General features: G+C 43.7%; 1 protein-coding gene and 1 long non-coding RNA gene across 4 annotated transcripts; one reads left to right on the top strand and one right to left on the bottom strand.

Annotated features, from left to right (window-relative positions):
* Positions 1-68,471: 68,471 nt before the first annotated feature.
* mgaa (MAX dimerization protein MGA a) lies at positions 68,472-183,669 on the bottom strand. Of its 3 annotated transcripts, none has more exons than XM_041214335.1 (25): positions 182,740-183,669; positions 176,125-177,320; positions 146,333-147,494; positions 141,643-141,709; positions 140,617-140,724; positions 140,198-140,353; positions 138,724-138,843; positions 137,213-137,772; positions 131,800-132,118; positions 129,861-130,087; positions 127,620-127,751; positions 121,968-122,055; positions 116,774-117,411; positions 116,293-116,524; positions 113,972-114,550; positions 109,877-110,179; positions 105,493-106,637; positions 103,304-103,419; positions 96,999-97,062; positions 96,485-96,670; positions 95,375-95,486; positions 91,424-91,717; positions 89,377-89,559; positions 72,612-72,818; positions 68,472-70,593 (listed from the first exon to the last, which is right to left on the bottom strand). In XM_041214335.1, the coding sequence occupies exons 2-25, from the start codon at positions 177,234-177,236 to the stop codon at positions 69,251-69,253; spliced, it is 9,453 nt and encodes a 3,150-aa protein (XP_041070269.1). In that variant the 5' UTR covers positions 177,237-177,320; positions 182,740-183,669; the 3' UTR covers positions 68,472-69,250. The 3 variants fall into 3 exon arrangements, with proteins under 3 accessions (XP_041070269.1, XP_041070270.1, XP_041070271.1); XM_041214336.1 differs by lacking the exon at positions 182,740-183,669 and adding an exon at positions 179,643-179,769; XM_041214337.1 differs by lacking the exons at positions 68,472-70,593; positions 72,612-72,818 and adding an exon at positions 79,583-79,717.
* Positions 183,670-183,949: 280 nt separating this feature from the next.
* Positions 183,950-186,956, top strand: LOC121292225. The gene is made up of 2 exons (XR_005946223.1): positions 183,950-184,274; positions 185,744-186,956. It is a non-coding gene; the product is annotated as an uncharacterized LOC121292225 (long non-coding RNA).
* The last annotated feature ends 101,402 nt before the right edge of the window (positions 186,957-288,358 follow it).

The following is a 288,358-nucleotide window of genomic DNA, read 5'->3' as shown; positions in this document are numbered from 1 at the left end:
CCGGATAGAGGGAGAGTGCGTGGGAATAATGAAACTCCGGATAGAAGAAGCGTGAGTGTGAATAATGACAATCCGGATAGAGGGAGATTGTGTGTAAATAATGACAATCTGGATAGTGGGAGAGCGAGTGTGAATAATTACAGTTCGGATACAGGGAGAGTGAATGTGATTCATGACAATCCGGATAGAGGGAGAGTGAATGTGAATCATGACAATCCGGATAGAAGGAAAGTGAGTGTAATAATGACAATCCGGATAGAGGGAGAGTGAGGGTGAATCATGACAATCCGGATAGAGGGAGAGTGAGTGTGAATAATGACAATCTGGATAGAGGGAGTGTAAGTGTGAATCATGACAATCCGGTTAGAGGGTGAGTGAGTGTGAATCATGACAATCCGGATAGAGGGAGAGTGTGTGTGAATAATGACATTCCGGATAGAGGGAGAGTGGGTGTGAATAATTATAATTCAGATAGAGGGAGAGTGAGTGTGAATAATGACAAACTGGATAGTGGGAGAGTGAGTGTGAATAATTACAATCCGGATACAGGGAGAGTGAATGTGAATCATGCAACCCGGATAGAGGGAGAGTGAGTATGAATCATGACAATCCAGAGAGAGGCAGAGTGAGTGTGAATATTAGCAATCTGGATTCAGGGAAACTGGGTGTGAATAATGACAATCCAGATAAAGGGAGAGTGAGTGTGAATAGTGACAATCCGGATAGAGGGAGAGTGAGTGTGAATAATGACAATCCACATAGAGGCAGAGTGAGAGTGAATCATGACAATCCAGATAGAGGGAGAGTGAGTGTGAATAGTGACAATCCAGATAGAGGGAGAGTGAGTGTGAATCATGACAATCCGGATAGAGGGAGAGTGAGTGTGAATCATGACAAACTGGATAGAGGGAAAGTGAGTGTGATTCATGACAATCCAGATAGAGGGAGAGTGAGTGTGAATACTGACAATCCGGATAGAGGGAGAGTGAGTGTGAATATTGACAATCCGGATAGAGGGAGAGTGAGTGTGAATCATGACAATCTGAATAGAGGGAGATTGAGTGTGAATAATGACAAATGAACAGAGAGAGAGTGAGTGTGAACAATGTCAAATGGATAGAGGGAGAATGCATGTGAATACTGACAATCCGGATTGAGGGAGAGTGAGTGTAAATACTGACAATCCGGATAGAGGGAGGGTGAGTGTAAATACTGACAATCCAGATAGAGGGAGAGTGATTGTGAATCATGCCAATCCAGATAGAGGGTGAGTGAATGTGAAAAATGACAATCCGGACAGAGGGAGAGTGAGTGTGAATACTGACAATCCGGATAGAGGGAGAGTGAGTGTGAATAATGAAACTCCGGATAGAGGAAAAGTGAGTGTAAATAATGACTATCCGGATAGTGGCAGAGTGAGTGTGAATAATTATAATCCGGATAGAGGGAGAGTGAGAGTGAATATTGACAATATGGATTGAGGGAGGGTGAATGTGAATAATGCCAATCCGGATAGAAGGAGGGTGGATGTGAATAATGACAATCCGGATAGAGGAAGAGGGAGTGTGAATCAAGATAATCCGGATACAGGGAGAGGGGGTGTGAATCATGACAATCCGGATAGAGGGAGAGTGAGTAAGAATAATGAAACTCCGGATAGAGGGAGAGTGAGTGTGAAGAATGACAATTCGGATAGAGGGAGGGTGTGTGTAACTAATGACAATCCGGATAGAAGGAGAGTGGGTGTGAATAATTATAATCCAGATAGAGGGAGAGTGAGTGTAAATCATGACAATCCGGATAGAGGAGAGTGAGTGTGAATCATGACAATCCGGATAGAGAGTGAGTGTGAATCATGACATTCCGGATAGAGGGAGAGTGAGTGTGAATAATGACAATCTGGATAGAGGGAGAGTGAGTGTGAATCATGACAATCAAGATAGAGGGAGAGTGAATGTAAATAATGACAATCCAGATACAGGGAGATGAATCTGAAAAATGACAATCCAGACAGAAGGAGAGTGAGTGTGAATCATGACAATCCGGATATAGGGAGAGTGAGTGTGAATAATGAAATTCCAGATAGATAGGGAGTGTCAATAATGACAATCCAGATAGAGGGAGAGTGAGTATGAATCATTACAATCAGGATAGAGGGAGAGTGAGTATGAATATTAGCAACCTGGATTCAGGGAAACTGGGTGTGATTAATGACAATCCAGATAGAGGGAGAGTGAGTGTGAATAATGACAATCTGGATAGTGGGAGAGTGAGTGTGAATCATGACAATCTGAATAGAGGGAGATTGAGTGTGAATAATGACAAATGAACAGAGTCAAATGGATAGAGGGAGAATGCATGTGAATAATGACAATCCGGATTGAGGGAGAGTGAGTGTAAATACTGACAATCCGGATAGAGGGAGGGTGTGTGTAAATACTGACAATCCAGATAGAGGGAGAGTGATTGTGAATCATGTCACTCCAGATAGAGGGAGAGTGAATGTGAAAAATGACAATCCGGACAGAGGGAGAGTGAGTGGGAATACTGACAATCCAGATAGACGGATAGTGAGTGTGAACAATGACAATCCAGATAGAGGGAGAGTGAGCGTGAATCATGACAATCCGGATAGAGGGAGAGTGAGGGTGAATCATGACAATCCGGATAGAGGGAGAGTGAGTGTGAATAATGACAATCCGGATAGAGGGAGAGTGAGTGTGAATCATGACAATCCGGATAGAGGGAGAGTGAGTGTGAATAATGACAATCCGGATAGAGGGAGAGTGAGTGTGAATCATGACAATCAAGATAGAGGGAGAGTGAATGTAAATAATGACAATCCAGATACAGGGAGATGAATCTGAAAAATGACAATCCGGACAGAGGGAGAGTGAGTGTGAATCATGACAATCCGGATAGTAGGAGAGTGGGTGTGAATAATTATAATCCAGATAGAGGGAGAGTGAGTGTGAATAATGACAAACTGGATAGTGGGAGAGTGAATGTGAATAATTACAATCCGGATACAGGGAGAGTGAATGTGAATCATGACAACCCGGATAGAGGGAGAGTGAGTATGAATCGTGACAATCCAGAGAGAGGCAGAGTGAGTGTGAATATTAGCAATCTGGATTCAGGGAAACTGGGTGTGAATAATGACAATCCAGATAAAGGGAGAGTGAGTGTGAATAGTGACAATCCGGATAGAGGGAGAGTGAGTGTGAATAATGACAATCCAGATAGAGGCAGAGTGAGAGTGAATCATGACAATCCAGATAGAGGGAGAGTGAGTGTGAATAATGACAATCCAGATAGAGGGAGAGTGAGTGTGAATCATGACAATCCGGATAGAGGGAGAGTGAGTGTGAATCATGACAAACTGGATAGAGGGAGAGTGAGTGTGATTCATGACAATCCAGATAGAGGGAGAGTGAGTGTGAATACTGACAATCCGGATAGAGGGAGAGTGAGTGTGAATCATGACAATCTGAATAGAGGGAGAGTGAGTGTGAATAATGACAAATGAACAGAGAGAGAGTGAGTGTGAACTATGTCAAATGGATAGAGGGCGAATGCATGTGAATACTGACAATCCGGATTGGGGGAGAGTGAGTGTAAATACTGACAATCCAGATAGAGGGAGAGTGATTGTGAAACATGTCAATCCAGATATGGGAGAGTGAATGTGAAAAATGACAATCCGGACAGAGGGAGAGTGAGTGTGAATACTGACAATCCGGATAGAGGGACAGTGAGTGTGAATAACGACAATCCAGATAAAGGGAGAGTGAGTGCGAATACTAATAATCTGGATAGAGGGAGAGTGAGTGTGAATAATGACAATCCAGATAGAGGGAAAGTGAGTGTGAATCATGACAATCCGGATAGAGGGAGAGTGAGTGTGAATCATGACAATCCGGATAGAGGGAGAGTGAGTGTGAATCATGACAATCCGGATAGAGGGAGAGTGAGTGTGAATCATGACAATCCGGATAGAGGGAGAGTGAGTGTGAATAATGACATTCCGGATAGAGGGAGAGTGAGTGTGAATAATGACAATCTGGATTGAGGGAGAGTGAGTGTGAATCATGACAATCAAGATAGAGGGAGAGTGAATGTAAATAATGACAATCCAGATACAGGGAGATAAATCTGAAAAATGACAATCCAGACAGAAGGAGAGTGAGTGTGAATCATGACAATCCGGATAGAGGGAGGGTGAGTGTGAATAATGACAATCAGGACAGAGGGAGAGTGAGTGTGAATAATGAAACTCCGGATAGAGGGAGAGTGCGTGGGAATAATGAAACTCCGGATAGAAGAAGCGTGAGTGTGAATAATGACAATCCGGATAGAGGGAGAGTGAGTGTAAATAATGACAATCCGGGGAGAGGGAGAGGGAGTGTGAATCATGATAATCCGGAGAGAGGGAGAGGGAGTGTGAATAATGACAATCCAGATAGAAGGAGTGTGAGTGTAATAATGACAATCCTTATAGAGGGAGAGTGAGCGTGAATAATGTCAATCCGGATATTGGGAGAGTGAGTGTGAATAATTACAAGCCAGATAGAGGGAGAGTGAATGTGAATAATGAAACACAGGATAGAGGGAGAGTGAGTGTGAATAATGACAATCCGGATAGAGGGAGAGTGAGTGTAAATAATGACAATCCGGGGAGAGGGAGAGGGAGTGTGAATCATGATAATCCGGAGAGAGGGAGAGGGAGTGTGTAGCGTGCCAATCCGGATAGAGGGAGAGTGTGTGTGAAGAATGACAATCTTGATAGTGGGAGAGTGAGTGTGAATAATTACAATCCGGAGAGAGGGAGAGTGAGTGTGTAGTGTGCCAATCCGGATAGAGGGGGAGAGAGTGTGAATAATGACAATCCAGATGGAAGGAGTGTGAGTGTAATAATGACAATCCAGCTAGAGGGAGAATGCATGTGAATAATGACAATCCGGAGAGAGGGAGAGTGAGTGTGAATCATGACAATCCCGATAGAGGGAGAGTGAGTGTGAATAATGACAATACGGATAGAATGAGAGTGAGGGTGAATAATTACAATACAGATAGAGGGAGAGTGAATGTGAATAATGAAACACTGGATAGAGGGAGAGCGTGTGTGAATAATGAAACTCCAGATAGAGTGAGAGTGAGTGTGAAAAATGACAATCCAGATAGAGAGAGAGTGAATGTAAATAATGACAATCCGGAAAGTGGCAGAGTGAGTGTGAATAATGACAATCCGGATAGAGGGAGAGGGGGTGTGAATCATGACAATCCGGAGAAAGGGAGAGTGAGTGTGTAGCATGCCAATCCGGATAGAGGGAGAGTAAGTGTGAATAATGAAACTCCAAATGGAGAGGCAGTGAGTGTGAATAATGACAATCTTGATAGTGGGAGAGTGAGTGTGAACAATTACAATCTGGAAAGAGGGAGAGTGAATGTGACTCATGACAATCGGGAGAGAGGGAGAGTGAGTGTGAATATTAGCGATCTGGATTGAGGGAAACTGGGTGTGAATGATGACAATCCAGACAGAGGGAGAGTGAGTGTGAATACTGGTAAAGGGATAGAGGGAGAGAGAGTGAGAATACTGTCAATCCGGATAGAGGGAAAGTGAGTGTGAATACTGACAATCCGGATAGAGGCAGAGTGAGTGTGAATATTGACAATCCGGATAGAGGGACAGATAGTGTGAATAATGAAACTCCAGATGGAGGGAGAGTGTGAGTAATGACAATCCGGATAGAGGGAGAGTGAGTGTGAATCATGACAATCCGGATAGAAGGAAAGTGAGTGTAATAATGACAATCCGGACAGAGGGAGAGTGAGTGTAAATAATGACAATCCGGGGAGAGGGAGAGGGAGTGTGAATCATGATAATCCGGAGAGAGGGAGAGGGAGTGTGTAGCGTGCCAATCCGGATAGAGGGAGAGTGTGTGTGAAGAATGACAATCTTGATAATGGGAGAGTGAGTGTGAATAATTACAATCCGGAGAGAGGGAGAGTGAGTGTGTAGTGTGCCAATCCGGATAGAGGGAGAGTGAGTGTGAATAATGAAACTACAGATGGAGAGGCAGTGAGTGTGAATAACGACAATCCGGATAGAGGGAGAGTGTGTGTGAATAATGACAATCTTGATAGTGGGAGAGTGAGTGTGAATGATGACAATCCGGATAGAGGGGGAGAGAGTGTGAATAATGACAATCCGGATGGAAGGAGTGTGAGTGTAATAATGACAATCCGGATAGAGGGAGAATGCATGTGAATAATGACAATCCGGAGAGGGGGAGAGTGAGTGTGAATACTGTCAATCCGGATAGAGAGATTGTGAGTGTGAATCATGACAATCCAGATAGAGGGAGAGCGAGTGTGAATCATGACAATCCCGATAGAGGGAGAGTGAGTGTGAATAATGACAATAAGGATAGAATGAGAGTGAGGGTGAATAATTACAATCCAGATAGAGGGAGAGTGAATGTGAATAATGAAACACCGGATAGAGGGAGTGTGTGTGAATAATGAAACTCCAGATAGAGTGAGAGTGAGTGTGAATAATGACAATCCTGATAGAGGGAGAGTGAATGTAAATAATGACAATCCGGAAAGTGGCAGAGTGAGTGTGAATAGTGACAATCCGGATAGAGGGAGAGGGACTGTGAATCATGACAATCCTGGGAAAGGGAGCGTGAGTGTGTAGCGTGCCAATCCGGATAGAGGGAGAGTGAGTGTGAATAATGAAACTCCAGATGGAGAGGCAGTGAGTGTGAATAATGACAATCCGGATAGAGGGACAGTGTGTGTGTGAATAATGACAATCTTGATAGTGGGAGTGTGAGTGTGAATAATTACAATCCGGAAAGAGGGAGAGTGAATGTCAATCATGACAATCCGAAGAGAGGAAGAATGAGTGTGAATATTAGCAATCTGGATTGAGGGAAACTGGGTGTGAAGGATGACAATCCAAATAGAGGGAGAGTGAGTGTGAATACTGGTAAAGGGATAGAGGGAGAGAGAGTGTGAATACTGTCAATCCGTATAGAGGGTGAGTGAGTGTGAATAATGACAATCTGGATAGAGAGAGAGTGAGTGTGAATAATGAAACTCCAAATAGAGGGAGAGAGATTGTGAATAATGACAATCCGGATGGAGGGAGAGTGTGAATAATGACAATCCGGATAGAGGGAGAGTGAGTGTGAATCATGACAATCCGGAGAGAAGGAAAGTGAGTGTAATAATGACAATCCGGATAGAGGGAGAATGAATGTGAATAATGACCATCCGGATAGAGGGAGAGTGATTGTGAATACTGACAATCCGGATAGAGCGAGAGTGAGTGTGAATGATGACAATCCGCATAGAGGGGGAGAGAGTGTGAATAATGACAATCCAGATGGAAGGAGTGTGAGTGTAATAATGACAATCCAGATAGAGGGAGAATGCATGTGAATAATGACAATCCGGAGAGAGGGAGAGTGAGTGTGAATACTGTCAATCCGGATAGAGAGATTGTGAGTGTGAATCATGACAATCCAGATAGAGGGAGAGCGAGTGTCAATCATGACAATCCCGATAGAGGGAGAGTGAGTGTGAATAATGACAATACGGATAGAATGAGAGTGAGGGTGAATAATTACAATCCAGATAGAGGGAGAGTGAATGTGAATAATGAAACACTGGATAGAGGGAGAGTGTGTGTGAATAATGAAACTCCAGATAGAGTGAGAGTGAGTGTGAATAATGACAATCCGGATAGAGGGAGAGTGAATGTAAATAATGGCAATCCGGAAAGTGGCAGAGTGAGTGTGAATAATAACAATCCGGATAGAGGGAGAGGGGGTGTGAATCATGACAATCCGGAGAAAGGGAGAGTGAGTGTGTACCGTGCCAATCCGGATAGAGGGAGTGTAAGTGTGAATAATGAAACTCCAAATGGAGAGGCAGTGAGTGTGAATAATGACAATCTTGATAGTGGGAGAGTGAGTGTGAACAATTACAATCTGGAAAGAGGGAGAGTGAATGTGATTCATGACAATCGGGAGAGAGGGAGAGTGTGAATATTAGCGATCTGGATTGAGGGAAACTGGGTGTGAATGATGACAATCCAGACAGAGGGAGAGTGAGTGTGAATACTGGTAAAGGGATAGAGGGAGAGAGAGTGAGAATACTGTCAATCCAGATAGAGGGAGAGTGAGTGTGAATACTGACAATCCGGATAGAGGCAGAGTGAGTGTGAATACTGACTATCCGGATAGAGGGACAGATAGTGTGAATAATGAAACTCCGGATGGAGGGAGAGTGTGAATCATGACAATCCGGATAGAAGGAAAGTGAGTGTAATAATGACAATCCGAATAGAGGGAGAATGAATGTGAATAATGACCATCCGGATAGAGGGAGAGTGAGTGTGAATACTGACAAACCGGATAGAGCGAGAGTGAGTGTGAATGATGACAATCCGGATAGAGGGGGAGTGAGTGTGAATAATGACAATCCAGATAGAAGGAGTGTGAGTGTAATAATGACAATCCTTATAGAGGGAGAGTGAGTGTGAATAATGTCAATCCGGATATTGGGAGAGTGAGTGTGAATAATTACAAGCCAGATAGAGGGAGAGTGAATGTGAATAATGAAACACCGGATAGAGGGAGAGTGAGTGTGAATAATGACAATCCGGATAGAGGGAGAGTGAGTGTAAATAATGACAATCCGGGGAGAGGGAGCGGGAGTGTGAATCATGATAATCCGGAGAGAGGGAGAGGGAGTGTGTAGCGTGCCAATCCAGATAGAGGGAGAGTGTGTGTGAAGAATGACAATCTTGATAGTGGGAGAGTGAGTGTGAATAATTACAATCCGGAGAGAGGGAGAGTGAGTGTGTAGTGTGCCAATCCGGATAGAGGGAGAGTGAGTGTGAATAATGAAACTACAGATGGAGAGGCAGTGAGTGTGAATAATGACAATCCGGATAGAGGGAGAGTGTGTGTGAATAATGACAATCTTGATAGTGGGAGAGTGAGTGTGAATGATGACAATCCGGATAGAGGGGGAGAGAGTGTGAATAATGACAATCCGGATGGAAGGAGTGTGAGTGTAATAATGACAATCCGGATAGAGGGAGAATGCATGTGAATAATGACAATCCGGAGAGAGGGAGAGTGAGTGTGAATACTGTCAATCCGGATAGAGAGATTGTGAGTGTGAATCATGACAAACCAGATAGAGGGAGAGCGAGCATGAATCATGACAATCCTGATAGAGAGAGAGTGAGTGTGAATAATGACAATACGGATAGAATGAGAGTGAGGGTGAATAATTACAATCCAGATAGAGGGAGAGTGTGTGTGAATAATGAAACTCCAGATAGAGTGAGAGTGAGTGTGAATAATGACAATCCGGATAGAGGGAGAGTGAATGTAAATAATGACAATCCGGAAAGTGGCAGAGTGAGTGTGAATAATGACAATCCGGATAGAGGGAGAGGGGGTGTGAATCATGACAATCCGGAGAAAGGGAGAGTGAGTGTGTAGGATGCCAATCCGGATAGAGGGAGAGTAAGTGTGAATAATGAAACTCCAAATGGAGAGGCAGTGAGTGTGAATAATGACAATCTTGATAGTGGGAGAGTGAGTGTGAACAATTACAATCTGGAAAGAGGGAGAGTGAATGTGATTCATGACAATCGGGAGAGAGGGAGAGTGAGTGTGAATATTAGCGATCTGGATTGAGGGAAACTGGGTGTGAATGATGACAATCCAGACAGAGGGAGAGTGAGTGTGAATACTGGTAAAGGGATAGAGGGAGAGAGAGTGAGAATACTGTCAATCCGGATAGAGGGAGAGTGAGTGTGAATACTGACAGTCCAAATAGAGGCAGAGTGAGAATACTGACAATCCGGATAGAGGGACAGATAGTGTGAATAATGAAACTCCGGATGGAGGGAGAGTGTGAATAATGACAATCCGGATAGAGGGAGAGTGAGTGTGAATTATGACAATCCGGATAGAAGGAAAGTGAGTGTAATAATGACAATTCGGATAGAGGGAGAATGAATGTGAATAATGACCATCCGGAGAGAGGGAGAGTGAGTGTGAATACTGACAATCCGGATAGAGCGAGAGTGAGTGTGAATGATGACAATCCGGATAGAGGGGGAGTGAGTGTGAATAATGATAATCCAGATAGAAGGAGTGTGAGTGTAATAATGACAATCCTTATAGAGGGAGAGTGAGTGTGAATAATGTCAATCCGGATATTGGGAGAGTGAGTGTGAATAATTACAAGCCAGATAGAGGGAGAGTGAATGTGAATAATGAAACACCGGATAGAGGGAGAGTGAGTGTGAATAATGACAATCCGGATAGAGGGAGAGTGAGTGTAAATAATGACAATCTGGGGAGAGGGAGAGGGAGTGTGAATCATGATAATCCGGAGAGAGGGAGAGGGAGTGTGTAGCGTGCCAATCCGGATAGAGGGAGAGTGTATGGGAAGAATGACAATCTTGATAGTGGGAGAGTGAGTGTGAATAATTACAATCCGGAGAGAGGGAGAGTGAGTGTGTAGTGTGCCAATCCGGATAGAGGGAGAGTGAGTGTGAATAATGACAAACTGGATAGTGGGAGAGTGAGTGTGAATAATTACAATCCGGATACAGGGAGAGTGAATGTGAATCATGACAACCCGGATAGAGGGAGAGTGAGTATGAATCATGACAATCCAGAGAGAGGCAGAGTGAGTGTGAATATTAGCAATCTGGATTCAGGGAAACTGGGTGTGAATAATGACAATCCAGATAAAGGGAGAGTGAGTGTGAATAGTGACAATCCGGATAGAGGGAGAGTGAGTGTGAATAATGACAATCCAGATAGAGGCAGAGTGAGAGTGAATCATGACAATCCAGATAGAGGGAGAGTGAGTGTGAATAATGACAATCCAGATAGAGGGAGAGTGAGTGTGAATCATGACAATCCGGATAGAGGGAGACTGAGTGTGAATCATGACAAACTGGATAGAGGGGGAGTGAGTGTGATTCATGACAATCCAGACAGAGGGAGAGTGAGTGTGAATACTGACAATCCGGATAGAGGGAGAGTGAGTGTGAATAATGTCAATCCGGATATTGGGAGAGTGAGTGTGAATAATTACAAGCCAGATAGAGGGAGAGTGAATGTGAATAATGAAACACCGGATAGAGGGAGAGTGAGTGTGAATAATGACAATCCGGATAGAGGGAGAGTGAGTGTAAATAATGACAATCCGGGGAGAGGGAGCGGGAGTGTGAATCATGATAATCCGGAGAGAGGGAGAGGGAGTGTGTAGCGTGCCAATCCGGATAGAGGGAGAGTGTGTGTGAAGAATGACAATCTTGATAGTGGGAGAGTGAGTGTGAATAATTACAATCCGGAGAGAGGGAGAGTGAGTGTGTAGTGTGCCAATCCGGATAGAGGGAGAGTGAGTGTGAATAATGAAACTACAGATGGAGAGGCAGTGAGTGTGAATAATGACAATCCGGATAGAGGGAGAGTGTGTGTGAATAATGACAATCTTGATAGTGGGAGAGTGAGTGTGAATGATGACAATCCGGATAGAGGGGGAGAGAGTGTGAATAATGACAATCCGGATGGAAGGAGTGTGAGTGTAATAATGACAATCCGGATAGAGGGAGAATGCATGTGAATAACGACAATCCGGAGAGAGGGAGAGTGAGTGTGAATACTGTCAATCCGGATAGAGAGATTGTGAGTGTGAATCATGACAATCCAGATAGAGGGAGAGCGAGCATGAATCATGACAATCCCGATAGAGAGAGAGTGAGTGTGAATAATGACAATACGGATAGAATGAGAGTGAGGGTGAATAATTACAATCCAGATAGAGGGAGAGTGAATGTGAATAATGAAACACCGGATAGAGGGAGAGTGTGTGTGAATAATGAAACTCCAGATAGAGTGAGAGTGAGTGTGAATAATGACAATCCGGATAGAGGGAGAGTGAATGTAAATAATGACAATCCGGAAAGTGGCAGAGTGAGTGTGAATAATGACAATCCGGATAGAGGGAGAGGGGGTGTGAATCATGACAATCCGGAGAAAGGGAGAGTGAGTGTGTAGGATGCCAATCCGGATAGAGGGAGAGTAAGTGTGAATAATGAAACTCCAAATGGAGAGGCAGTGAGTGTGAATAATGACAATCTTGATAGTGGGAGAGTGAGTGTGAACAATTACAATCTGGAAAGAGGGAGAGTGAATGTGATTCATGACAATCGGAAGAGAGGGAGAGTGAGTGTGAATATTAGCGATCTGGATTGAGGGAAACTGGGTGTGAATGATGACAATCCAGACAGAGGGAGAGTGAGTGTGAATACTGGTAAAGGGATAGAGGGAGAGAGAGTGAGAATACTGTCAATCCGGATAGAGGGAGAGTGAGTGTGAATACTGACAGTCCAAATAGAGGCAGAGTGAGAATACTGACAATCCGGATAGAGGGACAGATAGTGTGAATAATGAAACTCCGGATAGAGGGAGAGTGTGAATAATGACAATCCGGATAGAGGGAGAGTGAGTGTGAATCATGACAATCCGGATAGAAGGAAAGTGAGTGTAATAATGACAATTCGGATAGAGGGAGAATGAATGTGAATAATGACCATCCGGAGAGAGGGAGAGTGAGTGTGAATACTGACAATCCGGATAGAGCGAGAGTGAGTGTGAATGATGACAATCCGGATAGAGGGGGAGTGAGTGTGAATAATGATAATCCAGATAGAAGGAGTGTGAGTGTAATAATGACAATCCTTATAGAGGGAGAGTGAATGTGAATCATGACAACCCGGATAGAGGGAGAGTGAGTGTGAATCATGACAATTCAGAGAGAGGCAGAGTGAGTGTGAATATTAGCAATCTGGATTCAGGGAAACTGGGTGTGAATAATGACAATCCAGATAAAGGGAGAGTGAGTGTGAATAGTGACAATCCGGATAGAGGGAGAGTGAGTGTGTATAATGACAATCCAGATAGAGGCAGAGTGAGAGTGAATCATGACAATCCAGATAGAGGGAGAGTGAGTGTGAATAATGACAATCCAGATAGAGGGAGAGTGAGTGTGAATCATGACAATCCGGATAGAGGGAGAGTGAGTGTGAATCATGACAAACTGGATAGAGGGAGAGTGAGTGTGATTCATGACAATCCAGATAGAGGGAGAGTGAGTGTGAATACTGACAATCCGGATAGAGGGAGAGTGAGTGTGAATACTGACAATCCGGATAGAGGGAGAGTGAGTGTGAATCATGACAATCTGAATAGAGGGAGAGTGAGTGTGAATAATGACAAATGAACAGAGAGAGAGTGAGTGTGAACTATGTCAAATGGATAGAGGGCGAATGCATGTGAATACTGACAATCCGGATTGGGGGAGAGTGAGTGTAAATACTGACAATCCAGATAGAGGGAGAGTGATTGTGAAACATGTCAATCCAGATATGGGAGAGTGAATGTGAAAAATGACAATCCGGACAGAGGGAGAGTGAGTGTGAATACTGACAATCCGGATAGAGGGACAGTGAGTGTGAATAACGACAATCCAGATAAAGGGAGAGTGAGTGCGAATACTGATAATCCGGATAGAGGGAAAGTGAGTGTGAATAATGACAATCCAGATAGAGGGAGAGTGAGTGTGAATCATGACAATCCGGATAGAGGGAGAGTGAGTGTGAATCATGACAATCCGGATAGAGGGAGAGTGAGTGTGAATCATGACAATCCGGATAGAGGGAGAGTGAGTGTGAATCATGACAATCCGGATAGAGGGAGAGTGAGTGTGAATAATGACATTCCGGATAGAGGAAGAGTGAGTGTGAATAATGACAATCTGGATAGAGGGAGAGTGAGTGTGAATCATGACAATCAAGATAGAGGGAGAGTGAATGTAAATAATGACAATCCAGATACAGGGAGATAAATCTGAAAAATGACAATCCAGACAGAAGGAGAGTGAGTGTGAATCATGACAATCCGGATAGAGGGAGGGTGAGTGTGAATAATGACAATCCGGACAGAGGGAGAGTGAGTGTGAATAATGAAACTCCGGATAGAGGGAGAGTGCGTGGGAATAATGAAACTCCGGATAGAAGAAGCGTGAGTGTGAATAATGACAATCCGGATAGAGGGAGATTGTGTGTAAATAATGACAATCTGGATAGTGGGAGAGTGAGTGTGAATAATTACAGTTCGGATACAGGGAGAGTGAATGTGATTCATGACAATCCGGATAGAGGGAGAGTGAATGTGAATCATGACAATCCGGATAGAAGGAAAGTGAGTGTAATAATGACAATCCGGATAGAGGGAGAATGAATGTGAATAATGACCATCCGGATAGAGGGAGAGTGAGTGTGAATGATGACAATCCGGATAGAGGGAGAGTGAGTGTAAATAATGACAATCTGGGGAGAGGGAGAGGGAGTGTGAATCATGATAATCCGGAGAGAGGGAGAGGGAGTGTGAATAATGACAATCCAGATAGAAGGAGTGTGAGTGTAATAATGACAATCCTTATAGAGGGAGAGTGAGTGTGAATAATGTCAATCCGGATATTGGGAGAGTGAGTGTGAATAATTACAAGCCAGATAGAGGGAGAGTGAATGTGAATAATGAAACACCGGATAGAGGGAGAGTGAGTGTGAATAATGACAATCCGAATAGAGGGAGAGTGAGTGTAAATAATGACAATCCGGGGAGAGGGAGAGGGAGTGTGAATCATGATAATCCGGAGAGAGGGAGTGTGTAGCGTGCCAATCCGGATAGAGGGAGAGTGTGTGTGAAGAATGACAATCTTGATAGTGGGAGAGTGAGTGTGAATAATTACAATCCGGAGAGAGGGAGAGTGAGTGTGTAGTGTGCCAATCCGGATAGAGGGAGAGTGAGTGTGAATAATGAAACTACAGATGGAGAGGCAGTGAGTGTGAATAATGACAATCCGGATAGAGGGAGAGTGTGTGTGAATAATGACAATCTTGATAGTGGGAGAGTGAGTGTGAATGATGACAATCCGGATAGAGGGGGAGAGAGTGTGAATAATGACAATCCGGATGGAAGGAAAGTGAGTGTAATAATGACAATCCGGATAGAGGGAGAATGAATGTGAATAATGACCATCCGGATAGAGGGAGAGTGAGTGTGAATAATGACAATCCGGATAGAGGGAGAGTGAGTGTAAATAATGACAATCCGGGGAGAGGGAGAGGGAGTGTGAATCATGATAATCCGGAGAGAGGGAGAGGGAGTGTGAATAATGACAATCCAGATAGAAGGAGTGTGAGTGTAATAATGACAATCCTTATAGAGGGAGGGTGAGTGTGAATAATGTCAATCCGGATATTGGGAGAGTGAGTGTGAATAATTACAAGCCAGATAGAGGGAGAGTGAATGTGAATAATGAAACACCGGATAGAGGGTGACTGAGTGTGAATAATGACAATCCGGATAGAGGGAGAGTGAGTGTAAATAATGACAATCCGGGGAGAGGGAGAGGGAGTGTGAATCATGATAATCCGGAGAGAGGGAGAGGGAGTGTGTAGCGTGCCAATCTGGATAGAGGGAGAGTGTGTGTGAAGAATGACAATCTTGATAGTGGGAGAGTGAGTGTGAATAATTACAGTCCGGAGAGAGGGAGAGTGAGTGTGTAGTGTGCCATTCCGGATAGAGGGAGAGTGAGTGTGAATAATGAAACTACAGATGGAGAGGCAGTGAGTGTGAATAATGACAATCCGGATAGAGGGAGAGTGTGTGTGAATAACGACAATCTTGATAGTGGGAGAGTGAGTGTGAATGATGACAATCCGGATAGAGGGGGAGAGAGTGTGAATAATGACAATCCGGATGGAAGGAGTGTGAGTGTAATAATGACAATCCGGATAGAGGGAGAATGCATGTGAATAATGACAATCCGGAGAGAGGGAGAGTGAGTGTGAATACTGTCAATCCGGATAGAGAGATTGTGAGTGTGAATCATGACAATCCAGATAGAGGGAGAGCGAGTGTGAATCATGGCAATCCCGATAGAGGGAGAGTGAGTGTGAATAATGACAATCCGGATAGAGGGAGAGGGACTGTGAATCATGACAATCCTGCGAAAGGGAGAGTGAGTGTGTAGCGTGCCAATCCGGATAGAGGGAGAGTGAGTGTGAATAATGAAACTCCAGATGGAGAGGCAGTGAGTGTGAATAATGACAATCCGGATAGAGGGACAGTGTGTGTGTGAATAATGACAATCTTGATAGTGGGAGTGTGAGTGTGAATAATTACAGTCCGGAAAGAGGGAGAGTGAATGTCAATCATGACAATCCGAAAAGAGGAAGAGTGAGTGTGAATATTAGCAATCTGGATTGAGGGAAACTGGCTGTGAAGGATGACAATCCAGATAGAGGGAGAGTGAGTGTGAATACTGGTAAAGGGATAGAGGGAGAGAGACTGTGAATACTGTTAATCCGGATAGAGGGAGAGTGACTGAGAATACTGACAATCTGGATAGAGAGAGAGTGTGTGTGAATAATGAAACTCCAAATAGAGGGAGAGAGAGTGTGAATAATGACAATCCGGATAGAGGGAGAATGAGTGTGAATCATGACAATCCGGAGAGAAGGAAAGTGAGTGTAATAATGACAATCCGGATAGAGGGAGAATGAATGTGAATAATGACCATCCGGATAGAGGGAGAGTGATTGTGAATACTGACAATCCGGATAGAGCGAGAGTGAGTGTGAATGATGACAATCCGCATAGAGGGGGAGAGAGTGTGAATAATGACAATCCAGATGGAAGGAGTGTGAGTGTAATAATGACAATCCAGATAGAGGGAGAATGCATGTGAATAATGACAATCCGGAGAGAGGGAGAGTGAGTGTGAATCATGACAATCCCGACAGAGGGAGAGTGAGTGTGAATAATGACAATACGGATAGAATGAGAGTGAGGGTGAATAATTACAATCCAGATAGAGGGAGAGTGAATGTGAATAATGAAACACTGGATAGAGGGAGAGTGTGTGTGAATAATGAAACTCCAGATAGAGTGAGAGTGAGTGTGAAAAATGACAATCCAGATAGAGGGAGAGTGAATGTAAATAATGACAATCCGGAAAGTGGCAGAGTGAGTGTGAATAATGACAATCCGGATAGAGGGAGAGGGGGTGTGAATCATGACAATCCGGAGAAAGGGAGAGTGAGTGTGTAGCGTGCCAATCCGGATAGAGGGAGAGTAAGTGTGAATAATGAAACTCCAAATGGAGAGGCAGTGAGTGTGAATAATGACAATCTTGATAGTGGGAGAGTGAGTGTGAACAATTACAATCTGGAAAGAGGGAGAGTGAATGTGACTCATGACAATCGGAAGAGAGGGAGAGTGAGTGTGAATATTAGCGATCTGGATTGAGGGAAACTGGGTGTGAATGATGACAATCCAGACAGAGGGAGAGTTAGTGTGAATACTGGTAAAGGGATAGAGGGAGAGAGAGTGAGAATACTGTCAATCCGGATAGAGGGAGAGTGAGTGTGAATACTGACAATCCGGATAGAGGCAGAGTGAGTGTGAATACTGACAATCTGGACAGAGGGACAGATAGTGTGAATAATGAAACTCCAGATGGAGGGAGAGTGTGAGTAATGACAATCCGGATAGAGGGAGAATGAGTGTGAATCATGACAATCCGTTAGAAGGAAAGTGAGTGTAATAATGACAATCCGGAGAGAGGGAGAATGAATGTGAATAATGACCATCCGAATAGAGGGAGAGTGAGTGTGAATGATGACAATCCGGATAGAGGGAGAGTGAGTGTAAATAATGACAATCCGGGGAGAGGGAGAGGGAGTGTGAATCATGATAATCCGGAGAGAGGGAGAGGGAGTGTGAATAATGACAATCCAGATAGAAGGAGTGTGAGTGTAATAATGACAATCCTTATAGAGGGAGAGTGAGTGTGAATAATGTCAATCCGGATATTGGGAGAGTGAGTGTGAATAATTACAAGCCAGATAGAGGGAGAGTGAATGTGAATAATGAAACACCGGATAGAGGGAGAGTGAGTGTGAATAATGACAATCCGGACAGAGGGAGAGTGAGTGTAAATAATGACAATCCGGGGAGAGGGAGAGGGAGTGTGAATCATGATAATCCGGAGAGAGGGAGAGGGAGTGTGTAGCGTGCCAATCCGGATAGAGGGAGAGTGTGTGTGAAGAATGACAATCTTGATAGTGGGAGAGTGAGTGTGAATAATTACAATCCGGAGAGAGGGAGAGTGAGTGTGTAGTGTGCCAATCCGGATAGAGGGAGAGTGAGTGTGAATAATGAAACTACAGATGGAGAGGCAGTGAGTGTGAATAATGACAATCCGGATAGAGGGAGAGTGTGTGTGAATAATGACAATCTTGATAGTGGGAGAGTGAGTGTGAATGATGACAATCCGGATAGAGGGGGAGAGAGTGTGAATAATGACAATCCGGATGGAAGGAGTGTGAGTGTAATAATGACAATCCGGATAGAGGGAGAATGCATGTGAATAATGACAATCCGGAGAGGGGGAGAGTGAGTGTGAATACTGTCAATCCGGATAGAGAGATTGTGAGTGTGAATCATGACAATCCAGATAGAGGGAGAGCGAGTGTGAATAATGACAATACGGATAGAATGAGAGTGATGGTGAATAATTACAATCCAGATAGAGGGAGAGTGAATGTGAATAATGAAACACCGGATAGAGGGAGAGTGTGTGTGAATAATGAAACTCCAGATAGAGTGAGAGTGAGTGTGAATAATGACAATCCTGATAGAGGGAGAGTGAATGTAAATAATGACAATCCGGAAAGTGGCAGAGTGAGTGTGAATAGTGACAATCCGGATAGAGGGAGAGGGACTGTGAATCATGACAAGCCTGTGAAAGGGAGAGTGAGTGTGTAGCGTGCCAATCCGGATAGAGGGAGAGTGAGTGTGAATAATGAAACTCCAGATGGAGAGGCAGTGAGTGTGAATAATGACAATCCGGATAGAGGGACAGAGTGTGTGTGAATAATGACAATCTTGATAGTGGGAGTGTGAGTGTGAATAATTACAATCCGGAAAGAGGGAGAGTGAATGTCAATCATGACAATCCGAAGAGAGGAAGAGTGAGTGTGAATATTAGCAATCTGGATTGAGGGAAACTGGGTGTGAAGGATGACAATCCAAATAGAGGGAGAGTGAGTGTGAATACTGGTAAAGGGATAGAGGGAGAGAGAGTGTGAATACTGTCAATCCGTATAGAGGGTGAGTGAGTGTGAATAATGACAATCTGGATAGAGAGAGAGTGAGTGTGAATAATGAAACTCCAAATAGAGGGAGAGAGATTGTGAATAATGACAATCCGGATGGAGGGAGAGTGTGAATAATGACAATCCGGATAGAGGGAGAGTGAGTGTGAATCATGACAATCCGGAGAGAAGAAAAGTGAGTGTAATAATGACAATCCGGATAGAGGGAGAATGAATGTGAATAATGACCATCTGGATAGAGGGAGAGTGATTGTGAATACTGACAATCCGGATAGAGCGAGAGTGAGCGTGAATGATGACAATCCGCATAGAGGGGGAGAGAGTGTGAATAATGACAATCCAGATGGAAGGAGTGTGAGTGTAATAATGACAATCCAGATAGAGGGAGAATGCATGTGAATAATGACAATCGGGAGAGAGGGAGAGTGTGAATATTAGCGATCTGGATTGAGGGAAACTGGGTGTGAATGATGACAATCCAGACAGAGGGAGAGTGAGTGTGAATACTGGTAAAGGGATAGAGGGAGAGAGAGTGAGAATACTGTCAATCCAGATAGAGGGAGAGTGAGTGTGAATACTGACAATCCGGATAGAGGCAGAGTGAGTGTGAATACTGACAATCCGGATAGAGGGACAGATAGTGTGAATAATGAAACTCCGGATGGAGGGAGAGTGTGAATAATGACAATCCGGATAGAGGGAGAGTGAGTGTGAATCATGACAATCCGGATAGAAGGAAAGTGAGTGTAATAATGACAATCCAGATAGAGGGAGAATGAATGTGAATAATGACCATCCGGATAGAGGGAGAGTGAGTGTGAATACTGACAATCCGGATAGAGCGAGATTGAGTGTGAATGATGACAATCCGGATAGAGGGGGAGTGAGTGTGAATAATGACAATCCAGATAGAAGGAGTGTGAGTGTAATAATGACAATCCTTATAGAGGGAGAGTGAGTGTGAATAATGTCAATCCGGATATTGGGAGAGTGAGTGTGAATAATTACAAGCCAGATAGAGGGAGAGTGAATGTGAATAATGAAACACCGGATGGAGGGAGAGTGAGTGTGAATAATGACAATCCGGATAGAGGGAGAGTGAGTGTAAATAATGACAATCCGGGGAGAGGGAGAGGGAGTGTGAATCATGATAATCCGGAGAGAGGGAGAGGGAGAGGGAGTGTGTAGCGTGCCAATCCGGATAGAGGGAGAGTGTGTGTGAAGAATGACAATCTTGATAGTGTGAGAGTGAGTGTGAATAATTACAATCCGGAGAGAGGGAGAGTGAGTGTGTAGTGTGCCAATCCGGATAGAGGGAGAGTGAGTGTGAATAATGAAACTACAGATGGAGAGGCAGTGAGTGTGAATACTGACAATCTGGATAGAGGGAGAGTGATTGTGAATAATGACAATCTGGATAGAGGGAGAGTGAGTGTGAATAATGAAACTCCAAATAAAGGGAGAGAGAGTGTGAATAATGACAATCTGGATAGAGGGAGAGTGAGTGTGAATACTGACAATCCGGAGAGAGGGACAGAGAGTGTGAATAATGAAACTCCGGATGGAGGGAGAGTGTGAATAATGACAATCCGGATAGAGGGAGAGTGAGTGTGAATCATGACAATCCGGATAGGAGAGTGAGTGTAATAATGACAATCCGGATAGAGGGAGAATGAATGTGAATAATGACCATCCGGATAGAGGGAGAGTGAGTGTGAATACTGACAATCCGGAGAGAGCGAGAGTGAGTGTGAATGATGACAATCCGGATAGAGGGGGAGTGAGTGTGAATAATGACAATCCAGATAGAAGGAGTGTGAGTGTAATATTGACAATCCTTATAGAGGGAGAGTGGGTATGAAGAATGTCAATCCGGATATTGGGAGAGTGAGTGTGAATAATTACAAGCCAGACAGAGGGAGAGTGAATGTGAATAATGACAATCTGGATAGAGGGAGAGTGAGTGTAAATAATGAAAATCCGGATAGAGGGAGAGTGAGTGTAAATAATGACAATCCGGGGAGAGGGAGAGGGAGTGTGAATCATGATAATCCAGATAGAGGGAGAGTGAGTGTGAATAATGAAACTCCAGATGGAGAGGCAGTGAGTGTGAATAATGACAATCCGGATAGAGGGAGAGTGTGTGTGAATAATGACAATCTTGATAGTGGGAGAGTGAGTGTGAATAATTACAATCTGGAAAGCGGGAGAGTGAATGTGACTAATGACAATGTTGATAGAGGGAGTGCGAGTGTGAATATTAGCAATCTGGATTGAGGGAAACTGGGTGTGAATGATGACAATCCAGATAGAGGGAGAGGGAGTGTGAATACTGGTAAAGGGATAGAGGGAGAGAGAGTGTGAATACTGTCAATCTGGATAGAGGGAGAGTGAGTGTGAATCATGACAGTCTGGATAGAGGGAGAGTGAGTGTGAATAATGAAACTCCAAATAGAGGGAGAGAGAGTGTGAATAATGACAATCTGGATAGAGGGAGAGTGAGTATGAATACTGTCAATCCGGATAGAGAGATTGTGAGTGTGAATAATGACAATCCGGATAGAGGGAGAGTGAGTGTGAATAATTACAATCCAGATTGAGGGAGAGTGAATGTGAATAATGAAACACCGGATAGAGGGAGAGTGTGTGTGAATAATGAAACTCCGGATAGAGTGAGAGTGAATGTGAATAATTACAATCTGGAAAGAGGGAGAGTGAATGTGAATAATGACAATGTTGATAGAGGGAGTGTGAGTGTGAATAATGACAAATGGATAGAGGGAGAGTGAATGTGCATACTGACAATCCGGATAGAGGGAGAGTGAGTGCAAATACTGACAATCCGGATGGAGGGAGAGTGAGTGTGAATAATGAAACTCCGTATAGAGGGAGAGTGTGTGTGAATAATGAAACTCCGGATAGAGGGGGAGTGAGTGTGAATTATGACAATCCGGATAGAGGGAGAGTGAGTGTAAATAATGACAATCTGGATCATGGCAGAGTGAGTGTGAATAATTACATTCCGGCTAGAGGGAGAGTGAGAGTGAATCATGACAATCCGGAGAGAGGGAATGTGAGTGTGGATCGTGCCAATCCGCATAGAGGGAGAGTGAGTGTGAATATTGACAATCCGGATTGAGGGAGGGTGAGTGTGAATAATGACAATACGGATAGAGGGAGGATGAACGTGAATAATGCCAATCTGGATACAGGGTGAGTGGGTGCGAATAATAACAATCCGGATAGAGGGAGAGTGAGTAAGAATAATGAAACTCTGGATAGAGAGAGAGTGAGTGTAAATAATGAAACACCGGATAGAGGGCGAGTGAGTGTAAATAATGACAATCCGGATAGTGGCAGAGTGAGTGTGAATAATTACAATCTGGATACAGGGAGAGTGAGTATGAATCTTAACAATCCGGATAGAGAGATTGTGAGTGTGAATCATGACAATCCTTATAGAGGGAGAGTGAGTGTGAATAATGTCAATCCGGATATTGGGAGAGTGAGTGTGAATAATTACAAGCCAGATAGAGGGAGAGTGAGTGTTACTCATGACAATCCGGATAGAAGGAGAGGGAGTGTGAATCGTGACAATCCGGATAGATGGAGAGTGCGTGTGAATGCTGACAAAGGGATAGAGGGAGAGTGAGTGTGAATAATTACAATCCAGATAGAGGGAGAGTGAATGTGAATAATGAAACACCGGATTGACGGAGAGTGAGTGTGAATAATGACAAACCAGATAGAGGGAGAGTGAGTGTAAATAATGACAATCCGGAGAGAGGGTGGGGGAGTGTGAATCATGACAATCCAGAGAGAGGGAGAGTGAGTGAGTGCGTAGCGTGCCAATCCGGATAGAGGGAGAGTAAGTGTAAATAATGAAACTCCAGATGGAGAGGGAGTGAGTGTGAATAATGACAATCTTGATAGTGGGAGAGTGAGTATGAATAATTACAATCCGGAAAGAGGGAGAGTGAATGTGAATCATGACAATCCGGAGAGAGGGAGAGTGAGTGTGAATATTAGCAATCTGGATTGAGGGAAACTGGGTGTGAATGATGACAATCCAGATAGAGAGAGAGTGAGTGTGAATACTGGTAAAGGGATAGAGGGAGAGTGAGTGTGAATACTGTCAATCCGGATAGAGGGAGAGTTTGTGTGAATACTGACCATCCGGATAGAGGGAGAGTGAGTGTGAATAATGAAACTCCAAATATAGGGAGAGAGTGTGTGAATAATGACAATCCGGATAGAGGGAGAGTGAGTGTGAATACTGACAATCCGGATAGAGGGACAGTGAGAGTGAATAATGAAACTCCGGATGGAGGGAGAGTGAGTGTGAATAATGACAATCCGGATAGAGGGAGAGTGAGTGTGAGTAATGACAATCCGGATAGAAGGACAGTGAGAGTAATAATGACAATCCGGATATGGGGAGAATGAATGTGAATAATGACCATCCGGATCGAGGGACAGTGAGTGTGAATACTGACAATCAGGATAGAGCGAGAGTGAATGTGAATGATGACAATCCGGATTGAGGGAGAGTGAGTGTGAATAATGACAATCCGTATAGAAGGAGAGTGAGTGTAATAATGACAATGCGGATTGAGAGAGAATGCATGTGAATTATGACAATCCGGATAGAGGGACAGTGTGATTGAGTAATGAAAGTCCGGATTGAGGGAGAGTGAGTGCGAATACTGTCAATCCGGATAGAGGGATTGTGAGTGTGAATTATGACAATTCTTATAGAGGAAGAGTGAGTGTGAATAATGACAAATGAACAGAGAGAGAATGAGTGTGAATAATGACAAATGGATAGAGGGACAGTGAGTGTGAATAATGACAAATGGATAGAGGGAGAGTGAATGTGCATACTGACAATCCGGATAGAGGGAGAGTGAGTGCAAATACTGACAATCCGGATGGAGGGAGAGTGAGTGTGAATAATGAAACTCCGTATAGAGGGAGAGTGTGTGTGAATAATGAAACTCCGGATAGAGGGGGAGTGAGTGTGAATTATGACAATCCGGATAGAGGGAGAGTGAGTGTAAATAATGACAATCTGGATCATGGCAGAGTGAGTGTGAATAATTACATTCCGGCTAGAGGGAGAGTGAGAGTGAATCATGACAATCCGGAGAGAGGGAATGTGAGTGTGAATCGTGCCAATCCGCATAGAGGGAGAGTGAGTGTGAATATTGACAATCCGGATTGAGGGAGGGTGAGTGTGAATAATGACAATACGGATAGAGGGAGGATGAATGTGAATAATGCCAATCTGGATACAGGGTGAGTGGGTGCGAATAATGACAATCCGGATAGAGGGAGAGTGAGTAAGAATAATGAAACTCTGGATAGAGAGGGAGTGAGTGTAAATAATGAAACACCGGATAGAGGGCGAGTGAGTGTAAATAATGACAATCCGGATAGTGGCAGAGTGAGTGTGAATAATTACAATCTGGATACAGGGAGAGTGAGTATGAATCTTAACAATCCGGAGAGAGGGAGAGTGAGTGTGAATCATGACAATCCGGAGAGAGGGAGAGTGAGTGTGAATCACGACAATCCGGATACAGAATGAATGTGAATAATTACATTCCGGATAGAGGGAGAGTGAGTATGAATAATGATAAATGAACAGAGAGAGAGAGAGTGAGTGTGAATCTGACAATCCGGATTGAGGGAGAGTGAGTGTGAATACTGACAAATGGATTGAGCGAGAGTGAGTGTGAATACTAATAAATGGATAGAGGGAGAGTGAGTGTGAATAGTGACAATCCAGATAGAGGGAGAGTGAGTGTGAATACTGAAAATCTGGATAGAGAGAGAGTCAGTGTGAATAATGAAAATCCGGATAGAGGGAGAGTGAGCGTGAATACTGACAATCCAGATAGAGGTAGAGTGCATGTGAATAATGACAAATGAAGAGAGGGAGAGTGAGTGTGAATACTGACAAATGGATAGAGGGAGGGAGAGTGTGAATACTGACAATCTGGTTAGATGAAGAGTGAGTGTGAATCATGACAATCCAGAAAGAGGGAGAGTGAGTGTGAATAATTACAATCTGGATAGAGGGAGAGTGAGCGTAAATACTGACAATCCGAATGGAGGGAGCCTGAAAGTGAATAATGACAATGCGGATAGAGGGAGAGTGACCGTGAATACTGACAAATGGATAGAGGGAGAGTGAGCATGAATACTGACAATCCAGATAGAGGTAGAGTGCATGTGAATAATGACAAATGAAGAGAGGGAGAATGAGTGTGAATACTGACAAATGGATAGAGGGAGGGAGAGTGTGAATACTGACAATCTGGATAGATGAAGAGTGAGTGTGAATCATGACAATCCAGAAAGAGGGAGAGTGCGTGTGAATAATTACAATCCGGATAGCGGGAGAGTGAGCGTAAATACTGACAATCCGAATGGAGGGAGCCTGAAAGTGAATAATGACAATGCGGATAGAGGGAGAGTGACCGTGAATACTGACAAATGGATAGAGGGAGAGTGAGTGTGAATAATGACAATCCAGATAGAGGGTGAGTGAGTGAATACTGAAAAATGAATAGAGGGAGAGTGAGTGTGAATAATGACAAATGGATAGAGGGAGATTGAGTGGGAATACTGACAAATGGATAGAGGGAGGGACAGTGTGAATAATTACAACCCGGATAGAGGAAGAGTGAGTGTGAATCGTGACAATCCGGATAGAGAGAGAGTGCATGTGAATCGTGACAATCTGGATAGTGGGAGAGTGAGTGTGAATAATTACAATCTGGATAGTGGGAGAGTGAGTGTGATTCATAACCATCCGGAAAGAGGGAGAGTGGGAGTGAATAATGACAATCCAGATAGAGAGAGGGTGAGTGTGATTCATGACAATCCGGAGAGAGGAAGAGTGAGTGTGAATCTGACAATCTGGATAGAGGCAGAGTGAATCACGACAATCCATTTAGAGGGAGAGTGAGTGTGAATACTGAAAAATGAATAGAGGGAGAGTGAGTGCGGATAATGACAAATGAAAAGAGGTAGAGCGAGTGTGAATAGTGACAAATGCATAGAGGGAGAGTGAGTGTGAATACTGACAATCCGAATAGAGGGAGGGTGAGAGTGAATAATGATAATCCGGATAGAGGGAGAGTGAGTGTGAATCATGACAATCCGGATAGGAGAGTGAGTGTAATAATGACAATCCGGATAGAGGGAGAATGAATGTGAATAATGACCATCCGGATAGAGGGAGAGTGAGTGTGAATACTGACAATCCGGAGAGAGCGAGAGTGAGTGTGAATGATGACAATCCGGATAGAGGGGGAGTGAGTGTGAATAATGACAATCCAGATAGAAGGAGTGTGAGTGTAATATTGACAATCCTTATAGAGGGAGAGTGGGTATGAAGAATGTCAATCCGGATATTGGGAGAGTGAGTGTGAATAATTACAAGCCAGACAGAGGGAGAGTGAATGTGAATAATGACAATCTGGATAGAGGGAGAGTGAGTGTAAATAATGAAAATCCGGATAGAGGGAGAGTGAGTGTAAATAATGACAATCCGGGGAGAGGGAGAGGGAGTGTGAATCATGATAATCCAGATAGAGGGAGAGTGAGTGTGAATAATGAAACTCCAGATGGAGAGGCAGTGAGTGTGAATAATGACAATCCGGATAGAGGGAGAGTGTGTGTGAATAATGACAATCTTGATAGTGGGAGAGTGAGTGTGAATAATTACAATCTGGAAAGCGGGAGAGTGAATGTGACTAATGACAATGTTGATAGAGGGAGTGCGAGTGTGAATATTAGCAATCTGGATTGAGGGAAACTGGGTGTGAATGATGACAATCCAGATAGAGGGAGAGGGAGTGTGAATACTGGTAAAGGGATAGAGGGAGAGAGAGTGTGAATACTGTCAATCTGGATAGAGGGAGAGTGAGTGTGAATCATGACAGTCTGGATAGAGGGAGAGTGAGTGTGAATAATGAAACTCCAAATAGAGGGAGAGAGAGTGTGAATAATGACAATCTGGATAGAGGGAGAGTGAGTATGAATACTGTCAATCCGGATAGAGAGATTGTGAGTGTGAATAATGACAATCCGGATAGAGGGAGAGTGAGTGTGAATAATTACAATCCAGATTGAGGGAGAGTGAATGTGAATAATGAAACACCGGATAGAGGGAGAGTGTGTGTGAATAATGAAACTCCGGATAGAGTGAGAGTGAATGTGAATAATTACAATCTGGAAAGAGGGAGAGTGAATGTGAATAATGACAATGTTGATAGAGGGAGTGTGAGTGTGAATAATGACAAATGGATAGAGGGAGAGTGAATGTGCATACTGACAATCCGGATAGAGGGAGAGTGAGTGCAAATACTGACAATCCGGATGGAGGGAGAGTGAGTGTGAATAATGAAACTCCGTATAGAGGGAGAGTGTGTGTGAATAATGAAACTCCGGATAGAGGGGGAGTGAGTGTGAATTATGACAATCCGGATAGAGGGAGAGTGAGTGTAAATAATGACAATCTGGATCATGGCAGAGTGAGTGTGAATAATTACATTCCGGCTAGAGGGAGAGTGAGAGTGAATCATGACAATCCGGAGAGAGGGAATGTGAGTGTGGATCGTGCCAATCCGCATAGAGGGAGAGTGAGTGTGAATATTGACAATCCGGATTGAGGGAGGGTGAGTGTGAATAATGACAATACGGATAGAGGGAGGATGAACGTGAATAATGCCAATCTGGATACAGGGTGAGTGGGTGCGAATAATAACAATCCGGATAGAGGGAGAGTGAGTAAGAATAATGAAACTCTGGATAGAGAGAGAGTGAGTGTAAATAATGAAACACCGGATAGAGGGCGAGTGAGTGTAAATAATGACAATCCGGATAGTGGCAGAGTGAGTGTGAATAATTACAATCTGGATACAGGGAGAGTGAGTATGAATCTTAACAATCCGGAGAGAGGGAGAGTGAGTGTGAATCATGACAATCCGGAGAGAGGGAGAGTGAGTGTGAATCACGACAATCCGGATACAGAATGAATGTGAATAATTACAATCCGGATAGAGGGAGAGTGAGTATGAATAATGATAAATGAACAGAGAGAGAGAGAGTGAGTGTGAATCTGACAATCCGGATTGAGGGAGAGTGAGTGTGAATACTGACAAATGGATTGAGCGAGAGTGAGTGTGAATACTAATAAATGGATAGAGGGAGAGTGAGTGTGAATAGTGACAATCCAGATAGAGGGAGAGTGAGTGTGAATACTGAAAATCTGGATAGAGAGAGAGTCAGTGTGAATAATGAAAATCCGGATAGAGGGAGAGTGAGCGTGAATACTGACAATCCAGATAGAGGTAGAGTGCATGTGAATAATGACAAATGAAGAGAGGGAGAGTGAGTGTGAATACTGACAAATGGATAGAGGGAGGGAGAGTGTGAATACTGACAATCTGGTTAGATGAAGAGTGAGTGTGAATCATGACAATCCAGAAAGAGGGAGAGTGAGTGTGAATAATTACAATCCGGATAGAGGGAGAGTGAGCGTAAATACTGACAATCCGAATGGAGGGAGCCTGAAAGTGAATAATGACAATGCGGATAGAGGGAGAGTGACCGTGAATACTGACAAATGGATAGAGGGAGAGTGAGCATGAATACTGACAATCCAGATAGAGGTAGAGTGCATGTGAATAATGACAAATGAAGAGAGGGAGAATGAGTGTGAATACTGACAAATGGATAGAGGGAGGGAGAGTGTGAATACTGACAATCTGGATAGATGAAGAGTGAGTGTGAATCATGACAATCCAGAAAGAGGGAGAGTGAGTGTGAATAATTACAATCCGGATAGCGGGAGAGTGAGCGTAAATACTGACAATCCGAATGGAGGGAGCCTGAAAGTGAATAATGACAATGCGGATAGAGGGAGAGTGACCGTGAATACTGACAAATGGATAGAGGGAGAGTGAGTTTGAATAATGACAATCCAGATAGAGGGTGAGTGAGTGAATACTGAAAAATGAATAGAGGGAGAGTGAGTGTGAATAATGACAAATGGATAGAGGGAGATTGAGTGGGAATACTGACAAATGGATAGAGGGAGGGACAGTGTGAATAATTACAACCCGGATAGAGGAAGGGTGAGTGTGAATCGTGACAATCCGGATAGAGAGAGAGTGCATGTGAATCGTGACAATCTGGATAGTGGGAGAGTGAGTGTGAATAATTACAATCTGGATAGTGGGAGAGTGAGTGTGATTCATGACCATCCGGAAAGAGGGAGAGTGGGAGTGAATAATGACAATCCAGATAGAGAGAGGGTGAGTGTGATTCATGACAATCCGGAGAGAGGAAGAGTGAGTGTGAATCTGACAATCTGGATAGAGGCAGAGTGAATCACGACAATCCATTTAGAGGGAGAGTGAGTGTGAATACTGAAAAATGAATAGAGGGAGAGTGAGTGCAGATAATGACAAATGAAAAGAGGTAGAGCGAGTGTGAATAGTGACAAATGCACAGAGGGAGAGTGAGTGTGAATACTGACAATCCGGATAGAGGGAGAGTGAGTGTGAATAATGACAAATGGATGGAGGGAGAGTGAGTGTGAATACTGACAATCCGAATAGAGGGAGGGTGAGAGTGAATAATGATAATCCGGATAGAGGGAGAGTGAGTATGAATAATGACAAATGAACAGAGAGTGAGTGTGAATCTGACAATCCGGATAGAGGGAGAGTGAGTGTGAATACTGACAAATGGATGGAAGAAGAGTGAGTGTGAATACTGAAAATCCAGATAGAGCGAGAGTGAGTGTGAATAATGACAATCCGGATAGAGGGAGAGTGAGTGTGAATACTGACAAATGGATGGAAGAAGAGTGAGTGTGAATACTGAAAATCCAGATAGAGCGAGAGTGAGTGTGAATAACGACAATCCGGATAGAGGGAGAGTGAGTGTGAATCATGACATTCCGGAAAGAGGGAGAGTGAGTGTGAATAATGACAATCCGGATAGAGGGAGGGTGAGTGTGAATCATGACAATCCGGATAGAGGGAGGGTGAGTGTGAATCATGACAATTCAAAGAGGGGAGAGTGAGTGTGAATAATGACAATCCGGATAGACGGAGAGTGAGTGTGGAAAATGACAATCCAGATAGAGGGAGAGTGAGTATGAATAATGACAAATGAACAGAGAGTGAGTGTGAATCTGACAATCCGGATAGAGGGAGAGTGAGTGTGAATACTGACAAATGGATGGAAGGAGAGTGAGTGTGAATACTGACAAATGGATAGAGGGAGAGTGAGTGTGAATACTGAAAATCCAGATAGAGCGAGAGTGAGTGTGAATAATGACAATCCGGATAGACGGAGAGTGAGCGTAAATAATTACAATGCGGATAGAGGGAGAGTGAGTGTGAATAATGACAATCTGGATAGAGGCAGAGTGAGCGTGAATACTGACAATCCGGATAGAGGGAGAGTGAGTGTGAATAATGGCAAATGAAGAGAGGCAGAATGAGTGTGAATAATGATAAATGGATAGAGGGAGAGTGAGTGTGAATACTGATAGTCCGGCTAGAGGGAGAATGAGTGTGAATACTGACAAATTGATATAGGGAGTGTGAATACTGACAATCCAGAAAGAGGGAGAATGAGTGTCAATGATTACAATCCGGATAAAGGGAAAGTGAGCATGAATACGGACAATCCGGATAGAGGGAGAGTGAGTGTGAATACTGACAATCCGGATAGAGGGAGAGTGAGTGTGAAGATTGACAATCCGGATAGAGAGAGAGTGAGTGTGAACATTGACAATCCAGATACAGAGGGAGTGGGTGTGAATCGTGACAATCCGGATAGAGAGAGAGTGAGTGAGAATAGTGACAATCCGGATAGAGGGAGAGTGAGTGTGAACACTGACAATCCAGAAAGAGGGAGAGTGAGTGTGAACATTGACAATCTGGATAGAGATTGAGTGTGAATCGTTACAATCCGGATAGACAGAGAGTGTGAATCGTGACAATCCGGATAGAGGGAGAGTGTGTGTGAACACTGACAATCTGGATAGAGGGAGAGTGTGTGTGTGAATCGTGACAATCCGGATTGAGGGACAGTGAGTGTGAATCGTGACATTGCGGATAGAGAGAGAATGTGTGTGAATCGTGACAATCCGGATTGAGGGAGAATGAGTATGAATAATTACAATCCAGATAGAGGGAGAGTGAGTGTGAATCATGACAATCCGGTTGAGGGAGAGTGAGTGTGAATCATTACAATCCGGTTGAGGGAGAGTGAGTGTGAATCATGACAATCCGGAAAGAGGGAGAGTGAATGTGAATAATGAGAATGCAGATAAAGGGAGCATGAGTGTGAATAATGACAATTTGGATAGAAGGAGAGTGAGTGTGAATCATGACATTCTGGAAAGAGGGAGAATGTGTGTGAATAATGACAATCCGGATAGAGGAAGAGTGAATGTGAACATTGACAATCCGGATAGAGAGAGAGTGAGTGTGAATCGTGACAATCCGGATAGAGGGAGAGTGAGTGTGAACACTGACAATCCAGATAGAGGGAGAGTGAGTGTGAATCATGACAATCCGGATAGAGAGAGTGAGTGTGAATCGTGACAACCCGGATAGAGAGAGTGTGTGTGAATTGTGACAATCCGGATAAAGGGAGATTGAGTGTGAATCGTGAAAATCCGGATAGAGTGAGAGTGCATGTGAATCGTGACAATCTGGATAGTGGGAGAGTGAGTGTGAATAATTACAATCTGGATAGAGGGAGAGTGAGTGTGATTCATGACCATCCGGAAAGAGGGAGAGTGGGAGTGAATAATGACAATCCAGATAGAGAGAGGGTGAGTGTGATTCATGACAATCCAGAGAGAGGAAGAGTGAGTGTGAATCTGACAATCTGGATAGAGGCAGAGTGAATCACAACAATCCATTTAGAGGGAGAGTGAGTGTGAATACTGATAAATGAATAGAGGGAGAGTGAGTGCGGATAATGACAAATGAAAAGAGGTAGAGTGAGTGTGAATAGTGACAAATGCATAGAGGGAGAGTGAGTGTGAATACTGACAATCCGGATAGAGGGAGAGTGAGTGTGAATAATGACAAATGGATGGAGGGAGAGTGAGTGTGAATACTGACAATCCGAATAGAGGGAGGGTGAGAGTGAATAATGATAATCCAGATAGAGGGAGATTGAGTATGAATAATGACAAATGAACAGAGAGTGAGTGTGAATCTGACAATCCGGATAGAGGGAGAGTGAGTGTGAATACTGACAAATGGATGGAAGAAGAGTGAGTGTGAATACTGACAAATGGATTGAGGGAGAGTGAGTGTGAATACTGAAAATCCAGATAGAGCGAGAGTGAGTGTGAATAATGACAATCCGGATAGAGGGAGAGTGAGTGTGAATCATGACATTCCGGAAAGAGGGAGAGTGAGAGTGAATAATGACAATCCAGATAGAGAGAGGGTGAGAGTGAACAATGATAATCCGGATAGAAGGAGATTGAGTATGAATCATAACCAGCCGGAGAGAGGGAGAGTGAGTGTGAATAATGACAATCCGGATAGAGGGAGGGTGAGTGTGAATCATGACAATCCGGATAGAGGGAGAGTGAGTGTGAACACTGACAATCCAGAAAGAGGGAGAGTGAGTGTGAACATTGACAATCTGGATAGAGATTGAGTGTGAATCGTTACAATCCGGATAGACAGAGAGTGTGAATCGTGACAATCCGGATAGAGGGAGAGTGTGTGTGAACACTGACAATCTGGATAGAGGGAGAGTGTGTGTGTGAATCGTGACAATCCGGATTGAGGGACAGTGAGTGTGAATCGTGACATTGCGGATAGAGAGAGAATGTGTGTGAATCGTGACAATCCGGATTGAGGGAGAATGAGTATGAATAATTACAATCCAGATAGAGGGAGAGTGAGTGTGAATCATGACAATCCGGTTGAGGGAGAGTGAGTGTGAATCATTACAATCCGGTTGAGGGAGAGTGAGTGTGAATCATGACAATCCGGAAAGAGGGAGAGTGAATGTGAATAATGAGAATGCAGATAAAGGGAGCATGAGTGTGAATAATGACAATTTGGATAGAAGGAGAGTGAGTGTGAATCATGACATTCTGGAAAGAGGGAGAATGTGTGTGAATAATGACAATCCGGATAGAGGAAGAGTGAATGTGAACATTGACAATCCGGATAGAGAGAGAGTGAGTGTGAATCGTGACAATCCGGATAGAGGGAGAGTGAGTGTGAACACTGACAATCCAGATAGAGGGAGAGTGAGTGTGAATCATGACAATCCGGATAGAGAGAGTGAGTGTGAATCGTGACAACCCGGATAGAGAGAGTGTGTGTGAATTGTGACAATCCGGATAAAGGGAGATTGAGTGTGAATCGTGAAAATCCGGATAGAGTGAGAGTGCATGTGAATCGTGACAATCTGGATAGTGGGAGAGTGAGTGTGAATAATTACAATCTGGATAGAGGGAGAGTGAGTGTGATTCATGACCATCCGGAAAGAGGGAGAGTGGGAGTGAATAATGACAATCCAGATAGAGAGAGGGTGAGTGTGATTCATGACAATCCAGAGAGAGGAAGAGTGAGTGTGAATCTGACAATCTGGATAGAGGCAGAGTGAATCACAACAATCCATTTAGAGGGAGAGTGAGTGTGAATACTGATAAATGAATAGAGGGAGAGTGAGTGCGGATAATGACAAATGAAAAGAGGTAGAGTGAGTGTGAATAGTGACAAATGCATAGAGGGAGAGTGAGTGTGAATACTGACAATCCGGATAGAGGGAGAGTGAGTGTGAATGATGACAAATGGATGGAGGGAGAGTGAGTGTGAATACTGACAATCCGAATAGAGGGAGGGTGAGAGTGAATAATGATAATCCAGATAGAGGGAGATTGAGTATGAATAATGACAAATGAACAGAGAGTGAGTGTGAATCTGACAATCCGGATAGAGGGAGAGTGAGTGTGAATACTGACAAATGGATGGAAGAAGAGTGAGTGTGAATACTGACAAATGGATTGAGGGAGAGTGAGTGTGAATACTGAAAATCCAGATAGAGCGAGAGTGAGTGTGAATAATGACAATCCGGATAGAGGGAGAGTGAGTGTGAATCATGACATTCCGGAAAGAGGGAGAGTGAGAGTGAATAATGACAATCCAGATAGAGAGAGGGTGAGAGTGAACAATGATAATCCGGATAGAAGGAGATTGAGTATGAATCATAACCAGCCGGAGAGAGGGAGAGTGAGTGTGAATAATGACAATCCGGATAGAGGGAGGGTGAGTGTGAATCATGACAATCCGGATAGAGGGAGGGTGAGTGTGAATCATGACAATCCAAAGAGAGGGAGAGTGAGTGTGAATAATGACAATCCGGATAGACGGAGAGTGAGTGTGGAAAATGACAATCCAGATAGAGGGAGAGTGAGTATGAATAATGACAAATGAACAGAGAGTGAGTGTGAATCTGACAATCCGGATAGAGGGAGAGTGAGTGTGAATACTGACAAATGGATGGAAGGAGAGTGAGTGTGAATACTGACAAATGGACAGAGGGAGAGTGAGTGTGAATACTGAAGATCCAGATAGAGCGAGAGTGAGTGTGAATAATGACAATCCGGATAGAGGGAGAGTGAGTGTGAATAATGACAATCCGGACAGAGGGAGAATGAGTGTGAATAATGAGAATGCAGATAAAGGGAGCATGAGTGTGAATAATGACAATTCGGATAGGAGAGTGAGTGTGAATCATGACAATCTGGATAGAGGGAGAATGTGTGTGAATAATGACAATCCGGATAAAGGGAGATTGAGTGTGAACATTGACAATCCGGATAGAGAGAGAGTAGGTGTGAATCGTGACAATCCGGATAGAGGGAGAGTGAGTGTGAACACTGACAATCCAGATAGAGGGAGAGTGAGTGTGAACATTGACAATCCGGATAGAGAGTGAGTGAGTGTGAATCGTTACAATCCGGATAGAGAGAGAGTGTGTGTGAATCATGACAATCCGGATTGAGAGAGAGTGAGTGTGAATCGTGACAATCCGGAGAGAGAGTGAGTGTGAATCGTGACAATCCGGATAGAGAGAGTGCGTGTGAATCGTGACAATCCGGATAGAGGGAGAGCGAGTGTGAATCGTGACAATCCGGATAGAGGGAGAGTGAGTGTGAATCATGACAATCCGGATAGAGAGAGTGAGTGTGAATTGTGACAACCCGGATAGAGAGAGTGTGTGTGAATTGTGACAATCCGGATAAAGGGAGAGTGAGTGTGAATCGTGAAAATCCGGATAGAGTGAGAGTGAGTGTGAATCGTGACAATCCGGATAGAGGGAGAGTGAGTGTGAATCGTGACAATCCGGATAGAGAGAGTGAGTGTGAATCGTGACAATCCGGATAGAGAGAGAGTGCGTGTGAATCGTGACAATCTGGATAGAGGGAGAGTGTGTGTGAATCGTGATATTCCGGATAGAGAGAGTGAGTGTGAATCGTGACAATCCGGATAGAGAGAGAGTGTGTGTGTGAATCGTGACAATCCGGATAGTGGGAGAGTGAGTGTGAATCGTGACAATCCGGATAGAGTGAGAGTGCGTGTGAATCGTGACAATCTGGATAGAGGGAGAGTGTGTGTGAATCGTGATATTCCGGATAGAGAGAGAGTGTGAGAATCGTGACAATCCGGATAGAGAGAGAGTGTGTGTGTGAATCGTGACAATCCGGATAGTGGGAGAGTGAGTGTGAATAGTGACAATCCGGATAGAGTGAGAGTGGGCTGCGAACACTCCAGATGGAAGTGAAGATACAACATTCACTCAGAGCGCAGGGCTGACAATCTGGAGACAAGAAGCAGAGGAAGCCATAACCGAAACACCGCAGGTATAAACAACGTGCACCTCTGACAAACACTCAGCTCCAATATATGCGGGCTCAACGACAAGGGAAAAAATACATTTCGTAATGGTTTTCCATTGCAAATTCTCTCTCGCGATCACCATTTCTGCTTTGCGAGCATTGCCGACCATCCCTCACTTTATAATATTCTTAGCTAACATCATGTCAACTGTCATCACTCTGTCATCTATCCCTTCAAACCAGTTACTTAATGCAGTTAATCTTTCAATGATTAATAAACCCCTTCTGATGTCTCCATTCCCCCCACCCCGTTCCTATCCTCTGTGAGCAACACTCCCGGGTCTGCCTGTTTCTTGCAATAGGTTAGGCTCACCTTGCACCTTGCCTTCATGCACTGCTCTCGTTGATCTGTGCGTTGTATTGAACGGAGTATTTACATTGCACAGTTAGCAGTTGTGTGTTGCGCTGCGTGTATACAGCACAGGGGTTTATCCGCTTTGACACTCACCTTGTCAGTGATATTCTTGCCGGCGCTGTGGTGCTTGCTCCTCCGCAGTTTCAGTGAAGGGGAGCGGAGCAGCTTTTTAATCCTGGTGGTGATGGTGGCAGTTCCGATATCGGCCATGGTTTCCCATGCACATTGCCCCCCGCCCGCCCCCACCCCCGTCTCCCCCCAGACTTCAAGCTCAGCGCCTCCTGCCTGCCGCCCTCCTGGAGCGGCTCCGGATTGCCCCCACTTCCAGTGCCTCCTCGGCCGCTGCCCCGCTCACTCGGAGCGGCTGAGGACAGGGCAGTCCACTGCTCTCCCTCTCCCTGGCATTTCAAGGCGCCTTCCCCCCACACCCCCCCACCCACCACCCTCCGCACCGGCTCCGGGACACACAGGCTGAGCCTGTCTGCAGGGGCCTTGACATCCACACTACCTAACCCCCCACCCCCCCACCCCCCCCTCCCCAGCGATCGGACAGAGACCAGCCCCGGCCCGAACAGCTCCTGCAACCCGATCCCAAACCCTGATCCGGAGGAGATCTCACAGAGACATCGCCCCCTCCGTCAATAGTAAAACATTACACATTATACAGTGAGTGGAGACTGCCAAAGGTACACGGTACAGTGGAACAAGCAGCATCCGCCAGTCTCATTGTATAACTCACAGGGATACATATATACTGCCAGTTCATAGAAACAGGTCAGATATACACCCAGACAGATACACATTGAATAGGATACCCAGACTGACACACATCACATATACACCCAGACTGGTACACAGTATCACACTATATTTGCAGTGCAGAAGGAGGCCATTTGGCCCATCGAGTCTGCATCGCTCTCTGAAAGAGCACTCCACCTAGTCCCAACCCCCTGCCTTATCCCTGTAACCTTGCACATTCTCTCTTTTCAGGTAGCAACCCAATCCCCTTTTGAATACCCCGATCGAACCTGCCTGCACCGCCCTTTCAGTAAGTTTGTTCCAGACTCCAACCACCCTCTGGGTGAAAAAATGTTTCCTGACATCACATTTGCTACTTTTGCCAATTATTTTGAATTTGTGCCCTCTAGTTCTTGATGTTCTCTTAAGTGGGAACAGCTTCTCACTATTTACCCTGTCCATACCCCTCAGGATTTTGAATACCTCTCACCAAGTCTCGTCTCAGCCTTCTTTTCTCCAAGGAAAACAGTCCCAACCTTTCCAACCTATCCTCATAACTACAGTTCTCTATCCCTGGAATCATTCTTGTGAATCTCCTCTGTACTCTTTCCAATGCCTTCACATCTTTCCTCAATTATGATGCCCAGAACTGGACTCAGTACTCCAGATGAGGCCTAATGAGTGTCTTATACGAGTTCAACATCACCTCCTTACTCTTGTACTCAATGCCACTATTAAAAAAGCCTAAGATACTATATGCTTTATTAACTGCTCCCTCAACATGCCCTGCCATCTTCAATGACCTATGTACACATACACCGAGGTCCCTCTGTTTCTGCACCTCTTTCAGAGGCTCTCCCTTTGTTTTACACTGTCTCACCATATCTTTCCTGCCAAAACAAATCACCTCACACTTCTCTGCATTGAACTTCATCAGTCTACCAACATGTCTATGTCCTTTTGAAATTCAAGACTACCCCCGTCACAGTTGACAACATTTCCAATCTTCATATCATCTGCAAATTTTGAAATCATGCCCTGCACACCACAGTTTAGGTCACTAATCTATATCAGGAAGAGCAAGGGTCCCAACGTTGACCCCTGAAGGACTCCACTACCAACCTCCCTCCAATATGAAAAACAACCATTTATCACTACTCTGTTTCCTGTCACTCAGCCAATTTCTTATTCAAGTGCCTACTTTCCCTTTTATTCCATGACCTAGAATTTTGCCCACAAGTCTGTTGTGTGGCACTGTATCAAATGCCTTTTGAAAATCCATATACACCCCATCAACAGTGTTTCCTTTATCAACCTTCTCTGTTACCTCCTCAAAAAACTCCAGCAAGTTAATTAAACATGATTTTCCCTTGATGAATCCATGTGGATTTTCCTTAATTATACTGCATTTGTTTAAGTGATTATTGATTTTATTCCGTACTGTAGTTTCCAGAAGTTTCCATACCACTGAGGTCAAACTGACTGGCCCGTAGTTGCCAGCTTTATCCCTGCACCCTTTTTTGAATAAGGGTGTAACATTGGCAGTTCTCCAGTCCTCTGGCATGTCCCTTGTATCTAAGGAAGATTGGAAGGTTATCATTAGTGCCACTGCAATTTCCACTCTCAATTCCCTGAGCACCCTTGGATGCATCTCATCTGGTCATGGCGCCCTATCTATTTTCAGTAAAGATAGCCTCTCCAACATCTCCTTCCTCTCAATTGTAAGTTCTTCTAGTTTATCAGGCACCTCCTCTCTCACCTCAGCCTGGGTAGCAAGTTCTTCCTTTGTAGAGACAGATGCAAAGTATGCGTTCAACACATACACTATTTCTCCAGCCTCCACATGCAAGTCCCTTTTTTTGTTCCTAACCCATCCTACTCTTTCTTTTACCACCCTTTTATTATTTACATGCTTATGGAAGACTTTGGGATTCCCTTTTATGTTCACTGCCAGCTGCTTTTCCTGCTCTGCCCTTGCTTTTCTTATTAGTTTCTTCACTTCCCCTCTGGTCCTTCTATATTCAGCCTGATTCTCCATTGTATTTTCTACCTGACACCTGTCTTATGTGCACTTTTTCCTTTTCATCTTCACCTCTATTTCTCTCATTATCCATGGATTTGTTTGTCCTACCTTTCCCCTTCAAGGGAATATACCTTGACATTGCCTGCAATACTTTTTCTTTGAAGGTGGCCCATTGTTCAGCCACTGTCTTTTGTGCCAACATTTGATTCCAACGCACTTGACTCAGATGCATTCTCATCCCATCAAGATTGGCTTTCCCCTAATTAATTATGCCTGCTCTGTATTGTTGTCTCTCCTTTTCCATGATTAAACTAAATCTTATGATAGAATGATCACTGTCCCCTAGAAGCTCTCCTGCTGATATTTGATCCACTTGGGCCAATGCATTCCCCAGAACCAGGTCCAAAATGCATGTCCTCTCATTGGACTGGAAACATACTGCTGTAGAAAATTATCTTGAACACAGTCCAGTAACTCTCACCCCTCTTGCCCTTTTGTACCATTCCTAACCCAGTCTATTATTTGGATAATTGAAGTCCCCTATTATGATTACACTACAATTTTTGCACCTTTCTGTAATTACTTTGCAAATTTGTTTCTCCATATCCCTTCCGCTAGTTGGAGGTCTATATACTACACCAATCAATGTTATTGCACCTTTCCCATTCCTTACCTCTAGCCAGAGAGATTCTGTCCTTGAACCCTCTGGAACATCCTCCCCAGCACTGTAATGCCATCTTTAACCAATATTGCCTTTCCCCCACCCTCCTTTTTTTCCTTTCCTGTCTCTCCTAAACACTTTGTACCCAAGAATATTTAATGCCCAGTCCTGCCCTTCTTTGAGATAGGTCTCTGTTATAGCAATAATATCATAATTCCATTTGTCAACCTCTGCCTGCAGTTCACCAATCTTATTAAAGTGTAACCCATCCTTCTTGTACAGGTCCCACATGCCCCAGATCCAATCCCAATGCCTCAGAAATATAAAGCCCTCCCTCCTACTCCATTTCTCCAGCCATGTGTTGAACTGCTCAATCTTCCTATTCTGATGTTCACTAGCACATGGCACCGGGAGTAATCCTGAGATTCCTGCTCTTGAGTTCCTGCTTTTTAATTCCTTTCCTAACTTCCTAAAATCTTCTTTCAGGACTTCATCTCTTTTCGTACCAATGTCATTGGTCCCAATGTGGACCACGACCTCTGGTTGTTCACCCTCCCCCCAAAAATGTCCTGCAGCCACTCTGTGACATCCTTGGCCCTGGCACCAGGAAGGCAACGTATCTTCCTGGAGTTACATTTAGGGCCACAGAAACACATGACTGCTCCCCAAACTATGGAATCCCCCAACTACATAAGCATTTCCACTCTTCCTCCTCCCATCCCTGTGCAGCTGAGCCACCTATGGTGCCATGGACTTGGCTCTTGCTACAGTCCTCTCACTCACCAGTATCCAAAATGGAAAATCAGTTAGAGAGTGAGATAGCCTCAGGGGATTCCTGCACTCTCTGCCTGTTTCTCTTAGGTACTCTGGCAGTCACCCATTCTCTCTCTGCCTGTACTTCTTAGCTGCAGTGTGACTACCTCTTTAAACGTGCTGTCTATGTAATCCTCAGCCAGTCACTACAGTGACTCCAGCCATCACTCAAGCCCCACAAATTTGAGCTCAAGTTTCTGCAGCTGGTGGCACTTCCTGCAGATGTAGTCATCGAGGGCACTTTGTGCTTGCACTATTTCCCACAACCCGCAAGATGCACATTCCACATGGCCGAGCTGCACTGACATACCTTATACTTTATCTGAAGCGTTTATTATAGTATCTACTAATTTATTTTAATTATTATTTTAATTTTGAATAATTCCTATGTGTACTACTATTTACTGTGTTTATCTCAATCTCGCCCCTTCTCATGGCCTTTTAACCCACCAACTCCGCCCTCAGTCTCGCCCCTTCTCGTGCTTTTTTAACTCTCTGGCACCGCTCTGCACATATCACCCAGACTGATACATATTGCAAGTACATCTAGACTGATAAACATTGCGAGTACATCTAGACTGATACACATTGCATATAAACTCAGGCTGATACACATCACAAATACACCCAGACTGATACACATCAGGTACACCCAGACTGATATGTATTGCAAGTACATCCAGACTGATACACATTGCCTATACACACAGACTGATACACATCACAAAAACACCCAAACTGAAACAAATTGCATATACACCCAGATTGATACATATCGTACATACACCTGGTGTTACAGACAGGAGAGAGAGGCAAAACTGAACTGCTTTATTGTCACACCATCTGTCCATAAGCAGTGTTTGTTTTGTTGTTTTAAAATAGGCTGTGGCACTTCCAAAAAACCCTTTGTTTGTGTTGTCAATTTTTAAAGCAACTCATAGCAAATTCTCTTAGGATTAAATCAGAATTTTAGTTTGTTCACACATTCAAACCCAACGGATAATCACAACTTCATACACATACACACAAGTATAATATAGGAAAGAGGGGTTTTACAAGTGTAAATAACTTAACAGTAAAAAGAACATCAGAAATGGATATCAGTTCACATGTTTGCCAGAGTCTAGAAAGTTAAAATCCAGAGGGGGTTCCTTCATGAAGGAGTTCCAGTTCAGGTGGATTCTTGGCTGAAGACGGAAATACAGAATTCCTTTAAAGTTGATGGTGACATAGTGAGATAAGGTTGAGGTAGATAGACTTGGTCTGCTTGGCGGAGGCCTCCAGATAAATAGGCTTTGAGGAGGGTTTGTTGCAGGCCGCTTGGTCAGCCTGGAGTCCTGCTTGATGTTTGCAGGTTGAAATCAAATCAACAGACTGCCCTACTTCTGAGTTCTCAACTGTATATAGAGGTTTCAAACTGGTCACTCAAGTCATGTGACCTCCTTGCTCCACAATGATGTCATAAAGGGATGTTTATCTGGTGTCTGGATCTGGCTTTTGTTTTATGGCTTATATTGTAGTCATTATCCATATTGATGACCCTGTTCCAGGTAGCTATTGTCTTGGTAGACCCTTGGACTCCACTAGAGGGGTAAGCTTATAAAGATGCAAATCCTTATAAATGATGTCCATTTCCTTTCATTAGTTCCTTTTTTGAAACCGACATTGACAGTCCCAGGTGTGAGATTGCATGAACAACATGTCAGGATATGTCTCCAGTGCAATCCATATAATCCTTATAAGTCCAAATATCAGGTGTCTTGTGGCCGCCATCTTTTGGTTCAATTAGTTTCATTTTTAAATAAGCAAAGAAGAATAAAGTTTGATTTACATAATTTATGATTTCTTTCATGTCTTAGGGACATGTCACCTGGCCTGATATGCATTGCATATACACTCATATTAATTGGGTGCTAGACTTTCCTCCAACCTAATAAAGTTATTTACATTTGACCATTGCATCAGGTGAGCAACACAGATGCGGCACGAGATCGGGACTTGGAAATTATCTGGGCATCAGGTTCCTGACCTCAAATTGAAAATCAGACCCATTGTCTCTGAGGGTACAGAATGGAAGAAGGAGTCATATTACAATTTTGCACTAATTTTTCTTAGCTGTTAGCTCAGTTATGTTAAGGGTAACATTCCTTTTTTGAATTAAGATAACAGTTATTCAAATTTATAACTGTTAGAGGAATCTTTATGAGCATGCTCTATTTAAATCATTGTTGAACAGTTTGGAACTCCCTAACCAATTAGTTTTTACATAACATAAGATAATCAGAAAAGAAATTTTGAATATATACAGGTTAACTATTAGCCTGGAGATTGCAAACATTTATTATGTTTATGTATATGTATATTTATGTTTATTATGTTTATGTATATTAAAAGGTACAGCACAGAGGGAGGCTATTTGGCCCATTGTGTCTGTGCCAGCTTTTTGGTGGTGATATCCCACTCTTTTTTTCCCACAGCCATGTCTTTTCCCTTCAAGTAATTATCAAATTCTCTATTGAATTTGCTTCTACCATCCTTTCAGACAGTTTACTCCAGGTCACAACAACTGGCTATTTAAAAACATTGCTTAATAGAGTCTGAAATGAGGTCTGATGTGATGCTCCTCTGCTTTATGAAGTTATGAGAAAAGTCTATAGAATAGACCTGGTAAGGGTTGAAAAAAAAGAAAGCCCTTTTGTTTGTAATCCATTATCTAAATGTACCTCGATATCAGAACCAGTGAAGCTATTCCCAAGGCTGTGAGAATCTAAGAATTCACCAAAAGAGCAACTGAAAATACAAAAGCTGAAGTATCTGTGCAGAGAGAAAAGGCCAAAAAAGTAACAGAATTTATTGCTGACCTTGCACTACATGTATACCCTGAAGAATAAAGAGTACATCATCATCCAACATAATGCTGATCATATCCATACAGGAGGCTATTAACAAGATTGAGATAGAATGTAATATTGTTACAAAAATTGGTATTTGGTTGGGAGGTAGGAGACAGAATAGAGATAAAGGAAATGTTCTGATTGTCAGGACGTCACAGTTGGTGTTCGCCAGGCATCTATCCTGGGACCTCAGCCCTTCCTATGAATTTAGATACAAGAATAGAGAGTTCTATTTCTACGTTTGCAGGGGACTTTAAGTTAGAAGGCATAGTTGGTTGTGTAGATGGGAACAGAAAGTTACATAGACAGGATAAGTAATTGGAAAACCCATGGCAGATGGAATTGAATGTAGGAAGTGTGAGGTCATCCTATTTCGATCCGTGAAAGACTAAACGGAATATTTTCTTTATGACAAAAGACTCAGAGGTGTGCACTGTTAATAGTATGTTAATTATATTGTTTATATTGTTAAGCTACACAGATGAAGGGTATTGTTTAATTAAGTACTTTGATCACATATAAATAGGGGATGGCTGGGACACTGGGTGTTGGAAGGAGAGCTGTGTGAGAGAACAGTTAATAAATTCTCAGTAAAGAAAAGCCTTGTGTCTTAGTTTTGACTTCACCAACTGGCTTAGATTCTATTAATATGCATGAGGAGCAAAGAGATTTAGGTGTCCACGTGCACAGATCACTAAAAGCTAGTGCAAAGGTACAAAAAGTAATTTTTAAAAAGGCTAATGAAATGTTAGCCTTTATTGCAAGGGAGTTGAAATGCAGAATTGTGGAAGTGTCTTCAGGTGTTACAAATGTTGGTCAGAGCTCATCTTGAGAACTATGTTCAGTTTTAGGCAACACACTCAACAAAAGATATCTTGAAGAAATTACAGCGCAGATGATATGGTGTTAAAGGGTTACTTGACAAAGACAGAAAGCATATTTCCTTGAGTTTAGAAGGTTGATGGAGGATCTGATTTAACATGATGAAGGGATTCAATAGGGTCGAACCAATTCCTCTGCTGGGGTTTCCAGAATGAGGGGGGGTGCATTCTTAAAATCAGAGGTAGGCCATTCCAGAGTGATGTCAAGAAACACTTTTTCACACAACAATAGTGGAAATCTGAAACTCTCTCTGAATGCTGTGTCGATGACATTTTTAAGAGAGAGGTTGTTGGATTTTTATTGGATAAGGTTATTATACAGAGTCTACACAGAGAAAATCAGGTCATTCAACCTAATTTGTTCATGCTGGCATTTATCTTGCACACAAGCTTCCTCCCATCCTATTTATTAGCATATCCTTGTATGCCTAAAGCAAAGTACTGCGGATGCTGGAAATCTGAAATAAAAGCAGAAGTTTCTGGAACTATTCAGCAGGTCAGGCATCTGTGGATAGAGGAACAGAGTTAAGATTTCAGGTCAACAATTTTTTTGTCAGATTTCTCTATTCCTTTCTCCCTCGTGTGTTTATCTATATCATACTTAAATGTATCAATGCTATTCATTGCAATGACTCCCTGTGGTAGCAAGTTCCACGTGTTCATCACTATCTGAGTAAAGAAGTATCTCCTTAATTTCCTATTAGTGATTATCTTATATTCAGGGGGTCTTGTGGTCAGTGGGTAGCACCTCTGCCTCTGAGTCAGAAGCTCTGGGCCTGAGTCCCAGTCAATGGCCAAGGAAAGTGTGTTTGTAATTTGGCCAAACAGGTTAATTATCAACATACAAATCCTTTCAATAGATGCCAATAGCAGGTGGTAAGAGTTGGAGAGATTCCTGGTCAGCCATATGATGAAAAGAAAATTGGAGCCTCTACCATCACTATCCATAGCTATGACATGTATGTGAAAGTGTATGTTTCTAGAGCAATGTGGACTCCCTGAATGATCTGTAACAAACCACTGCCACCATCTTATATTCAGGTCCCCTAATTTTGGCCTTTCCTGCAGTGGAAACAACATCCAGGGTCTCTACTCTATTGAGCCCTTTCATAATTATCAGTATGAAGAGGTCACCCCTCAGCTTTCCCTTTTCTAAAGCAAAAAACCTCAACCTTATTCAACCTTTTCTAATAAGTACTCTATATCCTAGCAATATCATTCTTGTATAGAGAGGGATGGAGATCCAAGGTGGGTAAATGGAGTTGAGGTGCAGATCAGTTGTGATCTCATTGAATCATGCAGCAGGTTCCAGGAACTTAATGGCCAACTGCTGTTCCTATGAACTTTTGACAGAGGAAATGGACAGGTGCAGTTTTCACTGGCAAGAGGGTTGGTAACTAGAGGACGCAGATTTAAGCTATTTGGCCAGAACCAAAGGGGAATGAGGAGAATTTGTTTTACATAGCAAGTTGTTAGGATTTGGAATGCTGCCTGAAGTAAATTCAATGGGAAGATGGACAAATACTTAAAGGGGGAAATATTGCTAGGACATGGGCAAAGAGGAGTGGAGTGAGACCAGTTGGTTATAGCTTTTTTTAAAAAAAACTACACAGGCACAATGGGTCAAATGGCCTCCTTTGCGCTACATAAATCTAATAATCCAAATTGATACACAGTACATTAGACATTGATAGACTGCAATCATATTCTCTTGTACCTTTGCTTCATACTTCAACAAAAATCACAGTGCTGGCCACTTATGTGCTTTTGTTTGATGAACGCATTCCAGAGCCACCCACACAGTCAGATCTGTAACTCATTGCTAACCCTTTTACCACAGCAACAAACTATGGCTTTATCAAGTGTCTGAATAAAACAGAGATCATGGCCGTGATTTCAAATCTCTCCCCGCTGCCCCATCAACCCATCAATGCAACTCCAAATGAGCAGGAGATGGTCCAGGGAGTAAAAAATATCAGACTTGTGCAACATGAACTCGGCCTGCTGCATTCCCACCCTTGGGCTATTCCGGCCGTGGACAAGGCACCAACCAAAAGCAGATATGTCAGGGACCTTATCACAAGAGAATTCCTGACCAGTTCCTTCTGAGCCAGGAGGAACAGGAGTTTCTGCCTACCTCCCCACCCGCCTTAACCCTCAACCAACCAACACCCCCCCGCCAGCCTCCACCCCCCCAGCAACCCCCCAGCTAACTCCAGGCCTCACAAGGGCTCCCTAGTCCCGGCCGACAGTACCTCGATTTCCTCCCTCCACCTCGCAATCGCACCTGGATCCTACACTATTTGTTCCCAATCATGCCTGTTGATCTTTCCTTTTTCCCCTTGACAGCCAAAGCCTGTTCCCACAGATTCCCAGTTATTAGCCTCCTGCCACTAAATCACCACTCTCACCCACTAGCCAGACTGTCAATCTGATTGGGTGTAGGGTGGGTATCCGTGCATGTTTATTTAAACGAGGCTCTACTGTTAAGATGGACCATGCCTCCAGATACCCCAACCTTGTGGGTTCTTTGCCTGCTATCCCGTCTCCGTAATGGGGAGAATCTGTAATCTCTTTAAATAACTGAACCCTCTCATCCCTAAATACCATTCTAGCAAACCTTCTCTGCACACTCTCCAAGGTGATATGCTTTCTAAAGTGTGTTGCGCAGAATTGGACACAATTATCCAGCTGGGGCCTAATGAGTAGGTTATAAAAACTTAGCTTAACGTGCTTGCTATGCCCTGTAACATATGAGCATCTTGAGAAGTTCTACCTCCAACAGCTGAAGCACGTCATTCATATATGGTGGAGGAGCAAAAATGATCCAACTGCGAGGTTCTTGAGTACATTATCCCCAGTATTGAGGCCTACCTTGACTACAGAGCATGCCTCCACATGGAAGACTCCAGAACGCCAACAAGAATTAACCATCTTGGAGCACTGTCTTCCAACTGAATTCTCTGGTCCATGCTTCCATCCAGTGAGGTTCATTTCAGAAGCAGGACCTCACAACTTTTATTAAGCTGGGTGAAATGGATGTTTATTTTACTGGACCATTTACAGAGGCTCCTCAGGAAAGTTTTGCTTCTCCACACTCCACTTTTCTCAACTTCACCATCTTCTACGTAGTGTTTATCTCCCTATCTGAAGAACAAAGCACCCATCAAATCACAGCAAACATATAACACCAAACTAGATAGAGACTGGGCAAAGATTTTATTACCTTTAGAGCTCAGTACCGGTTTGCTTTATATAGCATTGTTTATACAGTAAAACATCCCAAAGTGCTTCACAGGGGGGTTATCAAATGAAATTTGACACAAAGCCATCTAAGGGAGGTATTAACGCAGGAGATCAATAGATCGGTCAAAGAGGTAGGTTTTAAAGACTGAGTTAAGGAAGGATAGGTAGAGAGGCAGAGAAGTTTAGGGAGGGAATTCCAGAGTTTTCTGAATGCACAGCCACTAGTGTTGGGTGGAATGAAATTCAGGATGCACAAGGAACCAGAATTAGAGGAACACAGAGTTCCCAGAGATTACTAAGATATGGATTATCTGGAACAATTGACCAAAATGATTTCCACTTGCCTCTGGTCTGTAAAGGTACAAAGATGCCTTATTTACAGTTGTTCAGCTCATTGACTCATGTGACCTACACTAGCATTGCTGAGGAAACTGGTGGTCAAGGTGACTGCAAAGTTGGTAGAAGAGTCAGGGAACATATTTTTTAAAAATGTCACAAGTGAATAGGCCTGAAATTCCACTGTGGCCACTCTAATGCTGGAAGAATAGGGGAGCAGAATTCCTGTCTACCACATGTCTAAAATGTACCAAAAATGCAGCAATGGACTCCACCTGAGGTGTCCCCCAACATTTCCCCCCTCCGGGATCAATTGCCTCAGGCTAGGCAATTAGGATCTTTCAAAAGGTTTTAACCGGTCCAGACACAAATTTGTAGCTAGCGCAAATAGGCTGAGGCCTATTAGTGTAGAATAGCCTGGGAGCTCTCCTGGCTATAGATGCCATAACATAGGTCCAAGGCTGTTAGAGGATTTACCTATGGCTTTACCACTGGAAAGTGACTGGAGCCAAAGAAAAACCTCAACGCAATCCAGACATGACCTAGTTCCATCCCATTTTCTGGTTCATTGAAGGGACATCTGCTTTCATTGCAGCTTTGACCAGACGATACTGTACCAACCAACACCATATAATAAGACAAAGGCGTGTTTGCAGTTTCTCCTTAGGAAGTCTTTCTGACGATGGTGTGTAGACTTGTAGAAAAGCAATAATATAAATCATGCATACAGCCTGAGCGAATCCAAGTATATTGAAGCAAGAACAGTTCAGGGCAAATTTGTTGCAACCTTAGCAAGGTCCAAATTTACACAGGATGTATGTGATGTTGTGAAATCTAGAACAGTATGGCATTTCTATTTGTTTCTTTGAGTGCCATTGCTCTAAGGAGAGAAATCCCTTCAGCTCAAGACATTCCAAATAGGAACAACTGTCGATTATGGGAAAATGCTGTCCTCTAGAGGTTATTGCAATGCAACACATTGTATCATTAAAGATGAACTACAGTAAAGTCCCACCATTCACAAGTTTGCTTATTTGTGCAAAACTTGTGCACCATTTTGCCGATTGTGGGTCCAATGTTCGCTTAGCAGTGGTTTTCAGACGAAATAACCTTCAGACGAAGATAAGATGGAGAAAATACCATAAAATAGAAGAAGGACCTAAATGAATATTTTAAAAAATATAATACAGAAGGTGTCCATGACTTATTTCCTGGACTAGAAAGTGTGCACTGCACATGCTTGTCTGCTGTGTTGCTTACTGGAGTGTTTGCACATGGGTGTTCATTGTTGTTATGATTTGATTTGTATCTACAGTGCAGTACAATATCTGAGCAATCTTTAAGTCACCAATATTGCAAAATGAGTGAATCTGAAACAAGCAGTAAGCATCCTTGCAAAGCGATGACACTTGCTGAAAAAGCAACAGTATTAGATAGGCTGAAAAGTGCTAGTGTCACTATGTTGGCCAGGAAATGCAGTGTTAATGAATCTACAATTAAGATACACTAGGCAGTCTGAAGATAAAATAAGGTCCAGTGTTGCTGTTTCTGGTAGTCGTACTACCAGGTTAACTTCTGTAAGTAGGATAGATCAATACTTTATTGTTTTTATTGTCTTTTATTCTCTATACATGACCATTTTTTGCATGGTTGGAACCTACCTAATTATAAAATATATTCACTATTTGTGAATTTGCCAATTGTGCGGAATTCTAAGAACGTAACCCCCAGGAACTTTAAGTCTTCCTCATTGGAATGGTGATTTCCCAAAGGGTAGGTCCTCTATTTCTCCATACCTTGTTCCTAACAGCTTCCCATTTACAATTTCAATGAGCAATAAGCAATATGACTAGGGAAAAGAATACATGAGCTGGTTCATGTTGCCTTCCTCATGTGTACTTAAAGGAAACACAATTCCTCTTCCCAAAGCCTCCTCCACCTGGAAGTAACCGTTGTCCCTCACAGTTATAGCTTTTCCACCATCACCACCAACAAGTAATTCTGTTCTGCCATTGGCCATGGCTCATAGTCCTGACCATTAGCTGAGCCTGGGACAGGACAGTCACCACCGAAGATCTCAAATGACCCTACTACCTTATTCACTCCATATCATATATTCACTATAAATAGTTAAATGAGGTTTATTCTTCACAAGGGGACATTACTCTTTCAAAAGTTCCTCTTCCAGAGATTGAAGTCACGTTGCAGGATTTGAGGGCATGTATTTAGGATGATACTTCAGTGCAGCATTGTCAAAGGTGCTATCCTCTGTAGGACGCATTTAACTGAGTCCCTTCTGCCACCTGTTTCTCTTTGTTCAGCTGGACATTAAAATCCCCTGACACCATTCAAAAAAGAGCAGTGAGTTCTCCAAGTGTCCTGAATAATCTTCAGAACTAGAACACACAGATCAGGTCTGCAGTTAGCTTTTTAACTCTTTTCCTTGTGTATTCCTAGAAGGGAACAAATAAACATGTGTTTTGCCCAGAGTCTGTTTTCTTTCAACTCAGATCATTTCCACATCCTGAGATATAACTCAACAGGAGCTGGTTTCTGATGTTTGCTGATGTGCGGCAATCAGATTCCATTGTCTCTGCAACCACAGGAGATTAAAGTTCAGTCTTTTGCATTTCATCTCTTCATTTCAAGTGCCTCTATCTGAAGTAGGCCTTGACACCTTTTTAGGTGTGACATTCCGTTTTCTCTCTGGACTAGTCGGTCAAGTATAATCCACATAGGAATTTTCCAGAAAGTGGCTATTTTACATTCTCAGCCATCTTTTGGTCAGTGTCTTTGTTTGTATGTCTTTTTTAAAAAATATACATGTCTTTCTTAGAAAGTTCTATATGCCCATAAGTAATTTGGGGCTCATTCTCATTTCATTACAAAGAAGAAAAAATATAAAACAACGAACACACTCACACACATATTCATTCTCCTAGCCTTGGTCAAAATGATCTCTTCAGTTCTAGCTGGGTCTTTAAGTTCTGGAGAGGTCATCTGTAATCACATTTGATTTCCCAGCAATGTGGGTGATTTTTAGGTGGTACGGTTGGAGAAACAAACTCCAATGGAATAATCTGTTCTGTGTCTTAACCTTTTCCACAAAGGTTAATGGGTTGTGGTCATTATAGATTGTATTCCCTCTGTATCCATTTTGCACATATAGCTCACAATGTTTAAATATCCAGTAATAGACTAAGAGTTTCCTTCTCCACTGTGGAATATCATTTCTGTTGCTTTTCTTTAACTACCTTCACAGGCACAATGGTTTCTCACTGGTGTTTTTTATCCACTACATTAAAATTTGCCTTGGACAAGGGAGTCAAAATGCAGGATGCCACAAGACAGACATTGAAACCACAGCATGTATTTGCAATACCTCTGGAAGGTCCATCCACAATATTCCACTTAAAGAGGAAGCACTGCACATCACAGGACAAGTGGTCCTGTAACTTGGTTCAATACATTGAATACCCGTAGAAAACCACATGTGCCCAGGGCAGAATCCAAGTTAAGCTTGCGGCTTATTCCATGCACTTGTTTAAAGCTTACACATGAGCAGGTGAAGAGAATAGATGCTGTGGTCAGATAACACACGTGTAGCAAAACAATGGTTTTATGTTAAAATAGAACCTGCACCTAATGGACAATGAAAAACAGATGTTTTATACCAAACCAGGTTTACTCTAATCTTTGGGGCAGGGAAGAAGGAAAACAAAAACGGTGAGTTGATTTACACAAAGCAGATTAACTCAAAATGTGTTGGAAAAGAATTAGAGAAAGAAAATGTCCATAATTCAGATTGAAATGAATCCAATAAGCATAAGCAGGGAATCCCGCTTCCTAAAGCAAAATGCACACCTCCAAACTTCAGGAAACTTGCTTCGTCCCAGTACAGAAGGATTGCCATAGCAACAATTCCACCTCCCTGTGTATACCAGGGGCAGTATGAGGAAACCTTGTTTTATTTACACAAGTTGATGTGAATGGACTGCTTTAATGGGCATTGGAAGCAGATTCAATAGTAAAGGTCAAAAGAGAATTGGATAAGTACTTGAAGGGAAAGAATTTACAGAGTTTTGGGGAAAAATCAGGTGTTTGGGATTAATTGGAAAACTCTACCAAAGTGCTGGCACAAGCACAATGGGCTGAGTGGTCTTCATGCCATACCATTCAATAATTCTACACCAATATATTGGCAAATACACAAGGGCAAGTTGCTCATTCATACAACAGTCCGTAAGATGGTTGTAAAGTGAACTCAGACATTAAGTAAGGTTGAGCACCAGTCAAAGTGAATTCCAAAGGGAAGGAGCAGGAATCTGGGTTGGACAACACACATACCAGTTATCCTTACTCTGCAACAAATCTGTCTGGAATCAACACAAGTATGTCTGTGTTGGGTGAACATGGGATGAATGTTGAATAGGCTTGTGTACTCAATAATTGATGCTCAACCTAACCAAAGTCCCATTCACAGCAATGACTCCAGAAAATCATTCCTTACTCACACAAGACCAGAAACTCATTTAACTCATTTATTTGCATGGATAACATTATTCCAACAGACAGGTTCCTCTGACAATCTGTAATTGATATTCGTTAAGTCGGCACCCTCAGGCACCCTGATCTGTAGTTAGCTGGTTAAGAATTTCAGAGTTTCTTGCTCATATACAACTTCTAGACATTTTCATAAAAGCAAATTGACGGCAAAGTCGATTTTGCCACAGACCTGTCGCCTCTTATAATAATCTACATTATAACAGTGACTACACTTCAGAAGTACTTTAATCTGTAAAGTGCATTGGGATGGCCTGAGGCCTTTCTTTCTAATCGAAACTACTAATGGAACGTTGGCCTTTGAATTCCAACCCCTTGAGATAAAGCGAAGGAAGTGTTCAAAATTAAAATTGAGAAAAAGAAAGCAAGCCCATTTATATTCCATTTTAGATTATCTCTGTAGTTAAAAGGTTGAAAGACTGGTTGAAAACACATCTGTACAGAGGTCGTGTGCAACCTGCCTCTGGGCCAGATCACACATTGTTTACATTTAGATTTGCTTTATCACACTAACTGGAGACTCAGTTCTCTTTTTACGCCTTGCTAGCCCAAACAGCGATGAGTCCTGCAACAATAAATATTTAGCGGACTGAGAAACATCTTGATAGGGACTGGTACCATGTGTAAAGCATATGGAATGCAGATGTCAATGGAATAGTGCAGCTGGAAACAGTATAAATGGGGTGAAATCATTGTCATAGGTCAAGTGATGAAGAAGGGAGACATCTAGAGGATTGAGTTCAACTGACTTTAAATGAGTGTACCGGCTTGACCACATCTTAAATAATCTTAATTTTGGCCATTAAGATATGTAACATTTAACTTTAACAAAACATCAAACTTGTGTGTGTGTGTGTGTTTTTGTGTGTATGGTGTGTGTCTATATGTGTGGGAAAGTGTGTGTGTGTGTGTTAAATTAATCCTTGGCATAGAGGCACAAAGAGCCTTTTGTTTTTAATGTTATGAAATTTACATTTGTAACACAAGTTATGCTTCGGTTGTACCTAACCTTGGCCAGAACTCATGCAGATCAATGCATTCAGCTTTGGGCACCACAATTCAAGAAAGATATATCAGACTTGGAGAGTGTACAATGCAGACTAAGCTGAAAGACCACAGGGCTGAATGGGTTATATTATGATGTCTGGTTGCATAAAGTTAGGTTGTACTGTTTGGGGTTAGAAGGTTGAGGGACAATGTAATTGATCTCATGGATAAAAGGATTCGAGAGGGTAAATACAGAAGAGCTATTTCATCTAGTGAGGAAATTCAGAACAATCTGGTGAGGGCACAATCTTAAAATCAGAGCTACGCAATTTAGGAGCGAATTCAAGAAGTACTTTTCCTATATGAAGGGCGGTAGAAATTTGGAACTCTGTCCCCCAAAAGGCTATGGATCCTGACTCAATTCGATGTTTCAAAACTGATGTGGTTAGATTTTTATTAGTTATGGTGTCTGGTTCAAGGATAGTAAATGGAGTTGAGGTACAGATATGCCATGAATTAATTAAGTGGTGGATCAGGCTTGAGGGGCTGAATGGCCTAATGGCCTGGTCTGCACAACACGCATTTTTAAAACATTCATTCACAGAATGTTGGCATCACTGTCAAGGCTAGCATTTATTGTCAATTCCTTTTTGAGGTCGAGTAGCTGGTGATGAGCCATCACCTTGACTGCAGTTCTTGTGGTGTAGCTGGTGGATGGGGTGCCAACCATAAAGGCTGCTTTGTCTTGGATGGTGTTGAACTGCTTGAGTGCTGTTGGAGCTGCACTGATCCAGGTAAGTGGAGGATATTCCATTATAATCCTGACCTGTATCTTGTAGGTGGTGTAAAGCTTTGAGGAGTCAGGGGTTGAGTTACTAAGCACTGAATTCCTAACCTCTGACTTGGTGGCCATTGTATTTTAGTGGTTGGTCCAGTTAAGTTTCTGGTCAACTGTAACTCCCAGGCCATTGGTAATGGGGCATTAGATAATGGTAATGTGATTGAATGTCAAGGACAGGTGGTTAGACTGTCTCATTGGAGATGCTCATTGCCTGACACTTGTACGGTGCAAATGTTACTTGCCATTTATCAGCCCAAGCTGAATGTTGTCCAGGCTTTGCTGCAAGCATGCATGATCTGCTTCATATTCTGAGTGGTTGCAGATAAACTGAATACGGTGCAATCATCGGTGAACATTCCCACTTTTGACCTTATGTTGAAGAGAAGGTTATTGATGAGGCAGCGGAAGATGATTGAGACTAGGCCACTACCCTGAGGTACTCCTGCAGGAATGTCATGGGGCTGAGATGATTGACATCCAACTACCGCAGCCATCTTTGTACTAGGTATGAGTCCAACAAGTGAAGAGCTTTCCCCCGATTCAATTATGCTAGGGCTCTTAGATACCACGCCCGGTCAAATGCTGCCTCAGCATCAATGCCAGTTCCTCTCACCTCACCTCTGGAATTCAGCTCTTTTGTCCATGTTAGAATCAAGACTGAAGTCTAGAGCCAAATTGCCCTGGCCGAACCCAAACTGGGCAGCAGTTGGCAAGCTTTTTTTAATTCATTTATGAGATATGGGCATCACTGGCTAGGCCAGCATTTATTGCCCACCCCTAATTGCCTTTGAGAAAGTGGTGGTGAGCTGCCTTGTTGAACTGCTGCAGTCCACATGTCCTAGGTACACACACAATGCTGTTAGGGAGGGTGTTCCAGGATTTTGACCCAGTGACAGTGAAGGAATGGCAATATATTTCCAAGTCAGGATGGTGAGTGGCTTGGAGAGGAACTTCCAAGTGGTGGTGTTCCCATGTATCTGCTGCCCTTGTCCTTCTAGATGGGGACGGTTATGGATTTGGAAGGTGCTGCCTAAGGAGCCTTCGTGAGTTCTTGCAATACATCTTGTAGATGGTACACACTGCTGCCACTTTTCGTTGGTGGTGGTGGTGAATGTTTGTGGAAGGAGTGCCAATCAAGTGTGCTGCTTTATCCTCGATGGTGTCAAGTTTCTTGTGTTGTTGGAGCTGCACTCATCGAGGCAAGTGGGAAGTATTCCATCACACTCCTGACTTGTGCCTTTTTAGATGGTGGACAGGCTTTGGGGAATCAGGAGATGAGTTACTCGTCACAGGATTCCGAGCCTTGGATTTGCTCCTGTAGCCATAGTATTTATATTGCTAGTCCAGTTCCATTGCTGGTCAATGGTAACCCACAGGGAGATTTGGTGATGGTAATGCCATTGAAGGTCAAGCGGCAATGGTTAGATTCTCTCTTGTTGGAGATGGTCATTGCCTGGCATTTGTGTGGCACGAATGTTACTTGCCACTTGTCAGCCCAAGCCTGGATATTGTCCAGGTCTTGCTGCATTTGAACATGGACTGCTTCGATATCTGAGGAGTTGCAAATGGTGCTGAACATTGTGGAATCATCAGCAAACATCCCCACTTCTGACCTTATGATGGAAGGAAGGTCATTGATGAAGCCTAGGACACTACCTTGAGGAACTTCTGCAGTGATGTCCTAGAACTGTGATGATTGACCTCCAACAACCGCAGCCACCTTCCTTTGTGCTAGGTATGACTCCAACCAGCAGAGAATTCAAGGAGGAGGCTTACCATCACCATCTTCAAGGGGAATTGGGAATGAGCAATAAATGTTGGTCTTGCCAGCAGCGTTCACCTCCCAAGAAGAATATTATAAAACTGTAACTACTTAACCTATTAAGTTCGGATTGCTGACAACGCCAATTGATGTTATCTATAATGGTCATAGTTCTGTACCATTAACAGGTATTATGAAGTTCCCTTCACTTTATCGTTTGTTTCATAGTGTGAAAAGCAGCGGACTCAGATGGGATTCCACTTACTGTTCTCCAAATTGAGTTTTTCCCCATTTATTGCAGCACCTCCCTTCTATTTTCAAACCAGTTTTGAAGTGAGCTGGGTGATTAATCAATTCTTTAATCATCCTTAAAAATCAAAGATGGGGAATTATTGTGTCCTTTCTGAGAATATAAGTATATATCTACTGCAAAGAGTTATTGTTGTCTCAAAGAATTTAAGTAGATTTGTGACATGCAGGAATTAGCGATATTAAGATCCAGACCAGATGCCAAAACCTATATTATGTTTTTACAGATATCGATAGCATCCTGTAAAATGTTCAACTACTTCATCATATGAGCGTTATCTATCTCTACTATCATTCTCAAGGTAATGTCTCACTTCTCATTAAAGAACATAATCATATTCATTATCAATGAGTCCTCAAATTTGACTCCTGGATGGTAAAGAGCCTTGCAAACTGGATGAATGAATCACCGACGAAAATGATCCATGCCTTTAGGCCAAGATTAACATGGAGGTCCATGGCTGCCAATGCTCTCTTGGAGCGTGGTATCTGCAGAGAGAGAGATGCTACACATGTTTCAAACCATAGATAAAGTTAATTTAGGCCAGGAAAACAGCATTTTAGTCCCTCTGATTCACAGTCTGCAAGAGAAAGGAAAGAAAAAGATCAATTTACAATTGTGTAAGTGCCTCATCAGTTCTCTCAGACATGTTCCAAAACACTTCACATAGGATAAATACAAAAAGGCTTTCCTCCAGTTGGTGATTAATTGACAAAGATGGTGGAGAGTGGGTGCAGTCATCATTTGAAAATGTGAACAGTGGCAAAAGAAGTTACGAGAGGTTTATTTACAAATGGGATGCTGAATTTTAGAGAGTAGTTTAGGCAGAGACTATAAGATATAGGAGCAGAAGTAGGCCATTCGGCCCATCGAGGCTGCTCCACCATTCAATGAGATCATGGCTGATCTGATAGTCCTCAACTCGTTTCCTGCCTTTTCCTCATAACCCTTGCTTCCCTTACGAATTAAAAATATGCCTAATCAGCCTTGAATATACTTAACAACCCAGACTCTACAGCCCTCTGCAGTAGAGAGTTCTACAGATTCACTATCCTCTGAGAGAAGAGATTCCTCCTCATCTTTGTCTTGAATGGCAACCCCCCAATTACTCTGAGACTATGCCCTCTGGTCCTAGACTCTCCCTCAAGGGGAAACAACCTCTCAGCATCTATCCTGTCAAGCCCCCTAAGAATCTTATATGTTTCAATAGGGTCACCTCTCATACTTCTAAACTCCAAAGAGTACAGGCCCAACTTACTCAATCTCTCCTCATAAGAAAATCCCTCCATATCGGGGATCAACCTCATGAATCTTCTCTAGACTGCCTCCAATGCCAGTATATCTTTCCTTCGGTACGGGGACTCAAACTGTTCACGGTATTCTAGGTGTGGTCTAACTAGTGCTTTGTACAGTTTATGGCAAGATTTCCCTATTTTTATACCCATTCCCTTTGAAATAAAGGTCAACATTTCATTTGCCTTCCTAAGGTGTGCAAGCAAATGATCATAAATTGAGCTGCAATGTTACGCTATAGAGAAGCACCTTTTTATGGCTTAAAAGAACTGAAGGTCTTGCATAGTGCAGTATGTGAAAATAGGTATTTTTTCAAAAAGGACATTTAACCCCAATCTGATATTGAACTGATATTACTCAAGGAATTTTCAGTACAAATCCAACAAAAGAAGATTGCTGCACCGTTTTGCTTTTATCCAGCACAATCCACCTTAGCACAGACAAGGTACTTCCAGAGGGCACAGAAATGAAAGTCAGAAAGCTTGCTGTACATTAATGCAATAATCAAAGTTCAATGGGACACAATAGGGTCCATTCAGTGGAATAACAAGCTAGGAGATCCACTAAAATTTGATGCAGTGCATCCTTTCAGAATTGAAGTGTCACGATAAAACATCAGCACATCAGGAACTTCCCACATTCACATGCTCTTTGTCACAAAACTAAAAAGCAGTCAGCAGCTAACTCTGAAATCATCCACATTCATGAGCTGCTGATCTTTTATTTTCAATATTTCCCACTGATCGAAGATCTGAGTCTGGCCAGAAATAGAGTTGCCAACCGCCCCCGCCCCCCAGGATTGGCCTGGAATCTCCAAGAATTGAAGGGCAATCTCCAGGACTCTGCTGTGCGCAATACTGGCGAAAAATCATCAGGACGTTAAAAAATATATCTATTGTGTTTTGTTGTCATTTTCTTTGAATATTTTTCTTGACCAGGTATAAAAATATTGAAAATGGGAAAACAGTCTGCTTGGATGACGTGCAAGCATCTTCCAGTTGGGTAATGAGTCTTTATGTTTTCCTGTTGGCAAAGTAAGGCACAAGGATGGATGTAAAAACAAAAAATGCTGAAAAAACTCAGCCGGTCTGGCAGCATCTGTGAAGGGAGGAACAGAGTACATGTTTCAAGTCCACATGACTTTTCTTCAGAGCTGGTGCTAAGGGCAGGAGAGTTGGGGGCAAGTTATGTGATGAAACCTCCAGGAAAACATTTAATCACAGTTGGCAACCCTAGCCTGAAACAATTGCAATTGTGAGGCAATTCCTGAAATTAAATTAAAATAACTGTTATCGTACCCTTTAGTGGGTAAAGGCACCCCTGGTGTAGCCAAGTGGACTAGAAGGTCACAGCTGGGTTCAAATCTTGGTCAATTCGAAGTGAGCTGATTTCACCTAGAGCAGCAGTTGGGGTATAACAAACTGGAGTTGGTGGCCTGTTTGAGGGCACAAGGAGACAAGCAAGACACAAACAACCAAGGTTTTATCTTCTGTTCTCCTGTAGGTAATTGATAATGTATGAATATCATGGGCTGGGTGTTACACTTTTAGGCGGAATGGAAAGTGAGTGATCCGCTCGCTGCCACCCCTGTCATCCTAGCTCGGTCAATCAAGTGTCGAACAGCCAATTAGAGGTGCCAAGTGGGGGGAGGGTGGGGGAGGGGCTCCTCCACGTCCAATCAGGAGTCTAGGCTGGGACGTCATGTGGCAGAGGGATTATACCGTTAACAGAGAACTGATCTCGCCCACAAATTTAAAAGCCCCCTAACTCTCTCAATCTTTCCTTATTTCTTATGGTAGGCTCAGGAAAAGTGAATAAAGGAGCTTTAAAAAGCCTACAGGCTGTCGAAACACGCTCTGGAAGGCTTCTTAGTCAAACAAAACGAAATTTATTCACAAGAGTTTCTGTGGCTGCTTGCGTCTATACAGCCCTCCATACAGCCATCTTTTTCTAGGAAATCCCTCCCTGGAATTTATTCCCCTGCACTAGCCACACATTGGTTGAACAAAGTGACTCCTACTCAGTTGAACTGATCTTAAAGTGACAGTCATCGCACAGACACTGCCATCTTCACCGACAGAATCTGCTGCAGCCATGGTCACGGTGGCTGGCCTATTCTCCCACCCTAGTGCCACCATGTCATGATGTTGCAAAGCATTCCCAAAGCTTTTCCTGTCTGATGCCTGAAAAAATGCAGGGGGGTAACAAAAAATTGCGTTCAAATTGTTCTTTGGTAATTTCAAAATCGGGGACAGGTTGAGACTTTCTAAAGGAAGCTTTGTGCTTGCATTTCAGCAAGGTCTGTTTTTTTTTCCGCTGTTGTCCAGGTTTCCCTGACCTTGGAAATAGTGACAAGTAATAGGAGGCGAGACGGTCTGTATCCATAATTAACATTACAGCAGCATTTATGGGCCAGGAAGAACGGATGTGTAGCCTGTAAAATCCCCCCTTCCACACAATCTCATAAGAACACCTCGATAAGATCTCTGCTCAACCTCCTTTGTTCCAAGAAAAACAATGTCAGCTTCTCCAACCGAACCTTGTAGCAAAATTCCCTCATCCCTGGAGCCGTTCTGGTGAATTCCAACCGTACCCTCTCAAGGACCCTCATATCTTCCCACTCAACTTTCTGTATTTGGCCTTGGTTCTCCCTTGAAGCATTCACCTAACATGCATCATACACACCCTCTTTTTTATGTTTCATCATATTCTTGATCTCCAAGGAATATCATTTCCCCTGTCTTTCCCTCTTTTTGGAATGTACCTAGATTGTACCTGAAATATCTCTTCTTTAAGAACCACCCATTGTTCAGTTACAATTTTTCTTGTCAAACTTTGGTTTCATTTTAACCTGGCTAGATCCCTTCTCATCCCATTGAAGTTTGCCCTCTTCCAATTTCTAAGTTATATTTCAGATTGTTCCTTGCTCTTCTCGATGACTAATCAAAACCTTATGATACACTGATAACTCTTAAACAAATGTTCTTCCACACTTACTCCACTTGACCCACCTCATTCCCCAGCACCAGATCCAGCAATTCCTCCTTCTTAGTTGGTTTGAGGACATACTGGTCAAGGAAGTTCTCCTGAATTCCTCCCCACCCTTACTCTTAACATTATCCCAATCGATATTTGAGTGGTCCTCCAATTATATAACCATAGTTTTTCTACATCCTTATGATTTCCCAGCAGATTTGCTCTTCTATTTATTTCTCATTATTTGGGAGGCCTATAGAATTTCCTCAGTAGTGTATATAGAATATCCCCAACTCTAACCAAATGCATTCTCTCCTTACCCCCTCATGGACACTCACTCTTTCCAATGCTGCAATGTCTTCTCTAATCATTACTGCCATCTGATCTCCCTTTTTCCTTTTCCTATCTTTTATGAACACTTTGGCCTTAAGTTTCATGCAGATGGAGATGCTCTTTGCAAAAATGGCAGCAGGGGCCCAGACCTGACAGTCCACTCCCAGAGAGGAATCGGGGTAGGTTCTAAAGTGCACATCAGTGGCTCACACAGGCAACTGCAGATGTTAAAGTTCAGCTACCTCAGTCAGGTTTGATTTTGGCTAGTGATATGTCTAAAACACATGTGTATTTTAGGCCTGATGGAAGATCTAAACCTGCTGGAGTTCTTTGGAGAGTTTGAGTACCCTTTTGGAAAAGTTGGGTACCCTTTTGGATGCGGTCCTGGGATACCTTTGGGAGGGGAAAAGTGTCCTTTGAGAGTGGTAATGTGCCCTTTGGGATTGTTAAAAGTAGACATGAATATGAATAAAAAGTGCACAAGCTCATTGGAACTGTCCAGTTCATTGGTACTGTGGCCAAAGATCTCCTTCCAGAGTTGCAGAGTTGACCACAGACATGACATTCACTGTACAGCATATCTGAGAAAAATGCAAGGAATGGCACCAACCACTGTACATGGCCTTTTTCAACTTCACAAAAGCCTTTGACTCTGTCAATTGTTAAGGCGTATTGAGTACCCTCCTAAAATTTGGCTACCCCCAGAAATTTACTATCCTCTGTTTACTCTGTAAAGACATGGAAACTGTGATCCTCACCAACAAAGCCACCACAGGCCCCATCTCAGTGAAGACTGATGTCAAACAAGGCTACATCATTGCACCAATCCTCTTCTCCATCTACCTTGCTGCAGCACTGCATCTCATCTCCAGAAACTACCCAAAGATTTGGGGACAATTTACAAGAAAGTGTTCAACCTCATCCAAGTTTCTGAAGCATATAGGAGCACAGGGATTACTGCTGCCTGGTAAACCATGATATCAGTCTCAGGTTTGAAGTTCTGGTCCTAAAATACTCTTTTTCTCAGTTTGATGAAGGCTGAGCTGGCACATTGATGATGAATTAAATCATCCATGTCAGCACTCATTGAGAGAAGACCCCCAAGGTACAGAAAATAGTCCACATTTTCCAGGATCCCTTTGGTCTTAATTGAGTGAGTGGGGGTGGAGGGAGGTGTTGGACTTAGGGAGCTGGTTTGTTGAGGCCTTGGTTTTCTGGGTGTTTAGTGAAAGGTCCATTTTCTCATATGCTTTGGAGAGGGAGTCGACAATGACTTGGAGCTCAGTTTCTGAGTGAGGGCGCCCAAGCATCACCTGCATACAGAAGATCAATGACCGAGGTTGGAATGATTTTGGTTTTGGATTGGAGGCATAGGCTGTTAATATTTGTGCTGTAAATGCTCCATTTACTTCCAAGATGAGAGGGGGTTGAGGTCAAGAATAGCTAATTAGCATTTCTACCTAGCCACAAGATTAATGTATTAAGGCATTTTAAAGATCAGGTTACAGGCTTCCCTACAAATCAGTGAATATCACAATCAGAGGTTCCGTTTGGTCAGCGGGGGGAAGAGAACGTTTTACTTTATGAGCTACCACAGCTGGGTGCAAGATGCAGATGATCGCCAGTCAAAGAAACGCACCCTCCAGCCTTCTACGGATTCTGGGAAATTTGTTCTGGCATGGCTGAGGGGGTGGGGGGGCAGATGAAGAATCATCAAACAGGCTTTACTGCTGGTGGATTATTTAAGAAGCTCTGCAAAAACCGAGGAAAGCTCCTGGAGATGGTCATTTAAAAGTTACTATTTGGCAAAATAGGGCTACGGAAACCCATTGGAAGCTAGGTGCAACTGTGGACTGTTTGCTAATAGGAATGTAGTTCTGTGGAGTGTGCAATGTATGATAAAATAACATCCCTCTTGAAAATTTCAGTAAAAATATCACTTGCTTACAAAAGGAAAATGATATGTTTTTTAGTTATTTATTACAGTGAAAGTGTCAATCTTGCAGTGTCATTCTTTCAGCTATTAACTGGAATTTCAACTTTCTTTTTAAACATAATCGATCTCTGTGGCGATTATAACAAAACTGGGGGCTTCGAATCCAAGGGCTGAGACGAGTACACTGGGATTTACCAAGATTTCAACAAACAAGATTTCAGTGACTTTTGCTGTATTCATTGAAATGTTAAAATTGGTTATGTTTACTACTGAAGCTTTCCTCGAGAGAGGATTTGTCTAAGTGCCTTGCAACAGTTAAAGATTAAAAGCAGTGACAGAAAAGGTGGAAATAGAGTTAAAAGTAGGTGATACAAAAGCAGAACTAGTTAAGGTACTGGCTAAACATTTGAACCTTAAGTAAAAAGTAATCCAGATAAAACACAAGTTGAGTTAGCCAGGATTATGTTGGAAATGAAGCAACTGCAATTAGAATTCGAAAGGGAAGAAATAGAAAAAGGGAAAAGAGAAATGTGAAAAGTCTTGTTTACTTTCTGAAATTCAAACTCAAGGCAAAACCTTGAATCATAAAGGGAAAGGGAAGCCAGGAAATTTGAACTGGACAGAGAAAGGCTTTGACTACATGAACAGGGAGTAACAGGCAGATTTTACAATAGGCCAGATTTAACTCCTGGCTTTGATTTGGCAAGGAATATTCATCTAGTGCCTAAATTCAGTGAGGAAAAAGTTGAAATATATTTTGTTTCCTTTAAGAAAATTGCTACCAAGTGTAGTCCCAGCAGTGGCCACTGCATGATTCTGGCACTGCTGCGACCACAGAGATGTCCGACAATCAGAAAGCCCTGCCCTAGAGAGCTGCACATTCTCCCAGGTGGGGGCAGAAGTCCCACTCTGATCCAATTAAGAATGTCCCCAGCGTACTATTAGTGCAGGGCAGCCAAGTTTCTGGTTGGTGCAGTGCCAATGGATTTTTCAGGGGGTGGGTGGGCGTGGAGGGCAAACCAGCGCCCTGTAAAATCCACCCCAAGATGTGTCCAGAGAATCAAAATCTTGGACTTCTGAGAGTAAAGAACTTTGAAACCTTTTACTCACATTAGAATTAAAATCAAATGCAACCCAACTGAATCTGTCTGTTTTGAACTTACCTGCAGATCCTAAACTACAGGTGTCAAAACAGAATACAGCAGTAATGCTCCAGGCTGATAGACAACCAAAGACAGACTGTGCTTTGAAGCAAAATGACTAATGCTGATGTAGGGGAATTACAAGGCCACATTCAAGTTTTGGAGTAGAAGATGAGACTTTAAAATGAAGGAGCTGTGCTTCTTGCGCACAAAGAATTGGACAAAGCTTGTACTGAATGGGAAGTTGAGAAACAAAAAGAGTAGAAGAGCTGATTTAAAAATACCAAGAATTTTTTGTTGGGAGCATAATCACTATAAGATTCTTAAAGCAGCAAAGGAAAATTGTATTCCTGTGTTTAAACTTGGAAAGGATGACATGGATGATTGTTTAGCTCAGTCTTTCTTTCTTGACATGAATCTTAAAGAATCTGTAGTCATGAAAGAAAATGGAGAAAATACTTCCTAAGGTGTGGTGCCTAAAACTGAACATGCACTCTAATTGTTGTCTATCAAGCGCTTTCCGTAGCTGTAGCTGTGGAAACTTCCAACCCTTTGCATTCCAGTCCTTTAGATATCAAAACCAGCATTCAATTAGCTTCTTTGATTATTTTCTGCACCCATTCATGACGTTTCAATTATCAATATACATGGACTCCCAAATCTCTTTGGACCACCACAGTTCCTAAATTTTCAGTTAGATAGTTGTATCCTTTTTAAGTCCAAAGTGAATGGCTTCACATTTGCCTACACTGAAATTCATTTGCCAAGGTTTTACTCCTTCACTTATTAACATCTTTGTAATTTTATGCTTTCATCTACATTGCTTATTTTTGTCTCATCAGCAAACTAGGATTTACGGTTTTCCAATCCAGCTTCTAAGTCGTTTAATATAAGGTGAATAGTTGAGGCCCCAACACAGATCCTTCTGGGCCACTACTTGTTTCATCCTGCTATTTAGAGTACTGCCCATTATCAGTCTCCTGCCACTCAACTAATTTTCTAACCAGGACAATAATTTGCCCTTCAATTCTGTGAGCTTTAACCATAGTCAAGTTACTTACGAGGGACTTTGTTAAATGCCACCTGAAATTTCATATAAATAAAACTCATTCTGTCCATTCTGCACCTCTTCAAAAAATTCAGTCAGGCTCATCAGGCATGGCCTATCCTTTATAAATCCTTCTCCTCCCAATCTACACTGTCCCTCCCAACTATGCTTGTCCCACCAACCCCCAACCTCATGACCTCCTCCCTTCACCCTCTCTAAACCTATCTTTACCTGCCTAATCAGGCTGCTTTTCAAATTGGAACCCGAGGAAACAATTGTCACAAACAGAGGAGTTAGAACTCCATGCTGTTCAGGGAAAACAATATAAAAATATAAGTCCCAGACCAGGCTTTTGGAAGATACCGAAGGATTTAAGAAATGAAGAGCTGCAAGACAAGTGAATGGATATGTTTTATGTCATTGTGATATATGCATTTTAATTTTGTTTAAAACTTTGATTTGGACATTTAGATCTTCAAATGATTACTTTAAACATCTTGAGTGCTCCATTAGTTTCTCAGTTCTGTCAATCCTTGATAGTTTCTCAAATTGTTTTCCTCACTTTTGTTTTGCATGCTGCCTGCTTCAGTTTGAATTTGCTGTTGATTTACTTGCAGCTACTCAATACAGCAGCAAGCTGAAGTCCTGTACATAGGCAGGAAGTGTGGCCAATACCACGTGTGTTGTAGATTCATGTTTTCAATGTATGATTAGTAGCTCGTGTGACATTTCTTATGGAGAGTTTGAATACAGTCTCTCCTCATTGTTTGTGTGCCAGCTTTTCATTTCAATTTCTTCTTTGACAGATGTCACTTCTGCTCATCTTTGTGCTTCCCTTATTTTGTCCTTGCGCTGCACTTTTTTTATATACTTCAATTGAGAGTTAAAACATTGCAATAGAGAAGGGAGCTACTGAGAGTGCAGCTAATATTTTCTAGTGGCTTGAAAGGGGAAAGCTCTCTTCCCATTCCACTTCTACCCTCACACCCTTCCATTTGCCTGTTGATCCCTTGTCCTTTCTTGATCCCAGTACAATGTCCCCATCTGACCTCACTGATGTTGCATCCATGACATTTTGCCCTTTGAGCTATCTCCTCCTTCTCACTGGCCTATTGTTACTGTTCTCTAGCTATTTATCTTTCCTGTGTGGCTCACCCCCAATTTTCATACCCATCAGGCTGTATCTCTCCATTGCTGCATATTCCCCACCCCATCCCCTCAAGTGCCACCAGCACCCACCATTCCCTATCCTCAGCACCATCCTCATTTTCTTATAAACTCCTCCTCCTTCCCAATTGCTCTCAATCATGCCCATACTCATTTTTGCCCTTCCCTGCTGTGCCTACCACACCCTATGATTCCACTAGCGCAAAACCACAGGAAAGAGCCAGGAGTGGGTTAGACCTAGGAAGCCAGAAGGGGAGAACTAATGGTCCCAGTGATTTATGTTTTAGACTGGGGTTAGAAGTGGACAGAGGCTGAGGTGGGGGAGGTGGTGTGCAGGGTATGAAAATAAATGGCCATGTGATAACAAGGCAAACATGGAGTGGGCCAAAGAGCAATGGCATATGAAGTTTTGGGGTGGCACTGGTAACAGAGCAGGCAAGGAGACACTTGATTTCCTTTCATTGTTCTAATGTGCTTGGGAGATGAACAAGATTGCCATCTAGTGCTGAGAGATTTGCAAATGTGGGCAAACACTGACTTTTCCATTATAATTAAACATACAAAATTCTGACTCAAAAAGCAGAAGTAAATGTGGGCATGAAGTACACATCACATGCAAGATTTTTAACATATTATTAGTGAATTATTTCAAGGTCAAAAGGCAATTTATTTTATGGCATTGTTTAATGACATTGCCCAGTGTCATTAACAAGATTGGTTGCTGGACTGCCAGAATGTAGGATGTCAGTAATTACCTAACACTTTGCCTCCAATCTGTAAATTTAATGCTGTCTAGGCTAGCAAATAGGAATGCACAAGGGGTTTGACTCTGGGGCTCATCTATAACAATTCTATGGGATGTTAATAGTAAACTTTCAGGAGAGATGGAGGGAAACCCCCTTTGTACAGATTGAAAATACCTTTCATGAAGAACCATAATGTGCAATTTGATGCTGTAGCCTGACAATATTGCACTGAAGTTCTTTACCATGGCTAAGTGCAGATATCAAAGTATGGTCCTTTATCAGCACTAACACTTGGGCTGGTCTTTGAGTATTGCCACATGCAAATGCTTCATTGGCTTGGTGGCATGCCAACAGCCACACTGCACTTTTATATTGAAGGTGATGTCTGAATTGGAGGGCTTCAGAAACTTGCTCCAGAGCCAACTAATGGCTACAGCCTACACAATATCTTTGAAACAGCAAATTAGAATGTTAAGTGTTGATAGAAAAGCATGATGTAAAATTTTAACAATTGGGAGTAAGCTTTGTGAACATAAGGCACATAACTTATGAATTTTTTTAATATATAGATAGAATTGGGCAAATAAGCTGAAGATTTTCTTTCCTGGTATCCATGCTGAAAGGAGAAAAAAAATAAATCTTGAATGAAGCCTCGCATTCAGCATAGCAAGGAACAAAACCTGTTGTGGCGACTGTTGTGAGTCAGTCTTAAAGGGACTGACACTTGAATCGTAACTCGGGTGGGGAAGGGATGAATTGGGCCTATCCTTCGTATGTAGAAACTGAATAAATGAGTGAAACTGTTAAGTGATCTGATTCAATTTAAATACCACTTCAGAAGTAAATTCCATGAAGTACACAGGCCCCCTTTGCTAATCAAAATCCAAATGAAACACAAGTTACTTGCTTCATTGCAGTCGCCAATACATCAAATTACGAAAGGCATAATGCACACAACGTCTGTTAAAGGCAAGTAAAGTACCTGGTTTAATGGGTTTTATTCCAAGGTCAAGCATGCCCTCTTACCACATACACAGGGAGGTTCTAATCAGATCTGTGTTAGCAGTGTGCATTTTCTAAAAAAATAGTGGGATCTCAACAAAAGAAAACAAAAAAAAAACACTTGAGAAAGAAATCTCTATTTCACAATCTGGTTTTTAAAATATGTAGTACAGTATTTACATATTATCCAAGATACACCAAAAATCAGATTTCGTCTGTCGATAATCTTGTACTCATCATTAATCAATTCATTTTCATCAATTATCAACACAATACATTCTATTCAAATCTCATTTGTCCAGTATTAGGAAATCCAAAAGGAAGGTTTGATGCATTTCAAATGCACCAACACTCCCTCAGCTATTGAGAACATTAGTTAGCAAAACCACTGAGAGAAAGTCAGTTTGTTACAGCTGAATGATTGCTCTAGTAAAGCTCAAATCTCCATCCTATACAAGCTACATACAAAAGGTGTTTATTCACCCACCCAGGAAGTTATGCTCAGCATCTTCATGCTTAAGGTGACATTTTTAGAAACTGTACAAAAAGTCCAGAAATGATTTCAAATAGAAGATTCCACATCATAAAACCAAGCTTCAAAATGCCCAAATTCAGCTGAGTTCCCTGTGAATTATCGCACTATGGCCATCAGCTCTGTGATCACCACAAATTCATGGTGAAAAGTAGCTGGAAACTATACATCAGATCCATTATCTGGTGACTTGCCAGATTCAACACACTTCATTGGTTACTTTAATAGCACTCCCTGCATGATCACAGATCTCCAAAGTTCAATTCAATCTGCATTCATTTCAATTCCATATTTAAACTCACTGAAGATACCAAACAGTTTATTAGTTTTCTGTGTAGAATCCTCAAAAGCTAACAAAAACAGTAATTCAAAGCAGCAGTTTAATTACTCTTTCACAGAGGAATTGTTGTAGTGTTCTCCTGAAACACTGCTTGGACTCTCTGTACTTGTCTGTTGTGGGGATGAAATCCGAGCTAGTGCGGGCATAGGTTTGTTATTCTCTGAAGAGTGCTCAGTCAGTGCTACTGATTCACCCTTTCCAGATACCCTGATTAGGCCAAGGGGTGCCAACTTTGGCATTGGTCTCCAAAGCATGTCTAAACTGCTTGGGACCTCAGTGTTTCCTGAAGGTGAGGATGCCTTCATGTGTACAAGTGGGGGAGGGGAAACATTCACTGAACTGTCTGCACCACAAGTAGAGTTGCCTTCAAAGTCCAGTGTACCATCATCCAACTCGTTCTGGGAATCCACAGGCATCCCACCACTGAGCAGCTGCTCAACATTCAAGTCCTCCCCTTCCAATTGCAATACCAGGGGGCTAGTGGAACCACCACTCTCTCTCTCTGACACCTGCTTCAGTTCAGTGGCTTCATCAGCACCATCGATGTCCACCAGTCTTATTGGCCCGTGGATCAATGACAATTCATCCATGTCGTCTCCTTGATTCCCACTGTCAATAAAGCTCAATGCCTGGTGATCAGACATTGAAGATGCATCTGGATTTTCCTCACTGTCAGAGAACTGATGGTTTAAAAATGCAAATTCATTTAAAAGCGAAGTGAATGGCTCGTATCCCTCAGTGTCCATTTCACCAGTTGCTGTGCCATTTGCTTTCAACAGTGGTTCAAGCAGCTGAGATGATGACAGTTCTGCATCTCCATCACTCAGCCCAATAGTTTTACCCGTGCTGCAGGTCTGCACCTGACTGCTCATCACCTGAAGCTCCAATTTATCTCCAAGTATTACTTGGGTTGTTGGCACTGACCGAGTCGAGGTCTCCTCTTGGGTCCAAGCCTTCTCTGTGCAAGACACTGCAGCTCCGACAGGCAAACCAGAGAGATCCAATGCCTTTGGTGATCTACTGACCTTGTCAGAACACATTACACGAGGCGTTGGAACCTGCTGTGTTTGTTGCTGGTGACGTTCGGCCTTAGAAGCCTCTGACGACACAATAAGAAACGGCATGACCTCACTTTCACCAAGTACAGTAAACTCCCCAGTCACTTGTGAGCTGTTCTTTAGGTCAGATGTTCTTTTACTGTCTATAGAACTTTGCTGTCCTTGTGTTGTACGCTGTTTTCTCCCTTTCATGCTGAAGTCAAGAGCTTGAGGATCCACTTCTATAAAAGAATCACTCATCCCTTCTAGATTCAGCGATGGAGCTTCCCCAGTAGCCAGCGAGGTCACATTCACTATTCTTGGCATCAGGAAGGAAGAAGTTTTATTATCTGGAGTGAGATAGAAAAGTATTAAAACATGGAATTGAGAGTTTACTGGTGCTCTGTAGGTGCCATATATTGTGTACTTAAGTTACAGTGTAGCAACAGTTACAAATAAGCTATTTTTCTCTTGATTCCTATCTTCCATGTCACTAGTCACAGGATGCGCAAGCAACATATTCTATTATCTACTATTGTTCTTTGAGTGGTTACTGTGAAATATGCGACATCAGCTCGAATGAGTCACCTTCCTATCTGCATTCCAGTGAAGTGTTTGGCCATTAACCAGTGCCTCGATCGGTGAACAGTGAGAAAAGCAACATGTGAGGAACTGTAAGGGCCATCACCTGTCCTATATCATTGTTGCAATCAAACCATGGAAATTTAATGCCTTGCAAAAGTAACCATTCTGACTCAATTTATGTCAAATGATGAAAATCGTAATGGAATCAAGTAGAGTCAGCGTGGTTTTATGAAAGGGAAATTACATTTGACAAATCTATTAGAGCTCTATGAGGTGTAACAGGATGGACAAAGGGAAACCAGCAGATATAGTGTATTTGGATTTCCAAAAGGCATTTGAAATAACATAAAAGATGACTACACAAGGCATTTGGGGTAATATATTAGCAGGGTGGAGGACTGGCTAACTAGTCAGGGTAAATAGGTTATTTCCGAGGTGGCAAACTGTAACTAATGGAGTGCCATAGGGATCAGTGCTGGGGCCTCAACTATTTTTAATCCAGATCAATGACTTGGATGAAGGGAGCGGCTGTACTGTTGCCAAATTTGCTGACGATACGAAGATAGATAGGAAAGCAAGTTGTGAGGAGGATACAAGAGTTTGCAAAGGAATATAGATGGGCTAAATGAGTGGGCAAAAATATGGCATTTGGAGTATAATGTGGGAAAAAGCTAGGCTGTCCATTTTGGTAGCAAGAATGAAAAAGCAGAATATTAGTTAAATGGACAGAGATTACAGAATGCTGCGGTACAGAGGGACCTGGGTGCTCTCATATATGAATCACAAAGGTTAGCATGAGGTATACCAAGTAATTAGGAAGGTAAATGGACTGTTGGTCTTTATTATAAGGGGGATGGAGTATAAAAATAGCGATGGCTTGCTACAGGGCATTGGTAAGATGACACCTAAAGTAACGTGTACAGTTTTAGTCTCCTTACTTAAGGGGGGACATATTTTAATCGGAAACAGATAAGAGAAGCTTCCCTAGGCTGATTTCAGGGATGAGTGGTTTGTCATATGAGGAAAGGCTGAGCAGTTTTGGCCTATACTCATTGGAATTTAGAAGAATTAGAGGTGATCTTATTTAAACATAAAAGATTCTGAGGGGGTCTTGACTGATGCTGAGAGAATGTTTCCCCTCGTGGGGGAATTTAGAACTAGAGGACACAGTTTCAAAATAACAGGTCTCCCAGTTAAGAGGGAAATGAGGAGGGATTTCTTCTTTCAGTGGGTTTTTGGTGTTTGGAATCATCTTCCTCAGAGAGCAGTGGAGGCTAAGTCGACGAATATATTCAAGGCTGAGCTAGACAGACTTTTGATTGACAAGGGAGTCAAAGGTTATGGGGGTCAGGCACGAAAGTGGAGTTAAGGCTACATTCGGATCAACCATGATTTTTCTGAATGGAGGAGCAAATTCAAGGTGCTGAATGGCCTACTCCTGCTCCTATTTCTGTCCCAAAGAGGCAGGCTGGGGGTGTGGGTGCTTGATTATCCAGGAATCTGCACTTGATAACTCCTGGCTGCTTTTCAATTCCCAGAGATGTTGGGCAACACACCTCCTATCACACTGTGGTCTACAGCCATCTGGTACTTTCATCAGGTCACATCTTTGTGCCTACATTCATGGGACCAGCAGACAATCTATGCCGTCCACCAACTGCTTTGCATAGGACAGCAAGAAGTGAAATGCAATCCTGCAGAAAATACAGGGATACGCATTTAATGCTATTCTAAAATATACTGTGGAAAACACACAGCAAAGTACAGATGTACTATTTCTTACCAACTGAACCTGTCAAGGCTTCTGATTTAGGTTCTTCCCCTTGTGCCAAATCAGCTGAACCAGTGCCTTCTGTCTCAGTCCCAGGAGGTCTGGTGCTTGACTGTGTGGAGACTGTACCTGTAGAATTGCGAGATCCCTCAACGGTAACGTTGTTCACCTGAAGTGGAACCGGCAACCCCTGCAATTGGATAGTAACTAGAGCAATGCCTGGGGAGACAGAGAGAGAGGTAGGGAGAACTTAATCTCATCCTAAGGCAAAGACGGTCAGAACTCATGTCTTAGAAGTCAAAATAAACACAAAATAGGACAATGGCTCGATAAAGCACCTTCACACACAAACAATTTGGGCTACTGATGCATCAATAAATTGTGCCACCGATTCGTAAGATTCAAGTACTCGGTAGGAAGCACTGTTCTCCATGCATGCAGACATGCACGCAATCACCCATGTATTAAGTACAGATTATGTATTAAGCTGAACGATTTTCTGCCCCCAAATACTTCAGAGGTATTAACTGGATGTTTGTTATTGAAGTGCAATACAAATAGATTGGATAAAATCCTTTATGGGGCAGGGAACTGCATTAGCCTGTGCCTAATGGGGGCGACGCATGCAGAACTCAAACCTCATGCTGGCTGCTCATCTCCTTGGTGGTGCATGCGACCCAGTGCTAAACACGCTACTGAGTAGCTGCATGCTCAACAGGGGACCTAGGTTTGTGCAAGGCTAGCACCTACTAAAGCCAGCTTACAACTTTGAAAAGAAGGGTGCAGGGTGGTTGGGATGGACTTTAAGAGCAGGAGGAAAGCTGAGAAATGATGCAGCAAGCCAGAAAAAAAGGCTCCCAAGTTCTTCGAAGCAGTGCAGGAGCTCCTGGTGCAAGAGGTATAAAGAAGTAGAGGGCGCTGATCTTTCCACAGGGATCTGGAAGGTTCTTCAAAGCACTTTGAAGGAAATGGGAACAGTTAGCCAGAGGTCAATGCCTGAAATTTGGCCCCGAGGAGCTGGCTACAATGCTGGAAAAAGTTCAAAGATTTCAAAGTGGGTGAATGCATTTTCAAATACCATGTCCTAGAAATGCACGCACACTGCTCAATGCAATACACTCAGCCACTCACTTATCAACAATCTCCAGCAATCAGGACTTGTGTCTTAACATTCAAATGCTTCACTCACCCTCACAGCTCAGTTCCCACATCCAACTATTCAGCTATAAGGCACTTCACCTGAACGCAGACAGACAGGGACATACTCACTGACACACTTCCCCTCTCTTACAGGCAAAGTGGCATATAACAGGGGGAGCAGCAAAGAACAGCCAGGGGGCAGCCAATGGCTGCATGTCCTCACCTTATTGGAGGAGATGGTGTGTCACATTAATAGTGACTGTTAATGACGCAACCGGCAACCCTGAAACCAGCCAGGGTAGCAGTGTGTTACCGCCTTAACCACATTTTCAAATCATACTTGACCCTTATTCAGCAACCTGGTACGAAGTACAAGCTGTAGATGGCGTCAGCATGTACCTCATGCATTCTATCCAATCTCCCAATACTGCTCTTGCGCACTTATGCTTTCAGATACCCAAGACCTGCTGATTGGCCAGCAAACAGTGCTCGACGATGCAAGGCAAGAACAGCACTATCACTTGATTTGACATTTGCAGTCACCAGCTCAGATACTGGAAAAGTGCATACTTTAAAGAGTAAGACAGAGTTGAGGTCTGCAATGGTGAGTGACTGGGCATAAATATGCCACAACCAGGCCACAGGGAAAGGACTGTGCCTGTGCCACCTCCCTAGATGGTGTGGTCACAGATGATTTCTGCTGCAGAGGACTCATATGAGGACTTTGTTGGACTGGAGTACAGAGAAAGCTGACAAACATGCACACAGAAAAGCCTGGTGCATTAGCAGGCCTGCCGCAGAGACCAAAGTCACTGTTAAGGAACATGGAGGAGTCCGGCTCCAGTTTGGCACAGGGCTTTACGCAGAGCTTGGAGCCCATCCTTTCCAGTGTGGAAGTGGTGGCTAAATGATATGATAGTACTTGTGGACACAGCCATGATGCAACTCTGATGGCCAATGTCTCAGCTTCCATTGCAGCACAGGCAGAAGCCATTCAGTACCCGTATGTTGCAATGGAAGCTCAGATTGAGGTCATAAGATCTCTGCTTGTTGCCACACAAGTCTAACTTGGTGCCAAGCAGGTTCAGACTACTGCCATCATGGCTGCAGATACCAGTATTCAAAGAAATGTTCAGGGACTCAAAGCAATCGAGCGATATGTGCTCTGATTATTAGGATTGCTGAGGAGTCAGCGGACTGGCAGTGTCTCCATGGTGCAGGAGCCTGCTGTCCTTTGTCAGGATGGTAGTGTTCATGCTCCCACCACTGCCACTCCACCAGTGCCCTTGTGGCTGTCCATCAGCCCAGACAGGTGCCTCCCATGCTGAGAAGGCGACTCATTATTTGAATGGAGAGAAACATCAGAATGCTTCAGTGCAGAGGGATCTGGGTGTCCTCGTGCATGAATCACTGAAAGCTAGTTTGCAGGTACAGCAGGTAATAAGGAAGGCAAATGGAATTTTGGCATTTATTGCTAAAGGAATAGAGTCTAAAAATAGGGAAGTGTTGTTGCAACTGTACAAGGCATTGGTGACATCGCACCTGGAGTACTGTGCACAGTTTTGGTCCCCTTCACTTGAGGAAGGATGTAATTGCACTGGAGGCGGTTCAGAGGAGGCTCACTAGATTGATTCCAGAGATGTAGGGCTTGTCTTATGAGGAGAGATTGAGCAGTTTATGCCTATACTCGCTAGAGTTTAGAAGGATGAGAGGAGATCTAATTGAAGTATATAAGTTGCTAAAGGGGATAGACAAAGTAGACGTGAAACTGATGTTTCCCCTTCTGGGGTATTCTAGAATGAGAGGCCATAGTTTTAGGCTAAGGGGTGGTAGATTTAAATCAGAGATGAGGAGGAATTACTTTTCTCAAAGGGTCGTGAATCTGTGGAATTCACTACCTCAGAGTGCAGTGGATGCCGGGATGCTGAATAAATTTGAGGAGATAGACAGATTTTTAATTAGTAATGGATTGAAAGGTTATGGGAAGAGGGCGGGAAATTGGAGTTGAGGCTGAAATGAGATCAGCCATGATCGTAATGAATGGCGGGACAGGATCGAGGGGCTGAATTGCCTACTCCTGCTCCTAGTTCTTATGTTCTATGGTGCAGTCTGAAGCCATGTCCTCAAGGTGCTTGAGCTAATCCTGCAAGGTCATCTGTATTCTCCTTCATAATTATTCAGGAGCTTTCCACCAGACATACTGCAGCCACTGTGGTAGCACTGCAGAATCACCAGGTCAGCCAAAGACACTTTTAAGGCAGGCATTAATTGAAAGCACAAGGATGAATGATTAAATGCATTACGTTTATTCCAAGGGTTGTTTGTATAAAGTTGGTATAGATTAATTGGTTTGTGGTGTCTTTTATTTTGGGATTTTGGCCAAGAAGATACTGTGATGGTCCACGAGAGAGGTACAGAAAGGTGGAACAATGGTTATCTGGGGATTTTTGTTCAGCGCCTTATGAGATGCTCATGGTCAGCCAATCTAGCGCAATGGTGTCCTGAACACATCCTTCTGAGATGCACCATCCAGGGCAAAGCCCACTTGATTGGTACTCCATCTACAAACATTCACTCCCTCCACCATCGACGAATTGTGGCAGCAGATGCACTACAGGAACTCACCAAGGCTCCTTAGACAAAACTTTCTAAACCCATGGGCACAACCATCTAGAACAGTACTCTTCATTGCAAGCCCACGGGCAGTGGCAGTTCCCACTGACTCGAAATGCAGCTCCCCGACCAGTGGTGTAGTGCTGCCAGAACAGAGCGTCAGCACCTCCAACCAGGGTCCAGAGAGCAGAATGCAGCGGAGCAGAGCGCTGGGGCCGCTGCGAGGTCCAGGACTGAGCCTCTGCGAGTGAAGCCCCAGGTTGTGGGTGGTGGAGGAAAGAGACACTGGCTGCTGAGTATGTGGGAGTGAGTGCATGTGTGGGGGTGTACGTGGGAATGAGAGACAGAGAGATGTGTGTGTGCGCAAGTGAGTAAGAGAGTATGCGTGCATGCGTGCGTGTAGGACTGAGAGACTGTTTGTGTGTGAGAGGTCCATTTGCATCCAGGAGACAGGGCCACTCCTTTAGGAGTGAACTGATCCTGACAACAGCCTCCACCCAGGGAGGCACCACCTGGCATTTCAATGCAGTTGGCCACTGGAAGTGTCCGAGGGGCAGCCACCATCGCAGTAGGATGTGGCGTACAGGAGTGCGCCACTAGCTCATCAGGAGAGCAAAGCACATTCTGCAGGTAATTCTCTCACCCTAGCACTGAGGCACAGCCAAGTCAGTCCACTTCAAGCCTGCATTCCCCAGAAAGAACAATGTACTCTGCTTTTCGATTAATGTCCTTTTTCCTTTGTATTATCACAAGCAGGAGTGAAGCAGCCAATTTCCTCTATAGTAGTTGGTGTGGCTCTCACTTTGCAGGTTTATTTGCTAAGGTGACCCTTGCTTGAAAAGTAGCGATACATGGATCTAGAAGGACAGGGACAGCAGACAGATGGGAACACCAGCACCCGGAAGTTCCCCTCCAATCCACTAACTATCCTGACTTGGAAATATATCACCATTGCTTCATTGTTGCTGGGTCAAAATCCTGGAAGTCCTTTCCTAGCAGCACTGTGGATGTTCCTACACCACATGGATTGCAGCGGTTCAAGAAGACAGCTCACCACCACCTTCTCAAGGGCAGTTAGGGGTGGGCAATAAATGCTGGCCTAGCCAGCAACCCTCTCACCCCATTAGCAAATAATATAAAAAAGGTCGCCAACAGCCTGGTGTTAAGGATTGCATTCTGATGACTGTCGGGTTGTGATAAATGTAGCAGACCGCCACAAATTGAGGCACATGCTCTGGCAAGTACTGGAGGGCTCCATCTAAGTGGACCAAGTAGCAGAACCATTCTTTCAGCACGTCATTGGTCTGCTCCATGACATTCCCAGTTGCAGCAAGGTTCTCATTTTAAGGATGCTGTCCAAGCATGGCGGGGTTGTGAAAGGGGTCATTAGACACGTGTAGAGCGGTTAGCCCTTGTTGTCAAGCAGCTACCTCTTTGTTTTAACATGGTGGCTTGAAAACAATAGCTGACTGGCACAGGGTGAAGGTATCTTGACTGTTGCTGGGATGGAAGGAATTCGGCAACATGATGGCCTATTAATGATCACACACCAACTACATGTTCAGGGAGTGGTTTGAGCACATCTCCATATTGAGATGTGGCACCCCCAGATTCCTGTGTTCAGCTGATGGTTTCTATCAACATTGGAAAGTCCATTATCCTGGCAAAGCCACATTCCCCCTCCTCTTGATTCTTTCTGTGTAGAGAGAAGACACAGAGGCCCTTGGTGATATCCCAGATGCATGGCAAACTAAAAAATTTCAATGATGTCACTGGCTCCAGCCTGGAAGGTTCAGCTGGCTTAGAAATTGTGGGCCACGGTGACCTTGATGGTCGCTGGTGGTGTTGTCATCCTGCTCCGCGGCTGCAGGTCAGGTTGGAAATACAATTCTACCACCATCTCACTAGTGAAGCGCAGCCGACACAGATACTGCTCCTGGCTGAGTTGGAATAGATATATTCTCTGAAGAAAAGGGATGGGTATGACCTTCTGATCAGAGCCCCCCTCCTCCTTCTGCAAACTACTACTCCTCTCTGCTGCACCTCCCTGTCATGCTTCAGCTTAGAGAAACTGTAACTATAGTCCCATGACAGGAAACAAGTTCAGAGGTCTTTCAAATCCACATCACTTCCTTCTGTAAGAACTTTTGTCAACTCCTCCAATAATAGTGCACAGTACTTCCATTTTGAAAATTATGAACTTAACTAGGCCAGCTGTAACCATTTCACACTGTAGCATAAAAAGAAAGTCAGAAGCGTCTCACATGAAAACTCCATGGTGATCCCTTTAACAAGCACTGGCGAAGTTCCCTCGTGTAGCTAAATGCACGTTCAGGTGTGTGTGTGTGTGTGTGTGTGTGTTTGAGAGGGCATTAACAGGATCAATGAGATTCAAAAGGGCAGGTCACGGGCCAAATTAGCGTTAGATACTGACTGATGTCATAATCTGCCCAATCCAGTGTATGTTTGCGATACCTGCACTATTATCCTTCACCACATGGTGATGGGTACAGACCATGTCAGAAGTCTGCCAGCCCCTTAGCACTGCAAATAACAGCGCTACAGAGTTGAACTTTGGAGTGGAGTCACCACTGTAACATAGAAAATGTGGTGGCCTGAAACCATTGGAGCACTAACAAACAGGCCTGGAGAGTGCAGCTTTAGAAACAGGAGTAGGCCACTTAGGTGCTCATCCTGTCCCACCATCAGGGGTCAAAATAATTCTCCCCAACCACTTCCCCCAGGGGCTCCTTTATTAGGTGATTCAGTCACATAGTAACATTGCCTACTGTATTTGTGTTGAATTTTTTTTCCAGGATTTCCATCTTTAGATAGATAAGACAGCACAAATACCAAAGAAGCTATATATTATTAAAACTTTTATTCTTCATACAGTTGGAAGCAGATTCAATAGAAACCTTCAAAAGGGTATGGGATAAATATCTGAATGGGGAAAAATGCAGGGCTATGGTAGAGCAGGGCACTGGGACTAAATGGATTACACTTTCATGGAATTGGCATAGATATGATGGGCCAAATGTCTTCCTTCTGTGTAGCATTTTCTGAAATTATTATATCTTGTCTATGTAAGTTTATGATTTATGAAATGCAAGCACGTTGAAAGCCTTTTATCAATCATGCAAATCACCTCATATCAACTTTAACCTTTGGCTATGTCAGTGAGATTCAGACAAAAGGTGTATAGACATATGTTTAAATATTAACCTTCATGGCAGGACGTCAGTCTTCTATAGAATCAATAATCCTCCACACAGCCTTATTCATCATAAAGGGTGACTCGGAATCTCTTTCGATATTTCACCCCTCTGTTGCCATAGATACAGCGCCTCTCCCAGCAGGAGAGCCTAATGTTGTTAAGAAAATTTAAATGGGACAGATCATCTCTTCTCATTGTCTCCTCACCTACCACCACCACCACAGGATTACATGTAAAATGGTACAGACATTCTTCTCCACTGGTTGCTGTGAAGACATCCTGGGTACGGGCAATTCCCCTACAGCCTGATCCTGGCCTTTTTACTGGGTTTCTCGCCGCCTCTTCCATCCTCAATTTTCTTTTCCTATTCCTTCTTTTAGGCCTCCAGAGGATGTCAAAGTTTCACAAGTTGAACAAGTTAGACTCCTCATCCAGGATAAAAACAAAATTACCTGGAAAACCTCAGCAGGTCTGGCAGCATCGGCGGAGAAGAAAAGAGTTGATGTTTCGAGTCCTCATGACCCTTCAACAGAACCAGTTCTAGATTCTTTTCAAAGGAGCAGTGAAATGTGTCACCTAGCCAGGTGAAGTTTAGAAACGGGGGGCAGGATTTTGCCGTTGGCGGGGGCTGTCATCCATGATCACTCTGTACCATGATTTCACGCTGGTGGGCCAATTAAGGCCTGCCCAGCGTGGAACGCGAGTGGCAGTGCTTAGCGCTGCCTGTATACGGGTAGGGGGAGGAGGGCGAGTGGGCCTGGCATGATCTTCGTGCATGTGTGCGAAAGAGTGCTTCAATCTCCCTGAGGCACAGAGCTGCCTTGGGGAGATGAAGCACTGTTTAAAAAAAAATAAAGGAAATAAAATTGTCATAAAACATGTCCCCTCATGTGACTCTGTCACATGAACTGGGACATGTTTTTAATTCAAAAATAGAATTTTTATTTGATGTTAATTTGCTTTAGGAAACCTCATCCCACCCGTGGATGAGGTTTCCTAAAAAATATAAAGGCTGCTCGGCCTATTTGCCTGCCCACCAACCATTAGGTTGAGCGGGCAGCGTAAATTTGAATTTAATAGTGCCTTAACAGGCCTTTTAATTGTCAGCACAGCCGACTCCGGTGTGCGCCTGCCAGATGAAATATTGCAAGACTGTGTGATGACGTTGGGCCGTACGCTCGATGTCATTGCGTGTCATTTTACACTCGGGCGTGTCAGGTGTGTGCCTGCGCATCGAGCATAATATTCTGCCCAGTGTTTTTTTTCCCCCATAGATTACTGGTAAAGCTTAGTGCTATAAGAGGGTTTTATTATCAGGCAGATAACATCCAAAGGCATAGTGAAACAATGGGTATTTGCATTCAAAGAGAAAGATAAGTATAAAGAAGAGAAGACAGTTTGCAAGGGAAGGCATTTTTAAGATCTTATAAGTGTGTGAAAAGCCTTCAGCATTTATGCCTCAAGCTGCTGTTCTCCAAGGACTGAAGTTAAGAAAACTCACTTGGAATTCACCCCTTTCTTGGACTCAAGTTCTGTCAAAGGGTCATGAGGAGTCGAAACGTCAACTCTTTTCTTCTCCGCCGATGCTGCCAGACCAGCTGAGTTTTTCCAGGTAATTCTGTTTTTGTTTTGGATTTCCAGCATCCGCAGTTTTTTTGTTTTTATCACTTGGAATTCAACTTGTTCTGTATGATGGTATCATGTTTCTTTGCCTGGGTGTTTTAAAATCTGTGTCTTACTGTTGCATTAACGAAGTGTAACTGGGAGTTAGATTGATTAGAGGATTTAGAAACTATCATAGTAGTAATTTGTAGATCTACAAATCAGGGATGAGTGAACTGACCACAGCACTGTGGTACAGAATGTCATTCAAGTGGGGGGAGAAAAGAGAATTGTAGTAGTAATAGAGGATAGCACAGATAGGGGAATAGATACTGTTATCTGCAGCAAAGACAGAGTCCTGAAGGCTCTGTTGCCTACCTGGTGCAAAGGTTAAGGACATGTCTTCTGGGCTGGAGAGGAACTTGGAGTATGAGGGGAAGGGCCCAATTGTTATGGTCCACGTAGGTACCAACGACACAGGTAGGACTAGGAAAGAGGTTCTGCTGAGGCACTACGTGCTGCTCAGGGCTAAAATAAAAAACAGAACCACAAAGGTACTAATCTCCAGATTACTATAAGTCTTGTGCAAAGATTGGTGTGGGAGAAATGGGTTCAGATTCATGGGGCACTGGCATCAGCACTGGAGGAGAGAGCTGTTCCGTTGGGACGGGCTTCATTTGAAACATACTGGGACCAGTGTCCTGGTGAATCATATAACTAGGGTTGTAGATAGGACTTCAAACTAATTAGTGGAGGGGAGGGTTCAATTGAAGGGAAGTTTAAAAAATCAAAAAGAAACGAGAAAGCAGAGGTGCAGGGTGGTGAAGAGGCGAACAATAATCAAAGTGTGACAGGAAGAGGCAGGAAATATAAGCTGGAGAGTGCAGCAGAAATTAGAACCAGAATGAAAAATAATGGTAGAAAGTACAAGATTAAAGCTCTTTTTCTGAATGCACGCAACATTTGTAACAAGATAGATGAGTTGATGGAACAAATAGAAACAAATGTATATGACTTGATGGCTATTACAGAGATGTGGTTGCAGGGTGACCAAGACTTAGAACTCAATATTCAAGGGTATTCGATGTTCCAGAAAAATAGACCAAAAGGAAAAGGAGATGGTAGCTTTGTTAGTAAAGGAAGGTATCAGTGTGCTGGTGATTAGTAATATAGGTGCAATAGGTCGTGGGTGGAAATAAGGAATAGCAGTTTGGGTAGAAATAAAGAATAGCAAGGGGAAGAAGTCACTCGTGGGAGTCATCTATAAGCACCTGAAGGGTTGCCTCACTGTAGGACAAAGTATAAATAGAGAAATAATGGAGGCATGTAAGAAGGGTGCTACAATTGGCTTGGGTGATTTTAATCAGCATATTGACCGGACAAATCAGATTGGCAGGGGTAACATGGAAGACAAATTTGTAGAGGGCATCAGGGATTGTTTCTTAGAGCAACATGTTGCAGAGCCTGCCCAGGAACAAGCTTTTTTAGATCTAGTAATGTCTAATGAGGTGGGATTAATAAGAGATATCGTAGTTAATGATCCTCTAGGAGGTAGCAATCACAACATGGTAGAATTTCAAATTCAGCTTGAGGGAGAGCAACTCGGGTCTCAAACCAATATCCACAACTTAAATAAGGGCAATTACGGAGGTATAAAGAAAGAGTTGTCTAAAGCGGGCTGGGAAAATAGACTAAGGGAAAACTCAGTGGATGAGCAGTGGCAGACATCTAAGCAGAAATTTAATAATGCTCAGCAAAAATTTATCCCGGTCAAAAAGAAAGGCTCAATGAGAAGGATGAACCACCAGTGGTTAACAAAGGTGGTCAAGGATTTGGAATTTTTTAGGAACCATCAGTGGATGACTAAAAAGCTAATAAAGAGGGAGAAGATTGATTATGAAAGTAAATTAGCAAGAAGTATAAAAGCAAACAGTAAGAGCTTCTATGGATACATAAAAAGAGTGTGGCTAAAGTGAGTGCAGGACTCTTGGAGGATGCGACTGGAGAATTAGGGAAATGGCAGATAATTTAAACCAATATTTTGCATTGGTCTTCACGGTGGAGTACACTATAAACATCCCAAAGATATCAGATAAGCAAGGAGCTAATGGGAAGAAAGATCTTGTAACAGTCTCTATCACTAGGGACAAAGTATTTGACAAACTAATGGGACTAAAGGCAGACAAGTCGCCAGAACCTGATGATCCAAAGGTTTTAAAGGGAGTGGCTGCAGAGAGAGTGGAGGCATTGATCAAAATGTTCCAGAACTCGCTGGATTCCAGGGGGGATCCTAGCAGATTAGAAAACCACTAATGTGACAGCCCTATTCAAGAAGGGAGGGAGACAAAAAGCAGCAAACTATAGGCCAGTCAGCCTAACATCTGTTGTTGGGAAAATGTTGGAGTCCATTATTAAGGAAGAAATAGCAAGACATATAGAAAAGCTTAACACATCCAAACAGAATCAACATGGTTTTGTGAAAGGGAAATCATGTTTGACAAACTTGCTAGAATTCTTTGAAGATATAACAAGCAGAGTTGAAAAAAGGGAACCGATAAATGAAGTGTATTTGGATTTCCAGAAGGCATTCGATATGGTGCCACATAAAAGATTATTGCATAAGATAGGAGCTCGTGGTATTGGGGGTAATGTATTAGAATGGATTGAGGGTTGGTTATCACATAGAAGACAGGGTGTCGGGATTAATGGGTCTTTTTCAAATTGGAAAAATGTGGAGTGCCACAAGGATCAGTCTGAGGACCTCAATTATTTACTATCTATATTAATGACTTGGAGGAGGGGGCAGAGTATAATGTAGCCAAATTTGCTGATGATGCAAAATTAGGTGGGAGGGCATATTTTGATGAGGACATAAGGAATCTGCAAAGGGAAATAGATAAGTTGAGTAAGTGGGCAAAAACTTGGCAGATGGAGTTTAATGTAGGACAGTGTGAGGTCATGCACTTTGGTAGGAAGAATCAAAAGGCAGACTATTATGTAAATGGAGAGAGAGAGATTTCAAAAAAGTGAAGTGCAAAGGGATCTGGGTGTTCTAGTGCACGAAACACAAAAAGTTAGCATGCAGATGCAGCAAGTAATTAAGAAGGCAAATGGAATTTTGGCCTGTATTGCTAGGGGTTGGAGTTAAAAAATAAGGAAGTCTTGTTACAGCTGTATATGGCGTTGGTGAGGCCACACCTAGAATACTGTGTAGAGTTTTGGTGCCCGTATTTAAGAAAGAGTATACTGGCATTGAAGGTAGTTCAAGAGATTCACTAGGCTGATTCCTGGGATGAAGGAGTTGACTTATCAAGAACGGTTAAACAGGTTAAGCCTTTATTCATAAGAGTTTAGAAGAATGAGGGGTGATCTTATTGAAACGTAGAAGAATCTGAGGGGGCTTGACAGGGTAGATGTTGAGAAGATGTTTCCACTAGCGGGGGAACCTCGAACTAGGAGACATAGTTACAGAATAAGGGGACACTTATTTAAAACTGAGATTCGAAGGAATTTCTTCTGAGGGTAGTGAATGTCTGGAATACTCTACCACAGAGTTGTGGAAGCTGGATCACCAAAAGTATTTAAAGAGGAGTTAGATTGATTTTTGAAATAGCGGGGAGTTGAGGGCTATGAGGGGCTGGCACGAATGAGGCCTGGGGCAGATCAGCCATGATCTTATTGAATGGCAGGGTAGGCTTGAGGGGCTGAATGGCCTATTCCTGCTCCTATTTCTTATGTTACGTTCCCCTGCAGCCTCTCCTTCCCCTGTGGTCACTGCAGCCTCTCCTTCCCCTGTGGCCTCCGAAAACCTGTTTTTCCCCAGCACACTCGCTACCACTGGTGTTTGCAGCTCCTCCAATCACAGCCTGTCTCTCTCCCATATTTGCTGCTGATAGGTCGTGTGTTGGACAAGCCTGATTTATAAAGTGCTCTGATCTATCCTTTTTAGATCCAAAGTGGATGAGTTCACTCTTACCTATATTGAAATCCTTTTGCCACAATAACGCCCGTTCATTTAATCTATTTTTCTCTCTTTGTAACGCCAAAGTTTATAATGGCACTTACCTTTTGAGTCATCAGCAAACTTAGATAGGATAGACAGCCACATATCCAAGTTGTTAATGGTGAATAGTTGAGGTGCCGACACAGATTCATATGGTACACTGCTGATCACATCTCCCAATTACAGAATATGCTTACTCTCTGCCTCCTATACCTCAATTAATCTGACCAGGTCAATAATTTAAGACCATAAGATGTAGGAGAAGTAGGCCATTTGGTCCATTGAGTCTGCTCCACCATTCAATTGGATCATGGCTAATCTGATAATCTTCAACTCCACTTTCCCGCCTTTTCCCCATAACCCTCGATTCCCTTACTGATTACAAATCTGTCTATCTCAGCCTTGAATATACTTAACAACCCAGCCTCTACAGTAAAGAATTCCACAGATTGACTACCCTTTGAGAGAAGAAATTCCTCCTCATTTTTGTTTTAAATAGGCGCCCCCTTGCTCTGAGATTATGCCCTCTGGTCCTAGACTCCCCCACAAGGAGAATCAACCTCTCAGCATCTACCCTGTCAAGCCCCCCAAGAATCTTATATGTTTCAATAAGGTCACCCCTCATTCTTCTAAATTCCAAAGAGTACAGGCCATACCTACTCAACCTCTCATAAGAAAATCCCTCCATCCCTGGGATCAACCTAATGAACCTTCTCTGGCTGCCTCCAATGCTAGTATATCTTTCCTTAGGTAAGGGGACAAAACTGTTCACAGTATCCTAGGTGTGGTCTAACTAGTGCTATGTATAGTTTTAGCAAGACTGCCCTATTTTTATATTCCAATCCCATTGAAATAAAGGCCAACATTTACCTTCCCTGCTGAACTTCTATGCTACCTTTTTGGGATTCATGCATGAGAATCCCCAGATCCCTCTGTGCTGCAGCTTTCTTCAATCTTTCTCCATTTAAGTAATATTCAGCTGCTCTATTCTTCCTGCCAAAGTGCATAACCTCACATTATATTCCATCTGCCATGTTTTATATCCCTCTGTAGACTCCTGGTGTCATCCTCACCACTTGCCTTCCCACCTATTTTTGTGCCATCCGCAAACTTGGCTATAGTATATTCATTTCTTTCATCCAAGTCATTTATATTGTAAATAATTGCGGCCCCAGAACCGATCCCTGTGGCGCTCCACTAGTTACAGGTTGCCATCCTGAAAATGCCCCCCATAATCCCAACTCTCTGTCTTCTATTAGTTAGCTAGTTCTCTGCCCATGCTAATATACTACCCCCAACACCATGGGCTCTCATCTTATTAAGTAGTCTTATGTGTGGTACCTTATCGAACGCCTTTTGGAAATCCAAATATATTACGTCTACTGGTTCCCCTTTATCTATCCTGCTTGTTACTGCCTCAAAGAATTCTAATAAATTTGTCAGTCATGATTTCCCCTTCATGAAGCCATGCTGATTCTGCTTGATTATAGTATGCATTTCTAAATGCTCTGCTATTACATCTTTTATAATAGATTCCAACATTTTCCCAATGACAGAAGTTAAGCTAACTGGCCTATAGTTACCTGTTCTTTGTCTCTCTCCCTTTTTGAATAAGGGTGTTACATTGGAAGTTTTCCAATCCTCTGGGACTTTTCCAGAATCGAAGGATTCTTGGAAGGCTACGACAAGTGCATCCACTATCTCTGCAACTATTTCTTTTAATATCGCAGGATGCAACCCATCAGGTCCAGGTGACTTATTGGCCTTTAGCCCCATTAGTTTCCCTAGTACTTTTTCTCTAGTGATAATTATTGTATTTATTTCCTGCCCCCCTTTTGCCCCATGATTATTTAGTATTTTTGATATGCTATTAGTGTTTTCTACCGTGAAGACTGATGCAAAGTATTTATTCAACTCCTCTGCCATTTTCTGGTTCCCCATTATTATTTCCCCAGCTTCATTCTCTAAGGTGCCTATATTGACTTTGGCCTCTATCTTCCTTTTTATATATTTAAATATCTTACTGTTTGTTTTTATATTACTTACTAGTTTACCCTCAAAGTTTATTTTCTCACTCTATTTTTTTTTGGTCATCTTCGTTGGTTTTTAAAACTTTCCCAATTCTCTGGCTTACCACTAATCTTTGCCACATTGTATGTTTTTTTTCTTTCAATTTGACACCATCCTTAACTTCCTTGGTTAACCATGGTTGGTTAGTCCCCTTCCTATAATCCTTCTTTCTCACTGGGATATATCTCTGTTGTAAGTCATGAACTATTTTCTTAGATGTCTGCCATTGTTCATCACTGTCTTTTCTGCTAAACTCCTTTCTCAGTCCACTCCAGCCAACTCTGCCCTCATTCCTTTGTAATTACCCTTATTTAAGTTTAGCACAGCTGTTTCTGAACTAAGTTTCTCACTCTCAAACGGAATGCTAAATTCTACCATGTTATGGTGACTGTTTCCTAGGGGATCTTTAACTCTGAGATCAGTTATTAAACCTGCCTCATTACACATTACCAGATCCAAAATAACCCGATTCCCGGTTGGATCCACAACATATTGCCCTCAATTCCATGAGTTTCAACTTTAGCTAACAGTATCTTATGAAGGGCGTTATTACAGGCCTTCGAAAGTTGATATAAATAACATCCATCGATGTTCCCTTGTCCACTACTTTAATTACCTTTTCAAAAATCATCAGATTCGTCAGTCATGTCCTATCCTATACTAATCCATGCTGGCTCTCTCAGATCAGCTGAAAAATAAGGTATTCAGCCACACCATCTTTAATTATAGGCGCTAGTAATTTCCTGATAACAGGCTAACTGGTTTGTAATTCTCTGGTTTCTCTCCTTCACCTACCTACACTTTCAGATTTCCAACATTCCAAGCTTTTTTCATTATTGTCATCACAGAAATTTGTATTCAAACTGCATAGAAGAAAGCCTGCATTTGCCTGACTCCTGTTAGTCCTCGGCTCACATGCACTACGAATCAGTGTGTAGTCAAGTAAAATCAGGAGAATATAACTGTATATCATTCACAAACTTAGTTTTCTTAAGGAATGAAAATATTTACAAATTAATATTCATATCATTAAAGTTTGAGAAAATAATTCACAAAGATTTGGGTTAAATTTCTTCTGAAGAGCACAATTAAAATAAAATTAAGATTAATTCCAAGGTTCTCTCAGTTTCATGTTCAGTTTTTACAAAATAATTTTGGGTGGGCATCCATATAAAAGTGCCACTACAACTCAGCAGTATAGGGCACACTTAAGTTCTGAAGTATAAAGCGCCCTCTCCTCCCCTCACATATGCATAAACACACAAAGCTGTCTTATGAAGTAGTTGGTATAAATCCTGCCTAACAACTTGCATTTAAATAATGCCTTTAATGTACTAAAAGACCCCAAGACATTTCAAAGGAATGTTAACTAGCGGTTATTTGACAGGAAGTCACATAAGGAATGATTAGGACAGGTGACCAAATGTTTGGCCAAAGAAATAGGCTTAAAGAGTATCTTGAAAGAGCCAGCCAGACAGAAAGATTTAGGACTAGGAAGTTAGAGGAGGGCCATGGAGGGGTTTGAAAACAAGGATGAAAATTTTAAATTTGAGGTGTTGCTGGACCAGGAGCAAATGTATGTCAACAAGCACAGGGGTGATAAATCAACAATACTATGAATGCATGAATGAGGATCTGTATTCATTTACTCAAATTCATAACACTTGTTAAAGGATAGACTTCCATCTCCAACATAACTTTCTTGATTTTTGCACTCTACGCCTCCATTTCAGCCCCTTCTGGGTTAACTGAGGAATGCCAGTGCTAGGAATGGAACACTTTTTCACTCTGAATACCCAATATCAGGGTATTGGAACTGTTTCCAGATTGCGAGTTCTTCCTTCTGTGTTTCAACAACCTGCTGTATCAGACAATTCCATTTCCCATGCAAGCTATCCCTGTGGTTGAAGTAACAATCCAGCATCAACATGTGTCAAATTCTTTTCTTCAGATTTTTGCACTGGTTTATGTGAGAGGAGAAAAAATGTTCAATCCGAACACTGGTTGATTGCAAACCAGATCCCAGAGATGGAAGCACTAAGCTACTGTGTCACACCTTGTTAATTGTTGGCAAAACATATTTGCAATAATATAATGAATGCAAGATCCAGTCCAAAACTCAATAGTATTACCTGCAATACCTGTCCCAATAGTGTCATCTCCCTTGGGTATCAGCTGGTTTCCATGCAGCAGTCCCTCGGTGGTGAAGACTGGAGTTTCGCCAGAAACAAGGGGGCCCTTTAAAGTCAGGACCTGGCCCTGCGGCGTCATCAGCAAACTCCCAGGAGTCAGAGGGACAGAAGAAGCTGGAGAATCTGGTCAAAAAAAAAACATAGAAATAGCCCTATGACAAACGTTGCGTTGCTAACACTGAATTCAACCTCTCTCGTACTCTTAGATAAAATCAAAGTAAAATATTGTTGTCTGGTAAACAAGCCTCTTTCATCTCTTGTTTCCAAATATAGTTTCCTTTATTTTCTTCAATTTTCTCTGCTCCTCTCTCAAATACACTGACTCCTTACTGGCTTGCAGATCTATGTGCTCCCACCTTTGACAATGTGCGATAGCAAGTTATTCAGTTGCAGGGATTGAGGGGAGGTGGTGAAAGAGTGGAAGCATCACAGCCAAGTTTGCTCCAGTCTCAAATGACATACAGGGAGGCACCCCAATGGAGTCACGAAATAGCAATCTGGAGGCCAACTGTCTCTTCCGTAACTGAGACATTCATGACAATGCTAATGTCTCAGCAAAGACAAAGGTGAAATTTGTTGTCCAGGAATGGTGTTCCTCTCTTCTTTAATCAATAGTACATTGCCCTATGCCTCTGAATTTTCCTTGTCATTTTTCTAAGCTGCAAATACATCATCTGAAATTCAAGACCAGATTTGCATCCTTGTTTTCTTTTTAGCCTTCTTAATTGTGTCCTGATCTACATGTCTGTCCTTTACTTAGCTTTCTCAACAACAAAAAAATTAAACACAGGAATCTCGAAGTAGAAATAGCCGTTCAAGATGAAGTAAAAAAAAAAAATTCTTCACCTAGGGCCAAAATGTTTCATTGCACAAATGTGAAACTAAACATACAATATTCTATAGTTATCAGATTGTGCAGATAAAAAGTTTGTATGCAAGAAAGGGAGCTAGTGAACCTCAGTACACCTTCTGAGCTGAAGGAGTCTTCTCCCAGTTATGTGAAATTCTACTGGCTCCTCTGCTGCAGAAGACTGCAGATAAAATGCAAAGGAAGCAACAAAGGATTAATTCTACAAGGAATGCCCCCCAGCCCCCCAATGTTCCAAAGTGTTCCAGAAAAGTAACACTTTCAATCAGCTTTGTACTACAGATGAGAAGACAAGAGCGTTACACTATTACATCAAAAGCACTCAGGAGGGAATTTAATGCCCTCCCCCATGAAGGGTTTGGTAGTGGGGGGGCATTTAATCAGGCGGTACGGTAATGGGTGGGGATCCCATTACCTTCCCATCTCCATCCCGTTGAAGACAGCAACAGGAGGGCCCTTGGGCAGTTTTCCCAACCCATCAATCGAGTTTCTTAAGTGGGCAATTAATTCCCTAAGGGCCTCATCTCGTCACCACTGGTATTAATCCAGATGTGGGCTGGGGGCTCACCATGCAGGGAACATGACAAGCATACCTGAGAGAGGTTGCTTGTGGTCTCTTGGGGGTTGTGGGGGGTCCTTGTTCAAAGGCACTCAGTGCCTGATCGAGGGACCCGGCATTGGGAAGGGGGACCCATTGAAAGCCATCCCTGCCCTTGCTGCCGACCCACCTCTCCCCCACGACACCCCTCCCGTTACCACTCCCCTGTGGCCTGGGCTCCAGCAACGATGCTAGGTCTCGACTGCATGTCATACTGGCAGCAGCCACCATCTTCCCTGTAACGTTGCTATTAAAAAGACCTGCCGGCCTCTTATTGGCCAGCAGTTCTCAGTAGGCAGGGCTTTCATTTTTGGGTCTTTGATCCCAAGGAGAGACCAACTGTTGTCCAGTTAAGTGCCTGAGTAGCACGTGATGCAGTGGGCCTTCCTTAAAAGAGGCAACGCAGGGCTCTCACTGGCTCAGTAGCCAATGAACAAGACCCCTGTCGCCTCCATTAAACACCCACTCTGTGTCCATTACTACAACATTGTCAGACTTACGTAGAACGCAAAGTTACATACCAGGAGCCGATGATCGTTTCCTACTGAGAATAAGAGGTTTGCCTGCGTCAGGCAACAGGTCCTGCCCGTTTGTTAACATAGTGATGTTAGGTGGTTTCTGGGTCTGCAAATTCATTGCCACTTTCTGGAGCGAATCCATAGTTTCAGATGAATTACATGCTTTTCTCCAGCTGCTGTAGTTCTGCTTTCCTGTATCAGCTTCTTGCTGCAGGTTGTTTTTCTTTTGAATATCCAATGCTCTCTGTTTGGCGCAGATGTACTCCAGTTTCTTCAAAATAACCTCCTCAGTCTTGCCTAAAAATAGGACATACAATAACTAAAATTAATACAGTAATAATTAAGTCTTATCTGAGCTGACATGATCCCTTCCTTAACATCGAGTGGTCTTACCCGTCTCCTGCATATCATCATGTTTCTTATCATTTGAGTTCGATTTTAATTGTAAACTTCAATGCTGCTAGATCTAAAATGCAAGTGAGGTTTAGGCCTTGCAATCAAATGATGTAGTCTTGATACACTGCCAAGTAATACTATAGTGGATGTGCATCATTACGTATATTAGCCATCATTGCCAAAATGCAAGCAATTCCTCTGCCCACTACTTTGAGGGAGGCATTAACCTGGCTGTAATTTGATCTGAATCATCAAGCATATATCATACAGCCTACTTCATGTACAGTACAAAAGAACAAAGCAGAGCCAGGAAAGAATACTTTGGTATCTATACAAGATTCCCCAAACAAATTTTCAAGTATTGGGGTAAAGTTAATGTACAAAAGCAAAGTACAGTGGAAATGCTGGACACTTGAAATAAAAACAGGAAATGTAGGAAATAACTCACCTGGAAATAATCAGCAAGAAACCCTCCTGCTGATTACCACCTACCTGTCACATCTATCCCCCTCAGCTAATGAATCAGGAGCCTTCCATGTTGAACACCATTTGGAAGAAGCACTGAGGGGAGCAAGGGCACAGAATATATTCTGGGTGAGGGACATCAATGTCCATCACCAACAGTGGCTCAGTAGCACCACTACTGACCGAGCTGACCAAGTTCTGAAGGACGCAGCTGCTAGACTGGGTCTGCAGCAAGTGGTGCAGGAACCAACAAAAGGGGAAACCTATTTGACCTTGTCCTCACCAATCTACCTGTTGAAATGCATCTGTCCATGACAGTATTGGTAGGAGTGACCACACCACAGTTCTTGTGGTTACAAAGTCCTGTCTTCACATTGAGGATACCCTCCATTGTGTTGTGTCTATCACTATGCTAAACGAGGCAGATCTCAAACAGATCTAACAATTCAAAACTGGCATCCACGAGGCGCTGTGGGCCATCAGCAGCAGCAGAATAGTATTCAACCACAATTTGTAATTTCATGGCTGACATATTCCCCCCACCCTTACCATTACCATCAAGCCAGGGGATCAATGGTTCAATGAAGAGCACAGGAGGGCATGCCAGGAGCAGCACAAGGGGTGCCAACCTGGTAAAGCTACAACATGGGGCTAATTGCATGCCAAACAGTGGGAGCAAAATGTGATAGACAAAGCTAAGCACGCCAACAACCAACAGGTCAGACCTAAGCTCTGTAGTCCTGCTATACCCAGTTGTGAATGTGGTGGATAATTAAACAACTGGAGGAAGAGGCAATGTGCAAAATTGCCCAGGTATGTTCTGTCAGTAAAAAAAAAAAGCAGCACAAACCCAATTCGTCAATTACTGTCCCATGAGTCTACTCCAGGCTTGTCCAACATCTGACCAGAAAGCCCCCCAGTGTGGCCCCAGGAGATAGTTTTAAAAATGCCAGTAAGTGCAATGGAAGATTCTTAAAAGAAACTGCTTTTCCTATCACTGGCTGTTCCCCTCCTGCATTTGTTGCTGATAGGCTGACAAATGTGGGAGAGAAACAGTCTGTGATTGGAGGAACACCAACACTGGTGGCAGCCAGTGGACTCCAGAGACAGAGATATTGGAGAGGGAGAGAGAGAGAGAGAGAGAGAGTGCCAGGTGGAGCCTCGGTCCTTGCCAGGCCGGGCCGATGAGAGAAAGAGAGATTGAGGGAGTCAGTGAGGGAATGCAGGAGGAGAAAGAGTGAGTGAGGGAGTGCAGTGGGGAAAGAGAGAGTGTGGTGGGGGAAAGTGAGTGAGGGAGTGTAGGTGAGAGAATGAAGGATTGTGGGAATTGTGTGTATGTCTGGCTAACATGCAATCTCAGGATTCCCACTCACCCTCACCCCCACACACCAACACACAATCACACCCACACGCACAATGGGTGAGGGTGAGTGAGCATCAAGAAATGGGGATTGAACCAGACAAACAGACTCTGTCCCCCTCACACTCTAATGGCAATCTTTATTAATTACTCTTCATTATCAATTTATTGCTTTGACATTGCTTTAGTTTTGCTCAGCAAGTTGCTTTTCTTCATACCTCAACCTTATTTCGAAATTCATGTTTAATGTGCCAAACCTTACCTTTCTGAAATTTGCTCACCGGCCCCTTGAGTGAGAAGAAAGAGGGAATGTGACCCGCCCAAGTGAAAAGGCTGGACAAGCCTGGTCTACTCTCTATATCAGCAATAAAGTGATGGAAGAGGTCTTCGACAGTGCTACGAAGTGGCACTTACTCGGCAATTACCTATTCACTGATGCTCGGTTTGGGTTATGCCAGGGCCACTCAGCTCCTGACCTCATTACAGGCTTGGTCCAAACATGAACAGAAGAACTGAACTTACAAGGTGAAATGTGAGTGACTGCTCTTGACATCAAGTCAGCATTTAACCGAGTGTGGCATCATAGAGCCCCAGCAGAACTGAAGTCAATGGGAATCAGGGTGTGAGCTCTTCACTGGTTGTGGTCACGCTAAGCATAAGGAAAATGGTTGTGATTGTTGGAGGTCAATTCTCTCAGTTCCAGGACATCACCGCAGGAATTCCTCAGGGCACTGTTCTTGGCCGAACCGTCTTCAGCTGTTTCATCAATAACCTCCCTTCTATCATGAGGTCAGGAATAGGATGTTCATGGATGATTGCTCAACGATCAGCACCAGTCATGACTCCTCAAATGCTGAAGCAGTCCGTGTCCAAATGCAGCAAGATTTGGACAACATTCATGTTTGGACTGATAAGTCGCAAGTAACATTCGTGCCATGCAAGTGCCAGGCAATAACCATCTCCATTGCTGAATACCCCACGGTCAACATCTTGTGGGTTACCATTGACCAGCCATATAAATACTGCGGCAACAACAGCAAGTCAAAGGTTGGGAATTCTGTGACGACTAATTCACCTCCTGGTTCCCAAAAGCCTGTTCACCATTTAAAAAGTCACTTGCCTGGATAGTGCAGCTCCAACAACACTCAAGAAGCCTGATGCTATTCAGAACAAAGCAGCCCACTTGATTCGCATCAATCACCTTAGATATTCACTCCTTCCACCACTGATGCACAGTGGCAGCAGTCTGTACCACCTACAAGATGCACTACAGCAATTCACCAAGGCTCCTTCGACAGCACCTTCAAAACTGGTGACCTCTACCACCTAGAAGAACAAGGGCAGCAGATACATGGGAACACTACCAGCAAGTTCCCCTCTAAGCCAATTGACACCGGAGACCCAGGAAAGAGCCCAGCAGCAACTTCCTCCCACCCCCAGCTACCTGTAACTGGCTCGCAGATTGCAGGGTCAAACCTGCTGGGCTGAACATCAATGTCCCCCAGTGGTGTAAAATTCAAGAATGACAGCAGGTGATTTTTATCTAATAATTTATTACACCTACAAGTAGGAGGCCTTCCTCTCTCGACTCTTACAACATCCCTTGATACAAAGAACTCAAATGTCCCCACAACCACGAGTGTGTGTCAGGCGTTTTCTACCCAGAGTAGCTGCAAGAGAATGTGTTTGCAACTGCCCTTTTCTGCTGTATTGATAGTGCAGCTAGTTCTTACCCGTCAAGAGGGAGACCTTTCGAATGAGCAAATCCCTTTTACGCGCCTGGATGCTTCTCTCAGCTGCTAGACGATCAGAGTGATCCTGCAGATTCTGGATTTCGGCAAATGCCTAAAAGAGCACAGAAATTAACGATCATAAAATATTCTATCTATTGTAAGAAGTCACCACACAGTTATTTTGGCATTTCAGATAAAATTACCTATTTCCTGACCAAGCACCTCTCTCCTGAAACAAAAATAAAAATAGCTGGAAAAACTCAGCAGGTCTGACAGCATCTGTGGAGAGTCCGTATGACTCTTCATCAGGAGATATAGAAATGAGGTGAAATATAAGCTGGTTGAGGGGGTTGAGACAGATGGAGCTGGATAGAGGGCCAGTGATAGGTGGAGGTAAAGAAGAGATTGCCAAAGAATGAATGAAGAGTCATACGGACTCGAAACGTTAACTATATTCCTCTCCGCAGATGCTGCTGAGTTTTTCCAGATATTTTTATTTTTGTTTCAGATTTCCAGCATCCACGGTATTTTGCTTTTACCTTTCTCCTGATGATCTTCTCCCATGAAAGTTAGTGTCATGTAGAATGCTGTTCCCATGTGCATTACATAAAATCAGGACTCTTTTGCCTATTCTAACAAATCCTCACCCGAAGGGTGAGGGCCCGGGGGTGTTAAAATACTGTGATCTAGCAACCCAGCAACCTTCCCAGCAGTTTAAGTTTCAACAAACAGGAATCAGTCTATTGACCAGGCTCCTCCAAAAGGCAGGCTGAGATCTAACTAATACTCCAAATTCACGATCTATATCATCATGAATTGTTAAAAGTTAGTCGGGCTTCCATATCCCAGGCCTTGCTGGGATTTCTCCGTGCTAACCCAAACCCGCCCTGCTATTAGCAGGACCAAGGACTCTTGGAATGAGTTCAGTCTCAAGCAAAATAAAGAGAATAACAATTAATGCAGACAAGTCAATCAATACCTTTGTTAAAATGGTATAGAGAGGAATTTGCTAAGTGTGTGTTAAGTGCTCAAATGATAATAAGACCCACAAGTAAATTCTACCATTAAAATTTTGTTATATGCCTCTCAACAACAAAGAATTTGACAAACCTGTTTGAGAATATAATGCTTTGAGGCCTTCTGTTCCCTCCGGAGCCCTAGAGTTCTCTTCAGTTTTTCAAAGAGGTCTCGCATCTCAGACCGCCTTCGCCTCTCATTTACTGTATGTGCGGTCCGATATACCACCAGGGCATCCAGCTGAGCCTTTGCTTCCTTACTGAGATAAGGGCTACGTTTCTAAAGCAGACAAAAATGTGGTACAAAGGATTCCAGCAAGCAACTTCCTGAATTCACTGGATATTCGAAAACAGAATTGACAAAGCCCTCTGCAGGTTAACTATTTACAGCTGTGGACTTTCCAATGTATATTTCCAGCAGTCCAACTGATGGTATGTAAATCCACCCTGTCAAAAACGTACCAATTGCTATTTTAGGTTCAGAACCCCTCCCCCCATTGATGCCACCAATGGTTTCCATGTACAGTCACTGTCTCCCTCCAAGTGCAATAATTCTCTTAGGGTCCTGAGACTTCCCCCATACTAATTCTTCCCACATTATTGCTTACCTCCTTGGGTTTAGGTTCCTCTTCTGGGGCTTTTTTAATAAGGTATGGGTTATGGAAGTGGCATCTGGAAACAAATGAAAGTGAGATTATTACACATCACTCATGAAGTGGTAGAAAAATAAATCCTGATGTTTTCTACTGTTAGAGACTTTGGAGATTTCTCATGAACACATTTTTGCAATGACAAGACTGATCGATTCATTTCAAAACGAAAGGCGACAAGGCTAAATACTTAGCAATCTTCCCTCTAAAGTTTTAAAAAAATTCATAGCACAAGTTATGTCCAACCTTGCTGATTTTGCAGACACACAGCATGTAACATGTGCCCACATATAAAGTTTAACTCCACATTCACATTAATTTACATATATCTCAAGATGTTGCTACTAACTGATCATGCTATTATGATTTAGGATTTATCAATGAGTCAAAGCACAAAAAAAGCCTTTACAAACCTCGAATGCCACAAAATATGAACCGAATGAGTAAGAAATAGAAGTATGAATAAGGCAGAACTGTCTGGACTTGTAGGACCTTGCCACCAAGCTTTACAGGCACCTGGGAGCAGTTTGAACACCCTTCACCTAAACCATACCTTGCCCGAATATGCAGATAAGTAATTTGGTTCAAAGCCACTGTACACACAGCTAAGGTCTGCAAGGACAGCCCATGTCATTTTGCCCTCAGGCTTATTTTCCTTTCAATTGCAGAAAATCTCTCATCCACTGCCTCAATTCCTCTTAAAAATGCTAAGATAAATGCTCACATTGAGGGAACTACGGCAAGAACCTGCCTACATCATATGACTCAGAAGTTCAAAAACATGCTGTGCCACTAAACTTATATAATGTGTTAAAGCTCAATGACTCCCCACATTTCTCTAATTCTACTTGAATCAACTACATGCAGAAATTAACCAGAAATTCTTGTTGCAGAGATTATGAAACAATGCAACTGTTTTGAAAGTAGGGAGAGGCTAATCAATACCCAAAGGATTGGAGAAAACTTAAATTTTCAAGTAAGAGCTGAATCGCTATGACAACTACTTCAGCAGAGTAGGAGTCTCAAGACTCTATCAGGTGTTATGTAACGTGTGGGAAACTGCATGCTCCTGATCATACTCAGCCTGAGTCATCTGGTCGGCTTTTAGGGGCACAGAGAGGTTTTTAACCAACTCACCCATCACTTCAACTACCTGAGGCTGATGGGATCAGCTGGTTTGAGGTCTCAAAAACAATTTTTGAAAAAAGGTCAAGATCCACAATATAAATGTTAACCTAAAAAGAAAAATAAAGCTCAAAACACCTTTAATAAACCAGCTTAAATTAAAGTAAAACAGACCTGTTATACATCATTGGCTCCAAGAGAAATAAAAACCCTTCAATAAGCCACTTGACGAAGACACAGAATCCTCAACATAAGACAGCCAGGGCTAAATTCAATATGCCTGAAATATTGGTGCAGGGATCACAATGCGTGACTAAGACCACCTGCTCAATGTAATGAGACAGTATGCTTAAAAGGGGAAGTCATATGAAGGAAATAAATCTGGCCTGTGAAACATTAAATAATGGAACAAGGGAGGGGGTATGCTCCAAGGTTTTCAGAAGCTATACTGGAGGCCTTGGTGGAGGAGGTGGAAAGGACGAATGATGTCTTTTATCCACAGGAAGCCAGTTGGTTCCCCAGACAAATACAGATAGCCACACAGGCCAATGCCAGGAGCCAAGCCTTGAGGACCAAAAAGTTCAATGACCTCACATAATTGGTTAAGGTCATTGAATGAATCTTCAAATACCACTTACAAACAGCACCACTAACCTTAGCCACTGCTCAACTCACCACATCCCCAACACAATTTCTATCAATTGTGACTCATACCCGATATTCACATGCTCCACCTCACCCTTACACACTTAGCACTGCTATAAGCCTCACACTGACATCTCAGCTTGCACATACTATTCAATCATGACAGCCAACAGATCTCACCACACTCAATGATATACTTCCCTCTAACTTGCAGGACAAGGTGACATACAACCAGAGGTAGCAAGAACTAACCCAATGGGGCATAGGCAAGTCTGCATGCCCTAACCCCCATGGTGGAGTTGGTGCTGGCCAATATTGGTGCTGCCCATTGAGGGGGGCATGGCTGATCAAAGGTGACGGTGTCGTCATTGCTAATCCTCCTTCTCCTCATGTTCCAGCTTCCCCTTATCCCATAATCTCTTCTGATTTATAGGCTGCAGATGAGCCTCTTTCTTACTCATCTCCCTGCACCATAATGTTATCCATGTGCCTTTCTCCTTTCAGCTACCCAACAAGTGCAACATGACAATGAAGTGAAGGAAAAGCAAGAAGACAATGATGATGAAGTACTAGCCTGTCACTCCATTCCACACCAGTTCAGATACTAAAATTGCATGTAGTTTAGAGAATAGCATAAAGGCAAGATCTATATGTAGCAAAACACTTTGCAACAAGTGACCTGCAGCCAGGACAGGGGACAGGGATAGCAAAAGTGCCAGCTTGTCAGGAGAGGTCTCAAGACTATTCCTGCTGCAGAGGACTCAGGTGAGTACTTCATGGAACAGCCTACAAGAGAACGCTGACAGGTGTGCACAACAAAATGCAAAGGGAAGCATGTCAGGAAACCTCTGGTCAACGTTAAGGAGCATGGAGGAGTCCAGCACCAACTTGGCAAGGGGCTTTGTGAAGAGTTTTGACTCCATCCTATCTAGCATCGAAGTGGTGGCAAATACTATAAGCACACATGTGACCCCCAACCATGATGCAGCATCTGATGACTGATGTCTTAGCTTTCATTGCTGCACAAGCAGTTCCACCAGAAGTCAGAGAACTGCAGTAGAAGTCCAGACTGAAATCAAGCAAGATCAGCTTCCTGCCATATAAGGTCAGACTGGTGCCATGCAAGGTCAGTCTGCTCTAATTGAAGCTCAGATTAATCCACAGCTATGTTGGCAGTAGTGTGTGTAAAGAGGCTCTTTCGGGGGTCACAGCAACCTAATTTTCTAACAGATTACTCGAACTGCTGAGGTGTTGCCCCAGGCAAGTGTCAATAGCTCCACAGAGGAAGACAGCATTTAATCTTCCATCCCTGCCACTCCACCAGTGTCTTTGCTGTCACCTGTGTGAAAAAGGGTGCAATCTGCGGCCAGACCTTCTAAGCCCAGAATTATTTGAGGTCATCCTCCATAACCATTTGCAGTCTCCTGCATTGAAAGTCAACAGCCTTCCACCCCTATGCTGCAGCCTCTGGGGTATTACTGCTTAAGAACACAGAGGAAATGCAATAAGAGAACGCACAAAGGTGATTAGTTGAATTTTGTATGCAATATAGAATGATTTAATTCATAAATTTGATTGTAATATTTATTTTGTGCTAGTTTTTATCATTGCACTGTGATCCAGTGGTCACTGAGATAGTGACAGGGGAAAGGTAAGATATAGGGCTGATCAATGGGGATTTGGTGTTATGGTTACTGGTGTCACACTCAGATGAGTTTTTCATGGACCAGGAAGAAAGGGGCTGTCTAGGTTGCATTTTCTCATACTTTTCCTCTCCCCCTCCTCATCCTGCTGCTCATCAGCTCTGCACCATATAGCTGGTGGCAAGGGGTGTAACTCAATGATGAGATTGTGCAACAAGAAGCAGACCGTAACAAATTTTGATACCACTCGGCTGAGTATTGCAGGACTTTTCCAGAGTGGTTGGGGCAGTGAAAGCATTAGCTCAGCCAATGGCCTACTGTATCACATTTTGTGTGGGAGCATGGTGTGGGTTGTATAGCAAGTCATCAGCATGGCATCAGTGTTTAGTCCCCATGTTGCCCAGTAGCCACCCTTTGGTTTGCTGAGTCGCTTAAATGCTGGCACAGCAGACTGCTGCAGAATGAAGGCACTGAACTGCATCATTCCCTGCCTCTGGTCACACAGTGGGCGAGTGGGATCCCTTCCAGTTCCAGTACAGATTTGACATGTGCCGCCTGCAAAGCAATATACATGCAGTCAATGGCATGTTGGGGAAGATTACAAATCTAGCAAAGCTGTGTTTGCTTTGTCTGATTCTCTGGCAAGAGTGAATGAAATACAGTTAGCTCTCAATAAACAGAGAATCAGTGAGCTCTCTTACTCAACAGTGGATGACAAGCTGCAAATATATCCAGCCTGGAAGGGACCAGATGCATTAAAGTTCATTGTTACTGTCATTTTCACAGCCACTGGCAATATGGTCTTGCCCTACACTGAGGATGGAGCTGCGGCTGCAGCAGGTGGCAGATTTCAGTGAGAAAACAGATATTGCAGACATTGTTCCTCACTGAAGTCTAGGTAGGAAATTTGCTCCCTAAACATTGTGGTGCAAAAACCTCCTGCTAAGAGTCCTTCTGTCCCTCCCTTCGCTTGCAGCTTGTCCTTTGTGTGGCCTCTGTTCATGCTGTGTTCCAAGAGGGATGCCGACTATTTAACCCTCGTCTAGGAGCAACTGGTTTTTGCAGAAGCCATGAAGTCAATGAAAACTCCATCAGCATCTGCCATGCAATTCCTTACAGATTTTTGCAGCTTTAAACAATAGAAAGCACAAAACTTGTAGAATTGAAGCAACAACCAGAAGAAATCAATCAACAATTAACCTGTAAACATCTATAATTGACAGAAGAATTAGAGGAGGGTTGAGAAGTAGATGGTGGGGGCCTGGAACTTACTGACCAATAGGGTGGTAGAGGCAGAAACTTCCATCACAAACAAAAATTGAAGTGCCATAACCTACAAGGCTATGGACCAAGTGCTGGAAAGTTGGTTTAGGCTCTCTTTCAGCCAGCACAAGAAAATGTGCCAGGTGGCCTCATTCTGTGTAAATTTTCCACGTTTTATTTGATGATCCCTGTAAATATTGCTGTTGGTGGGCCTTCAAGCTGCTGAATACATGTTGATCTGTTCAAGGTTGCGGGATCTTAGTTGAAGCGTTGAACTTCAAAACGTACAGCTGGTAACAAATCAACTTTGCAAGCAGATTGAGGTCACAATCCTCCAAGTCAGCATATTTGCAGTGGTTGTTCATTGTGCACACTCTAATGCCCTCACTTCTGCTGGCCTATCCCTGAAGTGTGCGTCATACAAATGTCATTTTTCACAATCGTAAGCCAAAAAGACAGGTGCACACTATCCCAATTTTGTGCTGTCACTTTCCAGCTATCTGCAGACTTAGTTCAGTCTATTTGAGGCAAACCCAACACACCAACTCCTCAACAAAGCTCTTCATACAAGAAAAACAAAAATACCTGGAAAAACTCAGCAGGTCTGACAGCATCTGCAAAGAGGGAGACAGTTGACGTTTGATGTCCATATGACCCTCCATCAGAATTCTTCATAGTTCTACTCAATTATCACAATAATGAACCACCACACAAGCTCCAGATAAGTTAGTCACAGAATCATTACAGCACTGGGGGCCATTCAGCCTGTTGTGTCAACACTGGCTCTCAGAGTGAACAATGTCCCTGGTGCCGTTCCCCTGACTTCTCCCCACGCATCATCTTCCTTTTCAGATGGTTATCCAATTCCCTTTTGAATGCCTCGATTGAACTTGTTTTCACCAGTCTCAGGTTGCGCATTCCAGATCTTGACCACTCACTGCATGAAAAAGTTTCACCTCATGTTTCGATTGCTTCTTTCGCCATTAACCCTAAATCTGTGTCCTCTCACCCTCAATCCTTCCACCAGTGGGAAGAGTTATTCCCTACCTACTCTCTCCAGAACACTCATGAATTTGAATCCCTCTATCATATTTCCTCCCAACCTTCCTTTCTCAAGGCAAAACAGTTCCCACTTCTTCAATCCATCTACATAACTGAAGTTCCACATCCCTAGGATCATTCTCGCGATTTTTTTCTGCACTCTCTCTAATGTCTTCACATTTTTCCTAAAGTGTGGCGCCCAGAACTGAACGCAATTCTCCAGCTGAAGCTAAACTAGTGTTTTACACAAGTTTAACAGTATAGTGTAGTTTACTATAGTTTTCAAGGTAACAAAGCCCCCATGCTTTTGGTCAGCTAGCTAATAACCAACCCCATCACACGACCACCTCCCCACCCCCCTGCCATAGCCATGTTGATGCTGAAGCATGCAATATCACTATACAAATATGCACTTTTATAATGATGTTCTTTGCATCATTGTACACATTTGTATATTATGCCACGTCAAATGAAAGGTGTGACTGCACAAAAATGTAAACCAGCATGCAAAGCTTTTAAAAGTAAGTTAAAAGTACAATCTCATACTTTGCTTTGGTACGATGGCGGGAAGCAGAAGCAATAAGACGAGCGATGTTGATTTTCTCAGAGAGTTCATCCACTGTTTCGATATCCACAGCCTCTTCACTAGAGGTTGAATCAAACTGCAAAAATGTTTTAAAAAAGTCAAAGGCTACTAACACCAGCAACACTTCTCATTCCTGCGCAAATAAATACATTCATGGAGATACAGTACACATACAGCAGGATGGCCCCAGACCTGTACTCTATAAAGCAATTAAGGATAAAAGTGAAATCCATGACTTTTTTTTTAATACTCATTCACGTGATGTGGGCTTCACTGGCTGGGCCAGCATTTATTGTCCATCCCTAGTTGCCCTTGAGAAGATGGTGGTGAACTGCCTTCTTGAACCGCTGCAGTCTATGTGGTGTAGGTATATCCACAGTGCTGTTAGGAAGGGAGCTCCAGGATTTTGACCCAGCGTCAGTGAAGGAACGGTGATATATTTCCAAGTCAGGATAGTGAGTGACTTGGAGGGGAACTTCCAGGTGGTGGTGTTCCCATCTATTGCTGCACTTGTCCTTCTAGGTGGTAGTGGACATGGGTTTGAAAAGTGCTGCTTTAGTCACTGACATAGATATTCCTTCTCAAGTGCAAGTACTAGCCAGTTCTTCAAGGAAATGGCAAGTCAAGGTATAACTACCACAAAGATGTAGCATATAAAAATCCTGGCTATGCGTGGGTTTCATTTCAAATATTAATAATCCAAATTTAAGGGCTCCATCTGTTCCTTAGCATTATCACTGAGGGGCTGACTACAACATGCATTTATAGCTACAACATCTTAATGCCAAAGAGCCTTGCACAATGAATTATATTAAAAATGAAGTGATTATTAAGTAGGTAGTACCACTGAATAAGGAAACTGGAAAAACCTGGATTAGGAAAACTTGGGAAAGTAATGTTTAATTCAGGCAGTCTTTTCACTTTCTATATGCGCTACTTTATTTTTAAAGTAACTGTATCCAACATGTAGAAATCATGCAGCCCACTGGATTAAATCCTCTTCTAAACTCCTTTGCTCATGAGATCTTGTTCTTGATTCTTCTTCACATCTTTCACTGATAAGTGACAAATATTTGACTTGAAATGTTAACTCTGTTTCTTTCTCCATAGATTCCACCAGAATATTTCCACCACTTTGTTTTTATTTCAGATTTCCAGCATCTGCAGTATTTTGCTTTTATTATGACAAACAAGTTGGTATGAGGCAAAGACACAGAAAAAAAAGGAATATACTCAACGAAGTGGCACGAATTGCATAATTCTTTCAAAGCGCTGGTACCTGAGAAAGTAGCCTTAATCAATGGGACCAAAGTTTCAGGATTGACTTCCTTAATGTCAGATGACCTATGTGTGGCTGTGCTACTACAGAATGAAGCTTCACAGTGCAAGTGTCGCCTTGCATGATTTACTATGATATATAGCACTGGATGGACTGAAGGACCAAAAAGGCATGGCAACATGGGCTACTGGTTTACAGTAAATTCATGAAGACAATATCCCAGCAGATGCTTTCTTTTTCAGGAAAGTGTTTCTCTTACATGGAAGTTAAATGAAATTTTTTAAAGCCTAAAAGGTAGTGAAAGATAATCTTTTTCCATCTATACTCCTCCAGTGTAGTTTAGCACTTAATCTGTTTTTAAGTTGAACATCATCCCACTTGGTTTTCATTAGGATCTTTGAAAACAAGTACAAAAATAGTTTGGGACTGGTTAGCTCAGCTGGTTAGATGGTTAGTGTGTGGTTCAGAATAACACTAACAGCATGGGGTTTGATACCCATTCTGGCTGAGATATACTTGGGGCCTGCCCCATAGTAAAAACACTTCTGATTTGACAAACCTCAAATAATTTAGGATGCTACATTGAAGGAAGAAGATTCCTAGTTTGCATGCATAATTGGAAATGGTTAGATACCATTTTTAATAAAAAACCATACTGCCAACTTGTCAGTTGCCAGATAAACCGGTTACCCAACTGTTCCTCAGTGCATCCACACTTCATATCCAGAGGACCCAAACTTCACAATTAAAAATCAGTTACTGCAACCCATGTGTTATTAGGAACCGTGACAAAAATTAATCAAATAGCATAACCTATATGGTGAGATTCTGAGGCCAGCTATTATATTACTGACTAATGACAGCACTCACCATTTTTTCAACATCGATTTCATCTATGTCGCTTGGAATCTCACCATCTTCCAAGTCACTCTGAAAATCTGTATCTTTATCTGATTCCAGATAGTTTGCATACAGCAAATCTTTGTCAAACTCCAGTTCCTCATTCCCTGAATCTTTCTGGGTATCTGCTTTCCCGTTAAAGGAAGTATCAGAAGTATCTGTTGCACCAGAGTTTTCTTTTACTTCTGTCTTCACCTCCATTATCTCATCTGGCACCCATTTTTTGTCTTCTGTACTGGGCCTAATGTCTAATGACTCCTTTTCAGCTGTTTCATTGCTAGTATCTTTTTCCGTTTCCGCAGCATCCTCCCAGAAAGAACTTCTATTTTCGCTTTCTTCCACAGCATGCATTTCACTGGTGTACGAATGGTCGGCCAGCTCTGCTGGGGTAGACTTTTCTATTACAGCTTTCTGGCCCAAAGAATCATCTTCTAATTCATCATCCACCTCACTGAGGGAAGGAGAGGAAGGCGCTGCATCACCTTTGTCTCCCGGTTTAACTTCTGGTAATGGGTCAGCACTTACATGGTCTTCTCCAAGTGTGTTTTCAGACACTGTTGTCTCAACAAGTTCAGAGTCTGCAAAATGAATGTCCTCTAGCCCAGGCTCAATCAACTGCTCTTCTGAAGTGCTACTGATATCCAGGTTGGCAATTTTCTCAGTTTTCTCACCCACACTGTTCTTTTCACTGCCTGCATTTTCAGCCAAAGGCACACCAGGTGGAGGACTCACAAATCTCAGCGGCCCCCCAGTGGTTATGATGGTGTTTGGTAAAAGTTTCTGCCCTGGAGGTAACTGCAGCAAAGCAAACCCAGCTGGCTGTAAGGGAACCAGATTGCCTGCACAGACAGGATTATTGGCCGCATTAACAGTTATAAACTTTGTCCGTGGTGTGGTTGTAATGGGAACCGCCAAGCCCATAGGGTTAACGGGCACAATAACCGAGGACCCATTTAATGCAAAAGAGTTGGCTTTTGTAGCAGAAGTAATACGTGGTCTCCCTCTTTGTGGCATTATCCCATGTGGGACAATATGACGTGGAGCATTATTGCCGAGAATGGGAGTTGCAAAAGACGCTTTTGTAGGTGTGGGGAAGCGGATTCCTCCTGTGGACCCTGAAGTGTGAAAAGAAAATGTTAACAAAAGCTTTCTGAGATTTGTACACTGGAAATAAATTAGAAGTTTACACAATCCAATTATATATTGTTATGAATCAGGTTCTGGTGCATATTTGTTCTTGCTAGTGGTATCAAGCACTCAGTTAAGTGATCTGAGTACCAACTCTATGGGCAGAATTTTCTGCCTACTGGGCAGGCGGGCCCGACCCAATCTCTGGCAGGCGGGGAGCCGATCCCCGCCAGAGAAGCGGGCCCCGCCACCATTTTAAGTGGGCAGGCCAATTAAGGTGGTGATGCCTGGGGGGAAGCGCTATGCGCTTCCTGTGCGGGCGAGGGGTGGGGGGATTCCCCAAATGCGAGAGTGCGCTCTTTTGCATGTGCACACGAAAGAGCGCACATCTCCCTGAAGCTAAGTGCTGCCTCAGGGGGATCGCTGACAGTTGTATAAACATGAAAAATAGAGAAAAAAAATCCTTGACATGTCCCCCTCATGTGACAATGTCACACGAGATTGGACATGTTAATAAATTTCATTAAAACTTTATTCAACTTTTTAAATCCCTACATGAAACCTCATCTCGCCGGTGGATGAGGTTTCATGTTTTTTCTATTCCCCGCCGGGGCTCCTGGCCTGCCCGCTAACCTTAAGGCCCCTTGCTTGCCGACGGCAAAATTCAGCCCTCTGTTTCCCTTTATCTACCTGTGCAGCAGTGGGGCCTAGAAGTGTAACAATGAAAGTCCCATGCATTACCCATCTACAGCATAACAATATTTTCATTTCGGTGCTCAATATATGCTTTTTCTAGAACCAAACAAGCTAAGCTGTTCTCCCCGATGGTGGATGCAAAATAATTAATTTTCATGAGAGAATTGCAATTATTAACTCAAGGTAAATTTAAACACCCAAATATGGCAATGAAAATCTCATTTACATAATAATGAGGGCACACTAAGGAATAAAGAATTATCTGGTTTATGACACACAGAGATCAGAGCATTCCCCTACCATCTTGAAATGTTCCTCACTCAAAATTAACAGTGCATCCTCTACAGGGCAGACATACAACACTTCAAAGATCATTTATATCTATCAGGCTAATGTCAGTGTTCAAAAACAGAATACACAAATCACTACCAAAATCCTTCCACTAATTTTCTCATTCAACTTCTATTTAGAATTACTGATATTATCAGCCTTGATTACTTCTCTTGGCATTAGCCCAGTTGGGGATGAAACAACACACTGGAGGCTCAGTATCACATCCAATAATTTATATTCTTAAATATGTAAACTAAAACCACCTAATACCACTTTATGGGCAGCATTTTCCTGTCGGCAAGTTGGGGGGGGGGGGGGGTGGTGAGAGGCACTTGCCGACGTGTAAAATGACGTGCGGTGACGCAGCATGCGTCCCGACATCACTGCATGTCATTTACACCATCAGTTAGGCGGGTGTGCAGCCGACTTGGCTGCGCGCCCGCCAAAGTGTCAAAGGCCTATTAAGGCCTGTTAAAAATGAATTAACTCAATTTAATGAGCTGCCCGTCCAACCTTAAGGTTGGCAGGCAAAGAACCCAGGCGGCCTTCGCATTTTTCATGAAACCTCATCCACAGGTGGGATGAGATTTCATGAACTGTTTTAAAATCTAATAAAAATTTATACATTTATTCTTTGACATGTCCCAGCTCATGAAAAAGTGTCACATGAGGGACGTTTTAAAAGTTTAAAAATCCTTTATTTTAAAGTTTAAGATGATATAAATGGGTGCCTCAGGGAGATCTCTGCGCTCTTTTGCGCGCATGTGTGAAAGAGCGCAGGGAACCACTAAGGGAATCTCCGCCCGCACAGGGAGTGCGCCACATTAAATGGAGGCGCAGCCCCGATTGAGTTCGCTTCCGCCCGCCCCCGCACAAATTTCAAGATGGTAGAGGAATGCTCTGATCTGTGTGTCATAAACCAGATAATTCTTTATTCCTTAATGTGCCCTCATTATTATGTAAATGAGACTTTCATTGCCATATTTGGGTGTTTAAAGTTACCTTGAATTAATAATTGCAATTCTCTCATGAAAATTAATTATTTGTGCTAAATGGATTAAATTATGAAAAACATGTTGGATTGATTATGATAGTAGATTAAATGATGGCCTAATTGAGCTACTTAATATAATGAAAGGAATTGGTAGGTTTGCTAGAAATAAACAATTTCCTCTGATAGGTGGGGGAGAATGGTGGGTTGAGGTGGGGAGGTGGAAAAGAAAGTTGAGAACAAGAGGCATAACTTTAAAATTAGAGCTAGGTGGTTTAGTAGTGATGTCAGGAAACATTTCACTCAGACTAGTGGAAATCTAGAATTCTCTCCCTTCAAAAGAAAAAGGGGGAAGTCAATTGAAAATTTTAAGACTGGGTTTTGCAAGGGTATTAAGGGTTACAGAATCAAGTGGGTAGATGGAGTCAAGAATATAGATCGGCCATGATCTAATTGATTGGCAAACAGGCTCAAGAGGCTGAATGGCATACTGCTCTTATCTATTCTATAATCTAATTTTTATTGTTAACAATAGATTTCATTTGTCATTTCTCAGCCCAACTTCCTAATTTATGTGGATGTTTTTGCACCTCTTCACTCTGCTCCTGTTTGCAATTTCCCCATCGCATCAGTGGCAAATGGATTCTTTGGGCTCTATTCCTATATCCAAACATACAATGTGCATATTAAAGGTCCCAGCACCAATCCTTGAAGAACTCTCTTCATAGCTTTGCATCAGTCCAAAGCACAGTTTCTTTGGTTTCACAACTGGCTATATCAATCTGTTAATTGTTTACCTATTTCATGCTTTTCCATATAAAGGAACAGCCTCCTTGTTTGACACTATCAAAAGTCTTGCCAAAATCTCAAACAATATTCAAGGAGTTTGAAGAACCCTGCAGTTCGCCTTTCAAGCATGGTCTTTCCTGTCCCTAAAAGGAGATATTGAATTGTCCTGATGGCTTATTTAACAGTGTGCCTTCTAGCATTTTAGCCACAACAAATGTCCAGCTCACAGTTTCCAGGGAAGTCCTTTTTGTTAAAAAAATGTCAAGAAAGAAGAGCTAAGGTGAGCTCACAGTCAGAATCCATCACAGTAGTTCTTCTGTCCTGCATCAAGCAAGGCTCATTTCACAATCAGTTCACTTTTATTTACAAAAAAAATCCTTCAGCAAACCCATACCAAGATTCAAAGCTAGAACTCACCCGGATTCCGTACAGTAACAGTAACCATCTGGTGGAGATTTGGCCGATTCCCAGGGCCAGAATTTGGTAAAGGCACAAGTTGGATGATCTGGCCATTTGGGTGTCGGAAAAGGTTCCCACCTGGACATCTGAGGGGCTGAAGTATCATCTTCTGTCCAGGCGCGAGTTGCAGGTTCTGGACAGGACGGACAGAAGGCACCCCAGACTGTGTCGGAATCAAAAGCAGTCGTGGTCCATTGGCTTTCATAGCTTTAGATGAATCGGGTGGAGCAGAGTTGGTAGCTTCAGGCTGCCTAGGTATCCCTGCCATAACAAAGAGCCATATGAATGCATCAATTATTATGACTCACTGTCAATCTGCTTAGTTACATTCCTCCTCCTGTTTAGGTACCATTTCCTAAGAGGGTGTTGGCAACCATGGGCTTCCATTGGTTTGGTCCATGACTATGCTTGGCAAAGTACTGCAGTCGTTTGCCTTTGCCTTCTGCAGTATGGCTGACCGGGAAACTCTCCCGCTCTTACCACCTGCCATCAGGTTTATTGGAAAGATTTACAGGCTGATAATCGACCTGTTTGGCCAAATTATGCACGCACCTTCCATGGTCATCAGGTCCTGAAATGGAACATTGAACCCAGAGCTTCTGGCCCAGAGGTAGGGATGCCACCACTGCATCACAAGACGTGCTTTAGTCACATGAGTATTTTTATAACTCTGAAGATGTATTTTAAATAATATACAAAAGGAAAAAAAATCAGCTCAGCAGTGAGATAACAGGGATTTGTCAGCACCTGTGGAATCATTAGCCCAGGGACAATCAGACTGTGCTGGGTAGGAGGGAAAAACATTGAGGAGATGGGAAAGCAGGGGAGGAGCAAAGAATTATACCTATAATGGTGTATAGTAAAACAACTATTGGACTAATACTTCAAAGTCAACAGAACCATACAGCTTTAAAATAGTTTTATAGAGGGCAGACCTTCCTGGACTAAATTGAGTTTTCTTGAGGATATAACCAAGTTAATTAATGTGGGGAATTTATTAAATATAATGTATTGAGGAGCCAAATCGCCTTGGGCCCAATCCATTAGCTGGTCATGTCAGAGTATCCAGGGTCAAAAGATTCAAGTATCATTGGCAGGCAGATGCACCAGTATGAGTGTGGTGAGGTAAAATGGAACACTGGCAGTTTTGATCACTGCTCAGTCACCGCGCTCATCAGCTCTGACCATTTTCCGCAATGTGTCCAATTACACTCCTCCACAGTAAGGAGAGCCAATATCACTACAGGTTCCCAGCAATACTGGAGAGATCTAGGCGGTCCTCATTTGCACTGCTTCACTAACCTGTACATTGCATTCAGCCCAGTCTCCAGGTCACTGAAATGATAGGGAGATTGGGGGTTGAGGATATTCCCACAGAAGTGCCTGTTTGTTTGGGGTGGGTGGAATTTGCAGTACAGAAATGTCATACGGACCCAAACGTTAGCTCTGTTTCTCTCTCCATAGATGCTGCTAGACCTGCTCAATTTTTCCAGCATTTTCTGTTTTTGTTTCAGATTTCCAGCATCCGCAGTACGTTGCTTTGATCATATTTCGGAGATCTCTGGTTAATAAGGTAGAAAATTTTGGAATAGGGAGGAACTAAAATAGCTAATTAGTTGAGTCAGAGGAAGCAAAGAGTAGTTGTTAAAGGAGTGGTATCGACATGGGACTAGGTGATTAGCAGCTCGACGTAGGGTCTAGTTTGGAGTTACTATTTTTGTTGTGTATACATTAATAATTCAGAGTAAGGACAGAAAAAGTTCTCAAGAGTTTGCCAGTGATACGAATTGGGGAGGGACAGGGCAGGGGAGGAGCTGCAAGTGGCGGAGCATAAGGAGAGCAGATCTGGGCAGGCCAAGTTAAAAAGAAAATAGAAATGGCATTTAATAGAGAAAGCCATTTTGTGAAACTAGAAAGGAAAATGTTACAGAGTACAAAACAAATGGGAGTGGAGAGGAAATGAAGGCGTGAAGGGGAGGGTTGGGTTCTTGTTTTAGCAGAAAACATCCCTAAATTGTTACAATGTAACAAAGGTGATGAAAAAAGTAATCAGATTCTAGAGGTCATGGGATAGAACACAAGTCCTAGCAAGTGACAGTTAGTAGAAAGCATCAATATATCTTCATCTTGGAGTAGCACGCAACCACAAGTATCCAACCACAAGAGGCAAGTGGTATTCTTAATCAACTGCTACTTTAAAGGACATGGATTCATACTTACACAAGAAAAAGTGAATACACAGTTGAGCTAGCACTTCACAGAGTGATGAGTGCATCAACAGCCTAGCTAGAGCATCAGTACAAGCAGAGGATGTTGTAAATGTCAGGAAGGTTTTTTTTAAAAGATAAGCTGTCGAAGGATGTGCAAGATAAAGTCACATTAGAAAATGGCAGCACTTAGGGTAGGATATTGAGTTTGGCGAGCGGGCCCTCCCGCTCGCCGATGTTTAAAATGACACGGGATGACATCAGGCAGGACTCCCAGCGTCACCCCGCGTCATTTCAATTTTCAGGTCAGCGGGGGCGCAGCCAAATCAGCTGTGGGCCCGCCAACCTGTCAATTGAGACCATTTAAAAACTAACTGAAGTAGTTAAAGGACCTGCTTGTCCAACCTTAAGGTTGGCGGGCAGGCCAGAAGCCGTGGCGGGCTTCAGAAAAAGCATGAAACCTCATCCACAGGATAAGGTTTCATGTAGGTTTTTAAAAATTTACGATAAGTTTAATTAAAGGTGATGGACATGTCCCAATTCATGTGACAGTGTCACAGGAGGGGACATGTCAGGGAAATTTTATTTTTCTATATTTCACATTTTTGAATTTGGTGCCGATCTCCCTGAGACAGCATGTAGCCACATGGAGATGAATGCACTCTTCCGTGCACACGCGCGAAAAAGCACTCTCGGTTTAGGGAATCCCCTCCCCGCCCGCACAGGGAGCATATAGCGCGTCCTGGCGGACGTCACACTGGGTGGGCCTTAATTTGCCCGCCCACTTAAAACGGCGGCGTGCCCCCGATTGGGGGGTGCTGATCGGAGGCACACCTGCACGTGCCCGCTCCTGAACTTCCCCCCTAATGGGGGGGAAAATTCTTTCCTTAAGGTTGGCCCCGTAGCTGAAAATGGTCTTTCCCAGACTTAGTACAGCCTTATATACATCTTTTGGTATCTCAGAACTTGGGAGTTTGATAGTCAGGGACAAATTCACCTGAAAATATTACTAAAAGTTAACAGGCTTTCATGTCTGATCAACAAGTTAGAATTATTAGAAATTGAGGTAGTAGATGAGACTGTACCATTGAATGGTTTAGGCAAGTGTTCATGTACCTAAACGATATTTTCTATTTCTTCCTTAAATAGTTTACTACATGAGCAAACCAGTTCCTGAAGATGAGCACTTAATCCATCAGGCAGCAGCAAATCTTTTGAACTTGACCACATTAACTTAAAATATCAACCACACAAAGATTTTGAATATCCTCAATTGCTCAGTTCGCACTCAGCAGCCACTTGGGGTGGAATGGGGGTATGTTTGGTGATCCAATTGCTGGAGGTACAGTGGGGGTATGGAGATCATGCGGAAAGATTCGATTTGATAGAGATGCTGAAGGGAACAATCCTGGCACACGAGCAATTCTTCTGGAAAAGCACTTAGCTGCTTAGTCTGGCAGTTCCTTCCCCCCTTTAGCTACCAGATTTCCTGAGCCATGGGAAACCTGGCCCACAGCCTTTAAAATCCAAACTGTTGCTAAAAATCTGAGGAATGCAGGTGCATTAATATATTATAATCACCAATCTGCCTCCTGAGAGCACGTTAATTGCCACTCCCCACACTGCATCAAATCAAAAGTAGGCGTGTTTGTGATTGTCTGTGGTAAGGATTCCTACTATTTTAAATTTACCCTGCCCTTGGCAGTCCTGAGGACTTAAAATTGCCCCATACACTCTACACACCTACCTTGCCCACTGGTGGCTTTGAATCTTACAGCTTCAATGTGGACAACTCAAATGCCAACTTTCATAATTGTATAGTCATGTCAATAGAATTATAGCTTACCTGCAGTATTATTTGGTGTTGCTGCTACTGACATAATGGTTGTTCTTGTATTAACAGTATTGGTTAAAGCAGCAGCAGTCATGGTAGAGGAACTGGGGGAGAGCACTGGAGTTAACATTGTCCTGACTCCTGATACACTTGCAGAGATCACAGCAACTACAGTTGTTGCTGTACATTTTGCTGGAGTTTCAACTGCATTTGCAGATTCAGCACTCTCCTCTGAAAGTCTCTTTCCTGTCAGCACTGCGGAAGATTGTGCCCCTAATGCATCTGTAGTCTTTAAGCTATTTGATGGGGGGGAAGTACCTGTGGTTACTGAAACAATCAAGCCATTGCTTTGTGACTGACCAGCGATAACAGGGATAGAACTTGGGGCAGCTGTAATAACCATTACTGTTGACATCAGAGAAGTACCAACTGGTGCAGTAATGCTGACTGGTGGTAATGTGGACAATGGAGTACCACTCTGCTGTCCACTAAGCACTGGTTGCAATGAACTAAAGCAGGGTGTTGACTTTTGCAACGCTCCATCTTTATTTATTACAAGATGAGTATAGCTATCGGGTATAGCATGAATCCCTGCAAACAAAGAAGGTGTGATATAATTAAAATATAACCAGACAGTAGTCATTTGTTTAACAAACAGCACAGAATACTGACAGGACAACAGTAAAATGCAATCTTATTAATTAATAGGGTTTTTGGATTTTCCTCTCCAATTATGTTCCCCTATCTCATACTCGCTGAAGCATGCTGCGATCAGGTTCATGTGTGCCAATCACCATCAAGTATATTAAAGCCAAATCTAACATTACCCAACACCTAAAACAATACATCTATTCTGGCAGCAAAACAGAAGCTCCATCAAGTTAATGCTTTGAAGAATACTTTAGAATATAGGAGTGCTCCCCCTGCCCCTCAAGTAAACCTTCAGCCTGCTTTCTGACAATCATGGCTTGTCTCTCTGCTGTTCTTAGTGACCACAACCTCTGCCACCAAGCCTTGATCTCCACCTCCCTTTTTGTTGATTGGCTAGCTCCGACCCCACCCACCACCAAGGTTTGATCTCATGTCCCAATCTCCCTCCAGACTGCCTGTCTTCAGCTGTTGACCCTTGCTGCTAGCAACTCTGTAAGGCAGTTGGCCAGCTTGGCTGCATTTCAGGCGAAAAGCAGAAAAAGAAAATGAAATGCTGCCATTGCTGTGCCCTCAGGCTTTCCATCTTGGGCAGAATTTTGCCCTTGATGGGCAGGCGGGCCCCACCGGCGGGCGGGCAGCCGATTGCCGCCACCGAAATAGGCCCCGCCGCCATTTTAAATGGGCAGGCCACCCGATGGGAAGCGAAAGAGCGCACATCTCCCTGAGACTAAGTGATGTCTCAGGGAGAGCGCTGAAAATTTTTGAAAGTGTAAAAATAGAAAAATAAAAAAATTATTACGTCCCCCTCATGTGACAATGTCACACAAGATGGGACATGTTAATAAATATAACAGAAACTTTAATAGCTCGCTGACGGAAAAATTCTGCCCCTTATCTTCCACTACCATGCTCCCTCAATGTAAATATTTATGAGACATTCAATTCCCCTCCCATCCTTGCCAAAGGACAGCATCCCAAACAAGGTCAACCAACTCAACACCCACTGTGTTTTATGATTCAGTGCAATTTAGTGTCACATTGAGCCATCTGGCTTCTTGGAATTAAGCATGCATCTGCCCCTAATCTAACAAGGTCCAGATGAACAACCCCAACATTTATTTCATCATCTCACCTCCAAAGGTTTTATTGCTCCATATGATGCTGTATAAACCTGGTCTTTAGTGAACTGTGAGGGGGAGAAATTCATTCATGCAGTGCTGTTCCTAGTGGTGCTGCGCTGACTACATCATATGCCCAGGGGCAGACAGCATCACAGGTTGCTAACTGTGCAGCATCCTTCGATGGTATCGAGGAATGCCCAGCTGGCTGCACTGCTAATAGCCCATGTGCTGCCTGCCCCCAAAGAATCGACAACAGTCTGTGTAGCACAACTTCATGCAAAAAAATTCTCCCCCTTAATTTCTCTCCCCAACTTATGGGTTAAACTGAAATATGACTATCTAATAAATGACCATTACAATTTATTCCACCCGTCAATTGGATCCTTGTATTGCAAATTGGCATTCATAATTGCACAAAACCTTCTTCAGTACTTCTAGCCAACTGTTAATCCACAGTATGCTAATCCCTACATTAGTAACTCACATTTCTGTTGATACAGAGTTCTCACTCAAACCTTCCTCTTTTTAACACACACCTTGTTTTTCGGGCATTCTTCTTACCTGTGGCTTTGTTAACAGAAGTAGCAATGGTATTTTGTGAGACCTTGCCATCAATGGGTGTGGTGCAAGATTCTGGATCCTTTGATGCAAATTGAGCAGAGGTTGAAGAGACAGATGTACTCGAGAAAGACTTCACTTTCCTTGTAAGGTTAGCAATCATGCTATTGACTGCATGAAGTGCTCCAACCTGACCTAGCGTCAGCTTTGTCTCACCAGTTTCATTCCCACTGACCTAATCAAAAGAAATAATGACATAGGATGGAGACACATGGAAAAAAAATTGTTCAACAATCCTCAAAGGTCCATTATTGAAAAGAAATTCTACCCTTTCATAAATCAAAAAGGTTTAGTAGAATTTAATACTTAACTTGATTTATATTTTCTTTTAAATAAATTAATACACAACCCATCTACACTCAAGTACAATAGCATGAGGCATCGTGTAAACTCCATCATCTTCCTGTCCTCTTCTTCTACATACCTGGATCATGCCGCTTTTATGAGAAGTGGACACTGTAGCATTAGATACTGGCTTTCCCTTGCTAGCCACTTGCAAGGCTGAAGGAAAAGTGGTTAGCTCGTTTTTCCCTTTTGTTTGGTTGATAGGTGTTGCTTTTGGTGCAATCAGTCGTGTTTCTGTCACCTTGCGTCCAGAAGATTGGGAGATCTTTTGAATGGACGCAGTGTGAACTGACATTTTGCCATCTTTCTCTCCATTGCCAGGTTGAGTAATCTTCACTAAGGAGCTATAAATTGGTACACCTCCAGGTGAAAGGTCTTGGCATTTTCCGTAATTTGACATGATCTCAACAAGGAAGTTGCCAGCGTATATTTTCTCCGAGGTCCCCTTATTGGCAGTGTGACATGCAATAACTTTAAGGATATTTGCACGCTCTGCTTCCCAATTACAATTTGAAATGATCTCAATCAGTTTGGGTGTGTTCTTGGACTCTGCTGATGTCTGTGGCTCTGTTGAAGGCAGTTCTGCAATTTCTTTTTGTGGACTGTCACATTGAATGGCCAAGCCCATCTCCTGTGTCTTCTTTGATATGCACATCTCAGCAGGATTTGGGGACATTGAGATGCTCTCATAATCCTCCAATTTCTCACAGTCCAGCACTAGACAAGCCAAACAAAGTGACTGACTTTTAGAGTTTTGAATTATGACACTCGGTACATGCATATAATAAACTTTGCATAAAAGCCAACTTCTGCAGATAAATTTTAGACTACCTACTGTTGTTATGGACTTCCTCATTCTGTTTAAAATGGCTTCACTACTCATACAAATGAACAACCAGAAACCACCAAGACAATGGTAGAAGTTTGTGAGCCAACAACCCTCCCTAACCACCTTAATAACTCAATTGTTTCCCAGGGAATGGATGCAGTCAGATTGCATCTCTTGTCCTATTACAAGAAATGTAAAGAGGAAGCTCCAAGTTAATGAAAACTGAGGTCATAATAACAGCACAGAAGGAAACCATTCAGCTTATCAAGTCCATGCTGACTCTCCACAGAGCAATCCAATCAATCCCATTCCACTGCTGTATCTCCATTGCCCTGTAAGTTTATTTCCCTCAAGGGCCTATCCAATTTCCTTTTGAAATCATTAATCGTTTTCACTCCCACCACCCTCGTAGACAATGAGTTCCAGGATATTATCACTCACTGTGTAAAAAAAGGTCTTCATCACATCTCCCCTGCATCTCTCGCCTAAAACCTTAAATCTGTGTCCCCTAGTCCTTGTATCATCAGCTAATTAGAACAGTTTTTCCTTGATTACCTTAATTAAACCTGTCATAATTTTATACAACTTTCTCAAATCTTCCTACATCTCCTTTGCTCCAAGAACAACCACCCCAGCTTCTCCAACCCAACCTTGTAGCTAAAATCCCTCATCTCGAAATAATTCTGGTAAGTCTTCTCTGCGCCCTCTCAAAGACTCTCACATTCTTTCTAAAGTGTGGTGACCTGGAGTGGACACAATATTCTAGTTGAGGCCCAAACAGAGCTTCATAAAGAATCAACATATCTTCTCTGCTTTGGGACTCAACACCTCTATTTATGAAATCCAAGATCCCATAACTTTGCTAACTACTCTCTTAATATGTCATGGCACTTTCAAAGACCTGTAATCATAGACCCAACATCCCTCTGTCCCTATACATTCTTTAGAACTGTGCCATTAAGTCTACTTTGTCCCTCGCTATCCCTTCTGTCACTTCACACTTTTCTGTATCAAATTCCATATGCCACTTGAGTGCCCATTCTGCGAGCCTATGTCCTGTTGCAGTCAATTTACATCATCCTCACTGTTTGCCATACCTTCAAATTTGGTATCATAGGCAAATTTTGAAATTTTACACTGGTGAATGCTGATGAGAATATGGTATTTGGCTGCTCAAGGAATAAAGAAGGCCATACCTACAGTAAGTAATTTAGTGTTCAACTTCCACATAAAGGTCAATTATGTCAAAGAACTACAGAAAACAGACAGAACATCCAGTCTAGAAGTCAGCTTCTACCAAAGTATGTAACACCTCAAGGTGCCACACTTCAAAGTGGTCAAGAATCATTCCAATAACTTGCCTTTAAAGGAGAGAGACTGGGCAGTAATAGAAAACAAACTATTTGTGCAAGGAAAGCATCATTGCCAAGCCCAATCCTGTTCTCACTCAATAGCCACATACATTATCCCCACCTTGGAAATTGTAACAGAAATCAGGCAAGAGAACCCTGGCTCATTTTCCTCTACCCAGTCAAAAGGTAGCAGAAGCAAATTGTAGTGTAGCACCACAAGCAATTGATCCTGGAACCTTCTTGACAATATGGCATGTATCTTTGTGCAATACCACATGACATACTGGCTCATGAAAAATTCTTGTCTTAAATTCTGATGAAATCTCAGCACTTCCTGGTTTAAATCCAAAATGGGTATGGCGGTGTCATGGGGGAGAATTTTCTTCCTGTTGGTGGGGTTAGGCAGGGGCAGGAGCGGGTGCGCAGCCGATTGCTGCCCGCGATCGGTTGGGCACCGCCATTTTGTGTGGGCGGGCCAATTAAGGCATGCCCAGCGTGACACACACCTGGAAGCGCTGAGCTCTCCCTGTGCAGGCAGGGGGTGGAGGCTGAGTCGGGGCCTGGGCTCTTTTGCACATGCACGCCTATGAGTGTGGAAATCCCTGAGGCACAGAGCTGCCTCAGGGAGATTAGTTTGATTTTTTAAAATTTTAATGAAGAAAAATTTTTTTTTAGGATGTCTCCTCATTGTGATGGTGTCACATGAGCTGCGACATGTCAATGAGTTTTAATTTAAAAATGTATTTAATTTATAAACCCTTGGATAATCTTTATTTGAACCCTTATAATCCCGCCCATGGATGAGTTTCATGATAAATGCGAAGGCCGCCTGGGCTCTTCGCCTGCCCGCCAACCTTAAGGTTGGATGGGCAGCTCAGTTAGTGATCTTAGTTAGAATCTAAATGGCCTTAATATGCCTTTGCCAGTTTGGCGGGCACACTCCACTGCGTGAACGCCTAACTGAGGATCTGAATGACGCGTGGTGACATCAGGAAGCATGCTCGATGTCGCCGCGCATCATTTTACACGTCGGCAAGCGGAGCCCACCCTCGCTTGCCAAACAGGAGATTCTGACCCTGGTAATGTTATGACTAAACCACACCATCAACTTTGATGCCTTTGTCCCAATTAAAATCTTTACTCTGTCCCATCTAATCATTGTTCCTCATCTCAGTTCTATTAGGCCCAACAGACAGACTTGAACATCTTTGGCAGAAAACTGGTTCAACATCCTTTGCCAGATCTGACTGGATTAGTCAGGCTTTCAGGTCCTGCTCTCCCTAAAGCTGCCCACTATCAAAGACCACCCAGGAATCCAAAGATAATTCCCAGCTTCTCTTTGATACAAACTGTCTTCTTAAATCCTTGCCACCTCTGCCATCTTCTACAACAATTGCAAAAGAGTTCATGGACTTTTTTGTCAAAAGACTGAGGACACCATTCAGCTGCCTCTATTGTCTCCCTCCCTTCCCCAAGCCCTTTGGACCAGACTTCCCCTAATGTTCTCTAGCCTAGGGATCACGTCTTTCTCTGGATTCTATCCTATTTCCTGCCTTGGTCTCTTTGAGCTCAGCTTGTCCACGAGACCCACCTCCTACTCCCTCGATCCTACTCTGACCAAGCTGCTAATGACCCAGCTTCACTTCCACTGCCCAATGTTAGCTGGTGTTATTAATGGTTCCCTCTCCATGGGCACTGTTCATTCCACTTCAAATCTGCTGTCATCACACTGCTTCTCAAATAAACCCACCCTGCGCCTCTGTTTATTTAAACTAATCCCACCACCCCACCATCTCAAACCTCACTTTCCTCTCCAAAGTCCTTGAACATGTCATCTCCCAAATCCATGAGGATTTTCCCCCACAATTCCATAACGAATGCCTCCAATCAGGTTTCTGGCCAGGCACAGTATTGAAATGATCCTCAAAATCAGATTACATTCTTTCTGACTGTGATAAACCATCCCTCCTCATCACTCTTTACCTATCTGCATCCTTTGACGCAACTGAACAAACCCCCTCCTCTAACATCTTGGTTCCATTGTCCAGCTGGGTAGAACTGTCTGCCCTTGCTTGGCTCCATTCTTATCTATTGAACTGTAGCCAGAAAATCAACTGCGATGGCTTCTTTTCCCACTTCCACACCATTATCTCTGGAGTCCACCAAGAATCTTGTCTTGGCTCCCTCCTATTTCTCAGCTATATGCTACCCTATGGCAATGTCAACCAAAAACAGTGTTAGGTTCCACAAAAACATTGGCAATACCCACCTCTATCTCACCACCATCTCTCTCAACCCCTCCAGACTGCTTAGTACTAGTACTGGATGAGCAGAAATTTCCACCAAATGAATATCGGGAAGTCAAAAGCCACTACCTTTGGTCCCCAACAAAAACTCCATTTCCTACTCCAACGACTCCATCCCTCTCCCTAGTAACTATTTAAGGCTGAACCAGACCCCAAGATGAGCTACTGACTACATATCCATGCCATCACTTAGATCACCTATTTCCACCTCCATAACATAGCCTGACTCTGCCCCTGCCTTAGCTCATCTGCTGCTGAAAGGCTCATTCATGTCTTTGTTACCTCTACATTTGACTATTCTAATGCACTATTTGCTGGCTTCTCTTTTTTATTCTTACATGGGAGTTGTATCTCTTGTGGTATATCTCACCCCAAACTTTCCATTCCTGACTCCAACAGCGGTAAATAGGACATTGGGTTATCTAGCACATGGAGTAGAACTCAAAATCACAATATGTGATACTGCGCATATACAGGATTCATCCCCCCATCTCGAGTTTTGTGTACATTCCTGGCCACAACATAGCCGGAAGGACAAATATTCATTGATCCTCCAAGTTAGATTAATGCACACAGTCGTGAACCTATCAGTTCTTTCCCTACATGATACTTATTTGAAAACACCTGGGGATTGGGGGGGACTCAAGTGACTGCAATTTATTAAACCCTATTCCCGTGGACATTTTCTTCCAGTAATCTTAAATTCTCTAGTTCACTTCCATTTACCACAATTTAGCATACAATATGTATAAACCAGTTCTGTAATATGTACAAAGTGATCCTTACCCTCTCTGGAGCTGGAGTCACTGCATTCCTTCAACTTGCATGGTTCAACTGTTTCTTTGTTATTCACCTTACTGTATGGACTGTTTTCCTACAAACAGAAAAGGTGCTGCTGAATAAATTCTTGGGAACTAAGCAGGATCATCTAATGACAAGAATGATGACTTGATTTGTAAGCTAAAGCATAAGAACAAAGAAACGTGGGATAGATAAAACATATTAATTTGAAACGTTCACATCCCAATACAAAAATACCATAAATAAGGCTCCACTTTTGTCACTGGGCTAGTAATCCAGAGGCTAATGTTCTGGGGACAAGGGTTCAAATCGTACCATGGCAGCTGCTGGAATTTAAACTCAATAAAATCTGGAATCGAAAGCTAGTCACAGTTATGGTGACCGTGAAGCTGTCATCGATTGTTGTAAAAACCCATCTGGTTCACTAATGTCCTTTAGGGAAGGACACCTGTCATCCTTATCCAGTCTGGCCTACACGTCACTCCAGATCCACTGCAATGTGGCTGACTTTTAACTGCCCTCTGAAATGGTGCAGTAAGCTACTCAGTTCAAGGGCAATTAGGGATGGGCGACAAATGCTGGCTTTGCCAGTGAGGTCCACATGAAAGAATAAAGCAAAAAGAAAGCTTTTCTATTGTTCCAACTGGTAAGTCACATTTTGCCAATATTAGTCAATCTCTCACAGTTTCATTGATGAACAAGTTGGATTTTTAAAAATTACATACCTTTCTTTTCCTGAATAATCTTTGAGTACCTCACACAAATATTTTTAACACAGTATCAGCTGTGGCTCAGTAGTAGCTCTCTCAAGAAGATATAGGTTCAGGCCCCAGTCCGAGCACTTGAGCACAAAATCTAAGCTGACACGTGTTACAGCACAGAGAGTGAGCTACACTGTCAGAGGTGCCATCTTTTGGATGAGACATTTGATTTCTCAAGTGGATGTAAAAGGTCCTGTGGCATTAACTCAAAGAGCATGGAAGTTCTCCCTGGTATCCTGGCTGACAATTATTTCTCAACCAGCACCTGAAAACAGATTATATTGCTGTATGTGGGAGCTTGTTGTGCTAAAATCGGTTGCCTTGTTTCCTACAACAGCGACAACACCTCAAAAACACTCTGTAGGCTGTAAAGTGCTCCTGAGGTTGTGAAACGTGCCATATAAATGCAAGTATTACTTTCTTTCCATCTCTCTTGCCTCCAAGCATTGCCCAATCATAATTCCTCTCTGCATATCCCTCTGGATTCTTCTCAATGCCCTCACTCTTTTACTGTATGTGTTCCAAGGCTTCCCTTGTTGCCCTTTGTTTGTCTTTCTCTCTACCTCACATGAATCCTCATCTTTTCATCTGATTTTTTTCCTTGTCCATTCTCCTTTTGTGAAGTTTCCCATGCTTGTTCACTGTTCTTCACATCTTTTATTCTCTCTGCATAACATTCACAAAAATCTCTCATTTTCTTTCTATACATTTCTCTAAATGCTCTTCTTCTAATTTCAGAGAACTTAAGGTAGACTCAGGAAGATTAAATCTTAGAAGAAACTTGGCTCAACTGAATTGCCACCCTGGCCCATATAATCCATCTGCTGCTGTCATCATTGGTACAATATTGGCATGACTGAGAACTGCTGCAACATGCATAGATAACAGAAAAATTGGAACATGCAGCTAGCAAAAACTTGAACATGGTGAGCTATAGCCCTCTGCTGGGACTTGAGTTGGGCCTTGGAAAAATTAAGAGACACGGGGATGAAAGCAATGTCAGTCTATTTCCCAGGTGGTCAGCCCGAGTATGTAACTGCCTGATCCAAGGTGAATGAAAGTGGTCTGCAACTCTCCTCATCTCTCCATTTACTTATAGCAAGCTTTGGCACATATTCATTGCTGACCTGGACACAGAAGATAAGGTGCCAGCATTCCCAAGGTCGGATGTGGTGTTGCCACCATTTTGTATTCAATGAAGCTGCCAAGCTAAGGTACCCAAACATTCAGGAGACTAGCTCTATAACTGGCAGAGGGAGGGAAGATGAAAGCAGCTACCATTGTCTCATGCTCATTGATGCCAAGGTGGTTCCATGCTGGGACCACCCAGGCAGTGAGAAAGAAACAAGATTTTTAAGAGACAGCTAACAAAGGCCATGGTTATCAAGACCAATCATATGTCTAGAAGCAAACATACAATGGGCCGGCACAATCATTTTCAGACTGGATTTTTTAAAAAATTGTCCGTGCCCGCTGACATCGGGCGTGCCCTATGGCATGAGCAGACAATATGGTGGGATGGCCAGAAATCGGTTTCACGACATCGTGAAACCAGTTTGCGAACGTCCGCTCAGCCCATCGATGGCAGGCCATGCTCCCCGCCATCAGACATCAGGAACCTCATTGTAATACATCTGCATATCTTTAGAAGGCCAGCTTACCAAAATCATTCCCCCACCCCCTGGATCATTCATCCACATCGGCGTGATTGCACGCTAGTGCAGAACATGTCTTGACAAGATTTACCTCCAGGGCCTTGCTCACATTGTGGACATCAGAGGAGAAGATGATAAGATGCTGGAGCCCAAATGACAATGACATGCAGGAGGAACGTCCATGGCATGCTGAGTGGATGCTCATGGTTGTGGCTCTACTGCAAAGCAGCCCAAGGAAGTTGGAAAGTCGCCATTGAAGGTCTGCTCCCAGCGGGTAATGGTTGAGGGTGGGGGGGGGAGGGGGGGGGGGGGGGGGGAAGGCCCAGCTGTGTTTGGGAGAGGGGGAGGAGAATGTCCAGGTGAACATGCAAGGAGGAATCTGATGAGCCCATGACTACCTCCTGGGGAGCGAACTGAGGGTGCACATGGAATAAGGGAATGATAAGAATGACTGAGGGTAGGGTGAGGGTCCGACAGTAGAGGTAGAAGGGACGGCGAGGGTGGTTGGTGGGGACCCAGAGGCAGATACAGACCCTGGGGGTAGGGTGGTGGAGGTGAATGTGGTTAGGGGTGAGATTTTTGGGAAGGAAGGGAATGTGCACGTTCATCTGAACATCCCTGAACGAAAAGGGTTGTAGCTGGTAGGTCATGGAGGGGATGTGGAAGGTGATGCCGGGGAATGGGAGGGGGTCAACACTGCTGGGGGAAAGGAAATGGATGACTGTGGGGTGGGGGGTGGATTTATGAGAAAACAAATCAAGACCAGGTTGCCTAAATTACAAGGAAAAGGTTGAGGGGCTCACAGGCAAATGGGCCTGGGAGGGAGAGGACTGCCTGAGATTCCTGAGTGGATGACCCAGGGGTGTCCAGCTGCCTCTGCTCCTCCCTATCGGGTGCCCGGGGGCCCCGGCCTGACTCCTTGAGGGGAAGGGGCACCTGGAGGGACGTCGAGGTGCCCCGTTTCCCTCTCACACTGCCACTGCACGAACTCACCCACGGCTAGCGCAATGGAGTGCAGGTCCTCTGTGTTCTGCTGGATCAGGGTCTCCGTGGCATCCGCCATCCTCCCCATGGAGACCTTCATATATGCGCATGCAGGCACCACTTCATCAGAAAGCAAGCGGATGCACTCCTCCAACTTGTGAGCCACTCTGTTGAGGGCTTCCAACAGCTCTGCATGATGTCCTCATGCCTTCTGCTGACTCTCCAGGATGAGCTGGAAGGCCAAATCTAGAGGCTCGTCATCTGACTCGGACCCCACAGATGCCTGATCCCCAGCAGTCCTCAGGGTGCCAGGGAGCTTGGCCGAACCTGCCTCCTCCTGCTGCGGACACGTGTCCGTGTGGTGACCACCAGATTGTGAATCTGAGCCAGCTCTAGATCTAGGTCCCATTGAGGTGTGTGTCTCTGCGCTGGTGCAGGGTGTGGGTAAGCGCTGTGACGGGTCTTCCAGGCTGCTAATTTCCAGCTCTTCAATGGAGGTGGTGTCCTCTTGGCTGGGCTGAAGGGCTCGCTGGTTGATGGTGTTGGTCGCTTGGCAGAGCTTCCTGTGAACCAAAGTAGAGATAAGTAGTGCATGGCAGCACGGTCAAAAGGAGGAGAGAGAGCACTCACATTTGCATTGAGAGGGGAATGATGTGGTGCAGGATCCTCACGGGGGTGTTTGCTGCCAACCTCACCATCACAGCAGGCACGGTCCATGACCTCACCAGTCGACGCGATGGCACGCTCCTCAAAGTGAGTGAGGGGCCTAATGTGGGCCAGTCCACTCCCGGTCTGGGACCTCTTCCTGCTGATGTGAGCAGGCTTCTCCTGCATGGAAACAGATGGACAGTCTGTGAACAGGGCACATGACACTGCGTGGAATATTTGAGTGGTGAATGGATGAGGATGCAAGTCGAGAGGGTATGAGCCTGATGGAGATGTGAGGGTGTGTGAGAGAATTAATGGTGTTGTCCCTTGATGTGCAAGATCCCTGTGGGTGTGTGATGCATTTGTGAGTGTGAGAGTTGAGAGTGCTGAGAAGAGAGTTACCATTCATCTTGTAGTGGCACTGGGTGATTGTCCTCTTTTGCAGGGCATTGGCACTGACCATCGCCTCCCATGCTGGACTGGTGATGCAGCCCAGCCTGAGGTCATCATGGTGGGCCTCCAAGGCATTCAAAAGGAGCTCAAGGGATGCGTCACTGAACCGGGGGGGGGTTACAGGGTGTTTGGCCTTTCGGGGCCATCTTATCTGCTGTGCGGCAGTCATGGGTGGGAAGCACAGAGGTATGCCGCAGCTGCACTTTAAATATGGCGCCTGGCGTGACGATGTGATGGTATGGCGGATGAATGAAAGTCCGCCCATCATGGAAACAGCATGTTTCCTAAGAACATGTAATTAATGCGGTAGGTTTGGGACGATACGGTGTGAAAAGCCGCCATTCCGGCCAGCGGGTACCGCACTTAGTGCAAATCTGGGATGATTCCACTCATAGACTTTCAATTTATTTTCTAAATTGAAATTCAGACACCACTAAAGCACTCTTCCCATTCATTAAAGGACAGGCAACAGGTACTGCTGTAGAAACCCCAACAGTTGCTGAAGAAGGTAACAAACACTCCAACGTCACCCTACCTCACTTGCGCTAGATGACAGGGAACCAAAGTAATGTTATGGCATTCCCCTTCCTACGCCACTGATACTTCCTCACCTGTACTAAGAATGATGGGATTTCATTGATATAGTGTCTGTTATAGCCTCAGGACATCCAAAAGCACTTTACAACCAATTAAGTGAAGCACACTGAAGTATAGCATTGTTGTATTGTTGGAAACTGACAGCCGAATTGCACACAGCAAGGTCCACAAAAAGTAAAGTTAATGACCAAATAATCAGTTTTAGTAATGTTGGTTGAGGGATAAATATTGGCCAGGGCACCACGAAGCACTCACTTGGTTGTCTTTGTATAGTGTTGTTTATGCCCACCTGACATGGCAAGTGGGATCTTGGTTTAATGTCTCATCTGAAAGGTAGCATCTCAAGCAGGGCCCTTTCAGTGCTGCATGGGAGTGTCAACGCAGATTATGTGCTCAAATTCCTGAGTGGGACTAGAGCACATAAAGAGAAGTAATCAAGATACTGCACCAGCACTCCACTTCTGTGTTCTGTTCATTCCTTCGACTGCACTAAAAGATGCCTAATAGATACTATGAAACAATACAGATTTGTAGTTTACCTGTCCACAACCATGTTCTGAACTGCAAGTGCAGATTATTGGCCTCTCGACATCCTTGCGTTCAAAGACACAAACACGTGCACAGGTCATCATACTCTCAAAATACCAGTACACTGGACCTTTCTCATCAGCCTTGAGTAAGTACAAAAATTTAAAAAAAGACACAAAATTAAGAGAAGTTTACCCAGGCATTGTTACCCAGTTACCCAGGGTAACAATTTGCTCAGCTATGATATGTTAACATTTGATTGCTAAATGGCTTTAAACAACACATGCAAATCATTGGCACATCCCTGAATATCTGGAGGATGATTTTTAGGTCAGATATATTCTAAGTAGAATTACAGAATGAAATTAAACAGTGTTTGTTATTCAACATACTCCTGGAATAATTTTGCAGTTTTTACCTTTGAGCAGCAATACTGCTTTGGCCTTCAAAAGAATAAATAAAAGGTTAGCAGAGATTACTGTGGCAGCAGAAGAGGCTTTCAGAGCTACATAGAGCTACTGTGAAGCATCTCACTCACCAGACTAAAATGCATGCTTCAGTATTTACAGAGATAACTCACTGAACCCTATAATTAGACAGACATAATAAGTTTACAGGTTCATGAACAGGAGGTCCATCTAATCTAATTTTCTGCTTTTCTTTGGGGGTGCAACAGAAGAAACAGAAGACAGACTGGTGTATGCCAGTGGATTTAGTTTACTTGGACTGCAGAAAGTCATTTGACTAAGTTCCTGTGGCAAGGCTGGTACTGAAAATGAAAAAAAAGCTACTTAGCAGAAATATTTTATGATGGATATGTAATTGGTTTACAAGTAGAATCCAGAGGGCGGTGGTACAAGATTGTCATCAGCCTGGGGTTCTACAGGGAACTGTCCTGGAGCCTCTTTTGTTCATTATCTTTGTAACTTCTTTGGAGCTAAGAGTCATGAGCACAATAGCTAAATTTTCAGATGCTACAAGGCTAATGAACGCGGTAGACCAGAAAGCTGAAAAGGATAAAATTACAAGCGAATGTGAACATGATTGGGAATTGGGCAGAGAGGTGGCAGGTGAAATTCAATGCATTGTAAAATTGCATCATGAGCATAAACAAAACATTTTTTATTGAAAAAGAAAATGTGAGAGACATCACAGAAGGTAGAACTGAAGTCCTAGAAAAATGCTGCAGTGAATTTTTCCATCTTCTGCTGGTAGTGGATACACTTTGGAAACTAGTATAGTTACTACTAATAAGAGAGCCTTATCAAAGAGTTACCATTTTTTCAATAACTATGTAATTGACCAGGATGTCTGCAGATGCGGCTTCAATATTTGACTGCTCCCCCACCCCAACTATGAGAATAGGTTGCTACTGCAAGGCAAGATGATTATGTCTCTACACACTTAAAGGACCAACAGTTTGCAGAGCTAAGAATTAAACCTGTTCCACATCTGCTAATATCCTAAAATTGGTCTATGGGATCAGGAAAGACTAAGAAAACACAAATTAATTTCTGTGCCCAGCAAAAGAAAGGCTATCAGCCTCCTGAATTACAGCACCCCTACCCTCAGTTACAAAGGTTATCCAGGACGCCAACATGTCTACCTCCAGTTTGCTCAAACTCTGAAAATTCCCTGAACTACTTCTTCTACAGGACAGCATTCGTTACTATGGTGCCAACCCACGGGGCTGGATTTCCCCCCCCCAATCATCAGGGGGTTGTGCGGGGTCAGGCGGGAGCAAATGTGAACCTGATTGGTGCCCCCAATCGGCTGTGGGCCATTTTACGTGGGCGGGCCAATTAAGGTCTAAATGACGTGCGGTGACATTGAGACGCCCGCCCGACGTCACCGCATGTCATTTAATGCATCGGTGAGCGGACTCCACCCTTGCTCGCTGACCGGAAAATTCTTCCCATGCATCTGTATTGTTAACACTGGGAACTGAGAACCCAGAAGGAGTAGTGAAAATTAAAGCAATAGCCTTAGTGGTGCTCCCAAAACGCAAGGACTAAGTGCATCACTTGCATTAACAGATCAAAATTCCAGGTTCCCCATTGGTAATAAATACACGATCTCAATGAACCCTGAAAGTTTTAAGAGGTTAGGTGAACCTATCAAATGAGTTAACTGGTAAAAAAGTTGACTAGGTTGGTCATGTTGTGTACGAAAAGCAAACAGGTTGCCCAACAGCACTGCTTATTCTGAATGTACATTTCTTGGATTAGCTTACACAATTTCCATCTGCTTACCTCAGAGGGCTTTGGTGAACTAGCAGGAGTTGATAACACTGTGTGTGCTTCAATGGGGTCAAGTTCCTTTGGACTAAGTGGAGATTGCGGTTGGGATAAAGAGGGGCATTTACTGGTGTGACAGGATTCCAAGTGAGGTGCAGTGTAGACTGGCTCAGGGTCCACTTCCCCCTCCTGCCGAACCCACAGAGGATATGAACGCACAGGTTGTTCTGGTTCAGGGATTGCTGCAGGGAAAAGAAAAAAACATAGGGGAGAGGTGGCTAGTGGTAATGTCACTGGACTACTGATACAGAGACCAGGTTAATGCCCTGGAGATGGGTTTAAATCCCACCATGGCAGCTTATGGAATTTAAATTCAAATAATAAAATCTGGAATTGAAAAGCTAGTCTCAGTAACGGTGGCCATGAAACCATCATTGATTGTCCCAAAAACGCATTTGCTTCACTCATGCCCTTACCTGGTCTGGCCGACATGTGACTCCAGAACCACAGCAATGTGGTTAACACTTGACTGCCTTCTGAAATTGTCTAGAAAGCCACTTAGTTCAAGGGCAATTAAGGATGGGCAATAAATACTAGACTTGCCAGCAATACCCACATCCCATCAAAGAATAAACTTGTGCACAGTGCAGACTTATAGCCTCATTCTGCACATTTTTAGGGCAACCTGCTCCCTGACTGGCAGATTTATATCAATTTAGGAGTAGCCATTTGTCACCAATCAGGAAGCAACATTACAAATTTGCAGGCCCAGAAAGAGTGAGGTGGAAGCTTCAAAGCATATTAAATTTATGATGGACTCCAGATAATGGTAGAATACATGATAGGAGGCACAAAAATGACAATAGCAACAGCAACCGTAGAAAAAAAAGGTAAGATGCAAGCAACACAGAGCGAGAAATAGTCAGGACAGTAGATGGCAAAGAAGCAGACAAGACCAAATGAGGAAGTCAAAAGCAAAAAGGTAAGTGAGGTATAGATTCTAGTGTATAGTCACTTAAGCACACGGGAGTCTGCTTAGACTGAGCGTAAGGGGGAAGGGTTTGGTATCACAAGTGAAGGAGCTGGTGAAGAAGAGGAAAGCTCAGACGTAACTCTGAATAGTATTATTCTTTTAAACTCATGGAAACCAGAATTCTTGAGCCTGAGAAATTCTGGCAAGTAAAAGAGGGTGAGGAGAGCTGGACCCATGAGGTAAATACCTTTACTGCTCTGCTTGTGGACCAGGAGAATCAGGAATGTTATCCTCCTGCACCACCACCATGTCCATCCCCCACCCCAATCAGATGTCAGGCTCTCCAACAATCACTCTCTGGTTGCTTTCCTGCCCGACAAATATCCAAGCCTGTGTCTCTGGCTCGTTGTCAGAGGGGAAACCTGTTAATTTAAAAGATGTCCTGCAATCAATTTTGTCTGAAGATCTGGGAATGCTATACTTCCAGGTTTTCCATCCAAAACACCCTCAAAAAACACGACATCCACCCCCACCTCCAACTTTTCCCAGCCTCGAGTAAATATCATGATCTTAAAAGTAATAATATAAACCGCTTCCATTACCAAAATGCCCAATAGTTACTGGCCATTAAACAAAAGAAAATCAGACCTTTTGGCATGTACAGAAAGTCCAACAGGAAGAATTATAAAATAAGCTTACTTAAATTGAAATTTGTTTATATCTTTGTTTATTAAGAATTCACTGCAAAATATTAGAGTCACAATTTTCTTTAAGAATATTTCATCAGAAATGTGAGCCGTTTCATTATAACTGTTGTAACTGTGCACTGTGAAGAACGAAAGTCTTGCAGCAGATGGCTGAGAGATTTGGCCTGTAAATCTGGAGAAACGTGCAATCTGTGTTTGCAGACTAGTAATTTCAATTTCCACTCAGTTACCAAACCCTGTTCTTCATTAGATAATTAATGTGGCAAGCACTAACCATATTCAACCACTTTCTTCTTTTTTCTCTTTCTGGTTCTTGGTTTCCACTCATCATCATCTGCTAGTGCATCGTAGAATATCAAATCCTCCCGCAGTGCCTTGTTCAGTTGCCTCCTGCGTCTCCCAAATGTCTTTAGCACCAACACCTCACGCTTTGGGCACTTGCAGTTGAACATGCACTCTGGCTTGCGACAATGTGTGGGCGGCTGCTTCATCTGTGACAGACTGGAACAAATGCAGCCTAGACGGCAGAACTCATTCTTACACACTGGTGCCCGCTTAGGTATCATCCGATGTTTTCTTGATTGAAGCGTCCCCTAGGAGATGATGTGGGAAATATGCATTTTTATTACTAACTCAATCCAATATTAAATCATACTCAGTTAACCTTAACTTAGGTGAACACATCATTTCCTTTACGATGAAGTTTATCGATAGTACTTATAGAAAAGGAAGCAACCTACTTAAGAGTCCCATGTTTTTCTGTCCGTTTTATGGGGCTGGTTCAGCAAAAATCTAGTCCCGTCTTTTGCAACACTATTTTTCTCCTGCTTAGACCATAATTTCAATACCCTTCAATAGGCCTGCACAAATCTCCAGCTGACTTTCAATGAGCACACATCTGAGATGTGCTTCCTACAACGTTTACCTCACCAGTTAATCCGTCAGCGAAGAACAAAAACAACAGCAATGGTATCGGGAATATGACAGACTTTCCTTGTAAAAATATAACTTGGAAGATAACAAATTACAAGGCATACAATGTCGAGAAGGCAGGAAAACCACAGACAATAGGTATCACTAATTTGTTTAAAATGTACCAAATGTCTTCAGAGGAACTGGAGTCTAAAGGAATGACTGAACCTAACAAGACAGCACAAGGTGCATGTATATGCTTGAATGTTTACAACGGGGCACCACAACTCTTCAAAAGGGCCATGTGGCATAATTTTCCCCACTCAGTAGGTCTACTCTTTGGTGCACAGGTTGAACAAATGTGAAAATTAGCCAGTCTATAATTAATATATTGTTAAAGCAAAGCATAAGGCTATCTTTGTTTTAACAAAAATATACTTCCCATGAATGTTTGAAAGTTGATTAAGATACCGGCCTGAACTTCCAGCGTGGCATGCAAGCGTGATTGGCAGGCCCGGACATGGATGTGAAATCTATTCCTGCCTATGATCGGCTGTCAACCGCAATTTCACGCTGGCTGGCCAATTAACTACTGGCCATTGTGAACCGCATGCTGAGACTAGCTCAGCGCTGCCAGGAGGGGCGGGAAGAGGACAGGTGCCAGAAACAGTCAGTGTGCAGGAGGGGGATTTAAATGCAGCTCCCTGCAGGCTTGAAGTCTGTGTTCAGAGCCTCAGCGAGCATGTCTGCAGTGTTTGGTCTCCTTTACCGACTTGGAGTGCTGTTACAGTATGCAAGATGGCATAGATCCCATGCCAGGCATGACAGAAATGTCCAGATCCAGTTTGCCCCCCGTTTCTCACCTAAGTGCCTGAGGATCTTACTGGAGGCAGTAAATGACCGCCATCACATCCTGCTGCAAAGGGGCGGCAAGAGGAGGCCTCACGTCCACAAGAAGGCCTGGACGGTGGTGGCGGCCTTGGTCAGCAGTCATGACGTTGTACACCAAAACTGGATCCTGTGCAGCAAAAGGCTCAAAGACCTTCTGTGCTCCGACAGGGCAAGGATTGATTCCAGTTGGAACTTTGGGTAGATGTCTTTGTGGGTGGTAGCACCTTGGTGTTCAGGGGTGTAAAATGCAGAGCACATTGTGGCATATCATGTGCCTTGATAGACCATGGCTAGCATGTAGGTCAGGGTGATGTGTGACAATGTGACGGGCAACTGTTCCTGTGTCTTTGGGGGTGGGGAGGCTGCAATGTGGCAGCATGTTGGGGAACTAACGGCAGAACTTCCTCCCCTTACAGGAGGAATTACAATTCGCTGCAGCGAGGATGTACTGGTGGAGGGATACCAAACCTGCTCATCTTCAGTCAGGCGGAGAAGCAGGCTTTGGAAATGGCCTGTGAGTGTGGAGTCAGGTCCACAGTTTGCGGACAGACAGGGGAGTCAGATGAGGGTGGGAGTCCAATGGAAAGAAAAGAGATTGGTGTGGTGTCTCAGAGATGTGGGGCTGTCGCTGTAAGACTGGCATGTGAAATGCCTTTATTCCCTTTGTTCGTCCATTTCTAACTATTTGCTCAGCCAGATATTAAATGTATGAGAAAGCAGAATATATACACTGACTTTGTAATGATGGTCCATGCTGACATTTTTCGCTTCCTCCCTCAGAGGCCTCATCATCATGACCTCAAATGGACCCTGAGGAGCCCTCTTTAACCTCTGAGGAGGAGCATCTGCCAGATGCCCACATCACGTTCTCCCTCTGCACCATCCACCAGCGCAGATACAGGAATGCTGGTGGGCATAAGCGCCTCAGATTAGATGGTGTTGCACAGTGGTGAAGGCACATCACATTTGCTTGAGGTGCTGGCAGAGGCAGAGAGTCCACAGGGCACCAGCAGTCGGAGGAGTGCTGGAGCCCAAGACGATGCTGATTCTGAGGCAGATGATGAGCCTCTGAAGTCGTCCATCAGGTGGCAGATGCCAGATGTCCAGCAGGATGTGCAGGAGGATCTGGCAGAGATCCCTGAGGGTCCGTGTGCCATGTGTCTGTCTTAAAGGAGTCCATGTGGAGCCTGACCACTGCGTTGACCCATAGTTCACAGTGCACAGCCTCCTCCAGAGAGTGACAACTCTCATGTACAGGCAGCTCCAAGAACTCAACCAGGAGTTTCTGGGGTTGCTTTCAGGTCTGCAAGCACAGACACTGGCAGTGGCATCAGCACGAAAAGCGTTGGCACCTAGGAGTGACTGAGGTTGTAGGCATCATGAAAGCTTCCTGGAAACCTGGTGTAAACCTGCAATATCTGATTCCTGTGGTCACACACAATTAGGTCACTGCCAGCGTGAGACATAGATGAGGCACCTAGTAACTCTGCTAGCTGCTCATGCATCTATGGTGATCTGGATGATGGCAGCAGCTCCTCTGCCAGAGGCTGTCACATCTGATGAGACCGCAATGACTGAGGAGTGTCCAGCCATGGCGCTGGACTCTCTCATCCAGACGGGGCCTGCAAAGGCTCTGGCGACCTGAGAGCAGCCACCCATCAAGGCCAACAAGACATCAGAGTCAGCAGGCTGTCTCCCATTCAGCTGCCAGCAAGGGAGACGGGCAGGGGGCACCAAGATGTAGCATTCGCAAATAGAAGTTTAAGTCACTATGATCATATAAGGGGTTGTCATGGGTAATTTATGTTTCCTTGGCGCAGGTGTACTGGTTCATTTACATATTTGCCTTCATTATGAAAATGTCTTGTTATGTGCAATGGTCTCAGTGTGCTTCATGCATTTGATACGAAAGAGGCCTGGAACTCCCTTGTGACAAAGAGGAAGGGCTGCAAAGTTTATTTCAGAGGTCAGACCTTGACTTAAGGGTGTCACGAATGCCTTATCAGGAAAGATTAGTAAGGTGGCATACCCCTTGCCATCACCTTGAATCCTTGGTTTGGCTGTCTAGCTGAAAATCCTCTGGATCAAGGCCTCCCTGCCTCCCATAAGGATCCTCACATCGGGATCCTGCTCCTCACCCTGGGGCTCCTCCAGCTTCTCCTCAGACCCAGCACTTGAATCATCCTCTGTGGCTTGCTGAGCAGGATTGCTGTTTTCATCGTCCAGCGGGTCCCCCCCTTGTCAGAGGTTGTGCAATGCGCAGCAAACAACAATAAGGGAAACATGGATATTGAAGAACTCCCCCTGAGCAGCACAGGTAGCAGAACCTCATCTTGAGTGGGTGCTTGGTCCTCTCAATTACTGCCTTTGTGGAGGCAGGACTGCGATTATAGCTGTCTGCAGCTTCTGTTCTTGGGTGCCTCAGTGACAACATAAGCCACCTTTCAGCAGATGGCCTTCGTCTCCCAGAAACCAACCATCCACGCAAACTGGAGCCACGGAAAGCACCTAGGAGTGACGGAGTTTGTAGGCATCATGAAAGCTTCCTGGATACCTGGTGCAAACCTGGTTGAAGTTGGGACAAAACCCTGGTGCAAACCTACAATATCTGACTCCTGTGGTCACACACAATCTGGACATCTATTGATGAAGGCACCCAGCTCCCGCCGGCACCTTTATGGCCACATACGTGCAGTCAAAGGCTCCCTGAATGCAGTGAAATCCTGCAATTGCAGCGAGGCCTCTGACTGACGCAGCCAGATTAGCTGCATTGGTCTGGGAGTGAATGAAGGTGCTGACCCTTTGGAACAGAGCATCATTGACTAGCTTGGTGCAGCTGTGGGCAGCCACTGGGTGACACCACACAGATCTCCCACTGACCCCTGAAAGAACCCAAGGCATCAAAGTTCAGGTCTACTGACACCTTAAGAGCCACTGGCACAGGGTGGCTACCTACACAGTTGGAGGCGATCTCTGGACCAATCATCTGGCATATGGAGTTGACAGTCTCCTTCTTTGGCACTGAACCTCAGACAAGTCCAGGAAGCAGGAGCACTGCGTGTATACCATGCCTGCTGGATAATGGCACATTCTCCAGACCCTTCTGCCTTGCACTTCCTGCTAGCCCTGCATCCTTTCTGGTTGTGCCTCTTGATCCACAGGTCCCCCATTCTGGGACGCCGTTTTCAAGCAACTAGCCTCCTTCTTCCTTCTGGCCCTCCCCCTCCACTTCCAAGGAGGTCCCTCCAGCAGAATACACTATCCCCATTCCCATGCTATGTTTCCACGGGTTTCTGCACCGAAGGGTCTTAATGGCTGAAGGCCTCTGCAAATGCTAACAAAGCACAGAGTTCTCCAGAACAACACAAAAATATCAGTAAACCAGCTTCAAACCACTCACAACCAAACTCGTAACTAATCATCATTGCATTTGTCTGTGGGACTTTTATCCCACCCTGGATATAGAATTCATGAAAAGTGTGAAGGCCGTCTGGTCATGTGGCCCATGTGCCAAGTGTATAAGTTTACGGGCCACATAAAGTCCCAATTAATTGCCATTTAAATCAACTTAATTAGATCTTTAACTGCCGGCAAGCACTCTTCCGACTTCTGTGCATGCCAACTGACCAAAATTTCGTAAGCCAGCGCAATCACGCCCTATTTCACAAATGGTTGGGACTACCAGGCAACAATAAGCGTAAAATTCTGCCTGTTGTCTTTTTTTGCCCCCAACTGCATTTAACTCGATCAATAACATTTATTATGGCTGCACCACAGTTTCTATTTTAAAATAGATGTCAATCTCCTCGAGCTTTGAACGTTTCTAGCCCTTTGTCAACACATTTCTCCAGTTTCTCTTCTCCAATATAAAACAGAACTGATACCTCTGCTGTTAGTAGGGTAATAAGAGATGCCTCTGCTCGTTCCTCTGTAATATAAGTCCTTGACTTCCCATCCCAGAGGGCGCCGTTCTCCAGATCCATCAACTTTATCTGTTTTTGGGATAGTGCAGGGGGTCTCATGCGTGCAGAACACAGCGGGAAATTGGAAGTTTTAATTGGTGGGCTCGCTGTTTTTGAGGTTGGTTTTGCACTGCACGTAGGCTTCCTCTCTTTCCTAGTCAAGTCGGACCCCACGACTTTTCCACTCTGTTTGGTGGCTTTGGAAACAGAGCCAACTGAAATGGGCTGTGAGGAAACCATAGCTCGACTGGATGAATGGGGCTGTCCAAGGGTGGCTTCGGGTGCCCGGTGTTTTAACACGCTATCCAACGTTCGGACATAACTAGAACTTTTGGTGGGCATCTGATACACAACTTTTGATATTTTGCTAACACAAAGATCAGCTCGCTGTTTGATGATTTTCTCTTCATTTTCCAGGTATTCATCCAGTTTGTCACTTAGGAAGGCAGAGCGATTTTTCATGGTGCTTTCCAGACTGGTACCTAGAACAAACACCAAAACAAAGCATCAGTTCATTTGCTACTGTTGCTGACTCCAAAGAAACTTTCATTGACTGAAGTAGAGTATTTCAACTGAGGTCCCCCTCCTCACCACAGCTGTCTGGTGGCAGGTGTGCAACTCTTTAACATGACTACTGCCATAAACTGAATCAAGTTGCTTTGGGAAAGCTAGCTTTGACTTTAAATGGCAAAGTTTACATGGATTAAAAAACAAAAAGCATCCTTAGTTGCTACTGTGTATCTGCAGGCACTCTGCTCAAGAGATGCACTGATACATTTTAATGAAAATATAAAGCCCCAGGCTGAACATTGCATTTCTTCCTTGATGGCAAACTCTCACTGTTATGCCCATATAGTGAAAAACAAACATTACCACCTGGATCAATCCCAGCACCTGACCAGCGAAGATTTGAGGCTCCCTTGTTGTTGTACCTCATTTCCATTGAGCCATCAAGTCACAAAGAACAATAAGCAGCTCGCGGCCAAAAAGCAATGGATGATTGGATCACTTTAGGTGTTGCAACGACTATCAAGTAAATGAGGGTAGGCAACAGGGTTTGAAGGTAGGAGAAGGGAAAAAAGAGGAACTACCAGCCATCAGGAATGGGAGAAATTTAACAAGATCGGGGTAGCTGAAGCTGAGGGGAAGGTGGTACAATGGCTAACAGCAGCCTGTGTTCATTGAACATGGGTTCAGGACAATCATTTTGGGGATAGCTTTCAATTTTTTTGCCTGGGTGTGAATGTGCTTTGAACCAATTGACTGCCGCAACAGACCCACCTTGATTTTTATTCTACAGGTTTCAATGGAGTGAATCAAAAATCAAATAGCTTCTACACTAGATAGGATGAACCACTCTACTTGGTTACCAGTTGAAATCTACCCCCATTAACTTTATTCGGTCACAAGAAAGTACCAATTTATGAACTTACTTGCTTCGGTCTCTTTGGAAACTGATGTCCCAGACTGTTGTACAAGCTTTTGCTTCCAGCCCTTAAGCTTTGTGAAATCATTTGTTTTTCCTGTTCTGGAAACAAAGGGAATTTCTTCTTCTGCAGAATGTTCATTAAAAAAAGATGTTAGGGAAGACCACACCAACTGCAACCACACAAAAATTTCAAATCTAAAATTGGCGGCTATTATTGATGCACAAATCAAGACTGGGAGTAGGGAGAAGTAAAGATTAAAATTAAGGCTTCATTGCTGATCAATTTGCTGGCTATTTTAAGAATCTAGATTTACAACCAATTTGGAAAAACTGCTGTAAGAACCAAGAATCTTCCAGTGAAATGCATTCTACTTATAAAAATGGGAAAGGGGAGAATAATGTTTTTCTATTTGTCTTCTTAAAAAGACAGAAGTTATCTGAACAAAGTGAGGATTTGAACCAATAATCTAAAGCTGAGTCAACTCTCAAACACTGAGTTAGATAGAGGGAGCACTGGAGTGGACTAAGGGTGGACAGCTAACCCACTAATTGCACCATGGAATGGCATTCCTGAGTCAGAGGGGTAGGGAAGGAGGCAGAAGATAAAATTGCTTTTAGACAAAGAAAGGGAGTTAGAACTCTTGTTGATTAGATATGCTTGAGATCACTACTTGGGAAAACATCGAGAAACAGAACTTATGTTCATATATCTAAACAGACAGCACAGGTAAGCTGTTCACAAACATCTAACAATGTGGCTCAAATAGCTAACAGCAGCCTCTCATCTCCCTCCAACTGCGCCATTCCAAATTTCCTGGTCTCAGCTTGATATCTCCTCACAACATATAGAAGACAAGACATGTTGGAAGCAGAACAATTTTAGTTAGCAGAAAAAATAGCTTCTTTCCAATTTTATTTGGTTATAGTGCTTTCATTAAAAAAGAAAACCACCTAGGTTTTGAATAGAGACTTACCAAATTTCAGTCATACTTTACAAATGGTGAAATTTCAGTCATACTTTATAAATGGTGAACAATGTTGCTTTTTATATTTCATTTTTTTTTCCAGATTATTTTTAAAAACCTTTGACATTGTTTTCTTTCTCAAAACTCAGAAATCCACAATAAAGTAACAAGGCACTTAAATGAACACTAAGAAATTAATTGCATTTCAATTTCTAATATCTATCCTAAAAATGCTCGGCCTACTAATCAATGTTTTAATCTTAGAATTAAAAGTTTGAATTCAGTCTTGTCTTTGAATTTTAATTACAATCTTCAGAAAAAAATTAGTCCAAATTTTCATAGTCATTGACAAAAATACAAAATAAGTCGAGCCCATTTGCAAAGATAAAGTCAATACTGATATGGATGAGGGAGGAACTAACTGTGAGCCCCATCAGTGCATGGTGTCAAACATTTTTGTTTAATGCACAGATATATAGTAGATCATTCCTTGCTAAATTAGCTGTTTCTCACCTAGAGGACCCTGGTCAGTTTGTTTGGAGGGAGAACTTTCAAAGGTGTCTCTCCAATCAGGTTTAATGACTCCTGCTGATGTAGGCAATATTACCACTCCTAAGGGTTTCAGGTTTAGGCTGACTGTTGACATCAGGGAACTCGGCTTAACACCAGCTGTAAGGGGAATACATTCAGACATAAAGCTTTATAAAGAATACATTAACCAGCATAAAAACAGGCTGTGGCTCATGTTTTTATCTTTTTCCATAATATATTATAATGCTGTAACATAAAAATGGTCACATGAATTAGATGAAAGCAAACTAGGAATCAAGACAACTAGATACATCTCAAATCATTTTGGTATGTATTAACATCTTTCACTGACTAGCATATTGGCATAAACTTTCATGCAGTGATATATAAGTACCAGTCACCTATTTTAAGTGATGGGTGCAGGATAACTCTGGGGTCTAAATGAGTTAAGTCCTCAATCAGCTGCTCTTCTAGTCGTCCAATTTTCTCCTCATCACTTTCTTGGGGAACTGTAAGAATGGAAAGTAACATAACACAATGCTTCATGAAAAGTATGAGTATAGAGGGAAATAAAGAGAATCAGAGAAAACATAAGACTAAAATCCCTCACCGAGTCACTTAAAGCTTCAGCTTGCACATTCCCAAGCAGATTACTCCAAACAAAATGTGAAAGAATGTCCCACCCTTCAATGATGTGCAAGAGTAGACTCTCAGCTGAAGCATTAACATCCTGCTAAATAATATGCTCTTAAATAATTGGCTAGAAAAAGACTGAAGACTATATAGTGATAATAAAGATAGATAATTAAATGCTATGTGGATTGAAAAATTGCTAAGCTGCTGTGGTCTTGGAAGTGTTTTATAAGGAAGACAAGTTTGTCTGGACGTTTAATTCAGAATCCAAAGTTAGACATACAGTTTGCTGACCCGTTTCTCAAAGGCAAATGAAAGTTCATAATACATTTCCTCAGGATATGATGATTTGTTGCGACTATGACAGTACAACTGATATGTGATCTGAAGATGTCAGAAGATGTGCTAAATGGCCTTTCTGTTCCATGCTCTTTCACGTTTAATAATCCTTCTTTCCTAAGGAATATAAAACTGTCCTGTGTATGACATTGAAATCCTTTATTAATTTCAGGTCACAAAGCTTTCAAAATAGCAAAGTAATGTTGCACATTCTCCCAGAAAGTTGTTTCTGGTCAGTTAGTTAGAGATTTATATGTTGATTTTGCCCATGTCTGTTTTTGAATTTAGAAATTGCCAGTTTTCATCAGAAGCAACAGAAAGGTTCTGATACAAACAAAAACTTGGGTTAATACCATTCTGAGAGAAACTGTTCAAACTCCAAATCAAGGGTTGTGTGACTGATGGTATCACAGCTCAGCACACACAAGTAAAATGAGACTGTGCATGGTTAGTACCTGTCTGCTGGATGGGATCACTTGGGTCTTCTGGCGCCTGCTCAACCAGGTGGGACTGCAGGGCATCCTGTACAAATATTAATCCAAATACTTTAATAAGATAAAGACCAAATAATTTAAAGTTAAACACATAGGTACATGTCAGTCAGCAAAACCTATTTACACTTGCCCACAAAACTTGTGTGGGCTTTTGTAAAAGCAAAATACTGCGGATGCTGGAAATCTGAAACAAAAACAGAAAATGCAGGAAAAGCTCAGCAGGTCTAACAACACCTGTGGAAAAAAAAACCCGAGAATTAACCTTTCGAGTCCTTATGACTCTTCTTCATCATTTTCTGTTTGTGAGTGGGCTTTTATAGTTTGATTTGTGGTTAGCAGATAATCAAAGACCATGGCATCGTCTACATCAGAGACCAGCATGAGCATGATAAGCAATTGCACATCTCCTCAACCGATCAGGTTAAAGCATCCTTACTGAGGCACACAGAGTCTAAACCAGAAGGTGTAAGTGAGATGTTTAATTCAATGTAAAATCAGGTACTAATGGCAAAATAAAGAGAAGGAAACAAAGATTTGATCAAGAGATAAGAGATGGAAAGAGAAAAAGGGATTTTTTTTAAAAAAACTAGCATTTATACAGACCCTTACACAACCTCAAGTCTGAAAGCCAATCAAGTACTTTTGAAGTGTGGTCACTAATGTAATGTGTGAAAGACAACAGCTAATTTCTGCACAGCAAGTTTCCACACTAAGAAATTATAATGGCCAGATTTTTAGCTAGTTATATTGATCCAGGGATAAACACAAGCCACAATATAAAGGATAACTCTCCTGCTCTTCTTAAACATGGTGCTATGGGATTTTTCCACCCAAGAGCACAGACAAAAATCTGAATGAAACAATGAGATTCCATGTAAATATTTGGAGCCTGAGAGGGTGTTTGGTAGTGATTAAGACTTACTGTCATTAAAAATTCACTTACACTTGAATAAACAAACCCTAACTTTTTCTGGTGCTGCTTAGTGGATAAGTACTCCAACTTCACACCCTCATCTAATGAATACCAAGCCTACTGCCACAGTGCCAATGTAACAAGCTTTGGGAGAAGCAGGGCAAATCAGACAACAACTTCCTGATTTCTGTGTTTAACTGCGCATTTGTGAAGGATGGAATTGTTGTCAGAATTACTTCTTAATTATGGTGAGTGCTGTTAACTTCACTGTTACTCTTACTGCAAAACCTGGGCCATTATCTTTCACACCCACCTCTACAAACAAAGCACAGAAGCAAATTTAGTGATCCTTTACTACCAACCCTTCACACCTCCTCACCCACTCCCCATGCCAACCTATGGCCCTTCCATGCCCATTCACCCACTGTACACCATGTACAGAGCCAATAAGCCATATAGTATCAATAGCATGTGTGGAACTGTTCAGAAAAATAAACACCCATTTACAAATCATCTTTTGATTAAAAAAAACTGCCTTTCTCACCACCCTATTAAAATGTCAATCAGATAGATCATTAATAATCAATAACATATGCTTCAAACACTTCACAACTCAATCGTGTGCAAAGAAACATTGAGACATTAACAAAAGAAATCACAGAAAGAAATTATAACCACTTAAATAAGTCAATCAAGTAGTGTCAACATTCACCTCCAGTTGTCAAAACAGAACACCCTGCTGAGATAATACTTTTGAGAGACTCAGCTCAGCCAAGCAACAATAATCAGGACAGGTATAAGAACTCTTTCAGTAAAATTGGATAGCCTTATTATGCATGTCTGGCTGAGAGCCTACACTCAAAAGTAAGGAGACCAAAACTGTATATAGTACTCTAGGTGTGATCTCACCAATACCCTGTATTGTTGTAGCAAGACTTCCCTGTTCTTATCTGCCATCCCTTTTGCAATTAAGGCCTTTTGCAATCCATTTGCCTACCTAATTACTTGCTGTACCTATATAACTTCTTGAGATTCTTGTACAAGGACACGTAGATTCCTCCTTACTGCAGTATTTTGCAGTCTCTCTCCAGTTCAATATTCTGATCTTCTATTCCTACCAAGTGGACAAGTTCACATTTTCCCATATTTTACTCCATCTGCCAATTTTCTGCACACTGACTTAACCTTTCTATATCCCTTTCCAAACTATTTGCAATCCTCCTCACCACTTGTTTTCCTACACGTTTGAATCATCAGCAAATTTGGCTATAATTAAGGCAAGACACATAGTTCCTGAATAATGCCAAACCCTTCAAAATGGAAAGTATCACATCTTCATTATCAATTTTGAGCATTGCTTACTTAATAACATACAAAGCTTGAATAAATGGACAAGAATGAGATACTTAAATACAAAGGACAGAATTTTCAGAGACCCAAACCCACAGATGATAGATCACAGTCAATGACCCATAATTTTCTGAAGAACCATTTACTGCATTCCAGATCCTTTTGATGGCATTGGTTTGATCTCATTCAGGGAATTATACTGAGTAGATGTTTGATATATTTTAGCCACAAAAGATTTTTGATGCCTATTGAAAGTGCAAAAGGAATTGTTCATTCAGTTGTTACTTATGGTGAAGCATTACTTATAGTAATGAACCAGAAGGGTAGTCTAATGACAAATGTCATAAGGGAGGCTAGGACAGTACCACCTCCCGGATGTATTGTCTTAATCACTTACTCAGGTGTGAGCTCTGGGTCAGTTGTAGCACTCTTAAGTCCCACTCCATAATATCTATGCTGGTTCTCCAAATGAGACTTTAAACATAATCAGCTCTCTCAGGTAGATGTTAGAAATTCCCTAGTACCATCTGAAGAAGAGCAGGGAGTTCATTTCGGTGTCCTGAACAACATTTATATCAAACTACTAAAATCACTAAAACAGACTGGGCTACAAACTGGTGTACACTATTTTCTGAGTAAGGGCGTCACAATGCATGGCTTTCCTGTGCTACTGAGGTGCAAGTAAGTAGCATGAAAATTTGGTGCTCACTTACCTGATTAAAGTGTGGGGCCGAGCTTCCCCAATTGCCTCCCATCCCTGCTGCTGGCTGCCTGCGCACTCAGCTGGGAGCCAAGCGATAGCACATGAGCAAATGCTGCTGCAGAGGAATCAGTGTGGACCTTGCTGGGATGATATACAGGAGAATACTAATGGGCATAAAAGCCAAGATATTGGGTGCACTGGCTAGCCTTCCAGACAGCCTCCTGTCATGATCATGGAGGAATCCAGCTCCAACTTGGCAGAGCGCATCGCACAGAGCCCACCCTCTCTGCAGCCTCTGTTCATCTCCCCCTTGCCCTGAAACCCAGCAGCGCTGCAACTGCAGCCTCCACGCCTGTTGCAGCCTTTGTATAGACAGGTCACCAAATTCCCTGCCCTCCCTGTGAAGATGCCGCAACATTCACTGCCAAATCCAAGAACTCGACACAACACCCTCAAATACACTTCATAGTACTTTCAGAGATTTTGCATTGGCCGACATTATTCAAAATTAAGTTACAAGTTGGGTGCCTGGTCCTTTGTGTAATGTTAGTGCTAGGCCCCTCTTGTAGCTGAATGATCTTTGGTGAGTGGCAAGAAAATTCATTGAATAGAATTGGACAAATTTAGGAGTTGGCATTTCATCAACCCGTAGGGCTGTGCTGTGTCATGCCAGCTGCTTCCAGCACACATACGGGATGTCCACATGAGCGCCCTTCTCAACACAGGGCATCAAGCAGGCCAGGCCAGAATGGTTGGAGGTGCAGCATTCACTAGCAGAAGGCCGTTCAGCTTCCGTTAAGGGATTAGAGTTTTGCGCCCATTATCTGTTGCCAAGTTTCCTGCATGACAAGTGACCGCACTTCAAAAAGTATCTTACTGGCTGTAAAGCACGTCCTGAGGTCATGAAAGGTGCTATATATAATGCAAGTCTTTCTTTTGTTCAGACATAATGTTCAGATTAAAACAAAGTTAAACACATCAGCTCTAGTGGGAACTCGAGCAAGCATGGGAACAGATGACAAACTCTGGAGCTTAAAAACATGTTACATCTGTGCGCGATCTCCTTAATTTTTTTCTTAAACTTATCGACTCAAATGCATTTCAAATGCATTGCGATCAGCTTACAATAGGTTTGAGAGTACAGTGGTCTGTTAAAAACAATAGGAGGATTAACCCCATTGTAGATTACGAGGGTTTGTTAAATTGGTCTAAGAGTACAATATGGGCTTATAGAAAATTGGCCATCTTGCCCTGATTTTCTTTGCAGGCATCATGTAAAATTGATTTCTAATTCAATATGAACCTGCCATAGGCCAATTTCACACCAATGGATGCAATTAAGTTGAATAAACCTGTGCATGACTGAAGTCACTACATCCCATCAGTTAATGATTATCCTTACTGATACTTTGAACTTCATTAACTTCCCCAAATTATCGTCATCCAAAGCTGATCAATTTTAAAAACCTCCCATTAGCTTTTTTCTAGTTTTGATTTTTTGAATAATTCACGTTATGAATATCCAAGCATTTAGACAAAATGCTGAAATGCCCGCTTGTTGACTGCTTTGTCAATACACCAAATACCTTAAATGGGGTCACTGTTGAAACAATGTTTCCAGTATTGTGACCATCTACACAAATTATTGAATGAGATACATGCCTAAAAATGGAGAACAACCTTACCTGAGATGCATACGACACAAAGGTAACACCCTCCACATCATCCAGGTCTGGACTAACATCACAGAACATTTCTTCCTGTTCCAGAAGATGTTCAGAGGTGGCCAGAGAAACAGCTGTTTCAGAGACAGAATGGGAAGGTTTTGTAGACTGCCGCAACTTTTTTGATCGACCCCGTCTATAAGCTCTCGCTGTGAACTGCTGCTTTGACACACGTGGGGATCTGGAACTGGTGCGTGGTATAGGTGTTTCCTCAATACTGTCAGTTGTGCCATCTGGAGGTCTCCAGATTCCTGAACTGAATGCCTTAGTAGACAAACGTGTTGACTTAGAGCAGACAGGTGAATCACCAGGACAATTACCTGCCTTACCTGCAGGTCTCCAAATCCTAGAACTTGTTGCCTTTTCAGTATGTTTGATCTTGCAAAATCCGAAATCTTCTCCAGAGGCCTTTTGAGATGGCGTACTATGAGAAGCAATTGAATTATGTGCCACTGCAGAAGTACTCCTTTTCTTCTTTGTTCTTCCAGACACAGAGTCTGAGTCATTCTCTTTGAATTTGGTACACTCTGGTGATGAGTCCACACTACCTAGTTTGGTTTTTTCAGCAGAGCTGGGTGAGCAGGTAGGTTTTGCTGCTGAGTTTGGAGAGCGGAGAGCAAGGGGGATCAGAGGTGACCAGTTCCTCCGACAAGGAGACAGCAGGTTTTGTGGCAGTTCTGATATTTTTATAGTACCCTTTGTAACAGTGCATGGTTCTAGGTAAACAACAGGCATTTTGTTGCTTTCTATTCGCAGCATTTTGGCTTTGGCTGCCCCTTCAGGGCTGCTTAATGGCCGCTTGGTAACCCCAGCAGCAGTTGCATCCACTTCACTGGCACCATTTTTATCAATAGTTTTACTAGCTAGCTCACAACTAGTCCCATCAAGCTGTCCCCTTGATGAGGTGCTATGGCTGGAAGAAGAATCTAAATAATTCTCCTCCTCTTCTTTCTTACATTTCAGTCCTGCACCATCAAGGTCCTCTGGGTTTGCTGCACGGTCATACTCATCATCATCTGGTGGCTCTTCTTTGACAATAATGTTAAAAGATTCTTCCTGGTCTTCAGATGATGCTGTACTGAATGGGTGAGTTGAATACAAATTAGGGAGGTGTTTCAAGATGCTGGAGATAAATAAAGAAAATAGCACTTAAGTACAATCACACCAAATATAGGATAACTTCAAGAACCCAATATATTACAAACTATACTAACTAGATGCAGGACAATTTCAAATTAGTAAGCACTAATGGACACCAGCACACTTAACTGGCTTGCAAAAAATGTTTACATAAAAATTAGCTGTGATATTTATACTAAACAGTATTTACTAGAGGATGTTAAAGGGATCCCATAGAGTAGATGCAGAGAAACTATTTTTTCTGTTTGGACAATCAAAAAGGAGGGAACATAATCTTAAAATTAGAGCTAGGCCATTCAGGATGGCAATCAAGAAGTTTTTTATCCCCCACAGGGAGGATAACAGAAATTTGGAATTCTCTCCTCCAAAAGGAAGAGGATGCTGTGGAACAAATGGAGCTTTCAAAACTGAGATTGAGAGATTATTGTTAGGTAAGGGTATCAAGCAACATGGAGCAAAAGAGATAGATAGGATGGAGGCACAGATCAGGCATGAACTAAGCGACTGGCGAAGCAGGTTCTAAGGGCTGAATGGTCTACTCCCATTCCCATTCAGTAATGCGGTTACAATTTAAAATCATTCATATTCATAATAATCACAAGTTTTATTCTAGAAAGACTGGACTGAATTTGACAATCAGCAACAAAGCAACGCTGCTTGCTGATCTCAAAGAAAACTGTCACAAAGATTTAACAATTTCCATGGCATAGTTTTCCCATTCCCAAAGTCAGTTTGAATCAGCTTTCAAATCAACAAGATTTCCAGTAGTGCAGCAACAGTCATGTCATCAAGCAGGGTGAGCAGCCAATCACATTTAAGCATTCACATTTACACGCACACGCACGTGCACACGGACAGGCAGAGTAAAAACCAGTGAATCCCTTCACTTTTATTACTTACAGATAGTGAAATAAAATGACTGGGCCATGCATATGAGTGTGATGGAATATCCTCCACTTGCCTGGATGAGTACAGCCCCAATAACACTCAAGAAGCTCAACACCATCAAGTACAAAGCAGCTCAATTGATTGGCACCCCATCCACCACCTTTAATATTCACTCCCTCCACCACTGACACACAGCGGCAGCTGAGTGTACCATATACATGATGCACTGCAGCAACTTTCCAAGCCTCCATTGACAGCAAATTCTAAACCCGTGACCTCCACCACCTAGAAGGACAAGGGTAGCAGATGCATGGGAACACTACCAGCTGCAAGTTCCCCTCAAAGCCACACGCCATCCTGACATGGAACTATATTGCAGTTCCTTCACTGTCGCTGGGTCAAATTCATGGAACTCCCTTCCTGACAGCACTGTGGGTGTACCTACGTCATGTGGATTGCTACAGTTCAAGGCAACAGCTCACCACAACCTTCTCAAGGGGAATTATGGATGGGCAATAAATGCTGACCTAGCCAGCAATGCCCATGTCCCATGAAAGAATAAATAGAAAATGCTTTATTAAGGTAGGAGCTAAAAATCATAAATTTAAAATAAAAGTTAAAATGTGGAATTTCTCATTATAATGGAGAAATATTAAATTCAACAAATATGAAGTTGCTCTTTCAGAGCCACTGAGGCAGTTTAACAACAATTATGAACTTAGTACACGGTTAAAAACCTACTTACACTTTGTTCAACATGGTACAACTTTTTCAAGAGTTCTTACAGTGAGACTAAGATTGTAACAGTGGAAGTACTCATCCGGTCAATGATTTCGAATTAATTGCATTCAGGGGGCCTCAACAGTGCAACCTCTGGAAAAACATAGGAGCACTAGCACCAACTTTTGGATTTCCATCTTTAAATTGCGGACGTGCGGACTCCAGAAGTTGCTGTCAGTTTCAGAGCTGTAATAATGAATGCTGACAGTGTAGCTGTCATTACTACCTCAAAACGCGGGACAATCATCTGATCCCTCTTGGGACGCCCAAGCTAAATTACAATAAAACAGAAAATATTGAAAATTCAGAACAGGTCACTTTGTATCTGAACATGAAAGGCAAGATAGAATAACATGCAGAAAACTCTACCTTTCCTTTTCAGATACTAACCTAATTTCTATGTCATCCAGGGATTTTAGCCTTTATATCTAATATTCAACATTTACAGTCTTTCATATATGTTATATAAAAATTTAAAAATGCTGCATGTGGTACACATTTTACACCCCCACACCTTATTTCCTGCTGTCATACATTTTAGCTATGCTTTTGTTATTACTTACTGTTCAAAAAGGTTTACCAACATTTACAATGGGAATTTTTCTTCATGAAGTGCTGTATGTCACAATATACTTGCAGGCTTTGGTCACTAGATGGCAATGAGTTAACTCAATGGTAGCTCCAACTTGGTCTGTCCGCCATTTTCCTTTTCACACTATTTTCACAAGCAAGATTTGGATGTTGATTTTTATATCTAAGACCTGGTTTTTTTCCCTGCTCTTCTCCTGTCCTACCTCTCAGAACCTGCAGCCATATTCTGCCACCAAATCCCTTACAACTTTACCCTGCTGCTCTCCTCTTTTAGCCTTCCCTGACCTTACCTTACTCGTCTCCTGCAGAAGACTCCGGTCTGTTCCCTGGAATTACCACTGGCCTCCTCTTTCCTTTTCAGACTCTCAGTACGTACCCCTGCCCCATACCTTGCTTATCCTCCTATGCTCCCTATTCCTGCCCAATGTTGCTCGCTTGCCCTGCATTTTCTTCAGAGCTGTAACCTCTTTAATTCTTTTCTTGGTTCTTTCTCTTCAGAGCTTTGCAGCCCACCTGTTCTTTCACAAGCTACATCTTCAGCCCGGCTTTTGTTCCTTCCTTCAGTCAGCCTTCCAGTGCAGTGCGCTGCATCAAAACCCAAAATGAACCAGGCTCCCATGCTCTTCTCTGCTTGCTAGCATTATTTAAAAGCTGTTTTCAAAGGTCCTATAGCAGAATTATTTATTTATAGTGCTACAAACAATTTATAAACAAATTGCTGCCTCCAGTGTTATGGGTGTGAAGTTTTATACAATGATTATGTTTTAAGGTAAAATGGAATAATGAAGAAAGTCATGTGAATTGCTACGAGTTCTGCCTGACAACAGCTTGGTTACCATGGGGACTGGGGGCCCAGGTCAGATATTACTGAAATGCACATGCCAGGTTCAACATCTGGAAACAAAGGCAGAGGCAGCTGTCGTTGTGATTTCAGTCGTTCTGTCTCAGACTTTGAACAGCAATGGAGGGTGAGGAGGGTGGAGAGAGAGAGCTGGGAGAGGGAGATAAGGGACAAGAGCTGGTGCGTTCTGCAGAGAAAAAAGGCTGTTTTCTCTGTTGGCTACCAGGCAGAATGCTGCCGAAAGCTTGCCCACTGGTTGAAGAGAAAGGACCCGAAGCAATTTAAGGACACCAAAAGATTCACCATGACTAGGCTGAGAGAAGGAATCATTGAGTGGGCCATATGGCTGAAAGTTCGTTCAGGAATTCTGAAAGAATGGACCTTCAATGGTCAGAGGACATTACAATTCAGTGAAACAATGAGAAGTGGACTCATTGGAATCTGGGAGAGACTGTGGACTATTACCTATAAAGACTGCAATTCTGTGAAATGCATGCTGTCAAGCATTTATGCAGCATGGGGTTATCGGTCATGTTAAGACATTAATAAGGGTCATCTTTTCTTAACAGGCAACCAACACTAATGTTTAGTTAATGCCGCTTTTAGTTTGTTATTGCAAAAGTCTTAAAACTTGAAATCTTGTCGTGCAATTCCTTTTATGTTGGTCACTTGGCATTCAAATATATTTTAAAAAGTTATTGGTCCCTACAGGGATGGTGACACCAGCTTAGGGCTAAGAATCAGCTTTAAAGATGTACTGCGGCCATCAGCTACAGCTCCATTTCATCCCATGCTTTTTTCTCAATCTCACCTCGAGCCTCTACCCCTGTTCAGGACTTAGCTCCACTCCTCTTCCACACTTTTCAACACGAAACCTCACCACTTTCCACCTGAAACACCCAAAGGGCTGGATTTTCAATCTGGGGTCTGGAACCCAATGCCCAGAATCTTTCCAGGTCCTATCCCGCATCAGTGCCAGCGATAACTGCAAAGTGTCTAATTAGCTTTCGGGAGGGTTCGGCACCTAATTAGTGGCATTGCGATGTCCTGGAGGTGGGACATGGAAACAGAGAACCCTTTGAAAAAGCGAGTGTCAGCTATGACTGGGCTTGCAGTTCATTGAGGAGATGGCGGAGCAGGGTTTGCAGAGGGACACCTTTGACCCTCTTTCCATGGGTGGCCCCAAGGTTCTCTGATGTATCTGAGGCATTAACCAAGGCAGTCGCTGAGAGGCAAGAGATATTGTTCCTAGCATCGGAACACAAGCACAGAGACAGGAGCAGAAGACCATATAGCCCATTGAGCCTGCTCTGACATTCAATACAATCATGGCTGATCTTGGGCTTCAACTCCACTTTGCTGCCTGCTCCCTTTATCCCTCGATTCCCTGAGACCAAAAATCTGTATCCCCATCCTTAAATATAGTCAACAATGGAGCATCCACAGCCCTCTGAGATAGACAGTTCAGAAGATTCCCAACCCTTTTGAGTGAAGAAATTTCTTCTCACCTCAGTCCTAGTTCATCATCCCCTCATCCTGAAACTGTGCCCCTGTTTTAGACCCCTAGCCAGGGGAAAAGACCTCTCACAGTGTCTTTCCTGTCAAGCCCCTTCAGAAACTCATATTTCAATGCAATCACCCCTCATGCTTCTAAATACCAGAAAATATAGGCCCAATTTACTCGACCTTTCATCATAGTACAACCCTCTATCCCAGGGACCAATCTAGTAGAGGAGTGACTAGGAGGATGTGGGTCCAATGTTGTTAAAAGATTCAATAACCTGGGAAGATCTGGAAAGATGAATGGCAAGCAGTATCCGGGTGACAGGCCTGTAATTCTGTAATAATCAGCATTCATGTGAGCTGAGCAGACAGGGCTCATATTGCTTCCTTACACTGTTACTCGGGCAGTTGGTCAGTTGCAAAGTCAACCACCCTCACACATGGGGCACAACTGAGAAGGGAGCAAGACTGAGGAGCGCAGCAGCTCTCGTCAATGTCATGCTGGAATAGGTGAGGGTGGCCAGCTTACCCTGCAGGAAAAGAGTTTATAATAGCCATGGGATGTCTTAAATTGATTGTGGTGTGTAGAAATTAGCACTGGACATAGAGAGGGTGCCATTGTGGCAGGCCATTGGCGATGGCAAGGCTGGAGTCCGTGAAGATCAACAGACCAATCTTCAGGTGAAGAGTATGGAGGAAACTCCTGACAATGCATGCTGTGTCTCTTTGAATGCCATCATCTATTGGGTTTGCTGTGCTGAGGCAGCTGCTGAGTAGCTAAAGTTCTCATCAAAACCTTCTTGTGTTTCACACAGGGCCTGCAGCAGAAGGGGAGCTGAGTGTCCCACCAAAGTCACTGCCAGTCTCCTCAGCAGGTGGAAGACCCCACAGGGCCTGCACCATCACATCATGCCTCTGCGCTATACCCCAGCACAGACACACACATCACAGTTGGGCTTAAATCAGCTTAGAATGGGGAGCACTGGGTGAGTAGCACACCACAAGTGAGCAGGACAGCAAGACAGTCAGCCGCCCCTCAGAGGATGAGGACAGACACGGCCATGCTTCACTGGACAAAGGTGCTGAACCTTGGGTATCAGGGGAAAAGTAGGTCTTCCTGAAGTATCGGGGCAGATGAGTTCCCAAATGTTGGAGATCCCTGAGATATTGTGGAGCTATGGGCAGACAATGGGGGAGGCTATGCATTGCATGTGCACCATGTTGACTTGGGGACTTGAACACATGAGCTCCTTCACTGAGAGACGGCCAATCTCTTGGACAGCCATACACAGCATCACTGAGTGGATGCAAGAGCAGTGTGCTGACATGCACAGAAAGTGTAGCAAAGGACCAAGCGCAAACCTGCAAGATGCGCTTTCTGGGTCACTGACCACCTGCACATTAAACGTGTGGAAGAATTTTCTGTTCAGGAATCTGGCTGACTGGTCTGTTGGTACCATTATGGCTACGTGGGTGTCATCAATAAATCGAGAGAGGCAAACCCCAACGCCCTCTGTGCCTGCGTAGGCCCATCTGTCTCAAATGAATGGAGTGCCCCATCCTCCGGAACAGGGCATCTGTAACCAGCCTGATAGTAGGATGGCTGCAATTATGCACCTCAGGTCTCCAGGTGATCCCTGGAAGGGCCCAGTTGCATTAAAGTTTAGGGTGGGAGCAACCTTGAGGGCTGAGGTAGGAGACTGCTATGGGGGCCACATGTATCACATTATTGTAGACCAAAATACAAATCCCCAAGGCCAACTGCTCTGAGAGGTGCAATCTCCTAAGGCACTGGTGGTCTGATATTTGAAGATAGCTGACTATTGGGAAGGCTCTTCTGAGTTCTGTTAATGATCTCCACAATGAGCTCATCAATCTGTTAATTGCAGATCTGCAGGTTCCTGGTTGATGCCATGGCTGATCCTTACCCTCAACTCCACTTTTTCACCTGATCCCCAAATCCCTTGATACACTAGAGTCCAAAAATCTATCTGTCCCAGTCTTGAATATTCTCAACAACTGAGCTCCACTGCACTCTGGGACAGAGAATTCCAAAGATGTATAACCCTCCTGAGTGAAGAAATTTCTCATCTCAGTTGAAATGGCCATCCCCATATCTTGAGACTATACCTCCTAGTTCTAGACTCTCCATCAAGGATAAACAACCTCTCAACATCTAACTTCTCCCTGTCCATACTATACCGCCACCTTAACTGCTCATTCCTTTCTACCTCTCATCCTTTCCCTCTTCTTCCTACCACCTCCTGTTCAACTGCTCATTCCTACCTGCCCCATCACCACTGCAAGCATGGTACTTTCTATCCACTTGCTCTTTCCCTTCTTCTGTCACTAACTGGATCCTTTTCCAACCAACCACCCCATATTTGCCACTGGAAAGGATGCTCTTTGTTAATAATTGCTCCATCAAAATACTGCTAGCCCTGCCACTCTACCAACCCAAAAAGACAGGAATCAGACAACAGGAAAACCAATTTACCATCAATAGAGGTCTTGAAAACAAGTTAAATTAAGGAACAAAAAAAAGGATGCGAGAAAGAAGACAGACAAGCAGAAGATACAGAGAGAAGCAACAACGCAAACATGGGGGAGACACTATATCCTCTGACTCAATGAGCAATACAGGAGATACACAGAACGTGAGTCTCACTGGATAGATAAAAATCTATAACTGGCTCCTTGGTATCTGTACATGTTACTGTATTATTTGTCAGTTGTTATGTGTATAAATTATTGAAAACATAAGAACAGTACTGGAAGGTAGCATCAACTTACATTCATTACAATGCTACACATTGTAAGCCAATATTTTGATATATAAAATTGTACAAGTATAGAAGTCCATTCAGCCCATCATGCTTGTGCCAGCTCTTTGAAAGCTATCCAATTAGTCCTACTCATCTGTTGTTTTCCCATAGCCCTGCAAATGTTATCAATTCCCTTTTGAAAGCCATTATTGAATCTGGTTTCACCATCCTTTCAGACAATACGTCCCAGCTGTAACAACTCAATGCCTGATAAATATCTCCTTAACTCCTTGCGGTTCTTTTGCCAGTCAGAAAATTCAAAAACAAAATACTGCAGATGCTGGAAAAATAGTTTTGATGAAAGGTCTACTGACCTGAAACATTAACTTTGTTTCTCTCCACAAATGTTGCTTGACCTGCTGAGTATTTCCAGAATTTTCAGTTTTTATCTTAAAAGTTTTTATCTTTACCCAATGTGTAATTTGAAAACCGACAGTAACTCATTTAATAGCCAATAGTTTTATATATTGATCTCAATACTCCAGGTCACAGATCCCAGGTTCATGGCTGCTGAAAAATGACCTCACAGGGATGGGATACAGCAGTGCTGCACATCTAATAAGCCAAGATAGGGGGCAACTGCAACAGAGACTATTATCGTAAGGAGGTTGTTTTGCAATTGTCTTGAGAGTTCTGTATCTGCCGCCATTAATATGGCTTCATCCATCTGTCCTAATAAGACAGAATTCAAAAGCTGCACCCAACTTTGGAGGAGCAAAGTTAACTGGCCTTTAATCAATTATTACACTAAGTTGTTAATGATGGAACAATCCAGAGTAAGAATAAGTAATTTGGGAAGGGCAGACTTCACTGGGGTGGCTCTGATAAACTGGAATCAAAGGCTCGCAGGCGAAACTGTAACTGAACAATGGACTGCCTGTAAAAGAGATAGTTTGGGGTACAGTCAAGGTACATAAGGCAAACCAATCCAGTGCTCCCTGGATGTTCAAAGAGGTGGAGAGCAAGATTAAGTAGGAAAAGATTACATATGACAAATGTCATGTGGAAAGTACAAATGAGAATCAGGCTCAACATAGAAAGTTCAAAGGGGAATTGAAAAAACAAATCAAAGAAAGAGAAATTATGAGAAGAAACGAGCAGCTAACATCAAAGGGAATCCAAAAGTCTTCCAAAGACATATAAACAGTAAAAAGGTGGTAAAGGTAGTAGTGGGGTTGATTAGGAACCCAAAAAGGATTTACTTTTGGAGATAGGGGGCATGATTGAGGAAATAAGTGGGTACTTTGCATCTGTCTTCGTTAAGGAAGAAGAGGCTGCCCAAGTCATGGTGAAAGAGGAGGTAGTTGAAACAATTGATGGGTTTAAAATTGATAAGCAGAAGGTATTAGATAGAATGGCTGTACTTAAATTTGATAAATCGCCAGGACTGGATGAGATGCATCCAAGGATACTGAGGGAGGGGTGGAAATTGCAGAGGCACTGCCTATGGTTTTCCAATCCTTCATAGATACAGGGGTGGTGCCAGAGGATTGGAGAGTTGTAACTGTTACACCCTTGTTTAAAAAAGGTTGTATGGATAAACCTGCAACTACAGACCAGTCAATTTAACCTCAGCATCAGGGAAGCTTTAGAAACAAAATTAATAGTCACCTCAACAAATGCAGGTTAATGAAGGAAAGCCAGCACGGATCTGTTAAGGGCAAATCATGATTAACTAACTTGCTTAAGTTTTTTGATGAGGTAACAGAAAGGGTTAATGAGGGTTGTGCGGTTGATGTTCAGTACATGAATTTCAAAAAGGCATTTGATAAAGTGCTATTCGACAGACTTGTGAACAAAGTTAGCAGTTATGGAATAAAAGGGACAGGAGCAACAGGAATACAAAATTGGCTGAGTGACAGAAAACAAGCATAATGGCGAATGGTTGTTTTATGGACTGGAGGAAGGGTGACAGTGGAGTTCCCCAGGGGCTCTTCATATATGGCCTAGGCTTTGGTGGAAATGCACAATTTTAAAATTTGCAAATTACACAAACTTTGAAGTATTGTGAATTGTGAGAAGCATGGTGTCAAACTTCAAAAGGACACAGTCAGGTTGGTGGAATGGGCAGACAATTGGCAGATGAAACTTAATGTAGAGTGTGCGAAGTGATTCACTTTGGTAGGAAGAATGGGAAAAGGCAATATACCATAAAAGGTACAATTCTAAAGTAGGTACAGGAGCAGCAGGACATGGAGATATATGTGCACAAATCATTGAAGGTGGCAGGGCAGGTCGAGAGTGCAGTTAAAAAAGCATGCGGCATCCAGGGCTTTATAAATAGGGGCACAGAGTACAAAAGGAAGGAAGTTTTATGACAAACCTGTATAAAGCATCAGTTTGGCCTCAACTAGAGCCCTGTGCCTGGTTCTGGGCACCATGCCTGAGGAAGGGTGTGAAGGCATTAGAGGGTGCAGAAAAGATTCATTAGAATGGTTTCAGGGACAAGGAACTTCAGTTATGTAGATAGGTAAGAGAAGCTGGGACTACTCGCTTTGGAGAAGAGAACATTGAGAAACCAGGTAAATTTGAGACATTAGTGTGGGTGGGAAAATCTGGCAATAAGACTTAGAGGTGTTAAAATCATGAGGTCAGGACAGAGTAGATCAGAAGAAACTGTTCCCATTGCTGAAAGGATCGAGAGTCAGAGGACACTGAATGAAGCTGAAGAAGCAATGGGAATGTGAGGAAAAGCTTTCTTTCAACATTGTGAGTGGTTAGGGTCTGGAATGCACTACCTGGGAGTGTGGTGGAAGCAGATTTAATTATGGTTTTTATAATGAAAAGCCGATTACAGCCACTAATTACTTACAGGCATGTTGAACTTTTTAAGGAAGATGTGTGTGCTTTTAAGGAATACAAGCAAAGACACTGAGCAAAAGGTGGCTGATAATGTAAAATGACCACTTTCTGGAAAATTTCTCTGTGGATTACACTGACAGGCCTGTCCTGAGAACATGAAATGTCACAACTGAAAAGGTATCATGGCTTTCTTCAAGCAGAGACACTTGAAAGGAAGATAGGAAGGATGCAAGAAGACTGGGCCTTAATCTCCTGTGGTTGCAGAAACAAAAGACTGATTACCACGTCTTAGCACTCATCTAAAATGCATCTCCTGTTGATTCATATCTCAGAATGTGATCAAAGAAAACAGACTCTGGGTGCAAGACATGTTTATTCCCCCCTTACAGGAACACATGGGGGAAAAAAGTGTTAAAAAGCTAGCCTCAGAGCAGTACTAGTGTGCTGTGAAAGTGACAGTCACTAACCAACAAGTCACCACTGCAGTTACAGGCAAAGCCCCTCTCTGTGGCTGGAGGTGCGGGCACAATCAAAAAGGAAACAGGACAGCTTCTTCAGCTATCCTGCAGAATTAAGTGTCTCCAAACCAACTGAGTAACTACCAAAGTCACTCTACCAGAATCAACCAACATAACGGCTGCAAAATATTGCCATTTATGTCTCACAGACAAGCCAAAAGCTGATCATATTTTAAAAAAACTTTTATTTGGGCTCTTATACATGGGTCAGAAATCGGGAGTATGTGTGTTGCGTTTTTATTATTTTTCCTTGGATATATAGTAACTAATACATTTACTTTTTCTTTGGCTCAAGAAAGCCTGGTTAAATTGGCTCCTTCTAAAAAAGTAAATAATTTGGATTGGGAAATGGTATCCATGGGGGAAGGGGTTCCCTTTAAACTTGTTGCGACCAATCAAGGGGGCTGAATAAAGAAGGGGAGCCAGCTCATTCTCTCTCACCAGGGAGCATAACAAAATTGGGGTCCCATTCGGGAAGTTACCAAATTGGGGATCTTGCCTGGGGGCCAGTCATTACAAATTGGGATTTGGTGCTGGAATTGTTGCCACAGACAAAATGAAAGAATTAGAGTGGGGAAAGTAAACTATTCCTTTGAAGCCAATTTAAAAAGAAACACAAAATGGTTTTCTTGAGTCTGCCTGGCTAAAATGTAAAAATGTCCACATTTGATGCCAGTGTTTTTACAGACAAAGAAGGGACATTAGTAATTAAACTTTCACATTCTGTACTTTGAAGAGTTAAGAGCTAGTGAGGCACTTAGGATTAGAATTTCACCCAAAAGGCAGAAAACCCAAAATTTTAAAAGGCGTGGCCAATGGTCTAGAGGTGGAAGTTGAAGACGATGAAACAGACAGAGTAGCAGTAGAGAAATTAGAATTGGGAGCAGCAGAAATTAGAATTTCAGGAAAGAGAAAAGGAAAGGGAAAGAGAGAAAGAGGAAAAAGAAAAAAGAGGAAATACAGGAAAGGGCACAGAGGGAAGAAGAGAGAGAATTTCAGGACAGAGAGAGGGAAAGGGAGTTTAAACTAAAACAGTTTGAGCTGAGGGGCAGGAAGCCTACTGTATCCCTTGAAGACACCACTAGCTCAGACTTAAAGGCTGAGGCAATCCAGTTTGTTCATTTAATCCCTAGGTTTGATGAAGCAGAGGTGGAAGCCTTCTTTGTCTCTTTCGAGCGGTTAGCACAGTAGTTAAAGTGGCCAGTCCAACATTGGTCCCTACTACTGCAGAATAAGCTTTCAGGAAATGCTCACAAGGTTTACTCCCTCTTGCCTATGGAAAGTGTCACTGACTCTGAGGCAGCATAAAAGACTATTTTAAATGTGTACCAGTTAGTGCTGGAGGCATACTGTCAGAAATGCTGCATCCTCAAGAAACGGCTTGACCAGGCATACCTGGAATTTGAAAGGCTGAAACAACGTTCTTTTGGTCAGTGGGTGTGGGCACTCAAAACAAAAGCCACTTACGAAAACCTCTGAAATAATTAAAAGTTCCATACCCTTCCCAATAAGAACAGAGGGTAATAGGGGCCAGGCAAGCAGCCACACCAGCTGATGATTACGAGCTGCTCCACAAACCCTTGTCCCAAAAGACACCCTCCCCTAGTCATGCCCAACCACCCGAAAAGAAGAGGTGGGAAGAGTGATAGAAAACTGAGCACCCATGGGAGTGAAGGAAATGCTGGGGGCCCTCTGCAGGACAGAAAGGATGGTGCTGAGATGAAAAGTGAGGCCAAGAAGCCTGTGTGTTTTAACTGTCAAAAGGTAGGGCACCTTTGGGCCAAGTGCTGGAGGTTATGGGAAAAAACAGTGGGATTTATCGGGGCACATATGCAGAGAATGATAGTCAGAGAGCATAGCAAGCTATGGCTCTGACTGCGGCTATGAATCCCTGTAGATGCACTCCTGAGAGTGCAAATGAGGTTAAACAAATCCCTGAGAGTTACAAGGTTTTTGTATCCAAAGGAAGGGTGGCCACATTTCCTCAGGGTGAGGCGAGTAAGCCTGTAGTGATACTGAGGGATACAGGGGCCAGCCTAACTCTACTGCTGGGGAATGGCATGACCTTTTTGGTCATGCCTTTGTTGGTAAAGGGGATTGAAGGAGGCTACGTGCCCATCCCCTTATACTGGGTGCATCTGGAGTGCGACTTTGTGTCAGAACTAACAACGATGAGTGTCTTCACCAGGTTGCTTGTGGACGGGGTCGACCTACTCCTCGGCAATGACCTGGCAGGATCAAAGGTAACAACATCCCCAGTGGCCTCAGAGAAGCCCACTGAGGTCAGAGAGACAGAACAGCTGCAGAAGAAAGTGTCTCACAATATCCCTGACCTGACTGCGCAGTAACTCAGTTTATGGCCACACAAGCTATGTCAGTGGAGGCTGAAGTGGCACTGCAGACAGAAGACCCTATGATCTGGTTATCTGAAACCTTTTTTGGGAGTCTAGAAGACACTAAGGAGGTAATAAATAGATCTTCCTTGGTAGCAGTCCAGCAAGCTGACCCACTGTTAAAAACATTGGCTCAGACTGCCCACACTGAAGCAGAGGCAGAAGCAGTCCCTAAATGCTACTACATTAAAAATGAGGTGCTAATGAGGAAATGAAGACCCCCATCACAGACCTGCAAACGAGGAGTGGACAGTGACCCACCAGGTAGTGGTGCCAAAGTACCATAGGGAAATATTACAGCTAGCTCACAAAATTCTGATGCCTGGACGTATCGATATGCACAAAACCCAAACCCGCACCAGCCATCATTTTTACTGGCTACACCTCCACAGGGATGTAGGAAGGTTCTGCAGAACCTGCCAGGTTGTGGGAAAACCCCAACCTGTAATAAATCCTGCATCTATATTTCCCGTGATGGTTTCTGGGGAACCATTCAGCAAGGTGTTAGTGGACTGTGTGGTGCCCCTGCCCAAACCAAAGGAGGCTACCAGTATATCCTTACCACCATGGATGTGGCTACCTGCTCCCCAGAGGCTGTTCCCCTGTGAGCCATATCTGCCAAAATGGTGGTGAGGGAATTAACCCAATTCTTCACTAGGTATGGTCTGCCCATCGAGATCCAGTCAGATCAGGGCTCAAATTTCACGTCCAAAACATTCCAGGAAATCATGGGTAACTTCGGCGTGACCCAGCTGAAGTCTTCAGCCTATCACCCGCAGTCACTAGAATGGTACCACCAGACCCTTAAAACAATGATCAGGGCATACTGCTACGGGTATCCCCATGATTGGGATAAAGGACTAGGTTTTCTTCTGTTCACTACCAGAGACTCACCCAATAAGTCCACAGGTTTTACTCTGTTTGAATTAGTTTATGGGCACCAAATGCAAGGGTTTCTGAAACTAATCAAGGAGAGGCTTTTAGAACAAAAGGAGGAAGTTGCCATGTCAGACTATGTAACATTGTTCCCGGAGCCGCTCATGAGAGCCTGTGATGTGGCCCAAGAACATTTAAAAATCTCCCTTAAAAGCCTGGTTCAATGGCCGATACAGAGTAGCAAAGAAGCTCGGGGAAGTAAACTATTTAATTGAGACTTCAGATCAGGAGAAAAAGCAAAGGCTATGTCACGTGAACATGATAAAGCAATATCACAGCCAAGAAAGGGACAGGCAGGTAACGGTCTGTCCCGTAGCCACCAACCTGGAGGAGCAGAGTAGCAGTGGGGATGAACTTGAGGGAGACATGGGCGAGGCCCACGTTGAACCCTCTACTACCCGGCTAACCGACACAGAGAAACTAGCGAACTTAGACTCCTTATCCACCCACCTAAGTGCAGAACAGCAGACTTGACAAGGTTGCTCACTGCATTTAAAGGTTTATGCAGAGACAAGCCAGATTGCACCACACGGGCTTTACATGATGTGGATGTGGGAGTGGCCCCTCCCATAAAGCAACATCCCTATCGTCTGGGCTCAGAAAAACTGGCCCAGGTTCAGGAGATTAACTACATGCTACAGCACCAATTAATAGAGCCTAGCAGCAGTAGCTGGAGCTCCCCAGTTGTGCTCGTGCCCAAGACAGATGGCTCCATAAGGTTCTGCATTGACTACCGAAAAGTTAGTGCAGTGATCAGAGCCGCCCCCTACCCAATACTCCATCTGGAAGACTGCACAGAGAGGGTAGGTAAAGCAGCACTTATTACAAAGATAGACTTACTCAAGGGATACTGGCAGGTTCCCTTGACTGTTGGCAAAAGGAAATCTCCATCTTCATAGCTCCAGATGGGTTATACCAGTGTTGAATCATGCCATCAGGACTCCGAAATGCCCCAGCTATCTTTCAAAAGCTCACGAACCAGGTAGTGGCGGGCTTATCCAATTATGTAATATACTTAGACGACCTCCTAGTGCACAGTTACACCTGGGGAACTCACGTAGAGCAACTGGAAGCCCTCTTCCAGAAAGTACAGTCAGCTGACCTAGTGGTCACTCTCACAAAGAGCAAGTTTGCTAAGGTTCAGGTGACCTATCTAGGACATGTAGTGGGTCAAGGACAAGTACTGCTCAGGGCTGCAAAGGTACAAGCAGAGGCACAGTTCCCCATTCTAACAACGAAACAGGAAATCATGAAGTTCTTGGGGACATGTGGATTCCACCACAGGTTCATTCCAAACTTCAGCTCACTAGCTGCCCTGCTGACAGACCTACTACAGAAAAAAGCAAAGGTGGTATGGACCAACTAGTCACTGCTGCAGTTGCAAACAAGGTCTCTCTCTTTTGCTGGAGGTGTGGGCACTCAAGGCAGAGGCCACAATCAAAAAGAAAATAGGACAGCTTCTTCAGCTAACCTACAGAACCAAGCGTGTCCAAATCAACTGCAAAACTACCAAAGTCAGCTCTAGCAGAATCAACCAACTTAATGGCCGCAACATATTGCCATCTATGCCTCACGGACAAGCCAAAGGCTAATTGTATTTTTGTTTTAACTTTCGTCTGGACTTTTAACTTCTCAGTTCTGGTGTGTGTGTGTGCGCGTGCACGTGCGCGCACACACACACGTTGCATTTTATTATTTTTCTTGGGTTTGTAACAACTAATAAACTTACTCTTTCTTTGACTCAAGAAAGGCCGGTTAAATTAGCTCCTTCACAAAAAAATAGATTTGGACTGGGAAAAGGTTTTCATGGGGGAAGGGATCCCTTTTAATTTAACCTTGTTGTGACCAATCGAGGGGGTTAAATAAAGAAGGGGAGTCAGCTCATTCCTCCTCATCCAGGAGTATAACAAAATTGAAGTCCCGTTCGGGAAATTAATAAATTAGGGTACCTCACCTGGGGGCCGGTCGTAACACTTTCAAAAGAGAATTGGTTTATTATTTGAAGAGGAAAAAAGTGCAGGGCTACAGGGAAAAGGTGGGGGAGTAGGACTGGGTGAATTGCTCTTGCAGAGAGCTGGCATAGATGCATCAGTCTGAATAGCCTCCTTCTGTGCTTTAACCATTCTATGATTCCATTCTATGATTAGTAGCCTCATTCCAGACCTCTCAGGAACTGTGATTAAGAAAGGTGATAGGCTATGCTGACTCCAATAGAATTACATCAATTTACGAGTTCTAATCCAGTTTGGGAGCTGGTGGACACCAGAGTGATCCACAATAACCACATTTGCAGGAAGCTGCTGCAGCTTATGGAACCTCAGCACAGAGTTCATGAGCTGGAGCGTGAGCTTCAGACATGGCTATTCATCAGGATGGGAGAAAGTTACCTAGGCACTTTGATCCAGGAAACAGTCAAGAACACAAGAAAAAAGGGGGAGTACACCATATGGCTCATCAAGCCTGCTTCACCATTCAATACAATCATCTTGGGCTTCAACTCTATTTTCCAGCCCGCTCCCTATTTCCTTTAATTCCCTGAGACACCAGAAAATTTAATTCAACCTTAAAAATATTCAGCGATGGAGCATCCACTACACTCTAGGTAGAGAATTCCAAAGATTCACAACCCTTTGAGTGAAGTAATTACTCCTCATCTCAGTCCTAAATAATCAGTCCCTTATCCCAAGACTGTGCCCATGTTTTAGACTCCTCAACCAGTGGAAACAATCTCTCAGTGTCTACCCTAACCAGTCCCCTCAGAATTTTGTGGGTTTCAATGAGATTACCCCTCATTCTTCTAAACACTAGAGAATATAAGCTCAATTTACTTACCCCAGGGACCAACCCCTTAGGCTGAGGGGTTTGTCCTATAATGAGAGGTTAAGTACTTCAGATTTGGTCCATGGTAAGGGATAGGAAGGTATGACTACGAGTGGGCTTGGTGTTTTGTTCTCTGCAGAGAAGCGAGTGTACTACCAGTGAGCCTAGGGACCCTTCTGAGTTACATCTCATTGACTGTGAAACAGAGATTGAGTGGTAAATATGGGAGAACATAGCTATGACAGAAAGATTTCAGATAGTTTGCAGGAGTTCTAATAGGTGAGAAAGGGAACCATGAGACAGAGGTTTGTATGTGAAAGCTGAACAACACTGAAGAATGAGAAAGGCTTCAATTAACCTACAATAGCATAAAATTCACCCTCAACTAATTAGCTGTCAATTACAATAACATGCACAGGTATAGCATCTTTAACAAAATAAAACATCACAAAATGCTTCACAGAAATGACAAATTAGATGTGAAATAGACTTGTTTTTTAAAAAAATTGGAATGTGGGCAACGCTTACACACCAGCATTTATTACCCATTTCTAGTTGTCCCAAGGGCAGTAAGAGGGACAGGGTAACATGTAGGAGACAACAACTTGAAGTAGCAAGTTCTCTTCCCTTAAAGACACAGTGACCCAGCTAGGCTTTCAAGACAATCTGACTGCTTTTATCTGGTGACAGTCAGTAGGAAAGGAATCAGGGGAATGGGAATAGCAATATGAAAGCTTTGAAAAGGCTACTGAAGGAAACGAGGGGCATAACAAGGCAGAGGGACTTTAGGAGAGTATTAGGGTGCGAAATTGAAATAGATGAAGGGTTTGTGGCTGAAAGTAGAGCGATGGAGTTGAAGGAAAGTGAAGGAGGCCAGAGATGGAACAGCCATGAAGGAATGTGCAATTCAGGTGAAGGGTTTGGAAATCAATGGGATTATGAAATACTGAAGGTTGGTGAGTATAGGAGTAACTGGGAATGGGATTGAAAGCAAGATAGGATGCAGGTGTTGAACAAATCATAAAGGAGAGCTTTGCTATAACCAAGACTGTAGCACCAAAGGTGCAGATAAGCTGGAATGGGGTGAAGCGGAAGCAGCAACACTGTGGAGACGGAATGAGGTATATTGCTGGTGCCAAGTACGGAGGGTTTGAGGATCAGTTTCAAATCAAATAGGACAGATAGTGTACCATCTGAAGGAATGTCAGACACTATTGCACAGTTTTAGGTGGAAGCCAAATAGAGCACCTTGGCTTTGTCAATATTAAGCTGAAATTAGTCCTTATAACCCAAAACTTTATGTCTAAGCAGCTGGACAGTATAGTGGTGCTCAAGGGTCAAAAGTGGCAGCAGAGATAAAACAGCACATAGGTGAAAGCCCAAATGATGCCTGAGTGATGATGCCAACCAGCAGCATCTAGATGAGGAAGGAAAACGGGTCAAGGGTAGAGGCCCTGGAGGTACACCTGATGTGACCATACCAAGGAAGGAGGAAAAACCATTGCAGGAGATCTGCTAGCTGCATTGGACAGGTAGGTGTAGAGCCAAGCTGGAACAAAGGCAGAGAGATAGACCACAGAGTGAAGGACAAGGGGCAGAATGCCATGCGAAGGTCAAAGGAGACAGGGAAGGGTGATTTACAACATTCATAATAACAAAGCATGTTACTTGTGATTTTAAACAGGATAGTCTCAATACTGGAGGCAGAGCAGAAAACAGATTGAAAAATTGAAAAAGAGAATGATGGGAGAGGTTGATAAGAAGCTGGGTGGTGACAAAAAATGAGAGTTTCAGAGAAAGGAGAGGTTGGAATTGATGACAACAGTTTTGAGAGAATGGACACACAGCCACAATATTGGGAGCAACTGACAAAATCCAAATAAGAACATAAGAATTAGGAACTGGGGAAGACCATATGACCCCTTGAGCCTGCTCCACTATTCAGCGAGATCATGGCTGATTCTCAGTTTCAAATCCACTTTCCTGCCCACTCCCCATATCCTTCAATTCCCTGAGACATCAAAAATGTGTACGTCTCAGCCTTAAACACATTCAATGTTGGAACATCAACGACCGTCTGGGGTAGAAAATTCCAAAGGTTCACAACCTGCCAAGTGAAGAAATTTCTCATCTCAGTCCTAAATGATCAGCCTAACCTTTATCCTGAGCCTGCGTCCCCATGTTCTAGATTCCCCAACCGAGGGAAACAGCCTTAGTGTCAATCCTGTTAAGCTTTTTTCATTCTTTCATGGGATGTAGGTGTCACTGGCACATGCCTAATTGCTCTTGAACTGAGTGGCTTGAACATAAGAAATAAGAGTAGACCATTTGACCCCGCAAACCTGACCTGCCATTCAATAAGGTCATGGTTGATCTGCCCCAGGCCTCAATTCCTCTTTTGTGCCAGCTCCTTAAAGCCGTCAACTCACCAATATTTGAAAAATCTACCTAACTCCTCCTTAAATACTTTCAGTGATCCAGCCTCCACAATTCCCATGGGTAGAGAATTCCAGACATTCGCTATCATCAGAGAAGAAATTCCTTTGCATCTCGTTTTTAAATGAGTGTCCCCTTATTCTGTGACTATGTCTCCTAGTTTGAGGTTCCTCCACTAGTGGAAACATCTTCTCAATATCTACCCTTCAAGCCCCCTCAGAGTCTTGTACATTCCAATAAGATCACCCCTCATTCTTCTAAACTCTAATGAATAAAGGCCTAACCTGTTTAGCCGTTCTTGATAAGTCAACCCCTTCATCCCAGGAATCAGCCTAGCGAATTTCTCTTGAACTGCCTCCAATGCCAGTATACCCTTTCTTAAATACGGGGACCAAAACTATACCGCATTCAATAAGGTGCGGCCTCACCAACACCACATTCAGTTGTAACAAGACTTCTTTATTTTTAAACTCCAGCCCCCTAGCAATACAAACCAAAATTCCATTTGCCTTCTTAATTACTTGCTGCACCTGCATGCTAATTGTTTGTGTCTCATGCATAAGAACACCCAGATCCCTTTGCACTGCACTTTTTTGAAGTCTATCTCCATTTAAATAACAATCTGCCTTTGAATTCTTTCTACCAAAGTGCATGACCTCATACTGTCCTACACTTAATGCCATCTGCCAAGTTTTTGCCCACTCACTCAACCTATCTATACCCCACTGCAGATTCCTTATGTCCTCACCATAACATGCCTTCCCACCTATTTTTGTATCGTCAGCAAATTTGGGTATATTACACTCTGCCCCCTCCTCCAAGTCATTAATATAGATGGTAAATAGAGGCCCTAGGACCGATCCTTGTGGCACTCCACTAGTTACTTCTTTCAAACCTGAAAAGACCCATTAATCCTGACTCTGTCTTCTGTGTGTTAACCAATCCTCAATCCATCCTAATGCATTACCTCGCCCCCCCCTCCCCCTCCCCCTCCCCCAGTACTGTGAGCTCCTCTCCTGTGCAATAACCTTTTATGTGGCACCTTATTGAATGCCTTCTGGAAATCCAAATACACATTTACTGATTCCCCTTTATCAACTCTGCTTGTTATGTCCTCAAAGAACTCTAGCAAATTTGTCAAGCACAATTTCCTTTTCACTGAACCATGCTGACTGTTTGATTACGTTAAGCTTTTCTAAATGCCCTGCCATTTCTTCCTTAATAATGGACTCTAGCATTTTCCCAACGACAGATGTTAGGCTGACTGGCCTATAGTTTCCTGCTTTTTGTCTCTCTCCCTTCTTGGAACAGGAGCATCACATTAGCAGTTTTCCAATCCGCTGGGACCCTCTTGGAAACCAGCGAGTTCTGGAATATTTCGACCAATGCCTCAACTTTCTCTGCCGCCACATCCTTTAAAACTCTTGAATGCAGACCATTGGGCCCTGGCAACTTGTCTGCCTTTAGTCCCATTAGTTTGCCAAATACTTTGTCCCTTGTGATAGAGACTCTCTCCTCCCATTAGCTCCTTGCTTATCTGATATATTTGGGATATTTATAGTGTCCTCCACCATGAAGACCGATGCAGAATATTGGTTTAAATTATCTGCCATTTCCCTGTTCCCCATTATCAATTCTCCAGTCACATCCTCCAAGAGTCACATGCTCACTTTAGCAACTCTCTTTTTATATACCTGTAGAAGCTCTTGCTGTTTGTTTTTATATTTCTTGCCAACTTATTTCCATAACCAATTTTCTCCCTCTTTATTAGCTTTTGAGTCACCAGCTGTTGGTTCCTAAAAAATTCCCAATCCTCTGGCCTACCAATAGTTTTCGCCACTTTGTATGTCTTAGATTTTGATTGGATACTCTGCTTGACTACCTTTGTTAACCATGGGTGGTTCATCCTTCTCATCGAGTCCTTCTTTTTACCGGGATAAATTTTTGATGAGCACTATGAAATATCTGCTTAAATGTCTGCCACTACTCACCACTGAGCTGTCCTTTAGTCTATTTTCCCAGCCTGCTTTAGACAACTCTTTCTTCATACCTCTGTAATTGCCCTTATTTAAGTTAAGGACACTGGTTTGAGACCTGATTTGCTCTCCCTCAAACTGAATTTGAAATTCTATCATGTTGTGATTGTTACCCCCTAGAGGATTGTTAACTACGATACCTCTTATTAATCCCACCTCATTACACATTATTAGATCTAAAATAGCCTGTTCCTGGGTAGGTTCTGCAATGTATTGCTCTAAGAAACAATTCCTGATGCACTCTATAAATTCGTCTTCAATGTTACCCCTGCCAATCTGATTTGTCCTGTCAATATGCAGATTAAAATCATCCATGACAATTGTAGCGCCCTTCTTATATGCCTCAATTACTTCACGATTTATACTTTGTCCTACAGTGAGGCAACTCTTCGGGGGTGTATAGACGACTCCCACCCCAACTTCTTCCCCTTGTTATTCCTTATTTCCACCCAAACTAATTCCACATCATGATGTTTTGCACCTATATCACTACTCAACAGTGCACTGATACCTTCCTTCATTAATGAAGTTACCCCACCTCCTTTTCTTTTTTGCTTCTTTTTCCAGAACATCGAATACCTTTGCATATCGTGTTCCCAGTCTTGGTCACCCTGCAACCACGTCTCTGTAACAGCTATCACGTCATGTTCATTTATTTCTATTTTTGTTGTCAATTCATCTATTTTGTTACAAATGCTGCGTGCATTCAGATAAAGAGCCTTAAGCTTTGACTTTATAGGATTATTGCTTGTTCTGGTTCTAATTTCTGCTGCACTCTCCTGCATATATTTCCTGCCCCTTCCTGTCACACTTTGATTATCATTTGCTTCTTCACCACACTGCATCTCTGCTTTCTTGTTTCTTTTTGAGTTTTTAAACTTCTCTTTAATTGAACCCTCCCCTCCACTAATTAGTTTAAAGTTCTAACTACAATCCTAGTTATACAATTCACCAGGACACTGTTCAAATGAAGCCCATCCCAACGGAACAGCTCTCTCCTTCCCCAGAACTGGCGCCAGTGCCCCATTAATCAGAACCCATTTCTACCACACCATGAGCCATGCTTTTACATCTCTAATCTTATTTACCCTACGACAATTTGCACGTGGCTCAGGTAGTAATCCAGAAATTAACTTTTGGTTCTGCTTTTTAATTTAGCCCCGAACTGCTCATAGTCCCTCGGCAGAATCTCTTTTCTAGCCTTACCTATGTCATTGGTACCTCCATGGACCACGACAACTGGATCCTTCCCCTCCCATTCCATGTTCATTTCCAGCCCAGAAGAGATGTCCTTAACCTTGGTACCAGGTAGGCAACACAACCTTCAGGACTCTCTGCCTTTGCTGCAGAGAACAGTATCTATTCCCCTATTACTACTACATTTCTCTTTTCTCCCCCCAACTTGAATGGTGCTCTGTGCCATGGTGCTGTGGTCAGTTTGTTCATCCTCCCTGCAGTCTGTGCCCTCGTCCACACTGGGAGCAAGAACCTTGTCATACCTGTTGGACAAGGGCACTGGCTGAGGTGCCCTCCAAGCTAAATTCTGGATCCCCATGCCTGCTTCACAGTCTTATTAATCCCACCTCACACCCTCCTGTCCCTGACCATAGTCCAAATTTGATGTAATTAATCTAAGGGTTGAAGCAGTGTCCAGGAAATTCTCCCCCTCCCTGATGTGTCTTAGAATCCGCAGTTCGGACTCCAGCTCATCAACTCTGAGCCAAAGTTCCTCGAGCAGCCAACATTTGCTGCAGACGTGGTCACCGTGGATCGCACCGGCGTCCATCAGCACCCACATACTACAGCTGCAACATGTCACCTTCCCAGCCATCTCCATTTTATTTAATTAATTAATTTGGGTGTTAAATATTTTAAAAGTGAATTTCTTAACTGTACTCTTCAGGTGTAATAACATCTCCTGAGTTAAACCACTTGGCCAATCATAAGAGACATAGAAGAGATACTCACCAATAGCCTACCCGTTTTCCTTTGACGCCACAGTTCAGCTCGGAAGGGGCACTCTGCCGCTGGTTTTTACCCCCTGCCACCGCTGCCCTTCTTACACAGGTCCGCTCCCGTGTGCTTGTGAGGCAATTTCAAGAAGGTATTTAAGAGTCAAACACATTGCTGTGCATCTGGAGTCAATTGTAGGCAGACCAGGTAAGGATAGCAAATTTCCTTCCCGAAAGGACATTAGTGAACCGGAAAAGATTTTAACGACAATTGATGATCTTTTCATGGTCACCATTACCAAGACTAGCTTTCTATTTCAGATTTATTAATTGAATTCAAATTCCACTAGCTGCCGTGGTGAGATTTGAACCCTTGTCCTCTGAGCATTAGCCTGGGCCTCTGGATTACGAGTCCATTGACATTATCACTACATCATCGTCTCCCCACAAGAAACTCTTTCAGAATCTTGTAGGTTTCAACGAGAGCACCACTCATTTTCTAAATTCTTGAGTTTAGACCAAAATTAATCAGCCTCTCATTTTAGGACATTCCTCTCTCATCCCAGGAGCCAATCTAGTGAACCTTTGTTGCACCGCCTCCAATGCAAGTATATTGTTTCTTAAATATGGAAACCAAAACTGCATCAAGTACTCCAGGTCTGGTTTCAAAGTCCTGTATAATTGTAGCAAGACTTTCTAATTCTTGTACTCAAATCCCCTTTCAATAAACATGTAATCTGCCTTCCTAACTACATGCTTTACCTAAATGCTAATCTTCCGTGCACTTTGTATGAGAACACTCCTTTGAACATCAACCTTTAAAAGTTTCATACCTCTAAGAAATATTCTGCTTTTCTATTCTTACTACCAAAGTGAACATACTCACACTTTTATTCTACGTCATCTACCGCCTTGTTTTCCACTCACTTAAGCTGTCTATGTGTCTTTGTAGCCTCTGTGTCCTCTTCACAGCTTACGTTCCCACCTAGATTTGTATCACCAGCAAGCCTATATAAAGTACATTACACTTGGTCTGTTTGTTTGGAGGCAAGTAGAAGTAGTCTGATGAAGTCAGCATAATGTTATGGGCACATAAAACAATATCACTCTTTAGATAAGCTGGTTGATATCTTGGGAAGCTATGAAATTGCAGATTAAGAACAAGGGTACAAGAGAACATTGAGGCAGGAGTAGGGCAGGAGAGAAACAAATGGGAGGTGGTAGCTGATGGAGAAACCTTATCCTTAAGATGGAGAAACGCATGACTCTTTAGTGATCAAAGTAAAAGTGGGAGTTGGGTAGGGGAAGGTCTGTGGAGAGCAGAAGAAAGGGATCATAGGAGACAGCATGTCACAGAGGCTAGACAAAAGCAAAATACTGTGGATGCTGGAAGTCTGAAAAACATGCAGCAGGTCAGGCAGCACCTATGGACAGAGAAACAAAGTTAACGTTTCAGATCAATGACCTTTCATCAGAACTGGGGAAAGTTAGAAGTGTAATAGGTTTTAAACAAGTAAAAGGGGGAAGGCTGGGAAAAAGGACAAAATGGATGATCTGGATAGGTTGGAAGACAGGAGAGATTAATTGACAAGAGCTGGTAGTGCAGCGTCAAAGGGAGTTGTAATGGGACAAGCAAAGAAACAATTATCTTTCCAGGGCAGGTGTGAACGGCAGAATAATTAACAGTGGCCATCTGAAAGCAAAAACAAGAGTGAAACTGAAACCTGCAAAGAAAATGGAAACAAAACAAGAGCAGACGTTACAGTCAAACTTTTGAACTCAATGTTGAGTCCGGAAGCTATCAAGTGCCTAATCGAAAGGCAAGCTGCTGTTCCTCAAGCTTACATTGAAATTCATTGGAATTTGCAAAAGGCAGAGGATACAGAGATCAGCATGAGAGCAAGGTGGAAAATTAAAATGACAAGTGACCGGAAGATCAGGGAGCAGCCAAGGGTGTCCTATACTTCCTGGAATGCCATAAAATAGCATGAAAATTTGGAAAGGGAAAGAAAGTGATACGATTTTAGGCACAGAGTGTGTTTATAATGGTGGTGACTGTCACCATGTCATAATTACTATGTGAAGCAGATAGCAACCTTCAGCATCCACAGGTGCAATTCAACATGGGACTCTGGATATTACTGTTAGCAATTTCCTGCAGCTCCACAGGGTGCACTGAAGCAGTCTTCGCAAATGCAATAAATACAGAATCACTGAGTTGACATGAATATTTCATGCGCCATTCTCATAAAAATCACTGAAAATACTAAGCCTTGTTGAATGAGATGTAACTGAATTTTTAAACGGCATACCCAGCCATAATTAATAACCTCTGACCTGGAAAAACTAGTTTTATACATGTAGAGTATCATTCTCTTTGTTCCATGATAAAAATTCCATGAGTTTTAATTTTTCTGTTAACATTTGATATTTCATCTTCCACCTTAACCCCATGTGTATATCCCAATCTTTATTTTGCTTTCTGTGAAATGGTTAAAAAGTAAACCATAATTCGTGATTTTAACTTCCTGGTTTGCTGTCTGTAAGAGTCCTTCAAACTGATTGGCTGCTCAGCCTGCTTGATGACTTTACTCAGCACCACTGACCACTGTTCCCCTATAGATGACCCAGATTGAAAGTCACGTTGGAATAGGGGAAATTGACGTTCTAGGTCCCACTAAACCTTTGTGGGCAACTTTCTTCAAGATCAGTAGCATCCACCATGCCTTTAGCTTTGACTGCAAAATTCGGTCCATTCCCTTAATTCAGTAAGCTAGGTCCAGAAGTGAACAAGGACAGGTGTGCTCCAATGAGCAGTTTTCTGATTTAAGGGCACAGAAAGGAGAATCGTTCTAACAGAATCGGAGATTGATGGGGGCTCAAAGAGGACAACAATACTGAAAGCAGAAGCATGGAACAAATTGCATGAAAGATGTGTGGAGGTGGGTGAAATTGAAGACATCTGGACTATCAGAGGGTTCTGGGACAACAGCAGAGTCACATTTTCTTTCAAGGAGGCAGTTGCTTTGAGATAAGTTTAAAGTAGGCAAGGCAATATGTATACAAACAGAAATCGAAGTGATTAAAGATGGCTTTGGTGAAGACAGAGCTTTGGATGGGGCAAGATCTCTAGAGATGACACAATCAAGAGCTGGGCTATATGTAGGAGGGAGAGTTGAGGGCAGGAACCAAGGGAAATAAGGGGAAAGGGGGCATGGAGAATTTGCAAAGAAAGTTAAAATCACCAAGGGTAAAAGTTTCCTTGCTGCAAGGCAGAATGTTTCCAGAAGACTTGAAGGGCAGTAGACAAATCAAATTAATATTATAATGCACTGAAGTAGCAACAGAAACTTGAGGCAGTGAATTCCTGGCCTAACTGCTACAACCAACCTAGAGCACCAGAGTACCTAAGCACTTATTGCGTTATTCATTAAAACCAAGTCAAAATGCTCAGCAGAAGCATACAAGTTATTTCAAGTATCTGCCATGGAATGCTGAGAAGACCCTCCACACATATTAATTGTATATCAACTGTGTTTAATTACCTGCAGGTGCAGGGCATTAATTGGAGTTTCACTTCGCATATAAAAGAGACACTTATTGAAATTGCTGAACGGTTGGGTTAGGTGTATGATTGTAATGTTTCATTTTGTAAATAAATGTAAGACGGAGTAGAGATTGATTCTAGTACTTCCTTTGCCAACTGGTGTTGCAGTATAGAACATTAACCCACAAAGGTGACTACATATGTAGAGGGGGGCACCAATTTTCACTGGCAGATTCCAGTTGGCAAAGTAATATGTTTGGTATGTTCTATTATACAGTTTGCTAATCGCTTTAGTGAGTTTACATAACATTTCCTTGCAAGAAACAAAGATTTCAATTCCCCAACTGAAAGTGTTTTTATTCTACCTTTAGTCAAAGTAGTACTTTCTTTGAAAGCTGGGAACAGTCAGAGAGAATTTCAAGTAGATTGCAGGTGGTTTTATCTGCATGCCAAAGTAGAGAAGATAGGCCAATCACAATGGCATGCAATTCACTGGTCTTGAATACTGAAATTAAATGCAACTGTCTTGAGTGAAGAGAATCCAGGCTGAAGCAAAATTACTAGGTCAAATGTATCTGAGATAAGCTTGCTTAACACAAGATTCAAATTCTACATGGATATTACTTATCAAATTGTTCAACTTTCCAGGCACCATTCACGAATTGGGATAAGTGTTCAACTGAACGTGCTGCTGAGGTAGAGCAACAGTTTGCAACAAAATACACAGGACTACACTGATAAACCACTCTTGTTTATGTGCTGCTCTGTCCTGATTTTATTCATCTCCTCACAAGAAAGAAATGCTAAGTTTCTCTTAGCCACCCAACAACAAATTCAACAGAGGTAGCTATACCATCTTTCAGTACATTTGTTACACTGTCAGGCAAACAACTATTCAGCATAACACACCAAATGCAGGAAAATCCAATGTTCTGAAATGAGAGCTGAACATAAACTCTAACTTTGAAATGGATTAGAACTGCCATTAATTGCAATGCCAAGCATCTCACAGACTAACAATGCCACTTTCCAATTTGCCACTTACTTGATTTGCACTATGTATTAACTTGCCTATTCTTTCGTTAAACCCTACTAGCTAATCTTCTTCACAATAGCACATAGGAGGTCTCTACTGTAAGAAACTTAATAGGTGTTTGAAGGTTGAATAACCCAATGGTTATTCAGTCTTCAAACACTGTCCTTTTACTGCTGAAATCTCATACTGACATGAAAAATTACCTTTCCTCTCACTTATTGAGCTTAGGGCTAAGCAAAACAAATTCAGAACACACATTCTAGTTCGCAATGGGAACACCCAGAAACATTAAAATAGTTCATTAGAATAATTTATAGAAGCCACAAGGCCCAGATTGAAAATGGTAATGTCACACTGTTGTAGTGGAGGCACTTTTGAGGTTAGAGTTGGGGCAGTATTGATGCACCTCTAACTCCTCATTCAACCTATCCTGTAATTCTCGTGAGCATGCTTGATGGAGGGAGGCATTGAGGGACTTTTACTGATCTTGGTGAGTATGAAGTGTATCAAAGCAAGTAAAGAAAAAGAGCCAACTACCTCAACATTACAAACAATAGACGGCATGTTTTTAAAGAGATAGATTTTTATTGTCAGTATAAAATGAAGGGGGTCATCTTGCTGTCATGGGGTAGCCAAATTTGAAAAACTGCTAAAACATTAAAACAAGGAGGTATAGCAGATCTGTTGTTCTTTCAAAGCCTTTGCTTACCTTTCAGTTGTCCTCTTCTGCCTCATGCCCATTCCTGCAACAAATTCACTTGTTTTTGGTATCTCGGCTTCTAGGGACCCTTCCTCTTCGTCAGTGTTATATAATTCCCCATCAAAACTTGCACCTGGAGATGCGTGGATATCACCCTGCATCTTCCTGTGCTCAGACTGCGTTTCAGATTGTTCCTCACTTTTAATTTTAAAGTGCCCACTGGGCTCAGTTATCACACTTCTGGAAGAAGCAGAATCATCACTACAACCTCCGTCTGTTGATTCATTGCTCCGGTGCCTCAACTCCCGCATGGGTCTACTGTTTAGCCCATCATCTCGAAAGCCTTTTGCAAATGGATTGAAGTCAATCTTCAGTTGAGTGATCTTTATGTTCTGATATGCAGTCACAGCTACAAACTCTGTCTGTGGGAAAGTGAAGGTGAGTACATTTGGGCCATTGAGAGGAATTACATCAGTGAGTTTGTCAGCAGGAATGACATGCAAGCGTGGCAGGTACCGATGCATGGAATGCAGGATGATGTGTCCTTCTTGGTCTAGAGTATTGTTGGTAAGTTTCAGTTTGTAAAAGGAGATGGGTTGCCTCATCCAGTAGCTCCCACTGGAAGGTGAATTAGGATGAATGTACACCCTGCCAAGGACATGTGGTTCCGCTTTACCATTTACCTCCCACCAGCGCCCATTCCACTTGTAGCGGTGGTTGTCAACGGGAGCGATATCCATCACTAGGATGTACTTCCTTGAAGAATCTAGCCCCGAGATGCAGAATCTACAATTTGGGAACATGCGCCGGCCATGTTTTGTTAAGATCATCTCTGTGCCACGCTTGTAAAACTGACTCCACATCTCCTGGTTCTCTAAGGTGACGCAGACATTTCCAGAGTGGCACTCAAATGGGTGGCGGACTCTCCCTGGTCCCAATTTATTTCTTTTCTCCAGGATGCAACCGACACCCCCAAGTTCTTGTTTAGCCACCAACATGCTACGCTCAGTGCCACCACTACCAGGTGCCTGCTTGAGAATGACAAAGTATGCAGCGGGTGTGCCCGAGTTTGGTGAAGTGTTGGTCTCTTGCTTTGCATACACTAATTGCTGATTCTCCATATTCTTTGGAGGTCAAAGCCCATTCGTGAGAGAAAGACAGAGAAGAGATCCAAACCTGTCGTCAAGAGAGGCCCATTTACCGCCCTGTAAGATACAAACAAAAACATTTACAGCATGAAATAAAATTCCAACAGGATCTCAAGCTCAATTTCTCTGCACCCATGGTAGCAGCTCACAATCCCAAGTTTCCAAAGAACTCCAACTCTCAGCTCCAAGTTAAAATGTATCAGTGCCATACAGTGAATTCTGATACTAAAAGGGGAGCTTCCTGGCAGGGAATGAAATTTAATAATTTCAGGTAATTGTTACATTATTGTATGTTGCTTGCATGGTCTTTGGTTGGATCCACTTTCCTGATATGGATCACTTTCAATTAGGGCCCCTGATGTATATCCTCTATATCCATAAAGCAGGCTGAGATACGCAACATTTAATTTTCCTAGTGTATTTCTTCAACTAACGAACATATGAATTAGGAGCAAGAGTAGGCAGTGTTGAACAATGCATCACAAACCAGAAGCAAGAAACCCAGTGCACTAAAAGGCGGGCAGAAACTAACAAACCATATCTGAGCATCCACTAGTCTTAAGGCCCTGTAACTAGTGAGTAACATGGAAAGTTTATTCAGTAGCAAAGTGATCGCCAAGTCCAAATAAATTGTGTTATTACCTTGTTAGTCATCTTTCCAATACTATATTTTTAAATAGGACACACTACTCTAGTATCAGAAAAAGGTATTGATATAAATTAACTTTTGTTTGTTACCTTCTAACCCAGAGCCAAAATTAAGATTTTCCATTCATATTTCATTCGCAAACAATTAGTGAAAGAGAACTTGCAACACCCAAACCAGTTCCATAACGAAAGAAAATGAAGTTCACATCTGTGCATGCCACGCATGGGAGTGTACAAAAGCCTAATGTCCATGACTGTTAATACAACAACATAGCATAAGAACAAGGAGCAGGAGTAGGCTGATTCAATCAATGCAATAGAACTTCCTGAAAACAATAATCAGGTAAATAAAAATTTTCAACTGCAAATTAAATCAGTCACATCAGTCAGTTTACAAACATCACTGAAAAGTTACACAAGTGACTAACTAGTGTCTAACCATTTTCCAAACACATTATTTGAAATATGAACTTAAATACACAGAAATACACAGCATATGTATATCTGGCAGAATAAAAATTACAAATAGTAATCTTGGCATATTAACAGCAATAAAATGCACCATGACTGACACTGCTATAGGCACAATGGTAACACTGAAGTATTCCAAGATCGTCAGTTTCCCAGTGCAATTATAAACTGTTTCAGTTTCAAACCTAGGCACTTCAGCTACATATAGTATCCCCTCAACAAGATACCAGATGATATTTCATTCCCGAGCATCTAATATTATTTAAAAACTATTCAAACCTCTCAATTACATTCCAGCAACTTTCTCCCAGGCATCTATTATTCTACAACATATAAACCTACTGAATTTTTTCAAATTGAATTCCAGCCTGTAACTCACTTCTAAACACATTTAATTCAGTACATATGAAATTGAGGAAAAAATTAACATTTTGCAATATTTCGCTGGCTATTTGATGTAAACTCCATTTAAACAAATATGGCATACTGCTTACTTCCAAAAGAAATGAAGAAATAGAAGTTCATTTCTGGCCTTTTGCACATTCACAATTTCCTTTGCTCCACTGCTGGCAGCTATGTCTTCTGCTATCTAGGTCCCTTGCACTGATGGCCTCTGTAAAACTCACTGCCTCTCTCCTCTCCTTTAAGTCTCTTTAAAACCTAACCCAGAATTTGAACACCTGTCCTTATTTCCTTTTATGAATTGATGTGATTTTTTTGGTCTGATAAAGCTCCAATGATGTGCCTTAGGATATTTTATGCACTAAAGGTGCTATACAAACGTAAGTTGTTAAACAAAATGGTCAGTCTCCATTTGTGCTATCATTATGCATGCAATTTCAATATTTGTCAACATTGAAGATACCTAACAACAGAACATAAAATGCAAATGATAATAACTAAATCAGATTCTTGAGTTTTGTGACATTCCTAAAGGTCGCAGTTCCTGCGACCAAAAATATGTTTATCTGTTGTGTAGTACAGTATTTAAGTTATCTCAAAATATTGGTATGACGTATTAAAAGTGACACATTAAATTTATGAACTAGAAAACAGAAAATCTAAAATTCTGTTTCTCTATTGGCAAGTTGGTATTGGTTTTGTTGTGGTTCCTCCAAACGCTGATTTTTTTTAAGAATTATAAACAAGCCCACAAATCAGCCCAATCCTGGGTCTACTAATATCACAGTCAACCAATGTGCTTTTCAGATCTCCAATCTGCAAAACGACATAATCCAACTTGTGCAAATACCTACTTACATATAATAATTATCCACGGTGCAAAACCGATGAAAACTTGGCTCTGTTCAGCAGAGTCTGATTACACCACACGGACCAGAGGAAGCGTGTGGAGGGTGCAATGTCCCTCTAAAGAGGAGGCTGAGTGACTAGGTATTGAAATCGACAGACAGCGTGCTTCGCTCGATTTTTCTTGCCTGGTTTAGGCAGGTTTGACTCTGGAGGTCCCTGCAGCGCCTAAGAACCGGTGGATCAGGCGGTCACCGGGAAGGCGGTGGGTGGTTGTTTCGGTGCCGCTCCCCTGTCCGTACACATTAAGCTGTCGTACCCGGTCTCACCGTTTCCTCCTCACCACGTGAACGGGAGTTGTTGCCGCCTCAGGCCGCTCCAATCGAGCTCCCCGACCTGATTTGGCGCCTTCCTCGATCCACCTCGGGCCCGACTCTGAACTTTCAATACCCCAACCCCACAAACTCCTCTCGCCGATCTTTGGAACATGATAACCCGTCCCTTCCCCCACCCCACAGATCCCATCCAGGGGGTGATACGGCGGCGGCCAGGAGCAGCTCAGCCGAGCGGCCCTAGACTCGGCAACATTGTTAGCGTTCACATTGAGAAAAGACAGCGGGGGCTGGAGGGCTCAGAGCCCGGGATAATAACCCACCAAACACCCCCACCCTGGGGGTCAGAACCCGGCATAATAACCCCCAATAAACATCCCGGCCCTGGGGGCCAGAGCCCGAGATAATAACCCCCAATAAACACCCCAACCCTGGAGGGGTCAGAGCCCGGGATAATAACCCCAAATAAACACCCCGACCCTTGGGGGGCGGGGGGTGTCAGAGCGCAGAATAACAACCCCCACCCCGGGAATCATGTGTGTGTTATTATCACGTGTGGAAATGCCCACCCCGGACTCGGTCACACAATCCAACCTGGGAGTCCCCACCCTTTGAAATGCTCTTGGCCCCAAGGGGCCAAGGCCACTTGTTTGTTCTGCCGGGGCTCGGATTTTTCTCTCAGTTTTGCGGCTGATGAAGCCCCGTTCCGGTGCCTCCCCAAGAATTCCTTCCTTTCAGTTGAAATCCCAGTGACTGTTGGGGGTGAGAGGAAACGACAGAAGCCTTACTGTCCTCCTCCCCCTCCTCTCCGGACAGGAAGTGGGTGGTTCTACCCAAAGTGCCCCGATTGTCAAATTGGAGGAGATCCCGGCCTCTGATCCCCAAAGTGGTGATGCTTGGGGAGGGTATTGTCCCGGGCTTATCCCAGGGTCGGGGTGTTTCAGGGTTGAGGAGGTTCTTGTCCTGGGATCTGATTTTCAGGGTTTGGGGAGGTTATTGTTTGGGCTCTGATCCCAGGGTCGGGGTGTTTGGGTCTTGGGGAGGTTATTGTCCTGGGATGTTTTTCAGGGTTTGGGGAGGTTATTTGTTTGGGCTCTGATCCCAGGGTCGGGGTGTTTGGGTGTTGGGGAGGTTATTGTCCTGGGATGTTTTTCAGGGTTTGGGGAAGTTATTGTTTGGGCTCTGATCCCAGAGTCGGGGTGTTTAGGAGGTTATTGTCCTGGGATCTGATTTTCAGGGTTTGGGGAGGTTATTTGTTTGGGCTCTGATCCCAGGGTCGGGGTGTTTGGGTGTTGGGGAGGTTATTGTCCTGGGATCTGTTTTTCAGGGTTTGGGGAGGTTATTTGTTTGGGCTCTGATCCCAGAGTCGGGGTGTTTAGGAGGTTATTGTCCTGGGATCTGATTTTCAGGGTTTGGGGAGGTTATTGTTTGGGCTCTGACCCTAGGGTTGGGGTGTTTGGGGAGGTTATTGTCCTGGGATCTGATTTTCAGGGTTTGGGGAGATTATTTGTTTGGGCTCTGATCCCAGGGTTGGGGTGTTTGGGGCTTGGGGAGGTTATTGTCCTGGGATGTTTTTCAGGGTTTGGGGAGGTTATTGTTTGGGCTCTGATCCCAGGGTCAGGGTGTTTGGGTGTTGGGGAGGTTATTGTCCTGGGATCTGTTTTTCAGGGTTTGGGGAGGCTACTGTTCGGGCTCTGATCCCAGGGTCGGGGTGTTTGGGGGTTGGGGAGGTTATTGTCCTGCGATCTGTTTTTCAGGGTTTGGGGAGGTTATTGTTTGGGCTCTGATCCCAGGGTCAGGGTGTTTGGGAGGTTATTGTCCTGGGATCTGATTTTCAGGGTTTGTGGAGGTTATTGTTTGGGCTCTGTTCCCAGGATCGGGGTGTTTGGGGGTTGGGGAGGTTATTGTCCTGGGATCTGTTTTTCAGGGTTTGGGGAGGTTATTTGTTTGGGCTCTGATCCCAGAGTCGGGGTGTTTGGGAGGTTATTGTCCTGGGATCTGATTTTCAGGGTTTGGGGAGGTTATTGTTTGGGCTCTGACCCTAGGGTCGGGGTGTTTGGAGAGGTTATTGTCCTGGGATCTGATTTTCAGGGTTTGGGGAGATTATTTGTTTGGGCTCTGATCCCAGGGTTGGGGTGTTTGGGGCTTGGGGAGGTTATTGTCCTGGGATGTTTTTCAGGGTTTGGGGAGGTTATTGTTTGGGCTCTGATCCCAGGGTCAGGGTGTTTGGGTGTTGGGGAGGTTATTGTCCTGGGATCTGATTTTCAGGGTTTGGGGAGATTATTTGTTTGGGCTCTGATCCCAGGGTCGGGGTGTTTGGGGAGGTTGTTCCATACGTGTCAACACGAAAATATGCTGTTTGTTGCCACTCTCCCCAGAACCGACTGATACTCTGAATTTACATCCCGGATTTCACACTTCGAAGCTAGTTCCCCTCCACCCCGCCCCTCCCACCAACCCTCTTTTCAACCCGCAATCTTCCCAGACATGGGCTCCCGGTCAAGCCACAGGCCTCTCGACTTAGAAGCGCACACGATGCCGAAAGAGATCTGCAGGAATTGCAAATTGAGGATTGTAAACTCCCGCCTTACCTTGATAAGGCAGGCACTTCTGCAGTAGTGCACAGGAGTTACAAATATAAGCGTACAGTTCAGTGCTTCTCTTAAAGAAATAAAAATAAATAAGCGAACAGCCTCCCCGTACACATTCCATTGCCATTTAAAACTTCGGGAGGTGAAATCAAGGCGTTGCTAAGGTTTAAAAGTGAGACATCTTACCCTCTGGTATGAAAAACAGCCCCAGCACCCGAGTGTCTCTTGCAAACTCACGTCCATCAACGAGACCCTTCAACCCAGGAGCGGTCGGTGCCGATCACCAAAACAAACTCTTCTACCGATGGCAAGTCCTCCCTCCTATTTTCTGGCCACTGAGCCTCGATGCTCACCAGGAACCTCCGTGCTCCTCATTACCGGGTAGTGTGGGCATTTGGACAGGGATGGGGAGTGGTACCCGATACCACCCCAGCTAGTGCTGGATGACCCTGTCCTTGCAATGACCCACCGACCTCTTCTCCAAAAGGAGGGAGAGGGGGCAGGATTTTTCGCATGCGGCTTTCCCAGACTCCGGGAAAGGGCGGCTCCCACTAGGTGCTAATTTCTGCAGCTCACTAACTCCTCCCTGATGGCGAATTTCCTCCGCTAAAGAAAACGCCCCTTTTTCCACGGCCACCCCTTGCGGCTCTCGTCGCTTTCTTCCTTCCTTCCCACTGTTTCTAAGCTCAGGGCTGCTTTACTTGCTCTTCATCCCCGTCTGAGGCCGCACTCTCCCCGGATCCCGCTCTAATTTTCCCCCTCCCCCACACCTCTCTCGCTATCACGTGCTCCCTCCCTTGTTTTGTTGCTGCTGCCCCGAAGCCGCCCGTCGACCGGTGCACCTCGGGAAGGTGGAGGAGTCGAGTAGGAGGAGCAGCTGCCTGCCTGGGCGGTTAGTGGCGCCCAGCGCGCGTGTGAAAACCAGGGGCCTGCCCGTGCGCGCGCGTGCCTACTCCTTCACCCACTTCACACGCGACACCAAAGGGGAAAAAAAATTGCAAACCCCTCCCATCTACGATATCTTTTTCAGTCACCCCCAACCCACGGGCTTTCTAATCGCTTTTCTCCGTTTACACAACCCAAACGCCTGTTTCTTCCGCTCCAACTCTATATCTGCGTGTGACCTAACGGCTCGAAACATGCGTGCGCACTGACGCTCGCGGCAGCAGTGCGCATGCGCCGTGGGCCAGACTACCGAATGCGCCTGCGCACTCCCGCCCCTCCTCGGGCCACCCAGCCCGAATTCCGCCCCCGGCACGCATGCGCGGCGGGCAACACTGCCCTTTCGCTGTCAGTAGCGCATGCGCGGAGGTGATGGTGGAAGGGGGCGTATGTGCCTCGAGGATAGAGGCGCGAGGGGCCCTTTTACGCATGCGCAGCTCCCGGTGGGGTTAGATACTGGACGGGATACGAGCAACTCGGGAGCCCAAGATGTTTGTGCAAAACAATAATGCTGACGATGCACGGGACTCCCATAATGGGGTAGGGGGTGGATGCAAGTAGGTTCACGCCCCCCAAAGAGCTACCCAGTAGAGGAACACTGGCTGAGAACTTTGCAGACAGAGCGGGAAGCACGCAGTACCCTTGCCATCACTGTAACACTTTAGCAGCGTGATCACAATGTATCCAGCGTTCATTCACACAGGCAGCACAGCCAGACTCCACCCAGACTCCACCCAGGTCACGAAAGCCGCCCTTCATGCATTAACCGGAGTTTTAATGTATGTATGAATCCTTATTTTCCCTAACGATATTCTTCCACTTTGAAGTGATAACGTTTATCATTCTCTTCGCCTGTGATAGTCCTTCTGTAGAAAGTGTTGGAGTCGTCAAAGGCGCCATATAAATGCTTCCTTCTTAGATGCCCGTGTGTCGTAAGGGAATTGATGGTGACCTGTGGCGTACCTTGTTTGCATACAGGAAGTTCTTTATTCTTTAGTGAGGATATTTCCATGCATCAAGCCTACGTTTATATTCTTACGAGTCATGTCTTTTTAACACTTAGCAGTTGCAGGAAAGAGATAACTCGAAAAGGGTCCAAATAGCTGCATACCCGGCCAAATAATTTGCAAAAGAAAATATCCGCTATGATAGTGGCGAGAAAATACTGGATCTCCACTCCTGGTGATATGACGCACTCCCAGGCATCCATCACTATTTCATGTACACACAAACATACGTTCCTTTCAGTCATTAACTAAGTTCCACGTTTGTAGCTCCTTATATTCTGGAGGAGGAATACAATAGGAACGCATATGTTATGTTAGCCTTTATTGCAAGGGAGTTGGACTGATAAGGAAGTGTTGCTGCAATTATATAGGACTTTGGTACGACCACGCCTGGAGTACCACGTATAGTTTTGATCTTATGGAAGCAACGATATGGTGTGCTTACTTGCTTTAGAGGGGATGCAACTAAGGTTCACACTTCCTGTCTTATGAGGAGACATGGTACAATGGGCCTATGTTCTCTAAGGTTTAGGAGAGTGAGAAGTGATCTCTGCAATATATTTAGAATTCTTAGAGGGCCTCTCAGATGGCAAATGGTTATTTTCCCTGGCCGGAGAATCTGGAACCAAGGACCAAAGTCTCAGCATAAGGGATTAACAATTTGGGACTGAGATTAGAAAAAAGTTTCTTCACTTAGGGCTGTGAATCTTTGGAATTATCTACCACACAGGGCTCTGGATGCTCAGTCATTAAGTATATTCAAGACTGAGATTGATAGACTATTGGGCATTAAGAGAACCAAGGGATATTGGAATAGGATGAGATGTGTAGTTCATGTAGAAGTTCAATCATTGTGTTATTGAATGGCGAAGCAGAGTCAAGCAGCTGTTTGGCCTTCTCCATTATTTTGTATGTTCTTAAAAATTCAAACCTTTTGATTAGGTTCCACTCTATAGGTTACTACAAGACAATCCTACTATTAATAAATACAGAAAGCTTCCAAACTCCTGGTATCCAGCTCGTAAAGCCAGTGCTCTGCATAGGAATCATCCAAACCCCTGGCTTGGGTTCCAATCTGTAATACTTTGGATTAGATAATGCATAATTTAAAGTACACTATGGACCAAAACGAATGTCATGTACTCAGAGGATTCATTTGCAAACTTTAAAAAATGTTAAAAATTTTAAAATGTTTAAAAAAAGTAAAAATATTAATAACACTTAATTTTCTTCTTTGATAGGCGCAATTGACCAGAAGTTGAATTGGACCAGCTACCTAAATTCCATGGATACAAGAACCGGTCAGAAGCTGGATACACTGCAGCAATTGGCTTGTCTACTGACTCCCCAAAGCCTCTTCAACAGCTGCAAGACAAGAGTCAGGAGTGTGATGAAATACTCTCCACTTGTGTAGATAGGTGTGGGTCCAACAACACTCAAGAAGCTCAACACCATCCAGGATAAAGCATCCTGCTTGGTCAACACCCCAACCACTGACTTAAACATCCACTTCTTCCAGCACTGGTGTATCAAGGTGCGATGTGTACTATCTACAGGATGCATTGCAGTAACACACCAAGGCATCTTTGCAGCACCTTCCAAATCCATGGCCTCCACCACCTAGAAGGACAAAGACAACAGCCACATGGGAACAACAACACTTCCAGTTACCCTACAAGTTACACACCATCCCAATTGAATCCAGAATCACTGTTCCTTCATCGTCGCAGGGTCAAATCCTGGAGCTCCCTGCCTAACAGCACTATGTTGGTGTACTTTCACCATAAAGACTTGCAGCAGTTCAAGAAGAAGATCACTACCACCTTCTCAAGGGCAGCTAGGTAGTGTGGGCCTTACCAACGATGCCCAAATCCTAAGATTAAATATTTTTTTAAAGTTCTTGTTAAACACAATTTAGTAACACTTGTTACATTTGGTAATGCAATGTGTTACAGTAATACGCGATACTATTTTGATATGTATCACCACAAATCCCGCTGTTTGCTTCTTCCACCATTGGTAGCATTATGACACTCGCTCTCAATTCTGTCTCTATCCATTTTCTTTACTTCAGAGGTAGATGATTGTGGTCATTGGAAGTCAGCCTTCTCAGCACCAGGACAGCACTGCAGGAGTTCCTCAGGGCAGTGTCATAGGTTCAGTCATCATCAATGCTCAATCAATTACCTTGCCTCCATCATAAGGTCAGAAGTGGGGATGTTCATTGCGCATAATGATTGAATGCTGTATAGTTCCATTCGCAGTTCCTCAGATAATGAAGTAATCCATGCCTTCATGCAGCAAACCTGAACAACATTCAGGCTTGGGCTGATCAGTAGTAACTAACATTTGCACCATGCAAGTGTCAGGAAATGACCATTTTCAACGAGAGAGTCTAACCACTTCCCCTTGACGTTCAATGGCTTTACAATAATAAAGTACCCCATATCAATATCCTGATGGGATCATCATTGACCAGAAATGTAACTGGACCAGCCATATAAATACTGTGGGTACAAGAACAGTTCAGAGTCTGCGTATTCTGTGGTGAGTAACTCACCTCCTGATTCCCCAAAGCCTGTCCACCATCCACAAGGCTCAAGTCAGGAGTATGATGAAATACTCTCCACTTGCCTGGATACAGGCACCTCCAACAAAACTCAAGAACTTAACACCATCTCAGACAAAGCCAACTTGGCCAGCAGCCCATCCACCATCTTAAACATTTATTCCCTGTACCACCCATGCAATGTGTTTGCAGTGTGTCCAATATACAAGATACACTGCAGCATTCACCAAGGCTCCTTCAACAGCAACTTCCAGTGCAAGACCTCTACCATCTAGAAGAGCAAAAGCAGCGGGTGCATGGGAATACCACCGCCTCTAAATTCCCCTCCAAGTCACCCACCACCCTGACTTGGAAATATACCAGCATTCCTTTGGATACAACTTGTCATTTTCCCTTGGATTCCATAGCCTTTTAATTTCCTGACCAGTCTGCCATGTAGGACTTCGTCAAAAGTCTTGCTAAAATCCATGTAGGCAACCTCAAATGCGCTACCTTCATTAATCTTCTTTGTTACCTCCTCAAAAACTCAATGTGGCAGACACAAACTTCCCTTAACAAATCCATGCTGACTTTCTTTGATTAACCTGTACCTTTCTAAATGGCAATTAATTTAATACTGTCCTATAGATTTTTTCCCGGTATATTGCTTACTGGCCTGTTATTAATCAGGTTATACCTTTCTCCTTTTTTACACAATGGTACAATGTTGACAGTTCTTTAATCTTCTGGCACCACAACTGTTGTTAAACCGTCCGTGTCTCCTCCTTAAATGCTATGGCACTGATTAACCTACAAGCCTGTTTCCAGTGCACTTTTGCCAAATCGCATCTCAGCTTAGTAAAATTGGCCTTTCCCCAATTTAAAGCTTTTACTCTTGACCTATCCTTGCCTTTTTCCATAACCACACTGAATCTAACTGAATTATGAATGCTACCATTAACACGCACTCCCACTGATATGCTTCCCCCCACCAGGATCCACTCCCTGAAGTCCAGAACTGCCCCTTCTCTTGTTGGGCTTGCTACATATTGGTTAAAAAGGTTCTCCTGACTGCACTTTAAGAATTCTATGCCCTCTATACCATGTACACTGAATTTATCCCTGTTAATATTAGGGTAGTTGAAATCCAACACTGTTCATGCCCTATTGTTTCTATTCTTCTCAACAATTTGCTTATGTATTTGCTCCTCTATCTCCCTTTGACTGTTTGGGAATCAATAACATACTCTCAGCAGTTTTTATTCCTCAGTTTAACTCATATAGCCTCATTTGATGATCCTTCTAGCATATTATCCCTCCTCACAGCTGTGATAATTTTTTTTAACCAGTATTGCAATCCTCTCCTTTTTATCTCCTCTCTAACTCATCTGAAAACTCTGTGACCAGGAATGTTGAGCTGCCATTCCTGATTGTTAAATTATATTTTGGTAATAGCTATGATATCCAACTTCATGGTGTCTATCTGTGCCCTCGGCTTGTCTGCCTTATTCACTAGAATTTTTGCATTGAATAATTCTTTTTCAGTGTATTTTCTAGCCTTTGTTCCCTCTGCCTCTATACTTGCTTACTCATTTTCTGTCTCCCATTTCAAGCTTTGCTTCTCTACCTTCTGAATTTACTGTACACTCAAGTTTCCATCCTTCTGCCAAGCTAGTTTAAACCATCCCCGACAGGACTAGCAAGCTTTTGCACTACCATATTGGCTCTAACCCTGGTGATGTGCAACCCAGACCTTGCAGAGGTCTCAACTCTTCCTAAGCCAGTACCAATGCCCTGGGAATTTAAAGCACTCCCTCCTGCACCATCTTTCCTATCTTGCATTCATCTGCTTTATCCTCCTATTTCTTTTCTTGCAGATGACTATCTTTGAGTGCCTGCATTTTAGTGTCCATCCTAGCTCCCTCAAATCTACCTGAGAAACCTGGTCCCTCTTTCTGCCTAGGTCCTTTGAGCCGATATGGACCACAACCTTCTGGCTGTTCATCTTCACCCTCGGAGTATTCTGTAGTTGCTCAGATGTCCCTGACCCTCGCACCAGGGAGGCAAAATACCATCATGGAGTCGCATCTGTGGCTGCAGAAAAGCCTGCCTATCTTTTTCCCCAACTGTTGAATCCCCTATCATTATTGGTCTCCTGATCTTCCTCCTCCTCCTCCTCCCTTGTGCAGCTGAGCAACCTGGCCTTTCTCTTCGGAAGAGCCATTGCCCCTACCATTATTCAGAATTGTTCTGAGTTCTGATGAAAGGTCATGATCTGAAACATTAACTCTTGCTTCTCTCTCTCCACAGATGCTGCCAGAACTGCTGAGTATTTCCAGCATTTTCTGTTTTTATTCCAGAATTGAATACATTTTAACGAGTGAGCTGTATGCAGGGGACGCGTGTACTACCACCCTCAGAGAAATAAAAGACAACTGTGATACTCACCAATTAAGCACCCACCTGCTATCCTGTGAAGTCTCTCCTTGATTTTCTTTTGTTGCCTTTGGATGCTGTAAATATGTACAGCTACATCCGCTGAGGTCTGCACTCTGTCCTGAGCCTTTTCCACCACTCTCTTTATGCTTAGCTTATAGTTTTTTTAAAGCTCTTTAATGAATTATTTGTTCTAGTTTAGGTCATAGAATGTTTACCTGTAACACAAATCACTACAAGTACCGGTGGGACAGGCAGCACCTCCCATCCCCTGCTGCACCACGTTCCCACTTTCAATGCTGAAAGGAGATGAGAGTGAAAGATTTCTTTGGTGGTGGCACCATGACCGAGGCGGTGCAAATGCCAGAGGATGATCCGTTGAATATGGAGGTTGGTGGGGTGAAAGGTGAGATCAAGGGGAATCCTATCATGGTTCTGGGGGTGGGGCACTTTGAGGAGTTAGTTGAGTTACTCGCCCCAGAATTCCCATTCTCTGACCTGCTCTTGTAGCCACAGTATTTATATGGCTGGTCCAGTTCATTTCTGGTTACTGGTAACTCCCAGGATGCTGATAGCATGGGATTCAGTAAGGCTAATGCCATTGAATGTCAAGGGGAGATGGTTAGATCCTCCCTTGTTGAAGATGGTCATTGCCTGGCACTTGTGTGGTAATGTTACTTGCCGCTTACCTGCCCAAACCTGAATGTTATCCAGGCCTTGCTGCATATGGACATGGACTGCTTCAGTGTTTGAGGAGTTGTGAATAGTAGTAAACATTGTGCATTTATCAGCAAAGACCCCACCTGACTTTATGATAGAAGAAAGGTCATTGATGAAGTAGCTGAAGTGTTTGGAAAGGGCTAGGAATCTAACTTCAAGCACATCAGATAAGGGGATGACAATGAGAAAGGGGACGGGAAAAACAGAACTGAAGGTGTTGTATCTGAATGCACGCAGTATACGAAATAAGGTAAATGAGCTTGTGGCGCAGATTGAAATTGGCAGGTATGATGTGGGCATCACGGAGACATGGCTGCAAGAGGATCAGGACTAGGAACTAAATATCCAAGGATATACATCCAGTCGAAAAGATAGGCAGGTTGGCAGAGGGGGTGGGGTTGCTTTTTTAGTAAGAAATGAAATTAAATCGATAGCAAGAAATGACGTAGGGTCAAATGACATAGAATCTGTGTGGATAGAGTTGAGGAACCGCAAAGGTAAAAAAAACCATAATGGGAGTTATGTACAGGCCTCCAAACAGTAGTCAGGATGTGAAGCACAAGGTACACCAGGAGATAGAAAAGGCGTGTAGGAAAGGCAAGGTTACAGTGATCATGGGGGATTTCAATGTGCAGGTAGACTGGGAAAATCAGGTTGGTAGTGGATCCCAAGAAAAGGAATTTGTGGAATGTCTACGAGATGGCTTTTTGGAGCAGCTTGTGGTGGAGCCCACAAGGGAACAGGCAATTCTAGATTTAGTGATGTGTAATGAGGCAGATTTGATAAGGGAGCTTAAGGTGAAGGAACCCTTAGGAGGAAGTGACCATAATCTGATAGAATTTACCCTGCAATTTGAGAGGAAAAAGCTGGAATCAGATGTAACGGTATTACAGTTGAATAAAAGCAACTACAGAGGCATGAGGGAGGAGCTGGCCAGAATTGACTGGGAGATGAGCCTAGCAGGAAAGACAGTGGAACAGCAATGGCAGGAGTTTCTGGGAGTAATTTGGGAGACACAGCAAAAATTCATCCCTAGGAAGAAGAAGCATACTAAAGGGAGGAGGAGGCAACTATGGCTGACAAGGGAAGTCAGGGACAGCATAAAAGCTAAAGAGAAAGCATACAATGTGGCGAAGAACAGTGGGAAACCAGGGGATTAGGAAGCCTACAAAGACCAACAGAGGACAACTAAAAAATAAATAAGGGGGGAGAAGATTAAATATGAGGGTAAACTAGCCAGTAATATAAAAGAAGATTGCAAGAGTTTTTTTTAGATATATAAAGGGTAGGAGAGAGGCAAAAATGGACATTGGGCTGCTGGAAAATGAAGCTGGAGAAGTAGTAGTGGGGAACAAAGAAATGGTGGAGGAACTGAATAGGTACTTTGCGTCAGTCTTTACGGTGGAAGACACAAGTAACATCCCCAAAGTTCAAGAGAGTTGAGGGGTAGAGGTGAGTATGGTGGCCATTACCAAGAAGAAGGTGCTAGGAAAACTGAAAGGTCTTAAGGTGGGTACATCACCTGGACCAGATGGATTACACCCCAGAGTCCTGAAGGAGGTAGCTGAAGAGATAGTGGAGGCGTTAGTGGTAATCTTTCAGGAATCATTCGAGTCAGGGAGGGTCCCAGAGGACTGGAAAATCGCTAATGTTATCCCACTGTTTAAGAAGGGAGTGAGGCAAAAGATGGGAAATTACAGGCCGATTAGCCTGACCTCGGTCGTTGGGAAGATTTTAGAGTCCATTATTAAGGATGGGATTTCAGAATACTTGGAAGTGCATGGTAAAATAGGGCAAAGTCAGCATGGTTTCATCATGGGGAGGTCATGCCTGACAAATCTGTTAGAATTCTTTGAGGAGGTCACGAGTAGGTTAGACAAAGGACAGCCAATGGATGTTATCTATTTGGACTTCCAGAAGGCCTTTGACAAGGTGCCACCCAGGAGGCTGCTCAGTAAGATAAGAGCCCATGGTGTTAGAGGCAAGGTACGAGCATGGATAGAAGTTTGGCTGTCTGGCAGGAGGCAGAGAGTGGTGATAAGGGGGTCCTTCTCAGGATGGCGGCCGGTGATTGGTGGAGTTCCGCAGGGATCAATGTTGGGACCACAACTTTACACTTTGTACATTAATGGTCTAGATGAAGGAACTGAGGGCATCCTGGTTAAGTTTGCAGATGATACAAAGATAGGTGGAGGGACAGGTAGTATTGAGGAGGCAGGGAGGCTGCAGAAGGATTTGGACAGGTCAGGAGAATGGGCAAAGAAGTGGCAGATGGAATACAACGTGGGGAAGTGTGAGGTCATGCACTTTGGTAGGAAGAATAGAGGCATAGACTATTTTCTAAATGGGGAGAGAATTCAAAACTCTGGAGTGCAAAGGGACTTGGGAGTCCTAGTCCAGGATTCTCTTAAGGTTAACTTGCAGGTTGAGGCGGTAGTTAGGAAGGCAAATGCAATGTTGGCATTTATTTCGAGAGGACTAGAATATAAAAGCAGGGATGTGCTGCTGAGGCTTTATAAGGCTAGAGGACATTTAGAATATTGTGAGCAATTTTGGGCCCCATATCTCAGGAAGGATGTTCTGGCCCTGGAGAGGGTCCAGAGGAGGTTCACGAAAATGATCCCAGGAATCAAAGGCTTAACATATGAGGAACGTTTGAGGACTCTGGGTCTATACTTGATGGAGTTTAGAAGGATGAGGGGGGATCTGATTGAAACTTACAGAATATTGAAAGGCCTGGATAGTTTGGATGTGGGGAAGATGTTTCCATTAGTAGAAGAGACTAGGACCCGAGTGCACAGCCTCAGAGTAAAGGGAAGACCTTTTACAACAGAGATGAGGAGAAACTTCTTTAGCCAGAGAGTGGTGAATCTATGGAACTCATTGCCACAGAATGCTGTGGAGGCCAGGTCATTGAGTGTATTTAAGACCGAGATAGAAAGGTTCTTGTTTGGTAAGGGGATCAAAGGTTATGGGGAGAAGGCGGGAGAATGGGGTTGAGAAGCTTATCAGCCATGATTGAATGGTGGAGCAGACTCGATGGGCCGAATGGCCTAATTTCTGCTCCTATGTCTTATGGTCTTATGGCTGGGCCTAGGACACTACTCTGAAGGACTCCTGCAGTCATGTCCTGGATCTGAAACGATTGGCCTCCAACAATCACAGCCATCTTCCTTTGCGCTAGGTATGAGTCCAACCAGCGGAAAGTTTTCTCCCAGATTCCCATTGACTCCAGCCTTACAAGGGCTCCTTGATACCACACTTGATCAAATGCTGCTTTAATGTCAAGGGCAGTCACTCTCACCTCACCTCTTGAGTTCAGCTGTCTCTGGGGAGAGAGCAGGAGTATGGCATTGAGATACAGGATCAGTCATGATCACATTGAATGGTGGAGCAGGCTCAAAGGGCCGAATTACCTACTCCTGCTCCTATTTTCTATGTTTGGATCAAGGCTGGAATGAGGTAAGGAGCTGAGTGGCTCTGGCAGAGCCCAAACTGTGTGTCAATGAGAAGGTTATTGCTTAGTAACTGCTGCTTGAAAGCACTGTCAATGACCACTTCCATCACTTTGCTAATGATCAAGAGTAGAATGATGGGGCAGTAATTGGCTGGGTTAGATTTGTCCTGCTTTTTGTGGACAGGACATACGTGGGCAATTTTCGACATTGCTGGGTGAATGCTGGTGTTGTAGCTGCATTGAAATAGCTTAGCTAGGGTGTGGCTCATTCTGAAGCACAAGTGCTTAACACTATTGCGAGAATGTTGTCAGGGCCCATAGTCCTTGCAGTATCCAGTGCCATCAACCATTTTTTGACATCATGTGGAGTGAATCGAATTGGCTGAAGACTTTTTTTATTCACCAGTAATGTAATGGAAGGGGTCATCAACAGTGCTATCAAGCGGCACTTAGCAATAACCTGCTCAGTGATGCCCAGTTTAGGTTCCGCCAGGGCCACTCAGCTCCTGAGCTTGTTACAGCCTTGGATCAAACATGGACAAAAGAGCTGAACTCCCAAGGTGAGGTGAGAGTGACTGCCCTTGACATCAAGGCAGCATTTGACCGAGTGTGGCATCAAGGAGTCCTAGCAAAACTGGAGTCAATGGGAATCAGGGGGAAAACTCTCTGCTGGCTGGAGTCATACCTAGCACAAAAGAAGATGGTTGCGGTTGTTGGAGGTCAGTCATCTCAGCTCCAGGACATCGCTGCAGGAGTTCCTCAGGTTAGTGTCCTCAGCCCAACCATCTTCAGCTGCTTCATCAATGACCTTCCTTCCATCATAAGGTCAGAAGTGGGATGTTTGCTGATGATTGCACAATATTCAGCACCATTTGCAACTCCTCAGATACCGAAGCAGTCCATGTCCAAATGCAGCAAGACCTGGACAATATCCAGATTTGGGCTGACTAGTGGCAAGTAACATTCACACTACACAAGTGTCAGGCAATGACCATCTCCAACAAGAGAGAATCTAACCATCTCCCCTTGACATTCAACAGCATTACCATTACTGAATCCCACACTATCAACATCCTAGGAGTTACCGTTGATCAGAAACTGAACTGGAATAGCCATATAAAAACAAGAGCAGGTCAGAGGCTAGGAGTTGTGCAACAAGTAACTCACCACCTGACTCCCCAAAGTCTGTCTACCATCTACAAGGCACAAGTCAGAATGTGATGGAATACTCCCCACTTGCCTGGATGAATGCAGCTCCTACAACAATGAAGAATCTGGACACTATCCAGGACAAAACAGCCCGCTTGATTGGCACCACATCCACAAACATTCACTTCTTCCACCACCGATGCAGAGTATCAGCAGTGTGTACCATCTACAAGATGCACTGCAGGAATTTACCAAGGCTCCTTAGACAGCACCTTCCAAACCCACAACTACTCCCACCTAGAACAAGGGCAGCAGGTAGATGGGAACACCACCACCTGGAAGTTCCCCTCCAAGTCACTCACCATCCTGATTTGGAAATATATCACTATTCCTTCATTATCGCTGTGTCAAAATCCTGGAACTACCTTTCTAACAGCACCGCGGGTGTACTTGTACCACATGGACTGCAGCGATTCAAGAAGGCAGCTCACCACCACCTTCTCAAGGGCAACTAGGAATGGGCAATAAATGCTGGCCCAGCCAGCAGAGCCCACATCCCGTGAATGAATAAAAAAAAATATTCATTCATGGAATGTGGGCATCATTGGCCATACCATCATTTATAGCCCATTCCTAATTGCCCTTGAGAAGGTGGCGGTGAGTTGCTTTCTTGAACTGCGGAAGTCCATGTGGTGTAAGTACATCCACAGTGCTGTTAGGGAGGGAGTTCCACAGATTGGCGTCTGTGATGCTGGGACTTCCAGAGGAAGCTGAGTTCATCCACCTGGCACCTCTGGCTGACGATGGTTGCAAATGGTTCAGTCTTGTCTTTTGCACTGATGTGCTGAGTTCTCTCATCATTTGAGGATGGGGATATTTGTGGAGCCTGCACCTCCTGTTAGTTGTTTAATTGTCCACCACCATTTATAACTGGGTGTGGCAGGATTGCAGAGCTTAGTTCTGATCCAGTGGGATTGCTTAGCTCTGCCCATCATATGCTGCCTCCATTGTTTGGCCTGCAAGTTGTCCTGTCTTGTAGCTTCATCAGGTTGACATCTCATTTTTAGATATGCCTGGTGCTGCTCCTGACATGCCCTCCTATACTCTTCATTGAACCAGTGTCAATGCCCTGGCTTGATGGTAATGGTAGAGTGGGGAATACACTGGGCTATGAGGTTACAGAATGTGGTTGAGTACAATTCTGCTGATGGTCCACAGCGCTTCATGGATGCCCACTTTTGAGTTGCTAAATTTGTTCAAAATCTATCCCATTTAGCAGGTTGATAATGCCACACAAGCCAATGGAGGGTATCCTCTATGTGAAGGCAGGACTTCATCTCCACAAGGACTTGTGCGATGGGATCCAGAATCAATTTGAGGACTCCCAGGACTCCCTCCTAACAGTATACCAATGTTTCACTACTTCAGGTATAGTGATGGTGATATCTGGAAGATTATAAGGTATGATTCGGTGAATATGACTGTCAGGCTGCTGCTTCACCAGTCTGTGGAACAGCTCTCCTAATATTGGCACAGATGTTAGCAAGGAAGACTTTGTAGGTTTGACAGGGCTAGGTTTGTTTTTGTCATTTCTGGTGCCAGGTTATCCATCCAGTTTCATTCCCTTTAGTGGTTTGATACAGCTGAATGGCTTGTTAGGTCATTTAAGAGTCAACCACATTGGCTCTGGAGTCACATTAGGCCAGATGCCTGATTTCCTTCCCTAAAGGAGCATTAGTGAACCAGATGGATTTTCAATGACAATCGACAATGCTTTCATGATCACCATCACTGAGACTAGCCAGATTTATTAATTAAATTTAAATTTCACCAGCTACCATGGGATTTGAATCCTTGTCCTCAGAGCACTAGCCTGGGCTTCCAGCTTGCTAGTCTAGTGACATTACCACTATGCTGCCACCTCCCTATGAAGTAAAGTTGATGAAATTTTCCAGTTATGGTGTATTTACCCATTTCTCCATCCACTACTGCCGTGCGCCCCAATCTTTGGGTAATGTGATGCTGACTCAGTCCGCTCACCCGATTCTCAGTACACATCCTCAAGTGTAGCCTGTGTCACTCAAAATGCATCTGCCAAATAGTCACCCTTACTGATTGCACTACAACCATCGGGTGAACACATGGATTTGAAACTCATAGGCCTGCTATGTTGCTTTGCAGGAGAGAGCACAATATACAAGAGAGGTAGAGGACCAGATGAAGGCCATCACAGATAGACCAATTAACATCTACAGAACGGGAGGCAATGGAGATAAGTAAAATATCAGTATCAGTTAACATTGGAGATGAAGAGACTGGAACTTCACTGCTGCATGGCGATAGCTTTAAATATCTTCTGACCTATATTCTTATGTTGACTTGATTTCAGAATTGAATGAAGTATGATCACTGTAATCATGTGAATGTCAACATTTTTACACTCCAATGATTAAATCATATCTGTCTCTTCTCTTGACCAGGGCCAGCATGCAAAGAACAGAACTTGTGCCTTTGCGAACAACAGTTTCTCAAAGGAGCTGATTCCTTCTGAAGATGCCCCATCACAGGATACACACGTACCAGGCACCCGCACTACTTTAAGCACTTTGATGTGTGCTGTTAGAGAACTAGATGGGAAGTGACCTTGAGGAATCACAGTTCACGAGTGAGTACAGGCAGAAAGCACTGGTAGAAACAGCTGTAGACAGTCCGTGTTGATGGACACCATCTTCTCCAAGTTCTGATCAGTTGGGCAAAGATGCTGAAACCCTAGGGTCATTAATAAAATGGAGAATGAAGGAGACAGGAAATGTTGGGAATACTCAGCAGGTCTGGTAGCATCAGTGGAGAGAGAAAAGTAATTAAGGTTTCAGATCAATGGTCTTTGGTCAGAACGTTCTGACATAAGGTCATCCATCATCTCTTTCTCAGTCCACAGATGCTGCTAGACTGCTGAGTATTTTCAGCATTTTCTATTTTTATTTCATATTTCCAGCATCTACAGAGCGTTGCTGTTGTTTTGGAGAATGATAAGACAGTCAGCAGCAAATGTGCGAGGTACTGGCACTTCTGTCAGCTACACTTTCCATAATAGCATTTACAAATGAATATACATGCGAACAAGAAGCAGGAGTAGGCCATTCAGCCCCTCGAGCCTGCTCCGATCATGGCTGATCTGATAGTAACCTGAAATCTGCATCCCACCTACCCCCAATAACCTAACACCCCCTTGCTTACCAAGAATCTATCCACCTCTGCCTTAAAAATATTCAAAGACTCTGCTTCCACTGCCTTTTCAGAAAGAGTACCAAAGACTCATGACCCTCTGAGGGAAAAAATTTCACCCCATCTCTGTTTTAAGCCCTTATTTTTAAACAGTGACCCCTAGTTCTAGATTCTTCCATAAGAGGAAACATCGTCTCCACATCCACCCTGTCAAGACCCTTCAGGATCTTGTATGTTTCAATCAAGTCGCCTCTTACTCTTTAAATTCCAGCAGATACAAGCCTAGTCTGTCCAACCTTTCCTCTTAAGATAATCCACCCATTCCAGGTGTTAGTCTGTAAGACCTTCTCTGAACTGCTACCAATGCATTTACATGCTTCCTTAAATAAGGTGACCAATACTGTACACAGTACTCCAGATGTATCTCACTAGTGCTCTGTATAACTGAAGCATAGCCTCCCTACTTTTGTATTCAATTCCCCACGCAATAAACGATAACATTCTATTAGCTTTCCTAATGACTTGCTGTACTTGTATAGAAGCCTTTTGTTATTCATGCACTAGAATACCCAGATCTCTCTGCATCTTAGAGCTCTGCAATCTCTCATGGTTTAGATAATATGCTTCTCTTTTATTCTTCCTGCCAAAATGGACAATTTCACATTTTCCCACATTATACTCCATTTTGCCAGATCTGTGACCACTCACTTAACCTATCTATATCTTTTTTTAGCCTCCTTATGTCCTCTTCACAACTTACTTTCCTACCTATCTTTGTGTCATCAACAAATTTGGCAACCATCCCTTCATCCAAGTCATTTATATAAATTGTAAACAGTTGAGGTCCCAGCACTGATACCTGTGGCACACCACTCGTTTCATCTTGCCAACCTGAAAAAGATTCATTTATGCCTATTCTCTGCTTCCTGTTAGCCAGCCAATTTTCTATCCATTGCCAATGTTACCCTCTATACCATGTGCTTTTATTTTCTGCAATAACCTTTGATATAGCACTTTATCAAATGCCTTCTGGAAATCTAAGTAACGTACATTCACTGGTTCCCTTTTATCCACAGCACATGTTACTTCCTCAAAGAACTCCAATAAGTTGGTTAAACATGATTTCCCTTTCACAAAACCAATTTGTCGAGTGATTTTGCAGGCCATTGCAATGATGTAGTCCATGGATAGAGTGGCCTTCTCTGTTGAATTTGAATCATTGCTCTCTAATCAGTCCTTGCCTGCCCTAACCATGAAAGTGCATATTATAGATACTAACATTTCTGCCACCTTAATAAGAAAGATTTCCCTTTATATAGCAGGTTACATGACCACCTGATGTTTCACAGCACTTTACAGAAATGGAGTACTTTCTGAAGTCTAGTCACTGTTGTAATGTAGGAAACACAGCAGCTAATTTGCAAACAACAAACTCCCACAAACAGCAATGTGAAGATGATTAGATAATCTGTTTTTGTGATGTTGATTGAGGGGTTAACGTTGATCAGGACACTAATGACAACTTCCCTGCTGTTCTTTAAAATAGTGCCATAGATTCTTTAATGTTCACCTGAGAGGTCAGACAGGGCCTCAGTTTAATGTCTCATCCAAAAGATAGCACCCTCTCAGTACTGCACTGGGGTGTCAGCCTTGATTTTTATGCTCAAGTCCTGGATTGGAACCTGCAACCTTATTGCTCAGAGGCAAGAGCGTTACCAACTGAGCATCGCCTAACCCACAAAATAGAATAACAGAGAACTTACCTATGGCCTTACAAGGTGCCATTGCTCTGTTGCTAGCTGCTGTCCTGCAGAGAGGCAGGAGTGATGTGCCATTGGCCAAAGAGAAGGATGATGGTGAAAGGAGACATGAAAGTGGAACTCCAGTCAGCTTTTTGCATGTCTCGCCCATTACTCTCCCATCCCCAGTTAGCACCCCATGGGCCCACATGCTCCATCTTCTCTTGATGGCCAAGCCTGCCCCTCCATAGGTGCATATAAGAACATAAGAAACAAGAGCAGGAGTAGGCCATTTGGCCCCTTGAGCCTGCTCCGATTTGATTGTGGACTTAATTCCACTTTCCTGCCTGCTCCCCATAATCCTTGACTCCTTTACAGATCAAAAGTCTGCCTAACTAGAACAAGTGAAAAGGTCACTCAGTAGAGCTTATTTCTCCACCTATGACCTCCTACCTCTGACTCCAGCCCCCTATGCATTCCCCCTTTTCTCTGCTCCACCAACACTGGCATTAGCTGAACCTTATTACAATTACACAGCTCGTCCTTGAGACTTTTCCCTGCCTGGTTGATGCTGTGTAACTACAAAGCTGAAAAAAGAAATATTTTTGTTATGAGCTTCCCCATCACTGAGGAGGCTTCTGGCCAATCCATATCCAACAAACTGCTCTGAAAACTTTGCTCACATCTTGACAGCCGTGACAAATTCCACCACAGCTCATCCTTAGTTGCCCTTGAGAAGGTGGTGGTGAACCGCCTTCTTGAACCACTGCAACCTATGTGGTGTGGGTACACCAACAGTGCTGTTAGGGAGGGAGTTCCAGGATTTTGACCCAGCGACAGTGAAGGAATCACAGAAATAGGACGGGGCAAGGCCATAAAGCGTTTTGAAAACAAGGATGAGAATTTTAAAATTAAGACATTGTTTGACGGCAGAGCCACTTTGTTTCCAAATATTTAATATATTCCTTCCCAAAGTGCACAGTAAGAGCCAGTTTCAGGAAAATGCAACAGTTTTCAGTCATTTTTTTCTCTTGTTCAATTTGTTTAGTTATTATTGGGGACAATCGATTCATGATCTGTAAGTTCTGTTTGATATCAAAACTCCAACATTCACATCATGTCATGTATCACATTCTACTTGGCTATCCTTGCTAACAAGGGTGCAGCTTTGCCCCTTAATACATTTAAGTTTAAATCCTTGTCTTGATCTACAAATCTCTTCAGTCGATCTCCGTGCCCTCCTCCACACTTGCATCCCCTCCTATGTCATCCTACCGCTGACACCAGCCCCCTATGCATTCCCCCTTTTCTCTGCTCTGCCAACACTGGTATAGATTTCAACCTTCCTCAGCCCTAATATCCATTCCTCCAGTTTCTCTATTTCTCTCCCCTTGATCAGAAAGCTTCTTAAACCGCTTTGGCCAACCTTTCAGTCACTTTTGTTAATTTTCCCATAATGGCTCACTATATGTACCTTTCTTCTGTGGAGCATGGTGAGACATGTACATTTTCAAAGTAAAAACAGCTTACATTTATATAGTGCATTTAATGTCATAAATATCCCAAGGGGTTTAATAGGATCAATAAAATTATTTTAAACATTATTGACACCCAGCTACAGAAGGAGGCATCAGAACAGATGACAAAAATTTTGATCAAAGAGGTAGCTTTCAAGGAAAATTTTAAAGGAAGGAGAGAGGTAGAAAGGCGGAGAAGTTTAGAGAGGAAATTTTAGAGCTTATGACCTAGGCTGCTGAAAGCATGGCCACCAGTGGTGGGAATTAAAAATCAGGGGTGTACAAGAGGCCAGAATTCAGTATCTCTGAGCCTTATGGGGCTGGAGGGGATTGCAGAGATAGGGAGGGGTGAGTCCATGGAGGGATTTGAAAACAAGGGTAAATATTTTAAAATTGAGGCATTTTCATTGTCGGTGAAGATCAGTGAGCACTGGCCTGATGGAAAAATGAGATCTGGTACAAGTTAAACTGTGTTAACAGAGTTTTGGATGAGCATGTGTTTATGTAGGGTTAAAGACCAGGTTAAAGACCAGCCAGGAACGTACTGGAACAGTCAAGTCTAAAGGTAACAAAGGCAAGGATAAGGGTTTCAGCAGCAGATATGCTGAGGCAGGGTCGGAGTCAAGTGATGTTATGGAGGTGGAAGTGGACAGTCTTCACGATGGTGCGGATATGTAGCAGGAAACTTATCTTGGAGTCAAACACAACAGAAAAGTTGCAGAAGGGCTTGCCCAGCTGAAGATAGTTGCCAAGGATGTAAACAGTGGCCAAAGGACCAAAGGCTATGGTTTCTGCTTTTCAGTACTTTGTTGGAGGAAATTTCTGCTCATCCAATAGTGTGCATCGGACAGTGTTTCAAATCCATCATTGGAGTGATCCAAGAGGTGGCAGTGAGTTAGAGCCGTGTGTCATTGCCACACATGTGAAACCTTATGTGTTTTTGGATGATATTGTCATGGGTAATATGTAGATGAGAAATAGGAGGTGACCAAGGATTGATTGAGTGAGCGAGTGTGAAGAATTTACACAGGTCTACTAACACAGTTGCAGCTGTCAGCTATGGTTCAGTGGTAATAAGAGCCCAGCACATCAGTGCAAAAGATAAGGCTGAAGCACTTGCAACCATCTTCAGCCAGAAGTGCCAAGTGGATGATCCAACTCAGCCTCCCCCTGAGGTCCCCAGCATCACAGATGCCATGTCGTCAGCCAATTTGATTCACTCCATGTGACATCAAGAAAGGGCTGAAGACTCTGGATATTGCAAAGGCAATGGGCCCTGACAAGTCTCGCAGTAGGGTGGAAGATTTATGTTTCAGAACTAGCCATACCCCTAGCCATGCTGTTCCAGTACAGGTACAACACTGGCATATACCTGGCAATATGAAAATTACCCAGGTTATGTCCTGTACACAAAAAGTAGGACAAATCCGAGCAGGCCAATTAGTGTCCCTTAAGTCTACTCTTGATCATCAGCAAATTAATGGAAGGTGCCATTGACAGTGCTATCAAGCGGTACTTGCACTCCCCTCCAAACAACACTGCGGATGTACCTACACCACATCGACTGCAGCGGTTCAAAGAGGCAGCTCACCACCACCTTCTCAAGGGAAATTAGGTTCGGACAATAAATGTTGACCTAGCCAGCGATGCCCACATCCCATGAACAGATAAAAAAAAACCTGATAACTGGCACTCAATTTGGTTTCCACCAGGGCCACTCTGCTCTTGATCTCATTAGAGCCTTAGTCCAACCATGGACAAAAGAGCTGAACTTAAGAGGTAACATGAGAGTGACTCCTTAACATCAAGGCAGCATTTGACTGAGTGTGGCATCAGGGAGCCATAGCAAAACTGAAGTCAATGGGAATCAGGGGAAAACTCTCTACTGGTTGGAGTCATACCCAGCACAAAGGAAGACAGTTGTGGTAGTTCCCAGTTCTTCTCAGTCCCAGGACATCACTGCAAGGGTCCTCGGGGTAGTGCCCCATCTTCAGGTGCTTTGTTAATGACCAGTCCTCCATCATAAGGTCAGAATTGGGATGTTCACTGATGATTGCACAATGTTCAGTACCATTTGCGACTCCTCAAAAGCAGTCTGTCCATACACAGTATAATGGGGCTAAGCCCTCACACTATATTTTTATGAATATATAGATATATATATATATATATGTCATCATGGCTAATTCCTAAAATTTTAAAACTGGACAGTGACCATTTTCAATGACTGAAGTCATGTCTGGCTGTGACATTCAAACAATAGGAGCTAATCTGGCAATATCAAAGAAATTTGTGTTTCATTATCTCTGAAGAGATGCTAACGACCACAGAGACCAGATTCAAAGGCAATTATACAAAGACCATCCACATATCTAAGCCAAGCCTGTCCAACCAGCGCCAAGTCATCTGCTAGAACAAAGGACCCTGCAATCTTCCTTTCAAATTCTTAATGGTTGGAATATAAACAATCTCAGGAACCCAGACAAAGGAATAAACGTACGCACTTTGTCAAAGCCAAAGTGGATAGATGGGAGTCATGTGACATGACCCCTTAGCTTGGAGAACCAGGTATACTGTTTTGCTGTACTGCAAATCAGTCAGCCATCTTCCTTCTACCAAGCAGCAACTCAGAAAACAGGCTCTGTCCAGGTTTGAATGCCTGGCTCCATCTGCACTGTTTCTACTGGAACTACTAGACCTTTTGTACCATCATCTACAAGGCTAATTTATCTCAGTGTGCCTATCTAATTGTGGAAGTCTTCTCTACTGGAGAACTTAATTATGTAGCATCAGTTCTCAGTCTGTCAACCTCTGTGAAGGAATACACCATTGGACTTTTGATTCTGGATTCACGTGAAATAATAATTATTTTCTCTGTGGTCTTTGCCCTGTAAAGCTTTATTTCTCTATCCTTCTTTTTACTGTATGAATGCATAAGCATCTACATAGTGAACCCCCCTCCAGCATTTGAGTGTGTGCAGATAAACAAATCCCTCTGAGCTCATCCTATCACGAGTTTGTTGTGACGTTATTAATAGAAATCGGATCACACCAAAACCAAGGGGTTGGGAAATATACCACTGCTTATAAAGGGGGGAATCAAAATCAAAACATGTTTTTGTTTACGGATGGGGAGGAGAAATCAGGGCTGTTTAAATTAAACCCCCTCCTGTCCATAACATGCAGTAAGACCTGGACAATATTCAGGCTTGGGCTGATAAGGAGCTAGTAGTATTCGTGCCACACAAGTGCCAGGTAATGACCATCTCCAACAACGGTGAATCTAACCATCTCCCCATGACATTCAATAGCATTACAATTGCTGAATCCCCCACTATCAACATCCTGGGGTTTATTCACCAGAAACTGAATTGGACCAGCCACATAAATACTGTGGTTACAGTCAAAGACTGGGAATTCTATGGTGAATCCCCCAAAGCCTACCCACCATTCACAAGGCACAAGTCGGGAGTGTGATGGAATACTGTCTGCTTGCCTGGATGAGTGCAGTTCCAAATACATTCAAGAAGCTCTAGTCTACGTCATCCAGGACAAAGCACCCTCTTGACTGGCACCCCGTTCACCACATTAAACATTCATTCCCTTGACCACTGACACACAATAGCAGCAGTGTGCACCATCTACAAGTTGCAATGCAGCAACTCACCAAGGTTCCTCCAACAGCACCTTTCAAACCTGCAACCTCTACCACCAAGAAGGACAAGGGCTGCAGATGCATGGGAACACCACAACCTGAAATTACCCTCTAGGGAACATACCATCCTGACTTGGAAATATATTGCCGTTCCTTCGCTGTTACTGGGTCAAAATCCTGGAACTCCCTCCTTAACAGCACTCTGGGTGTACCTACACCAAATGAACTGCAACAGTTCAAGAAGGTGCTCACCACCACCTTCTCAAGGGCAATTAAGGGTGGGCAAAAATGCTGGCCTATCCAGCAATGCCCATATCGTGTAAAAATAATTTTTTTAAAAAACTCTTGCTTCTGAGTCGAAATTCAAGTCCCGTGCTAGAGACCTGAGCAGATTATCCAAGCTGACTCTTCCCTGCAGTGCTGAGGGAATGTTGTACATTCAGATGTACAACTTTATGGATGGTGCATTATACTGAGGGCTCACAAATCCTCTCAGGTGGATTATCTGGTGATCAACTGATTGCTGTTTATAGGATCTTTTTGTAGGATCTTGCTATACACATATTGGATGCTTAATTGGCTGTAAAGCACTTTGGTTGTCCTGAAAGACTCTATGTAAATACAAGACTTAGTTTGATATATCACAATCAGTCAGGAGACAGGAATTGTCAGACTGAAGTCACATCTTCATGGCTTAAAGGTCCTTTTTTGCCATGTCCTCTCCTCTTATTGTATTAATTGCTCCAGAGAGATATACAATTCCAGTATGTTCATTATCTCAAAGCAACAAAGCACAGATAAAGCTCATTAATGGTCTGCATTTGTCTCAGATATGTTATTGAAAGTGTATTGAAGCACAAATTTAATGTGAATAAACAATTTAAAGTGCAAGAAAGAATCAAGAGAGCAGAGACAGATATTGAGAGAGTTTAACAAAATAAAATTGGAATTATTCTGATTGTTTTTAGCATTCATTCAATATCCACAGACCAGCAGAGTAGAAAAGTGCAAATTGGAAAGGGGAACGTCACAACAGTTCATACTGGGTTCTCCAGAAGCCCATGCAGTCTTCATCAATCTTCCTTGTCCTGGTGAAGCTGGAACATCCCAGGGCATGAAGTGCTTGCATTATCTGGATTAATCCAGTTCCCTCAATCTTTTTGGGTTGGAAACTCAACAAAATGTTTTCCCTGATGTCAGCATCAAGTTTGAACATTGTTATTTAAATCCCTTCCAGTGTCCCCCAATCCATGGAGTTAACCCATTTCAAACAGCATTGCTCACTCTTCCCTTTGGAGGAATATCCAAAAAGGTACAGATGACTCTCTGTCCATCCTTACAAAGAACTCCGTATATTTTGCAATCTCTACCAAGTACCAGAGATCATGAAGTTCTGTTTGAATGGCCTGGAGATTAAGCACAGGCCATTGCTCAGTATTCACCTGATACCCAAAATGAACACAATGAATTGGTACCAATTCTGCCAGTCCTCTACATGAAAGAAAAAATGTGCCTTAGCAGAAGTTAAGGGAATGTTTATTAACAGGTATCATCAGTAAAGTGACCATGAAACTATCAGATTGATGTAAAAACCCAACTGGTTCACTAATGCTCTTCAGGGAAGGAAATCTGCCATCCACATCTGATTCCAACTAGCCTCTGGAATAGCCTAGTAAGCCACTTAGTTGTGTCAAACACCTACAAGTAAAGTCAAACCACCTGAGACTGACCCAGGTCCATCCTACCCAGCCAACCCTGCAAAGTTTTTACCCAACAGTTGTAGGGCAGAAAGGCGGGGCAGAATGGGGGCAGCTTATGCCAAAATTGGTAGAGTTCTCTCACAGACAAGCCAAGTACCAGCCTGATGTAGTCATACTCACTGAATCATACCTTACAGCATGTGTCCCAGACACCTCCATCCCATACCTCAGTATGTCCTGTACTAACAACAGGATGTCAGGCAGGTGGGGGCTTCAGTGTTCATCACCAACACTAGCTTGGTGGCATGAATACAGATCGAGTGGCCAAGTCCTGAAGGATATATATGCAAACCGGCCCTGTGGGAGGAGGTGATGGAACCGACAAGGGGGAAAAACATACTTGACCTCACCCTTGCCAATCTACTAATGCATCCGTCCAAGACTATTGATAGGAGTGACCACCGTAGAGTCCTTGTGGAGACAAAGTCCCATCTTCACAACAAGGTCCATCATGTTGTGTGGCACGACGACCGTGCTAAATGGGATAGATTCAGAACAGACCTAGTGGCTCAAAGCTGAGCATCCATGAGCACTGTGGGCCATCAGTAGCAGCAGAAATGCATGCAACCACAATTGGTAATCTTCCAGACCGGGCACCTCCCTCACTCTGCCAATACCATCAAGCCAGGGGATCAACACTGGCTCAATGAGCAGTACAGGAGAGCATGCCTGGAGCAGCACCAGGCACACCTAAAAATGAGGTGTAAACCTGGTAAAGCTACAACTACTAACAGATCAAAGCTTTGCAATCCTGTCACGTTCAGTCATGAATGGTGATGGACAATCAAACAACTAACCGGAGGATGTGGCTCCACAATTAACCCCATTCTCCATGAAGAGGAAACCCAACGCATCAGTGCAAAAGACAAGATTAAGACTATAATATGGACTGAAAAGCCTGAAATGTTGATGTAACTGATTAATTTTCAGCTGCATGACTAGTTATGCCTGATTTGATGTGAGAGTTTACATAAGGCATGAAATATTATGGCAAATTGGCCATTGTTGAGTTTGCTAGCTTGATCTTTGTGGGAATGTATGCTTTAAGTGAGTGGAAAATAGTAATGGTCAATTCATCTGTGCAAACAAGCACTTAAACAGAATTCAGTATGAAATATTTTGTGTCCTGTGTGTGCTGCATTCTTAAGGCAGGATATAGGCAATAAAATGACCAAAGACCTGAAACTATAAGAGGTCAGGAAACATTCCAGTGGTTCCAATATCTATGATTCTCAAAATATCTGAGAGGATGGACCTCATTAAGAGAATCTTGAAACTTCTGATCTCATAAGTTATCATTGTGATCAGGGGAATGAGAAACCTTGAGACAGCGTGAAGATATGTACACCTGGGTGATGCTTATCAACCATATGGAATGCTAGGCCTCTTTGGGGCTTTTGTAACAGTCAAAAAGGATATTTTGTAACAGTTTATAGGGACTTTGTCCATGAGAGGTGACATTACCTTTTGACCACTCACAGGGCTGACCATGCAGTGAGTAATCAAAAACAAAAATAGCTGGAAAAACTCAGCAGGTCTGACAGCATCTGTGGAGAGGAAGACAGAGTTAACGTTTCGAGTCCATATGACTCTTCAGTGAGTAATCAATCTTTTGTTGCAACAGGTTTTGAACACATGTACAGAGGGGTATAAGAAAGGCTTACCTTCTTTTGTTACCTGCTGGCCAACACATCAGAAGTCACATCTCCCCTGGGCATCTGATCAGCGCTGAAGGTGTGAACAGGGTCTCGAAGGCATTGCTGGACTGGGTAGTTTGAGTATAATTCAGGGAACATGTAACCATTTAGTCTGCTGGTTGATTTAAAGCAGAGAGCTGGAGGGGAAGTGCCAGTTTTTCTGACGGTTAAAGTAAAGAGATTAAAGGGCAAGGTTGGGAACTCTGTGGAAGATCCAGCTTTGTGGATCTCATCCAGACAACTGGATGTGTAAACCTTTGATCTCATAGTTTAAACTTATGCAGGGAGCTGGATGAAAGAGGCCAGTTGTCCTGTAGTTTAAAAGGTAAAACCTGAACTGAATTCAGTGGATTCAGCTTCTGTGGCATATTTATTAAATGAGGGCATAATTGAATTGAAAGAAATCAATTTGTAAGCTTTGCTTTTCACTAATAGGTCCTGCAGGGTATTGTTTGTATGTTCATCAGTGTGCTATTCATATCCTTGTGATTTTAAAACATAGTTCAATAAAATTAGTTTGAGAACGTTATAGTCCTATACCTTTGCCAGTGCCACTATTTATTCCATTCAAGTCTGAATCCTCATAAGAACTCAAATGTTACAAGGCATTTGCAACAATCTTCAGCCAGAGATACCAGGTAGATCATCCATCTTGGCCTTCACCTGAAGCCCCAGCATCACATTGCCAATCTTCAGCCAATTTGATCACTTCACATGATATAAAGAACTACTGGAAGCATAGCAAGGGCGATGGGCGCTGACAACATCCTGACAGTAGGACAGAGGATTTGTGTTCCAGAACTAGGCTGTCCCCTAACCAAACTATTCCTAACATCTACAACACTGACATCTACTCAGCAATGTGGAAATTTGTCCATAAAATTTGTCTGCATTTGTCCTGTCCACAAAAAGCAGGACAGGTCAATTAACGCCTCATTAGTCTACTTTTGATCATCAGCAAAGTGATGGCAGATGTCATCAACTGTGTAATCAAGCAACACTTACACAGCAAGAACCTGCTTACCAATGCTCAGTTTGGGTTCTGCCAAGGCCACTTGGCTCCTGACCTCATTATAGCCTTTGTCAAAACATGGACAAAAGAGCTGAATTTATGAGATCACATGAGATTGATTGACATCAAGCATTTGACTGAGGGTGGCATCAAAGAGCCCAAGCAAAAGTGAAGTCAATTGGAATCAGAGGGAAAATTCTCCACTTGTTGGAGTCACATCTAGCACAAAGGAAGATAATTGTGGTTGTTGGAAGCCAATCATTTCAGCTGCAGGAGTTCCTTATGGTAGCGTTCTAGGCCCAGTCATCTTTAGCTGCTTTATTAATTATGTTCCCTCCATACTGAAACAGTCTATGTCCTAATGCAGCAAGACCCAGATAACATTCAGGTTTAGATTGATAACTGGCAAGTAACATTTGTGACACACAAGTGCCAGGCCATCTCCAACCAAATGAAATCTAACTATCTCCCCTTGACATTCAATGGCATTAACATCGCTGAATCCCCCACCATCAACATCCTGGAGGTTACCATTGCCCAGAAATGTACCCTTTGTTAGCTAAGATTAATTGGATTAGTCATATAAATACTGTGGCTACAACAGCAGATCAAAGGCTGGGAATTCTGCAGTGAGTAACTCACTTCACTCCCAAAGCACAAGTCAGCAGTGTGATGGAGTACTCTCCACTTGCCTGGCTGAGTGCAGCTGCAACAACACTCAAAAAGCTTGACTCAATCCAGGACAAAGCAGCCTACTTAATTGGCACTCCATTCACCACCTTGAACACTCATTCCCTCCACCACCAACATACAGTTGCAGCAATGTGTACAGAATACAATATGCACTGCAGTAGTGGCTCACCACGTCTTCTTTGACAGCATCTTCCCAACCTGCAAACTCTACCACCTAGAAGGACAAAGACAGCAAACACATGGAAACACCACCACCTGCAAGTTCTTCTCTACGCAGCATCTTGATTTGGTACAATATTGTAATTCCTTCACTGTTGCGAGGTCAAAATCATGGAACTCCCTAACAGCACTGTAGGTCTGCCTACACAAGATGGACAGCAGTGGTTCAAGAAGGCTACTCGCCACCACCTTTTCAAGGGTAATTAGGAATGAGCAATAAATGCTGGCCTTGCCAGCACACTCACATGCCATAAAAGAGCATTTCAGAATAACTTGGCAGTGAAGTGGAGAGCAACAACGTTGATTAAATTTTAAACAAGACTACTATCTAGCTCGTCCATTAATGTATCATCGGATTGGAGGTCAGTCTCATCCCTTATAAGATGTATAGAGACAAAGACAGTAGCAGAATGTGCTGATTACTGCAGATTCTTAAAAGCTGATGCTTTGTTAATGGTTTATTTGCTAATAAAGGGTACATTTATACCACAACTTCATAATACATCACTGTGAGGCGTTTTCAGAGGTACTTCTCCAATTCTGGTCTCTTGAGCATCTCTGAATTTCATCACTTTGCCATTGGTGGAGGCACTTTCAGCTGCCTAGGCCTTAAGCTCTGGAATGTCCTCTCCGAACTTCTCCATTTTCATTTAAAATGCTATTTAAAACCTACCTCTTTCACCTGCCCTAATTATGTGGCTTGGTGTCATGTTCTGCCTGGTAATACTTCTGTAAAGCACCTTAGATTTAGATAGGGCTTTTAACATAATGGACGGGATTTTCTGGCCCTGCCCGTTGCCGGGATCATCCAATCCCACCGAAAGTCCATGGACTTTTGACTGGGGTGCCGAATTTCTTGCAGCGGGTCCCACCACGGCAGGGCTGGAACATCCTGGCCAATACAACCTAGTATTCTTAAGTTGCAGTGCAACTCTAGAGTTGGAGCCTGAACTGATTTTGGAGAAAATAAGTGATGCGAGGCCACCCTGGAGAAAGCAGGTTAGGTTCAACAGTACAAGGAACATACCAGGCATCCGATTTTTAATAAAGCACTCGAGGCACATTCAGAAGAACGTGAAGAATGGCTGCTTGGGGGCGGTGTCTGTGGAGTGCCCACTAACCAAAATGCTCAGACAATTGTGATTGACATTTATGTTAGGTTCTGTTTACCCACTCCAGATACAATCCAAGTGTTCCAGAATCACCCTGCATTATCTTTTATTTTAAAGTCTTCTCTATATTAAAAAATGAAATCCATTACTTTAAGAAATATTCTAATAGATTTGAAATTTAAGATTACTCACAAAAATACAAAACATACATGTTATCTATGTACAAAAAACCATAGTTATTTAAACCTCAGAGCAGTAAAATAAAGTAGGTCAGGTTCATTTTAATTTAAAAGCAAAATACTGCGGATGCCGGAAATCTAGAACAAAAACAAAAACACCTGGAAAAACTCAGCAGGTCTGACAGCATCTGCAGAGAGGGATACAGTTGACGTTTCCAGTCCGTATGACCCTTCATCAGAGCTAAGACGTATAGAAATGAGATGATATATAAGCTGGTAAAATGGAGTGGGACAGGAGAGCTCGATAGGGGGCCAATGATAGGTGAGGCCAAGAAGAGACTGCCAAAGATGTCATAGACAAAAGGACAAAGGGGTGTTGATGGGTACATTTTAATTTAGGATGCTTAATGGTGTTAATAAACTCAAAATTGGAGATTGTGCAACTTCCTTTTAAAAAGAAAACAGATACTTTCAAATGAAAAAACTATATTTTTCCCTATTTGGTGTCCAAAGACAATGGATTTCTTCACATGGATGTGGAACTGAGACTGAACATATTTGCAAATAAACTTTACTTAGACCAGGAATCCTATCTCAAGACTGGGACAAAAATAGATTATGAAAATCCCATTGAACATTCTGAAATGGAGTGACAGAGGCGCATAGTTAACAGGCTAGCACACACAACAAATGGTGAATTGCCATGACAAAAATATTTTTATTGCCTTTTATTTGACTCTTTATTCGAAGCTGCATTTGATAGTACATTTCTAAATGCTTTTATTATTTTGCACACTTTCCAAAATCTCAATCCCAATCTTTATTGGGACTGTTATCTGGCTTCCTCGTTTTTCTCAATGCTGCTCTTCAACAGGCAGTTCCAATGTTGTAGGAAGTAGAGTGAAAGCAAAATTGTCGAGGAGGCAAGTATAAAGAGAAACTGTTTCTGGTGGCTGAAGGGTTGATAATGAGGACACCGTTTTGAGATGATTGGCAAGAGAACCAGAGGCGACAAGAGGGAAATATGAAATGATGGATTAGGATTTAGAATACACTGCCTGATAAGGTGATGATGGATACAGATTCAATAGTTGCCTTTAAATTGGATAAAAACTTGAAGGGGAATATATTGCAAGCACGTGGGGAAAGAGCAGGGGAGTGGGATGAACTAGATTGCTCTTCAAAAGAGCTGACACAGATTCAGTGGGCTGAATGGCCTCCTTCAGTGCTGAATTATTCTATGATTCTATTAAATACATAAACATAAAATCAAGGAGCAGGAATAAGCCATTCAGCCCCTTGAGCCTGCTGCGCCATTTAATAAGATCATGGCAGATCTAATGGTAACGTGAAATTGGCAATCCATCTACCACCAATAACCTATCACTCTCTTGTTTACTAAGAATCTATCCAGCTCTGCTTTAAAAATATTCAAAGACTCTGCTTCCACCATCTTTTCTGGAAGAGAGTACCAAAGACTCACGACCTTCTGAGTAAAAGAATTTCGCCCCTTCTCTGTTTTAAATGGTGACCCCTTATTTTTAAACAGTGATCCCTAGTTCTAGATTCTTCCACAAGAGGAAACATCGTCTCCACATCCACTTTGTCATGACCCCTCAGGATCTTGTATGTTTCAGTCAAATTGCCTCTTACTCTTCTAAACTCCAGCAGATAAAAGCCTAGCCTGTCTAACCTTTCCTCATAAGAATACCCACCCATTCCAGATGGTAAACCTTCTCTGAACTGCTTCCAACACATTTACATGTTTCCTTAAATAAGGTGACCAATATTGTACACAGTATACCAAATATGGTCTCACTAGTGCCCAGTACAACTGAAGCATAACTTCCCTACTTTTGTATTCAATTCCCCTTGCAATAAATAACATTCCATTAGCTTTCCTAATTACTTTTGTGATTCATGCACTAGGGCACCCAGATCCCTCTGCACATCAGAGCTTTGCAATTGCTGACCATTTAGATAATATGCTTTGCTTTCATTCTTCCAGCCAAAATGGACAATTTCACATTTTCCCACGTTATACTCCATTTACCAGATCTTTGCCTACTCACTTAACCTATCCATATCTGTTTGTAGCCTCCTTATGACCTCTTCACAACCTACTTTCCTACCTATCTTTGTGTCATCAGCAAATTTGGCAACCATCCCTTCATCCAAGTCATTTATATAAATTGTAAACAGTTGAGGTCCCAGCACTGATCCCTGTGGCATGCCACTTGTTATATCTTGCCAACCTGAAAAAGACCCATTCATGCCTACTCTCTGCTTCCTGCTAGCCAGCCAATCTTCTATCCATGCCAATATGTTAACCCCATACCATGAGCTTTTATTTTCTGCAATGAGCATTGATTGGCACTTTATCAAATGCCTTCTGGAAGTCTAAGTACAGTACATCCACCAGTTCCCCTTTATCCATAGCATGTTACTTCCTCAAAGAACTCCAATAAGTTGGTTAAACTTGATTCCTCCTTCACAAAACCAAGTTAACTCTGCTTGATTACCTTGAGCTCATCCAAGTGCCCTGCTATAATTTCTTTAATAATAGCTTCCAACATTTTCCCTATGACAGATGTTAAGCTAACTGGCCTGTAGCTTGCCGCTTTCTGTCTCCCTCGCTTTTTGAATAATGGGGTGCATTTGCTATCTTCCAATCTAATTCCCTGAATCTAGGGAGTTTTGGAAAATTAAGACCAATGCATCAACTATCTCACTAGACACTTCCTTTAAGACCCTGGGATGAAGTCCATGAGGACCCGGGCTCTTGTCAGCCCGCAGCTCCAACAGTTTACTCAGTACCAATTCTCTGGTGATTGTAATTTTCCTGACCGCCTTCGCCACTTCCATTTCCTGGTTTATAGCTGCTTCTGGGTTGTTATTTGTATCCCCTATAATGAAAACTGATGCAAATACCTGTTCAATTCATCTGCCATCTCCTTGCTTTCCATTATCAATTCCAGACTCACTTTCTATAGGATCAACACTCATTTATTGACTCTTTTCTTTTTAAAATATTTATAAAAACTCTTACTATCTGTTTTTACATTTCTGGCTAGCTTTCTCTCATACTCTAATTTTTCCCTCCTAATTTGTCTTTTAGTCATTTTTTGCTGTTCCTTATATTCTGTCAAATCTCCTGGCCTTCCACCTACCTTTGCACAATTATATGCCTTTTAAAACAAAAACAGAATTACCTGGAAAAACTCAGCAGGTCTGGCAGCATCGGCGGAGAAGAAAAGAGTTGATGTTTCGAGTCCTCATGACCCTTCGACAGAACTTGAGTTCGAGTCCAAGAAAGAGTTGAAATATAAGCTGGTTTAAGGTGTGTGTGTGGGGGGCGGAGAGATAGAGAGAGAGAGAGGTCGGGGGGGGGGTGTGGTTGTAGGGACAAACAAGCAGTGATAGAAGCAGATCATCAAAAGATGTCAACGACAATAGTACAATAGAACACATAGGTGTTAAAGTTAAAGTTGGTGATATTATCTAAACGAATGTGCTAATTAAGAATGGATGGTAGGGCACTCAAGGTATAGCTCTAGTGGGGTTTTTTTTATATATAATGGAAATAGGTGGGAAAAGGAAAATCTTTATAATTTATTGGAAAAAAAAGGAAGGGGGAAACAGAAAGGGGGTGGGGATGGGGGAGGGAGCTCACGACCTAAAGTTGTTGAATTCAATATTCAGTCCGGTGACTTCTCTGTCTCAATCTCTGGTGATAGACTGTCCACCAATATCCATTACAAACCCACCGACTCCCACAGCTATCTCGACTACAGCTCCTCACACCCCGCTTCCTGTAAGGACTCCATCCCATTCTCTCAGTTCCTTCGCCTTCGTCGCATCTGTTCCGATGATGCTACATTCAAAAACAGTTCCTCTGACGTGTCCTCCTTCTTCCTTAACCGAGGTTTTCCACCCACGGTCGTTGACAGGGCCCTCAACCGTGTCCGGCCCATCTCCCGCGCATCCGCCCTCACGCCTTCTCCTCCCTCCCAGAGACATGATAGGGTCCCCCTTGTCCTCACTTATCACCCCACCAGCCTCCGCATTCAAAGGATCATCCTCCGCCATTTCCGCCAACTCCAGCATGATGCCACCACCAAACACATTTTCCCTTCACCCCCCTTATCGGCATTCCGTAGGGATCGCTCCCTCCGGGACACCCTGGTCCACTCCTCCATCACCTACTACTACTCAACCCCCTCCTATGGCACCACCCCATGCCCACACAAAAGATGCAACACCTGCCCCTTCACTTCCTCTCTCCTCACCGTCCAAGGACCCAAACACTCCTTTCAAGTGAAGCAGCATTTCACTTGCATTTCCCCCAACTTAGTCTATTGCATTCGTTGCTCCCAATGTGGTCTCCTCTACATTGGAGAGACCAAACGTAAACTGGGCGACCGCTTTGCAGAACACCTGCGGTCTGTCCGCAAGAATGATCCAAACCTCCCTGTCGCTTGCCATTTTAACACTCCACCCTGCTCTCGTGCCCACATGTCTGTCCTTGGCTTGCTGCATTGTTCCAGTGAAGCCCAACGCAAACTGGAGGAACAACACCTCATCTTCCGACTAGGGACTTTACAGCCTTCCGGACTAAATATTGAATTCAACAACTTTAGGTCGTGAGCTCCCTCCCCCATCCCCACTCCCTTTCTGTTTCCCCCTTCCTTTTTTTTCCAATAAATTATAAAGATCTTCCTTTTCCCACCTATTTCCATTATATATAAAAAAAACCCCACTAGAACTATACCTTGAGTGCCCTACCATCCATTCTTAATTAGCACATTCGTTTAGATAATATCACCAACTTTTAACTATAACACCTATGTGTTCTATTGTACTATTGTCGTTGACATCTTTTGATGATCTGCTTCTATCACTGCTTGTTTGTCCCTACAACCACACCCCCCCCACCTCTCTCTCTATCTCTCCGCCCCCCACACACACACCTTAAGCCAGCTTATATATGCCTTTTAAGTTTGATACTATCTTTAACCTTTCTAGTTAACCACAGATGGTGTGTCCGTGCTTTGGAGTTTTCCTTACTCATGGGAATGTATCCATTCTGTACATTCTGAAATATCCCCTTAAATATTAGCCATTGCATCTCTATTGACCTATCCCTTAACCCAATTTACCTAATAACCTATCCCTAACCTAATTGCCAATTCAATTTCGCCAGCTCAGCTTTCATGCCCTCATAATTGCCCTTATTTAAGTTTAAAAACTTAGTCTCAGACCCACTCCTCTCTCCTTCAAACTGAATATAAAATTCATCATATTATGGTCGCTGCTACCTAGGGATGCCTTCACTGAGATCACTAATTACTCCCATCACATTGCACAATACCAGGTCTAGTATAGCCTGCTCTCTGGTTGGCACCAGAACATGCTGTTTTAGGAAACTATCCCAAAAACATTCAATGTACTCATCAAGGTTATTATTGCCCATTTGACTTTTCCTATCTATATGTAAATTAAAATCTCCCATGATTATTGCTGATCCAATTATTTCTTTCTTTATGCTCAACCCTGGAACTGCTTGGTGATGAGGCATTCAAAGCCTTTGGAATTCAGGCATAGGCAACAAACTGGAGAGGACTGAGGGTTTAATTGGGCTTTTTGAGAAAGGATCAATGTCAGCAGTTTTGATGGACCTGGGCATAAAGAGAGTGTTAACAATGTACTAAAGAGGAGGTAATTAGGTTGATGCACACGGAATAGGTCTCATAACCCGAGATGAATCTGATCTCCTGCACAGGTAAACAATTTAAAACTAGAACTCTTGAACCACTATCTCCCGTTATAGGAGCAAAACAAAGTAATGAAAAAGCAAAATGTTAAAATATGTATTTAGCCAATTACATGTGGCAAAATCTCCTCTCAATGTATAGTGTAGCGTGTTTAAAATAAACATTTCAAACTGCAAATCAGTAAAATAGAAGTAAAATGTGAGCAGTGTTTTACGGAGATCTTCAGTAACACAAAATTTATCAATTCTGAATTTTAATTTAATATTTTGTTTTCCTCAGCTTTAAATAGGATTTGATTTCCCTCAGCTTTAAATAGGATTTGATTTCCCTCAACCGCACTCTCAGGCATGTCAAGTCCTAACCACTCACTGCATAAAAATGCTTTTTATATGAACATACAAGTTAGGAGGAGGATTAGGCCACTCGGCTCCTCAAGCCTGCTCCGCCATTCAATAACATTGTGGTTGGTCTGACTGTAACTTCCCACCTCTTTATTTATCAAGAATCTTGTTGCCTTTTATCCTTTTGACAATCTATCCAAATCATTGTCCTCTGGTTCCTGATCCTTCCACTAAAGAGCACAATTTCTCCCTTTCTACTCTATCCAGTTCCCTCATGATTCGGAATACCTCCATTAAATCAACTGTCCCTGAAATGTTCCCCCACTGACACTTGCTCCAGTTGGCCTGCCTCATTTCCCAGAACCAGATCCAACAAATGCCACCCTTATCATTGGACTGAAAAGATACTGATGTAGAAAATGCTCCTGAACACACTTTAGAAACTTTCCTCTCTCTGCTCTTAACATTCATTATTCTAATATAGACTGGAATAGTAATAAAGTCTCTCATTATAACCATCCTATAATTCTTGCCCCTCTCTATACTTCCCTTGCACGTTTGTTCCTCTATAATTTTCTCACTAGTTGGTGACCCATAGAATACACCTAGCCATGCAATGGTACCTCTGTTGTTTCTTAGCTCTAACCAAATAAATTCTGCCCTTGACCTCTCTAGGTCAACCACTCACTCCAGCATGCTACTATTCTCCTTAATCAATGCTGCTACACCTCCTCCTTTCCCAGAATTAGGCATATGGCTCCAGAGAGACTAACCAGTGTTTTATAAATGCTCAACATAACCACATTGCTTCTGCACACTATATCTCTATTTATAAAGCCCAGGATCCAATATACCTCATTAATCACTTTCTGCCCCACTATCTTCAACAATTTTTGCATGTATATGCCCAGGTTTGTTTTTGCACTCCCATTAGAGTTGTACCCTTTAAATTACCTCTTCTCATTCCTCATACCAAAATACATCACTTCACACTTCCCTGTATTAAAATGCATCTGCCACACATCCTATGTCATGTCTATCACTGTCCTCCTCACAGTTTAGTACCATTTGCAGCTATTGAAATTGTGCTCTGTACGCTCAAGTGTAACAAATCTTCTGCTGCGTTGTACACGCGTCTTGAGCTACTGATTCACACTGCAGCTTCAGGAATTGCAGCATCCCACACGGCTACGTCACTTTGGCGGGATTCCCTGACGTCACGTGCATCACGTGACCCCAGCCACGCCCACCATCGAGCTCCAACCGCTGAGCCAATGGCATCCGCGCATTGCGATCACGTGATGCCAAAAGCACCATGTGCGAGAAAGTTCGTTTCCCCCAACATTTACGAATGAAAACACAAAAGAACCTCGCCATTTGATACTGGTGCGCAATAAATTTCCATTGACAAATAAATTAACCACTCTCAGAAGAAGGAGGCGGCGCGTTACAATCTCTCTCCGCAACGAGCAAATTTTTGATTTGCTTTTTAATTTGCTTCTTAACCGTCGCCAGAGAAAACTGAAATCACATGACCAAGAGCGCATGGGGTTTCCCAGCTCACTGAGCACGGGGTTGCAGGCTCGCCGACTGCTTTACAGTCTCCGCTCCTGGACTTTACAAGTGGACCCTACTAGATCCTGTCACTTCTCATATTCTCGCTCCGGATCGACTCGTCTGCTCAAATACCGACCGCGCCGCCACCCTCTAAAATCTTAGCCTCGGTAATTTCCGCCATTTTCCCGCAATTTCCGGAAGCAGCCGCTCGGTGCTTCGGCCATTTCCGGAATCCGCCGCTCGGCTCTTCGGCAATTTCCGGAAATCGACCTTGGCCAGGCTCGGTTGCAGAGTGAAGAGGCACCTAGTGGTTACAGTCACATTGAGGCATCAGAAGCAAATCAAATTCACCGAGCAAACCTCTGGTTACTTCCTCCTTCATGAGGCTGGCTGTTTAAATGTGTCCCTTCTACAATCAGACACTTTTACCTATTAATCCACTGGTGCAATTTATTAGCGCTGCAGCAACATTACAGTTCGTATGAAGTAACAAATCTTCTGCTGCGTTGTACACGCGTCTTGAGCTACTGATTCACACTGCAGCTTCAGGAATTGCAGCATCCCACACGGCTACGTCACTTTGGCGGGATCTATCAAGTAACTCAGCTCCTGTCTACCCAAAGCCTGTCCACCATCTACGAGGCACAAGTTAGGACTTGCCTGGATGAGTGCAGCTCCAACAACACTCAAGAAGATCAACCATCCAGGACAAAGCACCCTACTTGATCAACACCCCAGCCAGCTGTTTAAACATTCACTCTCTCCACCTACACACCCTGGCAACAGTGTGTACTATCTACTCAATGTGCTGCAGCAACTCACCAAGATTCCTTCAACAGCGTCTTCCAAAACCGCAACTTCTACCAGCTCAAAGGACAAGGTCAGCAAACACATGGGAACACCACCACCTGCAAGTTCCCCTCCAAGTCAAGCTCCATCCTGTCTTGGAACTGTGTCATCATTTCTTCACTGTTGCTGGGTCAAAATCCTGGAACTCCCTAATAGCACTGTGGATGTACCTACACCACACTGACTGCAGCAGTTCGAGAAAGTGCCTCACCACCACCTTCCCAAGGGCATTTAGGGATGGGCAATAAATGCTGATCCAGCCAGCAACACTCACACCCCACAAATGAATTTTAAGAATACTGGAAATGCACAGAGCAGATCAGTCAGCATCTACAGAGAAAAATGGCAGGCAAATTCTTGGAGAATGGGAGGAAAAGCATGTCATAACCTTTCATAAGTTGAACGAAAGTGAATATTTAATTTTCTTCCAAACTTTCCCAAAACCTGCGAAGAGGAGTCCATGTCACAAATGTTGATTTTATCTGTCTGAGCACTAGGATTGCCAAACCTCCAGGATTGGCCTGGAGTCTTCAGGAATTGAAGATCAATCTCCAGAACACTGCTGTGTGCAACCTTGGAGAAAAATCATCAGGAGATTAAAAAATATTGGGTTTTTTTAGTCATTTTCTTTGAGCATTTCTCTTTGCCAGATATAAAAATATTGAAAATGGTTGGGGGGGTTGGTGGTGGTGGTGGTAGGGGAAGGCAGTTTGGCTGACAGTCAAGCATTATCCAATTGGGTAATGAGTCTTTTTGTTTTCCAATTGGTGTAGGAAGGCAGTGCATCACAAGGATGGACGTGATGGCTGATGCATGCCTGAAGCATGGGGGCAAGTCATGTGATGAAGCCTCCAAGAATACATTTAATTCACAGTTGGAAACCCTACTGTCCACGTATGCTACCTTACCTGCTGAATCTTTACATCATTTTCTCACCTTTTTGTTCCAAAGAACAATTTAATTGGTTAAGTGGCCTCTAACCTGATTGGAGTTTAGAAGAGTGAGGGGTGATTTGATTGAAGTATGCAAGATCCTGAATGGCCTTGACAAGGTGGATGTCGAAAGGATGTTTCCTCCTGTGGGTGAGTCCAGAACTAGAGGGCACCATTTTAAAATTAGGGGTCACCCTTTTAGGACAGAGATGAGGAGAAATCTTTTCTCTCAGAGGATTGTGCAACTTTGGAACTCTCTGCCTCTGAAGACGGTGGAGGCGGGGTCATTGAATATTTTTAAGGTAGAGGTAGATAGATTCTTGTTAGGCAAGGCAATCAGATGTTATCGGGGTAGATGGGAGTGTGGAAATCGAAACACAAGAAGGTCAGCCATGATCTTATTGAATGGCGGAGCAGGCTCGAGGGGCTGAATGGTCTACTCATGTTCCGATTTCTTATATTCTTATGAAATAAATGCAGGAATTTGTTAGAAGACATAAGAGGTCAGCAAATCATGAACATATTAAATGTACAAATTTTTTTTGTGGGCATTTTCCTTTATAATGTGTTTGCCTTTCATAACAAGAAAACTAACTTGTTTGGGTGAATTAAAAGCATAAAAGGAGACAATTGTCATACAATTATTACTTCTCTCATTCAGTGATCCCCTGGCCTTCATCTAATCGCACTTAATTCATTTTTTCGAAAAAAGGATACAGAATTAAAATACTGCCTCTGCTGGAAATCCAAAACAAAGACAAATTTCTGGAAATGCTCGGCAGATCAGGCAGCATCTGTGGAGCGGGGAACAGAGTAATCAGGCAGGCCTATCCTTCCAGGAGCAGGAAATGGCTGTCTGGACTGTTTCTGGGCCCCAATCCTGCCACTGGGAGCAGTGCAATCACAGCCCTCAATGTTCACAGGGGCAGATTGCTAATTGGCTATATTGTGGGTTGGGCAGCCAATTAGCAGCCATGAGGGGTGGGAATGAAGATGGGACTGAAACAGATCAGGCCAATTTAAACCCACCATGACAGCTGCCACTGTGGCTGCCATTTCATTGCATTACTTGCTGGAAAAAAGATGATGGAACAAGAGGGAGAGCCTTGGAATCCAGGGCATGGCTGCCCCTCATTTTGCTCATGCTGACTTGGATGTCCTCCTTGAGACACTGAGGGAGAGGATGGAGATTGCAGGCCTGGATCAAGGTTGGTGACAGAGAACAGATGGAGAGTGGTCTACAGAAACTGGGTCCAGCATAGGAAGAGGTTCAATGACCTTCTTCACTCTGGCAAATTGAGTGCAACACTGCACCCTCAGGACAGGCATCTGGATATTGAACCTCCAGCAGACACACCTGAGGGCATAAAGGTCAGAGCCATATTGCTGCTGAGGACCTGCCAGCATCGAGACTGTAGCTTTTTATGTAGACGAGCTGCTGGCTTTGATCATATACGCCAGCAGTGTGTGATCTCTTTTTTTTTGTCCTTGCAGGAGAAACAGACATAATGTCCACGAGAGGGCCCAGAGGGTAAGCGGATGTCATCACCACAATGGGAGAGGGAGCCATGGAAATCACCGGGGTTGCTGAACACAATCAAGTCGGGGAAGTCGAGATGGGTGTCCATGGTGGAGTTGGTGATTAGAGAATGCAATGCATATATTAAGGAGGAGCATTATGCTCCAGCTTGTCTGACAGCTTGCCAAATACTCTACTGCATTGGGAAGCTTCAGCATTGCAGAGGCTTCTGCTCTGCAAAGCTAGTTCTCATGATCTCTTGTGTCTCCCTAGGTACTGACATCGAGGTGCTAAGATTGAATCCTGTCACCATCACCAGGGGTTAAGCGCTGCCAGAGCAGAGCTCAGGTCAACACTGTCACATCTTGCAAGCACACCATCCACCAGCACAGATATGGTCACCTCTGTGGGCTGCTCAATGGTCGTCTTAATGAGCAGATGGCTGCAGCTGTAGCCTTTGTGTTGGATTCTTATAAAGGAGCAAGTAGCCATCTCTTCAAGGGGTAACCTCTTGTCCCCTAAAATCCATCCACTGAGTTTGGGAGGTCAAATGAAGAGCTGTAGCAGCTTGAACACTGGAGGGTGAAGGAGTCATGGCAGCTGCCAGGAAAGTGAGTACACACATCTAGGAAGCTCGTGTTGTGATTGCAGACCTGTTGGATGTTGAGGGAGTGAAAGACCTTTCTGTCAACGAATCTCACTGACCACTCACTCAGCACCTTGATGGCTATGTGGGTGCAGTCAATGATGCCTTGCATACGGGAAACCAGCAATGGAGGAGAAATTCACTGTCCTCTGTGCCCCGTGAGGCTGTATCTGTTCTGGAATTGAATGCACTACTCAGTTTTTGCAAAAAGGGCATCCTTGACCTGTGAGATGCATTGGTGTGCAGCTGTTTACGAGATGCCAACAATGTTCACAGCTGATCCTTGGAAGGAGCCAGAGTCAAAAAAATGCAAGGCCATTGTGACTTTGATGACTACTGACAGGCCATGGCAATCAGTGCTGTGAGACTTGAGGTCTTCTGTGATGGGAATACAAACCTCTGTGACCAGCTGCCTGAAGAGTCACAGTCTCCTGCAGCACTGGTTCTTGATCATCTCAAGGTGGCTCTGTCTTTGGTGGCAGATTGTATGCCTAGGGTATGGCTTCCATTGCCTTCTTGCCCCTTGTCCTTCTCCTCTGCCTTGTGATGCCTAGGGCTCTGCCCTTCCTGCAAAGGATGATAACCCTCATTGCCCCTGACCCAATATCAAGGAACCATAATCCCAACACCAGCCGCTGCCTTTCTAGTGCTCAACTGCACTCACAATAATGTCTGGAAGCCTAAACCCCTCCTGATGTGGATCTTGCGATGCCAGGAGGGTGACAACCCTCTTGTGTACCCAAGCACTTACTGACCACTCTCCCTGCAACCTGCACTGACCAGATGGCATCTGTGTCCCAGTAGCTGAGTCAGTCCCCCTCTGAACTGTTCATCCTTTCAAGGGATGCACCTAATCCTCTGAGGCACCCTGATAGACTCCCTGCTTTGTGTGAGAACCATCATTACTTTTGTCATTTAATCTCCTGCCTTCCAACCTATCAGAGACCTTCCCTTTTGTTATTTTCCTCCTCCCACGCTCCATTCCCTGCCTCTGCTTAAAGCCTGTTACATCGCTAATTTTGTCCAGTTCTGATGAAGGGTTTCTCCCTCCACATACGTTACCTGAGTGTTTTGAGCATTTTTCTGTTTTTATTTCAGATTTACAAATCATCGGCAAGATTTTATTGGGGGTTAGGTGGAAGCCGTTGTCCCTTTGCTGGGTGTTAAATTGAGACCGGACTCAGATTGTCTATGGGAAAGCAGACCGCATTGCTTGATTCAGTAATTAATCAGATGAGGAAGCTGTGCTCCAAGAGAGAAGAGAGCAAGGCAGTTAGGGTTGCCAATTCTCCAGATCAAACTCTCCGGATGGAATTTTATGGCCCCTCCTGCCGGCGGGATTTTACGGTCTCGCCGAAGTCAATGGATCTTTGAACAGCTCACCACATTTTATGGCCCCGCCCCCACTGCGACAGGGCCATAAAATTCTGCCCTTGGACACTGCTGCAAGTCTATTCAGGAAAAAAATATAAAAACGTTTTCAAAGAAGTTTCATACATTTTTCTTTGAATAGTTTTGTTGAATTGTTATACAAAATATTGGAAATGGGTTAGGGAAAGGGCAGGAGAGTTGGACATGGGAGGTCATGTGATGAAACCTGAATTAATATGTCCAACTAAGGTTGGCAACCCTAGAGGCAAGGTCCACAGAACATAGCAACTTCTGGATGCTAATGTCAGAATATAATAGACCAGCAGAGACCTGCAAGACATTTGTTGTGAAATTAGTATCTTTAATGCAATAGTACTTCTTTAAATTCCCATCCTATGCCATTTCACTCTGCCAATGCAAACCCTCTGATGCCATACCCATCCCATTCCTTTCATCCCTCTTATATCACCCTATCCCACCCCTTTTTTCATTGCCATTTCCATCCCCCAATTTATGCCAACCATGCCATTTCATCCCCATCGCCCATTCCATATCTCCAAGGCCACTATTCCACCCCCACTCTCATGCCTTTACTCCCACCGTACCTTGTCTGACCATTACCCAGGGGCAGAGAGAGAGCAAGTCGCCTGACTGTACCCCAGAGGGACAGGGAGTTGGCACCTTACCTGATTCCACCTTTGGAATTCTCTGCCCCCGAGGGTTGTGGATGCTGCATCATTGAATACATTTAAGGCTGGGATAGACAGATTTTTGGTCTCTCAGGGAATCAAGGGATCTGGGGAACGGGCAGGGAAGTGGAGTTGAAGCCCAGCATCAGCCATGATCGGATTGAATGGTGGAGCAAGCTTGACAGGCTGCATGGTCTACTGCTCTTATTTCTTGTGTTCTTGTACGCTGGGGAGAGCGAGAGAGAGTTGACACCTTGCCTGACTGTACCCCAGGGAGAGAGAGCGAGAATCAGCACCTTACCTTATTGTACTCTGGAGGGAGAGAGAGAGAGTTGGCACCTTGCCTGACTGTACCCGGGGTGAGCGGAAGAGAGTCAGCACCTTGCTTGACTGTACCCCAGAGAGTCAGAACCTCAACTGACCATACCCTAGTGAGAGAGAGGGAGTTGGCATCTTGTCTGACCATATCCCAGAGAGAAAGGAAATTGGCACCTTGCCTGACCGTACCTCAGAGAGAAAAAGGGAGTTAGCGCCTTGTTTGACCATATCCTGGGAGAGAGAGTGAGTTGGTACCTCAACTGACCGTATGCCAGAGTGAGAGAGTAGGCACCTCGCTTGACTGTACCCTGGGGAGAGCAAGAGAGAGATTTGGCACCTCACCTGACTGTACCCTGGGAAAAGAGAGAGAGAGAGTTGGCAACTTGCTTGACTATACCCTGGGGAGAAAGAATCAGCACCTTGCCTGACCATATCTCAGGGAGGGAGAGAGTTGGAGTCATACCTAGCACAAAGGAGAATGATTGTGGTTGTTGGAGGTCAATCATCTCAGTTCCAGGACATCACTATGTCCTCAAGGTAGTGTCCTAGGCCCAACCATCTTCAGCTGTTTCATCAATGACCTTCCTTCCATCATGAAGACAGAAGTGGGGATGTTCGCTGATGAATGCACAACGTTCAGCACTGTCTGCGACTCCTCAGATACTGAATCAGTCCATGTCCAAATGCAGCAAGACCTGGATAATATCCAGGCTTGGGCTGAAAAGTGGCAAGTAACATTTTCACCATAGAAGCGCCAGGCAATGACCATCTCCAACAAGAGAGAATCTAACCATCACCCCTTGATATTCAATGGCATCACCATCACTGAATCCCTACTATCTACATCTTTGGGGGTCACTATTGACCAGAAACTGAACTGGACAAGCCATATAAATACTGTGGCTACAAAAGCAGGTCAGAGGCTAGGAATCCTGTGGCGAGTAAATCACCTCCTGACTCCCCAAAGCCTGTCCGCCATCTACAAGGCACAAGTCAGGAGTGTGATGGAATACTCTCCGCTTGCCTGGATGAGTGCAGCTCCAACAACACTCAAGAAGCTTGACACCATCTGGGACAAAGATACCTGCTTGATTAGCACCCCTTCCACAAACATTTACTCCCTCCACCACCAATGCATAGTGGCAGCAGTGCACCATCTACAAGATGCACTACAGGGACTCGCCAAGGCTCCTTAGCCAAACCCATGACCGCTACCATCTAGAAGGACAAGGGCAGCAGACACAAGAGAACACCAGCCCCTGGATGTTCCCCTCCAAGCCACTCACCATCCTGACTTGGAAATATATCACTGTTCCCTCACTGTCACTGTGTCAAAATCCTGGAACTTCCTCCTAACAGCACTGTGGGTGTACCTACACCACATGGATTGCAGCGGTTCATGAAGGCAGCTCACCAACACCTTCTCAAGGGCAATTAGGGATGGCCAATAGATGCTGGCCTAGCCAGTGACACTCATACCTAATGAATGATTAATATAAAAAACCTTGCCTGACCGTACAGCAGAGTGAGAGAGTTGGTACCTCGCCTGACTGTACCCTGGGGAGAGCAAGAGAGTCGGCAATTTGCTTGACCATACCCTGGGGAGAATGTGTCAACACCTCACCTGACCATAGCTCGGGAAGAGTTGGCACCTTGTCTGACCTTACCCCATGGGGAGAGAGTTGGCCCCCATTGTCTGATCGTACCCCAGGGAGAGGGGGAGTTGGCATCTCATCTGTACCCGATGGAGAGAGAGTCAACACCTTGCCTGACTATACCCTGGGAAGCCTACCTTCCACTGTTTGTCTTCTTGCAGTTAGCAAACACCTTCCTGACATGAAGTTGTTACAAATTTGTCATGCATCTTATACAACTTAAAAAAATAATTTCCATTATTCACCCCTGTCCATGTTGAAAAAGGCGTTGAAAACTAAACCCAGACACTGCCAACCAAATCAACCATCACAGACCCACCCCATGTTGTAACATTAAAGTACCGAGTGCACCGATTGTAACAATTTTTGATCCATTTGATAGAAGCCACCTGGAATAAAGGAGGAAGGTCCTAAATTAACAGACCTTACACTGACCAACCAAAACGGTCCAGACAGACCAAATCTCTATGTTACCATAGATTGTTTCCATTTCTTGGTAGGATGGTAGGAAGAGGCACAAATTTAGGATAATCACAAAAATGAATGGGAGGGAAAGTTTAAAAAAGAACTAATTTGCACAGATGATGGTTCAAATGTGAAATTATTTGTCACAGGCCATTGTTGAATGAATCAGAATCAAAAAGTACCTTCATAAGTCAATACTGTTTATATAGAATTTACGGCACATCAATGGACATTTAGCCCAACCAATCTATGTTGATGTCCTTCCATCATACTTAATTTCGTCCAGGTTTTTCCTACACTCTGCCTCAATATAGCAGCAAGAGGCTTTGTGAAACATTTTCAGTATTTAAGAGTGACACGAAAGGCTATCTCTTCTCTATGATTCATCCAGCTTTAGCATCTATCTTGGACAAGGGCAGAAGACGCATGAGAACACCACCACTTGCAAGTTCCCCTCCAAGCCACACACCATCCTGACTTGGAACTATACTGTTGTTCTTTCACTATCACCGAGTCAAAATCCTGGAAATCCCTTCCTAACAAAACTGTGGGTGTTCCTATATCATATGGACTGCAGCAGTTCAAAAGGGGACCCACAACCACCTTCTCAAGGGCAATTAGGGATAGGCAGTAAATTCTGGCCTAGCCAGTGACACCCACATCCCATGAATAAATATTTTTTTAAAAATAGGTTTGGGTTCTATTGCAGACTATCTTTAACACTGGATTACGAAAGTAACAACTGGAGATCTGGAACAGATGGGAGATGTTTATTTGAAAGGAAGTAAAAGGCTCTTTAAATTTTGCAGTTTTTATTATGTTACTGCTGCAGGATATTAAGATGGCAAATCCCAATGACTCACTGAGCTGCATTTGCATCACAAGAGTGAAAAAAACGCTATACTTACCAAGACTGGCTGTCCTAGATCTAGATGATGTAGGAACAAATCTGTACAGTTGCATAAAAAGTTACACAAACAAAGAATTGCATTCACAATTTTATCTGCAATAAAGATTTAATAATATGTGCCAAAATTGAGAGCTGTAAAACAGGCTGCTGGCATGCTATCACTGGTTTTACACTATCATGCATGGACAAAATCTATACCAATGGTTTTATTTGTATGTCATGAGGGGAACCTTGGATGAGATTTTTGCTGCAGCTTGCTCAGCTCTCCCTTCTTAACCTACTTTTGAAGGAAATATGACAAATTTCTAACTTAAAACAGATTCTGCTTTACCTATCAGGAAAGATTGAACAGACAGAGGCTTTTTTCTCTAGAAAAGAGAAGACTGAGGGCTGACCTGATAGAGGCCTGTAGGATTATGAAGGGATTGGACAGAGATTTTGTTTGCACTTATGGGGAGATCAAAACTAGGGGCCAGAAATGTATGATAGTCACTAATTCAGGAGAAACATTTTTATCCGGAGAATGGCTAGAAAGTGGAATTCTTTACCACAAGGAGGAGTTGAGTTGAATAACATGGTAGATGCAAAACACAAACAGAATTACTTGGAAAAACTCAGCATCAGCATCAGTGGCAGCATCAGCGGAGAAGAAAAGACTTGATGTTTTGAGTCCTCATGACCCTTCCACAGAATTGAATGAATATAAGGAGAGGGGTGAAATATAAGCTGGTTTAAGGTCGGGGTGGGGGGGGGGGGGGGGGGGGGGGGTAGGGTGGGGGGCGGTGGGGGTGGGGGGGAGAGAGAAGAAGTTGGAGGGTGGGGGGCTGGTGTGGTTGTAGGAACAAGCAAGCAGTGATAGGAGCAGGTAATCAAAAGATGTCACAGACAAAAGAATAAAAGAACACAGGTGTTGAAGGTGGTGATATTATCTAAACGAATGTGCTAATTAAGAATGGATGGCAGGGCACTCAAGGTACAGCTCTAGTGGGGGTGGGGTGGAAAGACTAGCAGGGCATAAAAGATTTAAAAATAATGGAAATAGGTGGGAAAAGAAAAATCTATATAAATTATTGGAAAAAACAAAAGGAAGGGGGAAGAAACAGAAAGGGGGTGGGGATGGAGGAGGGAGTTCAAGATCTAAAGTTGTTGAATTCAATATTCAGTCCGGAAGGCTGTAAAGTGCCTGGTCGGAAGATGAGGTGCTGCTCCTCCAGTTTGTGTTGGGCTTCACTGGAACAATGCAGCAAGCCAAGGACAGACATGTGGGCAAGAGAGCAGGGTGGAGTGTTAAAATGGCAAGCGACAGGGAGGTTTGGCTCATTCTTGCGGACAGACCGCAGATGTTCTGCAAAGCGGTCGCCCAGTTTATGTTTGGTCTCTCCAATGTAGAGGAGACCGCATTGGGAGCAACGAATGCAGTAGACTAAGTTGGGGGAAATGCAAGTGAAATGCTGCTTCACTTGAAAGGAGTGTTTGGGCCCTTGGAGGAGAGAGGAAGTGAAGGGGCAGGTGTTGCATTGTTTGCATGGGCATGGGGAGGTGCCATAGGTAGGGGTTGAGGAGTAGGGGGTGATGGAGGAGTGGACCAGGGTGTGGTAGATGCATTTGAGCACATCAGAAAAAAAATAGAAGATTTTGCATATGGGGTGAGGTGAGGTTAGGTAGCATAGGTCAGGATTATGTAGAGCATAAATACCTGCATTGACCGGTTAGACCTGTTTTCATGATGTACATTTTATGCAAAGACTGACAAATCACAATGTTGTAGACACAAAGACTTTAAAACATTTTGCACCTTAGAGGTGCTGACTGTTCGTATTTTGTGTTATTTTATTTTGTTTGCCTTTTCCAATGAAAAGCAGAACTTTTGTAAGTTTGAAATTTTCAATATCATACATAGCATTTCCTTAAAAAGCAACTTCCAGTAGGTTGAAAATAGAGAAGTGCGCAAGCTGCAACAAAAGTCGACAGAGAGTAGAATGTGGGAGGCCGATCAGAAGTGTGTTAGAATAGTCAAATCCAGAGGTCATAAAGAATGAGAGGTTTCGGCAGGGGAGGAGCAGAGGCAGGGGTGGAGTCTAGCAATGTTACCTAGGGGTAAGAAGATGGTCTTAATGGTCAGAAGCTCAATGCAATGTCTAACACAACACCAAGGTTGCAAATGATCTGGTTCAGCCTAGATTGTTGGAGACAGATGGAGTGGTTGGCTAGGGAACTGAGTTTGTGGTGGAGACCAAAACAATGGGGTAAATTTTATTCATGAAAAATGGGTGTGTTGGGGCTAGGTGTGGTGTCAAATTTTAAAAAATCTCATTTAACCCCAACCCATCCATTTCTAGGTGTAACAGAGATGGGACATGAGGCAGGCAACCAACCTGTCCAATTTAAATATGCTATTGAGGCTCACAGTCTCAGATTTAGCCTGTCCTTTAAGATTTAACTCTGCCAGTCTGCTTTCTTAGGCCTAAGGAAACCCAGCAGCTCAGGGAAGTTGAGGATGGATTTGGATAGAAGGGGTAGGATTGTTTAACATTGGCTCCCCTCTGCATCAGACTCCTCCCTCCCCACATGGCCCACTCATAGCTCCAGGCTCCTTATCTGCATCTGGGCTTGCTCTTAAGTCTTTCTCACCTGACTAGAAGCCAAGTCTTTCAATCAGATTGACTTCCAAGCGGTGATCCTGGCAAAGAAAAGAAAGTTTCCCATTTGAAACTCTGCCCCCTCCACACGCCTATGCAAAGTGCCCCTGTCAATATAAGACCAATGGCCTCGGTCTTCCCAATATTTAGTTGGAGGAAACACCTGCTCATCCAGTCCTCAATGTCAGCCCAGCAGTCGATTTAGAGACAATGGATGGGCTGAGAGAGAGAGTGGTGACGCCAGTTAGAGCTGGGCGTTGTCAGTTTACATGTGGAAACTGACAGAGGCTGGGATTTTTCAGCCCCATTGTGGGGGGAGCCACCGTGGGAGATTCAGTGGCCCAGCCAAAAATCCATTGACTTTCGGCAGGACCGGATGATCCCGGCATCGGGTAGGGCAAAAAATCCTGCCCTGTGTTTTTGGATGTTGTGAGGGGCAGCATGTAGATGACAACTAGAGGACCAAGAATAGATGCTTGGGGGACATCAGAGGTAATAGCGTAGAAGCAGGAAGGGAAGCCATTGCAGGTTATTCTCTGGATACAACTGTATAGATAAGACCAGGCGAGTGTAGTCCCAGCCAGTTGGACGATGGAGAAGAGGTTTTGGAGGAGGATGGCACAGTCAGTCAGTCATGCCAAAGGCTGTAGGCAGGTCAAGAAGGACAAGGAGGGATCGTTTACCTTCATTTCAGTCACCTAGGATGCCAATTGTGACTTTGGTAAGGGCCATTTCAGCACTGCGGCAGGGGTGGAAACCTGATTGGAATGATTCAAATATGGAGTGGCAGGAATGATGGACACAAATTTGGAGGCGACTACAAATTCAAGAACTTAGAGGTGAAAAGGGAGGTTGGATTAGTCGGTAGATTGCAAGAACTAGAAAGGTCAAAGTTTCTTGAGGAGGGCTGATGACGATAGACTTGAAGGGGAGGGTTACAGAACCTGAGGAGAGGAAACCATTAACAATATTAGCTAACATGGGGACGATGAAGGAAAGTTGGGGAAGAATGGGGAAGGGAGATGAAAGTGTCACCTCCCCACCACCCAACCTGCTCCGCAAACAATGTACCAGTCACTTTTGTCACAGGCATGAGTAGCAAATTGGGCCACACTGCAGATAATCTCAATGCTTGCCTGGGTGGATGGAGGGGCTTAACAGCTGAGGGAGGTCGGCAACCTTGAATAACACCAGACATTCCTGCCTTGTGGTGAAGATTGACTGCAGGTGTCTTTGTGGCAGAGCTTAAGCAACTGTTCCCACCCTGACGTGGATGCAAATTACTCCAGACCATTACTAGGTAGGTCTGCCAGGGTCTCAGATATAGTTGGTGAATAATGATGGATAACAGGAATCTATCTCCAGTGCTAACTGCTCTCACTAACATTCCTTCAGTAATTGCAGCCAATAAAACCCAGGGGGCCTTGAAAGCAAGCCTCCTATTTACTGGAAAGCTCCCCACCTTGGAAATACTGTTTTCATTTAAGCTACTGAATGCTTGCTCAAAACTCTGAAAATAGAGGGCTACTAACAGACTGAGGCAATTAAGCATGCACAATAAAGCTCTATCCATTGGCTTGAAACACAGGCTGGGAAATTGTGAGATTCAAAGCACCGACCTAGTGATTTCCCAATGGAATTATATGCTAATCATTGCTTGCAAAATTAACCGGGGTAGGACAATTCCTGCACATTGGCAATCTAGGAAATTAATGGTCAAATGGCTAGTTAGACCATACTTGGAGTACTGTGAACAATTCTGGTTTCCATGTTATACTAAAGAATATGGAGGCACTGGAAAAGGTGTAAAAAAATTTACTACAATGATAATAGAACTGAAAGGTTGTACCTGTCAGGAATGATTGAACAGGCTGGGGCTCTTTTCTCTAAAGACAGAAGACTGAGGGGTGACAAGATGGAGGTCTTCAAGATTATGAAAGAATTTGATAGAGTGGATGTAAAGAAGATAGTTACAGTGCAGGTGAGACCAGAACTAGGGGTCATAAATATAAAATAGTCACTACTAAATCCGATAAGGAACTCAGGATAAACTTCTTTAACTGGAGAGTTGTGAGAATGATGAACTTGCTGCCGCAAGGAGTAGCTGAGTTGAATAGCATAGATACATTCAAGGGGAAGCTAGATAAGCACATCAAGGAAATAGGAAAAGAAGAATATGGATGAGGTTAGATATGGGTGGGAGGAGGTTCATGTAACATATAAAAACCAAATAGACCGGTTGCTGAATGGCCCACTTCTGTGCTGCAAATTATCATATTATCATAGCGAGGGAATAGGAGCTCCAAATCACTCCTGTGCTCTGCAACTCTGTCTCCTGGAAGTTGAAAGGACTCTCACAGTGAGCCAAGGAAGCCACATATAAATTTCTAACTTTCACTGGGTGGGTTAAGGCAAGAGAGACAAATGGGAGTTCCATATTTGTGATTGGGAAGGACTTTTGGGCTGTGTTGATGCTGGCAGATTGTCAAAGCTGGTAGCACAACTGGACAACTGGGGCATTGTGGCACCCATTGAGGTTGATACCTATAATATAACTTTAGCAACCTAAAGGTAAAAAAGAAAGATTAGTCCAGGTGAAAACCACCCTCATATAATTCACAATCCATTAAAGTTATGCTTAATCTTAAGTGTATGATGCAGAGTTGCAAATTACCAGTTACAAAATCACCACTGTTACAGCTTGCAATCTGTTAGCACACCTCACGTGCAGGAAGATGCATCAAAGCACTTTTCTCCTCATCCCCCCTTTATTTTTTTTGCCAATTACCTTAAATTTGCATCCTCTGGTTTTTTAAAATCATTTGTGAGGTATAATAGCTATTGATAATTGAACCTAGGTAGTCTTTATTGAACTCAATCTAACCCTTTCCAACTCTATTGGTTGGATTTAGTCCTAATGTCATGGCATCTGCTGGTGGACCATTGTCGTTGGGGATTTGGTGCGGTGCCATGGCGGTCAGCTGAACCTGATTACATGGCAGCAAATTCATGAACGCGGGTGACACGGGCTTGCTGCCGGATGACGTGGTGTGGGGGTCGGGGACGCTCTGATGTCAGGAAACCCACGTCACCTGATGACCATGCAGGAGCCATATATGGTGCCATAATAAAAGGGTGGCCAGCCCTGTGTTAGAGTTAGAAGTCATCTTGGAGGCTTTGTAAGAAACTTTGAATCTCCAGCATTTGAACTTCTGTTGCTCCAGCATAAAAAGACATTCCAAAGTCCAGGAGAAGGTTCCTCCGCCATCACACAAGATCATTTGGGATGTCAACGGATTCAACCAAGTTCTGAGATGTTACAGCCCAGCCAGTGCATCCCCTCCAGGAATGATAAAGGAGAGGGTGGATAATTCCCATTCTGCCACCATCTCTCCCTTTCCTTGAAGGGAGCCTCCTAAGTGTCTGCCCTTAGGAACTCAGATCTGTGATACCACTTTAATGGATGGGCCCCCGAACCCCATCTCCAACCCTCGCACCCCAATTCTGCACCGTCCCTTTAAATTTTGGACCGAGTTCTTCTGGGGTCAGAATTTCCTGCCTGAGGCTCCGCCCCTCAGGGTGTCCGCTCAGCAAGTTTTTATAGAGAGAAATTGTCTCCAAATCACTCCTGTGCTCTGCAACTCTGTCTCCTGGAAGTTGAAAGGACTCTCACAGTGAGCCAAGGAAGCCACATATAAATTTCCAACCTTCACTTGGGGGGGTTAAGGCAAGAGAGACATATGGGAGTTTCACTAAATCGGGGAGGCAGGAGTAAATTGCGTCAAAATGCATTTAAATTATATGCAAGTGGTCAATTAAGCATATCAATGAGCTTCCCACCGCTAACCGGCAAGTTTCTCATTTTGTTACCTCCCATCACTGACTTTAATCTCATTTTTCCTGCCACCGAGAGTCTGATGTGTGGCCTACCGCGCAATTCTCCGTGCCCTCCTGCCATCTCGTCCACTCCAGCGGGCTCCGCAGAGTCTAGTCCTATGAAACTTCCCATTGACCCCATGCGGTTTCTGGGCCTATTGCTCAACTCTGGTTAATAGACGTGATACCCAATGATCAATTAAAGTTTCATTGCCAATCCTTTAGTGGAGTAAAATACCAAAACCTTTGAGCACATCAAATGACAGAACTTGTGGGATAATTTTGACTGGGCAATCATATAAAACAGGTAATATCAGTACAGACGCCTCATACACATCCCTCACACTTTCGTTTCTGTCAAAGCCAGAACTCGCAATCCATTTGTCCTGCCTCCAAAACAAGGACCCCTCAATTACCTTTCCTGAACTAGTTATAAACTCTCCCTTAATTTTCTTTTCACACTATCTATCTTCCTGGACAGTCCATTCCACATGAACCTCTTTGTAAGATAGTTAAATCTTAACTGCATGCATTCCTTCCGTCTTTTTAAGTTTGAACCCTGACTGTAGAATTTTTGGGAATCTTGAAGAGAGAAGGTCCTCAGTGTACTGATTTTCAAAGTATAATAACAAAATAAATATTAGGGTAATGCTCTGAAAACTTCACACACACACTTCCTTTGCATTGTATTTCCAACATCTGTCACGTTTCAGATGTCGAACCTGTACTGTTGTCTGTTTGGAGCCTGCACTATGTAAGGCTTTGGTTCTCCTGTGATTCCCGTGACAACAGCAGGATTCCAGACTCCTTCATGCTGAATCCTCACTGTCTCTCCATGTTCAGGTCAGGCAGGGGTCGGGCACCTCGATCAAAGTGCTGTCTCTGCCTCTGCTGTCTCAGTTTGAGCAGGTCCTGTACACAGCACACTGTAGCTCACTGGCAGTGGAAATAACAGTTGGGGTGCAGTTGGAAGTTTAGTTCTTAGTCTTCTCCCCATCAGAAGCTGTGCTGGAGATGATCCAATGCCCTCTAATGGAGTATTCCTGAAATCCAGCAGAACCAAGTAGGGGTCTCTTCCATCTGCCTTTGCCTTCTTCAACAGGTGTTTTAAGATCTGCGCGATACGTTCCACCATTCCATTGGATTGTGGATATCTGGGACTTGACGTAGTGTGGCAAAACTCCCAGTCCTGTGCAAATTTGCGAAACTCAGTGACAGAATTATGGACCGTTATCTGAGATGAGTGCTTCAGGTATGCCGTGGCGTGCAAACATTGATTTTAAATCATTTATTACAGTGATGCTCTTACTAACATTTCTCAGCGGCACAGACTCAAAAAACCTTGAGTAATAATCTACTGCTAATAGGTACTGTTGTCAAATGTGAACAAGTCCGCTCCAATTTTCTGCCAGGGCGTCTCTAGAACACTGTGTGGTTGAAGTGGTTCTTTTTGTTGCAATTTAGCGAATTTTTGGCAAATTGCACACGCATTCACCACTTCCCCAATTTGTGCTCCCATTCCAGATCAATACTTCATATCTCAAGGTCTTCTCCTGCATATTTCTATGCTGAGGTGACTTTCATTATGCGCTGCAGCGTTCCTTTCCTCAGTGTTGCAGTGTCCCATGAAAAGTATTCCTTCTACTACATAAAGTTCCTCACAAAAGTTCCAGTACTCTTGTACAGCAGAAGGGGCTCCACTCCGATGTGTGGTTCAGCCAATTTGCACAAACTGCTGCAGTTTTCTCACTGTGGCGTCGTTCTTGGTCGCTTCCCTAATCTCATCCAGTTTGGTTACAGCCACAGGTAAGTTCTTTGTCAACATGTGAACCTGTACTTCCATTTCTTTATCCTCTTCCTCCATGATGGGTAGGTATGCCTTTAACAGAGTGTCTGTGATGTACAATTCCTTACCCGGTTTGTATTTAACTCTGACCTGGTACTTATGTAGACACATTCATAATCTTTAGATTCTTGCTGGTGCACAGTTCAGGGGCTTTTTAATTCTAGCTTCCAAAGGCTCATGATCAGATGCTATCTCTACGTCTTTGCCACAGACAAACTGGTGGAAGCATTCTAGGCCAAACACAATTTCTAGCATTCCTTTCTCTATTTGGACATACCGCTACTGTGTTTCAGTCATTGCCTTCGAAGCGTATGCCACTGGTGCCTCATTTTGCAAGAGGACAGCTCCCAGGCTGGTCCTTGATGCATTCACTGAGACCTTGATCGGCTGACTGACATCGTAATACTTTAACACTGGTGCCTGGGTCAGTGTTCTCTTCAAACTGGTCAAAGCTTCCTGGTGACTTTGTTGCCACATCATTTTGTAGAAGTTCTCTGAGAGGTGCTGTCAGGTCTGACATGTTTGGAATGATAGGTCACCATTCCCAAAAACGTCTCCAAGTATTTCTTACATTCTGGGGGTGGCATGTTCATGGCTGCTTCGATTTTACTCGAGTCCAGCTTCAGTCCCTCACTTGTTAGCACATGCCCCAAGTACTTGATTCCATGAAGATCTATTTTGCACTTTTCCTTCTTTAACAAGGTTCCTTTCTGTAGCTCTGGCCAGCACCTGCCTCAATCTGTGGTCATGTTCTTCTTGTGAGGCTCCCCAGACCAGCAGATCATCGATTTAGGTTTTCACACCCTCTAACCCTTCAAACAGCTGCTTCACTGTTCTGTGGAACACCTCTGGAGCTGAATTAATACCAAAAAGTGAGCATAAAAACCTGTATTGCCCGTGTGGTGTGTTGAAGATACAGAGATAGGAGCTGCGTTCATCCAGCTCGACCTGCCAGAAGCCTGAACTCGCATTTGAGACTGAATAGTATTTAGCATCAGCTGGTTTACACATGATCTCTTCTACTGTGGGCAGCTGGTAATGCTCTCTTTGTACTGCCTGGTTTAGGTCTTCGGGATCCAGACAGGTTCACAGATTCCCATCTAATTTTTTTACAATTACAATTGGATTAACCCACTTTGTCAGTTCTTCAGTTTTCTTGCAGATGTGAAGTTTCTCCATTCTGTCCAACTCTGCTTTCAGTTGGTCTCTCAGCATTACTGGCATTTTCTAGGGCGGGTGCATTTTGGGTGTCACAGTTTCATCAACTTGATGGTGAGTTCTCCTTTTAGGCAGCCGATCCCCTGGAACACATCTTAATACTCGCTCAAGATGTCATCAGTGGGGACAATCATTATTCTCTTGATTAGCTTCAGATTTTCACAAGCTTTGTTTCCAAGAATGGGTTTTGCATCAGTTTTTACCACTATGAATGGAAGACTGTTTTTTGTAGTTCACTTTAAGTGTGCAATTGCTTTCTACTGCAATTTTTCACCTATGTAAGTGGATAGCTTCACCTTTGTTTTGGTTAGCTGTTTTTCTTTGCTTATCTTACAGTACAGGCTTATGGGAATGACATTTGCTTGTGCACCTGTGTCAAGCTTGAAATTCACCATCATGTTGGCAATTTTTAAATTAACCTTCCATTCGTCTTCTTTGGAATTTGTTGTTACTGCACCAACAAAAAGTTCAGTTTCAGTGTCTATGTCATCAACTGCAATTGTGTGTACTTTCTTCGATTTACACATCTTAGCAGAGCGATTTAGTTTATCACAGGTCTTACATTGCTTTCCATAGGCTGGACAACTACATAGTGTATACTCTGTTCCACATCGGTTGCATTTAACTGTGTTAATAGCAGTTTTGTTCTTTTGATGTTCAAACTGTCTATTTGTTCTTTCCTGGGGCTGTTTCTGTTTAACTGCATCTAACTGCTTGACTATATGTGGCTTATCATCTTCTGTCATCTGTTTAATCTGGCATTTTGTTGTCTTTACCACTCTACAGATATTTATTGCTTTCTCCAGTGTGAGATCAACTTCTCTGAAAAGCCATTGTCTCAGAGAGTCATTTGCGATCCTGCAAATGATTCTATCTCGGATGAGCAATTCTTCAAGCTCTCCAAATTAACATGATTTAGCTCATTTTCTCATCTTAGTTACGTACTGAATAATGTTGTCACTGCCTTGCATGCATGTAAAAGATCTGTATCTTTCATGTGTGATGTTTTTCTTAGGGCTGTAGTAGGCTTTGAATTTTTCCATTATTCCTTTCAAGTCATTTCGTTCCTCATCACTTTCAAACGTGAATGTGTTATAGAATTTAAGGGCTTCTTCCCCTGCTATGTGAAGAAAGATGGAAGACTGTACCTAAGGGTCTTTTTTATCACTGCCCATCACTGTGAGGTACAGCTCGAATCGCTGCTGGAGACTACTCCAGTTTTCGGAGAGATTACCCTCTAAGCTGAGCTCTGTCGGTAGTTTCAAAACCTCCACTGTTGCACTCCACTTATTTCAGATGCCATGTCTTGTTTTTTGTTTCCATGATGCACACAGGCCATCACCATTGTAGCTGCGTTAACTTTGTTGATAACACATTTTCCTAACATGAACACATATCTGCAGTAACTGAATTCTATCAAGACAGGTTCCAACGTGTGTTATCTGACCTTCAACCCCCAGGTTAGGTTACCCCCTATCTAGTACAGAGTACTGTATAGTATCTAATACTGGAGTCCACTGCCACAATCAACTATTATCATGACAGACTCCTGCTTCACCATTGTCTTCTATATGGATCTTGGTTTTTGCCTTGGCCTCAATTGATTTTGTGCTGCTCAAGCATGGTGTGATTACTCAGAAGTGTTACCAGCCACGTCTGCAGCCTTGTCCCCAAGAGGCCATCCTGCCATGTTCCTCCCAAGGTTGAATAGCAGAGGTTGGTTGGTTCAATGTCGCTGGCTCATGTTCCAATATTCCTGATGCCCATCGTTGATCAAACCCTACATAAATGAGAAGCCAGCTACTGTTGCAAATCCACAGGCCATCTCCTGCTGGCTGCTGAGGTCAATGAGGAAGCTCAAGTACTGTTCAGCCCAAACAAAGAATGGTTAAACACCTGCTTAATGAAGCTATAGGCTACAGCCTGGGAAATACCACAGGAATGGCAGCCTGCTCACAACCCTCCCTCATTTGTTATATTTTGAGAGACTGAGGGGCTGCTGAGGCTGTTTCTCCTTCAAGCCTTATCTGACAACGAGTCATGGAATTGAATAAATATCAAAGAATAATCAAACTCACTGACTCCCTCTGCTCTTCAGACTGATTAAGGATCAAATGCTCATTGGCCTGACACTTCCCAATTAGATCAGATCTAAGTAAGCTGACACTGGAAAAAAAGGAATGTTTTTCCTGGAAAGGAACAACAAGCTGATATTTATATTATGCCTTTAACATAGTAAAACACCCAAAGGCATTTCACTGAAGTTAAGGAAGGACGTAAGTGCGTTGGAGATGGTTCAGAGGAGGTTTACATGACTGATATCTGGAATGAACAGGCTGTCTTGTGAGGAAAGGTTGGACAGACTGGGCTTGTTTCCACTGGGGTTTAGAAGAGTGAGGGGTGATTTGATTGAAGTATACAAGATCCTGAACAAGGTGGATGTCAAACGGATGTTTCCTGTTGCGGGTGAGTCCAGAACTAGGGAGCGCTGTTTTAAAATTAGGGGTTGCCCTTTTAGGACAAAGATGAGAATTTTTTTCTCCCAGGGAGTTTGTGCGACTTTGGAACTCTGCCTCAGAGGTGATGGAGGTGGGGTCATTGAATATTTTTAAGGCGGCGGTAGATAGATTTTTGATAGGGAAGGGAGTCAAAGGTTACCAGGGGTTGATGGGGATGTGGAATTCGAAACACAAACACATCAGCCATGATCTTATTGATTGGTGGAGCAGGCTCGAGGGGCAGAAAGGCCTACTTCTGCTCCTATTTTGTATGTTCGTATGTATAATCAGACAAACTCTGACATTGAGACACATAAGGAGATATTAGGGGCAGATAACCAATAGCTTGGCCAAAACATGAGTTTTACGGGAAATCTTAAAGGAGGAAAGAGAGTAAGAAATATTTAGGGATAGAATTCCAGCACATAAGGAGCTGAAGGTCCAGCCACCAATCGTGGAACGATGAAAGTAGGGGATGCTCAAGAGGTCAGAATTGGAAGAATGCAGGTATTTTGGAGGGTTGTGGGGAAGGAGGAGATTACAAAGTAAAGAGGGGAAAGACCATGGAGGGATTTGAAAACAAGGATGCAGAATGTTAAAATTGAGCCATTGCTTAACAGTGTAGGTCAGCGAGAACATGGCTGATGGGTGGGGTGCACATTAGGGCACAAACAACAGAGTTTTGGATGATCTCAAATTAATGGAGGGTAAATCATGGGAGGTTGAGCAGGAATGTGCAACTTTATCAATTTTGGAGACTGGCCAAGGTTAGATCCTGAGGGAAAACTATGGGTAACGGTACAGGGGTGGGAAGAGAAGCCATTGCAGGTGATTCTCTGGCTACAATTAGATCAGTAACAATGGAACCAGTCAAAAGCAGTCCCAACCCAGCTAGATGACAGTGGAGAGTCATGGGAAGAGAAAGGTATGGTCAACTATGTCAAAGGCTGCAGACAGGATGAGCAGGACAAGGTGGGGTAGTTTACCTTTGCCTCAGTCACATAGGATGTACTTTATGACTTTGGTAAGGGCTGTTTCAGTACTGTGGCAGGGGTGGAAACCTAATTGGAAGTATTCAAACATGGAGCTCAGGGAAAAATAGACATGGATTGGGAGGCGACAATACTTTCAAGGATTTTGGAATGGAAAAGTTGATTGGGGCAAGTTTGCAAGGAGGAATCAAGGGTTGGTTTTTTTGAGGGGAGGGATGGTATGACAGATTTGAAGGCAAGGGAGACAGTACTTGCGGAGACAGAACTGTTAACAATTGGACACCAGGAAGGGAAGTTGTGTGGTCAGCAGTTCGGTGGAAATAGGGTTGAGGGAGCAGGAGATGGGTCTCATGGACAAGGTGAGCTTGGAGAAACTAAAGGAAGATGCAAGTTTGTTGCAGTGAGCTAGGGGAAGGGAGGGAAGTGACAGAGGCAGTTGATTGGATGAATCTTAGTGATAAGAACATGAGCTCCCCATATTTGTTGGGGGTGAGAGCAGAGAAAATAGGGAATGGGGTTTAAAAAGTCTGACTACAAAGGGTTACCTTTGCATTCTAGGGTGATCCAAGAACAGTGAGCAGTTCTGGTAGATTGAGCAAGATCTGAAAGTGCTTTGTGTGGTCCATCTAGATCTGGCAGTGAATAACTGAACTGGTTGTCCACTATATCTGTTTAGCCCTGCGTCCCTTGGACTAAAGGGAGTGGAGATAAGGCCATACCAGAAATTAAGCAACAGTTCCAGTAAATGAAACACACACATTACACTCAAATGTTTTGAGCTCAACACTCGAATGCCCATTCTGCTGAATGAAAGAAAAACTTGGTTTTATGGGCTAAAAAGAACTAACCTGTTCAACTGTGTGAAAATGGAAGGATCTTTAATTGAATTCTTGAGAAACGTGGGTTACTACTTCAAAAGAAATTATATTGTTTGAAGCACCGTCCTTAGTTTAAGATTTTTTGAAGCAAGAGAGAGAGAGAGCAGATAATTGTCAGTGGTCAAAACCCTGAAATTAGCCAAAGAAAAAAGGTCAATTGCTTTGAACATGAGGACCTTGCAATACTGCACCGAGTGATCTCGGTTGACTTATAATTCAGGTTTATGGTGTTGCTTGGCTACCAAGGTCCAAACAAATATATTTTTGGAACTGTGACGCAGATTACCCTTTCAATCAAAAAGATGACAGTTGTCTCTCTGAACCACATCCCAACCTTTGGATTGTGAAATAAAAGAGAAAGCCCAAAGTTTTCCAAGGGTAGAATTAGATTAGATGTTTGGCGGTGCTTCTTGTTCCTCGGTTGCTAGCTTGTGTGGTGAGTGCTGATTCTCTGCAAACCTTCTAAAAAAGGTTTAACTAAATTACTGTCTGGTGCAGAGGCTGCATCTTATAATGGGTAGGTGAAATATTAAATAATATAAGCTGGGTCAATGTGATCTCCTGGACTAGTTTTTGATAGTCCAAGGGGATCGAAGAGGAAATTTACAAATTTCCTCCCCTCATTATCCCTGTGTTTTTATCTCTCTTTTTCCTCTCCCAGAGGAATACCTGGTTGCTGGTAGGTAGGAGGTTGTCTAATCACAATGCTTCAGGCATTATGATTATGTATGGCAGGCTTGATAGACCAGAAAAGTCTTTTCCTGCGCACCATTTCCATATGTTTGGATGTAAATGCTTGAGATCTGAGGCCAAAACGAAAATACTTGGAAATTCACAGCAGATCAGTCAGTCCTTGCTTCTATATAGCATTTTGAAAGTTGTGAGATGCCCCAAGGTGCTTTACAGGTGCGTAATCAGAAAAAGAATTAACAACAATTAAGACAAAGACAAAGGACATGTAAGCTAGGTTTGAAGGTGGGTCTTAAAGGAGGAGAGAGAGATGGATAGGTTTAGGGAGAGAACTCTAGACTTAGGGCCTAGGCAGCTGAAGCACAGCTGCCAATGATATGGCAAAGCAAGTGGGGGTGCACTAGAAATCTTGTCGAGCTGGAGGAGGCAGGGATAAGGAAGGGCAAGACCATATCGGGATTTGAACATAAGGATGAAATTTTAAAATTGAGCTGTTGTTAAACCAGAAGCCAATGTAACTCAGTGAACAGGGGCAATAGGTGCTGAGACTAGCGATATGGGCTTATCTTAAACGTTATTACTTGCAATTGCTCATTTCTAACCAACTGGCTGACTGGTTCCTGTTTTTACTTTGGTTTATATAATATTCTACACCTAAAAGAAATAAACTATTATGCAGGTAGCAGACTCCTTGCTGTTCGAGTATGTCCAAGTGGGAAATGGTTTCATCAACTTCTACGGCTCCTCTCATAACAAGAGTCCAATACAGGATCAGCATGGACTTCCACAGAACTAACAGTTCATGTGGTCACTGTTGGTGCTTGGGGGAATCTCCACAGCTGCGCCACCTCTGGTCTTCCTCTGGACATGTTGGATGTTGTGAGTTTTGAATAGATGGTTCTCAAAGCATACTGTTATGGTCAAAACAAAAAAACTGCGGATGCTGGAAATCCAAAACAAAAACAGAATTACCTGGAAATTCTGGCATTCGTTGCATTCGTTCCTCCCAATGTGGTCTCCTCTACATTAGAGAGACCAAACGTAAACTGGGCGACCGCTTTGTAGAACACCTGCGGTCTGTCCGCAAGAATGAGCCAAACCTCCCTGTCGCTTGCCATTTTAACACTCCACCCTGTTCTCTTGCCCACATGTCTGTCCTTGGCTTGCTGCATTGTTCCAGTGAAGCCCAACGCAAACTGGAGGAACAACACCTCATCTTCCAACTAGGCACTTTACAGCCTTCTGGACTGAATATTGAATTCAACAACTTTAGGTCTTGAGCTCCCCCCTCCATCCCCACCCCCTTTCTGTTTCCCCCTTCCTTTTGTTTTTTTCCAATAAGTTATATAGATTTTTCTTTTCCCACCTATTTCCATTATTTTTAAATATTTTAAATCTTTTATGCTCTCCCCACCCCCACTAGAGCTATACCTTGAGTGCCCTACCATCCATTCTTAATTAGCACATTTGTTTAGACAATATCACCAACTTTAACACCTATGTGTTCTTTTGTCCTGTTGTTTGTGACATCTTCTGATGATCTGCTTCTATCACTGCTTTTGCCTACAACCACACCACCCCCCTCTACTTGTCTCTCTCTCTCTCTCTCTCCCCCCACCCCCCCACAACACCTTAAACCAGCTTATATTTCAACTCTTTCTTGGACTCGAACTCAAGTTCTGTCGAAGGGTCATGAGGACTCGAAACGTCAACTCTTTTCTTCTCCGCCGATGCTGCCAGACCTGCTGAGTTTTTCCAGGTAATTCTGTTTTTGTTTTATACTGTTATGGTCCTTGGCCAGACCCCCAAGTTGTTGGCGAGATCCAGTTAGGGACCAAAAACTTTTTGTTTAAAGAAGACAAAGTTTGAGATTTAAGACATTTGCTCAGAAAGTAAAGCTACAAGATTCCACAGGTTTTGAACAAACAAAAGTAAACTTTATTGTACAAGTTCAGAAAGATAAAACAATTTACAATATCTAACTTATACTCTAACTTTCAAGGTAAGTATAAGGTACATGTGAATTAACAGGCAAACTGTGATTGGACACCTGACACTACACTAGAAATGACAGATGCGACCAACAGAGATTCCATGGGTTTTGCAACAACTCACCCAGACGTTTGTCATTCTGTGAGTCAACCAATCTCACTGAAAGTCTGTCACTCTTACAAGGGTTTCCAAACTTCACCTTTGAAGATCTCGCCTCGGAATTCTCTCCAAAAGTTGCTCTAACTCAGTCAGTTTCAATGACAGCCCACCTCACAGGGTTTCAATCTCGCCTTTCGATATTCCATTCCCCTGGATTCCCAGTTCACCAATTCACAAGCACAATTTCAGTTTTTTGGCTGCACTGAGCAGAACACCACTGCTCCAAAGGGTACCTTGGCCCCAGTGGCCCACAGGACAGAGTTACCAACCTTCAACTGCCTTCTTGGATCTTCAGGGCTTCTCTTGAGCCCTCTTCAACTACTTGGAATTCTCCCGACCCCACTTCACTTAAAGTCTGCTCCCCGTAACCCTTTCTCTAATTGGAGTCTGTTTCTCCTTTTCTTAACTTAACTGGGACTTGTTTCTCTGTCCCCTATCTCTTGTCCCTGCCTCTGGGACACTTCTTGTGACCTCTCTCTGTCCCCCTCCCTTCTCCCTCTCTCTGGGACACTTGCTGAACCTGGCACCCTGTCACATGGCCTCGGTTTTCATTCTCCTTCTATTTCTTCCAGGTGCAGGTGTGCAGGGCCTGTCTTGGGCCCGAAGAACATGAAGGTACCGACCTGTGCATACTCGGGAAGTCTGAGGATCATCGGGACTGGAGTTTCTGACCTCCAAGGTAAGTTTGTGTTTCGTGCCAATACCAAACCAAATTTCATGTGATCCGGTTGGCTGCAATGTTTTCCCAAGAGAGGTGATCTGCAAAGCAAAAGTTTGTAAGACTCTTTATTTTAGGGTGTCCTTATCTCATTTATAATAACCATCTTGATGATGTTTGCCTTGAGACAGACTCCCATAGAAGATCTGCTCGGGGATTCTGTAATCATCTATGTAGAAGACTCTCTATTCTAATTACAGCCTAATCAATAAATTGTATATGTTTTATTTTTCATCCTTGTGTACTTTACAAACCTAGTGTGTTATGTCTGACCACAGTTTGACAGTTGGTTCACATGTACTGCATACTTACCCTGAACATTAAAGTATAAGATAGATATGGTAAATTGTTTAATCTTTCCAAATCTGTACGTATATGCAAAGAAAAGGCTGGAGTGACAGAATAGCGAATATTTGAATCAATTTCTAGTACTTGTATTGAGTCCTTTCCAAACTTTTTGTAATGCAACTTTGAAACTAATGCCATCAATGATTATGCCTGGTTCTTCTTAGAGTGTGCCTGGTGATGGCTGAAACATAACCTCGGTCTTAGAAATATTGATTTGGAGACCAAGGTTTTGCTTGCCCTAGTCTGGATGTCATCCTTGTTGTGGATAACTAGGACACAGTCATCTGAAGCTCTCTGATTACTGCATCTGCACGCAGTGGGAGAGATTGAGGAGCTTCGCTGAATGGAACCTAATGTTGATGCTACAGGCATGTCTCTAGTGGCTTCCTTGAGCATTGCAGCAAAGGGATTGAAGAGTACGGGAATCACGTCACATTCCTACTTTAGGGCACTGTTTACCGCAAAGGCATCGAACATCTCATCACAGGCACTTTCCTTGTGGCTGTCTTGCTATAAACGCTACGGGCAGGATTATCTCTTCATCGGGTGGGCGCAGCGGGCAGGCCCAGGAATGGCCACGAAACGGACCGCCACCTGTGATCGAGCCCCAACCACAATTTCACGCTGGCTGGCTAATTAGTCTGGGTGGGGGCTGGAGGAGCGTGAGCTCTAAAGTCTGCGTATGAGCAGGGCAGAGTGCACTGAAAGTCTGCGTATGAGCAGGGCAGCGCGCACTGAAAGTCTGCGTATGAGCAGGGCAGCGCGCACTGAAAGTCTGCGTATGAGCAGGGCAGCGCGCGCAAAGTCTGCGTATGAGCAGGGCAGCGCGCACTGAAAGTCTGCGTATGAGCAGGGCAGCGCACACTGAAAGTCTGCGTATGAGCAGGGCAGCGCGCACTGAAAGTCTGCGTATGAGCAGGGCAGCGCGCACTGAAAGTCTGCGTATGAGCAGGGCAGCGCGCACTGAAAGTCTGCATATGAGCAGGGCAGCGCGCACTGAAAGTCTGCGTATGAGCAGGGCAGCACGCACTGAAAGTCTGCGTATGAGCAGGGCAGCACGCACTGAAAGTCTACGTATGAGCAGGGCAACGCGCACTGAAAGTCTGCGTATGAGCAGGGCAGCACACACTGAAAGTCTGCGTATGAGCAGGGCAGCGCGCACTGAAAGTCTGCGTATGAGCAGGGCAGCGCGCATTGCAAGTCTGCGTATGAGCAGGGCAGCCCGCACTGAAAGTCTGCGTATGAGCAGGGCAGCCCGCACTGAAAGTCTGCGTATGAGCAGGGCAGCGCGCACTGAAAGTCTGCGTATGAGCAGGGGAGCGCGCATTGAAAGTTTGCGTATGAGCAGGGCAGCCCGCACTGAAAGTCTGCGTATGAGCAGGGCAGCACGCATTGAAAGTCTGCGTATGAGCAGGGCAGCCCGCACTGAAAGTCTGCGTATAAGCAGGGCAGCGCGCACTGAAAGTCTGCGTATGAGCAGGGCAGCGCGCATTGAAAGTCTGCGTATGAGCAGGGCAGTGCGCACTGAAAGTCTGCGTATGAGCAGGGCAGCGCGCACTGAAAGTTCCCTGAAGGCACAGAGCTGCCTCAGGGAACTGAAGAATCTTACAATCAGAAATAAGGATTTTAAAAATAAGGGAAACGTGTCCCCCCATGTGACTCAGTCACATGAACAGGGACATATTAAAAATGATGTTTCAAAATTGTTATTGTTTTTTTATTTACTGCTGGAAACCTCATCCCACCTGTTGGCAAGGTTCCCTAAAAAATGCAAAGGCCTCCATAGGCCCCTTAATTGTCGGTGGGTGCGCCGTTGACTCTCGTGTGCAAGCCGACCAAAATATTGTGCGATGACGTCGGGACGCTCGCTCACCGTCAACGCGCACTATTTTACTCCCAATCGGGTTGGGCGTGCGCCCGGTCATGGGACATAAAGTTCTCCCCAATATTGGTTATCTCACAGTTAGCCCTAAAACCACACTGATTCCAGGAGGAATCACCTATTAAGTTGTCTAGTAGATGGTTTAATAGAACTTTGTGAAGATCTTCCCAACAATTGAGAGAAGACTTATTCCTCAATGGTTGCCACATACATTTTTGGGTCCTTTCTGCTTCCAGATGCCGACTATGTTGGCATCCTTGAGGTCCTGTGGAACTTTCTCCTGATTCCTGATGCTCTTGAAGATGGCTGTAAATTTGTTAACAAGCTCTGTATCATTGCACTTCCAAATCTTTGCTGGAATACATCTGGGCTAGGAGTTTTGCCTTTTTTGGTTGATTTGATTGCCTTCTGTGGCAAGAGGAAGAAACAGGCTTTCTTTCTCAGAGAATCTGCTGAGAGGTGGGAGAGTCTGTTGAGGAGCTCAGCGAAGTGCTCACTCCACCTTTCCATTGCGACTGCCCTATCAGTGGTTAGTTTATTTCTGAAGGTGCAGAAAATTTGGATTTATTTTGAAGTGCCAGCCAGGGCCAGCAGATAGGGTGCCAAAGCATACACAGACAATCACAGCCTTACATGAAAGCTAAAAACTTGTGCAAAGGGCTCAGCTGTAAATTTGCAATTAGGAAATGGGAGACATACACGGGCGGGGACATGGGATGACTTGATCAAGAAATGGGGAAGGCCATTTAACACCATCTGATAGCCTCGAACCACATCAAATCAGCCCCCGTAAACCTTTTGTATAGAACAAACTTTGCTGTCTCTCAAAAGGACAATGCCCAGTCTCTGCACTGCAATTACTGTACATGAACACAATTATCAGCCCACCAGGGGGTTATTGTACTGTGGCCTTTGTCTAACTAATACCATTAAGTTGTAACTGATAGTAAAAAATATATAAACTGTGCTCATTTGAACCTCAGTGGAGAAGCGCCTGGACTGCCCAGCATTTGCTCCCTGCATGCGTAATAAAGGAACCACTTGAATATTGCATCTGGACTCCGAGTGTTGAAATTTTGTACCAGAGTATTCCTCGGACCTTTCATTTTCATCATCTGTTAGGATAGGAGCAAAGATCTTAATGGGTGGGCCATATACCATCTTCAGCATATTGTAAAAATATGGAGCACCTCTCAGCTAGATGTTGCAGCTCATCAGCTTTTGTGTTCTGCCAGTCATTCTGCATTTCCTTAAAGCAGGCTGGAGCTTGTGTTTAGCATTTTTATACATTTGAAGCTTGATTTTTAACTGTAGGGCTGCTTGAAGACTTACATGTGCAAGCTGTTTCTGTTGGAGAAGATGAGAGATGTTTTCATCACTCTCATCAAACCAATTTTGGTCCTTGCATGTGCAATGTTCCGGGATGTCTACTGAAGTTTTGAAGATCTGAACACAGAGCTGTTTCCATATACCTTCTGAATCACTAGGGGGAGGAAGTTCAAACTGCACAGCAGTTCAAGTTATGTAGCAAGGTCTAAGGCAATAATAAGGTTCTTGAGAAGTTTGACATCTAGCTCTGGCTGTACTGGCAAGTTAATTTTTGATATTTTGGCTGGATCTTAGACTCAATTTGGTGTGGATCAGATGGTGATCTGTCCTGCAGTCAGCTCCTGGTACGAATTATTTAATGTCAGTCTTTTTCTTCTGTCTGACAAGCACATAGTTGAGGAGATGCCAGTACTTAGATCGGGTTGCCAGATTGCCTTGTATCTTTCTTTCAGCCAGAATATGGTATTGGTTATGGTAAGGTCATGCTTGGTGCACAACAAAAATAGGAGATTCCCATTTGCGTTTTCCTTTCCAGCTCCAATGATGCCTGCCCATATGATGTGGTCGTATCCAACCCTGACTTTGAAATCACCCATAGGAATAATTCTGTCATCTTTAGGGATTGATTGTAGGAGATGATCCAGATCATGATAAAACCTTTCTTTTACATCGTCATGTTAGTCATTGTGGGGGCATATGCACTTATGAATATTGCATGTCTCCCGTGTTGTTGCAGGGGGAAGGTGTAGGTTCATTAGGCATTCACTGATGCCTTTGGGAAGGTTTTCCAGATCCTTTGTCATCTCTCCTGATGGCAAAACTAACCCCTGCCTCACTACATTCTGTAGGAATAGACAGCTCCAAGAGAAAGCATACCCTGTTCCTATTTCTTCAAGCTGGCCTACTCCTCTTGCTAGTCTTGACTTGCTAGGGGCAGCTATGTCTACACCATGCCTCTTAGGTTCCCTAGCTACTAGAGCTGAATGGTGTTCAGGTCTACTGCTGCTTTGATGCTCAAGTAGTATATGGACATTCCAGCACGCCACTATCTTGGTTGGTGACTTTGTTTGTCTTTGCTTTCTTCTGTAGTTTCTTGCTTCTGGATTGAGTCGCTCCCAGCCAGGGTATGCTGGGCAGTAATGTTAGAATTAGGTTTTATTTAGGCTTCCTGTTATCGGCCCCTCAGGTGAAAACCAGCCAGCTGTGCATCCCTAAATAGGGCAGCTGGGTTGCCTGACACCGATGCTGCTTCTGGGTACATCTAGTGACCAACCATTATCTAAGGCCCACCTAAGTGCAGGTTGAGGCCTCGACTTCTAATGTGACTGGACCTGTTGCTTTGCCTGCTTCCCATCGCTGTAGGTCTTGGTTGTATGTCTGTAAGTCAGATTTTACAGCTAAAGGAGTTTTATTATAGTGGAGGAAGGGTGTATGCTGCTGACCCCATTCTCTTGGGATCATTGTGTCGTTCAGAATAACCCCAAAAATACAGGTTCAATTCCTGTTCTGGCTGAGGTAGACTGGGACTTGTCTCTTCACCCGGCCCTTGAGAGTGGAAGACAAAAACTGTCAAGGATACAGCTCTGGATGAAGTATCAGCAGATAATGAACCATGGTCCTGTCTTCAGGCAGAGGGTTAATGAGATGGCATGGAGAGAATATGTAAAGTTGTAAACGATGGCAGATATGGGGCAGAGGCTTTTTTAAATTTACCAGGAAGATGGTGATGTAGTGGCACTGTCGCTGGACTGGTAATCCAGAGGCCCAGGTTAATGTTCTTGAGACATGGGTTTAAATCCCACCATGGCAGCAGATGGAATTTAAATTCAATTAATAAAATCTGCAATATAAAGCTAGTTATCTACCATCGATTGTTGCAAAAACTCACCTGGTTCACTAATGTCCTTTAGGGAAAGAAAATCTGCTGTCCTTACCTGCTCTGGCTTACATGTGACTCCAGACCCACAGCAATGTGGTTGACTCTTAACTGCCCCCTAAAGTGGCTTAGCAAGCCACTCAGTTCAAGGGCAATTAGGGATGGGCAATAAATGCTGGCCTGTCAGTGGTGCTTACATCCCATGAAAGGACAATTTAAAAAAAATTGTTGAACTGAAATTCCAGTTGTTTATGTGCTGAACTATGTTGAATAAGGATCTATTTGCCTTCCACCATAACAGGCATCTCCTGACATATCTATAGTGTCATACAAGGGTGAAGATTACATGGATTAACATTATAACAGTGACCACACTTCAAAAGTACTTACTTGATTGTAAAGCAGTTCAGGACATCCTGAGATTTTTTCCTATTAATTCATGGGATGTGGGCGTCACTGGTTAGGCCATCATTTATTGCCCACCCCTAATTGCCCTTGAGCAGGTGGTGGTGAGCTACCTTCTTGAACCGCTGCAGTCCTGTACACCCACAGTGTTGTTAGGAAGAGCGCCAGGATTTTGACCCAGCAACAGTGAAGGAACAGCAATATATTTCCAAGTCAGGATGGTGAGTGGGTTGGAGGGGAACTTCCAGGTGGTGGCCTTCCCATGTGTCTGCTGCCCTTGTCCTTCTAGATGGTAATGGCTGTGGGTTTGGAAGATGCTGTCTAAGGAGCTTAGGTGAGTCCCTACAGTGTATCTTGTAGATGGTATACACTGCTGCCACTGTGCATCGGTGTTGGAGGGAGTGAATGCTTGTGGATAGGGTGTCCATCAAGTGGGCTGCTTTGTCCTCGATGGTGTCCAGTTTTCTGAGTGTTGTTGGAGCTCATCCAGGCAAGTGGGGAGTATTCCATCATACTCCTGAACTGTGCCTTGTAGGTGGTGGAATGCTTTGGGGAGACAGGAGGTGGGTTACTCACCACAGGATTCCTAGCCTCTGACCTGCTCTTGTAGCCACAGTATTTATATGGTTGGTCCAGTTCAGTTTCTGGTCAATGGTAACCCCTCTATGATGTTGATAGTGGGGGGTGGGTGGATGGGAGGGTGGGGTGGTGGGGACAGATTATAATCTGAAAGTATTAAAACATGGAGCTGTTTACTTTTAAGAGCAACATTCATCAAAACAGATCACAGTTTGAAACAAAATTAAGTCAGGTTTGATCAGGCCTGATTCTAACTCTCAGAGAGAGGATGTCATAATGCATGGGAGTTGGAGGCCAGCAATCTTGTTTTCCTTGGTCCAAGCAAGGAAGATTTTTCCATTTGTCTTCAATGGTCCTGCTGGATATTCTCCTCTGAGGAGCCTTAGGGATGGGTTGAAATGCAATTTGGTTGAATGAACATCATGGGACTCTGATCTACATTTATTAATCATAGGGTTCGGCAAGAATGTCATCCATTACCTAAACTATAAATTATACAGCACAGGAGGAGACCATTTGGTCCATCACACCTGTGCTGGCTCTTTGAAAGAGCTATCTGATTAGTCCCTCTCCCCCCATTACCCCATTCACAGAATCACAAAATACAATGCAGAAGAGGCCCTTCAGCCCATCGAGTCTGCACCAACACATGAGAAACACCTGACCTACCTAATCCCATTTACCAGCACTTGGCCCATAGCCTTGAATGTTATGATGTGCCAAGTGCTCACCCAGGTACTTTTTAAAGGATGTGAGGCAACCTGCCTCCACCACCCTCCCAGGCAGTGCATTCCAGACCGTCACCACCCTCTGGGTAAAAAAGTTTTTCCTCACCTCCCCCCTAAACCTCCTGCCCCTCACCTTGAACTTATGTCCCCTTGTGACTGGCCCTTCAACTAAGGGGAATGGCTGTTCCCTATCCACTGTGTCCATGTCCCTCATAATCTTGTACACCTCGATCAGGTCGCCCCTCAGTCTTCTCTGCTTCAACAAAAACAACCCAAGTCTATCCAACCTCTCTTCATAACTTAAATGTTTCATCCCAGGCAACATCCTGGTGAATCTCCTCTGCACCCCCTCCAGTGCAATCACAATCACATTGCCCTGCAAATTTTCCCCTTCAGTCTACAACAATTCCCTTTCGAAAGTTACTGTTAAAGCTGTTTCCACCACCCTTTCAAGCAGCGCATTCCAGATCATAACAACTCTCTGTGTTTTTTCCTCATCTTCCTTATATTTCTTTTGCCAAATATTTTAAATTTTAGTGGCTGTAAAAAGGGGAAGTGGAGTGGGAAACAGAGCCACTCCGTTTTAACTGCTCCCCCAATCCTTTCTCATTGACTGGGTGGTGGTACCGTGTGAGTGTAGTTAAAATCCTCCTGATATCTGTATTCAAATGCCATTGCTTACTTTTACATTCACTCTTGCACCTGATCCCATCGAGTCCTCTATCTCAACTCTATCCTTAAAGATAAGCTCCTTTCTGTGCACTCCATCTCTTAGTCTTCCTGTAGTTCACTTGTGCATTTTAAAGTATCTAACTGCAGTCATGACATTCATTAGTTTCTGTCTAAGTCCTGAGCTGGTGTTTGTGATATTCCTGTTACAACTTGGAGCTTCTCTTGTGCATGCAGCTCTGGTTGCTTTCAATGCAAGATCTATTTATTATAAAATCAAGCTAATAGCTTCAACAGCGCAGCACTCATGTCATACAACAAGAGAGAGATTTAGTTCTACCTGTTCAAAAGGACATCTGTAATTCCAACCACTACCAGAATTGTCGCAAAATAGTTTAAATATTTGATGGGTAGGGTAAGACCAGGCCATCATGTCTGCCTCTGGCATGCGATGATTAGAGTGTCAGGACTAAACACTAGGGGTGTTTAAGCTATGAATCATTCTTGTAGCTCTCCTGATTGTATCTGATTGCCCTGCTCTACTGTGTGAAGCTAGTATGGATTTTGGCTCTGTCTGCAAACTTACTAACCATATTCCCAGCACCAGTATCCAGGTTATTAATAAAGACAGTGAAGAGTAACAGTCCCAGGAGTGATACCTGGAGGACTCCACAAGTAACGTATCTTCAGTCTGAACTACATTCGTTAGTTATAACAATGCGGGGAGTCTTTCCAGGCAAGGGGAGGTGGGTTTGGGTGAAGGTGGGGAGTTAATCCCCTGCAACTGATGTCAGGTTAGGATCCCAATATCATCCCACCTTCTTCCTGGTTCCACAGGAGGAGGATTGAAGGCAGGCAGGGAATTCCCTTGGATCTGTCAGGTAAGTAATTAAGCTAATTAAGAAGTCACTTAGGAACTATTTTAACCTTTGATTCTGGATTTAACATTCAGGGCAACTGTTTCCCGACATCAACAACTTGCCAGTGTCACAGAGGTGAGTACATAGCGGGAAGAACTTCTTCAGTGAAACTGAGAGGCTGGGAAGGCTTTTGTCACTTACACTGAAGAGCTCCAGTCATGGCCAGGCTGCTGTGCAAAGCACTTCTTCTCTCAGAGAGTGCTTTCATTGACTGACAGGTGATTGCAAACTTCTTGTAAGTCAGTTCACCTGTCTAGCGCCTCACTCACCTTCAGATCCACTTCCCTGATGTCAGCCTTCACCATGGCATGGCAGCATTTCTGCAGCTCCGCCTTCCAGCTCTGATGAGGGGCAAGAGCAGGGGCCACACTACTATCACCAACATCAACAGGAGCACCACCAGCAGCAGCACCAGCTGCCTTCTCCTCAGACTTAGGTCTCTTCACAGGGATGGGCGGACACTGAGATCCACCTGGAAGGAGGTGAAACCCCCAATACAGAGTCTGCAGGCAGAGAATCAGCTCTCTCGATATGTCTGAGCAGGAGTGCCCTCCCAACAGGCTGCAGCTGACATCTGCAGTCTCCTGGAGAAAGATCGCTTTCCGCGTGGATAAGGTGGCACACAATTCCTCTGACTGATAAGATGCCTGTCACTCGAGGGCCAACTAGCCAGCCCCCACTCCCCCGCAACTTCCCCCTCACACAGTGCCCGATCTCCGCCTCTCACCAAGTTATATATGCTCTCCTCTCCTGAGAGGAGGTGTGAGTGTTCATCATAGGTTGTGTGGAGAGGAGGGAAGGAGAACATTTGTGGAGGGTGACTGTGAGGCATGGGAGTGAGAGGGCAAGAGGCTGAGGGTGAGTTGCTGCTCAGCTGGGATGTGAGGCACCTGGAGCAAGAGGAACGAGTGGAGATGCAAGGCTTGATATCCTGAGGTGTTTTGTGCAGGAGAATGCTGGACATGCCAGAGTATCACCTGGAAGTGCCATGTCTTTCACCTTTCACTCCTTCCTGAGACACTGAATCCTCTTGGTACGCTGTCTCCAGATTGGAGGGACCACACTCCTCCTGCTGACTTCCACAGCCTTCTGTCCTTGGGAGAGCTTACCTCACTGCAGCTCCCTCAGACCCCACGGCAGGACCTCACGGTAAGAATTAGAGACCCGAGAGGTGTGCAGCCGTCCCAGGTTTCCTCCCCATTGCAGCCTCAGGAATCCATGTGCAGGTGAGTCCTCATAGCCCTTAAAGGGTGTGGGCCCTTTAATTAGCAACCCTTCCTTTGACAGAATGGATGCAGCAACTTCCCCGCCCTCTGAACCCGGAGGCGAGATGCTAATGTCATTCCCCTGGAAAAGAGTCTCAGCAAAGCTCTCCAAAAAGTAATTCGGATTCTCAATCCGCAAATGGTCTCGTCATTCTGACAGGGATAAAGACCACAAAATTCTGCCCAAAAGAGTTTGTTTTTAGCAAAGAGCTTGGACGAGAGTGGCCAGCGGCTGCACTGTAAAATTCTATGCTTCTATAGTTTACCTGAGCCAACACATGGGCCATAGGTCAGAGGAGTTATGGCTTTTGTGAAAGGTTTCTTTACTTGGAAGAACCCAGCAGAAGCAAGGCCCCAGTGTTCTAGTCTGATTTGATTGTCCCTTTGAAGGCAGCTGAACATATGAGGACAAAGAGGTCAAAGAGACCAAGAGAGAGAGAATGCAAACTACTTTCTCCTCCCTATGTTTAAAATCTTACACATCTTTATTCTCAAAGTATTGATTAAACAAACGTATGTAAGGTTATTTATTATCTATTTCCATAACCAACCTACAGTGTAGTTTCTGACTGAGACCAGTAGATGGTGCTGAGAGCACAGTTTGCCAGCGACCGACTCAATGGACAAAATGAAAAAGGCTTGCATTTCTATAGCAATTTTCGCGACCTCAGGAAGCACGCTTAAAGTTGGCTAATTTAACGTGACCACCAATTTGTACAAAGCAAAGTCCCACAAGCGCCAATGTGGCAATGATCTGATAATCTGTGTTCAGTGAAGCTGTTTTGAGGGGTAAATATTGGCCAGGATATTGGGGATAACTTGGTCTCCTTTGAAACAGTGCCAGGAGATCTCTGCACACTCAGTGGTACTGTCTGCACTGTCTGCACTGTCTGATCTCTGCATTGTCTGATCTCTGCACAGTCAGTGGTATTGTCTGCACTGTCTGCACTGTGTGATCTCTGCATTGTCTGATCTCTGCACAGTAAGTGGTATTGTCTGCACTATCTGCCCTGTCTGATCTCTGCATTGTCTGATCTCTGCACAGTAAGAGGTATTGTCTGCACTGTCTGCACTGTCTGATCTCTGCATTGTCTGATCTCTGCACAGTCAGTGGTATTGTATGCACTGTCTGCACTGTCTGATCTCTGCACTGTCTGCACTGCCTGATCTCTGCATTGTCTGATCTCTGCACAGTCAGTGGTATTGTCTGCACTGTCTGCACTGTCTGATCTCTGCATTGTCTGATCTCTGCACATCAGCGGTATTGTCTGCACTGTCTGCACTGTCTGATCTCTGCACTGTCTGCACTGTCTGATCTCTGCACTGTCTGTGGTACTCTCTGCACTGTCTGATCTCTGCACTGTCCGTGGTACTGTCCTTTGGATGTAATTTTAAATTGAGTTCCATTTGCTCCCCATTCTCCTCTAGGAGTCAGCCAGGGGCCCAGGGGCGTCCATAGGGAGGAGGATCAGCAGGTCCACACCCCGGGGCCATCCACCCAGGTGACCCTGAGAGTGTCCAGTCCATCTGTATCCCCCTCTTCCTGTGACCTCAGCAGATCTGACTCCAGAGGTCGAGGAGGGTGCCACTGCCACACAGCAGGACCCCAAAAGTAGGCCTGGGCCTTCCTAGTGTTATCTCTCCAGAGGACGCCCGCCAAGGTCATCACAGACAGGGCGTCGCAGTCAGCAGGCTGCCTCCACCTCCACTGTGGATGTCCGGGGAGCACCAAGACATAGTAGCAGGGTTAGCAAAGTTAAGAAGAATTAGTTGCACAGCCTCACCATGGGTGCTAATCACTTGTACATATTGTTCACTATTGTCAATAAACTCCCAAGAATATCTCCCTGCCTATGGCTCCTTGTTCTGATGAGCAGTGTTCGTGTCACTCAGATGTGAAACCTTTCTGCACAAGGTAAAGGGAGGTGTCTCAGTCCAGGGCCTCTTCCCTGTGCTTTGTGTGGCCGTCAGACACTCCCTAGAGACATTAGTGATGCTCGCACCTTGCCGGTGCTGTTCATTGCTGCCAGAATGTAGTGGGCAGGTGGAACAGAGTTTTCTCATTCTCCCTGTGTGCACTCAGCACCTTTAAGGTGGGGCTGGTCCCCATCTCTACAGAATCTGTGACCATTGATGCTGTGCTCCAGCTCCTGAAGGGCTCAGGTGTTGAAGGTTGTCAAAGGATCAGGTGCTTCTAAAGTTTCATGGCTGCGTCTCTATGATATGACCCTGATCACAGAGCGCAAGTGAGATGCCTTCGGCCAGACAGGAGACATTCTCAGAGGTTATGTGAAGAACTATGGAGTGTCCTCAAAGTATGTCATCATCATCCTCCTGCAATCGAGCGACTATTAGGGCCTCCACTGCATCTCCATGACAGGAGCATTCTCATGGAGGGTATTGGTGCTGCAATAAGCCAGACTGGATTCAAAAATTCATAGATGCAACATGAGGATCACCTCACTGCATGTTGTCATCATCCTCCACAAATCTAGCAGCCATGAGGGCCTCTTGAGTGTGCTTGCCTTCTCTAGCCAGTGTGTGGGCTTCATCCCCATCATCGTTGCCTCCGAGGGCCTCCTCACCTTCATCCCCATCCGCATCCTCTTCATCTGAGGACACTTCCAGCTCCTCCATCTCCTCCTCAGACAGCTCGTCTCCCCATTGCAGTGCCAGTTGCATAGGGCACAGCAGACAACGATGATGCGTGACACCCTCTGTGGACTGTATTGCAGGGCTCCACCAGACCGGTCCAGGCACCAGAAACTCATCTTCAGTATCCTGATGGTCTGCTCCACCAAGTTGCAAGCTGCAGCATAAGCCTTAATTTACCATCACTCTGCTGCAGTCTGAGGCCAGCGCACAGGTGTCATCAGCCATGACCTCTGTGGGTAGCCCTTGTCCCCGAGGAGCCCTCCCTGCAGCTTCTGTGGACCCTGGAAGGCTCCAGGGATCTGTGACTGACTGAGGATGTAGGCGTCGTGCACACTCCCTGGAAACCGTGCACACACCTGCAGGATGTGTTTCTGGTGGTCGCACTCCAGCTGCACATTCAGTGAGTGGAAGTCCTTGTGGTTGATATAGTTCACTGTATGTTGTGATGGAGATCTGAGTGCCATGTGAATGCAGTCGATCACACTGTGAATGTGTGGGGAACCCGTGATCTGGGTGAATCCAATAGCTTTTGCATCCAGGTTGTCCTTGTCCCAGGCGAAATGCACAAAGTTGTTGCCCTCTCGAAGATGACAACCATGACCTCATGGATGCATTGGTGTGTGGAGGCTTGTGAGATCCCACAGAGGTCCCCTGTGGAGCCCTGAAAGAAGCCACTGGTGTAGACCCGTGGTCACTTTCACAGCCAAAGGCAGTGGATGCCCTCCATGTCCCCTGGGCGCCAAATCCTGTAGTAGCAGGCAGATGTGACTGACCAGTTCCCCAGACATGCGCAGTCTTCGGCTGCACTGGTTCTCGGTGATCTGCAGGAATGAACAGCAACATTGAGAGACTCTGGGTGTCGCTAGGCGCTGATCAGTGACGGCTCGGTGTGGCTCTTCGGCGCTGTGTGCAGGAGCCCCAGGCGCCCCTCTTTCCTGAGGTTCTTGCTCCGGCCTCTGCACAGCCAGGAGCCTTAGTCACTCTCTCCTCTGTCATCTTCGCACTCTGTAGGCCATCAGGCATACAAGTAGTTCACCAGGCTCAATGCTCCTGAAGTACTCCTCCTGCAGGATGAAAGAGAGAGACACATGGTTAGCATGGGTGTACTAAGAACCTGTCTTGGTTAAGTGTGACAGCCCCTTAATGCATCCTTGAGAGTGCTGGCCACCACTTGGATGGCCAGAGATTTGTGCGCTGCATGGCTGCCCGAAACCCCACCTTCCTCCGCCCCACTCTACCCAACCAATTGGCAGCAGCTTTGCCCATTGGACTGCAGGCAGTGCTCTCAGCTCAGGCACAGGTATTCTCCTAACCCACACTGCAAGTCTGCACTGTTAGCTTGAACCATGGGGGACCCTGGTCCAAACCAGGATGCTGAAACTGCAAGGGGCTGTGAGTGCCTCCAGCAGTGACTGCTCCATGGCCAATTTTAGCGAGGAGATTGTATAACATGTGCAGTTGTCCAACTGTTCTGCCATCCACTAAAACGCTCATGACTTTGCAGTCTGTCAGGGGCAGTGGAAGTGGGGGGTGAAAAGCTTTCATGCCTCTGCGTTGCTTGAGTGGGCAGATAAGCTAGAAGCCCAACTCCAATCATATCAATGTGGCTGCGCCTGAACTGCCTCAGTTGCAGAGGAAAGGTCACTTTATACAGGTTTCCCTAATGTGTGGCCACATTTCTCGCCCACCCTACTCCCATACCCCAAATGCTTGTGCACTATATTCAATGACAGGGCAGCCCTTGCGCTCCCACCCCCACCCCAATAGGTTGTCTTAATGACAGGGCTGCCCTTAACACCCCCCCCACAAGTCGCCTCAGCTGCAAGGCAGCTCTTGCCCCAACACCCCCCCCGCCGCCCCACTGACGAGTTGCCTTGACAGCTGGACTGCCTTTAACCCCGACCCCTCAATGCCCCTCAAGCTTGAAGTCCAACAGGTGAGTGCTGCACAATATTACTGTGTACTAAAACAAAAACAGAATTACCTGGAAAAACTCAGCAGGTCTGACAGCATCGGCGGAGAAGAAAAGAGTTGACGTTTCGAGTCCTCATGACCCTTCAACAGAACTGAGTGAATCCAAAGAAAGGGTGAAATATAATCTGGTTTAAGGTGTGTGGAGGGGGGGGTTTGGGTGGGGGGAGAGAAGTGGAGGGGGTTGGTGTGGTTGTAGGGACAAACAAGCAGTGATAGAAGCAGATCATCAAAAGATGTCACAGACAACAGAACAAAAGAACACATAGGTGTCGAAGTTGGTGATATTATCTAAACGAATGTGCTACTTAAGAATGGATGGTAGGGCGCTCAAGGTATAGCTCTAGTGGGGGTGGGGGGAGCATAAAAGATTTAAAAATATTTAAAAATAATGGAAATAGGTGGGAAAAGAAAAATCTATATAATTTATTGGAAAAAAACAAAAGGAAGGGGAAGAAACGGAAAGGGGGTGGGGATGGAGGAGGGAGCTCAAGACCTAAAGTTGTTGAATTCAATATTCAGTCGGGAAGGCTGTAAAGTGCCTAGTCGGAAGATGAGGTGTTGTTCCTCCAGTTTGCGTTGGGCTTCACTGGAACAATACAGCAAGCCAAGGACAGACATGTGGGCAAGAGAGCAGGGTGGAGTGTTAAAATGGCAAGCGACATTACTATGTACTCACCTCCATGTTCTCCTCAAAGTGCAGGCCGCCAAATGCATGCCTTTTATGTGCTGTTGTGAAACACATCGACTTTCTCGCCGACGTGGACCAGCAACCCAGCGGGGGTGAGGGTGGGGGTGACGGGGATGATTCCGGTGGGCTGGCCTAATAATAATATGCTGACGTATTACAATGAAGTTCCTGACGGCCGATGGCGGGAAATGCGGCTCACCGTCGGCGGGCTGAGCGGATGATCGCGAGCTCGTTTCATGGCGTCCAAAAACCGATCGTGCCATATTGTCCACTCACATCACCGAACACGCCCGATGCAGGCAGGCATGGAAAATTCCACCCTCTATGTTTAATAATAATAATTTAATAATTCACTTGTAGTATTTATTGTAAAAAAATGCACATATAGGTTTTACAACCAGTTGCGAAAATGCAGCAAAATATTTGTAGTTTCCATAAGTTCCCATTAATTTTGATGAGTTTTTGTAGTGGCAAGTGCGAGTGAATGGGATAGGACTGGTAGGTGGTCCACGGGGCAGTTTGCCCCATCTAAGTGGTCCGGGGATGAAAACGTTTGAGGTTTAGATGATTAAGAGAGGCCACAAAATTGTCACCGTTAGCTCCAGCCTTGAAAAGGCACCTGCCAATGATCACTAAATTAGGGAGTGAGTCAAGTTGCGGGGAGTTATTCTTGTTAAAACTGAAGTTATTGCAGCCAATTGGATGAGGTAATATTTTGAAATGCTTGATCCCCGCATAGCTAAGATGAAAGAAAGATCTACAAAGAGTTGACACTTCAGAATTTCACATCTGTTGAAGGGTCATGAGGACTCGAAACGTCAACTCTTTTCTTCTCCGCCGATGCTGCCAGACCTGCTGAGTTTTTCCAGGTAATTCTGTTTTTGTTTTAGAATTTCACAAAGCTTGCCCAACTGGTCCCCTCTGGTTTAAAACTTGTGACATAGTGAATTGCCCTGTGCTTGGGATTGTGTCTCAAGTATAGTCTTTAGGATAATGAAAGGATTTGATAGGGTGGACATAGAGAGGATGTTTCCACTTGTGGGCAAGACCAGAACTAGGGACTGTAGATATAAGATGGTGACCAATAAATCCAATAAGAATTCAGGACAAACTTCTTTACCAAGAGAGTGGTCACAAAGTGGGATTTGCTCCCACAGGGAGCAGTTGAGGTGAATAACATGAATGCATTCACAGGGAAGCTGGATAAGCTCTCTTCCTCAAACAGTAGTGGAAACAGAGTCTTTGAATACTTTTAAGGCAGAGGGAGATAGACTCTTATTAAGCAAGGGAGTGAAAGGTTATCGGGAGTAGGTGGAAATGTGGAGTTGAGGTTACAATCAGGTCAGCCATGATCTTATTGAATGTTGGAGCAGGCTCGAGGGGCGAGTGGCCTACTCTCCTAATTTGTATGTTCTAATAAACACATGAGGGAGAAATGTCATCAATCTGAAATATGAGCTCTGTTTCTCTCTCTCCACAGATGCTGAGTATTTCCACATTTTTGGTTTTTATTTCAGATTTCTTGCATCTACACTATTTCACTTCTGAAGGAGGACATATTGATGGGGTTAGAGGAAGAGGAATGAGAGGAAGCTGATGTGAAGCATGAACACTGGTGTGAACCTACAGGGCCAAGTAGCTTCTTTCTGTGCTGTTAATACATTTATGTGTGTAATTGGTGGCAATAATAGTTATCACTGTATGCTGTATTCCTATGAAAACCTATAAATACCTCGAGCCCTAATACCTTGTGGAATAACATAAAGTTATAATCAAAAACATCCATTGCTGAATCCAGGAAAATGGAATGCTGATGTTAGCATTGCGATTGGAGACCAGTTGTCACTCTACGTTGCACTATTTTCATGGAGTGTCAAGTTTAGCTAGCATTTTGTCCTGCTCTGCTGGCAGTTGATCACTAGGTGGAGTGTTGTAGTTGGATAAAGCAATTATGGGGTACCTTGCTTTCCTTTCAGCCCAATGATGTTAAAGAAAGGGTCTGAACTGGGAAGGGTGATGTGTTAATGTGTCTATTACAACTGATGAACAGTTTTCCTCCTTTCTTCCCTTTGACTCAACCATGGGACTGAATTTTACAGTTTCCAGGGGACAGGTTTGCAGGCAAGGTGGGGGGAGGGTGAAGGTAAAATTGGGTGACGTGCCATGGGTGCCTTTCCCAGTGCCTACTCACCAGCCCCAGTTGCAATTTTACCAGCAATGGGCCAAATGAAGCCCTTAAGCGGCCACTTAAGGGCCTCCTCCTGCCAGTTTGGCAAGGTTGACTGGGCAGGCTGGAGGCCAGTCAAGGGTGATGCTGCCTGCTTTATGGACCCCCTGTGCCCATCTGAGGCCCCCCCCCCGCCCCGCAAAGTTCTTCCTAACCTTGCGTTTCCCTATCACCTTGCCCTGTCGACCTTGGCCCCTCACCTTGCCAGCCTGGCCCCAGACAGGCCATAGACTTACCTTATGCTTGGGCTCCATCGCCGCCCGCTTCCCTCCATGACTGCTGTAGTCCCAGCAGTGACCATCACTCCTAGTGGCGCTGCTGGGACCAGAGCACTGCCAACCATTTGATTGGCTGGCAGCTCTCGGTGGCAGATGGCGGTGGAAGGCCCACCTCAAGCCAATTAACAGTCCAATGTCCATTAAACAGCTGTGGAGTGAGCCTGCAAACAGGGCCAGAGTCGCTCCTGACGTTTACACCCGAAGGCCCCATGATTTCTGGGCATACTACCTTGCCTGTATGGTTCATCCACTTTACTCTGTGAATTTGTTCTTAATTTATGACCCGAACCCATTACAAAATTCTTTCCTGGAACAAGCAGTTTCCTGACCAATGTTTACATAGTGCTGGAAATCTTTTTGTTCACATGAGAACAATGGAACTTATTGTTCAGCAGGTAGGTGTGAGTTTATATCTTTTTGTCTATTTGAAGCTGATACATTTCATAATGGCATTATTTTAGATATATATGCACTCACATATAACTCATGTCCAGGATGCCGAAACAGCCACCGTCTGTTTGTTTCCATTTTTCATCAGTGTTTCTGTCAGATTGTCCATAACAGTTGAGTTTTCTTTTCCATTCCCAGCAAAGCTTGTGAGCTGTTTACTGTTGGAAAGAAGTTAATTGACTCACTGAACAGGAATTTCAATTGACTCCATTGATATTTCTGCTTTGAAGATCAGAATTTGTTCCGAGGTTTACTTATTCAATTCAGACTGCATCTTACTAAACACCGCTATGCTAACCTAACCTAACTTTAAATTCCTCAGTGTCATTCATGTGTGTATTTTTGTTGTTACCCCAGATCAAATGCCACTTATGCCACTTATTTTCCACCCATCGGCCCTCTTAGGATCTTTTCTCCTGTCTCCTCCCCTTCTTGTTACCGAGTGTTATGGACGGTGAGAGGTGTTGGGATAACTTTTCCCATCTTCCTCACCTCTCAGTTGAGCACAAGAAGTATTTTTGAGAGGGAGTGTTTTAACCCTTTTGAGTGCTATGACACTAAAGGACAGACAGGGACAAGTTTTCTTGTATGTTTAAGTCAAAATAAAGGATAAACGTTTATTTTCACAATGTCTAAAATGTAAATGCAACAAACACTCACTCACCAAACACACATACACAAGAAAATGTGATTTCTAGACATGTAACATGCACTTGGATTACTAACAGAGTAACAAGAAACAAGTTATTTTCAGTACTCTCATGAATGCCTGGGCTCTCAGCCAAGAATGCATAATGAGTCCTGGCTGAGAGCCCAGGAATCCATTAGACTGTTGAAACACTTGAGACCCAGGGAAAATATTATTTGATTTACAGTTCTGGCTTTCTGATCTATGCTGTCAATTGCACAATATTCATTTACACAAGATAAAGAGGTTTCATACGCTTGCAGTTTCTGCCATTGGTATCTTAAAGGGTCTGCACTATTGGCACTTTATTGGGCTGCAGTGAAAGAACATTTTTAACATAGCAGAAATGAATGTATGAATGATTGTTTTTTTTACACATATAGTGTATAGTGGGTTAATGGGCATGTAAGTGCCATAGCTTGGCATAAGGTGCATGAGGGGCTATGGGGGTGGTTGGGGGGCATAGCTTGGCACTGGGGGCATGCGGTGGCCTTGATGGGGCATGGGGAGAGTGTGGGGGGTGAGGGGTGTATGGATTGAGGGCTGAAGGGCCATTCTGTTTTTATTTTAACTGGGATGAAGTCCCACAGCACTGAGGCGGTCTATTTAAACAGCCCGCCTCCATACCCAGCAGTTCCGATGGCTGCCTCCAAGCCTTTTTACCGGGTCGGCTGACACAACAGCGACTCCAACTGGTCTATGCTCATTTTTTGCCGACCTTCTCGCACAGCTGGGGACCAACCTGTCCAGCTTCCTTTCCATTCTACTCACCCCATCCGAGCGGATCAACAGTCACCACCTATCACCACATTCCATCCATGCCTCTGCTATTCCACTGCCTTCCTGGTTTCCACCCATCTTGCATGAACTTCAGTTGAATTGAAAATCCTGCTGCCTGTGTCCCACCGCCCACCAAGCTCTTACTCACTCACCATTCATCTCTCCCTTTCCTGACCTATGTTAGCTCTCGACCCAGCATGGTAAATTTAAAATGTTCCTCCTGTGTTGCAGTCCATTCATGGCCTTTGCTGGTCACTGTAAGCCATCCCATCCATGAAACCCCTCCTCCTGAACTCCTCGTTCCTTGGGTGTTGGCCTCTTCTGCATTTCCCACCTCATTTGCAGATATGCCTTTTGCTGCATGGGCCCTACTCTCTAGAATTCCATCCCTTCAACCTCTCTCTCCTTTACAACTTTTTTTTAATATAGCATTGTTAATGTTATAAAATGTCCCAAGGTGCCTCACGGGAGCAGTATAACACAAAATATGACACTGAGTCACATAAGGAGATATTAAGTCAGGTGAACAAAAGCTTGGTCAAAGAGATAGATTTTGAGGAGTGTCTGAAAGGAGCAAAGTAGGGTAGAGAGGCGGAGACATGTAGAAAGGTCTAGGCAGCTGAAAGCACGGTCACCAATGCAGGAACGCTTAAAATTGACCTTTAAACCCTTCATTCAAGCTCACCTCTTTTTAGCTATACATACCAATACCTCCTGCTCTGGCTTGGCATCCATTTGGTTCTCTCTTATGCCTCTGTGAAGCGCCTTGGGCTGTTTTTCTCTATATAAGTGCAAGTTTCACTGTTACATCATTTTTATGAGCGTTCCTGTCAGAATTGGGAACATTTAATTGAGTTTTCACTTCACTGTTGGATAGTTGACAACAACATTGAAATGTATTCTTCGTAGTCAATGATTTCAGTTTGAACTTTTTGTGCAAATAGATTATTTATAAGTTGCTTTTTTAATCAAATAGACATTTACACTTACTCACTGAATTGATGATACAAATAACTTCTTTGAAACTTATGCTTTGTGAGTAGAGTTTCTGTCAGTCTGTTTATTCTTCCTGTCTTTTACTGCTACATGTTTGATTGTGCTGAATACAGATTTATGCCAGATTTCTGATTGGAGAGACACTCAACAAAATCAGCTTCTCTTGAGAACAGAATTATTGCTAAATTAATGTAAGAAAGATACTTTAATTTAACTTGAATGTTATCATTAATTATAAATATTCTTAATATAGATTCATGTTGTTTCACTTCCCATTCTACTTCGCTCAATTCAAATTTAGATATTTATTTCATTACTTCCAGTATGTTCAGACCCCAATTTTATTCACAATTTTTGGTGTTTCAAAATTGACAAACCCAATTTTTATGCCAGGAAGCTGAGAACATAGGAACAGGAGGTCATTCAGGCCCTCAGGTCAGTTCTGCCATTCAATTAGATCATGACTGAGTTGGATCTTAGCTCCATCCGCAGACTTGGTTCTGCAACATATCCCCATGTTTCATAAAGATCCATCAATCTCAGTTTAGGATTTTTCAATTGACCCCCAGCCTCTATAGCATTTGTGGGGGAGAGAGGGTTCCAGATTTCCACTACCCTTTGTGTGAAGCAATGCTTTATGACATCACCCCTGAATGGCCTGGCTCTTACTTCAAGGCTATGCCCCCTTGTTTTGGACTCTCCTATCAGAGGAAAGAGTTTCTCCCCATCTCCCCTATTTAGGATGGCCATTCAAATGGTTTTATGCCGGACAGTCCAGTATTCAGGTGTTCAATTTGAATCAGACGCATTATTTTCCAGTGTTCATGAAGTGTCTGTTGCCCCACCACCCCCACCAACCCCCGCCCCCCCCAACCTTCCCCCAGCTTCTAGGGAAGCATTTCAAGTCAAATTGATTGCCTATGGGCCACCAAATCAGCCCTGCAAAGATCCTTGGGCCTATTCAGGCCGGCAGTTGAGGAGGGGGAATGGGACACCTGACTGTGTTCAGCGGGAGGGTAGTAACTTGCTATCCATGTGTATGTCCTTTATGATGGCTTGACTCTACATCGCCACATCATACAGGCATGCTGATGCACACAGCACACCGCTCTCAACCAATTAGCTGCCATTAGGTCTGAAGAGAGAGTGTGAGAGACTCAACCCAGTGAGAACTGATTAAAAGCATCACCGGAATTTTTTAAACCTGCTTTAGCTCCTCAAAGGTTCATTATAAGCTAGAAATGTACAAGCTCACCAAGCTTAACTCATGCTAAAGACACCGAGTTAATTATGTGCACAATTTTATTTAAAAACGTATGTTTGTGTACGTGCATGTGCTCGGAAGGGGTGTCCGGTATTCCTGAGCTCCGGTAGTGGCCACCCTATCCCCTATCAAATCCTTTAATTATGTTAAATACCTCAATTAGATCATTTCTTAATCTCCTATATTCAAGGAATACACATCCAGTCCATGAAAACAGTTCTCATAATTTAACCCTTTTAGCCCTGATATCATGTTGGTGAGTCTGCCAGGTGATTTTCTCAACATCTTTCAGCAGCAACCTCTGGATAGTGATCAGGAGCACAAACCTTGGCTGATGTTCCCTTATATAGCCCAGGGGAACTGAGCATCAGTGTAGCACATCCATCCCCACCTCCACGCCCAGTGAATTCAATGTAGCCTGGGAATTGAACCTGGACCGTTTTTGCTCAATGAGGTCTGGTTGTACAATGTTTTCACTAACTGAGCCAATAGAGAAATAGGATCAGTGTAACATTCCCGTTATCCAAGCATTTTTATGAACCAAATTAAATTGGACTGGCAGCAGTCAGGGGAGGGGGTGAGTGAACCCCTTCCCATTTCTCTGTTTCCACTACTACTCAGAAAAGCTAACATTAAAATTTCTAAGTAAAATGGCTATACAAGTACAAATATAACAGTAAAATTGAAAAAGTTAATTGTTATAACAACACCTATAAGATGTGAAACAAAAACAGAAATTGCTTCTAGAAGAGGTATGAGGACTCAAAACGTTAACTCTGTTTTTCTCTCCACAGATGTTGTTAGACCTGCTGAGATTTTCCAGCATTTTCTATTTTTGTTTCAGGTTTCCAGAATTTTACCTATAAGATGTGGTTACTGGAGCGGCCCATCGTTTAGCAACATGGCGTGCTTGTCTCCTTGTGAGAGTGGAATGAGTACTTTGCTGAAATGTTACATTTCCATATTAATTGACGGGATCCATAGTGTTTCTCTGAGTTTGTCAGAACAACTGTTAACTGCCTCATAATGTGACTCATCTAATCATTTCCTTCACATTCATAACCAAGCACTTGGGGATATTAATGTAAACCAGCCTGAATAATCCACATAGATGAAAGGTGTAATTTACAAGGTCCCACCTTCAGCTCTGAGCACAGGTCAGAGATATGACTTTAGCAATACAACAACTTGCCTTTATATAGCGCCTTTAATGCAGGAAAATGTCCTAAGGTGCTTCACAGAAATGACATAAGTAAACATTAAGTGAGGTGACCAAAAGCTTGGTCAAGGTTTTAAAGAGCATCTTAAAGGAGGAGAGAGGTTTAGGGAGGGAATTACAGAGCTTAGAGTCTAGGAAACTGAAGGCATGGCCACCAATAGTTGGGTGAACAAAGTTGGGGGTGCGGAAACATTGGTCATTATAATAATGCTGTTTGTGGGAGCTTGCTGTGCGCAAATTGACTGCCACATTTCCTACATTACAACAGTGACAAAAATGCAAAAGCACTTCATTGGCTGAAAAGTCCCCTGGGATGCCTTGAGGTTATGAAAGGTGCGATGGAAATTCAAGTCTTCCTTTTTTCTTTCTTAGTTACCTTGATCAATGCAGCATCCCTTGGTAACTCCATAGTTAGGAGTAAGAATTTGAAAACCAGAGGAGGGCCCTGTTTTCAAATCCTCTGTTTTCAGTTGGGGGAAGCTCTGACTAAGCCTATTGCTTGACGCACACCCTAAGTGCCTTTACTCCCACTGTAATTATGGGAAATTATTATGGTTTCTCCAAGTTGCTGATGTCACGGCTAAGCAGAAGTTCTATGCTGAAGCATCTATTTGGAGTTATACAGATTGTGTGGCTAAGCCTAATCTTTCATTGAGCTGTTACTATCTCCTATTAGTATGTGGATTAATAGCCTGGAACAGATCTCAAAGGATGTAAAGAAACGAAAGAATGACTTTGATGAACGGTCACTACACAGGCTCCTGAGCTGCCTCACCTCATGCAATTTGGTTGAAGGAAAATGGTTCCAATGGAATGACTCCAAAATCATTCACAATTTATACAATCTTAGACATCCATTTAATTTTCTTACAAACTGGTCTAGACTAGAGGCTCCATGAGCACACTATCCTGAGCTCTATTTGGCAATTATAGAATGACACAGCACAGAAGGAGCCATTCTGGCCCATCATGCTTCTGGCTCTTTGAAAGAATTATACAATTAGGCACACATCCCCTGCTCTTTCCCCTTTTGCCTCCTTTCCAAACATCTATTCAATTCCCTTTTGAAAATCTCTTTTACTATTGAGTCTGCTTTCACCACTCTTTCAGTGTGCTCCAGATCATAACAAATTCATTGCATAAAAACAATTCTCCTCATCTCCCAACTCTGCTTTACAAGATGAAATATTATCGTGAGAACAGAAAGCTGTAAGAAAGCAATCTCTTGGCCAAAACATTATGGTTGTAGGGAGTGGCTGTGTTGAACTATTAGTAATAGAGTTGGTCTGCAGATAATTTTCTAAGTAGAAACATTAAGTTTATTTGTGATATACTTAGCAGCAACTACATGTGTGCTCCCAACTCCAACTCTATCACTGTACTGTCTGCTGAGGTAGCCCATGCTATTCTCCTGTTGGTTACTACAGATCATGTGATCTTTCTCAACAAGTATTATTCTTAAAGGTACACTACACACTAAATAAAACAACAATTACTACATTTCTCCTCCTTTAACTCGGCTATACATATGTTATTTATAAGTACATAGTTTTCAAGACAAAATATTTACACTGGGTAAGGAATTTACAAGTTCAGTCTTTCAGGTGGTTTCCTGGTACATGTGGAACGTTGCAGCTCCACAACGTCAGATTCTTTGTCATGAACCTCTTTTTCTAGAGTTGCCTGAACAACAGATGCTTCAGTGGGCACTTACAGTTCAGTATCCTCAACTCTTACAGGAACATGAGACATGTCAGTCCTGGGCTGAGCATTTTCAACAGGAAACACAGACCAGGTCATGGTCACTGGTGGAACCATATCTTGATGATTTGTCTCTCTCTTCCTTAAATGGTCCATATGTTTATGGATGATCCAGCCTTCCACCTCCACATGGTAAAATAGAGGTCCAGTTACCACACCTATTTCACCCGGTAACCACTTTGGTCCTTCCTTGAAGTTTTTTTACGTATACTGGCTCTCCCACGGTAAATTTCCTCTCACAACTAAGCCAATAATGTCTAGTTTTCTGGCTTCCCTGACTCCTTTCCACCTTCCCCTCTAAATTGGGCATTATTTAGCTCAATCTCGTCCTGAGACAGCATTTCAACAATAACTCCACAGGTGTGACACCTGTTGTTGTATGAGTGTGGTCCAGTAATGAAAAAAGTAAGCAAGATAGCTTGGTTGCCAAGGAATCACCAGTTAGCTTTTTCATGCCTACCTTGAATGTTTGAACTGCCCTTTTGGCCACTCCATTAGAGGAAGGATGATATGGTGCAGTTTTTACATGAGTGATACTGCTGAGGCTGATAAACAGTTGAAACTCAGCACTCATAAATGCCGTGCCATTAGTGGAAATGACTACTTCTGGTAGTCCATGAATGGCAAAACTCTGACGGAGTTTCTCAATTGTAGCGCCCGATATTGGTGACTTCACCTCATATACGTCTAACCATCTTGAATCAGCATCAACAATGAGCAGAAACATTGTTCCCAGGAAAGGTCCAACGTAGTCAATGTGTAACCGCACCCAGGGCCGACCCGATCACTCCCATGGGTGTAATGGAGCTGTCACTGACAACTTTTCCAGTTGCTGACATTGCACACAGTGCTTTACTAAACTCTCTATTTCGCCATCCATCCCAGGCCACCATAAATAGTTGCATGCTATGGTCTTCATTCGTGAAATTCCTGGATGGGAACTGTGAAGTTCAACTAAAAGAGGCTCCCTTCCCTTTGGAGGGCCTATCACCCATGCTTGCCACAATAAGGTGCCATCCTGGCTGGTTATTTCATGTCTTCTGCTGAAGTACGGGTTTCATTTCATCAGATATGGGCTCCTGTGACCAACCATGTAGCACTTGTTCTCATACCTGAGATAGGACTGCGTCCCAACTTATCCAGTCTCTAATCTATCGAGCACATACCGACGAGGAATCTAAGAAATTTAACAGTAAAACAAGTTCCTGTGGCGCTGGGATGTGTTAATCGTTTTCTTGTAAAAGCAAATGACTGAGGGCATCAGCATTTGCAATTTGATTACCAGGCCAACGTATGAAAGTGTATTCATATGCTGCCAGGGTTAAATCCTTCTGTATCTTCTCCATACGCACCTTCTTCTTCCTAGCACAGACTTTAATATTGGCCTTAATATTGGCCAGACTTCTCTCAGATGCAAGCTCAACTTGTCTGAGCTCAGTGGCTGAGTCTCCCAAAACTTCATTATCTGCCTACTTCTTGGAAAATTTAGCGCCTTTGCTTCCAAAGCCTCTTTGGCTTCATTTAGCTGATTCTTCAGCTCTTCCGTCTCTGTTTTGTATTTGTTTGCTGCCTCCTGGAAAATTGAGCATTGTTGTGTCTTCTCTGCCAACTCATTCTTCAGTTTGTTCAGAGAGGTGCTGAACTCTTTCTGTTTCTCTTCATACTTTTCCAGAGGTACAATCTTAGGCCTGAGGGAATCTTGTAGTGGGTGAAGGTCTTTCAACAGGTTATCTTTTACCCTGCGAAGATTGCTCATCATGTCTTGAACTCTGTCATCCAGCAGGGTCTCTTCGAGTTCCTTATGCTGTTCTCCCAGGCTTTGACTTAAGACAGCCTGCATTTCTTCAGGTCGTTGATTCCTTACACACTCCTTTTTCAAAACAGGAATGCTTCCAGCTTCCTTTTGAAATCCCAGTGGCCTCTCAAGGTTGATTTCCCTTAGCCAATTTCACCCTAGGAGGTTGGGTCCTCTGCCTCTCAATACCAACACTGGCAGCTTTGCCAATTGGCTTCCACAATGGACAATTAATCTGCTTATGCCTTTTACTTGAATGTCTTCACCTATATATGTTTTTAGCTTGGGAGCTGTTTGTTCCAAACTTAATTGATGTTTACCATTATTCAAATATCTGTAAGGATGTTCCCCAGTTACCGTAGTGGAAGCTTCTGTGTCTACTTCCAATTAACAGGTTTGCCATGTACTTTCACTGTGACAAATATTGATTCTGTCTTTCCAACTTTTAGATTAAACAACCAGTAAATGTCTGAATTTGTTGTTTCAGGCTCTTCCACATTGTAGATTTCATTGGGTTTCTTCTTTTGTTTACAAGTCTGCTTGAACCTTTTCTTGCATTGCCTCATCATATGTCCATTTCTATGACAATGGTAGCATTCGATTTTTTTAAACTGCCAATCGCTCAAAGACTGATTATTTCCATCTCTATTGAAATTATTCTTTGATTTCACTGCCAAGTTATTTTTCTTTATTCTTGGGCTAGCGGGGGCTGTTTCCTGCTTCTCAGCAGAGTCTCGCTTTTTTGTGCCACTTTAGGTTGAGGTTTCCTGCCCAATGTGGAGGACAGCAGCATTTTGCGCATCCTGTATTGCTTGTGAATCTCTTACCGTGCTTTCCATGGCCAGTGCTATCTCTAATGCCTTCTTGAAATCCAGATTCACTTCAGACAATAATCTTTTCTGAATAGTGACCTCTTTCACAACACACTCTAAACGATCTCTGAGCATGTCGTACCGAACTTATAATGTTACGTTAACTGCTTCAAATTTGCCACGTAGCAGGCAATTGTCTCTCTCGGGGCTCTATTTCGCGAATTAAACCTGAACCTCTGCATCATGACTGAGGGTTTGGGTTGAAAGTGACTTTTCAAAAGGACCACAATTCATCGAAATTCTTTGAACCTGGGGCACTGGATACCATCAAACTTCAAACCAAACTGTAGGTTTTGCTCCCACAAGTATTCAAGAGGATCACTTGCCACTTCTCTTTCCCCATAATCTCGTTCGCTTGGAAAAAGAATGCGAGGCGTTCAATGTACTGAGGCCAATCATCTGTGGCTGCTTCAAAAGGAATAATTCTCCCAACTGTGGCATTTTTATAGGGGATAATTTCTTCAATTCTAATGGAGCTTGCTATTTACAACCACTGGGTAAGGTACAGTGCCGATTTCTTTTTAACTGATTTCTTCTGTTCAATTCCATTTTATCCTTGTCGCCAGTTTGTTGTATGGTGGCTAAGTTGTACTGTTAGTAATGGAGTGATCTGCAGACAACTTTCTAAGTGAAAACATTAAGTTTATTTACAATATACTCAGCAGCAGCTACACATGTGCTTCCAACTCCAACTATATCTCTGTCTGCTGAGGTTGCCTGCACTGCTCACCTATTGGTTATTACAGATCATGTGATCTTTCCTAACAAGTATTATTCTTAAAAGTACATTGCACACTAAATAAAACCATAATTCCTACACTTATCTAGACTTAACTGGGTAGCAATTTTTCCCTTGACCTCTAAAGTTAATCAATCCCTTTATGCGAATGCTGTATCTCTAGTTCAAGCTGGTCAGATGGAGGCGAATAAAGGTATAATTCCTGTCCACTGAGACTGGGCAAATTTCTTTTCCACCCTCAGGTCTTGTAACCCAGTGCAGGACAGTCTCTTCCATCCTTGGGTAAATTGTCAAGAGAAACATTTAAAAAAAATTCTTCCTCCCTCTCCTAAAGATAGTAACTGATCTGGGCTTCAGTGCCACTTAGGGGTGGGTATGCCTTCCCCACCGTGATTCTGGACAGTGAGTGTGGACAAGCTGATTGTCCAGTGGGAGAAAAGGGTATCACCATGCTTCCTGCTCACCCAACAACAACGCTAATGTACATTGTGCCAGAAGCCATTGGATATTCATCAGGAGAATCAGGAACATCAGCTGCATGTGCCTGGGGAGTCAGTGGTATAGTGGTTATGTCACTGGACTAGTACTGTCTTGGCCCAGGCTAATGCTTTGGGGGAAGGGGTTTAAATTCCACCATGGCAGCTGGTGGAATTTCAATTCAATTAATTAATAATTTAAAAAATCTGAAATTGAAAGATAGCGTCATCTATCAATGATTGTTGTAAAAATCCATCTGGTTCACTAATGCCCTTTAGGGAAGGAAATCTGCTGTCCTTACCTGGTCTGGCCTGCTCAGTCCCAAACTGCCCTCTGAAAAGGCCTGGCAATTAGGGATGGGCAACAAATGCAGGCCTTGCCAATGATGCCCACATCTCATGAAAGAATAAATAAATCTCCTTTCAGGTGGTATTGCAGCAGCCTGCTGCCAGCTCATTGAGGTCAATGTGTGATGGGAATGTCTTAAATCTTTATGGTGTAGTTGCATACTTGGCCACAAAGCAACCAAATGAGCCATGAGGATAGTGAAGCAGCCTCTGTTAAGTTAATATCTGCATATACAAATGTGGATAAGAGGAGACCAGCAAGAACATCAAGCCTGCCCAACAGCATAATGACTGAACATAGCTAAGGATAGAGCCTATTAGGTACAAAGAGGTGATACATGCTTAGAAACAATAATAAGGGAAAAAATCAATAGGCATTTGGAGAGGTTCGAGTTAATTAAGCGGATCCGGCACAGATTTGTAAAGGCAGTTCGTGCTTCACTAAACTAATTGAATTTTTGGATGAAGTGACAGAGAAGGTTTATGAAGGGATAGCAATGCATGTCCTCTATATGGATATCAAGAAATCCTTTGATATAAAAGTCTGGTTAATAAAGTTGAGGCTCATAAAATAGGAGAGCTGGTGTCATGTTGGACAAAAAAATTGACTTAAGGGCAGAATACAGCAAAGTATGGTAAATGGTTGTTTTTCAGACTGGAGGGTGATAGGTAGTGGTGTTCCCCAAGGCTTGGTTCCAGAAGCACTGCTTTTTTTGATACATATAAATTACTTGTATATTGGATTCTTATGCCAGTGCAGGCATGAAGATAATACATTTAAAAAAAACTGTATTCTTTTTAAAATGGATCCTGATGAACTGTAAGATAGCTGCCGAGGGGTCACCTGATTTTTGCAATTTCAACAGCCTAGCAAGCTTTCTGGAAAGTTCCAATTGGGATTATAATGGGGCAGGACATGCCTAAACATCATTCCTCCATAAGATTTCACACCTGCTATTACCAAGGCTTATCCCTAAACACAGGGGGAATAAAATTCCAGACTCTCTGACTCCGGATTTGCCATGTGACAAAGGAGGACTATTGAGGCTGCGTATCCACAATGAAGTGCTGAAGACCACTATCTGCCTTCTATTGCATATCAATGGCATTTGACCATGTGACTGAAACTCCTTCTTCACTATGAAAGACCACCATTTGCTTTCCATTGTACATCAATGGCCATTCATCATGTGATTGAAACTGCCGCCTGATTTTGAAATCCTTTCATCCAAAAACTGAGAGGGAGAGACCGGGCAGCCTGCTGGTACACTAGCAACAACATCATAGCTGCCATAGAAATGCTCTGTCATCTATCTTTTCAAGACCTGTGAGACTTAAGATCATTTAAAAGCTTCCTCCAACCTATTTGGAACAGTTCTGAGGCTGCCTGTAAGAAATCGGATCTCAGATTGCAACACAACCTGTTGAACAGTCTTTACTTCGAAAGAATCCTCAGTTAATCTGGGAGTGACCCAGCCATCTGAATTTACTTGAGCTCAGTTCCAGAGTGGGTAAAGCCTCCTCCTTCATTGGACTCTCCAAGACACGTGAACTGCTAACTATTCTGTTTGGTTTTAAATTTATAGAAGTGCAATACTGTCTTTAATAGTATCTTCCTTGGGCATGTGTTGTACAATTGACATAGTGACAGACTTCTCCAGGGTGAGTGCATGAATAAATAATACTCTTTGTTTAAATCCATAAGTCTGCTGCTGGTGACCGCATGCTAATGGAAGGTTGATTTGGGAAGACACACCTACCTTATCAAAATTAAACTAAACTGATTATAGACAGAAGGGAAAGGGAATTGGGGGTTTCAGTCTATCTTCCTCAACTGTTCGCAACAGAATACAGAGTAAAATTTCAAAATTTGATTTTGATACTGTTGAGCTGTATTGGATGAACGGACCACAGGCTGAACAAATCCCTTGACTATTACTGTATTCCTTTATTTCCCCCTAACAGTTCCCCCTTTTGGCCCTTGGCTTAGACTAGGTAGCCAACTACAGTGGTATCCGCTCCCCCCCTCACGCACCACCACCCATTGATGCTGGCCGGTCATCTAGCTTTGCCATGTAAAGGGTATGGGTACTGGTCAAATCATTTATATTATCTGGTCCTTTAATCCGAACCACTGGCTTATTAGATTCCTACTCCATCTACTAAAACTCCTCCAAAGTCACCTTTTTTGTGATTTCTGGGTACGATAAATCAAGTATGTTCGATACATAATCAATACCAGCTGAAGTATAACTAGGGCATGGGAGATAATCCGAATCCAGGGCTGTATTTGTACATTCGAGCCCCAGTTCCACAGATCCTCCCACCACATGGAAGAATCTATTTGTTCAATATCCATCTTTAAGGCTCTAACCTGTTGCTGCAGTGTGTAGTAAGTTCTGTATATCTACTGAGCCTGTTCTCGAATCGCTGTGAGCTGCTCTGGTAATAGGGGAATTTCATAGGAGAACTGGTGCAAATACTGTGTCAAGTTATCCTTAAGGCTTTCTTTAACCTGAATAGTAGTCGTTCCTCTCTTGTATATTTCAACCAGTTCCACCTTCCCCACCCTTGCTGGCACCTGTGTGTGTAGGCACACCAAATGATTGTGGATGCAGCATATCTGGTTACCCCCATACTGGATTCTTTCCTGCCACGTGGTGATACAATATCTCCCATTACCCGTATATGCAACATGGGTCAGTTCTTTTGCTGCCCATATAGTTTCCATTGTACGATTTGCAGCTGCTTTAAATCCACACTTCGCTTCCTCTGTCTCATATATCGGATGTGCACATACTACTATGGTGGCTTCTAAGCTACATCCTTAAATGTGGTGCTAACTATATTTCCCTCTATGTCTACTGCATATGGCGGAATATCATGATACCTAATATAGTAATCCCCCTGTATAACCCCAATGTTTTCTACTCTATATAATGTATTGCCGGGTGTTGACATAGGTATGACAGGTATTACTAATACAATGCCTATTAGCATATTACTATTCACTATACATTCAACATTCATTCTATATACACGTGTTAAACCTCTGAGCTGGCAACCGATCAAGTCATGATTCTTGTGTCGTGAGAGATTCAATAAAGGCTCATTAGTTATCCATAAAGGAACTACCCCTTCATTAATCTGTCTTAAATTCTCTCAGGCTTGTTCCAATGCCCAAGATCCATAGGTGCTGCAAACATCATTTCTACTTGCTTCGTCTGAAATATTTTTCCCTATTTCAATTAATTTATTGATAGTCCCCGCATGGCTTTCGAGCACGGTAGCCAGGCTTTGGATTAACCGTGTCACTTTCTGGTCTGTATTTAATTGGGTATCCTGGATTCCCTGTCCCCACCGCAAAATCTCCTTAAGCTTAAAGCTCAGGGTACAGATCTTCTGATCTACAGTTGCTAGGTCGATGGAGTTAATTACTGACGTCCCTGTATTGAATAACGTGGCAGCGTCATTTATCAGGCTGTGCTTATCTCGGTTTCCTTCTGGGCCTAACCACATCCTGTCGTTAAACTGAACCGCTTCAGCCATCAACTGGCCTGTCAGAGCTGTATGGAGTGTTTGGGTGTGGGTTGGGCACCACTGGGGCAGGGCAATACCGGGTATATTCAAGACTACAGGTACCAGCTCATGGTGTACATTATCATATAATACTTCTGATTAACCAGTACCAAACCATTCGTCGGTCCTGGACAAGGTGGGTCAGTCGGTGTGGACTGAAAGGCTTCAATTATCTCTACTTGGATTGTGGAAGTAGGTGTGGGAGGTGGCTGGGTAGTGGTACTTATTTTCTCTTTTGGGTGGACCTCCCACACCCGATCTGAAGCAGACCTTTGCTACAATTTGAAAGCACTTGCTCTCCTAATGTTACATTTAACATTCCCCATTGCATGTCGCATTCGGCACTGTCCATGCTGTCCTGCGGTGCGGGATGAGCAGTGATGATCCCCGACCTTGTTGCCAGTACTGATACGCCCACGACCAGGATCGTAGATCTATGGAGACTTTAACATCGGCTCCTATCCTCTGGGTTACCGCTTGGTCAATTGTCATGTATCTTTAACTGTGTGTAATGCCTCCATTTACTTCCCGTTCTCATATCTACAAGTGCGCATGTATCACCTGTCATAATTACCTCATATGGTCCATTGTTGTTCTTTGGATTTGCCTATTTTCATACCCTTAATCACCTGTCGGCCTCTGACTTCCTTCCTTAACTCATGCAATTGCTTACTTATTTCCCTCACATAGTCTCGCATCCATCCTTTTAGTGGCCCTACATCTCCTACTACAACTATGATTCCCTCAGGTAACTGCATTGCTCTCCTTGTAATTATTTTCTGCACGGCTCCACTTATTACCCCGGCGCCTCCTATCTCCTGTCTTGAGTCCTCCTCTTGATTCTTTGATCCTTGATCGGACCGTTCTTGGGTAGGCCTACTGCACTAACTACGGGTGGTAAATAAATATACTCACCCACTTTGCAGAGCCATCCTTAGGATCAGATCAAAGTATCCTGCCAACTATGCCAAATTGTTGTGGTGTCTTTGATGAACGGACCACAGGAGACTCAGGTACAGGTTACGATCGTTTATTCGAGCAAGTGCAAGGAGGGCACCATCTCAATGCAGCTTGAGACAGCACTCAGCTAAACTACAAGTGTTCATCATATTTATACATTATTGGTCACGTACAAGAACAGTTTCCAGATTTTGATCTCATCAACATATAGGTTTACATTAAACAGACAAGTCTCTGGTACAAAGGTACATGCATCATCTGACCCCACCTTCACCCAGGCAGAGACCTGCCTTCCTATCTTAGCTGGGACCATCTGTCCTTCCCCTATCTGTTGAAGAGCAACTTAATCTATGTTATTGCCATCCTCTGACTCCAGTCTAACTCCCAAACCTCCCAATCTATCATAATTACACTCTTCTTCATTCAATATGGCCTTGCTGATGCTCACTAGCCCTGAGAATGTGCAAGGTTCAGCATTCTCTCTGTCACAGCCTGAACTTTAAATGTTAACTACTTAGCAATTGTGGTTTTTGCATGCTGGGATATTTTAAGTCAAGTCCCTTGACTATTACTGTATTCCTTTATTTCCCCCTAACAGTACCAAACTTGGGCTGACAGTGAGGACGATACCAATCACTTGCAACAAATAGGCCAGCAGAATGGACAGGCAAGTGGCAGATGGAATATAATACAGAGAAGAATGAGATGATGTGTTTTGGTGGAAGGGACAGGGAGCGGCATTGTAGACTCAATAGCACAGTTCTAAAGAGCGTACAGGGGCAGAGGAACCTGGGGGATTCACATGCATAACTTTCGAAGGTGACACTGCATATTGAGGGAATAGTTAGCAAAGCATATGGGATTTGGGGCTTCATAAATAGAGGTATAGAGTACAGAAGCACAGAAATTATGCTGAATCTGCAAAAATCTGGTAAGGTTTCAAATAGAGTATTGTGAACAGTTCTGGTCACCGCACTTTAGGAAGGATGTGAGGGTCCTTGAGAGGGTGCAGAGGAGATTTACCAGAATGATTCCAGGGATGAGTAATTGTAGCTACAAGGTTAGGGAGAAGCTGGGTTATTTCTCCTTGCAGCAAAGGAGATTGAAGGATGGTCTGATAGAGGTGTACAAGATTAGGACAGATCTAGGTAAGGTAGATAAAGAAAAGCTATTCCCATTAGTTGTTGGTACAAGGATGAGGGGACCCGGATTTAAGATTTTGGGCAAGAGATGTGGGGGTGGGGGGTGGTGTGAGGAAGAACTTTTTGATGCAGCAACTTGGAGAAAGGAAGAGAGAACCATCTATCTAAGTTTGCTGGCATTATATTAGGTGACACAGGTGGGGGAAGAAAGCTGTAAAAGCGTCATTGTGAAAGCAAATGAGAAAAACTGTGACAGATGGAGTTCAAGGAGGAAAAGTATGAGGCTTGCTCCATTTTGGTCCTAAGAAAGATGGATTATTTTCTAGGATCTGTGAATGACCAGAAAGATTTAAGGATTCCTGGAAACCTCTGCCTACAGAGGAGAGAGTGAATGATTTCTGAAGGAAACTTTATATGCACTTGAAGAAAATAAACTTACACTGCCACGGAAATAGAGTGTAAGCTGATTGGATTGGTTTACAGAGAGCTGGAATGGGTTCAGTGGGTCAAATGGCTTCCTTCTTTGTCGTGATGACTAAGCATTTATTCCACACCCCACCTCCCACCCGCTCTTGCAGCCATGTAATCTCCTGGAAGTGATGGAAAAAAGAGAAAGTATCCAGGGGAAATAAAGGAAATTCCTCTCTGACTCTTTCAGATGAATGAAATCAGTACAGGAGATCACATGGACCAAATGTTATCCATAAGGACACTTACCTTCTAAAGGTTGTGACTCTGCCCCAGTAGGTTTGCCAACTGTGATTAAATGTATTCCTGAAGGTTTCATCACATGACTTGCCCTCACATTCCAGCCATTAGTCTGCCAACACATTCGTCCTCGTGCCAATCGGAAAGCAAAAAGATACATTAGCCAATTGGATTATGATTGACTGACAGCCACACAGACCTTTTCTTTCCCATTTCCCAGATTTTCACATCTGGTAACCAGAAATGTTCCAAGAAAAGGAAAAGTAAACAATCTTTTTTAATGTCCTAATGATTTTTCTTCAGGATTGCACGTGGAAGTGTCCTGAAGATTGATCTTCGATTCTTGGAGGCTCCAGGCCAATCCTGGAGGGCTGACAACCCAATGCCCCAGTCAGGAATCCATCCATCTCCCTTTTAAAAGTGTGCAGGGAGTCAACCATACTCCCACACCCTATTCCTATGGCAATGTAAGTTTATTTCCTTCAAGTGCATATACAGTTTTCTTTAGAAATCATTCACTGTCTCCTCTTTAGACAGAGTTTAAGCATCTTAAACACTCAGTAAGGTCATCACTCAAACTTCTGTAGTCAAGGGAATAAAAGTTTAGTTAGTGAAATCTGTCTCAACCCTTTTAGCCCAGGTATTATTATGGTGAAACGGTGCTGCATCCACTCCAAAGCTAATATATCCTTCATGAGTTTCAGTGCTCAGAACTGAAAACAGTACTCCAGATGGTGTCTAACCAGGACTCTGTATAATTCCATCCCCTTGTAGTCCAATCTTCTTGAGATAAAGGTCAACAGTCCATTAGTCTTTATGTTTATTGTTTGAACCTGTCCACTAGCTTTTAGTGATCTTTGTACCAGGAATCCTTAAATCTTTCTGCTCATTCACAGTTCCTAGAAAATAATCCATCTTTCTTAGGACCAAAATGGAGCAAACCTCATACTTTTCCTCATTGAACTCCATCTGTCACAGCTTTTCTCATTCGCTTTCACAATGACGCTTTTACAGCTTCCTTCCCCCATCTGTGTCACCTAATGTAATCCCAGCAAACTTAGATAGATGGTTCTCTCTTCCTTTCTCCAAGTCATTATACATATAGTGAAAAGATTAAATGAGGTCAGGGAGCTAAAATTGCTCTCGGGCCTTGGCATGTTGATTGCCTGGCAATCACCTCTCCCCACATTCCCACCAGGCATTGCCTCTGACTCGAGTTAAAATTGCATGGCAGTTTAGCCAGATATACATGTGAGAGCATGCACTTACATGTAGCAAACACATCCTTGGCACACGCAGGAAAGCATGTAAGCCTTCCACTCAGGCCTTTGTTACCTCTAGACTTGACTATTTTAATGCTCTCCTGGTTGACCTCTCACCTTGCACTTTCCATAAACTTCAGCTTATCCAAAACTCCTTGGGGAGAATTTTCTCCCTGTCGGGCAGGCTGGGAGCAAGTGTGGGTGGGTGTGTAGCGCGCTGCCATTTTGCGTGGGCATGGCACTTAAGGCCCACCCAGCGTGACACACACCCAGAAGTGGTGTGGGGGGTGGCGGAGGGAGAGTCAGGGCCTGCGCTCTTTCGTGCATGCGTGTGAAAGAGTGCAGAAACCCCTCAGGGAGATTAAGGAAAGTCATAAAAATCTGATAAGTAAAAAAATAAAATTATTCAGACATGTCCCCTCATGTGACATTGTCATATGAGGTGGGACATGTTTACCAATTCACATGAAACAATTGATTAAATTAATAAAGCCTTCATGGAACCTCATCCCGCCCGTGGATGAGTTTCCATGAAAAATGTGAAGGCCGCCTGGGCTCTCCGCCTGCCTGCCAAACTTCAGGTTGGACGAGAAGCCCTGTTAATCACTTCAATTAGTTTTTAAATGGCCTCAATAGGCCTTTGACAGTTCAGCGGGCACGCAGCCGACTCCCGCGGGCGCTCGCCGAATTGAAAGTTGGAATGACGCGTGGTGACATCGGGACTCACGCCTGATGTTACCGCGCATCATTTTCGCATTGGCAAACAGGGCCCATCCCTGCACACCGACCAGAATATTCAGGCCCATATCTTAACTCATCCATCTCTCTTGGCCCAGCAATGCCACAATTTAAACTTCTCATCCTTGTTCTCGGTTCTTCCTATGTCATCTCCACCCCTGCAATTTTTTGAGATCTCTATGCAACTCCAATTCTGGCCTTTTGCACACCCCCGATTTTAATTATCCCACCATTGGCAATCATGCCTTCAGCTACCTAGGCCTTAAATTGTGGAAATCCCTCTCCAAACCTCTCCACCTCTCTATCTCTCTTCTCCTGCCAACTTTGTCAGAGTTATCCCTGAAAACCTACTGCTCTTACCAAGCTTTTGGTCGTCTTCCCTGATATCTCCCGATGCTGCTGGATAATAAATTTTGTTTGATAACATAGAATTATATAGAATATGGAGCCGAGAAACAGGCAATTTATCCAAATCAGTCTATGTTGGCACTTATGCTTCACTCAACTCTCCTCCCATTCTTCCTGATCTAACTCCATCTGTATAACCATCTATTCCCTTTGCCCTAGTTTCCCTTTAAACATATCTATACTATTCACTTTAACTTGTGGTTGAGGCTACCACAATCTCACCACTCTTTTGGTACAAATTTTTCCTCTGAATTCCCTATTTGATTTCTTGGTGACTACCTTACATTGTTGGCTTCTAGTTTCGCTCTTCCCTACAGGTGGAACACTCTGGGCAGAATTTTGCTGTCGGCTTGCGGGGGTGGACCTGCCATGTCGACGCATAAAATGACGAGCGATGATGTCGGGCGTGTATCCCGATGTCATCGAGTGTCATTTCGATATTTAGTTTGGCGGGCATGCGCCGGAGGCAGCTGCGCACCCATTGAACTGTCAATGGCCTGCTAAGGTCACTAAAAAAGTAATTAAACTTGTTAACAATGCTGCCAGTCCAACCTTAAGGTTGGCGGGCAGGCAAAGAGCCCAAGCAGCCTTTGCGTTTTTCAGGAAACCTCATCCATGGACTTCATAAAATAAATAAATAAATTTTCTTAATTCACAAACATGCCTCAGCTCATGTGACACTATCACATGATGGGACATCTTTAAATAGATTTTTATTTATTTATTAAAAGGTTTTGTAACCCATTCAATCTCCCTGAGGCAGCTCTGTGCCTCAGGGAGTTTGCTGCGCTCTTGCGCGCAAGTGCGTAAAACAGCACAGGCCCTGACTCTCCCTCCTCCCCCTGCTCGCACAGGTAACAAGTGCTACCGGCCACGTGTTACACTGGATGGGCCGTAATTTGCCTGTCCATGTAAAATGGCAGCGCGCAGCCTATTGCGGGCAACGATCAGCTTCTCATCCACCCCGTCTGCTCCTGCCCAGCCTGCCTACCATAGGAAAAATTCACCCCTTTGTGTGTGTGAGTGTGTGTGTGTGTGTGTGTGTGTGTGTGTGTGTGTGAGCGTGTGTATGTGTGTGAGCATGTGCGAGTGTGTGTGTGTGTGAGCATATGTGTATGTGTGTGTGCGTGCGAGTGTGTGTGTGTGAGTGTATGTGTGTGTGTGTGTGTGAGCGTTTGTGTGTATGTGTGTGAGCGTGTGCGAGTGTGTGTGAGCGTGTGTGTGTGTGTGCGAGCGTTTGTGTGTCTGTGTGTGAGCGTGTGCGAGTGTGTGTGAGCATGTGTGTGTGTGTGAGTGTGCGTGAGCGTATGTGTGTGTGTATGTGTGTGAGCATGTGTGTGAGCGTGTGTGTGTGTGTGAGCGTGTGAGCGTGTGTGTCTGTGTGTGTGAGCATGTGTGTGTGTGTGTGAGCGTCAGTGTGTGTGAGCGGGTGTGTATGTGTGTGTGAGTGAGTGTGTGTGTGAGCGTCAGTGTGTGTGAGCATCTGTGTGTGTGTGTGTGTGTGTGTGTGTGTGTGAGCGTGTGTATGTGTGAGCGTGTGTTTGTGTGTGTGTGTGTGTGAGTGAGTGTGTATCTCTCTCTCTCTCTCTTTTCAGGTACCATGCCCTAAGAGGGTGTTGGTGATTGTGAACTTGCTCTGGAGGCGTGAATTATCTTTCAGGAGTCACTGCCATTTTTAATACTTCTTGCACTCAACGCATTAAGTCTGATTGATTATATTTAACATTTTTAATTAATTAAGTAAATTGAGTGAAGTATAGTGAAGGTTGGTGGTACATTCATCCAGTTTGCTTGGCTGTTTAAAGGGATACAAAATAAAAGCAGAATTACCTGGAAAAACTCAGCAGGTCTGGCAGCATTGGCGGAGAAGAAAAGAGTTGACGTTTTGAGTCCTCATGACCCTTCCACAGAACTGAGCGCCTATAAGGAGAGGGGTGAAATATAAGCTGGTTTAGGGTGGGGGTAGAGAAGTTGAGGGGGGTGTGTGGTTTTAGGGACAAGCAAGCAGTGATGGGAGCAGATAATCAAAAAATGTCACAGACAAAAGAACACAGAGGTGTTGAAGGTTATTATCTAAACGAATGTGCTAATTAAGAATGGATGGTAATTAAGAATGATACAGCTCTAGTGGGGGTGGGGTGGAAAGACTAGCAGGGCATAAAAGATTTAAAAATAATGGAAATAGGTGGGAAAAGAAAAATCTATATAAATTATTGGAAAAAACAAAAGGAAGTGGGAAGAAACAGAAAGGGGGTGGGGACGGAGGAGGGAGTTCAAGATCTAAAGTTGTTGAATTCAATATTCAGTCCGGAAGGCTGTAAAGTGCCTAGTCGGAAGATGAGGTGCTGTTTCTCCAGTTTGTGTTGGGCTTCACTGGAACAATGCAGCAAGCCAAGGACAGACATGTGGGCAAGAGAGCAGGGTGGAGTGTTAAAATGGCAAGCGACAGGGAGGTTTGGCTCATTCTTGCGGACAGACCGCAGATGTTCTGCAAAGCGGTCGCCCAGTTTACGTTTGGTCTCTCCAATGTAGAGGAGACCGCATTGGGAGCAACGAATGCAATAGACTAAGTTGGGGGAAATGCAAGTGAAATGCTGCTTCACTTGAAAGGAGTGTTTGGGCCCTTGGACGGTGAGGAGAGAGGAAGTGAAGGGGTTGGAGTTGCATCTTTTGCAAGGGCATGGGGAGGTGCCATAGGTAGGGGTTGAGGAGTAGAGGATGATGGAGGAGTGGACCAGGGTGTCCCGGAGGGAACGATCCCTACGGAATGCCGCCAGGGGGTGTGAAGAGAAGATGTGTTTGGTGGTGGCATCATGCTGGAGTTGGCGGAAATGGCGGAGGATGATCCTTTGAATGCGGAGGCTGGTGGGGAGATAACCTCAACAAGAAACTTTTTCTTTTTCTCTCAAGTGCTAAGGAACACAAGCTCCAACAACTCATCGACACCAACACCCATCTAGGACCCCCCACCCCTGCCTGTCCCTCCGTCCCCACCCCATCTTCCAATCCCAGCCCCGGCCGTGTATTCACTATACCCTCTGACCTTCCCCTCTCAGCCGCTGAACGTTCAGTGCTCAGCAAAGGACTTAATTTCATACCCTTACGCCCTCATCTCAATGAATTTCGGGCTCGGCACGATGCTGAACTCTTCTTCCGCCGTCTTCATTTCTGGGCTCACCTCTTTGGGCAGGAGTCCTCTCCCCGTTCAACGGATCCTTTTACCCACCTCCAATATTCTCCCTCCACCTGGACCCCTCCCTCTGGATTCTTACCTTCTCTTGATCTTTTCATTGAGAACTGTTGGCGTGACATTAGTCATCTCAATTTCTCTGCTCCTCTCACCCATTCTAATCTGTCTCTCTCTGAACTTACTGCATTCCGTTTTCTCAGGTCCAACCCCAACATTGTCATCAAACCCGCTGACAAGGGTGGTGCTGTTGTTGTCTGGCGCACTGACCTCTACCTCGCGGAGGCTGAGCGTCAACTTGCAGACACTTCCTCCTACCTCTCCCTGGACCATGACCCCACCACTGAACATCAAGCCATTGTTTCCAGGACTGTCACTAACCTCATCTCCTCTGGAGATCTTCCTCCCACAGCTTCCAATCTGATAGTCGCCCAACCTCGGACGGCCTGCTTCTACCTCCTGCCCAAAATCCACAAACAGAACTGTCCCGGTAGACCGATCGTGGCAGCCTGCTCCTGCCCCATGGAACTCATTTCTCGTTATCTTAACTCCCTTCTCTCTCCCATTGTCCAGTCCCTTCCCACCTACATCCGTGATTCCTCTGACGCCTTACGTTACATCAACAATTTCCAGTTCCCTGGCCCCAACTGCTTCCTCTTCACCATGGACGTCCAATCCCTCTACACCTCCATCCCCCACCAGGATGGTCTGAGGGCCCTTAGCTTCTTCCTCGAACAGAGGCCCGAACAATCCCCATCCACCACTACTCTCCTCTACCTGGCTGAACTTGTTTTCACGCTGAACAATTTCTCCTTCAACTCCTCTCACTTCCTCCAAATAAAAGGTGTGGCTATGGGTACCTGCATGGGCCCCAGCTATGCCTATCTCTTTATGGGGTATGTGGAACATTCCTTGTTCTAGTCCTACTCCGGCCCCCTTCCACAACTCTTTCTCCGGTACATCGATGATTATTTCGTTGCTGCTTCATGCTCTCCTCGGGACTTGGAAAAA

This window comes from Carcharodon carcharias, chromosome 20 (assembly GCF_017639515.1).
Source record: "Carcharodon carcharias isolate sCarCar2 chromosome 20, sCarCar2.pri, whole genome shotgun sequence".
Taxonomy (NCBI): Eukaryota; Metazoa; Chordata; class Chondrichthyes; order Lamniformes; family Lamnidae; genus Carcharodon; species Carcharodon carcharias.
Note: the sequence above shows the minus strand (reverse complement) of the source record. Positions and strands in the feature narration are given on the sequence as shown.

Excerpts from the sequence above, each read along its gene's own strand:
- mgaa (XM_041214335.1), bottom strand. The coding sequence starts at position 177,236 with ATGGAGAATCAGCAATTAGTGTATGCAAAGCAAGAGACCAACACTTCA. Across the intron at positions 122,056-127,619 it reads CAGAACATGGTTGTGGACAG|GAAAACAGTCCATACAGTAA; the intron begins GTAAACTACAAA and ends TTCTGTTTGTAG. Across the intron at positions 72,819-89,376 it reads TATTGGGACAGGTATTGCAG|GCATTGCTCTAGTTACTATC; the intron begins GTAATACTATTG and ends CTGTCTCCCCAG.